The sequence below is a fragment of the Cuculus canorus genome, chromosome 1 (assembly GCF_017976375.1).
Source record: "Cuculus canorus isolate bCucCan1 chromosome 1, bCucCan1.pri, whole genome shotgun sequence".
In the NCBI taxonomy this organism is placed as follows: domain Eukaryota; kingdom Metazoa; phylum Chordata; class Aves; order Cuculiformes; family Cuculidae; genus Cuculus; species Cuculus canorus.
In genome coordinates, this window is record NC_071401.1 from 110345914 (window position 1) to 110610990 (window position 265077).

At 45.3% G+C, this 265077-nt stretch overlaps 5 protein-coding genes and 1 long non-coding RNA gene across 15 annotated transcripts; 1 reads left to right on the plus strand and 5 right to left on the minus strand.

The window, feature by feature from the left end:
* Nucleotides 1–29505: 29505 nt before the first annotated feature.
* CD101 (CD101 molecule) lies at nucleotides 29506–51909 on the minus strand. 3 transcript variants are annotated; one of them, XM_054067975.1, is made up of 9 exons: nucleotides 51790–51909; nucleotides 50322–50699; nucleotides 48996–49412; nucleotides 45857–46240; nucleotides 44727–45110; nucleotides 42571–42975; nucleotides 38150–38413; nucleotides 36900–37295; nucleotides 29506–34379 (listed from the first exon to the last, which is right to left on the minus strand). In XM_054067975.1, the coding sequence occupies exons 1-9, from the start codon at nucleotides 51839–51841 to the stop codon at nucleotides 34183–34185; spliced, it is 2877 nt and encodes a 958-aa protein (XP_053923950.1). In that variant the 5' UTR covers nucleotides 51842–51909; the 3' UTR covers nucleotides 29506–34182. The 3 variants fall into 3 exon arrangements, 2 of the variants coding, with proteins under 2 accessions (XP_053923950.1, XP_053923945.1); XM_054067970.1 differs by having other exon boundaries at nucleotides 38150–38554; XR_008450027.1 differs by lacking the exon at nucleotides 29506–34379 and adding an exon at nucleotides 37680–37832 and having other exon boundaries at nucleotides 37164–37295; nucleotides 38150–38554.
* A 10864-nt stretch (nucleotides 51910–62773) lies between these two features.
* On the minus strand, nucleotides 62774–135888 carry PTGFRN (prostaglandin F2 receptor inhibitor). Of its 3 annotated transcripts, none has more exons than XM_054053859.1 (9): nucleotides 135666–135888; nucleotides 104799–105164; nucleotides 103510–103929; nucleotides 99857–100234; nucleotides 92858–93283; nucleotides 85486–85905; nucleotides 74705–74812; nucleotides 67622–67927; nucleotides 62774–66383 (listed from the first exon to the last, which is right to left on the minus strand). In XM_054053859.1, exons 1-9 carry the CDS (start codon nucleotides 135733–135735, stop codon nucleotides 66217–66219), a joined length of 2661 nt encoding a protein of 886 aa, XP_053909834.1. In that variant the 5' UTR covers nucleotides 135736–135888; the 3' UTR covers nucleotides 62774–66216. The 3 variants fall into 3 exon arrangements, with proteins under 3 accessions (XP_053909834.1, XP_053909826.1, XP_053909841.1); XM_054053851.1 differs by having other exon boundaries at nucleotides 99857–100240; nucleotides 135666–135886; XM_054053866.1 differs by lacking the exon at nucleotides 85486–85905 and having other exon boundaries at nucleotides 99857–100240.
* Nucleotides 135889–138353: 2465 nt separating this feature from the next.
* Nucleotides 138354–171926, minus strand: LOC128853890 (uncharacterized). Its single transcript, XR_008452711.1, has 5 exons — nucleotides 171820–171926; nucleotides 171522–171673; nucleotides 157726–157844; nucleotides 154718–156133; nucleotides 138354–138461 (listed from the first exon to the last, which is right to left on the minus strand). It is a non-coding gene; the product is annotated as an uncharacterized LOC128853890 (long non-coding RNA).
* Nucleotides 171927–185393: 13467 nt separating this feature from the next.
* On the minus strand, nucleotides 185394–198819 carry CD2 (CD2 molecule). The gene is made up of 5 exons (XM_009557184.2): nucleotides 198627–198819; nucleotides 195598–195897; nucleotides 192948–193190; nucleotides 188775–188894; nucleotides 185394–187365 (listed from the first exon to the last, which is right to left on the minus strand). The coding sequence occupies exons 1-5, from the start codon at nucleotides 198685–198687 to the stop codon at nucleotides 187160–187162; spliced, it is 930 nt and encodes a 309-aa protein (XP_009555479.2). The 5' UTR covers nucleotides 198688–198819; the 3' UTR covers nucleotides 185394–187159.
* Nucleotides 198820–211351: 12532 nt separating this feature from the next.
* Nucleotides 211352–222856, minus strand: LOC104055981 (uncharacterized). Its single transcript, XM_009557183.2, has 6 exons — nucleotides 222720–222856; nucleotides 221624–221902; nucleotides 219424–219672; nucleotides 216497–216634; nucleotides 215768–215887; nucleotides 211352–213894 (listed from the first exon to the last, which is right to left on the minus strand). The coding sequence occupies exons 1-6, from the start codon at nucleotides 222778–222780 to the stop codon at nucleotides 213734–213736; spliced, it is 1008 nt and encodes a 335-aa protein (XP_009555478.2). The 5' UTR covers nucleotides 222781–222856; the 3' UTR covers nucleotides 211352–213733.
* Nucleotides 222857–251303: 28447 nt separating this feature from the next.
* Nucleotides 251304–257614, plus strand: LOC104056021 (zinc finger protein 239). 6 transcript variants are annotated; one of them, XM_054056554.1, is made up of 5 exons: nucleotides 251304–251417; nucleotides 252708–252928; nucleotides 254786–254860; nucleotides 255249–255338; nucleotides 255798–257614. In XM_054056554.1, exons 4-5 carry the CDS (start codon nucleotides 255287–255289, stop codon nucleotides 256715–256717), a joined length of 972 nt encoding a protein of 323 aa, XP_053912529.1. In that variant the 5' UTR covers nucleotides 251304–251417; nucleotides 252708–252928; nucleotides 254786–254860; nucleotides 255249–255286; the 3' UTR covers nucleotides 256718–257614. The 6 variants fall into 6 exon arrangements, with proteins under 6 accessions (XP_053912529.1, XP_053912526.1, XP_053912530.1 ...); XM_054056551.1 differs by lacking the exon at nucleotides 254786–254860; XM_054056555.1 differs by lacking the exon at nucleotides 254786–254860 and having other exon boundaries at nucleotides 255252–255338.
* Nucleotides 257615–265077: the final 7463 nt, after the last annotated feature.

Here is a 265077-nt window from a genome sequence, read left to right on the forward strand (position 1 = left end):
CCAAGCCCACTGGGCAAGGTAGCACTGACTTTATCAATGAGCCAAAACTGATTGCAAACCCCTACTGGCTTTAGAGGCCGGGATTAGCTACCTCTGTCTCACAGCACAAGGCACTTTGGCTGTAAGAATTAGGGACAATGGGAGGAATTTCCAAACACACAAGAGCCCAGCTCCTTGGGGACACCGTCTAATTCGCACGCTTGGCTGCAGCTCTGGTGCTGGTGGGGCAACTCCACCCTGCAGACCACTTTTTCTAATGAGCAAATCCTTCTGCACATTTTACAGATCTGCCACATATAAACAAGTAGGTCATTCTTGTAATCTCTTCATCTGAGTATTAAAAAGCTTGTTCAAATTTAAGCTTGGGGTGTGTCAGTCTTATTACTCCTCAGGGCTTTTGCTGTGTCTCGCAGAGGCAACACTAAGGCGGCTGAAGTTAATGGGTGTTTCCAAAGGCTGATGAGAGCCCTGCATTCTGTTTCTTGTGTCTCTGGCCGAAACACACCTGCAACAGAGCCCAGCTTCCCCAGCCCCAAATCGAGGACTAGGGAGCTGGAGAAAGGACAAACAGTTTGCTTTTTTCCCAAACACAGAGTGCTCCAAATCCACAACGAGCAACTCCTAGGCTGCTTCCAGGAAGACAGAGAATTTTCTGAAGTAAATACTGTCTGGCATTTAGCTGCAAAGACCCTGATTTTATCAGAGAATATAGATGTGTGTTAACGTGCTGTGAGTGATGGTGTTTGCGAGTGAGAGGACACTTTGTTAACAGCCCAGCCTCTGGAAACTGGAGCCCATAAGGAAGCTGACTCCAGCTCAATATCGTACAGCAAATTGAGGGCGCTGGTTGCAAACAATGCAATAATTGTATCTGGGTCTAAATGAACTCGACAATCACTCCAGGATATAGTTATTATTATGGTTAACGGGAAGCTAACACAAGTTACTGCTCCAAAATGTACTCTTTCCTTGTCTCCTGATTGGATGCCATCAGTCTCTTGCTACTAACAGTGATTGCTTTCCACAGCCTTCATCCATTTTCCTTGCAACAAATACAGCTGCCTTCATTTTCAGCTGCTTCTTCATTGCATTGATCTGGCTCATATTTCTCCCCTTTGGTCCCACAGGCACCCATAGACTCCAAAAGCTCAGGTCAAAAATCAAAGCTGTAAATTTTCACCAGGCAATTGTACATCCAGATGCTGTCATTCAAACACAGGGGACATCACAATACTGTGGGTATATGCCACTGGTCAGAAGCCATTTACAAACCAATAAGTGCTTATATCCAAAGAATGAGCTCAGGACAGATTTTTCAACACAAATTCATTGCCCTGGCATTCAAAATGGTGCTGCCGTAGGATTGCCTATTGTGGTCTGCTGACAGAGTCCAGAGATTTGCCTTCTCTACCATTCTTCCCCAGCATCTAGGTCAATATTTATGTTAGTCCTTACCAAAGAGGAGAGCGGAGCCCCAGAGCACAGTGGCTTTCTGGGGCATGCAAAACAATTTGATATTGCAAATTCTGACCCTTATTTCCCCCAAATGCAAAGCCTCACTTCCTACTTTTGAACATTCGCTTTCGAATACAGCATCTCTCTTTTATGGAAAAGGCAGTTAAAGATTTCAGAAATCAACACAAAATGGTTTTTATGCTCTGGCTGAGATTCTCCTTTGAGGTACACACTAACCCTGGCTTCACTTTAAACAATATATACATTTTCATAAACGTTCCTGTTGATCTCAGTAGTGCAGACAGCTGCTTAAAGAGCAGTTGGCTGGTTTTGCTCCATTAGGGAGCAACACTAGCATGGCTGGTATGAGCCTAGGAGGCAGATGGGCGCTTTGGCTGGTGACTGCTCGTGCCCTACTCCTTAAGGCGCAGGTGGAGCTGGTGGGTGCAAGGTTCACCTCTACAGAAAGGGAGCAGGCTTGGGCATTCACTCCCATGGCTCACAGCCAGAGGGCAATTTAGGACATGGACATCTCCCATCTCTGAGGCTGGAGTAGAGAAAGGCTAGGAGAACCCTGCCTTATCATCACCGATTTACATACTGGGTCTGCTTTCCCTGGACCTCTCTCGCACACTCTCCCTGCAAGGGTTAGAAAGCCAGTGGGGAGCAGGGTGTACAGGAGGATAACTGCCCTTCTTGCCCCTCCACCAGCAGCTTGCTTTACACACACAAGCAGGGAGCATGCAAATACGTTTGGGGTATATGCGGAAACAGAGTACATGTTTCCCCATCATTTCGCACGGGTAGGCAAGTGCCTCGGTGGGTCCTCTCACAGCCCACACGGGCAGGATGGTGCAGCAGAATGTCAGCCGTGAAGCACTGCTGAGCCCTTCACAAAAGCATCAACCCTTTCTTTGTGTCTACAGAGCAGAAATGGCAGGTAAAGCTAAGAGCCACATGCCCTGGAGCGGCGGAGGGCAGAGCAGCCAGCAGCGCCAGGCTGGGGCTGCCCGTGCAGCATCTCAGGCTGGTCCCCAGCCAGCCTCGCCACTAACAGTGCCTCAACGCCCTCTCTTGGCGGCTGCATTTGCATTCCCACAGTCTCGGCTGCTCTGCCTGTAGGAACCACCAGCTCCCACCGTAAGAGATGGGCAGGGATGCTTGCTGGGACCAGCAGAGGTGACCAAAGAGGAGCAGAGAAACAAATATGAACCCAGCCAGCCAGAGGGTAGGAAGATGCTGGGGCCTTTTCTGACAGATGAAGGCTAAGTGTTAGTAATGAAGAAAAGAGGACACGGATTTGCGTTTTCCCCTGCTGTGTGTGGACACGACATTCGCACTTGTGCAGTGCACAGGGCATTAGATGCTCACCAGTACCAGGCAAAGTAGCTAGTGCTCGATAGCAAAGAACTAGACCTGCACAGCTGGCTAGGGAGGCTCTGAAGGAAATAGCGAGAAAGGGAGAGGACTTTTGTTCATTCTGAAATCAGGGAACAGTTTCATAAGCTGCATCCGTCCCTAAAGCAGAGCTAGCGCACCATGATAGTGACTAGCACCTCACTGGAAGAGTCTGCATACCACAATTAAAACCCGAGGCTGTCCAAGCAAAGCCCTATTACTCCTCAGGGTGGTACACAGTGGCCACTGGATCAAGAGTTGCATGGCAGCTCACTGGTGTTTGTGTTTCATCACAGATTTTTTTTCCCAGGCAGTTCTCCACAAGAGCTACCCCGGGCTTGCAAGGGATACAATAAATTAAAGTGAGTTAGATGATGATCTCCTTCTGTCTGCTGGTGAGACAATCCCGTAGTGTCAGCCACCTGAGTTCATTAAGCAATGCTTAGGGGGACCAAATAATTTGCACCAGTGTGATTTATCTGACTGTGTGGGATAGATATGCCATCAGTCAATTTTCCCATGGAGGCCCAAAGGAGCCAAGCAGTGATGCCTGGGAAAGCCCAAGTGCAGAGTGAGGACAAGAGAGAAAAAGAATGTAGAAAAGACTGCATTGACAGATGAAGATTTTGGCAGGAGAGAAAGCAATCACTGTGTGTGTTACATGTGCCTCATGGCATTCTTGCAAGGCTTAGTTAATTAATAAGGGCCATGGGAAGTTCAGTTAAAGGAGAGCAAGGCAATGGTACTGGTCATGTGCCCACTGCCATCTGCAATGTGAGCTGTCATGGATGGGAGAGAAAAAGATCTGTCTTATTTAGATCAAAGCAATGCCAATGGGCTTGGCTGACACACGAAGAGGAATTGCACCTCTACACCTCTACTTCAAGAATCTTCTTTATCTGTCCTTTTAGGTTACAAATAAGAGTAGAAAGAACATTTTGACAGCAGCGATGAGATTGCTCAGAAAATGGACCTGTGAAAATTGATTTCTGAGCTTGCTGCTAGGGGTGGGAAAAAAAATAATTTCAGGATGTCCAGAAATGCAGATTTTCCAGTTTGCTTGCTGACACGTACCATGCGAAAAAATAAACACCATGGATTGGCTAAGTCCTTGCTTTTGACAGAAAAATTCAGTGCCATTGACTTCATTTTCAGGGCTTGTGTTTTGTTTTATGCTTCTTTGTTTTTAAAAAAAATCATATTTCACAACAGAACATTATTTCAAAATGAAAAAGTGAAATGTTTTGTTTAGAAACTGTGGGAATAAAACATTTAGATTGAAAAAAAGAAACCACTCTCCATTATTTAAGCCCAAACTATTTGTCGAACTTGACATGCATTTGCAAATGGATTCAGTTGCCCTGGAAATTAAGGGTTTTTCTCCCTTGCTGATAGCTGCTTCGGGGTGGGGGGTGGGGGGGGAGTAGGGGGAGAAAATAGCCTATTTCTGCCTTGGAGTTCATTTGTTCTTGAAGCTCTTTAACTCAGCTGGAGTCAGACGTTCATCTTCACTGTGGGAATGACCAGGCTACGAAATCAGTCTGGAGGTGAGTGTTGACAAAGGTGTATCGACCTGGCGCAGTTCCTTGCACTACACTCCAGCTTGGGGAAGGCTGCAGAGCCTGCATCTGCTCTGGCACCCCGACACCTCTTCCAGAACATTACAAGATTTGGGATGACACATGGAGACCTGTGCAGAAAAGCACCCTGGATATGCCATTTAAGCATGAAGGACGCAAAAGCGTAATGTTTCCAAACAGAATATGTCAGAGTTCCCCTTGGTGCAGGGCCCCATCCCACTCAGCTGGGTGGCTTTCATTAGGAGAAGCAGCAATGAGGTGTGAAGCCTGGCTGCAGGATATGGCAATGCAATCCTCCTGCCATAATACCCCTTCCTATGGGGAGGGCAGCAGGGCAGCATCTCTGTGGAAGCAGTGTTTGCTGTTTATCCAGCATCACTGTTGTTTATCCTACTTTTGCACTTCTAATTAAGCTCCTTATTAAAACAATTAATTCTCCAAACACGAAACAGCAGTAAGGGAAAATGATTACCAACCAAACGCTGTTTGGTGGAGTGTGGTAAATGAGTCGCGGAGCACCGTAGATTAATCCTAGTCCCCATGGATAAGGATTGTTGCAAGAAAGCCTTCTCGTACTGCTAGAGGGTTGTTTTGCTGGGGCTAGGCAGAGGACAAGGGCAAAGAGAAGCACAGAGACCTTTCTCCACTGGGAACAGCACTGTGAGAGCCTCCAGATCTCATGCCTGACAACACAGCACGGGCATCCTCTCATTTTGAGAGGTTCTATGTACATTAGGGCTTAATAACAAGCTCAGGATCTGGGGCTCCAAGGCCTGAGGGCTGCTCTTCTACACTAAGGTTAAGAGCCACACAGAAATAAGACAGGAGGCTATTTCTGCCTCCAGAAACCAACCCCTTCTCTCCAAACTTTTCTCACTCTAGGCTGCCAGCTCTCCTAGACCTCACCCTAGCCATAGCTCGGAAGAGCTAAAGCTTCTTCTTTTGCTATTAAGATGTGATTACCTTTTACAGCATAAAGAATCTTCTCCCTAGAAATCTATTGCTCCTAAAGGCAGGCTGCAATAAGCTCTACCTGGTCTCCTATTCTGGTCTCCTCCAGGAGGTGGAGAAGAAACAGCAACACAAGAAGATGAGAAGTAGCAGGAGCTGACGAGCAACCGTCTAGCACAAGAAGGAAATTGCCTTGTATTTTGACTGCCCTGCTTAGAGCACCCCATGATTTGCCTGAGCAGCAGAGCAATGAGAAGCATTTATAATACTGTGAGTGACAAATCTGAGGAGACTTTTCCTATCCTCACCTTGTCAATACTAGTTATATGGTATTCAAAGAGTACCTGCTCTTTTTTTTTTTAGGGCAGACACACTTGCCCAGCTAAAGCTTTCTTTCTCTCCCTTGAGCATCTTCCTTCCCATTCCATATCTGCTGGAGCAGGCAAGGCACCTTTCTAGACACCTGTAATTTGGCAAACACAGTGCCAATCAACAAAACCAAGAGAAGATAAGCCCCAGAATAAGTGAACGAAAAGCAGTGCCTGCAGCTTCACTGTCCTTTAACTTCATCCATCTATTCCCCAAGCCTTTTGTTCTCTGGCACTACCACAGTGTAACCTCCAACTGGCAAACATCTCTTTCTTAGCACTTGGCCCAGTTTCTCAAGGGTACACTCCCTGCTGCGGTTTGGCAGACAAAGCAGTCCCTGAATTGCGAGCTGACTCGGGGACAGCCTGCTGCTAGTTGAGGTCAGGGTTGCGTAGTCCCATCTCCAAGACTCCTCCCCAGTTTTACTTTCTCCAGCATCTGGACACTAACAGTCTCTAAAGCTCTATAGTCCTGCACAACACCACAGCCCAGCCCAGCCACAGGGACAGAGCAAAACAGAACACATCTCCAGGGATTAACGGGCTCCTCAGACAGTCAACAGCAGGTACAGCCCCTAAACCCTGTGTGTAAAAGCTCTGGAAAGACCCTGGCTGTGAGTGAAATCCTCCTCTGGATTTCTGCTGCCTGAACACTGTCATTCAGGGGGAAACCAGGCTGACACATGGCTAGTACAGCATAGGGAGACAGCAACGCGTGACAGACCATGCCACAAGCTCCCTGGAAATGGTCCTGCCTCTTGCCCCAAGCACAGAAACAACACATCTTTATCCATTTTTATGGCCATTTCTGGGTGCCAGGTGTGGAGCACTGGTACAAGGGAAAGGCTGCAGTGGAGCGGGCTGCAGCAGGGCCAAGCGGGTGTCCAGCCTCCAGCACCCCAGGTGCTTGTCTCATGCATCAGCTGGAGAGTTGTGAGGGAGAGCTAAGATGCAGAGAGGCTGCCTGCTACTAATAGTGTTGCTGCTTTTCATTTGCACTTGAGAGCAAAAAAAACCCAAGTCTGCTGCTGCTTCTAGTCACATGCTTTGGACTACTCGAGTGAACACAAGATAGGTAAGACTCCATGGATCTGTACAAGGGAAGCCTGTCAGGCAGCTAAGGCTAGAGCAAGGTGGAGAGAAGGATTTGCGAGGCACTAAAAACATATATTGAAACTTGTCCAACCTGGGGCCATTTGGATCAGCTTGTCACACACTGGTATCATCCTCCAGCCACTGCAAGTAAAGGCGTGAGGAAGGTGCCAAGCCCTAGAGCCCTGGCAGCCCCCCTTGCTGTGATGCTGAGGTGACACAAGTCAGCTCACAGGCAGAGTCATTAGTTAAGTTTCCTACTGGCACAGCACAGTTTCTCGCACAGCAGCAGGGGATCCAGCCAAGACCCCTGCTGTGCACCACCAAGGGCTGACAGATGCAGCCAGCTCTTTCTTGACTTACAGGGGCCCCTTTCTCCCAGGAGAGGAGTGTAGGCACGCTTCACAGGGCCAGCGCAGAGAAGCACGGCTCCTGCCAGCACTGTACGTGCAGGAAAAGGGCTTTGTTCTCCTTCTGGACCTTCAGTTACTGCAGTCACTAAACTAGCAGAAAGAAAAGAACAAGACCTGCCTAAAATGCTCCCAAGCCACAGGCATTCTCTCCTGTCTCTTGGGTTTAACTGTAGCAGTTGCAACTCCAGATTTCCATACATGGCCAGACATCTTGCCAGCCCTCCAGACTTTTTCTTTGCACAGCACCAAGCAGAGAAACTTCTCAGAAATGATTTACAGATACTCAGTTCTGCCACCGTTGACTCCAGCATATTGGGGATCTCTTTACTGCTGAGGTTCGAGTGACCTGCCAGCAGCTTGCTTTCTCACACCAGGCAGAGCCAGAGCATAGCAGCAGGAGACCTGTGTCTCACAGGTGCCCCTAAAGTTCTGGAACCCACCTGTCCCTGGCTGCCAGAAGCTCTCCACTGCCTGCAGAGACCTCCTGCCCATCTGGAAGAGGCAGAGCATCAAGTTCTCTGCGGTGTCAGGGCAGGCACTCAGCACACACTGCATATGTATGCCCTTCAGCAGAAAGGTGGTGGCTCCCAACCTGGCATCAGTTTAGGGGCCTCTCTGATTTCGCTGGAATTCAGGAGATTGCCCTGTTAGGCATATCAGTGCTAGGGAAGGTGGTGCCTTTCTTTCGCTGCCAAATGGATGACCCCTTTCTGCCAGGCTGCCAGCAGAGAGGTCTGTGCTGGGAAAAACCTCCTTCAGCCAAACAATCCCACTCATCTGTCTATTGGGAGGAGAAGGAAAGTAGCAAAACACTTTGGGATGTCAGCCAGGCGCTGTCATACAGCAAACAGCTGGCTGGCTCTCCCCCAGTGACAAAAACACAGCCATTTTGGCACGGGCAGCAGGAGGATGCAGTGAAAGCAGAGCACCAAGTGTTGCTTGGTCCTTGGTGTCTGAGGGGAGGAGGACTATGTGCTTTTCTATGTGCTGCTGCACTCCAGAGAAGGAGATGTATGGGAATCATGTGCAGCTGTATCCATGACAGCAGAATCACATCAGCAGCAAGGCATTTCCATCCGTTCCTCCTTCCTCCTGCCACAGCACTGACAAGCCTTGCAGGGAGGCAGGCAGACCTTGTGAGAATACCCAGGAGAGACGTAAGCAGTGCTCCTGGAGGGTCAAGCCTTTTAATGAGAAAGAGAGCTGCCTAAACAAGCCTGAGCATTAGCTCCTTCACAGACCAGTGGAAATATCAGTGCAGTACCAGTGCCTCCTGCACTACTGTATTCTGCAAGGCCATGGGCCTCCAGATGCATCTGCAGAAGTTAAGGAACAAGGAGGCCAGTGCAAGCACCCACGGGGCAACCAAGCCCCAGCAACTCACAGGATTATACCCTCTCGGACGAGCTGCTGCATAGGGAATGGAGTGGAGGAAAGGTGGCCAACCAAACCAGCTGCCACATTTTTGTCTTCCTTCAGAAGGGGATTTAGCCAGCTAGTTACCTCCTTGCCCTAGGGAAAAGGTGGTAGACAAAAGCTCTTCATGAGACTCCGAAGTAAGTGCTTTACTATAATTGAGAAATAAAAGAATTGCTACTTCAGGAGGTAAGACAATAGCAAGGCACTCATTTTTCATCAGCCTATGATCTCTAGCTCTTATTGACCTCAGCAGAAAACACAGATGTGCTGCAATTCTAGGAGAAGAAAATCATGCCCCAGTGTTATCTCAGATATTCCCAGGAGAGTAATAGCCAGAGAAATGTAGTTGCTCATGCCTATCCACAGGAGGTTTGTGTCTGCAAAGGTATTTCTGTTGGGTTTCTATCTGATACCAAATGCATCCTCCTCGATGTGCATTTTTGGGTCAATGCACACCAATGTCCCCCAGATCCCCTTTTAGCCTGCATGAGCTGGAGAACCATTTCTGATGGGAGAACTCATTTATAAATGACTCCAGAAAGCTGATCTCTGTCTGTTCCCCCTGGGGAAATAGGCCCCTGCAGATGTCCCAGGAGGTTTGCTGCTGCCTCTTGAGCCCTGCACTGCCTAGGGACAGGACTGGTGCCAGTGAGTTCTGGGGAGCCAGGGGAGCGGGAGCCCTCGGTGCCTACAGGCTGGAGGAGCCACACTGGGTTTTCATGGGCTGCTGCTTGCATAGATGCTATAGCAATACCTCCTGGCTCTTACTCCTTGCTCAGTGTTTCTTCCCATTGCTTAAGACTTTTCTTCCCTGTTGCAGAGGAGGTCTGCAAACCTCTTAGCTTTGAGTAATGCCTGCTGAATATTGAGGCTGACTGTCTTTACATAGATGCTGTTTTTCTCTCTATATTAGTGCTCTCTGGAAGCTCCCAGGCCAATTGTTTGAAACAATGTTTTGCAGCTGCATGTGACAGTAAGGAGAGAAAATATGCTAATTCTCTCCCTACACAGAAAGAGAAAAAAGCCAGGTCAGACTGTGAGAAAGGCAGCAGCTTCCCAGAGGCAGGAGCCCTGCAAGGAGAAGCAGCTCCGCACAGGCGAGGAGGGCAGTCCGCCAACCATGCTGGTGGCATTCTGGGCTAGGAAAGGTTGCTGAGGTTTTCAAGAGAAGTGTGGCTTTCCCTCGTGCAAAGAGTGGATTTACCATAAAAGGAGGCAGTGGAGAGACACAGGGGAACCACAGGTTCTCCTGGCAAGCTTGCTTGACCTCCATCCCTCATTCCCCTGGCTGTAGGCACTAGAGAGAGGTATGACTGGTGACAGAAAAAGTTGTGAACACCTCATATTCACAGCTGGGGATGGTACCTGATGTCATTTCAGAAAAGAAAAGAAATGCTTATTCCCTGCATCTCAGAAAGGCAACACTACTATGGAGGTTATCTGCTGGGGAAGACAAAATCAGAGGCAACTGGTTTCTGGACAGCTTTGAAGGTCAGATTACTATTGGGAGAAGGAAAAGCACAGGCTGAACTTTCCCCACACTTACTAGATGTAAGTAATTCAGACAAACATGAATCTTTGCACACTTCCCAAACAGACAACCCACAGGTTACATACATGAAAGCACACCAATTTCTACTCCTGTTTCAAGAAATTCAAATGGTGAAATTGATTCTGCATGTCTTGGGGAGTACCAAGAGAAGGATGTCATATTTTCAATCGCTTCTTACGTCTTGTTTACCATTCAAGCCCTGGGAAGCACATGCAGCCTCTTCATTGAAAAGCTTTTCTTCCCTTACATCTTCATTCATTAAGCAAGCTGTCGACAGAAGCCTGTAAGCACAAAGCCCAACCACAGCAGTGGGCTTAGGAGACTGCTTTATTTTTAGAAAGAAAAACCTCAAAACTACCATATTTCTCTGGAGAACTAACACTAGAACCATTACTAGCAAAAGCTGCCTTGAAATAAAACCTTATTTAATGATGGCATTTAGCAGCAGTTTCAAGAGCCCAACGCTCTTGGAATTTTATTAGAGGGGAATGTTTTTCAGGGAAGGCATCCAGGGCCCGTGAAGGACTGCAGAGTAGGCAACATAACTGGCCTTAGCTTGCCTGTCACTACTTGAAGCAATCTGTGACGCTTTTGCTGACAGGACTCAGCATTTCCCCTCTGGCTTTGCGTAATGCAGGGATATCTCAGATTCCTAAGTGGTTTGCAGTGCACCGTCCTTTTTTCTCAGTAAGTCTCTCATTATAGGCCAATTTCAACTTATAAATTCATTTATAAGCCAGTCCATTTGTGCAGATCGTCTTGCTAGAGGCAGACTTCTGTCTTTCCCATCTCCCTTTCTTCCCTCCCTCCTCTGCTGGAGACCCTAATAAGGACAAGTCCATGTTAATCCAGGACATCTCTTGCCTATCACTTGCATGAGGCAGGGGCCAGCACCAGGTACAGCTTTATCCAGAAGCTGTGGACAAAGGCAGCATAAGTGCAACATGGAACCACTTTTGCTGCTCAGCTACCTCATGGTAAAGGCAGTAGAGGAGACAGTGGCTTCTGCAAACACACCCAGCTGCCAGGCTGTGCAGGCAGGGATGGGTTCCTCCTGCCTGCAAATTGTGGGCAGGGGGCTGCTCCCAGAAGCCATTCAGCAAGGGGCGTCAAGGAGTGCTTACCTTGCTGCTGCTCCTTCTTCTCAGCCCTTTCCCAGAGGCTATTACAAGTCCTAACACACCATGGAAGGGGCTCATCGGCACCTGCCAGGACCCTCCTCCCAGCAGCCCATCCCAGTGGGTGCTTTCCCATTGCTAGCACAGCCTCGAAGTTCAGATCAAGAGCATTTGGGCAGCAAACCAGGTACTGGAACAGGAGCAACCACCCCCTTTGGGCAAGGAGGGACAGGAGGAAGGGAAGTGCTACAAGGGAGATCAGGCCCAGTCAACATGGGTTTACAAAAGGCAGATCTTGCCAAACTAACCTGATCACCTTCTATGACAAAATCACTCAACTACAGGATGGGGGAAAGGCTGTGGATGTAGTCTTCTTGGACTTCAGTAAAGCCTTTGACACAGTTTCTCACAGCATTCTGCTTCAGAAACTGTCAGCCTCTGGCCTGGACAGGTGCACACTCTCCTGGGTTGAAAACTGGTTGGATGGCCGGGCCCAGAGAGTGGTGGTCAATGGAGTTAACTCCAGCTGGAGGCCAGTCACAAGTGGAGTTCCTCAGGGCTCAGTACTGGGTCCAGCTCTGTTCAATGTCTTTATCAACGACCTGGATGAAGGCATTGAGTGCACCCTTAGCAAGTTTCCAGATGACACTAAGCTGGGAGGAAGTGTGGATCTGCTGGAGGGTAGGGAGGCTCTGCAAAAGGATCTGAACAGGCTGGACAGCTGGGCCGAGGCCAATGGCATGAGGTTTAACAAGACCAAATGCCGGGTCCTGCACTTGCGGCACAACAACCCTATGCAGTGCTACAGACTGGGGGAAGAATGGCTGGAGAGCTGCACGGAAGAGAAGGACCTGGGGGTGTTGGTTGACAGCCGACTGAACATGAGCCAGCAGTGTGCCCAGGTGGCCAAGAAGGCCAGCGGCATCTTGGCTTGTATCAGAAATGGGGTCACCAGCAGGTCCAGGGAGGTTATTCTCCCTCTGTACTCGGCACGGGTGAGACCGCACCTCGAATCCTGTGTTCAGTTCTGGACCCCTCACTACAAGAAGGATGCTGAGGCTCTGGAGCGTGTCCAGAGAAGAGCAATGAAGCTGGTGAAGGGGCTGGAGAACAAGTCTTATGAGGAGCGGCTGAGAGAGCTGGGGTTGTTTAGCCTGGAGAAGAGGAGGTTGAGGGGAGACCTTATTACTCTCTACAACTACCTAAAAGGAGGTTGTGGAGAGGAGGGAGCTGGCCTCTTCTCCCAAGTGACAGGGGACAGGACAAGAGGGAATGGCCTGAAGCTCCATCAGGGGAGGTTCAGGTTGGATATCAGAAAAAAATTCTTCACAGAAAAAGTCATTAGGCACTGGAACAGGCTGCCCAGTGAGGTGGTCAAGTCGCCGTCCCTGGAGGTGTTTAAGGAACAGGTGGATGAAGTGCTGAGGGACATGGTTTAGGGAGTGTTAGGAATGGTTGGACTTGATGATCCAGTGGGTCCTTTCCAACCTTGTGATTCTGTGATTCTGAGACTCAGCTAGAAGAAAGTTGACCTTGCCAGGTCTAAGGAAAAGCAGGCATCCTTCTCCAAAGCAAAGGGGCTGTGCATGGCTGGGCTCCAGCCCCTTGGCTAAACCAGGCTAAGCAGAGATGGGTCAGTGGGTTGGTCCGAGCTGGATGCTGGCCCTGGGTCTGTAAAGACAGGCCATCAGTCACCTTTGCCACTGTGCTACCAAGGTCACATTGGCTGCAAAGCAGTGACCAGAAAAAGGAGGAGAGAGTGATCTCTGCCTCTCTGACAGAACCAGCATGACGAATACCCCCCTGGGAACCACTGCTGCCTCGCTGTTCCCAGCCCTCAGACTGCTGTCCTGGGGCACGGTCACCTTCCCAAAACTCACTTTATTTCCCAGGAAACCCCAGCAGGTGGTGCCAGACTGTCAGAAACCCTCCGGGAGCCCTGGCTAGAGCTCCATTGGGGACTCTGGGAGCTGACTCCTGCCTCCCCCCTCCTGCCTGGCAGCTGGGAGGCGGGGGGGCAAGTAAGGTGTGAGATTTTGGGAGGCTCTGCATTAGCCACTAGTAAAACCCCAGAGACTGTGAGAAGGTCAGCACCCACCCCTTTTATAATAATTCAGCCAACGCTCCTTGGCCGGCATCATATTTTTTCCAATATTTTATTTCCCAATGTGATGTTTGGTTCTCTGAGTGACCAGAGCAATGGAGTTTCTCCCCTCCCTCTTCTTGGCTGACTTTGGTCTGGGCAATTTATCTCGATCCTTAGTGTAAAATTTTCCTTTGCACCATTTCATCCTATTATTCCAGAATAAATCGGGATGATTTCCATGTCAAATGCCAACAGAGGAGCATCAGAGAAGGGAGGGAAGTTGCAGTGCTGAAGGCATTTCAGCCAGCTAGGAGACTTTTCCCTGTGCTCAGGCACTGGAACGATGGACTCTTCCTGCTGACCACAGGACTCCCTGGGATCTCTGCTGACTCCTGGGGCACCCATAGCAGAGATTCTCTCCAAATCCTCTCTCCAGGCATCACTGTGTTGGAGGCTGGTGAAGATGCAGGAGGCTTTGTCATCTCAAGAACCAGATGCCGGGGAAGCCATACCAAGGTGTTTCAGCGATAGCCTGAGGGGGTAGCTAAATAGCAAGTACTGCTGGTCTGGCCTGGGAAAGCAGCATCCCGAGGTTCAGAGTTGGGACAGCCGGTAGATGAGCAGGCAGCTCAACCTCCCTCCTCCTCACCACAGGTCTTGTGGACTGGGGAAGGGGCTCAAAGGGTAGCAGTGCCCTGGGGGAAAGCAGAACACCATGCAAAAGCGAAGAGACCTGGGTGGGCCTTCTAAGTAAAAATACGTCAATGTGTAACCCAGGATGACATGAGATCTGTCCTGCACTGAGAGTGGGTCCACACCACAGAGCAAGTTCTAGGCGTTTCCCCGCTAAGTCAAAGGTCTTCAACTGCTTGTGGAGCCTAGAGTGTTTTCCAGTGTTTTCCTTGTGTCAGTAGGACTGATGGATTCATGTACCTCAGACCCCATAGAGCAGGACAGGCATCCTCAGGGAGCCATACAGCAAGGACAGAAAACTGACCTAGAAACAGCCAGATGGGCGTTGGTGATCTCAGCCTGTGGTGACACAGTCACAGCTGAACAAAAGTCAGGTTTTAAATTACAGAGCAGAGAGACCACCCGTTTCTCGTCTACACCCAACAGCTGAGCTCACCCACGTGTTATTCAAAACTGTGACACCACTGTTCCAGGCACACCACTGAGTCATGGAGAGCTGAGCTAGCAATGCCCCTCTGGAAAGCAGGGCTGGGACCAACAGCCGAACACCCCAGGAATGGATTTACTGCTTAAGCCTGAATGTGGGAGCTGTCTGGAAGAGCCGCCTGCTCAGCTTTGCTTTCCCCCAGCAAGCGCCCCCATCTCTCCTCCACTCCAGGTGTTCATACTGGGCATTGCATCACCAGACCCTGCATTATGAGGGTTTGTCCCAAGCCTATCAGGTGGCTTTGCATGCCAGAGTCCTTCCTGGTATGATCCCAAATTTGCTGCTGCCACCTGAATGGCCAAGGAAAACACAGCCCTGGCCCTCTCATACACATGTGAGCCATGCCCCGCTCTCCTGCTTATACGCATTCCCCAAGCAGCACCATCCCAACCTCCTTCTCCAAGCATGCAGCCCTGCAACTCTGTGTTCCCACCCCCCCCAGCCATGCCCTGAGGATGCACCCACCTTACCTTACCTTGCAGCCTACAGGCATGAGCATGCATAACTATTTCCTGCCTGTTTAAGGGTTTCATGTGCTTCAGCCTGGCTTTACAAACGTCTGTGCCTCTCTGCTGAGGTCAGGCCAATGGTGCCTCTGGCTGCCAGGGCACTCTGCCCCGCAGTGGCAGTTTCTCCTTGGGCACCCTACATCTGCCAGCCTCAAAAGCACCCCTGGATGAAGCCTTACTCCAGCTGATGTTTATTTCCAGGCAAGTTTCCACAGTAAAGAGGCCTAAGAGAGCATTTTGCCCATCGCTATGGGTGTGGACTCACTGTTCTCTCTTCAAGTCACAAGGAAGTTTTATTGAGAGAGTAGCAGTCTCACCTGTATTAAGGTCTCCTTGACTTATGTATTTCCTCAAATGTAGGTGAGCAGACAGAAGATTGAGATGCCATCAGCATGCCGGCCTTTGCTTGGCTGCCACCAGGCAGCTATGGCTCTCTGGGGCACACTTAGGTATGTCCTCCCTGTGAGGGCAATTTTAATCAGAGGCTTCAGATTGTTCAGTTCTCACTGGGTCACTGCCACCAGTGGGGCCCTCAGACACAAACCATGAGCTCCCCGTTGCAGCAAAAAAAAAAGAACAGACATCATCCAGCAAGACACACTTTAGTTTGAACATTGCTACAGTGCAGAAATGAAGAGCATGAAAAAATCAAGGACACCAGTGTGATTTCACTTATTTAACCTCCTGATAATTCCCTCTGTCAGTATTACCTCTCAGTTTCCAAAGCATCAGTTTTGCTCAGAGGGAGGGAGATTTCTCTCAAGACTTTGATTCTTGAGATTACCACTCCAGGGCTTACGACTCCTGGAGTCTGTCCCCAACATCTTCTCCCAGTACCCATCAGCCAAGGGTATGAGAAGGCGCTTTCTCATCCCTTTGAGTACCCCACTTCTGAGCCTGCTGTCCCCAAATACCTCTCACCCTGCCTGAGCCTGCTGGTGCTGTCTGCCTTCCACAGGGCAGCAAGGGGCATGTGTCCAGGACTTGCTGCATGAAGACGTGCTTCCTCTTGTAGTTTTTTCCAAAGAGGTATAAGAATTTCAGTGAGTGCTGCACAGTGGCTGTGCTTTAGGGCTGGGTGAACAACAAATCCCTGTTCACCGCCTCTGTGGTTTAGCAAACCTCGTTTGTATTCTCTGCCAACATCCTTCTCTTCAAACTTAAAGTCTTTTCACATCCCTCAGACATCAAAAGACACAGTTATGGCTATGGGAGCCTAATCTGCGTTCCTGAAAGAGCCAATATAACCACGTCTAATTCCATACCTACTGTCATAATCAGGTAACTGCCCCAGGTTGAAGCCAAGGAGATATCCAGGGAGACTGGTGAGACAGATCTCAGAAGCTAAGGGGAGGACTAAGCCTGAAGATCAGTGTATAAACTGGTATAGATCTGTCATGCACCCATCAACTTCAGCCTGGTGACAGCTATGGTTCTAGCCCATGAGTTTTGATTGTGGAGCCATGAAAATTTTAAAAGAAGTGAGAGAAAGTCATTCTGAAAACTGCTCAAGGACTGGAAGTGTTGCATGAACAGCCTGTGCTAGTGCAATGTGGTTTCAGTTGCTTGCAGTTTGCATAGAGGTTTCATATCGCACCACAGCATTGTCATCATGCGTAGCCTGACATTTCTAGAGCAGGCAAAGGCAGCAGTGAACATCAGTGCATACCTAACAAGTACTGGAGATATTATCTGTATCTCCAGACAGGTTGCATGAGGCAGTTATGAGACTGCAAACTGGCTAGACTTCTACAACAATGACAAGCAAGAAAAAAAGATCAATAACTCATTGGCTTTTCCACATACCTCAGGCCTTTGAAGGGACAAAGGTCGCTTCACAATGATCCCTTCCCGGATATTCTTCAAAAGTTTTTGTTCCTTCTTGATGAGTTCACCCACACTGCAATGACGTCCTTGATAAAGAGGCCAATTCCATCAGCAGCAAAACTTGCTTTCCAGGCTGATATTTAATCGCAAGTATTTCAAGCATATGCAGAGTATAGAAGAGAAGGGGAAAGAAAAGGAGTTTATGAAGGGCTGATATGAGAGATTTGCCCTGGTAGTGCAATTAAATGAGCAAGACACAGCTGAAGGTAAGCATGTGTGTTAAAAGACAAACACCCCTGGAACACAAAATGAGATGAAAAGGGAGCTAAAGAAAGCAAGCAGCAGAAAATTCACACCACTCAAAGACATGGTGTGATCCTATTGCAACTGCTCCACCAACTGTACATCTGTGGCCATGCCATGTACTGCTGTGTACACCTCTTCCTGGGACAGAGTTTACAGTGGGGGACAACACGCTGTGGCTGGGACAAAGGACAGGACATGGACCAAGATGTACAGCAGTGTTAACTTCTTTCCAGGTAGCTGGGATGAGACACTAACACAGGGCATAACCGTATCAGCCCCTCAAGCCACATATGATGAGCCCTCCCCTCCCACTACCCACACCCAACCACCGCATTTAGCCTTCAAGGATAAAAGATCACAACGTCCGGGGGTAGGTAGCCTCCATGAAAACTGCTGACCATCATGAGACATTGCTCAATAGGCTACTCAGGAGAGAAAGAAACAAAATATGGTGGCATCTGCAACCCCACAGCCAAATTATGGAGGGACCAGCAAGCCATCCGGTGGGTTTACTGTGGTGGCCTGCAAGAGGGTCTATGATAAATTCAAGATTCCTGATGCAAAGTTTTGCTGCCTGCCTTCCCCCACTGACCTTCCTTTTCTTCACTCCACAGCCTGAGACAAAAAAAGGAAGTGTCAGTGAGTTGCAGATAACATCACTGCATCATTTTAGGTTTAAGGTATGTTTGAGGTACAGGCAGAAATTTTCCCTGTATAGGAAGGGAAACTGTCATTACCTGGTATTCAAATAGCTCACAGTTCAGTCTGCTTGTGCTCTCCAGAATTTAGGCTGCTGCAAAGAGTAAGCCCACAGCCTCAGGCAAAACTGAGAAACGTGAGAAACTCGGAAGCAATGGAAAACCTGGGGCTGGAGCAGAATGATTTAGTAAAGTTCACTTCGCCCATGTGCAGAATTAGCTGCAACCCAAGCATCCCCACTGAAGTTCAAAGGTTCCAATGAGCACCTGGAAGGAGGGAAAGCCACTCATTTACATGAAGATGCAATGCTAAGAGAGAAACAACACCACAGAGGAGATGGTGAGAATCGGGTGGAAAAAACATTTGTCGGGGCCTTGACAGTAACCCAGAGCACTCCCACTGCAAGAGGAATTTTTTTAAAAAGCACTCTAGCTAGGGATTTATGGGTGAATATGACTGTATATTTTACAGTACATTCTTATGGCCTCATCGGTCAATAATCTGCATTTAACTTGGTCCCTTCAGAGTGCGATGGGCCATAACGCTCACAAAACAGCTGCTACATGCTGAAATAATAATCAAGGAAGCAGAGAGCAAAGCTGATAATTGACTCTGCTAATGTGCAAGTCAGAGCTTTGAGTTATTGATCAGATGTGCTTTGGTGGCTCAGCAAGAGCTTAGTCCTCTGTGCCTGGAGGATATTGACTCAGATGTTGGCAAGATGGGGGTCCTCTCTTCTCCCTGCGTACTCCCTTTCTGAATATTCATCTGTTCTAGATTTCTTTCAATATTCCTCCTTAGACTGGTCTAATATAGACCCCCGAAACTGTCCAGCAAAGCAGCTTTGTCTCTGCTGATGTCCTACCAACAAGTTCTTCACTATCATGGATATAAACTCATAATGCTGAGGAGACCACATTTTTCACCTCTCACTGCCTGTTCCTGGCACCATTTTTGACATAGGTACTCCCTTCCTGTCAACCCGTTTTCCTTCTAGTCTCCAAGTGAATCCATCACTTCCCCCTTCAGGTCTTCCACCTGCCTCTCCTCCCTCTTCTTGAATAGTCTAAGATTCGCTGCAACTTTGGTACATTTATCCTGGACCTCAGAGGTTACCGTGCCACAGTCAATCAAGGCACTGCACTGGCACCTCATCCCACACACCACCACTTACCATCCCCTTGCTGGTGTTGGAGACATAGCAATAAGCCGCTTCCTGCACTGTTAGGTGGATGTCTACAGCCATGCCTTAAACGTGCCCTTGCAAAAAGCCTGCTCAGAAAGCTAAATAAATTATGTCAGACAGTTCTTCTTTCTCAGCTAATTCACTGGTTTGTGCAAAGACTTGTAAGAGTTCAGGAAACACACTTTCCTTTAGCGGAATCTCTGCAGGCTGCACCTCCAAGCAGTCTTACTCATGTAAGCTTCACAGCCAATTCTCTTAATTTGCTAGGTATTGCATTCATTTGCATGCATGTCAAATAGGCCTGTAATTCTTCAGATCATCTCAAGTGCCGTTAAAAATGCGAGTACAACATTCTCCATCCTTATCAAACATTGCTTTTTCTTCTAGAGCTTTTGTGTTTGTGGTTTGTTTTTTTTTTAATTCCAGGAGAGAAGAAATATTTCTTTTTGAGATGCAGCCCTTTCAACCTTATATTCCCTGAGACCTCTTGGCTGCATGCCATCATGACCTAGCAGCTTACTGATACTTATACACTCTGGTTGTTCCAGCTCTTCCTGTCTCAGTTTCCAATGCTACCTTGTATTGGTCCAGAAAAGAGCAAGGTCTGATTAAGTACCTCCAGTGCTACCTTTGTAGTGGAAACTAAAGTGAAGGAATTATTCAGCCCTTCAATAACATATTTATTTTCCTTAATTGCTCTCTTTTAAGTACAGATGACTCAAGCAATCCTTCAAATAATTAAGCAGACCTTCCAGTGCACGTTACTTGAGAAATCAATGCTTTTATATCTCTAGGCTTTTGCCCGCTTAAACACTTTTGGATCTTCTAAAACTGGGGAAAAGGCTGTTCGATGAAGGGTTTTGTCTGAGTTGTTCAAAAACACTTGTGAGATGCTTCATCAAGCAAATACCTTCAAAAAAGTCTTTAATCATTCAGTGGAGAAAGGTAAAAGGAGAGTCTGTGTCTGAAAGTTAAAGCCAGACAAGCTCTGTCAGGAAAAGCCACATACTCTTAGCTGGAAAAATAATCATCCTCCTCCAAATTTATTCAGACCTAACAAAAGATATCCAGGTGAAAAGCTAAAACCCTCAAGCAGCCTTACTGACTTCAAGTCCCATGCATAATCCCCAAGGTGCACATTGCCACACCTGGGCCCCACTCCTTCCAAGACACCACCCAAACAGCCACTGGGAGCAGGTGTGCCATGTGATAATGGCCACACAGAACCTAACTGAGGCCTCTGGCTCTCCTACACTTCTCTGAAAGGAGCTGAAGAGAGGCTGGCGAGGCATCCCTTGGCATCAGCCCAGCACAAGGAGTCCCCAGGGTGCCTCATGGGTCCCCATCATCAGGGGCCAGATGATGTGCAGGCATGGCTGACAAAGAACCACAAGCTGCTGACTCTCTGTAAAAGCTTTTAAGAGGTGACTGAGATGTGACGTGTGGCCTGGTAACAGATTGTGGAAACAACCACAGTGCTGGGCTGTCTGTCAGGCAGTGGCTGCAAGTCATGCTACCAGAAACCAAAGTTGATGGTGGTGACAGCTGGTGGAACAGCATGGAAGTGGTTAGCTGCACTTTGTCTTCTGGTATGGTATGGCACAGCCGCAAATACTGGTCCATGTAGCAGTGGGGTGGTGAATCCACCAGGAGCACCAGCCCCCACTGGAGAAGTGGCCTGAGCACCACTGCCAGTGCCCAGACACATCCATGGGTAAGATATCTCAGACATTAGCAAGGGGAGAGCAGGGCCTCTTCCTGACAGTGAAATAACTGTGTGTTTTGTGAACCATGCTGCAGTGAGAGCCAGGGGATGCCCTTCAGGAGAGAGCCTGTGTCTCACAGCATGCCCCTCCTGACTTAGTGTCGCCTTCAACAAGCTCAAAGCTGAGCAGATGCTCTTCCAGAGTCTGGCAGAGCCCCTGGCAAAGCCAGCAAAATACCTCTCTCGTTAGTGATTGCTTTTGAGGCTGGAGATAATATAGATTTTCCAATATGAACCACTTCAGCCCACAAAGTTGTGGCAGGTAATGACATCAGTTATGACTGCCAAACCAAAAGCCTGTGGTTTTCTCTTCCAGATTTGTCATAGTGGGTTGATTCTCAACATTCTAAAGCAACAAATCATGGATTTAATTTGACTTTCTTGTAGATTGCCCTGCTGCCTTCTTGTCCATCTCTTAACTGGAAACCCCATAAGGCCCTCAGTTCCTTGAATCACCACTTGCTGCTCTGTGGGCCATGGCTCTGGTGCCAGTGCCATAGCACTTCAAGCCACCCTTCTTCAATTCCTCCTGAACACAATTCAAAAACAGAGACAATTCAAATCCAGAGTTGGATTTAAAAGCAAAAGACAGCAAATGGAGCTGATAACAGCTACCGGGCTTCAGGTGAAAGGCTAGCATTCCTCCCTGCCCATCATAATGCCTCTTTGTGGAGCGGACAAGACAGGTTGAACTCCACAAAACCTAGCTGATGAGTCCATAAGTTGCTTGTGTCAGATGACAGATGTCCAATGGGCTGTGTTGCCCCCCTGTCTGCAGAAGAGAATGGTAGCTTCCCATCCAACTCAAACGTGCCCAATGCTCTAGGATGCACCTATGTTTCCACAGCTCTACATGTTCGTTTTCATTTTCCAGGCTCTTTCCAACCAGATTCATTTATTGCCAGATGTTGCTTACCTTGCAGAGTCTGTAGCTCATGCAGCTGCTAGATTTTCTCAGAGGTTCAAAGTTTTTACCAAGAGTAGCAAAATTGACAAGATGTTTGCAGTTTTGCTGTGGCTGAGAGAGTGCTGAGTTGCAGCAGGCAAGCAGGAGAATGATGGCTCCATAAGGAGACTTGGGAAGCTGAGGGTCAGCTCTGCAACTCAGATGTGAAAGATGGGGATTTTGAAAAGAAAAATGGCCTTTTACAGAAAAAGTTGTAAGCAGTTTCCACACAAGCATCAGGAAAATACTTTCCAAATGCCTCACCTGGAAGATGTGTATGCACAAAGCCCATGGTGGCAGGCAGCAAATCTGCAAGGTAGAAGCCGTAGCAAAAGCTTTTGTGGCCTCCTCTAGGCCTCAGTGCTTCCCATGAGAAAGGAGAAGCTGCTACTCTGCAGGGGTAGGAAGGCCACACGTCTCGGTACCTTAGATTTCCTGTTGCATCAAAGACTTCCTGACTAACATAGCAATTACTTTATACAGCCTCAACATGTAAGCAACCTCCGCCAACCATTGCTTACGGCCAGCTACCCTCTTCTTTATCTGTGGGGGCCGGACATGAAGATGATCAAATGGCTAGAGAGCTTGCGTTATGAGGAAAGACTGAAGGAGTTTGGTCTTTTCTCCCTGGAGAAGAGAAGACTTGTTAGGGACCTCCTCACAGTTTTCCAGTACCCACAATATGTTGAACCAGACGATCGTTTGAGGCCCCTTCCAACATCAGCTATTTCACACTTCTATGAGACTCATCCTGTCCTCGGATCTCAGCTTCCCTCTCCAGGCATCTCCTGGACCCTATGCAGTCTCCCTCCCAGGCATTTACCCTGTTATGCAGGAACGCTGCCTCTAGTCGTCCTACCCCGGGTCCCCTCTCTTGCCTCTTACAAGGGGAAACCATGACTACTCCATCCCCACACAACAGTCTCCCTTGATAGGAGAAACACTGTCTTTGCTTGCAGACTCTTGACTGCCTCTCTTCTTCTGCAGGAGGATGTGTTCTCTTGCTCATTCCCCCATCTTTTTCTGAAAAAACAGAGAATAAAAAGGGAGACAAGCCTGCCTTTTTGTTGCCCCTAATCAGAAGGGTGCAGGGAGTGGGAAAGGCTGTATTTTGGAACCTACCTAAAGGATTTTTTGATATCCCACCCACATACTCATTTAGCTGGTGGATGCGGACTCCTCTGTGTTGTTCATCCTAATCTTTTTCTTGCCCTGTATATCACGCTTCACCATGAGATCACAAACCGCCTAGATAGCACAAATCACTGGTCCTAACCCCATCCCAAATAAATCACAGCTAATTTACCTATTGTAGATGAACAGGCAACAAATCACCCTCTGACCAAAAAGAGTCAGGGAAGTGCTTTAGAAAGAGTTCTGCAACACACGCCCAACATGGTAATATAGACTCTGGCTGTACATTGGAGAGATGTACATCTCCCAGCATTGGAGAGATGGTAGTGTTAGTTATTCAAAGGTTTTGCTCTGCATGTGTGTACATATCTCCATTGCCCATGCTGCTCTGCTTGAATTTGGAATGAGCCCCCCACCAACTCGGCAAAGAGTTTCTGTTCCAGAGTATCTAACCTCTGTCACGTCAACAAGGGGCAGCTCTGGCAATGTTGGTTTAGATCCTTCATCCCACTCCATAGCATCTGCAAATGAGAAACCTCTAATCCAAACCTGAACCAACTGCCTCGAAGGTTCAGAATGAGTTTTCGGTCCCAATCCATTACTAAATGCTGGAAAATTCAGAGAGCCTTACAAGCCTGCTAATGAAGGAAAGGGAATAGGGAGAAAAATAAGAATCCCATTTCTGTGCCAGAAGTGAATTCAATGTTGTAGAGGAACTGCGTAGTCAATATCAGGCGACCTGTGATCGCTCTGTTCCAGTCTGTTCCTTTCCTTCCCTAACAGGTTTTTCCCAGCACTACTTCCTTCGTCAGCCTTTCATTGCTACTAAGCCAGGATTCCCAGACAATCTGTCCCACTGCCTCAAAACAACTTTCTGTCTATCACTAACAGGTCTGCAGCACCCATATGTCCTGCAGCCTCTGCTGCTAACAACAGTCTTAATCTTCTTCCTTAACACCAGTTATCAAAGTAACACTCCGAGGCAGGAATAGATGCTAAATTTCAAATCATTAGCAGAAAACAGAAGCAATTATGAAAAAAATAGCCAAGAGTAAGAAATCTCACACTGGATTAAAAATAGCTTGGTTTTATTCATTCTCATGACTTCAAATTGGCATGAAAACTGCAGGCTTTGCAAGCTCAGAAGGGAAATGTGCTTGGCTAAAGAGATGGTCGACATGCAGATGTAACCCCTTGGCTCATGCCTGCAGCAGGGAGGAAGGTGTGCACAGCACCACAGCTTGTTTTATGGACCTGGGACACCTCTGAGGGGAGATCTAGACAAGGCAGGCTGGGGAATGGGCAGGGTTACCTTTCATACTGGGTGGTGGTTGCTGCTAGGCATGCAGGATCAGAGTACTTGCTTGGACCAAAAGGGTGACAAAAGTTGCTCTTCCCATTTAAATATGTTTAACACTGAAGCCCAACAGTACTAAGGGGCAGTTTCTGCTAATGACCTGGGCTGTAGTGCCAGCTTTGTCACCATCCTGGTCCACACAAGAGCCCAGTGCAGCAACTGCACTGGTGGCCTGATGGGTGACAAGCCGGGGAGATTTTTCATATGGACTCAACAGCAAGTCAGCAGCTTCCATGTTGAACACTACATTAGGATGGATTGTTCAAATGCCTTGAGAGTTTATCTTGGCTGGGACAGGCACAGGGGCTCAAGGGAGGAAACAAGAAAACCAGATACAATTCCCGTGAGGATTACTTGTGCCTGAAGAGAGTCCCAAAGTGCTATCATGTGTAGGGCTAGATTTATGACATGGATCTCTACAGAGCTGCTGGGAAATGCTTCGAATGGGGTCTACAAATAGACAGCTCCCCAAATAAAAAGGTGAAAGCCAGTGTGAAATAAAGAGGGAATAAGAAGATGGAAAGTTGGTGTGAAGAAGAGTAGCTGCAGCTTGGCTACACAAATGCTTTGTCTATTCCAAGTGTAGCAAATGGGAGTAAAACTCTGAGTTAGATCTTATTTGTCCTATTAATATGGCTGAGTATAAAGTCACAACAGAGGGAAAAAGAAGATACACAAAGCAGCCTTAAATAGCTTAAACTAAACCCAATCATTTACCAGCACACAGTCACAATAAAAGCAATTAGCATGCAAGATATTAAGAACCTATCCCATCTTTAAAATGTCTATGGGCCATAAATAGAGGTGCACAGAAGACAGATTAGGAATGAATCTCAACCTCTCATGCCATCAATTCGCCAGTTAATTATCTGATAATCACTGTGGCGTTCATTTACTGAATAAATATTCCATGTAAATTTAAGTCTGCATGTAAATAGAAAAAGAGTTAATTAATGAAACAATAAAGTACCCAGCAATGTAAACACTCTGCTGACTCCACTCCCCATTGGTGGGAATAGTCTGCTGGAACTTTGTGCTGAACTCCCAGACTGATGCACTGGGATCTATACTTATAGCAGCAAAGCAACACGTACTGTCATAAAAAATAAGTTGCAAGAAAGCCCAGATCCCAATTCAACACAGCTTGTCCTTATTTCTATCTCCATCAAATAAAGCACATAAGCCTCCATGGAAATCACATGCTTGCATCCTGGGCTGAATAGGGATAAGCAAAGAACATGCTTAAATATTTTGCAGAATTAGATCCACAATCATAATTTCATACTGCAGTAATTCATCTTCAGGAAAAAATGTGTTTCTATGGAAACTTATTTTGGGTCCAGCAGAGAGATTTTTTTTTTCCCTTTGATTCTCACTTTTGGAGTTTGTCTTTCCTCTTGTCTCCTTCTCTAGAGATGTTCTAAAAAAGCAGATTTCTGATTTCTTCGCCTGTTTCACAGCAAACTACTGTGTCTAAGTTCCCTCATTTGTTAAGCAGAGAAAATTCTCAACTATGATATTGAGAGAGCGTGAAGTCCTTGAATGGAAGATAATGTAGGAAGAGAAAGGATAATCTAAAAACTTCATCTTGCTTAGTAGCTTGCAGATTAACATGATTTACTCTACTGAAAGAGGATTCTAATGCTTTTAGAAGCATTTTTTATCTAAAAAAAAAGCCCTGATAAGCAGTATAAAAGGAAGAAAAAGTATGAGGTAGTATGTGCCTCTTTCTGCATCTTATACAGTTATACATAGAAATACAAAGTAAATAGAGAAAGAAGAATATAAATAAAAAAGGCTAGTTGGTCAGACTATTTACCTCCTCATCTTGTCTGAGCAGTGACTAAAAGCACAGGCCTAAAGCAGAAGACAAACTCAGAGCAGTCATATGATCCTTTCCCAAACCCCTACCAATCTGCAGCTCAGGACTTCCCAGGATGACTACTGCTCAGCCTTGCTAACCATGAAGAGTTCTTTCTTGTCCATTTTCTCCCAGAAAACACAAAATTACAGCAAAACATCCCATAAAAAGGAGGTTTCCAATGAAACTCCACTTTGTGTGAAAACTTTTCTTCTTTTCATTCTTCTCATTTCGAGGCTCCTGCCAGCTAGCTTCAGTGTCCTACTGACCTCATGCAGGGAGAGAAGGTCAACTGCTGCTAGCCCTTTCCTTGCTGTTTGTGACCTCTCTCACAGCCTGGGGTCATCTCCTCTGGACTGACAGGCATGGGTAGTTCAACCATTTACCACCTGGAAGCCATGCCAGGGGTTTCATCAGTCACTGCCAGCCCTCTCTCCTACCTGGTCAGGTCTGCTTCCCACTTAGCAATCATCCTCTTTTTCAGACCATTTATGTGTTCAATGAGCAGCACAGGTCTGATCACTGATGACCTCCCTTTTCTGTCAGAACAATTATATTTACTCTCTTTTTTTGCTCATATTTTTAACAAGTAGTTCATCCATGCAAGGACATGCCAGTCTTATCCCATCATTACTTAGTTCCTGTAAGATCCTCTGATGATGAACATTGCAGAGATCGTGGAGATCCTTTCGGTTTTGTACAGACTATATCCATGAGATTTTTCTGTGTCAGGCTGGTCTAGTGTAGCAGCTTGCAGAGCCATCCAGGCTTCTGAGTACCTGTGCAAGACTTACACCCAACTCTGGTCTGATTATAGGACCCAAGTGCCTTGTGTTGGTGAAAAGGGTAATAAATATCCCTATAGGCATCCATTCTTCAAAACAGGGCAAATCTTTGCATGTAGCAGAGACTCAAGAAGATGCAGTTGTCCAGTGTGAGCTATCATGCTCCCAGTTCACTACTTCCAGCTTGATGACCCCATTACTGGGGTCTCTCCCAGGATAGCTTCATAAGTCAAGTCACAAGAAGTTTTAACTTGCTCAATTCCAACTAAATGTCCAAATGATAGCACAAAATGAGCTGCTTAGCCTCCCGTACCTTTGCCTCACCTGGGGAACATACCAAATACTTTGAGACCGAAGAGCAGGATGACCTTGTGTTGTCTGCACAGGATGCACGCCTTAAAACGTAGACAATAGCAGTGAAGGATGTTCACAGCTTTGTCTCTAGGCATAGAGGTGCTAGGAGCTTAGCTACAGGCATAGTTTCCCAAGGACGGAAAGCAGGGAGCATTGTGCCACACTGCTGTGGTGAGAGTTACCCCACAACATCCTCATCCTTCCTCTCTGTCTCTTTAGACCTTTAGTAATTCCTCTCTGAATTGTCTGCCTCTCCTAACATTATCAGGCAGAAGGGTACGTCCCACTTCATTAAGCCTGTAAGCCACTGGCTGGATGATATCTGACTTGCATCCGTTTGCAATTTAAAACGGGCATTTGCTTCAGATCAAAGCGGCAGCAGCAGCAGGAACAGAAATTAGCATCTCACGGTCTCACTCTCTCCAGTTTCATTGCCACAGTGTGTCTCCCTCATTACCAGGGAAATGAAACATCTTTACAGTTCAGGCTGCCTCTGCCTTTTATCCCACGGCCACCGCCTGAGGCATTACTGCCATCATTTAATAGCGATTGGTCATAGACCTTCTCTTTCAAATGGGACAGTGGGCTTCTCCTCTCTATTAGCATCCCATGAGGGGACTGTGAGGAGTCACAGACCATCCTGGTTTGCCGCACTCCTCTCAGCATTCACCCATTCATTCCCTCATGCTTAAAATAATGATAAAACTAATCTTTTCCCTCCTGCTGGTGAATTTTCACACTTGGTTCATAGAATCATAGAACCACCAGGTTCAAAAAGACCTCTGAGATCATTGAGTCCAACCATGTCTTATCTGCCACTAAACCATATCCTTAAGTACCTCATCTGCTCGTCTTTTAAGTATCTCCAGGGATGGGGAATCAACCACCTCCCTGGGCAGCTGTTCCAGTGCTTGATGACCCGCTTGGTGAAAAACTTTTTCCTAATGATCAATCTGAACGTCCCCTGGTGGAGCTTGAGGCCACTCCCCCTTGTCTTATCACCTGTCACTTGCGAGAAGAGACCAGCACCCACCTCTCTACAACCTCTTTTCAGATGGTTGTAGGCAGTGATAAGGTGTAGTTGACAGTCCCAGAAATGAATGCTCCCCCTCACCCCTACAAGGAGCAGGTACAGAACACACAAAGTCAGAGGTGAATTCACTCTCCACTTCACAGCCACCCCCCCCCGTGCCTTCTTGATGGTCCCCAAGTGCGGATCTGAGGATGGCACCCATGGTGACGGCAGGCTCCAGACCTGCCAGAAGAGCAGCTCCTTCCCACTCCCCTTACTTTGCCCAGCGCCCAGGCACAGGACCTGCTCCAGGTGCCTTTGGGGGGAATGAGCAAAGTGTCAATTAAAAGACAAAAATACCCCCTACCTGGACTATACTTTTTAAACAAAGCTGCTGACAGAACTGAGTGGCTTGCAATGGCAGTAGTGAGCTTGTGCCCATACGTGCCTGGAGAGCTCACTGGCACTGGCACTAGAGGAGAGTTCAGCACCCTGCCAGCATCACTTATAATCATGTCATTCTCCTTAGAAATATACAGGAAAAAAAAATATATAATTAAATAAAACGAAAGTAAGAAAACCCAGATGAGCAGATGCTCAAATTAGTTGCCTGTGGTATTCTCTTTCCTGTCCAGACTGCAGAAGCAAGTAGCGTCTGGCCTCACTGTCCTGTTTGCACTTCTAAATATGAGCACATTTCTCTAGCAGCTCCTATGTGGTTTAAACTATGGCCACAAAAGCATTTTTTTTTTATATGCCCAGGCAGGTAGGGGGCCATTAATCTTCTCTGTCCTGCACCACCACAACCAGGCTCTTCGGTCATGAGTGCAGCTGGCTAAAAGGACACTGAACTGGTCCCTCTTGCTTGCTGTGGTAGCAAAGTGAGCCAGATACCACATTGCTTCTCGCACATCCTTCCCACCTTGAGCCCCACAGTCTGAACTGCTTCTGCCTTGGAAAGCACCGCTCTTGGACAAGGGCTGCCTTTTCCTCCGCTGTGCAATAGGACTGCAATCCCATATTATCAGGTGGAAGAAAAGAGGGAGAAGGCAGAGCACTGGAGGAGGAGGACCAAAAAAACAGTACCAGGCAGATATGACAAAGCAATTTCTTAGTGGTTAAGGAAGATTTAGAGTCTTAGGAGTGGTTCTGCTTTGTCTTAGGTGTCAAAGATAAAGGCTGAAGGACATGTGAAACAAGCAGGGACTGTAGGAACCAGCTGGAATACAAAATGGCATCAAGTGAGACCAAAGCACATATCAAAACTGTATCTTTTATTTCCAGTTTTTGAATATTTTATCAAAGGAGAAAACTGAATATCAAATATCAAAACCAACTCAGAATTAATAGGAAGGAATGAAGACATGCTGCTTGAGAGGGGACTTCCCAGGAGAATTCCAAGGCATCAGTTTGGAAGCATTTATTGAAAGTTTAGCAACCTTACCCAACAACCTTTCCCTGGTGGCACAAGGACAGCACGCTGCTGCCGTGTCTTCTGCTCCCAGGGACCAGGGCAGGTCAGGAAACCCTGAGCTGCTAGAAGACACAAAGTACTTCCTCACTTGCAAGCCACTTCCCATTGTTTCTGCAGACCAACTCACTCAACACTCACTCTCCCCGCTTGCAGGCTAGAGGAGCCAAGGTCCCCAATGATGTTCTCACCTGAAGATGTCCCATGGCATGCTGGGCAAGCTGCCCTGGTGATCGCTGAGCACTGGCTTTGCTCATGCCCAAAGGCAGATGCCATAAAAGTGTTCCAGGAAGGCAACACAATGCAGGGGTTATATACCTACACATCCCACCCTCATGTCATCCACCTTCTAAACTGCCAGGTTCTGCCCAGCTGCAAAGTTGTGTTCACTTGCCTGGGAGAAAGCATTGCTCTCCTCTATCTTATGGTTTCCATACCTTCCTATAGAAGGAGATGGGCTATTCATAGAGGCGATAGGACAAGGGGAAACGGGTATAAACTGGAGAGGGGCAGATTTAAGCTTGATATAAGGAAGAATTTCTTCACCATGAGAGTGGTGAGACACTGGAACAGGTTTTGCCAAAGGAAGTTGTGGCTGCCCCATCCCTGGAGGTGTTCAAGGTCAGGTTGGATGGGGCCTTGAGCAGCCTTATCTAGTGGGAGGTGTCCCTGCCCATGGCAGGAGGTTGGAACTAGATGATCTTCAAGGTCCCTTCCAACCCAAACTATTCTATGATTCTATGAAACACAAGAGAACCACACAGATCCTGTGTTTCTATAGTGCTTCCCAACCGATTAATTCCTCTTGAATCCAGCTCTTCATTGCTTTGTAGCCCCTTCAAACTGCTTTAAAACACAGGAAAGGACCCTGGTTCTCCCCACTGGATGCTGACCTCACACAAGACACTGAGGGATGGAGTGCAACAGGGGTGCTGCTGTGCTGCAGGGTCTGCCCTGTTATCACTATTTTTCCTCCATAAAGCTATTAACAGCTAAATATATATTTTATCAGCTATTCTAATTTACTTTGGAAAAAACCCGTGATCATAGGGGTGGCTGAAGGTGGCCAAGAGCCTTTGCAGTAAAATCAACACCATCTTCTGACCCATCACACACACATGCACACACACCTCTCTACTTTTCATACATTTACCGTAGCCAAGTGAAATGTTCTCTTTAAAAATAGGACTGTTTTGCAGCTTTTACTGTGATAAGTTACAACTCTTTCTAAGTTCACTCATGGAAAAAAATACATCTTAAGAAATACAGCTGAAAGGTTTGGCAGTGACCCAGCAAAGCCAGAAAAACAATAAAGAGGGAAAAAAAAAAACCCTGCCACTGCAAACCCACAAATTCTTCTTGCAGACCCTTTCATCAAAAGACCTCTGGTTCACTGAGCAAAAAAAGAGAGATGTTGATGGAGAAACACCCTTTTCTCTGCCCATCTTCTTCCCGAAGTCCACCAGACACAAAAATCTCATGTTGCAGTAGAGTCTATGGCTTTTTACATTAAAATCAGATGGCAGCAAAGATACCTCCAAAGACACACGATGGAATGCCGAGGTGGCTGAGCAAGGGGCCAGCATGGGCTCAGCGGATGCACCCAGCCCAGCCAGGTCACTCACAGGCTGTGCACTGCTTATGGAGACTGACCTACAGATGTGACTGCTGCAGCAGGGTGGTGGCTATCCCATGTCACCACCCCAGCACTCTCGTAATAAGTAGCGACCTAAATAAGTTAGGTGTTTGGGTAGAAGGCTGGTGTTGATGAGGTTCATTCCAAGGCACATAAATGAAGGGCCTTCAAGCCATCTGTTAATGGTTTGCTGTGGTAACACTTGAGGAGGTGTGAGACACCAAGTGACACGAAAAGGGCAAAAATATTTTTTAAAAAGAAGGAGAACCTGAACACTTGCAACTTCTTAACTGCAATCCTCAAGGAGATACAGGGACAAAGTACTTAAAAGTACCTAGAAGAATGCAAGACAAGAGAAGTTGTTATACCTTTTTTTTTCCACTTGGTTTTAAACAAGAGCAGAGCACGTCAGACCTATCCAATTCTCCTCTGCCAGAAGGCTGCAAGCCTTGTGGGAAAGGGTAAGCAGTAGGCATCATATTCTTGACTTTACCGAGATTTGTGAAGTATGCTCCCAAGGTATTCTTACAGGCAAGCTAAGGAAACAATCCAAATGAAACACAGATGGACAGTACAAAACTGGTAGATAAACTATGTGCATGGACTAATTGTTAATAGTTTACAGTAAAAAAATAATTCCTCCTCTCCTTTCCCATGCCCTAACACACCTACATCTCCTTCCTATATCGCCTGGTTGTGAGCTGGGCACCAGGCAGCCAGTGTACGTCTCGCTCGGGGATGGCTGTCAGGCAACTCACACTGCAGCCTTCCCTTGGTAGGACAACTCTTCTGCCTCCTCTTCTTCATCCAGCTACCACTTTTCATGAAACTTATGAGAGTTTAATGTCCAGAGAGCATCTACTTCTCTGTCAAAACAAACTGAAACTGGTCCATGAGTTAAAGCATTATCGAGACAAGGCTAGGACAAACAAACAGCAGGACCCTTCGCAAAGTGGTGCAGAAAGCTGTTCATCACATCCATGCAAACAGTGCTTCAGTTAGATAGGAAAAGTCACAAGTCTGAGCACACAGCAGAGAAACAACTTGCTAGACAGCAGATCTGCAGGAGAGGAGCCTGACAATTGTGAGCCAAGCACAAACAGTGCTGTGCTGTCACACGCACATAGAAAATCAAACACCCTACTGGGATGTGTAAACTGGACATAACCCACAACACAGGGGGGATACCTCTGCAGAGCGTCCTGCATGCGGCTCTGAGCACTCACACTGTGGGAGAGACAGCTGGGGTCAGGGCAGCAAAGGGAAAAGCTGCACGAGGTCCAGAAAACATATCCTGCAGGGAAAGGTTGAGCAAGCTGGAGCCAGCCAGTACAGACAGAGGAGGCAGCTGAACAGGGAAATAGGAGCAGTAAGGCTCCAAAGTTAGGCAGAAAGTGGTTTGGTTTTTTTTTTTTTTTGAAGAAAGGGAGAAAGGACCTCCCAGTTCCTCATGATACAGGGCAGGCAGTTTTTCTAATTATAAGGAAAGTGAAGAACTTAAACAGATCATCTAGAGGGCCTGTGGTGTTTTCAGTCCTTCCTCTGGTCAAATGAAGCAAGTTCATAGGCATCTACTGTTTTTTCTATGTGGCTGCTTTTGCCTGAGGACAAAGCTTTGAGTGCTGCTCTGATGCCTGACCTTACAGCTCACTAGGACCAGTTCTACTTTGCACAGTTAGAGCTTGAGTATTCCTTGACTTACAAGGATTGGTTTGAAATGGCCTTTCCTCTAATGCATCAGCCAGACAGCCTTCAAGTAGCTTAGCTCCTCAGCCTTGAAAAAGTGAGCCTGATCTCGATCTCAGAGCATAGAGGAGCTGCCCTGCAGGCACATACATGGGCTTTTTATTACACGGCACAACCTGAAGGTGTCTAATACCAGGTCCCAGCTGTGAAGCTTCCTGACCCACAAACATCCCAGGCACAAGAGGCTGGATGCTCTCTTCTGCTACAGCAATCGCAGCAAAGAAAGGAGCTAGAAGTCTTTGTACACTCATCTCCAAAATGTCTGGGTGTCCACTTGCTTTCTTTTGGGATTCAAGACCCCATGCAAGTCCCTTATTGGGTCAACAGGATTAATTTTTTGTGGATGGCTGTGGTACCCTGGTATGGACTTTCTTCAGCCCCAGCTAGCCTTGCTCAGTCCTCTTGTTTCTGTGACAGGTTTTGTGAATACCCATTTCCTTTCAGAGAAGGTGTTCTTTAGGCACAAGCACTCTCAGAAGGAGGGTACAGCAGTATCTAAGAGCTTCCACAGCAAAGGGTGGGCAAAGGCAAATGCAATGCCTTAAATGGGACACCAATACTCCATTTCCAGCTCTGCCACTGGTTTTTAGCCTGCAAACTACAGATTTTGTCAAGTGACCTAAAATGAGTAGAAATTTAATAGTTTTGCACTGCAGTGCAAAAAGAGCTGTTTTTCCCCTTATACCTGTAGAGAGATAACACTACTTCCACCCACAGTGGTAGACACATACTGCAAGGACCTCAAATACGCCACAATGAACAGAGCATGAAATGAACAGAGACAGAAATATCTGTTACAAAACCCCTATTTGCTTAGCAATTCAAAGCTGCTTTGTACCACTGAAAGTAAACATGCAATTTCAAGGATTCATTGCAAGAGGTATTGCAAAACAATAAAAAGTCCATCTGCAAGTACTTTGTACTCCTCAGCTGTCCAGGTCTGCTCACTCAAGTTACATCTGCCATTCCAGACCTGCTAAGTTTTCTTGACCCCTCCAGCCCCTTGCAGCTCCATCAGCTGGTCTTCTGTGATGCTGGCATTCTTGCTTTTTCTAAATTTGAAGTACCAGCAGAAGATAGCAAGAGTCAGGAGAAGAATCAGAACCAGTGGTAAGAATAGAATGAAGTTCAGCAGTGGTGGGGATGAGCAGATTCTAGACAGAACAGTTGACTCTGGAGGAAAAAGAAGAAAAAAAAAAGTAAGGACCCAAGCTAGTCTGAGTTTCTCTCTCCTACTGTTTCTATAGGTTATCTTCTTATCACTTTTCCCTCAATCTTCAACAGCTACAAATTTTTAAGAGTTCATAGAAGCTATCTGAGGAGAACAGGGAGAGAAACCTGGTAATTTGCCTCAATTTCTTGTTTTGGGAGGTCAGGTAGGGCTTCGCCTCATTCAGTTGAAACACCCCAACAGAAATAGCATGGCACTTCAGCTAATACATTCCGGACTAGGCTCAATAAGGAAAAGTCACATACCCTTTACACCCTGGGTGACAGCAGGCTGAGGCAGAGGTCTGTCAGACGCTGCACCACTGAACAAGGAGGGACAAGAGAAAAGCACTGGAAAACAGATCAAACAGGTCTCTGTCTTCCCCAGACACCTGCCCTTCTGTTGCTCCGCTATCCTGTTTCAGGATGCAGGCAGCTGAGCCCCATCCCTATCCTTGGCAGCTCCAGTAGAACAGCTCCCCAGCGGAGATGGAGGCTGCTTGTACTGCTGTGGGCTCTCTGGGTACTTCAAAAAATGGTGTTTGATCAGTTCCATGCTAGCTAAAAAGCACTCATTTGCAGCCTTTCCATTTTTGTCCTAGTCTCCTTACAGCCACCCATTAATCCTGGTCGTCAAAATCTCCTCACATGACATGTAGTTTCAACACCACAGGCTGACCTCAGATGCACCTGGCCTACCCCGACTGCTCATGCCAGCTCCTTTGGGTCTGTTTTATCCAAGTGTTGTTCCTCAGTTATCCTCTTTACCCAAGACCCATGTGCAGAAGTTTTACATTTGCCCTGCAGAACCATGTTGAGCATGTGAGTCTGCTGATTCGAAGCTCTCCACTGGAGACGCACACAGCCTGATAAGTGATAAACCAACCTGGGGGTTACTCCTGGCTGTGAAACCGGCTTTTACTTCCCTACCTCTGTAGCTCCGTGACCCATACACATAGCTAGAAGCAGCATTTACTTCCCTATAGGAAAACAGGGAGAAGTCTCTACTATATGAGTGCCTCTCTAATCTTAAGGAGGTATCCTAAAGGGCAGCACCCACATCAGCAACTAGAGATTAAATCACCCCTGGTTACGAGTATACTTATATGTGGCTGCGTCATCACCCCTCAGAAAACTTCTCCAAAACACTGAAATCTGAGCCAGAGGGGCATTTTCAAGATACCTGCATCACTGGAGAAACACACCAAAAGGAGAGAAAACGAAAAAACACCCAGCTCATCTTTTAGATTTTGTGAAAAAAAACATGAAAACCAATTGGTAAAAACACATGAAAATTGGAGGAGAATTTTCCAGCAGTTACTGAGCAATTTTAGCAACGGTTACTCCACCAGTAATGGGTAACAATAGACAGAGGGAGGTGATGAAGGAGAAATCCAAGTGCTAGAGGGAGCCGTGATGGACAACAGCAGGAACATAACAGCAGGGGGATGAAGTGCTATCAACCCCTCCCTGTGCAATTAAATCCAGATTAGCTCTGTTGTAGGTGCAGAGTCACGCACACAGGCTCTGTGCGTGCCTGTGCCAGTAGTAGGCACAAGGGAGGGCTCTACAAGCATTCCCCTGAGCTATTCCATGTCGGTCAGCATCCATAATTGCTGCAGAAGCAATAACCACATGTAGGCACCCAGGCTGCCTTTGAGCATGGCAGCTCCAGAGCTGAAGGCATGAAAAGAATGGATACTGTCAGCTGGATGCAACAAGATTAATTTCACAGTTCATATTTCTTTCCTCCACACGGGTCATCCAAGACTGCTATTTCCCCAAAGAGGCAACAAGAGAATACTTTTCCCCTGCCAATTACCTCCCTAAAAACACTGTATGCACCTGACTGAAACCTTTGCTTTTATTTATTTGAAATTCTGTATGCAGAATCTAGCTCTGTCTTTGCACCTAGCATGCAGCCCAGCACACCCCAGGAGAACAGAGGCCATTTTTAGACATCTCGCAGGAGATGGACTTGCCAGAAAAATCACATTTTTTTCCCCAAACCAGTTAGCATTCTAGCCCAAATTGCACAAATGAGGACAGGGGTTTGTGCTCATGGTCTTGCAGAGGGCACACAAAGCACTACTGACACAAGTGCACTCAACAGCACCCTCTGGACCATGTGCCTCACAGTCGGAGCTCTTGGCATCTCACCATCTCCAAAGTTTACAACACCAAGTACTTGGGTTTCAGCCCCAGCAGATCTAGAAGACTGGGAATGGGATCTCATTGCCTCCCCCCACCAGACCCATAGCATGTGTCCCTCAAAGGGCTCCCCTCCCTTCCCTGGCTCTCAACACAACTCTGGTGATCCCCCCAGGACTGATCCTGCTGTGATCTCTTAGCAAGTCCTCCTGGCCCCTCCACTTTCTTGCCATTGCAGCCAGCACCACAAGCAGAGAGCTGTCATTATCCTTCCCCAGCACCCCAGAACGGCTAAGGAGAAACTGGTGCAGCATGAGCACCCAGTGGCATTACCTGGTGGGATTGTAGTGAGCCGAGTGTATCCCGAGTGTGCCAAGGCTTGCATAACCCAGTTCTTCCCCTCGCTCTGCTGCTGCCATTCCTGCACCTGGCAGTAATACACCCCTGCATCACCCTCCTCCACGCTGTGCAGTGTCAGGCTGAAGTCACCAGCAGTGGGGCGGCGCAGGTACAGCCTCCTTGACAGGCTCTCCCAGGAGTACTCAATAGCACCGTCACGGTGGAGCGTGACCAAGGGCTTGGCATTGCTGCTTTCCTTCCCCTGAAACCAGATAGCCAAAATGCGAGTGGTAGGTGGGCAGGCATCCCGCAGCAGGCAGTGCAGCGTCACATCCTCACCCTCTCTTGCGGAGATGCTGTAGTTGGTTTTCTCCAGGTGCAGTTCACGCTCTGGGGTGGGTTACAAGCAGAAAGAGCCACTGTGCTGTTGCACCATCATAGATATGCTCCTGCCTGTGCCTGCAGACTGATGGAAATCTTTTGGAACATAAGAGATTGAGATGGCCCATTGCAGGAGTCTCAGCAGGACACCCACGGACTCCCTTGCTCCTGTGACTCATTTTCCCTGGGGTGCTTTTTCCCTCCTTATCTCTTCACCCTGTTCATAACCCTCTGCTGTAATACTCCCCTCACCCTGTAAATAAGCGATAAGGCATCCTTTGGAACAAAAGCTATTTAGGAGGTTGGAATTCTCTGATCCACTTTATTTAGGACTTCAACCACAGGACAGGTCATGCTGAGAGAGAGGGAAGAACTGAAGGCAGGAAAACTCACCATGCACTCGAGTGTTTGCAGTGACCAAGATTGGAGCAGCTGAGCCTTCAGCCTTGTTCTCTGTGACTATATGTAGCAAGGTAGGGAAAACTTTGTCTCTTGCTTCAGAATGCACTGGAGTACCAGGAAAGGGCTGCTTCTCTGTTCACAGAACTGTACAACCAACCAAGTGCACCATGTTTTGGAGGGAAAAAATGCCACAATTCACTTTTCTATGAAGCATTAGACATCACCTGCCAGTGGCAAAAATACCATCTCGGTTGGTACAGGAGGGTGTCATAAATCCTCCTAATTCCCTACTTCTCTTTGAGAAGCACTGACACTCCCTACACCCCTAAGTCTAAGATCCAACACAGGAGCTGCTGCATCTCCTAAGCCCTGCCATCTTAGGAGAGGCTTTGCACAGGCCCCAAAATAAATAGGTCCAACCTCCTTTTGTGGCATCTATGCAAGAGATAACCACCACTCACCTGGGAGCCTGAACTCCAGTGTGGTCCTTCCCGATGCTCCCTCTCCGAGTTTGTACCAGCTGTCCACTAGCCAGAGCCATTCCTCAACCACACAGTAGTACCTGCCCTGGTCCCCAGGGTTCGCAGAGAGTATCTTCAGCCAGAAAACATTGCTGGATGTCCTTTGGCTCAGGAACCGAGACTTTTTGTCAGGAGAGCTGAACTCAGCCCCATATTCCAGTATGCTGCTGTAGCTGGCCCTTAAGATTTGCAGGGGGGTTGCATCTGCCAGATGACGTAAGAGGTACCATGTAACAGCAAACTGAGAATTATTCTGGGCAAACACGATCCTGCACTCAATGGCTGTGTCAGCACTGCCAGCAATCTCCACAGAGCTCTCTTTCGTAGATACCTGAAGCTTACTTTCTAAAATAGAGAAACAAAATAATCAAGCCAGCTACAGCTGCCAATACCGGGATGCTGGCAAGGAGAGAAGCAAGACTGGCCTGAGAGACCCACCAAAAGGGGAGGGAGGGAAGGCTCGGAGGACAAAGACACATTAGGGGACACTGGAGCAGAAGCACTAAGGGGAGCCTGCATGGGTTTTGCTAATAGTCACCATCTCAAGTGTTTGCTGTGGTTATTAACCAGAAACCACATAACATAGTCCTGAATATCCACTGTGATTATACCTGGCAACTGTACAATTTAACACTAAGCAGCTCAGGAGAAGGAAATTGTGGCGCTGCCTGCACCTCTGCCCCCTGGCAGGGTACACTGTTGTTGCTCCTGATATGCCTGTGCTGCCCTTGGTTTGAGGGATCTGCCACACGTCACCCACTGCTGATGCCTTTCCTCCTCCTCCAGTAGTGGAAAGGCTGTGAATGTGTCTCTTCAACGGGCTTCCTCTCAGCACTCCCTTTCACACTGAGACACCACCTCTGTCAGATGGGACCAGTAGTCAGGTGAAGCACACAGATAGCTACCCATGGGGAGACAGAAATTACTCAGCACAAGACACCATCATGGTTTTAAGGGTCTGTAGGCTCAGTTTATGTTCTCCAGATTTTCCTTGTGTACAAGATGAGCAGTAGGATGCCCTGTGCTGCGAAGGCTGGGGGAACAGAAGCTCCATTAAAGCCCCTGGGGGCTGGTTTAGAGACAGGCTGCAGAGAACACACAGATGTTCCTACAGAGCACCTCAGTCCCCTACCCTCTGCCACAGGCTCAGCAGGGGGCTCTCCTCTACAGCACTTCACCAAGGGATGTGAATGCAGCAGGTTAGAGAGCGAGCCTGTGGACCACGATGGAGCTGTGACTTTTCCTGCAGGGTCTGATGGGGAAGAAGGAATCTAAAAAAAGGGCCCACACATTTCCCCTTCCTTCAAGCATTTCTTCTCAAAACTCAAACAATCCACTTCAGAGGCCACCAATGTCTCTCTTGAGGCCTGTCAAAGCAAAACATCCAACTGATGGCCCTTGACATCCCTGTGCACTGTTTCTGCCTCTATCTCAAATTTGCCAAGAAAAATCTCCCAGCTCATATCCACTTACACTGTTTCTTTCTCTTAGCATCCTATTGCACTTCCTCCTCTTCTCTCCACACTGCTAACAGACACTCTCACCAAAAGCTAGGCATTTTCCTCTATAACCAGGACTTGCGTATCCACAAATCCCAGTTATCTGCTTAGTGCCTCACCTCAATGGTGAAGATTTCAGCAGTGACAGCCACCAAGAGGTGGCCATTCCAAAGGTATCAACAAAGTCCTGTTCTGCATTTCACAGTGCACTTGCCCTGCTCTGAAGGAATGGGTGTGGGTGAGAAGCAGAAGAGATGGGAAAGCAGTCACCCTATTTAGGAAGCTGTGCAAATTCATCAGATGCACACCTGTAGACACCAGGTAGACTTGGGTATACTTAGAAAGCAGATACAACTTAACATCTTCCAACTTCAGCAGTTAAAGTGCACCCAGCTCAGAGCCAGCTCTAAGGAAGCAACAATCTTCAGAGAGAGTTCTCCCTCCCTGGAGATATTCAAAAGCCAGTCCTGGGCTCTAGGAGGCCCTGCTTCAGCAAAGGCTTGGACCAGATGCCCTTCCAGAGGTCTCTGCCAACCTCAGAGATCCTGTGTTTCTGTGACAGGTGAACTGATCACACTGGAAAAAAATAAAGACATCTGTTTCTTGACTTCAGCTGTTCAGTACAGCAGGAATATCCCTCAGCAAGCCTGTTGAAGTCCACGAGGGACCCAGAAGTAAATTCTGCCAAAGCGGAAACTAAAAATCCTCACAGGTATTTTAAGTAGACACTTTGCCTCCTTTTCAAAGGCCACAGGAGAGGAGAAGGCAGCTCCAGGAGAGGTGGTGGACAGCAAGGACAGGCTTCCCATGTCAGACACATGGAGGTGTCTTTCCCAGCTTCAACTATCAACAAGAGTGTGCCAGCAGAACAACTCCACTGCTCATTGCAAGCAGCTCTGACACTCCTCCCAGCAAAAAGTTGCTCCAGGAGAGTCAGCTCTGGAGCCATGCTAGACCAAAATATGCATCTTCCACCAAGGGAGCTTCTCCCACCAGTGTTGCCATAGTGAGGGGAAGGTGGCTAAAACCTTTCCCCAAACCCAGAGAGGCTGCCAGCACAGAAAACAGCAAACTGCCCAAGGGGCCCTCTGGCTTGAGCATGGCTTGGCCTGACACCCATCAGGGCAGCAAATACTCTGCAAAATCTATCAGAGCTCAGGGAAAAGTACAGGAATAGCTGCTGTGAGCACTCGATTTTGATGAAAAAAAATTGCTGTTAAGCTCTTGCAGAAGATCACCTCGAGAGGAAGCAGAGCACTTGCTGCAAAGCCCGTTTCTTTCACCTCCAAGTCTCTTCTCGCTCCCGCTAAAGATCAATTACTGAAAAGGGCAGAGTAGCTGCCTGCCTTTTCCTTTGGCACAGAAAGACACGATGCCGTTTTCCCATTCCATTTCAATTTCAATGTAATTAACCAAGCAGTTTCTTGCTGCCTGTCTCTCTGTGAACCGTGCCTGCTGACACCGTGCTTTCTGCCTGGCTTGGGAGCAGCAGGAGCATGCAGAAGGGCATGGCTGCTGCAGCGACCCATGCTGGCCAGATGGCCGGAGGGGTGGCTGGTGTAAAACCTCCCATGACTTGCTTTGGAGCCAAGGGGGTACCACAGGTGGCTGTGCTGAGAGGCTGGTGGGAACGCTCCCACTAAGGCTAGGCATCGCCTGCCTGCTCAGGGCACTACTTGTGGGACCCCAGCAAGGGTTGGATGTGGAGTACCTGAGGAGTTGGAAATGAAAAGGATGTCTCCTCCTTCCCCTGCTGTTATGACCTTTTATGCATGTAACTCCTGTCTGAAGCCACAAGCCAGATCCACAGGGGCATTTAAACTCCCAAAGTAGTGACTGACACCAAATGGTAAATGAAACATTGAAGCAAAAGTCAAGTACTAGAGTATCACTACAGGCTCCAACCATCAAATTTTATACCTGAAGAAACAGCATGGTGACTTTCATGATTTGCAGCTTCATTTTCTACATCTTTGCCTCATCCTATCGCTGCTAGAGCCAGCACCTTTCCCAGTCTCACTCTGCCTTCCTAAATATCCTTCACTAGCTCACGCTGCCTTTTTTAGGCAGACAATACTAGAGCCAGAACCATCTACACCTTCTCTCTTATGAGAAGACAGGCTAAGAGATTTCAGCTTGTTTAGCCTGGAGAAGAGAAGGCTCCAGGCAGACCTTATAGCTACCTACCGGTATCTAAAAGGGGCCTAGAAGAGAGCCAGAGAGAGACTTCTTATGAGTGTGTATAGTGATGGGACAAGGAGTAATGGCTTTAAACTGAAAGAAGGTAGACTTAGATTTGATATAAAGAAAAAAATTCTTTACTGAGAGGGTGGTGAAGCACTGGAACAGGTTACCCAGAGAAGTTGTGGATGCCTCATTCCTAGAGGTGTTCAAGGCCAGGTTGGATGAGGCTTTGAGCAACCTGACCTACTGGGACATGTCCCTGGCCCACTGCGATGAGTGGGGGGGGTGCAACTGGGTGATCTTTAAGGTCTCCACCAACCCAAACCATTCTGTTATTCTATAATTGTATGCTTCAATCAGTCTTCTTCGGGAGTACTACTTCTTCCCTAAAGGCTTAAAATCCTAGTGGCAAGGCTGATCCCTATACACTTAACATAATCTGCAAACAAATAGGCATGGCCACTTCCCAATACCAAATTTTCCTCTGAGGGTGTTGCTGGGAGCTGTGGGTGCTGAGGAAGTAACAGGACAGGCAGCATTGTCTTGTGTGGCCTGGGAGTTGACCCTGGTGGGGATACCCTAGCCATCAGTTGTCCCAGTTGCACTGGTCATATTTTATGGATTTAAAGTTACAGAAGGAAAGATCTGTGCTGAATAAGCACCTGTGACACTGCTTACCTGGCAGTACCACCTTTATCCCCACGGCATTGGACCTGACAGTGGCTGCCGACTGCCCCAGCGGCAGAACATTCCTTCTCCATACCTCCACCACACACTGGTATGTCCCCTGGTCGGCAGCCATGGCACTGTGGAGGTGCATCCTGAAGGAGGTGGCAGCCTTCATCAGCAGGGCTTTCCGCTGGAAGTGTGCCTGTGCTGTGTTCCAAGCCATGGTGCCATTGGGGAGGACTCGGACCAGCTCGTGTTGGTGGCCGGTGGGCAGGCTGGGCTGGAAGAGCCACACCACAGACATAGGCACCTCCTCAAGGGCGTAGCTGGCGCTCACTTGGCAGTCGAGTTCAAAACTCTGCCCATATCTGACAGTGGCAATCCGGCTTCTCAGTCTGGCGTGCAGATTGAAACCTGCTCAGGAGAAGAGAGCTTTTGGTGCCAAGACAGAAATCCTGCCCTGCACCACCTCGCCACCACCGTTCCCATGCAGTGCAATCCCTGCTGCCCTAGCCACCACAATCCCATGCTAGTCAACAGTCCTGCCATTCCTCTGCCAGTGCCATTCTCCCTTGAGTTTCACTATGCTTGTCCAGCCACACATGGTCCTTGGCCCTCTTCAATCTCAGCCCCTGCTCTCCCAACTCCAGCCATTCCCGAGTACCCTCTCTTTCAGGCTCCCAAGTCCCACCCTGTGGCAGGGAGCTGGGTGTCCTCTGCTGCTGCTTCCCTGTTTGCTACTCTTTTCCACCATCCACAAAAGCCTAACAACTCCTGTGGCCCAATTGGTGTTCTTAGGCACGTAGCCCAGCAATAACCATGGAAAATACCCTAAATCACAGGCAAAAGCAGCCTCTCAATAAGGGCACCCAATTCTAGCAATTAAAAGAAAAAATGGCATGAGCATCACACCCTGGGGAGGTTAGTAGCTCTGTGCTCAGACAGGAGGGCAGTAGAAGTGACCAGATGCTAGCACCGGGGGTGTATCTCTGACAAAGGCCACTATACCATTCAGCAAGTGCCTTTATGGAGCTTAATTACTGTAAGTAATTATGCTGCTAGAACTGATATTTTGTATTTCAAGTTAAGGAGATAGTCAGAAAGACCTGCTGAGCATGCTACTGTCTTTCAGATCTCTGGGCATTTTTAACTGTTGTGTACCACTTGTCTCTCCCAGAGCATCTCATGGAGGACTCAAGCACCTTGCTAGGAATCATAGAATCACTAGGTTGGAAAGGACCTACAGGATCATCGAGTCCAACCATTCCTATCAATCCCTAAACCATGCCCCTCAGCACCTCATCCACCCGTCCCTTAAACGCCCCCAGGGAAGGCGACTCAACCCCCACCCCGGGCAGCCTACTCCAGTGCCCAATGACCCTTTCCATGGAAAATTTTTTCCTTATGTCCACCCTGGTGGAGCTTGAGGCCCTTCCCTCGTGTCCTGTCCCCAGTCACCTGGGAGAAGAGGCCAGCTCCCTCCTCTCCACAACCTCCTTTCAGGCAGTTGTAGAGAGTAATAAGGTCTCCCCTCAGCCTCCTCTTCTCCAGGCTAAATAACCCCAGCTCTCGCAGCCACTCCTCATAAGACTTGTTCTCCAGCCCCCTCACCAGCTTCGTTGCTCTTCTCTGGACACACTCCAGAGCCTCAACATCCTTCTCGTGGTGAGGGGCCCAGAACTGAACACAGGATTCGAGGTGCGGTCTCACCAGTGCTGAGTACAGAGGGAGAATAACCTCCCTGGACCTGCTGGTCACGCCATTTCTGATACAAGTCAAGAAGCCGTTGGCCTTCTTGGCCACCTGGGCATATTGCTGGCTCATGTTCAGTCGGCTGTCAACCAACACCCCCAGGTCCTTCTCCTCTAGGCAGTTTTCTAGCCATACTTCCCCCAGTCTGTAGCACTGCATAGGGTTGTTGTGCCCCAAGTGCAGGACTCGGCATTTGGCCTTATTAAACCCCCCCAATGGCATGAACATTGGGGAGTGTGGAAACTGAAACACTCCAGGGCCCAATGATTAGCCCCAGCTCACCCTACAGCAGCAGCAGAACTCAGGGCACAGCAGGACCTCTGACCTACCCACATGCATCCACTCACTTCTCCAACCTTGCCTCTAGTGTGTCCAGCTTGAGAACACCCACAAATAAGGATTGCCCAACTCACCCACAGAGCTGACTGTCACTGTTGTCTCACCCTCCTCTGTCCAGCTCTTGCCTTTGAACCACTCCGTTACTTTGCATCCATACCGCCCACCGTCACCCTCGTCCAATGTGTTGGGGATCACCAAGGTGAAAGTGCCAGAGTTTGCTTTTTCCAGACGGAGGCTCCCTCGAGTCCTGTTGTTGTGGTAGCTGCTGCCCAAGCTCAGGGTGCCATCCCGCTCCATGGTGGCCACCAGCACCTGAGGACCCAGATGCTGTGGTGGCAGGTGCCACCACTGCACAGATACAGGACTGGTTGCTCCTTGTACCTGGCAAAGGAGGATCAAGGCATCTCCTGCCACAACATGTGGCGTACTGGTAGACACGGACAGCTGCATTCGTCTCTCTGCAAACAACAATTACTGAGTGGGAGAGGATGTCAGAGAAAACTAGAGATACCATGGCATTAAATGGAGAGACCAGGTAAATCTTAACATTGGAAAAGAAAAGGAACTGTCTGATATTTTCAAGCAGCCTTTTCTTAGAATTTTGAGAGGGTTCTGTGGGTTTTCTTTTTTTTATTCTTTAATGTCTTTCCTGAGACATTAATACATAAATAAATACTGAGAAATAGAGTCCCAACAGTCAGCTTTTGCTATATCAAAATAACCATCATCTAGCTATGACAAGGAAACCAAGAGTCTCCTACACATTTGTCTTAGAGTTGTTTCTCACAAGTCATCCCTCCAAAACAGAGAGAGCACCCTGATGGAAATGGCAATGATGTCCCCATCCAGAAGCACCTGTTCTTCTGTGTCATCCTGCGAGCCTCAGGTGTTGCATACAACTTTCTGTACCAAAAGCACAGGACAACTCAACCTCCCCAGAACCCTACCTATTTGCCCCAAAACTCATTGCAAAGAGATTGAGCTAAAGGCTTACACTTTATTCACAACTGCTGCATCTGTCATGCCAATGTTTACCAGAGCAAGTGCTTTTTGCATTATTATCTATCAAAATCTACGGCACTTTTATGCTGTTGGTGCAAACAGCAGGTGTGTTGCCCCTGCTGAAAGGCCAGACTTGAAGTGTTCCCCAGTCAGGGATCACTGCAGGTTTTACCCAGAAGAGCAATCATTAGGATTTACTAACCTACTGGTTTCACATCGACTTGGATGCTTGATGACAGATTGCCTTGGATGATGTGAAAGTCTCCAGGAGTCTTCATCTCCGAAACAGAGCAGTGGTACGTACCATTGTCCTTCAGCCCTACCTCGTAGATGATGAGGACATAAACTGTGTTGCTTTGCTTGAATGCTCGGAGCTGCCCCAGCTTGGCTCTCTCCTCATATTCTTCTTTCCAAATCAATACGCCATAGGGGTCAACCCTGGCCACTTCCATACTGTTGAGGAGCCAAAGCACTTGGAATTGCCTGCTGCTGCTCTTCTGGGCTTCCACCATGCAATTCAGCTTCACGGTATCACCTTCAGAAAGGGAGCTTTCAGCTGCAGTGATAACCACGGAGAGATCTCTGCCTGTAGGCAATCAAAAAAAGGGTGCTAGGTGGCTCTGCTTACACTTCCCTCCTGCCTGGCAGCATCGATGGTCATGTAGAGGTAAATAGGAGGGAATTCTCGATGGAAGCATTTTCTTTGATTAGCAAAGTAATCAGGATGGAAAATTTTGCCCATGGGGAGACAGGTGCCAGCTCCAGGCACTAACCAGCAGTTACAGGTGGAGGAAGCACCAGAGCCCCAAGGAGGTATGTTCCCTCTTCAAAGCAGCTAACACCTCCCCCGCGCCCCCCACGAGCTGAACACCCATCAGGATGCCAGCCCCTAACTCAGCTCAGGCATCTGAACCTAGGCTGCCCTAACCCTGAAGCATCAGCTTTTGCAGGGAGCTGCCCCATCTTGCCTCCTGGAGCCGTTCTGCTTCAAGTAACAAATATCCTTTAAACCAGAAAGGGGCACAAAGTGGTGTTTTTAACTCTGCTGGTTTTGGTGGGAGAAGCTGTATGGTGGTTTAGCATTCGGGTTGTTTTTCTGAATCTGCTGCTGCTGGTCCCATATGCTGCAGCCCCCACTGGCTGCTGCAGGATGTGGGCAAGAGACGCTCTCAAAGCTGGAGCGGGTTTGGGTTAGTTCCTACAGCAAACAGAAATATCAAAGCTTGTGGGGGTTGAAGAAAAGCAAGAGGAGGTGGAGGTCAACTCCTAGCCCCTGTCCTGCCTCCATACTGATCAGAAGCAGGTGCCAAGCAAAGTGAGGGAGCACAAAGCCTTCATCTCCTTGGCAGACCCTCTTGGGCAGTCAGCTGCACCTGACATAAGGATCCTATCTCTAGATCCTATCACATGAGTTACCTTCCTTGCAGGGCATTCAAAGCTTCTGCCACTAACACACATGGGTTCCCAGCTTCATCCCATCTGGAGAGCAGCTGCAGGCAGAGACCCACAGGATGCCCTGAAACCCCATGCCATGACCCCACACAGTGAGGGCACAGCCAGAAGACAGGAGGTAGAACTGAACCCCAACTCCCCGGGTAGGCAGCCTGGCTCATGCTGCTCCATCTCCCTGGGTCACTGCGGTGCCCTCACATCTAACACGGGCAAGGCTATGCACTGTAGTTTGGAGGTAAAATAGAGCAGGTCCCAGAATACCACTGGAAGGCCTTCAATATTTTATTGAAAGCAGAGTAGCCTGTGAACTTAAACACTGGTTGATAAACAGATAGTGAACAGGAATCTCAGCCACTGCAGATATGTTTGGCATTCACAAATATTTGCTGGAGAGTTTATAGAAACCACTGCAGCAGTTTGCCACAGTCACAGTGGCTGTCAGCTCCCAGCACTGGAGGGAAAACCTTGGCCCCGCAGATGCGATGTTCTGGAGGGCTTGTACTCCTGCCACCATTCCCCCTGGCAATATCAGCAGCCCTAATACAACCACCACATTGTCCTCTTACCATTGTCGCATCCCTTCAACTCACTGGCTACCACAGTGCACAGAGTAAACTCTGAAAAGGTTTCTCTATTTCTAAACAAAAGCAATGGGGCACTTGGTCCTTACCCATCCATTTCTTTGGTTTCCTGCTCTGACTCATCACCCTCTTGCAAGACACAAGTTCCTCTCACCACCCTGTCTCTGCAGCCTCCTCCATCCACCCAAGGCATGGGGACATGGGACACCACCTCCCCAGGCACCTTGTCTGTGAGAGACTCACTCTCATTTTACTGCACACTATTGCCTACGTTAAAGGGGTGTCAACTAGACACAACTTTGCCTTTGAGGTGAAGCTTACTGGTGGGAAAGAGATCTTTCCCTTCCTCTGGGCACAGCTAACCACAGGCAGCTAGAGGAAGAGCAGGCAGGGTGCTCAGAGGAGCTGCAGCAAGCACACAGCGCTGTAACCATCTCAGGGCAGTGGGGGGAAAGGGACCTTCCCACTGGCCCTGGGCAAAGGGATGCACCACTTACAGATGCCAGGAGCTATGGGAAGCTGCTGGACAGAGGGAGCAGGAGGTGCCAGGCAGGGACAGGGTGGAGGCAAATGGGCAGCACTGGCAGGGGGATGTTTTTCAAACTTTCCTATTTTAATTCTCCTCCTACGTGGTAGCAGGTCTGTCTCCCCTTTATAAATACTTAATACTGTATTTTCTTAGAGCAGGAGCTTGGTACACACACTACAAAGCACAGTCTGACCCACAGTCCCATAAATGAACTACTAGGAGGAGACACAAGAATGGTCTTAAAAGCAGCAATACCAGTTGTTCTGGAGGCCGGCAGACTTGTGACAGCACGGACAGACAAGCCACCTCCAGATGACACCACAGCCATGCAGCACACGTAGCACATCCCCACACCCCTCAGTGCCTGTTGCCAAGACACTGCAACAGGTAGCTGACTTATGTATTTGGCGTGTTTGAGGCTGCAGGACCCTCAAGACAGTCTAGCAATGCAGTCTTCCACACAATGGAGCTTAATGATGCCAAGAAGCCAGTGTGCTGTGGGCACATGCTGCTCTAATACCTCACATGGGCCCTCACATGCAAGATCACTGCCAGCATCAGAGATTTGGCTGCATGAACCTCCAAGGTGAGAAGGACCAACAGCTCCTGAATCAGGGGCTGCCATGGCCCCAAGCGCAGTTCGCCCCCCCCTCAGCACCCAGCACAGGCAGCCAGACCAGCTGCGGCAGAGGCAGGTGAAGGACACTGAAAGCTGCTTCTGCAGAGCCTGGAACGCACAAAGGAATCGGACTCAATGTGTGACTTTGCAAGGGCCTTACCCTGGCTTATGACTGTCAGTGATGTTCTCCCTGTTTGCTTGCGGGAGATGTCCTTCCACATCTCATCAGGATCCTCAATCCACTCAGCTGCCTCACAGTACAGCTGCCCCTGGTCAGATAGCTCCAGTGCCCCAATGGAGAGCTTGTATATGGTGTTCCCAATCTTGTTCAGACGCACATCCCCTGACAGAAACCTCTGCGTGTAAGAAGGTCCTGGCCTCAAGACAAAATCTTTGGAGAGTGTGAGGACCTCCTCAGTATGGCGATCTCCCGATTCCAGAAGATGGTACCAGCCAACAGAGAGATGCGTGTGCTGGGCAGTGGACTTGGACACTTCACAGGTGAGTTCCACCATGTCCCCTTCTGGGTGGACAAGGATCTGGGGCATCATGGAAGCCGAGAGGGTGTCTGCAACCACTGAGCATGGGGGAGAAAAAAAGAGCAGCTAGACATGGGAAAAATAATCTCTTGACCTCGATAAGCAACCTGCTAGCCATTATGAATCCTTGACCAGGCCCTAAGGAACCTGACAACGTAGAATAAATATCTTTTGTAGCTGACTGGCAAGGCTTCCACCTGCCTACACCAAGGTGTGAAGTGGTTAAAATCTCAGGAGAGAAGGAAGTAAAGTCAATCTTCTTTGCAGTACCTCTTCATTTAAAATACAGGCAGTATTAAATAGCCAGTGCCAAGGGGATTAACATCCAGCACCTCATGACCCCAACACCACAATAAAGGAGGAAATGGGTGAATACCAAGTGGACATACCATAAAGCCATAGAGACTTAGTGGGATCACAGCAGGGCCTTCTCCTTTACCTCTCCACCCCATTACCTTCTCTGTCCCAGGGCTCTGCAGAAGCTGCTATTTCCCTCCATCAGATAGTATCCCACTTGGATCAAATACCACACTCTGAACTGAGAGGACAACAAGAGCTAACACAGAGAGTCTAAAAACTCCTGCCATCCTAAGCACTTAGCTGCGAAATGGTGTGGCTGCATCAGGAGCTAAAGTTAAAGTCAGGCCATGGGGCAACAGAGGCTCCCTTTCCTTTCCCTTGTCCCGGCTGGGAGGCAATAGCCAGAGCAACCTGCAAGGGGACATCTGGGTATCCCTACCTTGGCCAACCAGGGGTAGATTATCAATCCCACAGTGGAGAGAAGAGGAAAATTTATGTCCACCAGTCCCATTAATCACCTCTTTCCCCAGCTGCTCCTCTGTCAGAAACCCAGAGATGAGAACTTCTCCCCAGTGCAAAGGTGACAGCAGCAGAAACCTGCCTGCAATCCTGCATGGCAGGGAGCTGGGCTTTCTTTCAGGACCTACCTGAGAGGTTAGTCTTGGCGCTGTAGCTCCCAAAGTACCTCTCATCAGTGCTGGGCGTGTGGCACTCATACTCCCCAGCATCTTGGTCCTGCAGCTCGGTGATGTGCAGCAGGACGGCGTCTCCCTGCACCCGCTCCACATAGATCTCTTGGCTGCGCACACGCTGGGTGTAGATGGCGTAGGGGAAGGAGGGGTTGGCAGTACTGATGATCTGCACCTCCCGCTCAGGAGCTGAAGGCAGGTAGATGGACCATTGGAAGTTCTGCTCTGCTGGGCCCTGGTAGCCACTCACCTTGCACCACAGTGTGATGTGAGACCCCCTCACACGGTAGAGTGGTCCCTTCTGAACTGTCACCACCCGTTGGCCAGTGCTCAAACCTGCCAGCAAACAATCAGCACACACAGTGTTTGCAGTATGTTATCCAAGGGCTACACACACAAAACAGCAGCGGGTATGGATGTGCATGGAACCACAACGCAATACTGAAAAGAATTCCTGTGCAATCTCATTCTTTGAAGCACAAGGTCCAAGGGACTTCACACGCTTTGCAATTTTAAGAAAAAGTCCTGTAACAACAGATCTCCAAAATTTCTTATCTCTGAACACACTGGGGGTCAACACAAAACCAACCAGAGCATCACAGAGGGCTGTCAAGCCTGTTCATGGTTCAAAAGCATCTCTCAGCCAGGTGTTCAGAGGAAGCAGCAAGCAGGTATATTAAAATTAAAAGGTCTGAGCACTCAGGTCCTGCACAAACTGTAAAGGAAGCAGATACCAGAGCTGATGTCTGCCAGAGAAGAAGATGCAACGCAGAAGCCAAGGGACATGGCACAGCAGAGGGAACCAGCAGGCAGCACCGGTACTCCACAGACAGAATCAGGAGAGGGGGCCTGCAACAGCTCCTCTGAAGGCAGGGGGCCACCAGGAGGCATCAAGAGCTCCCTCTGTTTCTGCTTGCAGGGGGTTTGGAGAGTTGATGGCCAGCCACGCAGCTTCTGCTACTGCAGAGCTCCTAAGGATGACACTCGCTCTGTTCTCGTGTCCAGCATGCACACCAAGCAAGATGTCCATAGGACATGGGCACCAAGTCAAAAACCAACCATGGAGACCTGGCCAGAGAAGAAAGCTGGTGGAAGCACAGCCTAAGAAACACTTAGAAACCCCCTCCACACACCTAGTGGCCATGCAGTCGGGTTTGCACATCCCCTCACCAACACCTCGTCAGGGTCTGGGCTATTGCATTGGAGTGAAAAGACAGTGGTGAAAGGAGAACATGCCATCACATTTCTTCTGACAGCTACTGAGCCAGACTAGTACTGGCCATGTCAGGGCTGTCCTGGCCCGACAGCCCCAGCTAGGTGCCCCACTGAACCACCCACCTGAAAAGGTCCTGTCCGCACAGAGGGAGTACTTTACTCCCCACTCACCTGCCCCAGACAAGTCCCTGTCATAGTGCAGGGCACTCACCTAGGAGGACGAGGAGGAGGAAGGCAGCTGCCAGGCAACACATCAGCCCCATGGGAAACTGCTCTACTTGAGTCTTCTCCGAGATGGATGGTGAAAGGCTTTTGTTGGTGACAGCAACAGTCACCCTGATATTCTGAAAGCAGCTGGGAGGAAACTGCCCGGCAGTGGCGGTTTCCTCTGCTCAGAAACAGCAGGGAGAGGTTGGGGAGCACGGTACAAATGCAAAGTAACACGCCTCTGGGACGTGACAGCCGGCACCCTAGCCCCATGATGCCTGGACAAGGGTCCCTCCTGCTGCTCCCAAGGCCCCTCCTGCTGCTGTGTGCATACTAGGTACCTGGTGCTACCAGCTGTGGCTTTGCTGTCCCATGGTAGCTCACAGCCTAACTCTCTGATTCATGACTCCCACTTAGTTGCACAGAGTAGCTTGTTTCCTGCTAGCAGAGCAAGGAAGGGGACAGAACTGGGGGAGGATTGGGGCCGATTTCTAGGGTTGCAGATCCCTCCAGCTATTTATTTTCCATAGCTACAGACAGCAGCATGACACCTCAGGTACAGGCTTGGCTGGCACGGTCCTTTCTGAAGGTGGCCAACCACAGTCTGTCTCAAGATTCAATGGACAACCCCAAGTTCCATAGCATTCCTACAAGCCCATTAACTACACAGGCAGGAGGCCTCCATTGTAACAGTCAGCCCAGACAGCTTATCAATTTTAGGAAGATCACTGCACCACCAGAAATCATCCAGGAATGCTCTCCTGTAAGCACATCCCAATACTGCTCTCACCTTGATGCCAGGGTATTGACTAAATGACTCAGAGGAGCAGCATCTGCTTTGGAGAAGGATGGTGCAAGGCTAGGCTGAAACCCATGTGCTGCCTCCACAGAGGAAGTGAGAAGATAGGACAGAGGCTGGCAAGCAGTGGAGTGCCCCAGCACATCTGGTGGTTAGAAGGTCCCATGTACCATGGCAGTAGGACACAACCACGCACCTAGCCATAACTGTGTGTCATGCTTCCATTCTCTGCTGCAGGACAAAACCTTTCTATCTCAGAAGAAAGTGATGAAGTGGTTTGCTTTCCAAGAGGAATTCATTGCCAGCAGTGCCCTAGGGATGATCCTGCTGACAATAAGCCAACCCGCTTTCCACTGTGGAAGGGAGAAAAAGCATCTCTGCTACAGGAACAGAGTAAATGGAAAGGAAACTTGGAGTTCAACCTCAGTGAGCTTCCAACAGTCAGTGTGCAGATAAGCATACACATGGGGACAGTTTAACTCCAAGCTTGCAACTCTAATGATGCATGAGCCCCTGTTTACATTTGCAATAGAAAAAAAACAGGGAGAACAGGATTGCCTGGCCCAGACCTATCACTGGCAATGATGATGCTCTATGGACAAAACCAACAGCTCCCTCTTCCCAGGACTGCACGGTGTAAAGCTCAATCTCTTTCTCCATGGGAAATCAGTGCAACCAGACACACAGCAGGGCTATTAACCACAGAAGGCAGGGTAAAGAAAGATGATTAGAGAATGCTTTACGTAGACAGTATCACCATTGGAAACCACATCAGTGAAGCTAGATCTATGGGGAGAAAGATCCCCTCACTCTATTTTCCTGGAGATGACACCAGATAGGAAGTATGGGGGAAATATCCTTCTTGGATAGCACAGAGGGTCCCTGCCCATACCTACAAGGAGCAAAGGACTTGCCTCCTCCAAGCCAGGTGGTGCATGTGTACACCTCTCCTGGTGAATTGAAGTGCTGCACCAGGGCCTTGGAGATTAAACGCTATTGACCTCTAACCCTTGGCATAGCCTGGCTACCACCAGCATCTGAGCAGCAGGGCCACCTCCCAACACACCTCAGCAGAGTGCCACCATCTCCCATTACGAAGCACGAGGCTGGAGATCAGGCTGCCCACAGCACTGGCTTTAGCCTTCATACAGGGGATGACCATCTCTGATTGCATGTCTTTGTAGCCATTCTCCTTCCTCCTGCCTCCCTGGGCTCTTTTGCGAGCACTCTTTTGGATGTTGGATGCTGCTCAGTCACTTTGGGCCAAAGCTTTCCAGGAAAACACCACCAAAAATGCAGTGCAGAAACTTTTTCCAAGCCCAGTCCAGACACAGTGAAGTTGGACTCTACCTAAAAGAGCACAGCAGTAATTGGCAATACCCGTGGTGACTTCAAAACCTGCTAACAAGACACTCCCCTTGCACACTCCAAGGAGCCTGAGGAGGGATGAGGATAAAGCAAGATCAGTCCTACAGCAGGGTAGAAATGCTACAGAGGAAGCTCTTGAGGATGAAGGAGGCAACCCTATGGTCAGTGTTGGTTTTGAGGGGGAACATAAAGCCAAGACACAAAAATAATTAGGCAAGCACAAGGGAGAGATTGCAGCCCAGATCTCCTGTCTGGCTGTATGGCCTCCATGAGATTCCCCACCATATTTGGGTGCCTGGGGTTAGGGCAACTGTGGTTTCTTGTGCTGCAGCCACCACATTCTTTGCTGGCTTCCACCCATCACAGCAGAGGACATATCCTACCTACCCAACTTGCTGAAAAGTAGCAATGAACCCCACCTTCCAAAGGAAGCCAGACCTCAAACTATTTGGGCAAATATGGTTTTGTGCAGGAAGAGTTTTCAGCTACTGCCAAGGATGCTTACTCTGGGAGAAAAGAGCTTCAGCTTTTAAAAGTGGGGTTTCCCTCATGAGCTTTTGGCATTGCTGTGCAACATCCCAGTGAAAGCAAACTGCTTTGGGAGAAGCACAAACTCTGGGGCCTCTGCTCAGCCCCTCTGCTCTCCCATCTCTTCACTTCTATCTGAGCCAACCCTCAGCAACAACCTGCCCTCTGCATCTCTGCTTACGCAGACAAGCACCCTGGCATTCCCTGAGCACCAAAGCGCAGGTGGTAAAGGAGCTAGAGACTAATTTGAGGCAGCAAAGTCCCAGCAGAGAGGCTGACAGGGGCAGACAATGCAGCCCTCTCCTTGTATGACCTCCCCTGGAGCAGCATGCATGGGAACTCTGCTCCCTAAAGGCTTTTTTTGGGGGAAAGGCATGTGTGCCTCCTTGGCTGAAAACACCTCGGTGCCTTGCAAAGGGTAGCTGCAGAAAGCTCCCTGCATTTCAGGCTGCTCTTGTGACCAAACAGGGAGAGGGAATACAGCCTAAGGGTGCAGGCAATGAAAAAACTCTCCAAAAACGCCTCCTCTGCCTTTGCTTCACAGACCTGAGGAGATACGTCCCTTGCTCAGAAATGCCATTGCCATATCCCCACAGTGAATGAGGAGGGGCACGAGGAGGATGGAGGGAGGGATCGAGGCTGCAGCCTTGAAAGCAAGGGGCTGGTGCCAGGCAGGGTGGGGGACACAGGGAAGAGCGCAGCATTAGCTAGGATAATCTGGCAGTCTTGGGGGATACACCAGAAGCCTAAAGATAATCAGAAGAGCTGGCGTAACAGACTTTGAAGTCTGCCATCAGGTTTTCTCAGCCCAGCTCAGACATCAAAGGCAGCTGGTTACTTCCCCCAATTAGAGAGTGGGAGCTGACCCGCTGCCTGGCTTCCCCAAGGCCATCCAGCTCAGCCACAATCCCTCGGGCATGCTCTTGTGGGCAGAAACATCCTGACAGAGCACAAATGGTTGTGTTCTCCAGCTCCTACTGTAGCCAGGCTCGCTTTGCTGGGAGCTCGCTTCACAGCTATGTGGGCTTTCACCTTGGGCTGTTGGAGCTGAGCAAGATCTCAGTGGCTAAAGATCTCCCTGCTGACGTGCTGCTGAAACAAACCACTCTCCAGTTCCAGGGAAACCAGACAGCCACAAAACCAGGGGGAAGTCTAGAGAAGGTGACAGAAGTAGCGATCTTTTCTCATGGTCGTGGGAAGGACTGCTACTGTTACTCAAATCCTGTGTCCTGGGCCCTGATGGGACATGGCTTCACAAGGACAGTCTTCACGTGCAAAACCCACAGCAGTCCAGAAAACCTGTTGCAATTGTTTTGCACCAAAAAACATAGTACCATTGGTACAAGAACTGAAAGGAAAAAAAAAAAAAAGGCAATTGAAATCTAAGAGCAGAACAAGCTGAGAAGCAGAGAAACACCAGTCCTGTGCAACTGCAGTGTTTTAGGACTCTGGCTGCCCTCAGTAGCCATGAGCAGCCACGGCTGGCCTAGGAGGAGAACACCCACAGCACTTTTTTGGTCAGCTAGTGTTTTTGTTCACATTTACATAATCATTTCTACTGCAAAAAGTCAAACGAACAAAACTGGCCAGGACAATACAGAGAGACGAAAGTCCTTCAGGAAAGCAGGATGGCTTATACCTGCTTTGCTGCCACAGGTGAGCATGCTTGTTCTGAATCTGTTCTGCCAGCAGGCCATAAGCAGAAGTTGAACCACATGCCTCATTATGCTAATAAAATGTTTTTTAGCCCCACCCTCCCATCTCTTACTATATTCTTTAAATCTTTTACCCACACACAAAAGGGCTGAAAAGCCTCACTCCTCTCTAGCTGTAGCTCCACCAGTCTTTGTAGTTTGGGCCAACAGTGCATAAACCTCCTGGGCATCTCACATTCACTGCAGATAGCTCAGGGACAGGCACAACATGCTGCCAGGAATCAGAAGGGATGTTGCACCAGGGGAGATAATTCATCTCCTCCCTGCCAGCTCCTTGCAGCACCCCTGGAAGAAGCCAGCGGTGCAGTACTATGGTGAAGAGGCATGGCTCAGCAGCTGCCCTTTCCTGCACCGCATCAGGCTACTCTGGCTGTGCGGTTTGGCTCCAAGGTGGCATAGCCTGTCCTCTATAAATCTCAGCAATCCCCCACTGCAGCACATGCAAGGCTCGATCACATCACTGAGCACTCAGCAAGCACAACCCCTTGCCTGGTTTAGCTCCCACGCAGCATCAGGAGCTGCTACACACTGCCCCCAGACTTCTCCATGCTGGTGTTTGAAGTGGCATCATTTTAAGCAAGCATCATTGTGAAAGACTATTTGAAGTAGAGCAGCAGAGGGTTGTGCCTGATTGTTTTGATTCCCAATGGACAGACACAGTGAGGGCAGAGGAGGGAGGATAAGAGAGGGAAGGAGGGAGAGCAGTCGCAGTGGGCTGCTATTCAGTAGAAACTTCTGTTGGAGAATACAGAACAGTATTACATGTTGGGAGAGAAGCTAGATTTTAATATTAAGCTGCTTATTTAGGTCTCTAAGTTATGGAGATGCTGCACTTCAAAACTAATTAGATTGACAGAGCTTGGATTCGATTACAGGATTTCCAGAAGCAAGAGTGTTTAAAAAAACCCAAAATTAAATAGCTGCCCTGGAAATGTTAGCAAGGGAATTAAACAGCAATTGCTGCAGCCAATTGTTAAATACATCTAAGCTGGAAAAAATGACAACTCCAGCTGCCAAAACCTACTGTACCAGTGGATGCAGTGGGGAGGTGCTCTCCTAACAGGCCTGAGCAGAAGATGCAGAAAATGTGTGTTTTCCAGTCCTAGAAGTAGGCAGAGGGTCTCCAAGGTCCTTTAGGACGCACATGTCTCCCTCCTATGGCAGCATGTGAATCTGAAAGTGCAGGGATTTTCCCCTGCCCTGAACTACAGTGAGCAGAGCATCCAGGAACTGTAGGCAGGCAACTGCAGGGCTAGTGCTGAAGAGGGAGAATCTGTAGGTCCCACAGAGCAGCACAAGGGCTACCCAGGGAAACTCTGCCTCCTACACAGACAGAAAGTCCCATCCTTACCATCCAGGACACTAAAGCGCTGCCTGCACCAGAGGAGTGTGGCCAGCCCACCACTACTACAAACAATATGGGAATGATACACAGCTAGGCTCCGGAAGTGATAAAGTAAGGTAGTAATGGCAGAACTACACTTACAGCTCGGTTAGTATCAAAGCCATCACTCATCTACCCAAAACAACTCTCCCTCTCTCTTTTCCACTCCTCTGAGATTACAAGAAAAGCAGCAGTTTCACAAGGTCCAACAGCAGAGCCAGAGCAGGTCTTTTTAAAATCCCAGAACTGTCAGCTTCAGTTTGTCTTGAAGCTCTGAAAGCATCCTTCATCTGCAAATATGAAGCTTCTCTCCAAGTATATATACACAGGTGTCCAAAGAAACTCAACTTGGCTGAGCGGTTGCCAGGGGGATCTTGACTCAAAATGTAGTACTAACATGCTGTTTAGTGGTCTGGATGCGTTCAGCTACCAGACAGCTGTTCCTGGCCTTGCAGTAGCTGCTCTGTTCTTACATACCACCTTTTCATCTTTCTCGGGTTTGGATAAAGCACTCTGGACAACACCACTGCATGTTCCCAAGAGCAGAATATGATGTAGGCAATATTGATGTTGTTGCTGCTGATATCTTCCATTCTGACAAAAGGAAGATGTTTTGGCTATAGTCACAGAAAAACTAAATTATATTTATGCTAAGCCAAACAAATTTTCTTCAAACAAAAGGCAGGACCTGCAGTGAACTCCAAGGAAAGCCTGTGGGGTATACAGCTTTGATTAAACGGAGATATCAGGAGGAGTTGCAAATGTACACACTTAGATCTTATTTCTTGGTGCTCAGATTGTCAGACTCGGTGTGAAAGCAACTCCTCCTTCAGTGTTGCCACTGATCGGCTTGATAAAGTATGTGCCCAGTACTGCAACACAGCAGCAATTATCCTACTTCTACCTGACACCTTCCACCTAAAAGAGCCTGCAGCACCTCCCCTGCTACTCTCAGAGACTTGGAGAACCTCTCTCACCACTGAAACGTCGGTCTTGGTTAAGTTGGGAAGAAGTGACACTCAGATGACATGATGCTGCCACCACTGACATAAGGTAAGGGAAGCTTTAAACACGGCAACGCCGTGCCCAGGGGTCCCGAGACCCATCTTATTAACACTGTACACAATCAGGTTGAGGAAGGGGAACTTCATCTTTCTGGATGAATTCAGGGGACTATGCAAGACAGAAGAAAGAGAGAAAGAAAAAGATAATGGCACCAGCAAGGACACCTCAGCATGTATGTGAAAGGCTACAGGGAAAGCCATCAGCTTTAAAAGGACCTTAACATCTTATTTCTAAAGAAAATGTATACTTCTGCCAGGCTGGGCACTCAAAACTCAGCTTCTGAAGGGGCTGTCCCTGAAACATCAGGGATGGACATTTCTGAGCTAGGGGAAGAGGCTATGCTTGTCAGTCCATAGTGGTGGGGGGAAGAGAGTGGGCAGCGACAGCTGGTGAAGTCTTATCCTGTGGAAGAAGGCCAAATAGCTGATGAAGTAGAAAGACATATTATCCTTTTCATTGCTGGAAGACTCATCTTATATAAATGATTTTGCTTTAAATATTTCAAGAAACCTGGTCACTTACTATTCATACAGCTACTAGAAGAGACACCTTTAGAGGGACTGGACACTGTGGACGAGACACCAGGAACCTCAGAATGAGACTTGGTTGACTCCAGTAGTCACACAGCAGAAAAAATTGCATGGCTGAAGACTAGGAGCCTGCGCAAGAATAAAAAACACAATTAGAGTGGATTGGACCCATCCTAGTAACTGTCTTCCAAGGACTATTTTTAGACATTATACAAGTAACAAAATCGAGATGAAAATCCATCCTGGAACTGTTTTCACAAAAAATATAAGTTATGTGAGAATAGTTGTCACAGAGATCTTGAGGAGCATCATCTAGCTCTTGTTTGAACAATGAGTTACAGCTATCTGCTGCGGCTTCCTCCCTCCTTCCCTAGCCCATCACTAGAGGGAGCTACCATTACCGCCTCTCTCAGCATCTACCTGCCTGGCCAATACATTTATCTTACCTAATTCTCATGTCTCAGGCGAGCTGCGCTTTCCTTTACAACTAATGGTGAGAAATGGGTATTTCAGGTTTATATTCCAAACTGTACGTCTCAAGTAGGTCAGACAAATTGCATTCTTTCAGTATCTGTTTCTCAAGACCAGGGTGGCTGGCCTGGGTATTGAAGATGAATCCCCTCATGCTTATATTGAGAAGTTACTTTGTTTCATACTGGATACAGTGTTCAGCACAGTGGTCACTTGACTGGAACTCTCAGACATCTAGCAGCATTTGTGTTATGATGGCAACCAGCTACTCAGGAGAAAGAAGGCAAAAAACCACTTCGTTAGAAAGAAAATCTGACCCTTCTGCTTTGGCCAAGGGAATCTGAGTGTCTCTTTGGACTCATTTCCCCATCAGAGGTGCTTAGTTTCCATGCATGTTGTCTGGAGTCCTCAAGAATAAAATAAGACATTTGCGTGCATGTGTATGTGGTGCCAACCTTGCAGATGATCTGTAGTGGGCACTGGGATGGAGTTCTGCAGCTTGAGCTCTCAGCAGATGATTCAAGGACATACCACACCACCGCTCTTATTCAAAGACATGAGCACAAGAGCATGGTCCTTTAGAGCTACAGAGAGACAAAGACATGATGCTTCTGAAGGGAAGAACAGGAAATTAAGGAGGGGAGGCAGAGGGAACAAAAAGTGGAGGAAATGAATAAACAAGGTTGGGAACAGAAAGATATACCTGAACACCAAAGGGGAGGCTAGTACTACTGTATTTCCATCCAGAACCTGCATTTGGCTGTAGCCACATACAGCTTTTATCAGGCAGATACTAAGCAGCATGAATATCTTTCCTGTTCACCATAGCCCTAACATCCCAGCACAGCTACATCACACCCAGGGCCTTTGTGGAGCTCAAGTCAGCACAGAAGCAATCATTGAGACTCCTTGCAGTCTGTTGAACATGTCAAATCACTGGCAGGCTCATACAACCAAGAAACCAGAGGGCATCAGCTCAGTTAAGTTGCCGAAAAGAAATAAAACTTCGTGTCCATCTATCTGCAGCTTCATTATTCACTTCTGAAGCCAGCAGAGGTGCACGTAGACTAAGTCTGTGGTCTAGTCTAAAGCCCAGTACATGCTGGAGTTTATAAAATTCCACATAACAAAGTATGATATAATACTAATTTGTTTTCACTATGTCTGCTTCGGAAAGTCCTGCCTTTCAACCCCCTTGGCAGGGGTGGAAGCAGACATGAACTTACACTTCTGGCACCTTGTGGAATGCAACTTGGCTGCCAGTGATAGGAGAGCATCTTGTCTTTGTGGCAGCTCTCTGAGGGACCTGGAAACCCACAGACTCTGGCTTCTTCAATAGATCAGGCATCCTCCTGAAACTCTCAATATCAATCATTTGCTGGCTACAGCCTGATGCTGTTTTCCTTAGTAGCAGAAGATCCCTGGCAAAGAGCTGTCCAATAGAAGGCTAAGGTGTACGAGTATTACCTTGCACAGGAAATCAGCAGTGGCTTTTTCTTCAGTTAGAACATCCTGCAGATTTGATCAGTTGCTAAAGGCTCTTTCTTGAAACACCATCTGTCCTGATACCTGTTGTGTGGATCTCAGCCCCCTGCAATCACAGACATGGAGAAAGTCCCTCTGAAAAGGCAAGAGCCATACATTTCCTTGGAAGATTTGCACAACCAGATTTCACCTTCATAAGACAAAGAAGAAGCAGGTCTTCTCATGCATCCTTCTTGACACTAGTCAGCTTCAGCTCAGCAGAGGCTTTAAGGCTGGTCCTGACCTGAGCAGGGCAGCTAGCCAGAGCCATCACAGCACAAGCAGGGTCTGTCGTAGAACATGCACGGCCACGTGTGTTGCCTGAGTCTGGTGTAGTAGAAACACCTAAATTCTGAGGCTCTGTCACAGAAGTGCTTTTCAGACTGCCTTTATGACAGTAGGCAGCTAGATACCTCTATAGACAAGTAGCTGAGCTAAAACCATGGCAGATACAGGGTGATGCTAGAGACTTGGTAACTCCCATCAGTCACTGCAACGCTCAGGCAGTTACTTGCAAGTATTCCTCTTCATCTCCAGACTTCAATTTTTGGCTCTTTTTTATGATAAAATCCTAGCATACTTAAAAGAACAGTATTAAGATCCAGGTATTACAGGGGGTGGGGGGAGGCAAGAGGATTTCATAAAGCTAATCCAGGCCTACCAGTAAGCTGTAACCTGCACAGCTAGAGGCCAACAACTGCTGTCTCACAAGTATGCCACTCATTACTCATGGACATGTATATGTTAAACACCTGCAGCTGCCAAACGCTCTGCTGAGGTATCAGAGACCATTTACGACATCTCTCCGTCTCAGCTGATGGACCCTATAACCCCTTAAGAACTTACAGCTTGGTGCCATCTCCCAGCTTCGTGTAAGCACGCTCTACAGAGAACACCTTTCCAAGCCAGCTGTGACACCATCTGGAAAGAAGACAAAAGGTACACACTTTGCTGTCAACTGGCCTGCACAGCAGCCATCGCAGACGGAGGATGCACCAGCCTGAACACGAACTCACCTTGCCAAAGCCCGTCCCGGCCTCTCAAAACCACTCCTGCCTCAAGCAGCTTCTTGTTGAAAAGCAAGTCATGTCCTTGCTGCATTATCATGGTGTCTTTACATGGTTGCTGGGGGGTGGGAATCCTAAATCCAGCCATTGGCAAGGGAAGGAGGAAGTTTAATTCCAACACTACTGATTTTCCTCCTGGTACCTTGGAAATGAGAAGCCTCAGAAAGGGTTCAAGGAAGACTCAACATCTAATGCCCAGGTTTTACAGCAGATATTAAACACTCCTAACTGTGACTTCTGGCCCTGGGTAATCAAAAGGATACCTCCCAAAAAAACAGGTTGATTTACAGTGGGGCAGAAATAGGACAGACTCAGAAAACAATTATGTTCCCACATGTTTATCACACACATGTAGGCAAATATTTAAAACTTTCTGTAAAAGAGGGCTTATGCTTATTTTACAGAGTAAACAGTGCTGGAAACAAGAACATAAGGTTTACATTTGATACCCTTGCCACAACAATAGTGTCCGCATCCACGTGGGATACAAGGAAAGAACTGCCCATACCTCAAACATCCAGACCCACATCACAGACATAATCAAAAAGGCTCGCTCTTTATTTCAAACATAAAAAGAAACATTTTACACAGCATTGTTAGAACTATTCGGTACCTGCATTCCAGAATTGTGCCAAACACTTTTCATTATAACTTTGAAATTAAAACAAAAGAAAGAAAATATCTTGCCCTTCTGCTACACAATGTTCAAGCTTGTCCTGGATCAAAATTCCAAGTGCCTGGAGGAATTTACCAGCTTAACCAGGAGAATTTGCAATGCAAACAGAGAAAGATCAACGTGAGCCCTTAGGATACTTTGACAATACCACAGTCACAGCAGGGAGGGTATAGATTCTTGCACTGCATCTCAGGCAGGTGACTCTCCTGATACTCTGCAGGTTTAATACATAACCAGATGCACACACACCTCCACTCACACAGGAAATAATAATAATAATCATAATAAAAAAAAATGGAAAGTGACCTAGAATTCTTTTTCTTTAGAGACAAGATTCCCACCGTATTTCAAAAAAAGAGGATAATACAAAATTGGCACAAGTAGAAGGAAACCTGGGGGTAAGTCTAGCCCCTCAGTCTCTAGCCTTCCAACTACAGCAAATACAAGGAAGAAGGGGATGCAGCATTGCCTTCCAAGGGGCTGGTAGCAGTATGAGCTAGTGGCGAACTTGCTTCACTCAGAATGACAAAGATGATTTTTGATTTTCTACGGGCCATGAAGGAAGGTCAGCATTAGCTACGGACATGGGGCCTTTCACTAGAGGAGCAGGGAACCCCGACCAAAATAACCCTGAGTTTTTTCCAGCAGGGAGAAAGTGTGCTGTGTTGTGTGCTTGGGAAGAGCTGGCAGTTCCCTGCTCATTCATTCCCTAATTATTGCATTGCAGTCATGATCCTCTCTCCCTAAAACTTAACCAAGAGCACATAAACAAGGAGTCAAGTCTGCAAGGACAGAAAGTGACTGATGCTGTGCTTCAAACTTCACCACCACTACCACCCCTCCCAAGATTCCCCAATGCCACAGGCCTTCTGTGAAGAAAGCAGATGTTAACGCAGGAAAGAAAGATCAGTGTGGGAAGGACAGCCAGCATCCCAAACATCATAATGCTGTTTCACAACATCCAAGGAAAAAACAAGATTTCACTATAGCAGACAGACAGGAGAGGAAGAAAAATTCTTGCTGTCAAAGTATCTGAGTGAATCCTTTCCTCAACTCCCTTCCTTTGGAAAGCATCGCTACAGATTTCTGGGTTTTCACAGCTGAAGATAGAGACTGCTTCTGCCCTGTTCCTTAGCAGAAGCAGCTATGCCTGTCTGCACCACAGGCCTTTTCAGAGCTCTTCCAGAAAGGAAAACACCAGGCCAGAAAGAAAAGTTTCCATGAATGTTCAGGCCAAAGTCTTCCAGAGGTTTATAAGTTTTGGGTGTCCCAGTTTTGGAACACTACATGAAATACATTAAAGAGACAAATAACAAGTTGCAAGCCCGAACTTTGCAATTCAAGTCCATTTTGAAGATGTTTCACACTCAGCATCCAAAAAATCATTGGAGACCACTATGCATACATATGCATACATAGGTGACTGCATGCGTGTTCACATGCTGGAAGCAAAACAGCCTTCTAGAAAAAGCCCTCACATCAGCCTCAGAACAGAGGTCACAATGCAAGACAGGGGAAAAAAAAAACAACCCACAAAGAAAACTTACTGAAAAAAACCAACAAAACCATCCTACCTTGGAATAGCTACAGTGTTGAGTATAAGGTTCCATGAACACCGATGAAAAATGAAGCCTTCATAGCACAGATACTAGATGTGCAGCTCCCCTGGAATGTGCAGTGGGATGAGTTATTGGTGAAAAAGATCATCTAGTACATACCTAATGTCTAGATTGGCAACAGCACACCACAGCCACTACCTTCCATGGATGAAAGCATCTTTTCTTTTATGTTGAAAAAAAATCCGGAAAGGATTGAGTCCTGGCGTCAACCCTGCATTTCTCACCCTTCTTGATGCAAGTCAAATCCTAGCCGTGACATCAGGTTGTGGTATAGTCCTACTTCCTTGTTTGTTTATACACAGTATCTTTATATTCTAAATTTATTGCTTAAAACACTAGCTGTGCTGGGAAGACAGAACCACCTGGAAAGGAGCTGGTTAGTGTATGTGGAAGACCAAAGCAGGACTTCTATACTATAGCACCTAGGAAAAGGTCTCAAACCCATGGGGAAATCCCTGCTGCATACCTATCCACAAGATGAACCATTGGGAAGCTGAAGGTTTCTTGCTGCCCTCTCGGGCTTGCTCCTATTCCTACCCTGAGCTGCGCTTCAGCTACTGCAGATCTTCAAGTTTGCTCATCGGTTCAAGGGTTACCACAGAGTGACTGGCAGAAGCAGCAACAGAGTCTGGCCTGTGCATTTGGTAATACATAATTTACAAGTCTTCTATAAACATCATTAGTTGGTCAACTACAGATGAAGATCCACCTCATTTTTATTTATTTTTTGTAAGTCACACCACCACTAGCGGGCAAGGTCTCCTGCCTCTCCACTGAGGCCAGCAGAAGGCTAGGGTCTTGTCCCTAGACATGTGCCCCCCTGCCACAAGCAGAACAGGGTCTGAGGCACAAAGTGAGCAGCTGTAGTAGGGAGAAAAGAAGGTGGAATGGTGGGGCAGAAGGTGGCCATGAGCAAACATCCAACAAATGCTTGTCTGAGGACTGACTCTTCAGGGTTGTCAAGTTAGCCCCTATTCACCACAGCTAAGAGCTCTGAGCACTGAAAATGAAATCAAAGAAGTTTTTCAATAGTATCTCAAAGACCTCCAGGCAAGTTATGGTTTGGGGTTAACAGCAAAACCTTCAAAAGCCAAGGAAGAGAAGGCATGCTGACAATCATAAACCAATTATTTGCTGGAACAGCCTTATGAGGCACCAGCAGAGGAACGTTCTTCAGCCTTCAACCCAACACAGAGAAGTCTGAGATACTGAGGTGGACAGAGAAAGGAGACTGGAGGGTATGATGGAGATAAAGGTGAAAAGTAGATTGGTTAATACAATGAAAGTCTAACACTTATACCAGCCCCTCTCCCACCCACTGCCCTGACCATTATGCTTTCATACAGGGATGTCTTTTCAAAATCACGGTGGGGGGGAAAACACCAAACAAACTAAAAAACTTAAGTGAATTTTGTCACAGGGCCCTGCAGAAGGCTCAACAGTTTGCACGTTAAAAGGGCATAATCCCTATGCAGAAAGTGCTGCTGGAAAAAGGAGAACTCCGAGTTGCTAAATATGTCCTGAATGCTCTCAGGACATGATGTGTAACAAGGAGAAGCTTGAGGTCCAGGCTGAAATCGGAGAGGAAATACACCGACTTGTCTGGGCCTGTGAGCGAGTGTCTCAGCACAGTCCAAGAGCCCTGTGAGTCTCTTCCAAAATTCAAGTGTGTCTGGCTCCCATGCTCAGTCCATTTCCATCGACATTAGCCGGCGACGTTCTCTTCTTGTTTCCTGCACTTCCTTCTTGCAGCACCAACGGGAGCTGCAGTAGCCAATGAGGCAAGATAAGAGTCCAATGACAGTGGCCAGACCAAAGCCGATCAACAGGGGATACTTGAAAGCATTCAGAACTGAAAAAGGAAGGCAAAGTCATTAGATATAACTGAGAAATTCAGAGACTCTATTGGTTGTTGCCTAAAAAAGGAGAAAACCTCACATTACTCAGTCATGGGCAGATTAGTTATTTCAGAAGGAAATTACACTAATTTTCTTAATTTCTGTCTTTTCAGGTTTGGAAAATTGGTCTCTTACTGGACTCCCTTACCTCCTCACCCTAATTCTTCCTTCATCATTTCAAAGCCTCAGGGAGACTGGATGGACCAGAGGAACCTTGGAATAAGATAGCAAAGTAAAGCTAGTTCCAAGAGGTAACCCATTACCTGTTCCTCCACACAAAGAAAAGCCTTGCAAAGTTTCCCCATCAGAGGCAGTCTGTGGCTGCATTCTTTGTAATGTCTCCAAAATGTAAGGAGTGGACTCCTTTATGCTTTGTTTGATTAGAACTACTTGTACAGTATACTCAATGCCATTCAGTAACTCTGTCAAACTCTAAAGTTGGTACCTAAACAAGAAATTTGATTTATAGGCACCTACTGCTCAGTTAAAAGGAAGAGTCAAGAACTGTAAGGAGTTTGGAAAATGCAGTTAGAATAGTTATCTGCACAGCAGGGAGAACAAAACCTTCTGATTCCTTTCAAGTTCACTTTGAAGTTCAACTTCCCAATATGACCTTTCCAGGAAATATTGAGAAGAAAGCAACTAGCTCAAAACCCCTCCTGTATTAGTTTTCCTCCTTAGCTACATTCTGAACGAAGCATCTAGCATGCAGCTTGCTACACATGAAATCTGGCAACACTTGCAATTCAGATTGGAAAGCAAACAAGGCACAAAGTGCAGGGAGCTGCACATCTTGTGGTTAGGAGAGGGAGGATTGAGTTAGGACTCAGACTTTGTTCTCAGCTTTGATTTTAAACACAATGCAACTCTACTTCAGCACTCCCTATCTACAAACCCAGGCTTCATCCTACTGGCAGCAGAAGGGTTAACACTTGGAGAGAAGTGATGCCTTATGCCTTGATTGAAAGATGCCCCAGGTGTGCAAAACATGACCAAGTGATGATCAGGAAAGAAGACTCCAGTCTGATGAGCAAGCCTACCTAGTCTACAGAGTCTGGAATCAAACGTTGCAAAACAATAGGCAAGGATAGCAAAGTCTAAAGAGATTATCACAGGCACCTTTGAAAATAGCCATGAGGAGTATAACAAGGTGTTAAAAAAGAGTCACAGAACATACATTACAATCTCTTACCATCCATTTTCACAGAGAGAAAAATGGGTTTGGCTTTGATGTCAGGTTCCCGCTGCCATACACCAGTGGCAGATCGCACCCATGGGGTCACTATGCAGTAGTGGTTCCCAAAGTCGTGGTCCTCACAGCCATGCACACGGAGTCGGAATTCCAGTGGGCTGATTCTCTCCAGACTGAGATCACTGCTCCCATTTCTCCTGCTCTGTGTCACAATCCCTCTCCGGTCCACTGAGGCCAGCAAGACGGGCTCTCTGTCCAACGCAAAGGAGCGCACAGCAAACCAGGAGACATCAAAGGACATATCATCTGCATTTGTGGACAAAGAATAATTTGGACATGTTGGTAAGCTCCGAGAAGTATTCATAGTCCCGCTCTTCAGCAGAAAGGTTAATCTGCAAGCAGCATAGCAAACACTGGTCTGACAGCAGAAGAAAAAAAGACAAAAGGAGTGCCCTGAACATGTCCTTTCTAGAAGGATTCAAGCAGTGAACTGCAATGAAATGCACTGGCAGAAAGAATGTAACTGCACAAAAAGGGTGACTTACTACATGGATGGCAAAGAGACAATTTTTTGCTCTCCTGCCTGCCATCCTAATATTTATAGTCCATCTCTGATGTAAGTTTTACCAAGCAAGCCTAGTCTGACACCAAGTTCTATATCTATGCTAAATCTACAATGAAGAGGAGTTGGAAGTTCTAGGCATTTCCGAGCAGACAGTGATTTGCAACCACTATCTTCATGCAGGGCCAATACAATCACAAAGTCAGAAGGCTTTTTCAGGAAGGCCTCTTCCTTAGGTTTACTCTGCCTAAATGAATACAGAGATTCTACACTGAGCACAAAAAATAACCACAAAACTACAAAGCATTTAGGAGCAAAGCCTGACTACAATGCTTCTATATATTTTCTTTCCAGAGTTGTGGGTTACTGTCATGCCTCATCGGCCATCACACCTCATACAAGTTTTACCACACAAGGAGTTGAGTCTATAAAATGCATTTGTAACACCTTTCACGTTTAACACAGCTGACATGTAGTCAAGAGTTCATCAGCACATCTAGTACTTTCTACTTTCATGCAAGATCCTATCGATCCCATTAGCAGATCTCAGTCTAACCCTATTAGGCTGATGTAGCTGAGTATCTACTTAAAAAATCATTGCTATTCTTTGCTAATGTGAGCCCAGCAACACCTGTCAGAGTCTGAAACCTAGCATGACCTAAAGCATGGACAGGAAAGGCTGCTCACTTCTGTCATCAACAGACAAGTCTTCCCTCTTGGCATATTAGTAAACTGATGGGCCCAAACTTGAAACAGAGATTACTATTTCGGCCCTGAATTTTGGGTACTGCTAGCATGTGTACACAGGAATTAACCTTCTCACATCTAAGACAGTCCCTATGATATGTCAAACCTCTATTTGCTAGTATTGAGATCTCTGAAAAATATAGTATTAGCAATCTGAAATTTAAAACTGATCTTTCGTCTAATTCAGCTTGCTGTTCTCTAAACTTCCACTTTTGCTGTACTCAAATTCTTTGCAAATACAAGTGAAGACAATTTTAAAGCCCCTGTCAGGCAAGCTAACACTTCAGGAAGGAAGGACAAGCTTAAAATAATATTTTAAAGTGCAGTGAAGAAAAAGGACATCCACAGTTCTGCCACTTGAAGTCGAGCGCCAGCTAGACAGCTAACATTCCTCCTTACTGTAGATAAAACCAACCCACTGTTTTACCCCACTGGGGTAAAATTACCTTCCCTGTAAGGCCCACTAGTAGTAGACACATCTTCAAAAACAACACTAAAAGATGAGAAAGTGGATGAAAGATGCTGGCTGACCAAACTGTTTTGAGATACCAGCCAGCTTCCTGCCCTGCCTGCCACTGCTAGCTGCGCCAGGTGACAGCACAGCACTGCAAGAGAGCACCTTGTCTGTTTTGCAGCCCTACCACAAAAGCAGGTTTCCCAGTCCTACATGGGGGTTAACATAGGTCATATGCACCAGCAGCCCTCACAACAATCGCTCTTGCCTAGCATGCTACAAGTACTACTGCTAATTACTTGGTGCAGCATTCAGACCACCTCCCTTGAAAGCAATGTTATAAAAATTACCATAAGCACATGTTCAGTTAAACAGGACCGAACTTTAACCTCTGCTTTGTGTACTCATCCAGCTGTGGGAAACAGGGCCTCTACTGGAGAGAGCTCTGTTTCTATAAACTACTCTTTGCCTCTGCTGTCTGTTTATGCCAAATACGGTAATAGCACTGGTCTACAGGCAGTCACATTGGGAATGACCAATTCCTTCCAAAGATCATCAAGACTGCCATCAGCTCTTGTGTTTCCAGGTACCATAAAAGCATATGGACGCCTTCCAGGCTAAGTCCAACTAATGCTGAACACATCATTGCACTTGCTAAAAAAGGTTTAAACAATAAATTCTGACAACAAAAAAAACAAATCCTAGCCTTCAGATTCCCAGGCAACTTGCTACCTTTGAAGAATTTCTTCTTTTCAGTTTCAGTTAATTTGAGGTTCCTTTCCTTCCAAATACAAAGATGAGTGTGGGCACTTGCTGTCATTTTCAAACAGCGGAATCTATCTTCTGTAATTACAACATGGGACAACAGTATTATGCCAACATATTTTATTAGTCAGTATACACAGTTCGCAATTAATGACTCACTACAGACTGTCAGAGGGAGGATTTGGCTCTGAGCATTCTGCCACTATCCTCCTTGAAATAGCTTAATACAGCAAAGCCATCTGATTCATTTCTATATATCTCTGGTTTTCACGCAATAAAAACCACAGGAAAATTTAGCAAAACCAGAACATAAATCAGATGCTCTCTAAGGATCAGTGAGGAACATACCTAGCAGCTCCCAACTGCTAATAAATATGTAGTTTTACTGACATAAAACGGGTCACACAGTATGGTTCCAAAAAGCATCTGTACTATTCTACACATGCCTTGCTTCAAGGTCACTCTCAGAATTTTTGTCATTAGTCTTAAAAAAACCACAAACACAAGAATCACACTTGCACTTAACACTACAAAGGTTTCTTTCATCAGTTCCTTCCACTCTCCACAATGCTGTAGTGTGGGACACCTGGACAAACTGTCCCACATTAAAGGGAAGCATAACGTCCCACTGCTAAGCTCAGAAGGCCATCAAGGAACTCAAGTGCCCCCATATCATGCAACTCAGCAGCTTTCATGAAGGAACACAAAGCACTGGGAGCTGGATGTTTCAGAGTTCTGTGAGCAGAGTAATAGTGGTGCTATGCTTCCTCCCGTCCTCAGTTAGTGAGAATCATCAACATGTAAAGCACATCTTTATGCACATTTCAATTTGACACACAGGACTAAGCTGTCTGGGACTTAGCTGCTTCCCTGGCCAATCACTCCTCAAAAGAGAGAATCCTATTTCTAGACCAGCTCTTAGGAACCATGCACTTCCACTGCATAGAATGGAGTTCTCTCAGCATCTTGTTACAGTGCTGAATCACAATTTTGAGACTCTTTTTGTTTACCACATTTAAATGAAGTTGAATAGGGCTTCCTAGAGAGCTGAGCAAACCACTTCAAGCCACACAAGAGGTAAACAAGATGGTTTTGTTAAATTCTCGAGAGTGCTCACTGGGTCTGTCTGGAGCAGATAAAAAAAAAAAACCCATGTCCTTTCAGGCACAGTAAAGTAGTACTTTTAAATCCCTAAGCACACAGCCCAAGAAGGGGTGATCTGGGAAATCTGGAGAGATCATTTCTGAAAATGTGTATTCAACAGAAATATCAAAAGCAGCTTTTATATCTTCAGGGCACAGAAGAACTACTATTCCCCCCTGACACAGATACTCCCCTCATATCAATTCGAAAAACCAACCACAGCTGCCAAGCCAAAGGAGCACTTTAGATGGAGCAGTTGCCATCATGTACTGAGCTTAGTAATACACACTCCATTTCAGCAGGGTCTCAAAGAAGCAGAAGAAATTAAAGCACGCAGCAGTCATGCCAAAACCTTTTCCACTCTTTTTAAAATTTCCCACAGGGTGGGTACACACAAACACATACACAGAGTATTGTGAATTGCCTCTACCAGACAGGGATCCACACCACAAATAACACTTCTAGAAAAAAATGGATCCATCTAATTGTAACAAAGAAGGGCACTGACAAAGATCCTTGGTCATTTAGCTTTTCCTCAGCATTTTGAAAGTACTTTATTTTTCCAATTGTGCGCACCAAAGGAGAGAAGAGGTGGCATCTGACACCTCAACTTACTACAGAAATCATAAATATTAATCCACATACATGCTTGCAAAGTTTAGGGCCTGTGTGCCCAGGAGCAGAGCTGGCTGTCATACTAAATGTGTTCATGCTGTTTGGATGTGCATTTAACAAGATACCCTATGAATTCCTTGATTCTTCTTTGCTTACAAGAGGGCTCAAAACACAGCCCTGCAGTAGGTCTGACTCCAGAAGAGTAAATGGGCTCTGAAAGCCACCATGCCCCTCAGAAAAGGGTCAAGTGCAATTCCTCCGCTCTCCTTTCTCATCACATTCCCAAATGGAAAGACCATGTCTGTACCGCCGTCATTTGTCTCCTTCTAGGGGATGCTGGCAACTCTTGCTCTGTTTATCTGATTACCTGGTGTAGACTTTCCCTAACAACATGCCTCATTTCCCCACTGGGATTAGATAGTCCTGTGTACTTTCACAGTCTGTCTAATGTTTGGCACTCATTTAAAAAGCAAGTTCTCCCTTCCAGTCGTGAGTTAAACTGTGATACTGACTCAGCATAGACAGATCACAGATGGGATACAAGGCAGCAAGCTTACTGTTGAGCAACTACATCTGTTTGTTCTCATATGAGCCCTTAAGGCCCTTCTTCACCTAAGCTGCTCCATTATCCCACTGCTCTGGCCCCCTCCATCTCTCAAGGCCAAGGCGGCAGACTGACAAAGGAAGTCTGCACACCGTACAGCTGTTGCATAGAAGCCAGCTGTTTGCTACAGCTCTTCTGCCGGTCTCATCCAGAAGACCAGCAAGGACTGGGGACAGGCTAGCTCCTCAGACCCATATGAAAGGCCCAGATGAGGTTCTTCCACAGAGCATGGCTGGTTAGGCCCTCAATCCTGCTCACATAGCAACTGGAGGCTCAGAGCATAGTCTGTAAGGCTTCCTAAAAGTCTGCCACAATGCCATGCTTTACTTCATTCTAGGCGCAATTGTTCCCTTTGCCCCACCTGCCCCATTAGAGCAAAAAAAAAAATAACAACACCCTCCCTCTCCCCCAAGGAAAAAAAAACAACCAAAAAACCCAGAGGCAGAGATCTGCCACGTTCAAGATGACATTGCTCAGCTGTGGAACAGATTACAGTGCTGACATTTAGAACTCTGCACTCATGATTGCTGGAAACAGTATCATTTCCAACTCCAGTCATTATGCACCAATTCAACAGACGTCCAGGAACTCTTATGAAGTTGCCTTGTTAAAACTTAACTGTGCTGATGAGAAGCTCCTGGAAGACGACACCTTCTTTCTTCAGTCTCTCTGATTATCCTTATCTTCACTGCTTCTTCCAGTCTCAACCCACCAAACATGCAAAAATCCACCACAAACCCAACTACAGCAGGGCACTGACAGGAAAGCCCCACTGTTACAAAGCAGAGCTTTTCCAAGTTTTAAGTGAGTCAGGGATGCTGAGACCTCTTTCGCAAGACAACCCCAAGCTTATTTTAGCTGTTGAAAACCAGCAGAAGCTGTAGCTGCTCCCTGCCAGCAGTTATTGCTTTGCAAAGTAAGCCAGCTGCTTTGGGTACTGCTTCACAACAATGCCTGTAAGAGCTTGGGCACACCTCAACTTAGAAGATGTTTCCTGCTGAGCAGAAATCAAGGTATACATACCAGCATACCTCACTGCTTACGGTGTCCAATATCCCAGGCTATGAGTCTTTTGACAGCAATAAAGTTTAGTCAGCTTTTCCTCCCTACCAAGCATTTCAATAATACAATCTAAAGACTTCTATCATTTCTTCACAGGCAGCACATAACTATAATCCAGCAAATTGCTTCCCTGCTACACTCCGATTTAGTGTACAACAGATATCTTCGAATTTCAAATTGATGGGCTTTCACTAAGCTTGGTACTTCATCTCATCAGCTACTACATTATAAGTAATATTTTCTGCATAGGCCCTCTTTCGTAGCGGTTTATGCATAGATTTCTAAGTTTGGCATGAATCACAACATATTTACTTTAAGATATATACATGTATATGTTTATATTTACATATATATTTATAGATTTTTTAAAAAATACATTTTTATATTCATATACATAGAGAACAACTTTTAAAAACCTAAACTTACTCCAAAACCAAGCTTTGGGTATAACAACCGGAGTTATTCTCAAAGCATTTTAATGAAAAGTAGCCCAGACAATGCTTGGCAAGCAGCTAGGTTTTGAGCAATTCTCCGAACTTTTCCGCTTTTCATAAAAATTAGCCTTTTAAGTGTTCACTATTCTTTTCTCAGCAATTCTCAGCAAATGTGTTTCTTTTTTCTTCCACACAAAAAAGGCAGCTCACCTCTGAAGGCATCAACAATAAACATTCATTTTTGGCATTTAGGCTGCAGTGGCCAGTTATTGTGATTTTTAGATTTAAATTCACTCTGAAGTGTGAAGCTGACTGGCCAGGTGACTTAAAGATTTGTTTACAGATGACCATTTCCTCCTAATAGGTTCTGCCAATAGACCTCCTTTCCAATTAAAGGAAACAGGAATAGTTTTCATGACGACCTAGTGGTTTTAGGCTGAGATTGCAACTTGTGGGGTCAGTCAGTACAGAGATCACTTGGAGGTTTAGCAGCAAGAACACTTTTTGCTTTTCCCATCAGAATGTGAAACAAAGAACCTTGGTTCAAACTGGGTTTTGTAAAGCAAATATGTTCTATTTATCTAGTTATGTTCTCAATTCTCCAGCTTCACTCAAAGGACATGGGGTTGTAAGTGCTGGTATTATTCTGCTTGGTGAAGGCAAATGAGTTACAAGTAAAATAATTTTACCAAAATACCTGGCTCAAGCGGCATTCCTTCTGTTGTCACAATACACAGCAAATCTGCCAGTTCACCCTGGTAAACCGTTGGGTTGTCAGAATGCACTGAGACATTAAACACAGGACCTAGAAAAGAGTAACCACAATTATTCATGACAGGCTTTTCTTCAGCGCCCAAAACTCCTCTTGCATGTTTTTGAAGTATTCTCTGCTAGTTTGTGATGACAGAGCTCTGAAGTAAGGATAAGCAATCACATACGTTTTCACAAAACAGTTATACATTTTTAGCCATTAAATCCTGCACTAAGACAAAGTACCTAAACTGCCAGAGCTGTCACCAAATGCAGAGGCTGTTGCCTAAGTCTACTGTCGAGCACAAAAGGAGCTGGTCTTCCACTGGTGACTCCATAAACAGCGCAAAAGTTCAGGTCTTCAGGCTAATCCCACACAGATCTTTTTGGCTGAGGCTGTCAACAGAAATTCAAGAGCAAACCAGTATTTTAATAATGCAGACATTTCTGCTATGCAACTGAAACACAGACGACAAAAGAAGCGCATCTGATAACACTTTTCTGTGGGTTTTCCTTCAGTCTCTGATACAGATGGCTGATTCTGTAGAAGAGGTCTCAAAGCCCATGGGTATGGTGATTCCCTCAGTTGCAAAGTGGTGATGCTATCAGTGAAAACCATTAGGCTGTTATGAAATTCTCAAACACGATGACAACAACGTGCGGTGTTTGACACCTGAGCTACATAAGTTAAAAAATAAAATTTCCCCAACTTTTAACAAAAACTGTAGTGCAAAATTAAAAAAAAATCACAGCTCCTCAGATATGCCATCATTGCTAGCGCTCTTTATTTCACAGGGCAGGAACTGAAGAATACATCAAAATACCCTTAGTGTTCCCTCCACTAAACAAGGCAAAAGATGAGTAGAACAGAAGTTGATGCTAATAGTGGCCTCCATGATGGCTTTGGGGAAACAGTCAGGGAAACCAAAAAGCAATTTGGGACTAAGATTAAAATGTAACCTTTTTTACCCTCCCTGGACTCCATTAGCTGCTATTATTACTTGGCTCAGCTATCTCTGGGAGAGCAGAAGCAACAATCATAGAATATAGTTAGGGCAAGAAGAAAAGCTGCTGGAAGATATGCTGTCCTTCACTCTTGCACTCTACTGTTTCAGTACAGGAAGTTTAAACAAAATTTAAATCCACTGAAGATCTATGGCAAACAATGCTTTCGATGGAGAACATTTAAGGAAATCATCCAAGCAACCCACTTTTACCTTGCCCTTCCAACATGTTTCCATGGAAAGCTATGCTCATAACTCACCACGCTGCACACACTGCTTCCAAAGTGAGGTTTGGGAAAGAAACTTGGATGTGTTATGAAGCCAAAGCTGTCACCTTTTGTGAAACTATTCTAGATTACAGGGGTCTAACTTGTCTTGGTCAGCAGAGATGCACAACACACTAAGAAATTAATTCCAATTCCAATGTAATAATTACTTCTGTGGCATCCAAAATTCTCCCCACAATTTCCACAGGGCACAACGTGCTGCTCTTTGTTACACCATAAAACTCTTACAGTCCTCTTCTCCACCACAGAAACAGTTGCAATTTGTACACAAGGACAGTACGTAGATGCACATTTCAGAGGTTTCTGCCGTCTTTGACACTAGAAGTCCCCTCTAATAAAGAAATAAGATTGTGAGTAAGCAAGGATGAAAGGGTGGTGGAGATGCAATAGAGGTTATATGTGAACTACTGGGCGAGATCCCTACATGCTTATGCTAGAACATATTTAAGGAAATAAGAGACCCAGAACACTTTGAAGTGTAGCTGTTAAGGTTGTGACTACAAGTGCAGGCTGCAGCGGTAACTTAAGCTCAGCATGATGGGATTCTTTCCTGGGGAAATGGAGAGAGATTAATCTGATTGCTTCCTCATCCTTTGTCCAAACTCTTTCCTTGTGAGTTTGGTTTGTTTCCCGATTTGTTTCACACATACCCTCAACCATATTCCCCTTGCAGACTATTTGATTATTTGTCTTCAGATAAAACAATACATTTTCCATCATTTTCTTTGCGGTTGTGCAGACAGAAGTTCAAGGTCTCAGGAGGCTAAAGGCAGCACGGACCAGGGCACTCCAACCAACTGTAACCAGAAAAGTCTCAAGCTGTGTGTGAACTGTTACAGCAACAGAAACAAAGAGACTGTCAAAATCTGCCAGGAACAATCCTGCATTCCCAGCACATACCCTCTGTTGCACTGATCAAAGGCAAAAGAGCACTATAGTAATCCTGGTGCTGTCTATAGCTTGGAGTCTCCTAAGTCCCAGCAGCAAGTGAGGTTGCATCATGTCAGGAATATGGGACATGCTCTACCCCAAACAGGCTCTGCCCTGGATAGATGCTGGCAGAGACTGAGTACGTAGGATGAAATCCATGATCCCAACTCTGTCAGGCTAAGGACTGGCTGCCTTACCCATACCCTGGCAAGGTAAACAAGGGAAGACAGAGGATACACATAGGTAGGACTTTTCATTTCTTATTCCTAGGCTGAAATTCCAGGCATCTACTGCATTCAATAGACACTGGCTTCAAGCCCTGACCAACAAATGACTAATGCAGGATGGAGCTAAGCTTGTTCATCCACTCAGCCAGGCAAGGCTATTTATCATGATAATGCAGCACTCTCTACACACTCTCCAGTTCTGGGCCACCAAGCACACCTCTACCATGCCTCCCACAAGAAGAGTCAAAGTTTCCTCGGCAGTTCAAAGGCTGCCAGGCAGCAGCTGCTCTGTAGTTTTGTAATCATACTTCCCCTTGGTAAGACACAAACAGTTGTTTCCCTTTGCTTATTTCACTACTATGGTACATCTCCTGAAAATTACCATCTGTACTTCCAGGGAGAAATCATTGTCTTATGTTAGAAGAAATGGATTTCAAAAGGAAGTCTAGACATGTGTCAGGAGTTGTGATCTTTCTCCAGCTGAAGAGTGGAAAAAAAAATTATTTCTTTTTTAAACCTAAGCAAGCTTTGTTACAGTGAAAGCTTCCTAATTCAGTGCAGTTGCTATCTCCCAGGAGGAGCGTTTTCTTTGGGAGCATCTCAGGCCTTTTGCCCACATGCCCCATGCTCTGGGCCCTCAGAAAGAAAGAACAAAATAAATCACCTTCACAGATGTTTTTTTCACCCACTACCACACCTGAAAAGGCAGGAGGCTGTTTGCAACAGAGACACATTAGCCCTGAGCTGGACCACAATGACCATTTAATGCCCTACCTCCACCATAAGGTACACTTGAGTCAGAGTTGTAGTCACTACACAGCTTGGGAAAGACTCTCAGAAACTGATGACATGACTCTAATCCCTTATTAAAAGTTATGTGCATTATACTCTTCTCTACAGAAGGGTTCCTGTCTTGTTTTTTTTTTAGTTTAATTCTAAAAAACCCAACTGACCAGCACTTATAACCTGGTTAAAGCTTACTGATCTATGTCTCCACCTTAAATAATATACTCTGGCTTCAGCTGAACCTGTCTGGCAGCAGGATGAGAGAAGTAGGAATGAGCTGCATGCCAATTTCAAACAAAAGCAGCAGCAAACCAGTATTTGTTAGTAGGTTACAAACAAAGCCATCACCCTTTTCTAACTGGGCACTTTCTTCTTTACTGCAGGCTCAAGAAAAGCACTTGGGCAAAAACCAGCACCAGAGCAAACACAGGATGCTTCCAGACATGTTTTCAGGGCTCCTGAGGACCTTCCATGAGGTCACAAAGATGTCACAGAAATCTTCTGCAAGGTATAGATCTTGTTACCTTTTTTTTTCTCCCCATTACTATCATACCACAGTATTCAAGAGTCCCTGGATCTGGACTTCAGCAAGCAGGGTTTGGCACAAAATAAAAAAAAAAAAAAAAACACAACACAAAAAAACCCAAGTGCTTTTCATATGTTTTTACCCTCCAAGAAGGAAAAAAAAAACCCTCAAGACCAAGCTTATAGATGTAGGCATATAGCAACAGGCAACTCACAGCATACACTGATGACATTGACTATCAGGGTCTTAGCATCACCATGCTCAAGCATTTACAGTGTCACAGGGAGGGCTGGGGAGGTGACATGAATTGTCCTTCAATGAGATCTGAATTCATGCTACCTTAACACTGGGAAAAATAGAACTCTACAGATAACAGATGACGTGGCTCAGCTCACTTTGCCACCTGTATTTAACAGTTTAAAATACTGTTATTGGCACCTACTGGTCACCCTGGAGAATAAACAAACCAGAATTAAGCTTCAGCTGCAGGGCTGACAGATCACGCATGACCTGTAAAGCTCATCACAAACAAGTGTAAAAACTTAGAAAACTACTCATGAGTTTGAAAGCAGAAAAATAGTTGGATTTGAGTAACTTCAGGTTGGAAGATATGTGGTTCAGAAACTAAAGAGTGTAGATGTACAAAACAAACCAGTATTCCTAATTCTAAGAGCTAAGCCATCTTCTGCTGAGGCTTATGATTTAAACTAAGCCAAAATCTCTGTTCTTTACTATAGTAAGGCCATATATAAGCTTTGATACAATCCCTAAAAGAAGTTTTCTTCTTTATTAAGGTAATAACAATTTTATATCAAAAATTGTTGACAATCAAGATAAGAATAAAAAAGTTTCCAGAGCATTTCTTGAATGCATTTCTGAATGCTTGAAAAACACTATATTATTTCAAATAGAATGTGAAGAAACTGAAGTCAGAACTTAATCTAAAAGGGTTTAAAGTAAAACCAGGTTCCAGGATCAGGACCTCTTTGGTGTAAATTCTTCTGAACATCCTCTTTCACAGCAGATCTCATGGCTCAAACCATTGATTTCATGCAACCTAGGAAGGAAACGTCAGGATCCAAATCCTGCAAGCGATACAGTTTTCAGCTAAAAAGTGTATTGCAAATTCTTCCACAAATATAAAGGAAAGGAAGAAGTCTTTATAAGCTTCACCAAATTTGATTTATAATTTTGTGCTCTATCAGATTCATACCGAACAGGCTGCAGGGTGGAAAGGAGTTCAATTTTATTGAGGTCATTTACTCAGCTTAAGAATTTACACATTGGGGAAAAATAAAAATCCCTGAACCCTATTTACCTGATATTTCCCCATTCTCCCTGCTTTCCTTCAGTGCTCAGTAATCCAAACACCTGAAATCTGCAAGAAAGAAGGAGGGAAAGGATGGAGAATAACCAAAAGCCAGTTAACAACTAGGATTACAACAGAAGGGATCCTAATTACGTAGGCGACATTTTGGCCTTTTCTATACCATTTTAGGAAGCACTTCTCTGCAAAAATAAGGTATAGTCACCTTACAGATATCAGTTACCTTTATTTTTCAGACAAGTAATGTAGAACAAAGAAAGCTCAAGTAACCTGACTGACAACAGAAATCCAGAGAGGCCGTTCCATCCAAGAAGCCTGTGCCTAGTCCATTACCCAGCAGGGTGGCCACAATTACTGCATGCAGCTTCCCTGCTTGCAATCAACCAGGCACCACAGGTCACAACAGGGAAAAAAATCTGATGCAACTCACAAGTTCTCTGTCTTCCAGAATATTACTCATATCTGCCCTGGCACCAAATCATCCGCTGTTGAACCAGGAATCCCATGACCTGCCTCTCTCCAGATAATGAGCTCCTTCACCCACACTATTCCAGCCCCCTGCCCTCTCACGGAGCTGTTCCCTAACAAATTTTACCACAAGCCTCATGATAGCTGTTACTGGAAGAAGCCCCCAGTAGTTTACTCTGTGGTTTCTACTTTAAGCTACATATTAATGCACACAGACACAAAGACGCACAATGACAAAGCATGTTCCTGCCCATTAACAGTGGCTGGAAAATACAAACCTTTCCTGCCAAAGAGTTTCTGCTGTATTGCTCTTCATTCATTTCCTTGATTAAGGCTTCTTTCCTTTAAGAAACTTTCTATTCCCCTTTCTCGAAGCCAAGTATCTCTCAGGGTCATTGCAGGGCATCATTTCATTTTAATTGCAAGTTCAACATCAATACTCAGCTCATATTTCAGCAGCTTTCAGTTTATCTCAGCTTCTTCCAAAGTGAATGATAATACATTGCTGTGCAATGAGCTCACACGCGGATATAATCCAGAGTTGAAGATTTCATCGAGACTCTTCCCTTAAAGTTCTCTTTTATTTTTGCCTCTCCAGAGCTTTCCGCCCTATGCTGAATGGCACAAGGGGAAGGCAGCTCAGAGCACAGCCAAGCCCCAAATGGTTCCCTCACATAACCTACTTATCAATATGAGATTAAAGGCTTCCTTCTCTCTACTTCCCTCAAGGGAAAGCAAAATAAGTCACTTCTGTGGAAATCCCCATGAATGTATATCGGGCAAAGACACTCTGAACACTAACCTGGGTTGCCAGTTTCAGGGTAAAAGGGATAGAAAATGAAAGGACAAATCCCAAAGAAGAATTTATGACTCCAGAATAAACCAGGCTGACTTCACAGAGACCAGGTGCCTCAGCATTAAAAAACCTGCAGGCCAGCTGAAGCCCTTTGAACTAGATACCTGTACACAGACCTGCATAAGATAAGCACACTGATCTCAAGTAAGTTTCCAGCTATTTAACTCCCACCTTTGCTGGCCAGCTCAGCTAAGGATGACAGCAAAGAGGAACGTGAAAAAGACAGTCTCTCTCAACCACTGCTCCAGCTCTCACAGTGTAAAGGCACTGCCACTGGAGCAACACCTTCAGGCAACCAGAAGAGAAGTGAAAGACTTCAGTGGGGGTGGGTAGGATCACAAGTCTTACAAAAAGCTGCCTTCATACACTGCATTCAGAAGAACAGCAAGGAACAGCAGACAGGTGTGTTCCAGGCTGAAGGAAAGGTTATGCACACATACACCATCCAATAGCTCAGGAGTAGAATGGATGCACTTGAGTTTTAGCAGAAATGATGCAATGAAATTAAGAGAAAATTTCAAGACAAGCACTGGCAGCTGTTCTTGCCTCTCTCGTCACTGGGCAACCTTTGAGAAAGAGATGCCCGAACCTCTATTCGAGACTGGGAAAAGAAAAAAGAAGCACTGAAGAATACTGAAGTCTTCATATGGGACAGCTTCCCTCTGCCCTCCTCAAAAGCTTAGCTTGCTTACAGCTACTGGACATACAGCAGGCATTTTATGAAATCAGTTCAGCAATGGCTAAGGCCAGACCAGGGGATTCACAAGATCCTTTCTGGTCTTAAAATATAACCAGCTGAGAACAATCTGCTATTGATTGAATATGTGAAAACTAATGACCTATGAGGCTCCTCGCCACCATCCTACCCTCTCCCCTCCTTGACTTTCAGCTTTTATAATTCAGTAGACAAAAATTCACATTTTATTTTTTAGTTCAGGAAGTTTCAAACAAATGTCTTTATATTAACATTTCAGACTATGAAACAAATGGAATAAATACGTCCCTCTGCAACAGCAAATGGAGAAAGAAGAGAGGAGGTCTCTGCTTGCAGCCAGCAAGTTCTGCCTTGAATGGAAAAAATCTGAGCAAGACATTTTCCGCAGATGTTCACGGAAAAACATTTCAGAGCACTGCCACATTTCAAGCCTATTGTGGCAGGAAACACTGAAGTTTCATGTGAGTAGTCCCCAGCTCATATATAAAAAGCTTATAGACCTCCTGCCGTTCAGATAGATCACACTGCACAATGCATATGCATGCTAAAAGCCCCTTCTTGAAACACTCAACTCAGATCTGGGAGGGAGTCAAACTGGAATAAAGGCTCTCCAATCCCAGGAAACCTCCTCATTCCCTGTCAGAAAGGTAGCAATAATAATCATTTGAGAAATAAATTCCACCTATGACTAAAAGCTTCACGTTAAACCCTTTAAGGGCTACCGTCTGCTGAAAAGCTGTTTCCGTATCGATCACCTCCCCACTTCAGCCTCACAGTGCAAGCTGAAAACTGCTGTCAAAGTCCAAACCTCCAAAGCATGGAGAGATTGGAATACCTTCTATTTTCTGAAGTTGTCTTCCTCATTATACTCCTCCCTGCCATGAACAATTACAGTTAAAATACCTTTCTGTTACACTTCGAGAATCGCCAAAGTCAGGAAAACTTAAAGAGTCAGTTGCACTGTTAGGGACAAACACACTCATAAGTAACTCATCACTCTCATTTAGCAGAGCAGTACACCTCAGCTTTTACAGTTACCTGTAAAAAGACTGCATGCTCCTCTGCTTTTTCAGACACTTTCCTGTCACTATCCTTCCTCCAGTTTGGGGGAGTCTTTCATTCTCCCTAGAAATTACTAGCTACATCAGCAGTTCTGCCTTTCATTGTTCCCATTAGGGAAAATCTGGAGCAAAGTTTTTCTTCTGGAGAACAAGGAATGCTGCCTGTACCACAGGATGCAGATAAGGGCATGATATCTGAGCTCTGCTTGTATAGTTGCCCCACTACTTTGCCACTTACCTCCAGCTCCCTGGCTCAGTCTCCGTGTGCATCAAAACCAGCAAACAAAACCGAAGTGACATAACCACAAAATGTCTTCTGTCCAGTATACTCTATTCCAAAAAGCTTCCAAATAATAATTTCACAGTTAGTTCATTCTAACTGCTCTCATCACATGTCCTCATCATGCCTAGGGATGAAAGTCCAACAAGGATATTCAAATAACAACTGAAGGACACAACCAACGGAAGAAAGAAAGGTATTCCAAGCAGATTTTGCTACATGCCAAGATTGTTTTGGGGAATAGCTCTCTAGTAAATTGAACCTGGGATCTCATTTCTCCCTTCATTCTTTTGTAAAAAATGAAAGGCAGAAAGGGCTTCTGGACCATCCTTTCCACTCCTCCAGCTCTGCTACAGGAATTCACACATTCCCAGGGCAGTGCTGCAGGCAGCCTCCCTTTCTTCACTCTACGCTCCAGAAATCCTTTCTGGGTAAAGAGGCTGGGAATAAAGAGTGACAGCAAAAAGAAGTCAAGACTGCAACATGCATACTTCCCTCTCCTGCATAGCTCACAGGTTTCCCCTCTTAACTGTGGATATTAATAGCACCTCGCCAAACTTTTTTGATGAGAGTTCAAAGTGATGTAACACAAGCAGTGTTGGGAGAGTCACCAACCGCTACTTTTGTGCAATAAAGGATCCACATAAGAGCTTAGAGAGGAGGGGTTTAGGATAGATTTCATTCTTGCTGGTTTTTGGCATCACCCCTTTGCAAATGCTGCTCTTGCACTTTGTCTGACCTATTTATCAAGAAGAATAAGGCTAAAACTATAGCCCATTAAACCATCCTGAGAAGACAAGAAGCAATATTCATCCGTGACAGTGCTGCTCTAAGAGTCGTTTGGAATATAGTCAACTAACAGATTATTTTCAGAACAGTATCATACAGTACCATAAAACTAAACAAAAAGCCAACCATAACTTAACCAGAACTGAAAGAAGCATTGGGCCGAGTCAAAGGCCTCTCTTTGGCCAGCTTAGGTCAGGCTGCATCTTCATTAGGGTTTGTGTCAGGATGCTACATTTCAAAGCACCTCACAAAATGATGTCCTCATTGCAAGGCTGTCCCCCCACGCTCAGCCCTTGTCCTTTTCCTAGTGTGCCTCACAGAAGGAAGTTCAGTTTTTAAAAAATCACCTCATAGAGAATGCTTACGTCACTTATGGATGCAGCCAGAAGTCAGGCTGCTCCAGGTTGCACATCTTTCTTCTAAATACCCTAAAGCCGCAGTATTATAAGCGGAATAACTCACATGAAGAACAAGGATGTGAGGAGAGACCTTCTCCCAAGCTGTACTTGTGAACAGGAATGGAGGAGTGCAGAAGACCTGAGATAAAGTAGCTAACTATAGAGCTCCAACATAGGATGCACCTGTGGGCTACAACGAGAGCTCTTCAAAACTGCTCAAGAAGTCACCAGCTTGGTTTACCAAATCATGAGATGAGCCCTTCACTCCTAAGTGTACCACCATTATAGAAACAAATCCCGTGGCACTACCCACCCACAGAGCATGATAGGAATTCCATGTTAAGATCCGTCTCTGGTGATCCAAGCCAATCCTCTCCCTCCCCCCAACAACATATCACAACAGGTATGCTTCTCTAGAAAAATCTCAACAGACAGGCTATAGTACAGCTGAAGGTGAGGGTTTTGGCAAGGATGTGAGGAATAGGATGCACTTCTGGGTACCAAAATTAATCTAAATTTGTGGAGGTTTGTAGTCCAAAGGGACCTCTAAGGTCTTCCACTAGCAGGATGCACTTGCTGAGATGGCTGAAATGTTACCATTGCTTTGACCAGATCATTTTCTGCAATTACATCAACAGGAAGGTGTGCTCAGGCAATTTAATTCTATGCTAATCAAGTCTGTTTTGGAACAGAAACCCAGTTTATATTAACTTTCTTCCAGAGCAACTGCTTCCTAACAGCAATCTAGTGGTAAAGCTAGCAAATGTGGCAGCAGTTATTCCATAATGAGAACTGAACCTGAAGGACCATAAAAGCTACATTAGTAAAGAAAAAGCAAGGGGTTATGATTACAGCTAATTAAACATCTTTTTGTAAACAATCAACAGCACAAAGGACACAAACACCAGCAAAGGAGACAAGCAAAGCTCTCAGCCATCATACCACTTGGAGATCCCCTCCACGTTCCCAAGAGTAGGTATTATATTTCCCAGAGACAGGGTAACCACTGTGAAAGCTACATAGAAATTTCTCCTTTTCTGGCTTAGACACACAGTTGCCAGATTCCATACCAACCTGATGTCTGGAAGTCTATCTGGATAGGGTTGGATAAGCCATTCACTGCTTCACGCCACATGCCACCACCACCCGGAGACCAGGCAGTCACCACACAGCGATACAGCCCAGCATCAGAAATCTGAGTCTGATACATCCTGTAGCGGAACTCATTCTCCTGGACCTTCTCCAGAACCACACCATCCACACGAGTCTGGTCTGTCCACTCTTCCAGCCGCACTACTGAATCCTGGTTCAATGAGATTATGCGAGTGGTTCCATTGGGATTCGACTGATCCGTTAGTGGCTTCTCTGCTGTAATGAGGACAGAATAACGTGGCGTCTTGATGTTTTTCGAAGACACTTTGCATGTCATCTCAAAAGTGTGGCCTGCTACAAAGAACGGCTTCAATTTCACTGCTTCTACTGTAAGCGTGTAATCTGAAGAGGGAAGAAAATAAGCAGCAAGAGAGGGGTTAATAAATAGGTGCAGATATTTCTGCAGCACCTTTCAATCTAGAAGATAACAAATAAGCAAAGTACCCTTTTTTTTTTTGGAGAGACATCTCAGCACATTTATCTAAACACATATAGACATCTCAGAACGCTACTCAACAGCGTACACACACCAGTACACAACAATTTGGATCAAGATGCAAGAATTCAAACAATACCTAAATACTGAACAGATAATGCAACAGACAGGTCATAGCACGACAGGACCTCTAGGACTTTTTTATTCAGGAATAAAGATGTTAGTCAGACAAAACTCAAGAGTCCCAGTTTTACACTGGATCTGAAAAAGCATCCTCAGCAACAAGGTACAAGGACATTGCTGAAGTACTCATGACTACTCACAAAAGCTGCCACTAAATGAATCGGAAGCATTTAGCATAGCTTCTTTTGTTTCCTTTGAAAAACTACCCTAACATCAAACCAGACACATTCAGCTGAACTCCCAAGATCAGTTGAAACTGCATGACAAAAGTTGGTCCTAACACAAGACAAAGTTGCCATCCTCAGCACCCCCATACACACACCTCTGTGTTCAAAGAGTTCAGTATAGCTCTGCCTTTCATGAGTGTTCTTTTCCTTTTTCCTCTCATGCATTCACCTGAGTATAAGCCTACCAGAAGCCTTAACGTTTCCCAACAGTCCATTTGGTATCAAGAATGCCAGCAACACTTAGTGCTCAGGTTCCTTCCCTTTCTTCAGCATTCTCAAGCCTGCCAGCCTCTCAATCCCAAGAATATCTTAATTATAGAGTTTGGGACAATTATACATCTGGGAGAACAGCCTCAAGACACAAAAAAATCCAAGCTCACAGTGAGAATATGAGGAGTAAATGAAATCAGAAACAGATAAAAGGAGAGGGAGTTGCTAGTTTCCTGGCACTGTGATGAAGAGACGTCATACACATAGAGGTTCTTCCTGAGGAAAGGGTGCTGGGGGCAAAACACACAGCTTACAGCCACTTCTCAGAGTAGCTGTATAGCAAGAACTCAGCCAGTCTGACTTTCTGGACTTAATTTGCTGCAGCATATTCTTTCTTCCCCTCCTTTATAAAAAAAGGTGCAGACATTAAAAAACTAGACAGGTCACCTTTATGAAAGGTGAAACTTCTCAGGAAAAGAAGCAATACTGAGACTGTAATACATTCCCCAAAACTGAGCTAAATGCAGTAATATTTATGACCTCCCCACAAAAGCAACAAGATACTTGTCAAGATTACATTTTGCAGTGTTTTGCCTTCAAGCAGCAGATTTCACAATGAGTAAACACAGCCCACAAGATGAGAAACCTGGTATGACAACTTTAAATCAGTACTGTATAGAGCAGATCACAGTACAAAACTATATAAAGAAACAGCAGGAGCGAGGAAGGCTGAGCTGCTTCTAGTGGTCTAGCTGAGTACAGAATTACTTGATGCTCCACATCAAACCCCCTCTCATGCTTCCAACTGCTACGCAAGTGGGAATACAAGAGTTGCACATTTAGGCACTCAGGGTACAAATGCAATTGAAGTTGCACACACAGAGTCATTCTGCTCCATTGTGTGAGAACTCATCAAGCTTCTTATTCTAGATTTCAAACCCTTTTTTTCCTCATTCTCTGCCCACAAGACTCTGATAACATCCCATCCATAGGGCTGCAGCATTTAGGAGCCCAGCACAGATCAGCTTGCCACATATTTTAGGAATATAGTGGACAATTATATTTTGCTCCAAAAGCACAGCTAGCCATACATCTCTGCCACGTGTTGCTGCTTTCTAGGCCTGGTGAGGAGGCTCTGGGCAGAAATGCCTCCAGATACAACATTCTTTAGGCTGTTGACCTTCGTGTTGGAGCAGTGGGTCCTAGAAACTGGAAAAGAAATCTTGCATTTGGTCTCTCATACATGTGCTTAAGATGAATACCTTCATGTGATCAGAGCAGTACAGATGTAGCTCAGAAAAGACAAGTCTTCCTACTATCTGGGCTCCAAATTCCTTATTTCAACTATTCCCTGAGCCACAGGTCAGGCAGCAGTACACAGGGGAGCACCTTGTCCCCTGCAAGGGCAGAACCAACTTTGTTCCCAGACAGCCTTTCTTGACTTTCCATTTGAGAGCTACAAAAAATGCTGCTTTTCCCACTTACTTTTGGGGAAAAAAAAAAAAAAAAAAAAGAAAGAAATAAGAAAGAGGTGGTGGTAGCATAAGACAGCTGCAGAAATGCCATCTGTAGAGTTTCTGGAAGAGAACATCTGTGGTCCAGAGATGCAGCTGGAGAATAGTGGTAGAATTCAAAAAGGTTAGCTATTAGGAAGCTGAACAGAGAACAAGAAGATATACTCTCATGAAAGTCCTTTCAAAGGCTTTTTCTATTTTTTAAACCCCCAAGCTCCTTCATTTAGGTGAACACAGAAGGCAGAGGTACTTCTCTTATATGAGGCCATAAGAAATGCAGACCAGAACAAAGAAGGGGACACAAACCCCCAGCATACACACATGCTGAATATTCCTCGTTGCTAGACAGTAGAAAAAAAAAAAAAAGTTAGAGGAACATTTCTGAATCTGCAATAGTATTAGAGACTTATATATGTAGCACAGTAAATAAAAAAATATCCTATCAACTAGAAAAGCCTGGATCACCATTCCTCACAGTAAAGTTCTGTGCCAAAATTGTTCTCCTTCAGTAGCAGCAAATGAAATGTAGTTAGCACTCTGCTCTCCCACCTAGACAAGCACATAGTTGTCTCTGCGTGTAACTGCACACATTATGGGAAAGAGGAAAAATCAAAGATTGAGCACTTCGGTTAGAAATAACAGTAAATTGCATGGAAAGTTAAGTGGGGAAGAGAAGCATCTTCATGTTTCCCATCTTAGCAGAAACTACTCATCAGTTCCTGTAGCATAAGATGGACCAGAGGTCAAACAATGTCTTCTTCTAAGAACTACAGACTAAAATATCATTTCTAACCTCCTAAGAATTGGCAAGGAAACAAGGTCTGCACACTTGCCCCTCTGCACACGCACTTGCAATGCCATGCAGAATTTCATCTCCTTCTTGTAAAGTTCCATGAATGAAAAGCACAATAAAACACATCCCATTCAGTCGCATATAGGGACTCTGCACAGTTTATGTTGGGAAATGTAGGGGAAGAGATTTTAAGTATAAGCTTTAAGTATGGTTTAATCAGTCTGGGCACTACTCCAAGACACAGGGCTAACAGCAGAAGAAATCCTAGCCAAATGATTCAGATAAAATTTCAGTAATACACTGTATTTTGGAGCCCGGCAGTGCATGCCTCTGCCACTCTGAGTGGTTAAGCCACACTCTCATGCCCTTTACCACAAAGTACGTACTCAGTTCAAGAGAACTTCCTGGGTAGTGACCAAAAAGAGTATTCACCTAATCTAAGCCAGTCAAATTGGTAGAGAAGCCTAACAGCTACAAGGGCAAGGAAACTTTTACAAACAGCAAACACCTTCCCCGCACTCCGCTTGACTCCAGTTGGAAACAGAGCACTATGGCCACAGCTAACAGGAAACCCAGTGCCTAATATCTTGTCGGCAGCCTCAAGTAATGCCATCTTGATATTCATAAAGGCTTTTTTATCCCTCAGTGCACTAGCCAGACTGCAAGTACAGGGAATGCAACAGACATTAAGGTAATGACAGCTTTGCCTTTGTAAGAGAAGGAGACTGAGGTACAATTGTAGCCCCACCAGATCCAATACCATGTGCTCTGAAAATACAGCAGGCATACTAAGCCCCACACCACAACCTGATAAATGTATATATAATGCAGTGGCTCTCCCCACTGCTGCATACACACAACTAGACTACCTTCATCAGCCTGCTCCCCTGCCAAGCAGAGGGAACACTTCACCCTTACATGCAGCCATGAGCACCAGAAGCCCATCCATCCCTGACTGGGGTTTGTACACCTAACTTAATGCACTTTCTTGTTCCAACACTGAAACTGGCATATAAACCAGGCAGCTTGGTGCCACAGGTATAGGAATTTCACTGCATGCCTGTACTATGCAGTGTCTATCATGAAGCAATGGTAAAGACAAGTGGGTGGCAGAAATACCACCTGTTCTCTACATGCAGGACTTCCTGAAAAGATTAAAGACGCCCTTGCTCCCAATTAAATGTGATTGTAGGGTCTGTGCAAGCATTTAGGACAAGTAAAATCATGTTAAATACCATTATTTGATACATTAAAGATAGAAGTATTAACAAAACCCTAAATAATAGTACCTTTAGGACTTGCAATTTCAACTAAAGGATAACGTTCTCTTTTACAAAGAATTCCATGCAAATCCAAAGATGAGAACACTGGTTTAAGAAACAAGCACCGATTCTTCATTCCACTGCAAAGAGCAGTTGTGTTTTAAATACAGACTGTGCTCACACTCAAATTAATAAATAAAATTATCTTTTAAACTGTCAAACTTCTTTCTGGGTTGAAAATCATCTACACAGCTTGTCAAGAAAAAAGGCTCCTCCCTTCTTTTACCCCTTTATACTGATTGAAATTTGTACTTTATATAGGCAAAAAATATTAATATACGTGATGCTTTTCATTTTTTAGGGGCGATAAAGATGCTTTCTTTGTCACTTTGGCAGGGGATTGGGTAGAAGAAAGAGAGGAAGAAACAAATCAGGCAGATCATGTCAAAAACAACAGTGATCTATGATAGAGATTGGCTGCATTTGCAAAGCTGCGTAAGCAGAAAGACATGTGAGCGTTATTGGTCCCAATAGAACAAAAGAGAAAAAGAAGATAACAAACCTCAAGCTAAAATGGGAAAACATACAACTTATTATACAACACACACAAAAAGGACTGACATCTTCACATGATCTTTACATTTTAACATCCCAAGCAAATGTTTTCTTATTATGAACACACCCTATGAGCTGACTGACCCACAGACAACACAAAACCATTTCTTCTTTCTCAAAATTCAGAACAATCCTTTCCAAAGTCAGATTTCTCCAAAGACCTCCCCCCCGCCAAGCACTGCTCTAAAGGTAACACAGACGATGCAAATAATGAAACAGTTGGAAGAAAAGCCTCTATGTAGGCACAAGCTATCCAAGGAAAAGGCAAATTTCTGTTCTCTCCTTAGGCAAACACGTGGGAGCCTGGCTGCTCCCTTTTATAAGCACTGGGAGCAGTTAGGGACTCAAATCACCAGAGATACTTGTCAAAACAACAGTCAGAGAGCAGAGGCAGCAGCAGATTAACTCCTTCATAGTTGCTGGCTACAGCACTGGTCTCCCAGCTGAGTCTGGAGCTCAGACAAACAGTGTATTGCAGGGGACAGGGCACAAAGAGAAAGGCATCCACGGCTAGACTGCTGAAAGAGCCAGGTGTGGGAGTGTGAATGTACATGAGGAGTGGAAAGGAAGATGGGGAATCAAACCTACATATCGCCCCCCTCCTCCCCTTATGAACATAAAAGGTGCTTTTTCAGGAGAAGGTGTTTGTAGGAGACCTCAATTTCACATTGTAAATCCCCCAACTCCAAGTTTTGCCAACAAAATGTACTTTTCAGCATGGGGACTCTAACATTTACATTTGTGTTGCAAAATTAGCAGAGTTTTTGGAATAAAACCAGAAACAAGGGAATGTTCACACCTGTCACGGTTTGTTTTCCCTCAGAAATGTCAACACAGGCTGAGACTTTTCAACTCCAGCTGGTCTCTCTAGCTGCTCCAAAGGCAATGATCCATTATGCTTGTATGCACATACACACACACACTCCGTGTTGGGGCATAACAACTGAACTAATTGAGACCAGTATCCAGCATTAATGAAAGATCTCATTACTGCTGGAGAAGCCAGCTTCAGTGAAAAAAAAAAAAAAATTGACCTTTAGTGGACCATGCTTGGTCTAGGGATGAAGGGAGTACTAAGCAAGCAACCCACCATTTCTCTCCACTGTAGCAGAATCACAGCAGAACCTCTCCAATTCCCTGTTTTATGGGGATTACGCCTAAACAACTTTAATTTCAAACTACTTGTCTTTGAAAGATAGCGTTCTGCCTGTGACTGAGCCAGACTGTTAAACAAATCTATCAGAATAAACGCAGCTTAGCTACAGATTTTTGTCAAAGATATCGCATCTTATGTTATCCTATTCCATCTGTCCCTGTCTAACAGGCTCTCCTGCATGACCTCCCACCTAAGCCAAAACTATCACCCTACAGGACACCCCATGGTAAAATACACCCATTTTAAATCAGCATTAAATTATTCAGGTAAATATACTTAGCTTCTAAGAAATGCTCCCAGAATCAGGTTAAATACTGACCAAAGCTAGTTTGCTCCAGCCTAAAAAGGTCCAGATCCAAGAAAATCACTGAATGACTTTTTTGGTTACTCTGGTACTACTCTGCCCTTGAACTTCCTGAGAAGTGCCTTCTAAACATAAGCTTGTAGGAGGGAGAAAAACAGCTCTCTAACTGGCAGACAGAGGAGACAAAGTGAGTGACATTCCTCTTTTCACCTCAAGACAACCCTGTTGCTATCAGGAAGATGCATTCTAGAGAGACTAAAATACACTGAGTCCTGAAAGGAGGGAATGACTATCCATCACTGCTGGATGCCACCCCTGCCACAGTGACAGTCCAGGTCCTGAAGTCTCAGCACAGTTTGACTGATGTATCTCTGCTTTGCACTCCCACTCCAAAAACTCTGGCATAAAACCCGCGAAACCTGTTGAGTAGTTACTTCCCTACACAAATAAGAGGCCTTTACAGAAGGTAGTGCTTTTTTTTTTCCTCCTCATAACGCAGAACCCCATTAGAACACCTTCTGGCTGACAGTTTTCTCTTGAATAGGCCTATCTCAGCTCTTCAGGTCTTTCGGTGAACACGTGCAAAGTTCCTACCTTGTGTAGCCCAGAAAATGTTGACAGATGCAGAAGTCACATCTTTGCTCTTTACCCAGCTATTGTTGCGGTGCCTGCTCCACGCAGAGATGACACAGAAATAATCCCCTCTATCACTTTCTGAAGTCCACTGGATTCGTAAACTGAAAGTGTCAGCAGCCTTCTTAAAGAAAATTATTTCTCCATTGTGAGTCCGCTCTCTGCTCCTGTCCCCAAGCTGCAGAGTCCAGTCTGCATCCATCGTGGCCAGGAGCTCCTCTGACACCACATCATCACTGCGTAGGCGCTGTCTGTAGTACCAGGAAACTGTGAAGCGGATGTTTGCTTCGGTGTCTTGTGCATTTGTGATCCTGCAGTTTAGCTCTGTGGGGTCATCCGAAAACTTGGGTGTTTTAGAGGCATTCAGAAACACCTCATAGTCCGGCTCTGCAGGAGAGGAAAGCCAGAATAAAGAGGTTAGACACTACCAGCAGAAGGGAGAAAGTGCCGGAGCTTATTGATACTGCTAACTTCTAATATCCAGTCCGTGAAAGCACCTCAGCTAGAAGTTAAGAGCCAGAATAAGCATTTTTCTTACAAGACCTAGGGACAGGGATCTTGGACTCCAGCTCTTGGACTTGCACCACACCCTGACACAAGTAAAGCCTGCATTTGCACACAAGACTCTTCATTTCACATGTCTAGTCAGATGATTTCAGAAAAATCAGGACTAAGATCTTGCAAGCAAGATCATTCTCTTCTTTATGTCTGGCCCCAAGACACCACCACATGGGTTCAGTTTCAGCTCAGCCAGTCTGCTTTTGCACCTGTTCAAATGCCTGGGGCAGCCTGCAGCAACAGAAGAATGATTATTTTCTAGATTTGGACTGACCAGAGACATGCAGTTTTCCTAGTTTCTTTCCAGGATAAGAGGCCATTTCCCATCCTGTAATGCCCTCTTTTCTACACTCGACCATCCCCATCATGCCTCTACAATACGGTTTAAGAATGTTGAAAAACAACCCAAAACCCAAACACCTCACCCACTCACACAAAAACCAGGGGGCATGGGTATCACCATTGGCACTGGCCACAGGCAGCACCAACAGCAGCGCACAGTAAATTTGTGGACAACACAATAAATACTAAGTAGGTTAAGAGTCAGAGATACATAGATCAGAAGAGCTTCACAGTCTGAATAGAGAAGCATTTGCTGTACAGCTATCAGGCTGGAATAACTCAAGCTTGAAAAGGAGTGCCTGAAATTCATGGGTTAAGAATGGGGCTGTTGTATTTAAACCTGAAATAGCTGGCTGTCCAAAGCCTAGAAGCGATAAGGCAGCCGCATGACTATTTTCTCTCAGACTACAGAGATAATAAAGAAAAAAGATTACAGCAAGAACCTCACACCACAAAGGAAATACATATTTATTTACTACTGGTAGAATATTTTTCTGTCTTGCTGTCTACTATAATTCAGAAAAAAAGACTAGCTTTCCAACTGTTCGGCCAATACTCATCACATGGTTTTTACACTGCAAGTGTATTCAGCACTCTATATTTATTTCTTGCTTTATGTTTTATTTGGCATTTTGCCTTCCTGGAAAAAATTAACCGAAGCTATAATTGGTACAGAGAAGGCAATCCAAGGCTAAAACTTAGGCTTAGCTCACCAATCAGCCAAGATAATAAAGCATCTTAATAGAACTGCAAACTGTGTTTGCACATGCACTTTTGGACTTCAGATGCAAAGGATAAAAACAATTGTATCAAGCAAGCTGGCGGCTGCTGCTATGTCAGCTTGCAGAAAAGATCTCTCACATTAAGCGTTACACGTGCAGTGTCCTTGCATCTAGCAAAACCAAGGTCATTAATACACACCACACCCTAGAGTATCTAGTGATATTGATGGTGAGTGTCTGCAGTGTTAGCTAACACAAGCATGAAAGTAATAATTACATAAGGCTGTAGTCCCTACTACCAGTGAACATACGTGCTGGTTTCTGTGCGTTTTCAGTATAAGTAAGGCAAAATAAAAAGAAAAGGCACAGGATTCCTCTGCTGCAATCAAGGCATAGATTATTAATGGTGGCCAAAACTAACTGTTGGTATACATCCCCACAGATCCTACAGCTACACTACTCTTCCTGCCTCATTCACAAAAGACTCTTCTTTCCCAAGGCCTCGTGATATATTGCTCATGCTCTGCAATTTTCTTATCACTCCTCTCTTCCTCCCCTTCTGCCAAAAAAGAAGGTATTCAAGATCAATTAATATTTTCACAGTAACAAAGGCTATGAAAGCAGAAACTCATCTCTGTTCACGAAAATAAGAAGGAAAAATCTGCAGGAAATACAAGTTCCTAGAAAACCACCTCATGTTTGTTTTATTTGTGGGCAGGGGAAGGACCGCTAAGAAGAGCGTTCAGGTCTGACAGCACCACTCCAGATAGGCGCTTCACCCTGACAGACACTCAAACAGCGGATTTAGAAAGAATAAAAGGCTGGCTGGATAAACCTCATTCCTCCACTCTGTCAGCTGTCACAGAACAGCCTCACTGACAGTTCAATGACTTAATACTTCAGCAGCTCTTAACTTCCATTAAGAAGGAGGAGTTTGTGAATTCTGGAGGCAGTTGAAACCTCAAATGCTGAAAATTTATTCCACTTTCCCGTGCCCTAGCAACCAAGCTTCTGCTGAAGAGCAAATTTTATTCTCTCGTGTTCCCAAATAATGTCAAATTGGAATGGAAAAAGTAAGGAATAGTCCTACAGGTGCGAGCACTACAAGAGAGTAAATGAGCATATAATGTATGTTTGTGCACACATGAGCATGTGCGCATGTACACACACGCACATCAGTGGGACAAGGAAGGAACACTCACAAGTTGAATATGCAATCTGAATGGCTGAGTAAGGACAGGAAATAAAGACATTCATCACTGGCACACTTCTAGCACACATTACAAGTATACTTGAAAACGGCCACGGCTCAACTGTTCTGTACAATGCTAAAATGCAAAATTTAAAGTCATTGTTGCTGGGATTTAACCTTGTGACACAACTATTTATTTCTGAAAACCCAGCTTTAAAGCAGGCTCTCTATATGCTGGACTCATTCAGTTTGTTTATGTCTATGGAGGAGCTCCGTCTTTGTAACCGGACAGTACCACCAGTTTCTGATGACAAGAGGCTCTGAACAACAAGAGGATTTATGTTGGGATACTTGCATCCAGTAAAAGCTGGGAACAAACACAGAGTACTACATCTCTACCAGTTCACCCCCAGCTCACATCTATATTCATTCATACTTCCAACACAACCGATACTTTGTGAATTTTAGTAGATGGAGATACCTTACCTACAGCATCCTGCAACATCATCCTGAGTTTCATTACTTCTAAATAGAAGCTATTCTCTCCCCAAGATTAAACTAGGCGACAGGATGGATAGGCTGACATATCCGGACCTAATTCTAAAACAACACGCTTTTTAGAAGTTTTGCTGGAATTTGATTTTTAGTATTTCATAGAATCATAGAATCCCTATGTTGGAAAAGACCTTTGAGATCATCAAGTCCAACCACACCTGTCCAATACTAAATCATATCGCTAAGCACTTCATCTACCCATCTTTTAAGTACCTCCATGGACGGTGACTCGATTGCCTCCTTGGGAAGCCTGTTCCAGTGCTTGAGAACCCTTTCAGTGAAGAATTTTTTCCTAATGTCCAATCCGAACCTCCTCTGGCACAGCTTGAGGCCATTCCCTCTCATTCTATCACCTATCACTCGAGAAGAGACCAACACCCAGCCTCCCTACAACCTCCTTTCAGGGAGTTGTAAACAGTGATAAGGTCTCTGATCAGCCTCCTTTTCTCTAGGTTAAACAACCCCAGTTCTCTCAGCTGCTCCTCCTAAGACCTGTTCTCCAGCTCCTTCACCAGCTTTGTTGTCCTTCTCCAGACACGTTCCAGCACTTCAGTGTCCTTCTTGCAGCGAGGGGCTCAAAACTGAACCTCACTGGTGCTGAGTACAGGGGCAGAATCACTTCCCTGGTCCTGCTGACCACACCATTTCTGATACAAGCCAAGACGCCATTGGCCTTCTTCGCCACCTGGGCATCCTGCTGTCTCACATTCAGCCAACTGTCAAACAACACCTCTAGGTCCTTCTCTGTCAAGCCGCTTTCCAGCCACTCTTCCCCAAGTCTGTAGTGCTGCACAGGGTTGTTGTGCGCCAAGTGCGGGACTCAGCACTTGGCCTTGTTGGACTTCATCCCATTGGCCTCACTCAGCCCATCAACCCAGCTTGTTCAGACCTCTCTGCAGAGCCTCTCTACCCTCCAGCAGATCAACACTTCCTCCCAGCTTAGTGTCATCTGCAAACTTATTACAGATACATTCAAATCCCTCATCCAGGTCATTGAAAAAGACATTGAACAGGACTGGACCCAGCAATGAGCCCTGGGGACATCACCTCTGATCAGCCTCCAGCTGGAATTAACTCCATTTACCACAACTTTTTGGGTCTGGCCATCCAGCCAGTTTTTTTACCCAGCAGAGAACATGACTGCCCGGCCCGGTAGCAGACAGTTTCTCAAGTAGGATACAGTGAGAAACAGTGTCAAAGGCTTTACTAAAGTCCAAGTACACTACCTTCACAGCCTTTCCTTCATCCATCAAGTGTGTCACTTCGTCATAGAAGGTGATAAGGAAAGCTTGGCAGAACCTGCCTTTCATAAACCCATGTTGACTGGGCCTGATCACCTGGTTGTCTTGCATGTGCTGCATGATAGCACTCAAGATGACCTGTTCCATGACCTTCCCCAGCACCGAGGTCAGACTGACAGGCCTGTGGTTCCCTGGATCCTCGCCTGACTCTTCTTGTAAATGGGTGTAACATCTGCCAGCCTCCAGTTCAATGCAACCTCCCCAGTCAGCCAGGACTGCTGGTGGATGATGGAAAGGGGTTTGGCATGCACTTCTGCCAGATCCCTTAACGCCCTGGGGTTCCCATCTGGGTTCCCATCTGGGGTGGATCCCATCTGGCCCTATAGACTTGTGAATGTCTAATTGGCCAAGCAAGTCTCTAATCCTTTCCTCGTGGATCATGGGAGCTGTGTTCTGTTCTCCCTCCCTGTCTTCTGGCTCATGAGGCTGAGTAGACAGAGAACACCTTACCTTAGTATTAAAGACAGAGGCAAAGAAGGCATTAAGTACCTTGGCCTTATCCTCATCCTTTGTCACTAATGTCCTCCCTGCATCCAGTAAAGGATGGAAATTCTCCTTGGCCCTCCTTTTGTTGTTGATATATTCATAGAAAGCCTTATTATCTTTCAAAGAATTGGCCAATCTAAGTTCTAGTTGGGCTTCAGCCTTTTTGATTTTCTCTCTACATGATCTCACTTTATCCCTGCAGTCCTCCAGAGATGCCTGCCCCTTCTTCCAAAACTCACATACTTTCATCTTTTTTCTGATATCCTTCCAGATCTCTTCACTCAGACAAGCTGGCTTTGTCCCGCACCGGCTCTTCCTGTGGCAGACAGGGATGACTTGCTCTTGCACCACCAGGATTTCCCTCTTAAAGAGCATCCAGCCCTCTTGGGCCCTTTTGCCCTTAAGGACTGTCTCCCACGGAATTTTATCTATCACCCTTCTGAACAGTCCAAAGTCTGCCCTCCGGAAGTCCTAGGTGACAAGTAATTTTACTTCTCAGGATATTTGCATAAAGAGAGATCTCCAAAGCTCAGGAGTTCAGCTGGCATAATGCAAAGCAAACACTTTACAATCTGCAGTACGCATAAGGGACAGTGGATTCCCAAGACAAATCTGTTTTGGAGAAGGGGTATAGGGAAAGATATTGTCAGCCTGCTCTTTTAGGCCAGGCAAGTCAGATAAGCCTGTTGAATCTCTTACCTACAGCTTCTGTTTCTCATTCAGTCAACAAGTCTTAAATGAACTATTAAACATACTTGCTTCTAACCAGCTTCTTGCAAAAAAAGGTGGACCTTGATGGTATTAGAGCTGTAAAACAACCAAGAACAACTGGAGGATAAAGGAAGCATAAAATAAAAAGATCACAAAGTTTACATTTAAGAAGATTTTTCACACGCTCCCCCCCCCCAGGATTTAGAAGAACTTGCTGTAGAAATGCTGAAGTAACATATAGAAGCCACAAATTCAAGTGCACAAATAATCCTTTGCTTGTCCAAAAGGCTAAAAATCTACTAATCTCTAGGACTGAATGATGAAAAATGCGCCACACACACGGTGGGATGTTAAATACTGCAGGAAAATGTGGTTTAGTGACCACTATGCTAACCAACACTGATAGCATTGTTAGCCACAAGCCAGGTTCCTCTCAATCCTCACACCACTCAACAGCTACGTGACACAGTCTCATAAAATAGACTTGTGTGTTGAGATAGGAAAATAAAGCAGTATAAAGTCATGTTTCATTCTAAATCCATCAGTAGGACACAATCTCTCTAGTGATTAAAACAAAAAACCAAAACCCCAATAACTTTGGAAGTTAGAGTTCATTATGAAGTTTCCATTTGAAATAATTTTTACAGCATATGACTTAAAAACCAGCAGAAACATCTGATATCACTGTGTTCACAGCTCAGATAGAATGCCTTTTGCTGGATCAGAGATCTGCTAATGGTACGAGGAAGGTGAAAGCGGACAACACGACAACAGGGAGAGCTTTAGCCCCTGGAAAACAAGACAGGCTTTTAAGTTCTGTTTCCCAATTGCAGACAGTTCAATGACACCAGAAAGTGGAGCGTGTGGGTGGGACATATGGTAAGCGATCCTAAACGCCTATAACTTATAAACCCCAAATCCCAAAGGATGGATCAGTATATTTACAGGCTAGCAAGAGAGACACCCTGCATATTGATGATAGATGCAAACAAGAGAGAAATTTGCACAGAAAACTTTCTGCAAGGTCCTCTCCCTTTTGTGATGGCACCAAGGAATAAATGGTAGCTTAGTCATGAAGTCTGAAATCACTCACCTAATGCTGTCACCACCACACTGACTGGTGCAGATGTCCTCTCCACCACCTTATGCCAGCTCCCATTGTGCAGTGGTACCCAGACAGCTGCTTGGCAGAAGTAGTAGCCAGAGTCTTCCACATCCACGTCACGCACCAAAAGGTGATAGGAGTTCCTATCTACGCGGCTCAGGCTGATGAGAGTTGAATCACTGACAACAGAATCACGGTCCACGCTCAGCAAAACCTGAGCTTCTGACAAGGTATCATCAGGTGATGTAGAAAAATACCACATCACCTCAGCTTCAAAAATACCGCTCCTGTCTGTTGTGATGTTGCAGGTAAGATCCAGGGAGTCTCTTTCAGTCAAAGACACATTGCTTGTTGAGATGACCACATCTAGAGCTTAGAAATAAAGACATAAAAAAGCAAACAATTTTTTTTTAGAGTCCACTCTAAGTTATCCAGGACTTCACATTCTATTACAGAAGCTTCTGAAGCAGCTCAGTAGTCCTACTTTCAAATGCCTGTTGAATATTGAGCTGCATGGTCTATTACAAGGGAAGTACACATTACCAGTCAAGAAAATGTGTACAGGATTTTCCATTTTCACAGGAGAGTCAAGGTGGTTTTGGGATACTCACAGAAGAGAAAGCAACCACTGAAATCACTAGAAAATACACTGAACTCACCTTCATTTCTGCTGAAATGGTTTTGAGCTCCTCTAACAGAACAGATCTAGATGAGAAGCAGTCACAGACACATATTGGAGTCCTGACTGACCTCGGGTGCATTGCAGAAACACAAAATGGAAGCAAACAGAAGGCAGCAATAACTCGTACTGTTGACTTTTCCACTTACTGCTCTGACCAACACACACTGGGGACTTTAAAGCAATGCCAGTAGCCACTTAAAACACATTTAAACAAACTCCTCCACTGACCAGTGAATATTTTTAATATCCATAGCACATACAGGCACAGCCAGCATTCAAATGGGACCTTCTGCATTTTGTAGGTTACCAAGCTGGCCACAGCTTTGTTAACAAAAAGTCACAGGTCTGAAGTGTCAAGACCAGGAGTAGAAAAGCTACTCTTAATTACTGGTCAGAAGTGAACCAAGGGTGCTCTGTGTGTTGTCTGTAAACCTCAGGGCAAATCAACCACGAAGTTATCTGGCCACCACATGTCTTCACTTGCTCATTCTCTCCATACTACGATGCCTAAAGATGATCTTAGTGCAGCATCGTTCCCACAGCATGTAATGCAGCTGCTCTCAAAGTCTCAGCCGAAGCCAGTAGACAGCAGTGGCTTTTCTCAGCAGATCTACAATCAAGACCACGAGGCAGAACACATATTCCTGCTTTAAACAGGCAGCTATATCTCTGGTGCAGATTAGTGACTTCTATGTAAAACCATGTTCTACCATATAATAGGTACCCATGTGTAAAAGCTTTATAGGATTATCATCAGGAAAGAGAGCTAGCATATAAAGGCCAGAGCCAAACTGAGCAGCCACAACACTATTGCAAATAAAACCAAGCAATACTCATCACTCACCACCTGACAGCACAGAGCTGTCAAACTGCACAGAGGGTAGCAAGCCCCACTCGAGTGCTAAAGACAAGTCCACTGTCTGATGAGAATCTCATTGGGACTTCCCTCACTGTCTTATCATGAGATTGGAATCAGTAGGAAAGCCTAGTTAATTTAATAGACTAATATCAGAATACAAAATAAGATTTATCTGCAAGTATAAGAGAGGCATTTCTCCAAGGAACAACTCTGTCTTCATGAAATAGTGATGGGCATTCAGAATCTGGCAGTATTTGCATATAGAGGGACTCTAAGAGTGCTTACCCGTATGTATATTCTCAATGCTCCTTTTTCGGTTACAGACATGTCTGAAGGCCTCACTTAGCATTACATACCTATCATGCAAGCACTATTAAAAAATGACATACAAGAACATAGTCGAGACCAAAGATGTCATGGTTTTAGGAGATAACAGTGATGGGCAAGTAGATAGGAGAACAAAAAAGGGGAAAAAAACCCACAGGTTACACAAGCAACCTGTGCGTGACTTTTTCATTAGGTATGTTAATTCATCTTTGGCAGGCGGGGGTATTTTGATTTTTTTTTTTTTAATTTTGTTTCTACAAATTTAACCCCATAGTTTACAGTAGGCGAGAACGAGGGTACCATTTACAACTCAAGTTCATTTCATCATGCAAGTGCAAGTGCAGATGTCATGTTCAAGTCCTACTACATGATGTGTGGGTAAAGAATTCCACGTTCTCCAACATTTTGTTGGAGAATAACCTATCCACTTAGCACAACTTAAAAAAAAGCCTTCACGCCCCTGACAAAGTGACAGTGCTACCAATAACAGAGCTAAACATGAAAGCAAAACACTCCTAAACAAAAACAAAAAAATGCATACCCAAACGACATTAAAAAATTGCACTACTACTAATCCTGGCCATCCTCACCCTGTTTTCAGCCACTGATTAAATCCCACATATTTAAACCAATCTCTTCAAAAGGGTGAAAAAAATGGAGAATTACAGCTCTGAATTAAGCAAGCCCTGCCTCAGCAGAGTGCACCTGCAACATTTACTGTAACATACACGCTGCAACAAAAAGGGACAATTTGATCCTGTCAGATTTCACAGGCTAGGTACCACCAGGATAATAAAAACTACATCCAAATGAGCTACCCAAAAGGAAAAAATCAGCAGTTCTGGATTCCTTCTATAGCGATTAAAGGATTACAAAAATGAAAAGATATCCTTACCGCCTGAATATTTCTAAATATCACCCTAATCTCACATTTCTGAGAGACCATCATTGCCTGTTTTTCCACTTACTGAGTGACAAGATGTGACAACTCCCTCCCCTCCACATCCCCCCTCCCTCCCTCGATTTCCCTCCTTCAACTAGCAGTGGTGATGCTAATAAAATTAAGAGGTTGGTGCATCTACTCCTGGAATCTATATGGACAGGAATATCTGGATATCCTCAGCACAGCACTATCTGTATTTTTGTCTCCTTAGTTAAGCACACAATGATGTGTTTAACAGAATCATTACCATCTTAGACCCCTGCCAACCGAGTGGAGCAATCAGACCAGTGATAAAAATTTGTCATGTTAAATTATCACTGCCTTCATCCTTTCCCTTGATCTTTTTATGCTATTTTAATAAACAACCTACAGAAAAGATTCACATCTGTCACTGAATCACAAGCCACTTTCACAGGGGAAGTACAGCTATTTAGTGCTATGGGACAACTCTATGTCAATGAAAGAGCAGGGGGAAGGTTTGGGGTGCTCAGGGGTTAAATACAATATTTCTTTAAGAAATATGAAAACCAGAAGCAAACTGAAGTGGACTAAGAATGAGATAAAATCTAGGTCTAGGCATCTAAGAGGTTCCAGTCAATCCTTCCATGCCATCATCCCCATTCTCCCCAAAATAAAAGACAGAAAATGCTTGGCATAATTTTTCTATCAACTCAGATGTACAAAGGCTACCTATCCAAACATTTGTGGTTCTCCTGGAATATACTCTCATTTAATTCAGCTTATCCAATTTCTGTTTTCAAAGTATCACAGTCTGGACATAGCACTGCCATAGGTACAAGCTGGGACCTTGGCCCATCAGTAACACTCACCAGTCCGTTGGATTGCCACATTTGCTATTTCCACACTCTTCTCCTGAATCTTCTGCCATGAGCCATCTGCCCCTCTCACCCACTCGCTCACAAGACACCTGTAGGCACCTCCATCCAGTGATGAGGCCTGGGACACAGATAACCGATATGTGTCATTCGCTCCTGTGTCCAAGCGGATATCTCCGTTACGGTAGCGCTCTTCATAGCCAGGACCTGGCTGGAATTTGCCCTCGTGAGTCAGAGATAGGATGTCCCGCCAAGACAATCCACTTCTGATCTGCCAAGTCACATGCAGATGAGTATGCTCTGGTGAGGTGGTAATTGCTGAACAGCGCAACTTGAAGGAGTCACCCTCAGACAGCCTGAGAGATGTAGAGGATCGTGCTTTTGAACCACTCACTGATAAGCCATCGGCAATCACTATTCAAAAAAACAAACAAACAAACAAACAAATACCAAAAGACACAAGCATCATAAAAAGGAAGCAAGAAGAAAACATCCACACTGACCTGTTCAGATATAAAGCAGTAAAATACCACAGAGCAACATCTGGCCAATGATTCCTCCTTCCCCATATATATATTTCCAGGAACAATGAAATTCAGCTGAAAATCCATTAAAGGAAGCGTTCCACTTTAAACAAGCCAAGACAAGCATTCAAATTCATTTATCCTTCTCCTTGCTTTAGCTTCTCATACAAACATCACCATTCTGACTATTCCCATCTCCATAATCATCTTGATTTTCATGGGAGTAAAAGATAAGACACCTGATAAAAATAGTCTCCCAAATAATTACTGAAGAAACCTAAATGAGAGAGAAAAGCTAGGACATGACTGCACTATCAACATTTACAAGGGGGAAAGGAAGATTTCCTCCTTCATACATAAAGATCCCTAAATGACAGTAAGTAAGAGAGAGAAGACAGGCTGTGTTTTTCACCTGAAGTTAGCCTCTCTATCCAGAGGCTTAGAGACATTAAGTAATTGCAGACATCTTCAGAAAACTCACTGCTTAGTTTTCCCATTTTTATTTACACATTTCTAGACAGAAAAAAGGAAAGTAGTGTTTATAGTAAATAGTCTGTCTTTGCTTCTTCACCTCACTTGTCTTTGCAATCATACTTCCCAATTTTTGATTTTGGCTTTAGGAGAATTAAAAACAAACAGGGAGAAGAAAAAAAAAAAATTCACAATGCTCATAAACAATAGAAATTCAACATTCTTAAGGGTACATCTATAATCAATACCAAAAACAAATTTAAAGCACACCTCACTCTTCAGAAATACCTTTCACTTGGACCTCTGCATCATAATTTCCCTGAACGGTGGCATCAGTGCTGGGTGTGGAGCATTTGTATGTCCCTTGGTCAGTTGGCTGGATGCTTTTAATCACAAGTTCCACAGCATCGTTGCTGCTCCGTCTCAGTTTGATATCCCCTTGGCCCACGCGTTTTTGGTAGTCCTCAGAGGTGAATGTAGAATCCCAGGTACTCACTATCCGCATGAAGTCAGCTTCCCGGGAGAACTCCCAGTCAAAGTTCTGTTCACTGGGTCCATCATAATCACTAACGCTGCAAGGGATCGTCACCTCCGTGCCCATGACTCGAATAAGAGGACCTTTGGGCACCCTCACAACACGTCCTCTGCAGAAAGCTAGGCAGAAGAATAAAAAGAGGAGACACACAGTTAACATAGGAATTACCAGTATAGGCTTCGCTCAAATAAGAACTGAAATAGAATAAGGTTGGGCAGCCCATTTTGGAGAAAGCTAGAACTAGTTAAGAGAAATATTTTCCATCAAGATTTAATCTCACTGGACCAAAAGCCACTAAACACAACATTTTTCGCAAGGGCAAACTCTGCTTCATTGCTTATTTAGTAACATATTAGGTAACAAAATACAGAGGGAGAGAAAATTGAAAGGAGGTAAAAAAAAAAAAGGAGAAAATTAGCCATAGATCCAATGGGTAGCAGCTTCTCTACTACAAGCCAAGCGCTATGCAAGACACCTAGACAGCATTAATAAGTGGTTTTCATTATTATAGTGAGGTCATAATCTAATCAGGCATTTTTATAAGTCTTCTGCTGACATCAGGAGAGGGTTTGAAGCAGGAAACTAACTCTCCACTAGCCAGTGAGATAAACAATATATTTGCTGAGCTGCCTTCCCCCCTTATCACTCTGTATGTCGTCTTCTTATAGATTAAAACCCCACTCACTGGCTCAGAACCATCATGCCAACAGGTATCCAGGTATGGGCAAGGAAGTTAGTCTCACGGAGAAAAATCACTCACTGGGGAACTTGTCATCAAGTGCAGCTTGTCCCCTCCAGAGCAAAGATATGTTAAAGAATCAAGATTTCTGTGGGCATTAAAAAAACTACATAAACTACTATACACACTGAGCATAAAGACAAGAGAAAATGCATATTTTTTTCTCCAGTTGCAGTTCAGCAAACAGCTGAATCAAGGACTGACGCTGTCTTTACCTCCCTAGCTCATAACTCACAGCATGTTTTTCGTTTTTCAGGCTGTTCACTGAGTTTAGTCATAATAGTCCAATTTCCTCATTGTCACGACCTTCTGTACCTAACATTAGTACTTCATTAAACTTCTTTGTAACATAGAATGGGGTTAATCTCTTACCCCTTATATTACTCCCAGAAGACTGTACCTGATCAAGTGATTGATTAGTCCTAATAAGGAAGCTGGACTTTTCTGCACCGCTCACGTGAATCAGAGAGAAAAATCTCCATTGCCAATGTATTGTTCCCCAACCACATATCTTTAAGAACATCTTTCTAAATACAAGCACCATATGGTAAAATCATTGATACAGAAAAATAACCAACAAAAATACAGAAAGCTGCAGGGCTCCGATGTATTTCCTCACTAGGTCTTAAACCGCAGCCCCATTCAATCCTTCAATTTATCTTCTTAGAAGAAGTAGTAAGAGCAGCAGGTAAGCTTTAAAGCACTGACAGCCAAACTAGCTTCCAGCAGACCAATGTGAGAAGTCAGCTCAGGATCCTGACTGAGGGCACTCCTCAAATGCTGACATCTCTCTAGAAAATACTCTCCTGTGACACTAAAACAAGCAGACAACACTGTTCTGCACGTGTCTTCAGCAGCAGACCCACATACCATGCACTGCACTAATCCAATCTAGAGGTGAGGAAGGCATGACTAATGTGTCAAGGGCTGCACATTTGTGTTTCAGATTAGCACCGCTCAGTTTCTCTTCTTCCAAGGTCACTAAAGACCCTTTGACATCAAATGAAGGTAGGGGGTGAATAGTATCTTCATTGAGAGGGCAGGTCAAAGGGAAAGATAGTGGCACAGGGATTCCTCAACGGATCTGTGGAGTCTGTACTCTATTGCCATAAAGCAATGACTATCCCCCTTCTCACACAGGCAGCCCCAGAAGGAATTCCAATTTAATACAAAGTTGAAAGGAGGGCAGTGGAACAGGCTGCAGGAGAGAAAAGGGACAGCCCGTAGCAGTTAAAATGTTGTACTTTCCAAACAATAACATCTGTTACTGCTAAGATAAATCAGGATTCTCCTAAGGCAGGAGCACACAGAGACAGCATCAGGATAGAAGAGAATGAGAACATACTGCAGAGCATCCGCTGTGCCCTGCCCACAGGTAAGTAGGAACATGCACACGGCTGACACTGCAAGGGTGAGCTGCCCTTCTAGGTGACCCAGGAGGCTCAGTATCTAGCAAGCTGTGAACTCAAGATTCTGCTTTTTAGTCCTGCAGCAGTCAACAGCAGGAGTATCCCTAACTACTAAACAAGGTGTTATGTTCCTTGCTATGCATTAGGGATTAACGTTTCATGTAGCTGCAGAAGGCACAAGGCTACAGGCACTGATCTTGGCAAGATGCAAGCTCCACTTACACTAGCAGATAAACAAGGAGCTTTAACAAAGATTTTATTCTTGCAGTGCCCTGCATTACTTGCATACACTGCCTCCATCTTCAAGCAATCAAAGTCCAGCTTTCATAACACGAGTGCTTCAAACTCTAAATTTGTTGGAAACATACATTTTTCATGACACCTAACATATTTCACTGTTAATAAAAGGTGACATTCTTAATGAATTCACTTGAATTGCATTTAACTGTAGAACAGATGGAGTAAGATAGAACAGTCTATATACTAGTGACAGAAAACAACAGAACTTTGACAATTCAGTATGGTGTCAGTGAAACTGAAGGAAAGAAGTGTATTTAGTAGGAACTCAATAACTGGCCCCCTGTATCATAAACTGCAATGCTGAGCATCAACCCTGCTGGAGCACAAGATTAATTGCCTAAATACAAAACTTTCTTTTTACAGAGTCAACAGACCACCAAATGAAATTCCAAGGAACCGTTTTCCAAAACAAGAGGTAATGGAGCCCCTGTAAGGAGGCCAGCAAACAAGGGATGGGACTTATTCTTTGGCCTCATTAAACAGGTGACAAGACTGCAAGGCTACACTAGTTCTTTTGCAAAGCTGGGCCACAAATACCCAAAAAGTGGGGCAAACTTTGTGGCTGTTTGTCAAGCCCTTCATAAGAGGATTCTCCCAAGGGAACACATAAAATGTTCCACCAGGAACATGGGCAAAGTGTGGCTCAAGGTAGAATAATAAACAGGGGCCTACCATATTAATAGTACAGCAACAAGATAGCCCAGATAGAGCCAAGGCAACTTTCAGCTACTATTTGTTCCCTAGCAATAATCCATGAAGTACTTCAATTAATTTGTCCCATCACCTAGATGCACCATCTAATTGTTGTCACTAAATGAAATCCTTTCAAAGAGAAAAACAAAAGTATATGACTGAATAGATAGGCTATGAAATCAATTCAAGTACATTAAATAGCAATCTGTCATTTTTAGGCTAACCAAGAAAACAAGGCAGCAAAATTGTGCAGGATCTACAGAACAGGTGGTCTGCTTAAACTCTTGAGAAGCTACACAAGTCCTCAAGGAAAGAGCTGGTGAGGATTTCCTCTTGCATTAGGGACGTTGCTATAGATGAGGGAAGTCTTCTAGGAGCTTCATCTTCACACAGGTTTTGCATCTATACATAATTTATAAAAGAACAAGATAAGAGGTAATCTGTGGAGTTGCCCACAAGGCTGAGAAGGCATTCTCATTGCAAAGAACACACTTCTGCTTCAGCACTCTCTTACACAAGGTGCTTCCTTCAGCCTGTGCTAGACAGCTCCATTTAATAAGAAAACATGTTCCCCTAGCAGCTCAGAGATGGAGGTCGGCTCTCCACGCCTGCTATCCAAAGAAAATGCAATGTGACGTGCAGTAGGAAGCCAATTAAATCCAAAAAAGTAAGAGCTGAAGAATGAGTAAATTGGCTCAGACTAAGCACTTGAGCCTCTGCATCAGAAAGACTTAGAACACACAGTCCAGCTACTCAACTAAGGCAGTCATGGGAGACATAGTGACAACTTTACTGATGCCTTTCATCTCCAAAGAGCGTTCGGAACAAAAGGTTGTTTCATTTGCCAACTAAACATTACCATGTCTATGAAGAAAATACAGCGGCCCTTTAAGTTCACAACAGTTTATGACAGGAAAAAATACCGCAGCCAACTTTGCAAACGGTGGTAATAATTTTCCCTCCTTGAACTCCTCCATTTATTTTCAACCCAGGTATCACTTTGCTGCAGCACTGTGTAAATAAGGGGGCTGAGCAGGGACAACCCTTCTCGTGCCACACTAGAGAATAAGCAACGGATTCCCCATCATTAAAGGTGAGTACTCTGCCTGCTATTTCTAGCAAAATCCCAAATCTCCCAGTTCCACACTGCACTGCTTAACTACAGTGTTTGTGATACATTAAGCTATTTTACAAAATGGAGGACGAAAAAAAAAAGATCTTATTTTTTGCATCTTTTCTTGTCCCACCAAAAACGTGTCCACTCAAATCACCTTCCTCAGTTTTGAAAGAGAACTGAGCAGGCTCCTGCTGGGAGGCATTCAGTGACTTTTCCTAGCGAGCTGGCAGGTGAAAGGAAAGAGAGTATGCCACATATTCACAAGCTCTTCTCTACAGACAGAGAACCCGAGTATATCAGCATGGGAGATTATAATCTTTATCTCAAATCTCCCTCTTGCCTTTCCTCCCAGCTCCAATTACCATCAGGCTGCTCCACATGAAGAACTTCATTTAACAAAGGAGTTGAAAGGAGAGAATGAACACGTTGTAACAAACATGCCTTCAATGTTTGAAAACCTTTCAGTCCTGTTACTGCAATTATCACTTTTTTAAATATAAAACATTATTTTCCTAGAAAGTGGCACATTTACACAAACAGCATGTTGTTTTGGGATTTTGCTCTGTTTTTAAATGCAGCAATTAAGTTTTCTATCCTGCATTGTATACATATGCATCATGGTTTAACCTCAGCTGGCAACTAAGCACCACACAGCTGCTCATCCATTTCACCTTCCAGCACAGAAGGGTGGGGGAAAGAGAACTGGAAGGGTAAAAGTGAGGAAACTCGTGGGTTGAGATAAGAACAGCTTCATAATTGGAACATAATAAATTGTAATGAAAAGAAAAATAACAAAGAAATAAAACCCACAACAGACTAGTGATGCAAATTAAATCAATCACTCACTGCCAACTAACTGATGCCCAGACAATCCCCGAGCAGTGGCCCCACAGCCAACCTTTGCTTGTTTTGATTGCTGAGCATGATGTCATACGGTGTGGAATACCTCTTTTGTGAGCTGGGGTCAGCTATCCTGGCTCTATTCCCTCCCAACTTCTTGTGCACCCCTACTCTGCTCACCGGCAGGGTGGTGTAAGAAGCAGAAATGTAATCTTGACTCAATGTAAGCACTGCTCAGCAGTAACTAAGACATCCCTGTATTATCAACACTGTTCCCAGCACAGATCCAAAATATAGCCATACTAGCTACTAATAAGAAAACTACCTCTACCTTAGCCAAAACCAGTACAGTATGATGGGAAGAGTCAGAGAGATTAAGTAGAATCAAATTAATGCCTTTGCGTATCAGAAATGTAGCTAACTAGTGAAATCTCTTTACTGGTCTCAAAAAAAAAAAGAAAAGAAAAAGAAATCTAAATAAGTGAGATCCTTTACTATTCCTGCTTAACACAGGACAACATCACATTCTTCTTTCCAGTGCAAACAAACACACAGCAGGGGTCAGAATCTATGGTAATAGATATGGTAGGCTCTTGCTACTCTTTCAAATTACAAAATTCAGACCACCCTAATAAGCAGAAGAAACCAGCACCTTACAACCAGGGAGAGAAGACAGGTCTCATTCTAAAGAGACCAAATTTAATTCCTTATGTCGAAGCTGTTATCACCATAGTAGCCTGGAATTATCTGGCGCACGCAGGGCTCCCTCCACACCTTGCAAGCCAACCGTACCGTTACACTTCTCTGACTGCAATACTCCCTACTTAAAAAAAAAAAAGACTGATAGATTTTTATGGTTTGAAAGATCTGCAGCACATCATCTGAAGATAACAGAGAAGAACTAACGAAAGAGTCCATGAGAGAGACATTTGTGTTCTTTCCCAGGCGGCTAGGATTCTTTTTTTAGATAATGTAGAGCTCTTATCAAAAGGAATTAGCCTGGGTGTAATTGCCTAAAACCCATTATCTCTATCAGGATGAAAAAACGCATACTGCATCTTAAATAAGGCCTCAGAAATGCTATGAAACTGCAAGGCTGTTGGACTGCTCTATTCTCCACACCATCTGAGATATCTCAGAAAAGCTGCATCTCCAACACAGAGTGAAAAAGCAAGCACCTTTCCAGATGGACTGTGTCTATACCATGTGGATTAAGATTCACATGAAAGGATTAAAACAGCATATTTTGTGCTGCACTGTAATGACCTGGTGTCTTCATCATTCACTCCCCACACCCATCACTACCAAGAAAAAAGGATTCCAAATGCACCTAAGCAAACCATGAGGCTTCCACTAGGACAGAGTTCTTAGTTATCACAGAAACACAGAATGGATAGATGATCTTGAAAGGTCCTTTCTGACCCTAATTCCAACCATCTGCTGTAGGCAAGGTCATCTTCCACTAGACTAGGTTGTTTGAAGTTCCAGCCAATCTGACCTTGAACATTTCCAGTGACGGAACATCCACAACTTCTTTCGGCAACCTCTTCCAGTGGTTGACTACTATCATCGTAAAGAGCTTCTTTCTTATGTCCAATCTAAACCTACCTTCTTTCAACTTAAAATCATTGCCCCTTGTCCTGTCACTACAGGCTTTGGTAAAAAGTTTGTCTCCAGCTTTGTTATAAGCCCCCTTTAAGCATTGGAAAGACTGCAATAAGGACTCACTGGAGCCTTCTCTTTTCCAGGCTGAATAACCCCAACTCTCTCAGCCTTTCTCCATAGGAGAGCTGGTTCAGCCCTCCTCTGGACAAGCTCCAACAGGTCTACTTCTGTCTTGTGATGGGGGCTCCATAGTTAGACACAGTACTCTAGGTGGGGTCTCATGAGAGCAGGATAGCAGGGCAGAATCACCTCCCTGAACCTCCTGGCCACAGGTCTTTTGATGCAGCCCAGGATATGGTTGGGTTTCTGGTCTGCAAGTGCACATTGCCAGCTCATGTCTAGCTTCTCATTCACCACCATCCCCAAGCCCTTCTCTGGACGATTGCTCTCAACCCATTCATCCCCCAGCCTGTACTCATATTGGCAATTGCCCAATTTCAGGTCTAAGACCTTGCACTTGGCCTTGTTGAATCTCATGAGGTTCACATAGGTCTACTCCTCAAGCCTGTCAGTTCCCTCTGGATGGCATCCCTTCCCTCCAACGAATCAAATACACTACTCAGCTTGGTGTTGCCCACAAACTTGTTCTGGGTGCACTCAGTCCCAGTGCCTGTATCATTCATGAAGATACTGAATAGTACCAGTCTTAATACACACCCTTGAGGGACATCCCTTTTATTCATCCCCATTTCAACACCGAGCTGTTGACTGAAAGCCTTTAGATGCAGCCAATCAATTCCTTATCCATTGAACAGTCCACCCATCAACTCCAACTTTTTTCAATTTAGCATCAAGGATGTTGTGTGAGACTGTGTCAAAGGCCTTACAGAAGTCAAGGCAGATTACATCAGTTGCTCTTTCCCTATCCACCAATGCAGTTACTCCATTATAGAAGACCACCAGACTAGTCAAGCAGTTATGTTACGGTGCTTCTTTCGATTTCCAGAAGACCTTCTGCATAGCTGTTAGGTGTTTGTGCCTTATGTCCTGTTACTCAAGCTCTCTCTGTCATCAATAGAGATAAACTCTCTGAAAAACATCTACCTCCTGCTGTTTGTAGTTAGAGCCTAGGGAGACAACCACCTGAGCTCAGCAGAAAAACTAAATATAATTTTCCATGCTTCTACCACACCCCTTTCTAATACATTTTAAAAAAAAAACCAAACCACAAACACCCACCAAAAACACCCACCACTCTTACTCCAAATACACAAAACACACCAGCACAATGGGCCAGATGAATATCCAGTGAGTCAGATCCAATCTGTTCTACCTGACACAAGCATCTGGATGATGTCACTTTGGATAAATGCACAGTAATTGGCACGTTCAGATCTGGAAACAGGAGTCAGAAGTCCTTCTTGTCTAAAAAGACAGAGACCATAGGAGAACAATAGTTCACCACATAAAATACACTGTATCGCTGCAGATCCTTGCCCGAAAAGACCTGTTGTGGAAAAACTCCACTGAACTGCCCCACAAGCAGGAAAACCTCCTTCCTCTGCCATGTCTCTCTGCTAAGGCAACTGCAACAGAATTGCCTCTCTTGTTATCTCTGGGGCTATCACGAATAAAGTGCTGTTCAACTGCTCAGCTCCACCTGTTTGAAGTGCAGCTGACTGGCATCTCTTTCACCAAACCACACAATCCATTTCAATTCTCTGCCAAAACAAGCCATAGGAATCTGCCATAAGCATTTCTGTGGATTACTCCTGCTGCAATACAAGAAGAGACCTGTAAACTGCAGTGGAAGGTTGTAAGGCAGAAACCAGGTTGCATATGCAGTACTAATTAGAGCTTAAAACCCTATCACCAGCTACTGACAGCATAGATCCCACTGTGCGCCACTGCTTCCCAGACTTGGGGAGAGGTATGCTACTGGAAGGCAGTGCAAGGCACACAGCAGGTAGGAGGGAAAGGAGGAGCCACATAAATTATTCCCATCTCCGCAAAGCAGAAGGTTAGTTTGTCAAACAGAGTGGCCCTTGGCAAGCAAAGAACTGTGACACTGCTGGTCCAAGCACAATATGCATCTAACAGGCACAGATAGTACTAAATATGGTATTTTAGATTCCTCTGGATGTCAAATAAGTCCATTACATAAGATCTGCCATTTCCTTTCCCTACCACTGTCTGACAGTTGAAGATAAAAGGCTGTATCTAAATAACTACTTTTGATAAGTCTCCAAAAATGCAGCTGGAAGCAAAAAGGGAAGCACAGGAAAAAGAACAATGAAATGCAAGAGTCAACATGCTTCTTCTTCTTGTGTCTCACCTGAAATACCTGTCCTGCTAACAATGTTCATTTACTTTCCTCTGAACAGTCTTACAGAACTCCATTTTTACACTACTTTGCCAGAGCAGCCCATTTAGACTACCTGGTGACATATGACCCAAGAAGTCCAGGGACTTTGGAAGTGGTATTTAGACTGCTGCACCAAGACAGGTGATTTTCTGTTGTTCTGCCTCAGAAGTAATTTGTCTTACCAGAGGAGAGGTTCAATATGTTACATTCTAAGGAAAACAGTTGACAAAGCAGTAAAGCCCCTAACTCAAAGCTGAAGAGCTAACACAGTAGAAAGGAAGGCTACGCATATTTGCAGAAATCCTGTATCTAAAGCATCTTCACATTTTCTTTAGTGAGGAGTAATGATACAGGTTAAAAACTGTAATACTCATTTTAACTCGAGAGGAGTGCATACATTTTTTTAAAGAGTCCTCAAACTGGAATATGCAGAATTAAAATCAGTGCTGTTCTGCAACATCATTAACTTGCACTTATCTGTTATCTTAAATCTTTCCCAAAGCAGTTGGAACTGAGCAGAACAGTCCAAATCTATTTGCTCTATACTGCTCTTTGTGGAATGCAGCACATCACTAGGACAAAACTGAACTTTCTTTGAATTTAACTGGAGAAACCAATCATAATAGAATAAATCATTTCTAAATCAGCATCTATATTGACTGAGATCAAACACTGTGAAAATCTAAGATAAGACAAAAAATCCAAATCCCAGACACGATCATGCTAAACTGTAAAAGCTAATACATGCTTCAGCCAGCATGATTTTGAAAGGACACAGCACCTAGTAGAGCTGAGAAAGCTGGAAAGCTAGGGAAAAAAGGTATTTTTCATAGAATCATAAAATGGTTTGGGTTGGAAGGGACCTTAAAGATCATCCAGTCCTAACCTCCCTGCCATGGGCAGGGACACCTCCCACTAAATCAGGCTGCTCAAGGCCCCATCCAACCTGGGCTTGACCACCTCCAGGGATGGGGCAGCCACAACTTCCCTGGGCAACCTGTGCCAGTGCCTCGTCACTCTCACAGGAAAAAATGTCTTCCTCATATCTAATCTAAATCTCCCCTCTTTCAGCTTAAAACTCTTCTCCCTCATCCTATCCTACACTCCCTGATAAAGAGCCCTTCCCCAGCTTTCCTGTAGCCCCCTGTAAGTACTGGAAGGTTGCTTTAAGGTCTCCCCAGAGTCTTCCCTTCTCCAGGCTGAACAACCTCAACTCAGGAACTCACCCTCCTCCCCTCTCTCCAACATAATTTTCAGTATGATCATCTCCTTTCCCTCCCAGAGCAGCAGGTATTTATTATTATTGACGTGAAACAATCATTTGTTTTCTGAGTTATCTTTAATCTTAGGTAATATCCAATAAACAGTCAAAATGCTTTCAAATATAAGAAGTGCTGAATCCAACATGAAAGTCTTTCACTTTTCATTGACAATTATACTGAAAGAAAAAAAAGCAAAACAAACCCCCATCAACAGCTGTTCAGGGTTTTGTTGTGTGGTGTTAGTTTCTTGGCTGTTCTGCTCTTTGGTTTTTTGGTGGTTTTTTTTTTGGGGGGGAGGGGCATGTGTTTGGGTTTGCAGGGAGTAGGGGAAGGAAAGGGTGTTGTTGTTTATTTAGGTGCTTTTACCCACTTAAATTTGGTGGCACTCCTGCAATTTAACCCAGTAACCCATCCATAACAGACAAAGTCCTGTCTAAAGCCAAGTAGAGTCTAAATGGGATTGGAAATTGCTTTCATAATCCAGATTTTATTAATCTTAACCTCCACTTACCAAAAAATCGGGTTTGGGGATCATTTCAAATCTCAGTACACAAAGACTAGTTTCCCAGCAAGCATTTCACTGGATGAGTGAAGGGATCATGGAGGCTTCAAAAACAGGAAGAGAGCAAAGTCCAATTACAGAAGTCAGCAGCCACAACATCGAACAACCCAACACATGTCAGGCTTTCAGATTTTCTGGTAGGCATCCTGAAGGGCAGCTTCGCTCTGTTCGCATCTGCTATTGTGAGAGATTATGGAAGGAAGTGGCTGGGCAGCAAGGCTGCTGGAATTGCTGATCAAGGCAGCAAATGGCACTGGCCCACCTTGGCTCCACGCCTGACAATTGATTTGCAGCCATATGAGCCAGTGGAGGGATGGATCTCAGTATTTATAGAGTAATCCTTTTTGCCTGTAATTTAATTATCTACCAGTCCCATCTTCACCATAAATAATCTCCAAGCAAGCGGCCACATTAAAAATGCCAACAACAGATGCACACAGAATGGGTGTTACAGCATGGGAATGAACGCCTGTGCTTTGTCGGCACATGCTGGTAAGTACAATAGCACAGCTATTACCTGCTCTTTTGCTGCAGAAGGTGCACTTGGACAGATTAACCGACTAGACCAAACTCAAGCAGTAAAACAGAAGCAGTTAGGAATAGATCACAGGCATTCCTGGTTTCAGGCTTAGTACTCACTTCATTGTATGGCACTGTTTCTTTACATAAAGATGAAAATAGAAAGATACGTACAGCTAGGCAAAGAAGACATAAGCAAATGCAAAGCAGGCAGTTCACTTCTGCTATCAACTGGTGCCCCCGTGGCTCACAAGTCCCCCAAGGGCTTCATGTGGGTACCTACACCAACTCCACACACATACTGCTGTCTGCAACCTGGAACACCAGACACCAATGTTTTCCAACCCCTTCTCTCAAAGCCCATAGATCCAATTAGCACTTGAAAGCCAATTTCAGGTCATGCAGAGCAATACTGTTTAGTATGCTAATCTCTATGGAGCCTGCATGTGAGAAGCATAGGTATTTTTCTCCTCAACAAGAAGGAATTGTACGCATGCGTGCACACACAGAGTATGATTTAAGAGACATCAGGGCTCTTCCTCCTTTAATACAAGATTTACATAACTAATTCTGTAATTGAGAACAGGACTGCAAGGTATTTACAGTACTTGTTGCTGGCTGATCTTTTATTATTTGCTATGGCACTGATGATGGGAAACTCTTACCCCAGAAAAGACAGCTAGTCTGGTCTCCAGCATAAAAAAGTAGACACATGAAATTACCCTGTTTCAGAAAAAGACATTTTTCATTACAGTACTGTTGTCCTCTTGCAAAGGAGAAGGTCAGCGGTACACAATGGGCAAGGGGTGGAAAGAGGTCCACATAAGATGAGAGGTCAGGGACATTAAACTACATCTAGAAGGCACACAGGAATTCCAGTCAAGGTTTTTAGGAGGTCTGTGTAACCCCCTCTCCTCAGACTGTTAAATAAAATTACCCCCAAATGGGTCTACAAAACAGCTGGCTTTAAAAACAGGCCTGCCACAGCACTTCATTATTTGAAAGAGACAAATACCAACACAGACAGTTCTGGAGGCATAGGAAAAAGTTTCACAAACAACATTCAAACTAATCTGGTTGGTTGCGTTAAGACTCAAAAAAAATTGAGAATAAGGTAGATCAGTAGCTGGAATTCTTTTTTACTTCACTAATATTTAAAAAGCAAAAAAGCTTATCTCCCGTCATATAGAAATTTGAGACTAGTGCAACTGCCTACTTTATCACCTACCACAGCCTGAAAGAGGAAAAGGCTGCCGCAAGCTGTCGGTGATTCTTGGGGCAGAGGCTCTAAAAATCATACTATGCACATTTTGGGGGTTTCTACTGGACATAGACCAAAGACCCACTGGCACCTGAAACACAGCAGATACACTTCTACAGTGAAACTTCTAGTTCAATTATATCCAAAGGAATCCTAGCTGTACACTCAGATTGCTTCCCAGTTAAAAGCAGTGTGCAGAAATTGGGACAGTGAGGAGATTCATCTCAGAAACTCAATCCTCACTCCAACTGAGGTGGTAATGAAAATGCAGCCTGTGTGCTCCTAAAGGATACTTAAAGGGCTGTTCACATTTAACTTGAACTTCAGTGTGGAAAGGGGAACTCTTCCCTAAATTACAAATGTGAGCTAAGCCAGGAACAAAAGTATGGCTAGGATATGAAATCCACTCACGCTTTGCAGTGTTGATTATTCCTGCTGAACAAATTTAAGAGCCAAAATTATCAAAAAAGCATGCAAGAGTCAAAAATTTGCTGGCATTCACTGCCTCTGAGAGCTTGAAGGCTAATTAGCTGTGGAACGAGCTGTCTTTGCCCCTGAATTCTACCTCTGAAAAGCTGTTCTTACATGTGAAAGGAGATAGTATTGTATGCAGTTGCATACTAGAAGATTCATTTTACTGGACAAAAAGAAGAGACTCCCTCGAACAGGGTGGGCAGGTATGTGCATGCAGGCAAAATGCAAGGAATTCAAAACCTGCAGAGAACTCAACTACCTTAGGTAAGACATACACTTGGTACAATTCTTCTCCTAGTTACTCCAGTCCTGGAGAGAAACAAATTCCTTTGTGCTTGTGCCTTCTAGAGCAAACAGAAAAACAGAAACAACCCTCTTTTGTGACCAGAGTACGCTAGTTCAAGAAATAAGAGGTTCAGCTTTCAAAAAACCCTAAGCATCACCCTTATGGAAAGCCAAGTCTCTTTGCGAATTTTCAGGCTTATGGCCTCAAGCTTCCCATCACCTCCGGAAACCTTACCCTGTATTCAATGCAAGCAGTTTGTTATCTTCAGCAGTGGAATAGCAAGGTTCATCAGTTCAGTGCCTGGCTGAAGAAGTCCAGCAGTCTTCTCATGTCCCCCCAAACAAACTGAAAAGTCTTTTTTTCTCTTTACATTACATGTTAGAAAGTTTACAGTGTTACCAGTTTTGATTAACTTGCAGCGTTTGCAGCAGTATCTACTCTTACGTCCACAACTAATATTGAAGAGCCTCCCTGGTACACACACAGCACTACAGAACATCACACACATTTAAGCTATGGGCAGAGTTTTACACCATTCGATATTTGAGAAAATCCACATGCAGCCATGTAATAAAAGACTACATCACAATATATTACTGCTTGGAGTGTTAGTAAAGTTTGTCATCCAGGCATTAGCTACTGATCTTCAGATAAGCATGTCTATATACACACATCTTTGCTGCTGTCACAGGCATACAGGAAGGTCAACATCACAGGTGACAAAAGAGAAGGAGAAAGTTAACACACAGTCAGAGATCAGCTAATATGCATCATCATCCTGAACATTTCAGAAAACAGAACTTCAGAGGTAGCCAAATACAACACCCATGAGCTAGCAAATTGTTGGAGAAAATACTCAAGGTTAAACATGAGAATACCACTCCAAACTTAGGGAGTCTCCAAGCTACAGATGACCATGAGACAATATACTAGGATAGTAATGGTGTATGCTCACTCTTCTCTAGGCAGCAGAGGCAAGACACAAGGCTGAGTAGATTTTTGGTGTCAGCCTTCCCTCTTGTTACACTTTTAGGAAGAAGGAGCTTGGAGGAAGCACCCTTTTACCACTGCTGCTCCTCCGTGACACCCAGGCTAGTGACTAGGCTGTGCCCAGGAATGAGAAGAGACGTGAAAAAAGGAACAAAAGAACACAGAATTTTTAAATAACTCTTAAAAATCGGAAGAGAGGGAATTCTTTTGAGCGTGAAACAAGAGAGAAGTGGGTAGAGAACCAACATGACATTAAAATAGCAGGAGGAGGAGAATACAGTTTTTGAAAGGTGCCCAAAGGGAAAATGCTTAATTGTTTCTTTTATGCTCCAGTCTCCTTGCAGAGCTGTTCTAGGTTACACTATTGAATAAGACAACCTACGTACAAAATAAGTAGCTGTTCATATTTGGGTGAAACTTGGATATCCTGAAATTACTCAGTAACTAACATTTTTATAATCAGCTTACATTGCAACAGACAGCAGATTGCACTCACCCTAGGCATCTTCATATTTGCTACACCGGAAAGAACAGTTGTGTCCCATACTATATTGTTCAAAAGAACAAAAGACTCTATAACCAAACTTCACCCCAACAGAGAGCAGACCAGCCATTTCATGGATCCCGAACTGGTACGTATATGCAGCATAAGAACTAAAGACAATATTGCAAGTTCCAAATACTCATTGCAAAAGCAATAGGGCACTGAATACTTAGTCTCAAAAGACTCTACCAGCCACTGTATTAACACAGAGGAACAATTTATGTCTGGTGCAAACACAGCAACTGTCTAACAGCATATAATATAGAGTAGCACAAGTACAGAAGGGGAAAGTATATCACCAACTTAGAAAGTCAGGGGCGTTAAAATTCACTTGGAATGCTGTAGATGGTCTTGGTGACAGACTCTAGAATTAGCAGTCCAAATTTTTAAACTGTGAGAGAAGATTCTTAGCAGTACCTTTTAAGTACCTTTGATATTTCTAGCTAATTCCAGCTAACAGGTGTCTCCCTGAACTGCCTCCTTCACTCAAGGGCAAACAGTGTAACAAAGGAGATGCGCTTAATGCATAGGGAGAGCTAATATTCCCCAGAGTTACTTTTGATTAGACCCAGAAAGCGGTAGCATGAAACACTGCCATCCAAAGTGCAGAGCAAGCCCTCATCCCTTTCACAGAATTATAGAATCCCTTTACCAGAACATATCCTGGAACCCAGGTGAACTCAAGGACACCTGTTCACCCAGCCTTAGCCCTAGAGACAATATGAACTAACGCATACTTCAGAATGCAAACACAAAACATTGACCCATACATAAGAAAAAAACTGAAGAAAACAGTAATGTGAAATACATTTGTATCACACCAACCCATATCCAAGAGGTGTTCACTGGGCACTTAAGCCTTGAACTTCGGCTGAAAAAAAACACTAAACTCAAAGCCTGATCTCACCAGTATTAGCAAAGAAAGAACAAGCAAGAAAGACACTGAACACTATGCAATATCAGGAAATTCTCCTTGCTTTCATGCTTCGTGATAACATCTGAAAAAAACCAGCATTGCTTGAAAAAGTCAGTGTTATATCTAAGCCCCAGTGGGCAAAAGAAAAGGAGTTATGCCTCCATTAACACTCAGAAAGAGATGCAGTATACAAGTAGTTTGACTTCTGAACAGATGGTTTAAAATAAAGGATCCTCCTTGCAACTCTGCACCTAGTCATGTCCAATGTCAGCAATACACAGAAATTTAAGAATCATAACAAAAAGACTGACAGGCCCTTCATACATAAATACAACAATGTTTCTTTCTTAATTTCTTCATTATGCATAAATTTAATACCTTGAAGCTGTAAAGTACTATTTATACTCCCTGTTCACCGACTTTTTATTTTACTGAGTCACAAAATGAACCGTGTTTAGCTCTCTGGTTGGTATGGCAGTCTTAAATCATGGTAAAAGCACTATCCTATAGTAAAGTTTGTTTATCACTGGAGAGCAATTAGAATTATTACAGTTACAGGAAAGTAACAAAGTACTTAGAAGGCTCGCCTGCTGCTAACCGAAATAGAAAGTACAACGTTTACACAGCTCTAGTTAAACTACAGAACTTCTCCCTCAACCTCAGCCCTTGCCTCCCTGCTCAATTTTTCAGATAAGAATAGGTTTAGAGATTAAAGATCTGAAGACCATTTCCCAGGAGCTTAAACCACTTAAAATCCACAACATCAAATTAAGACATTTCAAAGAATTCAAGCAGAAGGGCACCAGCCATAATGCAATGCAAGAGCAGCCTACAAATGCCTTCACTGATCATAGTTTTATAGCTCAAGCCTACCACAACTCAAAATGCGGGGTATAAAACACACAACCAGATCAAGTTTTGCCTTTCCCCAGACAAAACACAGATTATTTCAAGATCATTGTCCCTTTCACAAGGAATAAATAAGCCTTGGACAAGGGATTGTTAGGAAGTCTTAAAGTACAGAAGTCCAGTCTGTCCCTAAATTGAAAAGAAGCATTCTTTTCCTTTATCATAAAAAGAGATCCTCTTTGCCAAAGAGGACTAGTCTTTACACTTAAAAAAAATAATAGAAAACAAAAAACCACAAAGAAAATCAGTTTAGCACTTGAGTAAATATCTTCCCTGAGCTGTTTTAAGGTATTTGTACTTTCGCCTGTTCATGCTACTGTACTTTTAGCTATTAGCAGTTCAATGCAAGAAATCCACTACCTGTCCATCACCTACAGCTGCTCAGTACAATCAGTGAGATCTCCCAGAATTCTCTGAGAACCTGTTGAAAATAAATCTGTCTACTGATGAAAAGAACCATCTTCATTAATGCACCTGGCAGAGGTATTCTTCTCTTCTAATCATTACAGGAGGTTACAATTCTAATAAAGCCATACTGACATCACATTATTCAGACTACAAAATCTCTAGGAAAAAAAATAAAATCTTGGGCACGATGCTGTAAATCATCAAAAACACTTCTTATTCCAAGCTTATAAGCACTTTAAGAAAAGGTATGTACATAGTTGACTGCTAGGGAAGAGTCACCAGCACGGTCAGTCATCTGGTTATCACTGAAACCATCACCTGTTAAGCAGCAGAACTCAACTGATATTATAATCAGAACTCTATTTTCTACAGAAAGGATACATATTTATACACTGCTTAGCACAAACTTTGAGGGAAACCCACCCAAACAGATATATTGTAAGCCAAGGCTTACAATAGGCAGAGAGCCTGAAAAAGATGCGTCCTTGAATGTCAGCACTGGAAGCTAGTAAATTTAGAAGCACTATTGGAGACTGTTTCAGCATTTGTATGTTTTTGTGGACATATACAACAGTTCAATGTTGAATTGCAGATATCAAAGCCAGACTAAGACCATGAGACAGTACTGGAGGTACAAGAAACACCCTGCAGGAAAAGCTTAAACTGAGACATCCCGGTCTGTAAAAGGGATGAAAAAAGGACAGACTTCCACAGACTAATTTCACAAGCTTCTACTAAGCCTGGATGTCATTCAGTTAAATGTTTGCTCCCATCTGCTCCTTAAATGCCAGAAATGTCAGAGGACAGGGAAAGTAAACACTAACTCATCCCTATTAGTTTCAATCTCAATATAAGGAAATCTTGTGCAACAATCAGAACTAGAAGATGTTAAGTGGGGCAAGGGGAATCCAGAAATGCACACTAGAATTTCTATATGACTAATTTCAATGTGACTCATAATTTCAAAGAATGTTCTGCCAACTATTTCATTTTTCAGAGCTTACTTCATTTTAAACTCCGGTTTTATTAGTACTTGGGACTAGTGACGGGAGCTTCCATTCAACACAATTCGGCATGCATGTGGCAAAAATCATCATCAGATTTATATCTTGAAGTCACAGAATACCTGTATGACCTAGCAGCAGTATTTGTGTAACCACAGTGGTCTAAGGCAATGTCCTTTAGAGAGCTTTCATTAGACAAGCTGATTCAGTCAGAAGAGACGGCACACAGGTCCTTCTTCTGAAACAGATGCAGCAAGGAATCGCTGTAAAATTTCACATGCAGTTATACATTTGCTATTATCATGCCTCAAGACAAGCTCCAACTCAGCAAAGTCCCACGGCCTCTCATGGTTCTCCCCAATCAGAAGTATACTTTCTAGTGCATCTACACACAGTCACTTTCCTGCAGACAAAAACACCCAAGATAAACTGACAAAAGTCCTTGCTGGCATTCATACTTCCGACACTGCAGAGAAAACTGTTTAGGTCAAGGTAGTGGATTTAAACGGAGAAAAGGCAGGCAAAAATGTAACTCCAAATACAATGTAACTTCCCAAAGAGAGCAAGAGATTCAATTCTCTTGAAAACGCCAACAATGTATACCACCAGATAAACAGAATTCTCTCTAAAACGAGTGCTATTCAAGTTTTCCAGCAGGCGTTTGCTGTCCTTTATCTATTTTGATACAGAGCACGCATGTCATATTTTACAATAAAAAGGAGAAGCACCTCAGTACAAGCCGGCTAGCTAAGAGAGTCTGTCGCCTGCAGCACTGGCTACTGAAACAGAGACACAGATCCCCACAAAATTCCACCATTTGTCCAAACTCCACTCAATGTACAAACCTGCCACCTCCAAAGAACGCAACAGGTAGCCATACTTGCCCCATTTTGCACAACTTTAGAGACTAAGCATCCAAACCCAAAATAAAAAATCTGAACTCGACAGAATAAATCATAACATACACAGCAGAATTGGGTTATACTCAGCATGACTTATCCACCCTGCTGCCTCTGAGGAAAAAGTTAAGATCTGTTTCAAACAGGGTAAATGTAACACTCAGGATCAGATTATATATCACATTACTACAGAGTGGGTACATGCAATTCCTTGTGAGTGACCTGGAGATTCTGCTAAACAGACAGGAACAATCACCAGGTTATTTCCTGTCATAATCTGGTGGTATACATCCAGGACGCCATGCAACTCTTAAAGGCAGGGTATTAATTACCACAAGTTAAAAACATCCTTGCCGGAATGTATTGAAAGCAATTGTCAATTCATGAGCCTTAAAGATTTATAATGCGTGTAAAAACAACAGTTGATGGGAAGGTGCAGGAGGAAGTTGTGATGTTGAATAGCACTGAAAAGCACTCAAGTAAGTTTGAAAGCCAAAGTTCTTCATTTATCCATGCAAACAAAATGATCAAGAACAGGGCAGACAGGGCTGGCTCCTTAACAGCCTCTGTGTGCACGTGTCAGCCACAGCCGACATGCATCTGCGTGTTTTGTATTAGAACCTGGGTACTGAGTCCACTCAGCCTTGTTGGAGGAGCAAACTTGTTGACTAGAAAGCCACCCAGTGAGTGCTGCTATTTCACTCAGGCCAGCAGACATACGTCTACTCACAATTAAAGCAAAACCAGTAACTCATTTTACACAGGCCCAGCAAAAGACAGACACAAGGCTGGATTCACATCTGCACACTCAGAAGTGGAAAGCCCTATCTTCATATTAGCAAACTCCCTGAGACTAGCAGCACTCCAGGCCAATTCACATAATGGGCCCTTAGGTCAGGTATCTTTGTCCTTTGACAATCAGCACAAGGCTTCAAGCCCAAAGCAGTCCATCACATCAACCCTGTCAATATAAGAGCGTGACACCTAAGCCAGCACGCAGGAGACAAGGATATCTAACCTACAGTCAGTTTCTCAACAGGACTTCAACACATTTAATGTACATAAGTCATAAGGAGGTTAGGCATGTGTCATTGCTAGATCTCCTATGAGTTTGTGGCCCATTCTCCTCACAACCAAGTAGCTCAGGCACCATTCGTTCTTCTTGCTACCACCACCCCACTTCCCTGTGCACCCAAGGTCAAAAAAGACCTTATGCCACCAGGCCAAGGTGAAAAACATCATCAGCATGAAGTAAGTGTTTTTCATCACTATGCCATTCACAGAATCTGCAGCACAAGACCCTGCCTCCTCCTCACCAAGACCTCCAAACACCTCCTCACTGCCACACACAGCCTGCTCGTCCTCAAGGCTCACCCCATAAGTTCCTGATTGATCATCACCACACCAAACAGCTTCTCCGAACACATTGTTCCAACCCAAGTGGCAGTCAAAGGATGTCTCGTGTTACCAGCTCCTCTGAGGTAGCAACCACAGTCCAAAGGCTTGAATTCTAAGGAACACTGGTGTACTTACGGCAGTCACTGGACCAAAATCTCATTTTAGACTGCAAGTAATATTCTACAGCAACAAGCTACCCTGGCACTGGAGGATTATTGCTGACGCCAGACTGTCACTCATGTGAAAACATAATTCACGCTGGACTTTGGCCAAACCCACATACGCAAAGCAAGTTCTCACCTCAATGCGCCAATCGGAGAAGAAAATACAGAACAAAGAGAAGCCAGTAAGTTACTTTGATGGCATAAGCATGTTCCAGCACAGCACTGTAAAGGGACTAGTTTCTTATTCCAGGTAGAAACTGTTATGCAAGGAAAGGACTAGGGTTACAAGTCTGGGTACACAAGTGCCCTGCATCCATCTGTAAGCTACTAGGCTTTGCCCAGATACACAGAGGTGTCCCTTTGCCATTTCAGACAGGGAGAAAACCTCTTTACATACATACACACCAAAAAAACCTGACTGTTCACACCAACAGGAGGGGCAGTGAGAAATTCTTTAAATCACCTTTAACATCCACCTTCTAAGTAGCTTTGACCCATCTCCATCAATCCTTATAGGTTCACCGGGCAAAGTTTGGAGTAGGAAAACTCCCTGTTCTCTCTGATCATGAGCATCTGAAATATCATTTGTTCTTGGTTTCCAAGTTCTATTTTGGAAGGACACCCCCACCCAATAGCTATTCACAGTACTGCAGCCTTCCCTTCGCCCCTCCCTTTCAGACTCAAAAGGCGGACACCAGCATCAATTCAGATGCCACAGCATACTCTGCAGCTGCATGCATCCCACTTCAGTCCTTGTTTTAAACTCTGCAGGCGTCTACAATTACATATTCTATTTACCTGCCAGTGGTAAGCAGAAAACTTTGCTTAGAGAACTAGGATATTTCAAGATTTGCTTGAAGAGCTTTGAGAAGCTTGTGAATTTAACCAAGGCTGCCTTCTGGTGATAACTGCCCCAACACCACCTTCTCACGCAGAAACACCTTTAACTCATTCTTCCATTTTAAACAAGCTATTGTATCACTTCTCTTACTCTCTGGGAAGTACATCGTGCTCCAGTACTCTCTCCTCACCTTCCTTCCCCGATTTCTAACAACCACACTTAGGTGCCCATTGACTCCTGGCTCTACAAGCTATTTTCTCAACATATTTTTTTTCTACAAAAATAAATAAACCCACAAAACTAGGGATGTCAGCAGATTTGCAACTATTGACAGGTGTCTATCAATACTTTGCCAGCACCCAGGGCTTAGTCAATAGTTTTAGTGTCCATTCAGCCCTGCTTTGTGATAGGCATGAAAGACCCAGGTTTATCTTGCTACCTCCCACCTTCAGACAACCACAAAGCGATTTTTGTCTCTGGTAAGCTGTCATGCTCTTTATTTTCTCACTGATGAATCCTGCTCCAAGCACTCAAGCTCTCTAAGCCAACAGGTACAGCATGCCTTGTCTAGAACCAAACCCTGAGATCAAAGCGAAACAAGATTGATGCGATAGACTTACTATTCCACATTAATTTAAATCTCCATATGTACTGAAATGAACAAACGCGCTCTACATACAACATAAAGGCTCTTTACAGAGACATAAATTCCATCCACTGACACAGCACACAGTATGTCACTGGGCGTCTAAAGAACATAACACAGAGGTTGTAACATCTGGATAAATATTATGAGCGGTGCTCTGAAAGCACAAACTAGTGCAACAGCAAAAGACAAAAGAAGGTGCATCACCTCTCCCATCCTCTAGCATTCAGAAGAGGATTAGAGTACAGAGGGAAAGACTAACATCTCACTGCTTATTCTAGAAATTTCCATTAACAAATAATTGCTTGTTTCCACCTTGGTATTACTTGCTCTATTCAAGCACAAATGAATACGTGTACTGATCAGACATACATTTCAGGGGGAAAAAAGACTCGAATGATTATTCCCAAATCAGATGAATTCTGAATTTTTCTCAGATTTATTATGTTTCGTAACCTGAAAATTTAGGAAGCATCGTTTATTAGTTCAGCATTTGTTTCATATTTAGAAGCTATTCTTTGCAAACACTGGGGTCATGCTGCTTTTAAAGCAGCTCCTGCCAATTCTCTTTTGCAGGGCAGATTTAATAGCAAATTCCACTGCCACAGGATTCACTGTATAATAATGAAGGGTAGTGTGTCAATAGATGAAACTGAACACATCAATAAGAAGCTGGCATAGGTCCCCATGGAAGCCACTCTTGCAACAATCATTTTAATGCGCGTAGGAGAATAATGCTGTTACAGCCTGCTCAAAGATTCCCCACAGCCACATTGCTTCAAAGACTGACTGAAACGCGATGTTAAATCTCTGCAGTTGGAGCTAACAGTGGAACATGCACAGAAACAAAGTTCTTTATGTTGGCAATTATTCTTTTTAAGACTGACAAACGTAAGCAGAGCGGGCTTTTGTCAGAACTGGACTCTTGCTAGCACACGTGACCCCCCCCCTCCTGTGACGGTTCCACCAAATTCTTTTTAATGACTACTGATATGGCAAGAAAAGAGTGACTCAAAAAGCATAAAAGCATGCAAATTGCAGCCACGAAGCAAGCAATAAGCAGCATAGCTAAACCACATCTTTAAGAAAGTAGGCAGAAAGGCAAGTCCAGACTAATCAAGCCTGTTAAACACAGAGAGGAGTGTAAGTTCTTTACTCCTTTTCGAGAGCAACTAAAGCAGCAGGATGCTGTACAGCCAGCATGAAGTAAAGGACAATGAGGAACACCTGGGAAAAAGCCTGACAGAAGAACTGAAGCTAGAGAACAAGTTAAAAACTGCACATAAAGTTTGCATTGATTTTTTTTTTTAAAAAAAAAAAAGCCACATATAAGAAAAATTATATACATTTCATGTACCATAAGCAGCAGACTCTCACAGCAGATATGACAGTGATGCACATAGATCAGCACACTGCTCCAGCATTGGTAAATTTGGCAGAAGGAGGAGAGAGGGGGGAAGGGGAGGAGAGGGAAAATACTTCACAAAACACTAACAGAAGTCTGAAACTGGAATAACATGGAGGCTTCCAATTCTCTGCCCCCCAATTCCAGCTATAATCCTTTGACACCTTAAAGTAAGGACAAAGTGCTTTCTCTAGGGACATGAGACTAAACACTTACTGAGCATTTACAAACTGATACTTCTCCAAGTTTTATCATGTGGACAAATTTGGACATTTTTCATAAGAACAGCAAAAGCTTTATTCTTGATGCAAAGTTAACTCTCCAGTCACATTTCCAGCTCTTGCTCTAAAGCATGGAGGTGCTAGAACTTAGCTTATCAACTGAGATTATTTGTTCAAGAGTGGGGAGGGGGGAATTAGCCGGAACATGCAAGAATTAAAACAAACCAAAACCAAAACCCCCAGTTTCTCTCTCTTTCTTCTCCCTGCTCCGTCCACAAGTGTCGTGGTAGGAAATATTTGAGCTCTATTTGCAGGGTGGAGGGGGTATATTTCCTAGGAAATAAAAGTCGATCTGTGGTAGGCACCCAGCCCAGAAAATTTCAGCATGAATGCCTAAAGTCTTGCAGAATAATAAACAATTTAAGAGATGGCTCTCATAACAGAAAGTATTAAGCGGATATACTACACGCACCCCTGGCAACCTCGCCTATCAGCAGCTGTGACAGCTTGCCTGGGAGCTCCAGCCATTAATTAGTGCTCATTCCTGAAGTTCACAAGTCAATTAATTCCAAAATCCATCCTCATATCCTTTTTTAAAGGAAATCCTGTCCAGAACTTGGAGTCTTATTCACTTGCCTATTCTCCCTATAGCTCAGCTAACAGTTCAGTTCCATGCGAGTTCCATCTGGTCACAAAGATTATCCCTAGTGAAATATTTCAGCTTGCCTCAGCAATTCTTCATATTTCTGCAGCAGTATTTTGCCATCACTGCAATACAAAATACTGCAATACAAAAGATATTGTTCTCCAGGCTGCTTCTTCAGACCCCATCATATAAGATGCAACCTGCCTCATCTAGTGTAATAAAAAGGAGTACTGACTGCAACACTACCACAAACTTCAAGCAGTCCCCATGGCAATTACATCAACTCAAATCTACCAGCATTACCATACCACTTTATAACTTTACAAGACTCAAAGGCATTTAGCGATACCATTTCTAACTTCTAGCTTCTTGCTGTAGACTAAGACGGAATGCCATAGTTAAAGTTGACAATGCTTTCCACTGGAAACCCTGGTTTGAAACCTTTTCAAACTCCAGAGCAAAAAAAAAGACCATCTTTTTCTTTTTTTTCCTCAGGCTTCAGTTAAAGGAAATCAGTTATGCTTTACAACTACAAAATACATAAATGAATAAGGCAGTTTTTGATATGAAACACTAAAAATTAGGAAACTTTTAAAGTTCCCTAACTTGTGTTTCCTTCTCTTATTTTAGATATGCTGATGATTTGGAAAGACATTATTCAAAGCGTTTGGCATCTCAGCATCTATTTTTCAGACCACCCAATGCCAAAAGCAGTTTGGTGTGAAACTGACTTTATACCTTTGCCCCTTACAAAACCTAATCCATAAGGTGTATTAAAAGTTTATCTCATTACTTTTAAAGCACTTCTCAGCAGGTATTCAAGCCTTGGAGGAAAGCAACAATTTAAGGCTTTCTGAAGAATCAACAGACAAAAGAAAAAATGGACAATCGGAGACCATTGTATCTCACAGACACAAGCTCATTCCTTCTTCAGAGCAGGCAATATTAACAACACAGACAAAAACTGTTTATGTTACAGTCTCTCCCTGTCTTGTTTGATCAGGTTTTGGGGTACCTGGTTCAGGTTAGGAGCTAGGACCATACAGGAAACTGCTTACCATTCTCAGACAGAAACTGAAATACCAGTGTCCCTAGACAATTTCACCTTACAGGTCTCTAGAAAATAGACTTCATCACTTATTACTGCAGATCTTGTAAGAAAGCAGGACACTTAGAAAGGGCCTGGGAGGCAATTGCAACATCTCCAGTAAAAGTCAAAAGTAAAGTACTAAAAATACTTTTTTCTTTGCATTCTGATATAGAGTCTTACTTTATAGTCCATCTAATAGATTTCTTTCAAAAACACTAGAGACATTGAGACACACTCACATAACCTCTATTCAGACCAGCTCATATTAATAACATTTTCCTCAAGTTCTTTCCAATTTCAAGTGATTAATTCCTACACCTAATTGGAAAGAAATCACATTATCAGATAGCACGTCCATTTCCCTTCCTTCTAGAATCGGAGAAATTCACACAAAAATACATCAGCAAAAGGCACCTAAAACCAGACAACTGAAATGTTCACTTTCTAGAAATATCCTACTGACATATGTAACCATTTGCCTACTAAGAAAACATACAGGTCTGTTTTGCAGGTGTGTTTGACAAAGATTATGAAAACTGAAATAAAATAAAACTCAGCTACAAAAAAGAACCACACAAAAACAAATCAAGCCATAAATGTATTAGATGTGAAAGCTGAAATCCCAAATGCTCCCAGATATTTGTTTATATAGCTAGATAGGTGTATATATACTATTTCTTAAGTACATTCCCCTGTAATCAAGCATGTGGCTGCATTTTTAAATGACCCCTACTGCTTACTTCAAATCTTGTTCAGGCAGGTTTATACCTCAGTTCAGGGATTAGAGCCAAACCCAACAGAGGCTACCTAAAGAGAGCAAGCTGTTGCTATGTTGAAACATAGCAATGGAGAAACCTGGAGAACAAGGTCACTGAATTTCAGAAAAAGCACCCAGACTCCCTGAAAAAGCAGCCCTGGGCAGGAACCTACAAAGGCACAAGACAGCCAGAAAAGGTGACTAAGCTATAATTCGCTGACCAGAAAAAACATAGATGTAAAGGAAAAAACACTCACTACATTGCTTGCCCTTTGATTCCCACATCTTCCCACAGCCTACATACAAAGAAAATACATCAGCATGGCAAAACCACACAGAAAGCACTTCCTCCTCAGCAACACCACCTGCCCTCCAGAGCCATCCGAACTCAGTTCCAACACTCTCTATGTGCTTCTACTACCTCAGCATCCTGCAGCTGCTAAGGTCAGGAGAGGCTTGTCAGTATTTCCCCTTTGGGGACCTTTTTAACCACCTCTAAAGCTACAACAGAGATGGGCAAGACTAGCTGTCAGCTCCTTCTCCACGTACCAGTGAGGATCTGAGCCTGTCTTCTTCTAACAGCAGGCAAGCCAAGGCTACCAGCACCAGCCCTAAGCTCACCAGCAGGTGAACAGGCAGCAGCAAGGACACAGGAAGTAGATTACACTCTAATACACCTTGAACACTCCATGGGTGCTCATTCTTACATCATCTCCCTGCCTTAAACCTTGAGGCTCTCCCATTTTCTCATGTTTTCACTTCAGTTGCAACTGCAGGAAAAGATTAAAGCAAGATTTTCCTTTAAGTTCATGATCACAATAACTTACACTAATTACTAAAAGCTTTCTATTGCAGAGCTTGAATTAAACCTCGATTCAAATGACTAATTGTTGTAGCTTCTGAGGAAAAGGGAAAAAAAAAAGGCAATAAAGAATTTCAGATAAGAGTCTCAGGAAACAACTCTATTCATGTATACACAAGGCTCCTGGGGATCTGGTGTGCTACAACTAACTTTCATCATAGCAGACAGCAAGTGTCACACAAGTCTAAATGGTAGTAAGAAAAAGGCCATCTCTGGGAAACCCACCATCAATGGTCTTCCCCCAGAATCTACCAAGTGTCTGCTCTCCTCAAGCCCCACAGCACTTAAACAAAACAGCTTTTTCAGATATACTGAAATTTTTAGCTTGAATCTCAAACAAGAATGAGGGGGGAAAAAATATCCAGGGGCTGCAAGGCTTACAGTTTATACTACAGTCTGAGCTCTGGGAACCATAGGATACCTGGTTTGGGTTTTGGACACCTTGTCCTAGGAGAGATGTTTTTGTTTCCAAAGCATTTTGCAGGTTGATTAGGCAGATTGACTGCAGAGTGAAACCACATACAAAGCAAGCAAAGGCAGTGCAAAATGCTTTCACGCTGCCTTGTCTTCTCAGAATCTAACCACACTGGAGGAGGGAAGAAAAGAGAGACTAGATCTGGCGTTCATCTCGGAATCCACAACTCCCTTACCAACAGTGGCAAGCGATTACAACTGTACTGCATCCAGGATAAGGAAGCATTATTTGCTACAGAGAAATACTTCAGCTATTTGCATCCTTTGCTTCCTTATTTCATAAAGATTTGAACAAAACAATCAAGTCTAAGTACACACAAGAGATCAACTCTTCTATGCTTCAATTGTTTCACTCCTCCTCACTTATACAAGAATTCCTCAGTACTTGCAGCACATTAGTTAACCAAAGAGCCCAACCTGTATCTATGAAAGAGCTGCTAGAGAACACATTTTCACATAAAGCATGCTTTTCCCATCCACAGTGAGGGGAAAAGCACCTTCACCACAACATTCGGAAGACCTCATAGAAGCTACTGAGTAATGGTATCAGAAGGTAGCCACGTTGCAGCACACACCACAAGTAATATTGAAAAGTCCAGGTTTGTTTCTTTTCCTGCACACGAAAGTGCTTTTAACAGCGCCATACCAATTTAAGGAAAAACAAACAGAGAAACCCCAAACCACACAAAGGAAAATCCCTAAAAGGCAACTCAGAACATTCAGGCAAATCATATCATGAACAGTGACTCAGTATCTCTGCATGCAAATTTTAAGTTCTTGCAATGTTTTCATCTGGAATTAAGAAAGCAATAACTTTCCTGTTGCACATCATCCTTAAGTGTTGTTACTTTTTGCTGCAGGACTTGGAGTTCTTTACTTGGGAGTCCAGATTTTCCACTTGTCCTAATAAACCATTCTCTTGAAAAATTTCATTTCCTTTCTCTTTCTAAACAAAACCACTAAAGGTGTTCTCTCCAGTTGTTTGCTGTTTTCCCAGCTGGAAGAATGCCAATGTTGTAAAGATAAATAAGACAACTAACCTCAGCTGCAAGTAAGAGGAAGTGGACAGCTTTGCATGGTGGGACCTTGACCTGTAGACATACGTCCCTCTGCCCGCTCACTGCCTGCGAGTCACCTCAGGAAGAAGCTGGGACAAGCCCAGGTTTAAGAAGCAAAGCTTGCAAGTCTACCTCCTGTGCAGATCTCACTATGAGAGATTCAACGGTCAGACCACAAGGAAAGTGCTCTGGCAGACTTTAAAAAAAGAATTAGTCATAGCAGTGTCAAAAGTACAAGCATAAACTAAGTCAGCAAACAGAGCTGTGTTTAAAGAAAAGCATTGCGGTGTAGGATTGGGACACTGTTCAGTTACTCACTCCTTCCATCCCAAATCTGGAAAACGCTCCCACTTACTACCTACAATTAGTCAAGTGGTCTGAATCAAGAACTGCATGTAGTAATCCATGGGGCACGCTTGTTTGCCAGCACCTGAAGTACTTCTGACTGCACAGAACCGCTGAAAAATTACGGGTAACCGCCTTACTTGAACAAACCCCTTGTCCTCTAGTTATATTCACTGTAAGTTCATTAACGCTGCTAGCGTCAGCATTAGAAGTCCAAACTTAAGGTGATTTAAAAGGGGCAAAACCCCCAAAACCACCACCCACCCTTTTATGTCTTTGCTAGTCTTTATTTCTGCACCTGCCTTGGCATTGGTACCAGTAAGGGACAACACCACACATGAAGCTAATAACAGCTCCACAATTCCGCCAACAAGGCATCGAACACCAATCGCACAGCTACCCCTTCTCTCTTAGCAGGAGAACTTGGCAGCAGAGGCAACAAACCCCGAGAGACAGGTGGGGCTGGAAAAGCATCACTCCCCCCATACTCCTGCACCCGGAGAGCCCGGGGCTCTGCTACCAGCCTAGAGGATCCCCTCCGGCAGTTCTCCTCCAGGAACAGGCAGGAGGAAAAGACCCCTTTCGGGCTGTGCGAGGTGAATTTTCACTGCCCTTACCTTAGGGCAGCCACATCAGGTCGCGTAAGAAAGAGCAACTAACGCCGCTCTGACACGTTACCCCGCGGAACTGCCTCGCACCGGGGAACTGCACCAAGCAGCATCCCCTTACACCCCACCTCTGCGCCGAGGGGGGAGCCTTCAAGTTGTGGGGAGATACCCGGCACCCAACCCGTGCTCCAGCCCTGGGAGAAGCTGGAGCTGGGGTGGCAGGGCTGCAGAGCTGCGAGGGCAGCACCAGGCGCTAATCGTGGAATGGTTTGGGTTGGAAGGGACCTTAAAAATCTAAGGCAAGACAAAAAAACCCAAACAAACAAAAAAAAAACACCACAAATGCCAGACGCGATCATGCTAAACTATAAAAGCTGATGCATGTTTCAGCCAGCATGATTTTAAAAGGACCTAGCACTTAGCAGAGCTGAGAAAGCTAGGGGAAAAGTAATTTTCATGGAATAATATAATGGTTTGGGTTGGAAGAGACCAGAAAGATCATCCAGTTCCAACCCCCTGCCACGGGCAGGGACACCTCCTACTAGATCAGGCTGCCCAAGGCCCCATCCAACCTGGCCTTGGACACCTCCAGGGATGGGGCAGCCACAACTTTCCTCAGCAACCTGTGCCAGTGCCTCACCACCCTCGTATTTCTTCCTAATATCGAATATAAATCTCCCCTCTTTCAGCTTAAAACCGTTCACCCTCGTCCCATCCCTGCGCTCCCCACCAAGAGCCGCTCCCCAGCTCTCCCGTAGCCCCCTTTAGGCAACGGGAGTCTGCTCTGAGCTCTCCCCGGAGCCTTCCCTTCTCCAGGCTGATCCACCCCAGCTCCCCGCGCCTACCCCCGGCCCGGGAGGGGTCGAAGGCTGCGGGGATGGGCGCTGCGGGATCCTCCGCGCCTCGGAGGGCGAGCATTGCCCCGGCTGGGCTCCCCCGGCTACGACCCTCCTCACTGGGACTCCCCTCGCATCCCCGGTGCCCCCCCCCCGCCCGCGCTCACCGAGCAGCAGCAGCAGCAGCAAGAAGAGGAGGAGAGGCACGCAGGACGCCCTCTCCCCGCGGTGCCCCATGCTGGCAGGGCTGCACGGGTGCTTCTCTGTCTCTGTTTCCGCGGGGGTGGGATCCCCTTGCACACGCGCTTCCCTCTCCCGAGCTGCTGGCTACGCTGCCCTAAACGAGAGCACAGAAACCAGCCAGCCGCCCGCCCCGGCCCGGCCGCGCCGCGCGGCGCAGCCAACCACAGAGACAAACTTTACCCCCCCTCCCACCCCCGCCTTCTTGCGCCCGCCCCCGCGCGCCCCCGCCCGCAGGTAGCAGCGGGGAGGCGGCGCGCGCGCGCGCATGGGGTGGGGAAGGGCACGGGGGGGGAAGGAGATGTCCGGCCCCCCTCCCCACTGCCCCCTCCCTCGGGACAAAAGGGGGAGGGCAGCGCGCGCTGCCCGGGGCAGCCCCGAACACGTGGCCTGGGGTAGACCTGGTGTCCGGGACTGGGGGTGGGGGGCGGCGGGGACTCCCTCTGGTTCCTCCAGCGTGGGGATGGGTGACCGCATGCCCGCTCTCCGCACAGACACAGACCTATAGCCTGGGATCCCCTCTGCCTCTACACACTGGCACAGAACCACCCCACAGACGGGGGGGGGGGGGGGGTGTCGCTGCAACCCCTGCCCCCGCGCACAACACCTTCGAGTTCACTCACACCGCGCAAGCACAAAGCCTCCCTCGCACCCAGCCACGCACCCCAGTCTGCAGGGTCTGCTCACACCCGGCAAGCATGGAGGCTCCCTCACACCTGGTCACGCTCCCCGAAATGGAGAGTCCACTCATGTCACGCCTGCAGGTTCACTCACACACCACAAGCACGAAGGCTCCCTCACGCCCAGTCACGCATTCTAAAATGCAGGGATCCACTCATGTCACAAACCCCAGCTGGGGCTGCTTGCATGTTCATGCACCCCCCACAAGCATGGTGGTTCCCTCATGCCTGGTCACGCACCCCGAAATGCTTGGTCCACTCATGTCACAGCCGCAGGTTCACTCACACCCTGCAAGCACAGTTGCTCCCTCACACGCTGTCACGCACCCCAAAATGAAGGGTCTACTCATGTCACAAACCCCAGCTGGGGCTGCCTGTGGGTTCATGCACACTGCAAACATGGAGCCTCTCTCACACCCAGTCACGCACCCTGAAATGCAGGATCCATTCATGTTACAGAGCCCAGGTGGGGCTGCCTGTGTATTCACGCACACCCCGCAAGCACAGAGTCTCCCCTGCACCCAGGCACGCACCCTGAAATGCATGGTCCACTCATGTCACACCCACAGGTTCACTCACACCCCACAAGCCCAGTGGCTCCCTCACACCCAGTCATGCACCCCAGTTTGCAGGATCCACTCACGTCACACCCCCAGCTGGGTCTGCTTGTGGATTCACACACACTCTTCAAGCACAGAGCCTCCCTCGTGCCTGGTCATGGAGCCTGCCTCATGCCTGGTCACGCACCCCAAAATGCCTGGTCTGCTCATGACACAAACCCCAGCTGGGGCTGCCTTTGGGTTCACGCACACTCCACAAGCACAAAGGCTTCCTCACACACAGTCATGCACCCCAATCTGCAGCATCCACTCATGCCTGCAGATTCACTCACACCCCGCAAGCACAGTGGCTTCTTCACACCTGGTCTTGCATCCAGAAATGCAGGGTCCACTCATGACACAACCTAGATGGGGTCGCCTGCAGGTTCACTGACACTCTGCAAGCACGGAGCCTCCCTCACGCCGAGTCACGCACCCCAAACTGCAGGGTCCAGTGTGGTTTGGGACTGGGTTTCTTTGCCTCTGCCCGCATTTCTGCTCCGCTGGGTTTCCTTGCCCCTGCCTGCATTCCCACTTAACTCAATAAGAGACTGCACGGCATTCATGCCACCACTCGCTGCCTTTCTTCCCCGCCTGATCACAGAGATTTTTATTTGCTCGGGGATTTAATTTTGTGTTCATTTGTAAAAACAAAGAACTGAAGCGCTGGCCTGCTCTCTAGTAACTTGGATAGTTATCTGCTCAGTCAATTCCCTTGCCACTTTAACTGCAAAATTGGTGCTCTCCTTATGTGCATTTTGCTGTTTACTGCCCAGGCTCCCTTCAAGCTACTTGCTTTTCTGCTGTTTGGTGGAGCCAGAGTTGTGTTACACATCTGTGCAGGGAATCTCCGGAGCCTATGCACAGTTTGGGACTACTGCTCCCAATCAAAATGGCTGGTTTAGGCTTTATTGTAGTCTCTCCAGCACACCTTGGTCTTGAGCATGTCTTGGCTTGGGCGAGGTTGTTTGCTCTCACCAGCAGGAAGTGTGAATTGCATCTGTAGCCAAGCGTGATTACCAGACTAGATTTTAGGTTGGACTTTGTTCTTCATTCTGTAATGCATTACAATAGAGAGGGTGTTGCCTGATAGGAATGAAACAAGACCCTCCTAAAGCTGATGAGAACTTTCACCCTCCAACCACAATTACCTGAGCTCCTGCACACTGTTGGTATCTTTGCAGCGCTGCAGCAACAAGACGCCTGGGAACACTTGGTCCTGTCCACACTGAAGGTCTCTGGGCTCCCAAACTGCAGATCAGGCTGAATTCACACACATGACTGAGACAGGGCTGCCCAAACAAAACAAGACAGCCTTCATCTGTGTTTACAATACCTTCATATGCCTGTTTGTTCTTGCTGCCTGTTTCCGATCATCCTGCTCCTCCTTTGGCCAGCAGTCAAACACATTTTTTTCTTCACTGGAAAACATCACTTCTGTAAACTGAGACACATCCTTTACATTAGCTTCAGGAAACAGGTTAGATCTCTCACCCTTACGGGTCAGCTTCAGTCATGCTGGTTAAACTGCTGATCCTTCGTAAGACTCTAGTCCTGAAAATATATCCCTTTGTGCCTTTTGAAGCTTTGCAGCAGCAATCTTAATACATACGCATGGATGTAGTCATGGATGCAAAGTTCACGGTGTGCACAAGGCCACCGATTTTGCTGGAGCCCCAGTCACCATTTGCGCTGGGCTTCCTATTTCGAGCGCTCTGTTAGTAGTTGAGGATCATCAATTCCAGACTGGAATTGCAGTGCTGAAAAATTACAGCAGTGGCTTGATGATTCTCATTATATCCTTGGAAAGATTTTCCTTATGACTGTCCAATCACGAACTCCGTATTGCCCTTACTGTAACTGTCAGATACCAGCTTCTACTTCACCACTGCTACACGCTTAGTTACAGGTGAAAAGAAGAGGTAAACCCCCGCTATCCTGAGCTGTGTTGTACAGTATTCTCAGCAACTGTCACCTCACTGTTTTACCTCATATTTACTATGAACCAATTTCCCTCCCATATAGTCAGATTTCCAGACAGAAAGGGCCAACTTAACTCATTAACCTGACTTATATTTGCAAGCCATAGATTTTTTTTTTCCCCAGCAGCTGGATCCAAGAGAGGTTGAAAGACAACACATCTTGTCTTAAAGACTTCAAGTAATGGCAAATGCCTTACTCCACCTACTAATTTATTCCAATGTTTAATTATCCTTACTGCTAGGAAATTGCTTCTTTCAACGTTGAATTTGTTTAACTACAACTTTGAGACATCAGAACTTGTTATGCCTTTGTCTACAAAGCTGCACACCTATCCCATTTTCATGGATAAGTAACTATACATGATGCTCCTATCACTTCTCCTTACTAAACCGAATACATTGTTTTCTTTGAAGCCTCATATTGTTAAGACTCAGTTTCAGCCATTCCAGCATTTTTTGGATATCTGAATGTTTCTAAGTGCTTTAGCACTACTAGGCACCCAGCCTGGATACAATGTGATTGTAGTCTATACACACATGCTGTGCACAGAGTAAAAATCCTTTCTCAGTGGTTGTCTGGTTTTCCCTTCTCACATATCTAAATATGGAGCTGGCCATTAACTGCCTATGCTGCACAAAAAGCTCGTGGAGTCCACTACCCATGTTGAACCCCTATGTTTCTTTCTGCATCTGTGTTTTCCAAGAGACCATCTTTATCCTGCTATTCATCACCGATATTCTTCCCTCCTCACTACATAGCCTTGCAGCAGGGTGTGTTAAAATACGTTTTGTAACCTTGTGACAATTTAAGCAGGTGTTTGAGATCCCTCCTTCTGTTTGAGAACGTTTCTCTGAGGCTGATAAATCGCCAGCATAGATGACAGAGCAGGCCTGAAGCTGACCGCTGTGTTAGCCTACCTTCTCCTTCAAAGCCTGTTTTCTTGTCTTTTTTGTGTGCCCTACTTTCAATGGATTGTTACATGTGTGTGATTATGTCATTTTTTCCCCTTGCCAGTTCTATTTTGTATAGTTCAGCTTTGAGAGCCGAACTGAGTCAAAAGCTTTCTCTGAGTATAAAGTCAAGACAAGTATCTCCTTCTGGTTTTGTGCTTTCTCCATGTTTATTTATGAGAGGCAGAGTAAATATGTGGTCAGTTGTTTGTTTCTCAGGAAGGCATCCCATTAGACTTTCAGTGTTTAGCATGTTGTTGTTGGGCAGATACTACATATAATCCATTTATTGATGATGCTGCAGAAATGTTTGCCTACACGTCTGCATAATATATAGGCTGAAGGCATCTCATTTTGGGGTAACTAGATCAGCCAACAGAATCTCAGGGAAGGATTGAGATTGAAGTGTTATATTAAACAATATGCATGCATATATGTGTATGAAGATGAACACATGCTTACCCTAAAGAAACCCACATGCAACCACTCCCTACTTGTGCTACTCCTCCCACATACACTTGCTAGCTTTTGCAAAGTTTCTCTTGTGACATGGATAAAAACTCTTGTTCACCTCACCTTGTTGCCTGGGGAGCAGAGGACAGAGGTAAGTCAACTGTTTAGTGGGCCCACCTACAGCATGGAGTGCAAGGGTAAACAGCACTCAGAAGACCCATACATCTCCCAAAAACAACAGAAGGACCCCCCTTGACCAGAACCCTGCACCTTGTATAGTGGCAGAGGCTGCAAAAGTGCTGCTCACCTGCAGTGCGAATTGATGGCTGCAAACCTTAAGCAGGGTAGAAATTTTTTTGTTGCCAGTGGTGGCCTTTGCTTTTGGTGTATGTCAGCCATATGCTCTCCACAACAAAAGAGACAGATAGGCAGACAGGCAGATAAGGCCATGCTCAACTGCTCATGAGCAATATGACAGCCACTAAAGGTAGGAAGGGGACTGTCAGTGGCTTCCCAACTGCTTGCAGGAGAAGCCTGGGGAAAGGGAACCACAGCGTGAACATTGTCCTGGAGATATCTACATGAGCATGTGTCATCTCCTGTCTTGGCTACTCATTAAAGACTCTTTTCTCAAGAGCTAGATGTTATCCCCAGCAAGCTGGCCAAATTCCATGTTGCTTGATTTCATTCTGCCCCTAGGTTCCCTTTGTGTTTTGGAGCAGGCACAACAGTCATCTTCATTTCCTCTCCACAACTCTTACTAAATTTTGCCTTGCTCTATTAAACAGCTTGTATGTTCCAGCCAAGGGGCTGCCCCACCGTGGTTGTTGCTGACGTGAGCCCTATGGCCTCGAAGCTCTACAATCAGTTTTATGAAATGCTTCTGAGCACACCTAGGTGTAAGATATATGCCCTTCTGTCATTCCTCTCTCAGTAGCTAAACAGAAATATGGGCAATAGCAGAGAGCTCACAAAGAACTGTGAAAAACTCAGCTTACCCATTATGTATTATGCATTAAAACCTGCCTCTATTGAGCTGTCCAAGATAAAGTCCTACTGGCATTTGATCAAAAGAGTAGGAAATTACCTTGGTTTGTCCTGGCTAGAGCTGGCTGCCTCATGTAAAAAGTATTTGTGAATAAATTATTTGCAAATTGATGGGGGAAAAGCGAGTTATTTATTTGAAGAATATTATTCAGCTGGCTATTCAGCTAACCAAATCATGAGAAAAAAATATTGATGAATGATTTATTTGACAATCTAGTTGAAATTTGCCAGACAAAAATGGTCAAACAAAGTATTGGCCACTATTATTCAAATGCCAGCAGACCTGAGTGGTGTTCATGCACTAGTAAAGCACACCTCAATGCTTAAGCCACGGCCCTAAGAAAGGTATTGAAATATGAATTCAAATCTTCAAATCTACACTCACCTTCTCCTTAAAAAAAGATTCTCCTCAACCATAGCCCAAAAGGTATCTATTAATGAGCATAGAACAGATTCTATGTTTGCAGTTACTCATTCTTATTTATTATGAAGACACTCTAGAAACTATCTTGCCTGATATAATAGCAATGAAAATTGAGTACTTTTTACTCCTCTACTGCCTCCCTTCAGTGGATCTCTAAGCACTTTACAAATTCCAACGGGTTTAATGTTACAGCTGTTTTGTGAGGCAGGAAGGCATAATGAAATCCTGGAAAAGCAAGAAGCACACCCCACGTGCTACAGGCTTCTTTACACCATAAACACACAGACTTCATGAACATTTTTAGAGTAGACTCTTTTCAATAGAGTACACCATTTAAAGACTGACTACATTTTTCAAATCTGTCTGCCTGACATTTGGTTCCTATCTACTTAAGCACTCATAAACAGCTGCTTTATACTACATGCTGAGTTCATGTTGAATTTGATAGAATTTTCGAACACTAAACACATGAGGAGAAAAACCCTTATATCATGATATTTCAATGCATATGTACAGATTTAGCAACATATCTCTAGATGCTTGCTTGTGTGATGAGCTACAGGTTAGAACCATAATAACTAGAAACAGGCAGGTTGCAGAGAAGTGTCCATGGCTATGGGTTGCACATCCATGTCACTGACGCCATATGAGCAAACAAAAGGCAAAAAAAAATTAACCAACCAGTTATGCAATAAATGGGACATTCTCCTACTTCATGCCTCTCTTTTGCACTTCCAGCAGCAGCACTGCTTTCCCCCATTGCTTTTTGATATAAATCGTGAATGCTTACTATTCAGTATGAGGAGGATGCACCTCAAAGCATGAGACAGGTATTAAAGATTTGGTGTTAGATGTTATGGAAGCTCCTGCTAGGGTGTGAGCAGTGGGGGTAAAATCAACACCCTATTCAAACGGTTGGACATTTTCCTGTCAACCTCAGTGCAAACAGGATTTGATCTCTAGTACAAATTGAGCATCATCAACCAAAGAATTAGTGAACAGAAACTACATGCTAAAGCAGCATAAGACAAAATTATCCCCCAACAACTAGCTCTCTGAACTCCTACAGAAGTGAATTATTAAAGAACTAATCTAAAAGATATATATCTTCATGTAAGGAAGACTGAATATCAAATTAAAGATCTGCTGTCAGCTTAGACACAAATAAACTATAAAACCAGAAATAAATATTTGTATGATTGCTGTTGATCATTAGAGGCAGTTTAAAATCCAAATTTACTTGGCATGATTTTTGTTCTCTTTCCCACTGGCATGTTTCCTCTCTTGAACTAGGAAAAATCAAAAGGAGTCAATTTTGCTTTCAGGTTTTCTCTCTTTCTGTGTTGTGACTGCAAAAATCATAGGGGAGGATATTGCTCCGTTTTAAAGGAACAGTTTTCATTAGAAACAGAGAAGGAAAACAATAGAAACATTTCTGTTGGCATTTGTTTGTTTTTATATGGATTCTCCTAGGCAAAATTGAAGTCATGAGGGAGGGGAAAGTCTCTGCTTATAACATGAGCAGGTATAATTCTCGCCCTGTTCCAGATTTGCTCTCTTGATACAGTCCAGTTAGACTCCATTTTGGGAGCTTGCTTTTTTTCACTGAGGTCAATCTGAGCTTAGCTCTTCTTTGTGTTTTTTACCTGTGGGATTGCTGTCTTCCCACATCAGAAACAGGCTCAAATCCTTTTCTGACCTTGATTGCAATGAGTAGGACATGTATGCAATGAGGATAAATCAGATTAAATCAGAAGGAGTAACTGTATTTATCTGGCAGGTCCCACAACCTTATGCGTTGTTACCTTCTACTACACAAGGTGCATAACCTAACCTTGACTTTCGGCTATCCTGTGACATGGAAATTACAGAGACAAGAAGCCAGGAGGTCTCTGCCTATGCAAGACTGAAATGCTACACATAATACACACTGAGCTGTCACCTATTATCCTGAGTTGATTTAAAATAATCTATAATCCAAGGATGAGAAGTGAGCACCATAGGATGTGGCAAATCCTTCTCATACAGAAAGACAGTGTTGTCACTATACCGAAGTATGACAAAAGACACATGCTGTCACTTCAAGAGAAGACTTCTAATTTCTTGAACAGTGCAGCTAAAAGAACCTTTTCGAGTGCATTTATATTAGCAGGAGTTAATTAAGAGATTAGTCTGGGGCTAGTGATCATGACCTCATCTGACAATCTGGGCACACTATTAACAAGAGCCTAGAAACAGGAAGCAGGCATGATATATAAGCTAGTGCAGTCACTGCCTCCCAAGAAGCAGAGATCTCAGTCCAAAGGATGATCCAGAAATCAGTCTCTGGGCGGTCTTGCCTCTCCCTGATAGGACTGGAGATGATATGAAGAGAGCTGTGTCTCCTCAGACAAAATTCAGGGAAAGTGAGTGAAGTCTCATTGTGTGTTTTCAGGTTCATTTCTAACTAGCAGTGCCAAGCAAAGAGATTAGAGATGCAAAATACATGCAAAATAAAACCAACATAAAAGTTCAATGACAACTGGCAAACTGAAACCTCTGCTTTTTACAGAGTTCCAGAAACAAACTCCAAGAGCTTGATGCACAAATAATAGAAGAGAGCAAAGCAACCTGTGTAGTTATTTCCATTCCTTTTGGCATCCAAATAGTTCAGCATCAATTGCCTATTGCAATTTTCTGTCTTCTTCCCCCAGTTTTGTTTTCAGATCAGATGACCAGCTAACTAGCTGTTGAGCCAGTAGAGAAAAAAAAAAGAAAAAACAGGTCAAAACCTGCAGATGTCTCAGTGTTTATGCCTAGGGGACATCGGCTAACAAGCTTTTACAGTCTGCCTGAAAATTTACTGGTTGGCTTGTTGTTCTTGAGTGTCTACATAAGGCCTCATTGGTTCTAGTTTGGCACTTTGCTCTTGACCCTGAAGCGTTTTTGGGGGTATCTGCGGTATAAAAGGCTCATCTGCTCATCCAGCATTTCTTCCGTGAATCTTGGATAATGGTCAGGGAAGCAACTCAGATGCTAACTTCCCAGAGAAGCTGTATCTCACCTTAGACCTTCAGATGAACCATCAGCTGGGGGCTCCTTCAGTCTGCTAGGACACTGCTCCATATATCTGTGCCCTTGCAAATCTTGCATCCTTGAGGATGTTCACTTTTAGAAGGTGCTCCTGTATTGGCAACACAGGACGTGTGCCTGCTGCTCATGTGGTTCGCCAGGACAGCCATCAAAAACCATCACAAGATAAAATACAGTACAAAGTCTCCTTGCCTAATCTGTGATCGCAGGGACAGCAAGCAAGGAAACACATTCAGATTCAACTCACGATATATAAAAGTCTCACTAATTTAGACCCAGGAGTCTTCAGAAGAGGGCAGATTTTGGCTCTCTGTGAGAAAGCAGTGTCTGCATATAAAGCCACTGGAAAAGGTCCAATAAGGCTCCATATACTGTGTCCCTCAAAATACCCTTCTGTGACTAGGGAGTAGTTGCTATTATTCATGAACTGCATGTCTTATAGCAGAATACGAAGATTCGGTAAAAACAGCATGAATAAACACCATTAGCATTGTTTTAAAGAGACATCTGACCCAGCCTTTCCACAGATGAGTGAGCAAAACTGGGCATGTCTGCACAGAGGCTCTTGCTATATGCTTGTATCCCTGAAGAAATCAGCATTATTTGTCGGTGGAAGGGATGGGAGTCTATGCATTCCCCACTACCCAGACTTCCCATAGGCTTTCAGATCAGTTCTTCACTGAGCACCATGGCAGCAGTGCTGTGGAGCAGTGTCTCAAGCGAGCAAGACAACCCAGGAGCAAGAAGGACTGAAAAACAGGGAGGAAAGTATCATGGCATTTCCAGAGCTTGTCACAGAGGATCATGGTGGCTGGGTAGCCTTGGAGACAAAAATTGAAGGTGTGTTACGGGGATTTACAGGTTGTTTTTGGAAGTCCTGTTTCAATTAAGATGATTAGCAATATCTGTTACAGTCCTCAGAAAACTGACTCTTACGTTTTTATAAAGGTATCAGACAAGGCATAGCCCCCCTTTTTTTAGCAGGAATTCCATAACCAGTGGCTGGAAAAATGTGTTGCTTTTCTCCTTGCTGAGACTAGGCAGCTGCTGTGCTCGCTAGATTATAACCCAGCCTGCTTGGGAAGATTTGATTTAAGACAAGGCTGGCTGATGACTCTCTGCATGTAAAACTTCCAAACAAGGAGGAGGGAGCAGCTGCAATTACAGTTTTCAATTGGGAAGTGAGAAAACAGAGATAATTTTCAGTTCTACAGCAATGAGAATGATTACTAAAAAGAAAATGGTTGACTTGCAGCTAGAAGCCTGGCTCCTGCTACCTAGAGCAATGGGCCAGTAACAGCAGCACAGATAAAGTCTCTGGATGGAGGAGTCCGCTTTTAAATGTTAAATCTCCTTTCTCCATTCTCATGTTTGTTTGTTTTTCACTCTCACTTACTTGAAACTTACATTTTTCCCCAGAAAATACTGTGCTTGACAAGGTTTGCACGTTGATATCTCTTCTATGATTCCGTGTTGCCTCTGTTCACATCTCAATGGCTGATTGAACAAGCCTGAAAGCCATTCAGGACCTAAGCCTCTGTAAAACCCTGCATCCGTTCCTAGATTAAAAGCAACAATGATCATTCTCAAGGACTTTTGAAAACCAGCCATATTTAGCAGGTAATGGACACTCCCTATGAAGTTGCTTTCATACAGAGCTGGTTTTCTGGTCCTGCCTCAGACAGGGACTCCTAGCAAATTTCATATATTCAGAGACTGATAAATCCATTGTAATAGCCATGCTTTAATAAAATGCCAAGCCAATTCTGGAATAATCTTCTGGCGTATGAATCTGGGCTTATTTATCTGAATGTTGCTAAAACTTCTGCTGCCACTTAAAAGAAGGTTGTGTCCCACATGAGTCCCATCAGCTCAGCTGAGCTACCTGGCCGCTGCAGGGTGAGAAGTCCAGTGGTGCTCAGCTGATGTAACTGAAAATCCAATGAAATCTGCTTAGCTACCAATACTGAAAATCCACAGGATTTGAATGAGAATGATCAAGCAGTCAACATTAAAATATCAGTATAATCTGCTACTGAGCCCATGGGCTCTCAGAAATAATGAGAAAAACTCACTCTTCAGAAAGGAATGCCTCACTGACATCTTATACAGCAGGTAATGCCTTTTGCATTTCTTGTTGAGCTTGTCTTCTCCAACTGCTTTCCTCAGCACATGTTGGAGCACATCTCATGCCTATTCAAACAAACAAAAGAGGATGTCTCGCCTTTCACTTTCTCCTTCCTCCATACTGCAGGGAATTACTGCTTTTCTCCATTCTGCTTCTCATGTGGAGAGAGTAATTTTTATTTTTTTATTGCAGTGAAAATAATACAAAGCTTCATGAATGAAGCTGGCAAAACACAGAATAGGGCTTTACTCTTCATGCACAAAGATAAAATGGTAACATAATATTTAATCAGGGAGTGAAAGAAAGAGAAGTGAGTTCATTAACTTTTCCCTTGAGTGAAAACTCCTGTTTTCATTCTTCTTTTATTTTTATTCAAATAATTTGCAAGAGAACATCATCCGTATGCAAATGCGTATATGTTCTCAGAATAAAGCTTTCTTTTATATGGATGATCATGAACTCACTCCAATAAAGGGAAAGAGTCAGGATTTTTCCATAGAAATAATTTTCCAGGCAGCCAGCAGTAAAAGCTCTATTAACCTCCAATTATCTCTTCCACGTTCCTGAGAGCTTGCGTACTTCAATGAACAGTATTTCGCAGAACTGGACATCACAGATCCAAATTGCTTTCATCCAGGTTTAATTTTTTTTCCCACCAGTGACAACAGAAGAGGATGAAGCGACCTTCCAGTACCTGAAGGGGGCCTAAAAGAAAGCTGTGGAGGGACTGTTTACAAAGGCTTGTAGTGATAGGACTAGGGGCAATGGCTACAAACCGGAGAGGGGCAGATTTAGACTAGACATAAGGAGCAATTTCTTCACCATGAGATTGGTGAGACACTGGCACAGGTTGCCCAGGGAAGCTGTGGCTGCCCCATCCCTGGAGGTGTTCAAGGCCAGGTCGGATGGGGCCTTGGGCAGCCTGATCTAGTGGGAGGTGTCCCTGCCCATGGCAGGGGGATTGGAACTGGATGATTTTTAAGGTCTTTTCCAACCCAAACTATTCTATGCTTCTATGAAGCAATTTTTACATTTAATCCTCCATGCAGCAAGGTTCATGGTCTTGAGAGCTTTAGAGGATCCATATTGTCTCAGTGAAGACCCATGTCTCCACTTCTGTATGTCAGCAGGAGCTTTGGATTTTTCCTGGACTGTGGTCAGAGGCAGGGCTGCCTGTGACTTAGAAGGACAGGGAAAGGGCAAACAGATTTGATTTTGAATGATGGGCAACCATCATTCAAAAGATGACGTTTGAATTGTGCCCTCATGCACCAGAGACCTGGAAATGGAAATGGGATTAATTTTACAACCAGGGGCCAATGGCAAGGGCAAAGCTCAACGTGACAGCTTCCAAACATGGTTTGGGGAGACTCTGCCCCCTTGACCTGTTTAACAACCACCAGTTACCAGCTCTCTGACTGGAGTCAGGCATCAGCTCTGGCTTTCATTAGGCATCCACATTTTCGGGAGAATTGCTTTTGTTGAGCAGGCATCCCAGTCAAAAGATGGTGCACAAGAAAGAACAGCAAAGCTTAGCAAGAGGAGTACCTGTTCAGAGGCACTGATCTGGACTAACCCATTGAGCTCCACCCCAACAGCTTCCCCAGCTTGGCTCTGACAGCAGCACACTCCAGCCCTAAAGCACAGAGCATGACTACAGCACCGAAGTAATTCCAGAGTTAATATGTCCTAAAGGTATACAACTTCTAGAGGAGTCTGTGTTGTGTCTCTTCAAAATGATCCCTCTTATGGGTGTTGCCTCCAGATACACCCACTTGGAAAGCCATTTCGTTGAGCAACAGTTTTTAAAGAGATGCAAAAACTATCACTAAAATAACCTCACACACACTCTGTGACATAAAAAAACGTACTTGTCTCCCATCACCTGGACCTGTTATTTGTAGATTCTTCCTGCTATTGTTTCCCTTTAGGTAACTACATTATCAGAAGCCACTAATTTATAAGGAGCAGACAAAAATCAGGAGAATCAGTCCCTTCCTTGAAGATGTTACTTCTGTCAGATTAGTATGTGAAAAACAACCAGGAACTTCTCAATCAATCTTTCTGGAATATTTCCTAAGCAGCTGCTGATTCTTTCTGAGTAATAACAGAAAAGAAATCTGAGAGGAGAAACTGCAGCTGCTGCCACAAGAGAAAGCTTATTATGAGACATTGCACTCTTGTTTTTTTTACTTCATTTGTTTGGGTTTTGTTGGGGTTTTTATTTTTGTCGGAGTGAGAAATTACCATGGAAAATCCACACCAGGAAATTGATATATACCCCTACTGACAGGCAGGTTCACATGTAACTGTGGATGATGTCAGCTGTTTTGGTTAGTAACAATTTTGTCCCCTGTGGCGTTTCCATTCCCTTGCTAGAGGACTCACATTTTGCACTGGAGGCACTGAACTTGGATATGAGCAATTTGCCACCAGTGCCTGCCTCTTTCCAGCACACGCTAGCTCAAGTTACCTCAATTTATGTGCCACAGTGCACCAGAATCGTAGATGTCCTCTTATCTCCTCCATGGTTAATGCATTTCAATATTAAACCTTTCCGAGAAAGGATCATGTGTGCATTGGATTTTTAGGCCATATTATAATACAATACCGGATAACAGGGCACACTGTCTGCAGTAAAATACGATTCCCAAGGTTGCACTCAAGGCAACCTTTCAGTCCTCAATTACCCAACGCAGAATCAGAGAGGAAAGAAAGAATAACCAGAAAAAATGGAGCTGCAGGCATCTGCTCCCATGGTCCCTGAGGAGGAAACCCCAGCGCTCAGCACCAGAGCCCACCACTGTGCAGCGCTCCTCCTGCTCTGAAAGCATGAGGGTCTTATGCTTGTCTTATGCCCACGGCCAGTACGAACCAAAAGATTATGAAATACTGTATTCTCATAGCAAACCTAGCCCAGTGCTACTGAGAAAGGAAATTCAGAAAAGCTCAGCTTTTTAAAAAGAATTACCAAAGCTTTTTGAGTTCCACAAAATGCTACTTTACATTCACATTACAGAGGCATGTGACACTGAGGTCAAGAACGGAAACAATGAGGAATAACTCATGTTGTAATACAGGTGGACATGGGCATGCTGCATGAAAGCGAAGAAACTTCTAGTCACCAGTAAGCTTTGCTGAAGCACCTCTGACATCCTCCTGCCTTTTCCTTCACTGTCAAGCAACATAACATAACATAACATAACATAACATAACATAACATAACATAACATAACATATAACGCTACTGTTAGGCAAGTAGGTTATTTACCCCCTCTAGATATTCCATGCATTCCTCTGGAGGCTGCACACTCTTTTCTCCACTGCAGTTCCCTTGCTGTGCAAGTTCAGTTAAGCATTTGTCAAGTCCTTTCCAAATCTGGAAACACTGATATGTCACAGACATATCTCTTTGTTCAAAGGTTACTGGATGGATTAATTACAGTAGCTTCTCAAAAGATGAACTAATCTGCATTAGCAACTTACCTGCTTTTCAGTGCAGCTACCATGCATGTGCTTGGAGGGATGGATGGGAAATTAGGAGATTGAATTCATTTTTACTCTTCATGTCTCTTGACATGTCTTAAGGAACTTGCCTAAATGGCTGGCAAGAATTTGACACAATGTAGTTGAAGGTCTTATAAAAACAAGTCAACCAAGAACCTCAAGCTGGTTTACGGATTTTTTAAAACTTTCTTAGAAAATCAGCTAGATGATATCCTCCTAAGCAGCTGAGTTATTTGTAGATTTTAAAAAATGTAGTTTTAACCAGCAACGTGACTTTGCAAACAGTCCATTGTATGTCTTGGAATAAAAACAGCTTTGTGACACAGACATGTTTCATTATTGATTCAACAAGTTTCAATTCCATATGGCTTCAGTTACAGAAAAACTAACCAGACCCTTTCTTTTCTTGCACAAAAGCATCATCAGCTAAGCTCCAATAACAGAAGCTTTATTTCAGGCATGTGCAAGGGGTGGAAAGAACCTAATTGAATCTGATTTGATAGCTTTGCCTGTTTAAAAAAATTGAGTTTAGATTGCCATTTCCTCTAAATGAGGGAGAAAAAAAAATTAAAAAAAAGAGACCAGAATCTGAACTGATGCTTGGTCCCATCTTACAACTAGAAAAACAGTCCTAGAAGGGTGACTCCCCAGGAATGGGACAGGGTGGTGTATGGGAAAGTGGTGACAGTTACGGACTGACATGCAATTCCTCTGTAGATCAGAAGTGAATGGGAACACCAAAGCATGGAGGTTTTGATAAATCCACACTCCTGATTTTCATAGAATCATAGAATGATTTGGGTTGGAAGGCACCTTAAAGATCATCCAGTTCCAACCCCCCTGCCATGGGCAGGGACACCTCCCACTAGATCAGGCTGCCCAAGGCCCCATCCGACCTGGCCTTGAACACCTCCAGGGATGGGGCAGCCACAGCTTCACTGGGCAACCTGTGCCAGTGCCTCACCAATCTCATGGTGAAGAAATTCTTCCTAATGCCCAGTCTAAATCTGCCCATCTCCAGTTCATACCCATTCCCCCTAGTCCTATCACTACAAGCCTTTGTAAACAGTCCCTCCCCAGCTTTCTTGTAGCCCCCTTCAGGTACTGGAAGGTTGCTAGAAGATCTCCACTGAGCTTTCTCTTCTCCAGGCTGAACAAGCCCAACTCTCTCAGCTTGTCCTCGTATGGGAGGTGGTCCAGCCCTCTGATCATCTTTGTAGCCCTAAGCATTTTGGTAGCCATGGGCTCTCAGTTCTGCCACCTCTGGCACCAGCAGCTTCTTGCAAAGGCAAAGCCATCCCTTAGTAGAGTCCTGTATGGGATCACAGTGATTCAGACTTCCTCCTGCAGCTTGTGGTCCGCAGCCAATGATCACTCAAGTCAACAGGAATCTTTAGTTGACTTCAAAGGATACTGACAAGATCCTAATTTGTCATTAGAGCCTTTCATTATAATTAAAGCCATATTGTGTAGCAGTGGAGGGTGGACACTGTTTCTTGGATTTCTCTTTCATTGCTTGGTTAGTAGGACTGATGATGATAATAATATCAGTAACATCCATTTTGCCTGTGCTGTAAGCCTGCCAGTGGTTTCCAGGTGTTGAGTGATATAAAGAATCATGGCCTTAGTCCCAGTTTTATCGAGATTCACAAAGAGAGAAGTCTAAACCTGTCCCTGTCTTTGGTATCCCTTCACTTAATTACATTGTCTCCTTTTTTTTTCACTAGATAGTCTCACCTTTGCTTAAGTCCTGGCTGTAAAGTAGGACATTTCAAAAAGATTGGTGCTAGAAGCCACTGTTTTGCTGAGATGGGACATCATTTGTCAGGGGGACAGTGGGGTTCTGAGGAAGGGAACTGGAATCCAGATTACTATGAGAGTCAAACAAAATGTTTCTGTGGGGGGAAAAGAGGTCTGAGGAACTCCTTGCCTACATGTCCAGTGTCTGCAAGGTTTCCCTTTAGCTCTTTCCCTGATGACTCTTACTGCTTTCAACAAGTTACCAGGCAATCACAAATCAAAATCACAAGCATAGCCCAAATTCCAGCTGGCAGTGCCTTAACTGAGACTGGCAGCAGCTGATTTTCAAATCAGCAAAAAGGTAGAAGAACCTCACCGAAGTATTGTTGGGAGGGATGGGTCTGCCCCTGTGGTTTCAGCCAGACATGAAGCACCACAGCTGCACTGCATTCACAGCCAGGTGTGGAGAGACTCACGGGTGAGCCCTGCTTTCAGACGCTTCTCCAGTACAAAGGAAACACTGAGGCAGCTCCTGTTTCCTAACCTAGCGGAAGTGTTGTCCTGCTGTTCTGCATCAGCCTAAGGGATGGGGTGACGCCAAATCTATGCATCCCACCTCTTTCTGTCCCATGACAGAGGCTGCAAGATGCTATTCCCACCTCTGGGGAATGAGCAAGGAGCCCGTTCCCTTGGAAGGACTGCTAATGGGGCCTGTGATGCACTATGTTCATTACAGGGACTAAATGGTTAGCTATTCCACAGTGTGTATATGTTCAGAGACAAGCTAAAAATGGACCAAATGTGTCTACTGCATCTTCTTTAGCTAGAATTGGCTCGGTACAGTAAAACATGATAGACTGTTCCAGTTGCTCAGGCTGGTATCTGTGTTTAATCACCCCAGGTGCCCAGCTGTCTGCTAAAGGAAATCCTTCCGGAAGCCACCGAGATGGGCTTTTCTTTATGAAATCTCATTACTGTGATGGGTGGTAGCAGTGTCTATTATGCAGGTTGGCATTATATTTAGTTTCTTCTAATGCTTCCTGACTTTAAACTGGCTGGGCTGACATCTTCTGTGAGAGGTCTTGCCTCGGGCTGCTGGATTCCTCAGCCATGCTATTCAAATCCGGTTCCCCTGGCTCTACTGATTTCCTCTTAGGTTCTTCTATAACACCATTACAAGGCCGAAGTGCTTACAACGAGTCCCACATTTATATCACCAGCTCACCACTTGATGGGAAGAGGCATTTCTGATACCCTCTTTGAGCCGTGTAGAGTCTGCCTACCCAGGGACTAGCACTGTAGGTTAGCATGCATATGTTCAGAGCAGGACTCTCACTGATCTCTGTCACTGTAAAGATCACCACCCCTAAGATTTCAAGGTGGGCACTGGGCAATGAGAGCACACTGGCTGAAGTGATGTCCATGATATCCTACAGATACACAGCAGCGCAAGCAAGGAGAAAGTCCAGTTATCTGAGGCAGCACTCTGCTGTTTTACCAGTGAGACAATGTCTTCATTCAGCCTTCAGGTCAACTATTACATGCCTTCCAGCTTCACCAGTGAAAGCGGTATAGGTCAACTGGTATTAGCCTCCTTCACCTTTGTGTTTTGTAAATGAGTACTCACTCAGGGCAAGCACAGCTCTCACCTGGAGCCAGTGAGTCCTCTTGCATGGAAATCAGGTGTAGGTAGGTGGGGGCTGTTAATCTCTTCTTACTGAGAAACTGAGACATGACCAGTATGGGCACATAAATTCAGGTGTCAAAAAGACCTTTGACTGAGAGAATACGGATGTAGCTTCTCCTATCAGAGGCCACACGCCTAAGAGCACTACTATTTATCCATCCTGGCACCAGGTTGCACCAGCTTTAGTATTTAAAACAATGTTTCAAGCCTAAATTCTTCCTGCAGCCCTGAAATATCATAAGTGGAGGCTCCCAGCTGACGTGCAGTCTCTTCGTCCTCCTTCCTCTTGTGTCAGGACTGGTCCTACTTTATCAAGCCTAGCACCTTTGCCTTCTATACACAAACGCCAGTTGGGATTTTTACACTTACAAAAAGGCATTGAAGAGGATCTCACAGTCTATCAGAGCATGTGGTACTCTTTATCCTATGAGCCCATGTGCACTGCTGCACTGAGCAAAATGGGCAGTTCTCCTTCTGCAAGACAGATATTCAGACCTCAAACAGGTTTCTCTATTTTTTTCATTCCCAAGTTGCAGTTATTACAAGCTCTGACTTTCAGGGGCGTGTTGTTTTGCTGGATCAGAAATAGCGATGCATGGCCACTGAAGGTTGAGCCCTGTGTTTTGCTAACACTTTGGAAGATGATGCCATCTGTGACATGATTCAGATCAGTGGTTTAGTGAAATTCTGTTGGCAGGGAGTTACTTACCAGATTAATGTTTCAGAAGTTCTCATGCTTCCAAAATGATGCTTTGCCTTCCTTCTCCCTCTGCTATTTTCTTTCACATCTCCGTCGGCAGGCCCTGTCAGATGTCACAGGTGCCTCGTTAGCATGTCTGGATGAGGCAGGAAATACAGTCTTTGCTGGAAAAAATCCATGATGCACAGCTTGAAAGGGTGCACAGAGATCCTGCCCCTCTGATGCTTTGAGCAGGGTGTTGAGGTGCCAGCAAGTATCACAGGCACACAGCGATCACCCTCCCCTAAGGTGTGCCATCCCTATAGCATCCCAACACAGAGGGGATTCTCAGGGCATGAGTGGAAACACAGTGTGGAAAGGAAATATGTTTTTTTTTCATGAGAACAAAATTTTGTCTATCTGAAGACCACTGTGGCAAATTGTCATGTGCCTCTAGAACATGCCCCATTTCATGAGTGAGAAGAAATTGAAACCACCTTTGATTTTAATACCCTATCAGTACTAAAGCCTCCTACATACATCAGCCTTTTCTGGTTTACAAGCAGCCAAAGCAGCGTCAATACTCATTTGTAGAGATGGACTTTGCAAAGGTCCCTTCAGGGCAGGAAGTCCCATTGCTTTAGGCACTGCTCAAACACCTACAAAGCCAGTAAAGTGCTCACAACCCTATGAAACACCTCACAAATATATACCAGGCAATTTAGACATGAGAAATAAAATTCTGCAGTACTGTTTTGTGCACCTCTCCGCAACTGTTTCCAGAAATACATTTTTCCATAAAATACCTCTTGCAGTGGCAATTTTCTTCAGCACACAAAGGTGTCTCCTTACAAAGCACAAGCAGTGTCAGACACTCTTCAGAGCTGCTACAGCATCTTAAGGACGAGGGGGTGTTTTGAATTACATCAGACCTTCTCTGGGTAAAACAATCTCTGACAGCATTATTTGTAATTGAGAAAGAGAGGTTAGAATAAATGAATTCTCATCACCATCACAGACCTTCATAAGCTGCCCACTGCCACAGTAATTGAGCACAACAATTAAGCAATAAAGGCAGTTGTTTCTGAAGTACTTTGAACATCATGAAAATAGTTTTAACGGTTAAAACTCAAAGTGCTGGGAGCCATCACTGTGACAGCTCTGCAGACGAGAGCTGCATCCCAGCAGCACGAGGCAATAAATTCACTCAAAGAAAGGTGGGTCACTTTGGAAAAAATAGTTTGGTAAAACAGAACATTTTCATACCTGTACATTTCTCATTTGCTGTTGATTGGACAGTGTGTCTGATCATTTCATGCAGCAGAGTGACAAATAGCTTAAAAACTATTTCCTTGAAACAGTTTGGAAATATACCTGTTCTTGCCATATATTTCATCTGGGAGGCAATTTCCCCCTGCCCTTCTCCACATCAACCTGGAGTTTCTGCTAGAAAGATGTGGTAATACAGACAGACATCAGCATCATTCACAGAACGAATATACTGAAACAGCAAACAGTTTCTAAAAATAAAAATATAGTGAATATGTCTTTAGGTCTCTAAGGCATTATACAGTGACTAATCAGAGCAGTTTTCCTACGAAAAAGGGACAGAAGCAATAGAGATGGAATCAAATTTAATAGTACAAAATGCGAGGTCGTGCCCTGAGGGAGTAATAACAAGAATTTCTGCTACCAGCTGGGAGCTCATCAGCTGGAAGTGACAGAGGAGGAGAAAGACCTGAGCGCACTAGCCGATCAAATGACTGTAAGCTGGCAATAGCATGCAGATGTGAGAAAGACAAATGTGAACCTAAGACATGTCAGATGAGGGATTTCTAATAGAACTAGCAAGATTTTAATGCCATTGCAGAAGTACAGAATATTGTATGTCCACATAAAAGATGAATTAATTTAAAATTGCCTTTTTTGTGCCTTTCTTTATTAGGATGACCAGGGGAAGAGGGAGCTTTCTTCTACAAGAAGAGGCTAAATGAGCTTGGTTTCTTGAGTCTAGCAAAATGCAGGCTGGGAAGAGATATATTTGTTGCTTACAAATACCCTGGAGGGAAGTACCAGGAAGAGAGAAGAGCTATTTGAGTGAAAGGGCAGTGCTGGCATAAGAACAAGTGCCTATAAATTTGCCAGGAATACATTTCAGCTGGAAATTAGAAGAAGGTCTTAACTGTCCAAGAAATGCATTTCTGGGATTGCCGTCCAGGAGGTTTTATCAGGACAAAAATCCTAACTGGTTTTAATGCAGAGGTGAGGCAGGTCTTCATATATACTATAGCTATCCCAAACAGCAGTGGATTGGGCAACATCGTCCAGAAGGCCCCTTTCAGTCCTATTTTCCACCATCCACACGTGTCTATCTCATTCAGCAACCTAAGATTTGACACCGATGGTATTCAGTTACCTTTGAGCAGTCAAAGCTATCTGGTTTTCCTTGTTTTGCTGACTAAAGTCACAGCCAAGTTCTGGTGGCACCATCCCCTGGCTACTTTCCAGCTCATTTTTTTGTGGAAATGGGTGAAGACAATCCCAAGCCTATTTCTAATGGACACATGCCACATGACAGACTATCCACCACATCTATGGGGGAATGGGCTGAAGGCTCCAGGCTGCCTAGTACACCGTGATCAGCTCTGCTTCTATCCAGGGTAGAGGAAGATCACTTATTGACCAGTTGTTACTGTTGTTGGCACAGAGACCTCTGTCCTGCCGTGCATGCTGCTACATGAGCACATCTTAAATGACTATATATGTTGAAAAGCTAGACATGAAACTTGGGACAAAGACAATGGAGAAGGGTGGAAGACTGCGATTTGCAAGTGCTAGGTAGATGATGAGCATCAGCTCAGGGCGGCTTGTTTGGCAATGGCCCAGCAATCCATGTGGTGTTCAGTCTTGTAAAGTCATCTTAAATGTTAAAGAAGCCCAGCCCAGAAGCAAATATTAAGGTGAACAGATATGGCAGAGGGTCAAGTGGCAGAGGCTAAGTGAGTTGTTGTCTTAACTTGAGACAATTTATATCTTACCATTAGTATAATAGAAACCTGGGAACCTCAGCCTCAGTCCCACGGAGACTTGCTAGATGACTCTTCAGATCAACATGCTCTGGCCACTCCTAAGAGGTGTAAGGGGGTTTGTCCTTCCTCTGCTTATAACAAGAGATTCTAGGAATCAACAGTTGATCTCAGAAAATGTCTAGATGCAAAGTATTGGGTAAGGAAACCTTTTAAGTATGTTTCTTTGCTTTCAGACCTTAATACATCAGCACTGATCTTTGCTTTCTTTAACCACCTTTTCCCTGGCATATCACAGCCATCGGGTTACAATATCATTAGGGTGGTTGTTCTTTTCATGTAGCACTGTAACTTCATGCAGCAATTTGTCACTGCAGATAAAACATCTTTGCTGTCCCAGGCGGAATGCAAGCTGAAACAGGCATGGCATGCAAATTTAAGTGAAAGTTGAGTTCAGGTGTGGAGGAGTCTGGAAGAGAGGAAGGAAGAGGGGAGTGCTTCAGGAGGGCAGCTTTGCAGTGGACTGCCAAGGAAAAGGAATAGTGCATGCACAGGTAAGAGCAGGGAGGGCTGTCCAGGAACAAGAAGCACAGCACAGAAGGGTGAGGGTGGGAACAAAGGAAAGAAGGAGGGATATGGAAAAAGCCTAGAGAAACACAGGGGAAGGAGATTGGAGGAGGAAGTTAGACAGAGCTAACAACACTGTGTATGCACTGCAAGGCTCTGAGAGGAGGAGAAGGACCCCAAGGACACTGTAGATAAACATGGAATGGCTGCTGCATCTCATCCCAGAGCCTCCCCTTCATTGCTGGGCAAACGATCATATATACACACAGATCTACAAAGCATTTGGATATACTTCAAGGTGAAAAGAACTTATAAAATGTCTTCTTATTGTTGACATTAAGAAGTTGTGGAAGTCTTCACTTGGAAATGCACCTGGTTTTTTTTTCCTTATGTACAGATGTTATTCAACTGCAAATCTACACAGGAGTTTCTTAAGGTCATACATCAGCATTTAATTTGGCCAGTTAGTTTGGGTTCACAGTAGCAGAGTCCTTCCTGTGTGTTTGAACAGTATACAGATAAAGTCCTTACTCTTAGCCCAGCAATGGCATGTATATGTTTTGTTCAGTTTTATATTCCAAGCAGTGAGCAAACCCTCAACCAATGCTGTCTTCAAAAACTGGCCACACACCTACAGTGTTCAATCTTTCCATGGAGTCAGAACCTCAGAAATCCCTCACCAAAAAGGAAACGTTGGCCTGGTCTAAAATAATTTAAGGAGAGGAAGGAAGAAAGAAAACATACAAATTAAGTTTTTTCTAGTCTAACGTTGCTGGCCTGAAACTCTGCCTTCTACTTTCATTAGATTTTACACCCTTCCTGATCAGCTACATCTTACTCCAAAGCCCTACATGGAAGGAAACTTTGGAAGTAAGACTAAAAGAAATGTTATTCTTACTCCACCCTCATGGGTACAGATGCATCCTCCTGGAGTGAGCTCCCAGTGCTCAGTGCCCCTGAGGAATTGGGGTGTCCAGGGGACCTGGGTTGTGGAACAAACAGGGATGGTGCAACCCTTCTCAGCAGGGCCCCAGGCAGCACAAAGCAGCTCTCTCCCGCTCTCCTTCTCCTCCTTGGAGACACTTCAAGGTGAAAAGAACCTATAAAATTACTTATTATTGTTGACATTAAGAAGCTGTAGAAGTCTTCACTCAGAAATGCACCTGTTTTTTGTTTCTTTACAGTAAGAAGTTATTCAACTGCAAATCTTCCCTTCTCTCTCCTTCCCTACAAAGAAGGGAATTCATCAGACAAATTGTACCACCGTGATGGTGGTGGGGAGAGAGAGGCAGGCAGAGTGCACTGAGCAAGGGATGTCCAGGACATGGGTCCAGGAACAGGGAGGGAGCCACAGGGCAGCAGTGCTAGCAGGTAACTGGCCATGCATGGCTCCTTGAACCTGATGAACCTTGAACATCCCCATAACCGAGTACCCAGGGACTGCGCAATGAGCTCAGTGGGAGCTTGTGCTCCTCTATCCCTCTACTGCTCTTGTGACTCCAGGATGATAGAAGGATTGTTAAAGTTACATTTAGGCTGGGGATAGGAGGAGAGGACTGTACCAATCTCTTGTTGATGATGCTATCCTCTGGGGAGCATGCTATGCCCTTGAAGAAGCCTCAGCTCTCTAGGGAAGACCTGTTTTTGCTGTAAAGGGGCTGTGTCAGGGGACGGAGCAGGGCTGCATTTTCAGGCAGGCTATATTTGAATGATGCAGCACCAAGCAGATGTCCAAGAAACAGCCAAGAGCTGGGACTGAGGCAAGGCATGGAGTCACCCAGAGCTGAAGCCAAGCAACAGCAGAATGTTAAAACAAATCATGTAAGGTGAGAGCAGGGCCAGAGCAGAAAGAGAAGAAGTCATCCTAGCAGGGAAACAACTAGAGACACTCTGCAGGAGAGCAGGATATATGAATGACCCCACTACCAGACTGGTGGGCGTCCAGCTTGGTACGCTGTTTGGAGCAGTGGCCAGGAGCAGACATTGAAAGAAAAAGCTCAGAAAAGCCAGGACAGGCGTAAAGCATGTCTTTCCCCAAAAGACTCTCCCAGCCTCTAGCATTTCGTGGCCAAGCAACTACTTGAGCCAGGGGCTTCACATGCAACTTTAAAAGTCTTCTAGGACGTTTCCTCCTCTGAACCTAATTGCTTTGCAAACCCCTTTTTGCTTTTGGCCTCCATCCTACCTGGCAGTAGTAAAGATCCACAGCCTGAGGGCACGAAAGGGAAAACAATGGGGAGGAAGGGGTGGAGGAAAGCCGCTGAGAAGTGAGGGAAAATGGAGGTGACACATCTGGGAAGGGACTCATTGCATCAGCCAGCCCAGCCATCATCGCAGCATTCCTAAAATGGCAAACCAAGGACATATCCCCATGGTACACTCCCAAGGTCTCATGCTAGACCCTTGGAGGGCTCAAGACATTAGCACTGCATTCAAATGGACTGCCCCAAGTGTATCACTGTCAAAAGGAAAATTATTTCTGAGGAAGAAAATGCCAAAACCAATGACTTTCATCACCAAGAATTTTCTTTCTCCTCCAGAGGCATGAGGAGCCGCACCCCCACAAGGCCAGTTCCTCTCCAAGAGAAGAGCTTCAGGCACTTGAGCAGACTGCACTGGAGCCCCTTTCTGGTCACCTCTGTGCCAATCAGTGTTGGAGAGGCATACACTTACCCTGGGAGCAGCAAGAGGAGAGGACAAAGGCTTTTTTTCCTACACCAGTAGACTATTTTTTTTCCACTAGGAAAGGGGCAGCAAACAAAGATATTCTGCCCATTAAAAGAGATCGTGAGAGAGGAGGGGGCAGGGTCTGAGTTACAAAAAAAGCCAGCACATTACAGCGAGGGAGGCTGCAAGGTACAAGGCCACAGTGTAAAAGAAAAAAAAAAAAAAAAAAACGAAAGAAAGAAAGAAAAGCATTCAAAGCCTTTACAACATCCATCAAAGCGATAACGTTATTGCATGGTACGTTTATAGCTCCCTTGCAGCCACGGCAGCAGATTTTCAATGGGGCTGGACTTAAAACAAGACCCAAGTCAGTTCTTTCCTGCTCTGGCACCAGCAGACAGGCTTTTCCCCCACCCCCCCATGAATGGACATTTCCCGGCCCCTAGCAGTGACTCTGAAATTCATTTCACCCTTTAATTGGATTTCATGGAGGAGAGTGAGGCACAGAATGGGGATGGCTGGGGCTGTAGGGGTCCCAGGCACCCATCAGGGTGGCAGCAGATAAGGAGTGCTGGGATGGAGTTGTTGGGGCAGTGTGCTACCTTACATACCCACCAACTCACCCGCACACATACCAAGGGCACTGGGTGGCTCCCCTGGCTGGAAGAGCAGCAAATGCCCTATTTCTGGTGTCAAATTTCAGCAAGCACAAGTCATTTCCATTTCATCACACTCAAAAACGGCTGGGCTTAACTAGGTCACATTTCCTAACCATATCGGAGGCAAAGGCTTGTCTTGCTTGAGTGATTTAAGCACTCTAGAAGAATTTTATGAAGTGGTGCAGTGAATGCCCATGATGAGCAATAAGTCCCCTTGCCTTGCTCTGGAGGAGTGAAAAAGATCTGTTCAAGGGACCAAATGCTGTTTACAGCCCCAGTGCTTTAACATCCTAGGTGGTAAACAGCTCCTTTTCAGTGTTAAGATTATATGCATCTCTAAGACAAGCTATATTTCAAACTCATATTTTTCACTATTAGCAGCTAAGGCCCAACCTTTGCGTGCTGCATTTATCCCACAGCAATCTGCACCAGACAGGGAAAGCCCCAAGCAAACAAATGCTGCCACCCCACTGCAAGGAGACTGAACCTCAGCCATGGGTGCTGACAGGTAGGTGGAGAGGCAAGGATTATCAGGCTTTTCGATGTAAACCTCAATCTTCTCTGCTTCTTTCCTCCAGCTACATTGGTGGCACAGCCCATCACCTCAGTCCTCCTCTGTAAGGTAGTCAGAGGTGGTGATAGCTGGTGGCCTCGCGCTGCTGAGGGGGCCACTCACCTGCCCTCCCAGCTCAGCATCACCTTTGCACTGTGGCTGCTAGGGTGCCTCAGGGAAAATCTGCAGGGACTCTCAAGAGCAACTCTTAGGAGCTCCACCCCAGTGCCTGCCACGCCAGCTCCTAACCTCAACACAAAACTTGCGTGCCTTCGTGATTCACCTGCATGCCCAGTCCTACCCTGAATCCAGCTAGACTCTTGGCTAGCATGATGTATATCACACCATCTCATCCCCTGAGCTGATAATGCATGGCTTAAGAGTCTGTCCCTTTGCCCACATTAGTCATTTTGTCCATAAGTGTCAATGGATGTCTCTTTGACTGTGGCTTATTTAGGACGATAAACTGATTTGTCATTGTTTTCCAAACACCTCGCTACAATCCTCCTTATACAGCTGAGAACAAGACAGTCAGTAAATTCAGTCTCTTTGCATCCATCATTTTCCTTGCCCATTTTTGCTCCCTCTTCTCCATCAACGTTACTTGTGCAACAAGCAAATGGCTCCAGCCCATAATTCACCTGCTCTGCTTAGACAGCAGAAAGGTGGTATTTTCAGCGTGGGTTTTTTTTTTATCCCGTTCTTTATATAGCCAGCCATTTTGTTCTCTTTTGAGACGGCTGCTGCAAACTGAGCAGATGTTCCCACTGAACTGTGTGCAGTGACACCCAGCCTCCCCCCACCAACACCCAAACAGCTGTGGTTGATTGAGGACCCAGTGGGGCAGTGGCAGCACAGAGGCAGCCTTCTCCAACATATTAGTCAACAGCGAGGATCTCATGTCCCTTTGCCTACCTTGGGTAAGTCTCACTGGGTGCCTGCACAGTCTTCTCTAACCTAAATAATATCATGCCATCTGCAAAACTTGCTGCTTCACTGCTTCCCCTACTTTTCCAAGTCATTAATAAATATTAAGCACTGGCAGCGGGCTCACAGCTCACTGCCCAGCCTGCTCTCCCCAACCCCAGAGGGAGAGCACATCCTCACCTCCCTCACTCTCACAGCTCAGCACACTGTGAGACCACTGGCATTGCCTCCTGTCAGCCCCCAAGTTCCCACCTCGCATAGGGGGGGTCTCCAGCCTGCATAACGCAGCTTTGCTGGGATGGAGGGGTGTTTTGGCCCCGGTCAGGCAGCATTTCTAAAAGTGGAGTGCATGTTGCGTGACCTCAGCTGGCTCACTTGGATCCTCCATGTTACAACGCACTCAATAATTCACAAAGCTAAATGGGCCCTTTGGTTTAGACCAAGTTTCCTATCCCACGGGATGCCAGACACAGCACTGCTAGCTCCTGTTATCAGTCCTGTTCTCCAGCCAGAGCAGGACTGCAGAGCAAAACATGGGCCTCCAAACTGAGCTCCCAAAGGTCTCGAGGTGCTACCCAGCCCTCTGAGGACGCTGCTCCCCTTCCCATAGTGGAAGAAGAAGCACTTGGGAGGGAAAGAGTGGTCAAGTGGTCCACAATAGTGAAGCAGCCCATCCTGACACTTGAGGCGGCACCACTGGGGCACCCACCTCCACACCACACACCAGTGTGCCTCTGCGCACAACCCAAGAGATGGACGGGCTCATTTCTTGCCTCATCCCTTTGGCGTCACCCCTGTTTCTGCTTATTGTCCCCTTGCCACGCCCAGAAAAACCCACACTCTGCTTCAGCCACTTCTGCCCCCTTGCCTGGGGTGTGACAATGGCCACGCACACGGATCTGCCGTCTATTGGGGGCCAGCTGCCGGCAGCCTGTGGGGTGCTCGAGGGCTGATGGATTTAGTGCCTATGGCAGATGCCGACACATTAGCACTTGCACAGAGAGAGATGGGGATGGCTCAAGCACTGCGCCCACGCAGGATGAGAGGAGACAGGGCGGGGGACGCGGGCAGCATAGAGCAAGGTGCTTGGGTGCAGACTCAGCGCAGCAGCACACCATGGCTCAGGCAAGTGGTTTGTACCCTACAGCTGCTTCCCCACCTGGCTCAGCTAGAAATCCTGCCACCCACGCCAGATGAGGTAGTCTTTCCTCTCAGTGTCCATTTCTACAGTTTTCCCTAGTTTGTGAAAAGTAGAAGGCTTGTTTTATTTTTGTCTTTAAAGAAAAACTGAAGGAAAATAGGAGTTTCATCCTGCAAATCTCTGAAACACTGCTGCCTACCAGAAGCAGCTGTGGACATCGCACCTGTTTGCCCAAAGAGCAGAATATCCAACATGCTTTACCACCTCCCACCGCTTTAGCTTTTATATCTCCTGTCTACTTGATTTTACCTGTAAGGCCTAGGAGACGTCCTCCAAGACCACTAGCAGCTGCAAGAGTCCTAAACCTTCCTAAAGGAAGGGCATCTTCCCCAGCTGTCTTGCCAGGCATTTCAGCAGCATGCTCTTTGCATCTAACATGCAACAACAAGCTGCAGTACAGGGTCTTCCACCCCTCTCCAAGCTTTGCAGGGACTCAGACCAGGCCTCTGAGCACATTTTGTACAGCTCATGATACATTTAACCAGACTTGTCACTGTGCAGGGAAATCAGCCACTCATGCAGACTGCAAAGCCTTGTTCAGTTGCTCACTTTTAGAGCTTAACCACACAAAAAAGTACCATGCATGCACAGTACACGACTTTAAAGCAATCAAAATGTGCTCAAAAGAAAGCAAACTTTGCAAGCATAAGCTGAGAGAGCTCTTTATAGCACGGGTTACTTCCCTGCTTCATTTTAGCCTTTCATTCTCTGGTGATTTGTCCAAAAGTCTGCTAGGAACATCTCTTCTTTCTTCCTAATCATTGGTCAAACTACATTTCTTCCCATTTTCCAGAAAGGGGGAAAAAAAAAAAAAAAAAAAAAAGAGCGACCTTTCCGCACAGACCCAGGGTGGAATAGTGACCATTGCTTGAAAGATGAACATTTTGAGCAACTAGGGAGCAGGGAGGTAGAGAGAAAATGACTGCCCCGGCTGCCCCTCAGCACCCGCCCCATTGCCATACCTTCGCAGCCTGCCTGTCCTGCAGCAGGGCATACAGCAAGGCACTTACAGGGGACGTCTGTCTCCTGGGAAGAAGAACTGAGCATGCAAGAAAGGTAAATCCTGTTTTCCTAAACACAGAAGGGAAACAAAGGAGAGATTTCCTATGCATTATGTCAGGCTCATTTCCCCTAAAACTCTCTAAAGTGGTGATACTAGTCCTTCTTTGATGTTTGCTTTAATTCTCCTTTATCACTTCTGTGATATTTTTGTGGCTTTTCTGCACAGAAAGATACAGCTCCCTCTCTCACTCCACACTGAAGCACTCTGGTGCTTACACTCAGTTACTCTCTTTGGTCACCCTTCTCCTCCCATAGCTCACATACCTGCCCCACCTTTTGTACTGCTTGCAATTTGGATAGCAGCTCCTATAATTTCAGCTATATATTTCATAAAAGGAATGTGTTTGGGGCTTTTTATGTGTATCCTGACAGAAAGTGGCTATTAACAACAGCTCTTGCAGACCTCCCTGCTGCTGCCAATTCATTATTAATTAGCAAAACTAGCAGGACTAAAATCTACATAAAAATATTGCGTGCAACCCATTCCTCAGTGTTTTTGTCTAAGGTTTTCTGTCACTTTGAGATTTTTTCTAAAGTAGAGTAAGGAATGGAATAAAAGATTCTGAGAGGGTTTATAGATATTGTGTTATTTGCATTCTAACTACAAATCACACAGGAGAGAGAGAGCATGAGTGAAAACTTTTTTTTTTTTCCTCCCAAACCAATTTGTAGTACAAAAGCATTCATAATTTCAGGGTAATCTTCTTACTATTAGACCTCACTATCAAACTTCTCTTAGACACATTCCTCCCCCGCTGGTTAATATTCATCAGATTACTACTTATCACAGACTTCATAGCACTCCCTGGAGAAAGCCATGCCATGTCCCCCTCTTTTCTGCTGGTGATGGGCTGATAGCGTACCTCAATACAACTTGTAATGCTTTTTCCAACACAGATTCAGATCTGATGGCACCAAAACCCTTTTGGGCTCATCACTGCCTGCATAGCTGTTCAAGTAAAAATAATATTTAAAAAAAAATAAAAAAAAGAAAGAGGGACCAACCAACTCTTCAGGCAGCCAAAAGATTTCATTTCTGTATTGTCAAAATGAAGCATTTGGAACAATTTTTCATTCCTTTTTAAGCCAAAGTCTCAAATCCTTGTAAATGGAGTAAAGAAAATTAAATACATGTTTTTTCCTCTTCGCTTTGCCATACTTTACGTTATTTCATGTTTTCTTAATTTATCATCCTGCCGGGGGGTTGCCAGGCATTGCCAGTGGCAGCAGGCTCTGCTGAGTTTCCAGAACAGAGGAACGACTCTGCCCCGCCCAGGCAGCAGTCCAGTTTTCTACAAGCACTTCTACCCAAAAAATTGAGTGCAGTTCTCAATTTTCCATGGATGCTCTCTGCATTACCAAGACCTGGCCCCTGCACTGGGAAGCCCTTTAGCCTGGGCTGTGCTGCATGGAAAACTGTTTCCTGGGCTGGGGTCCGAGCAATGCAGACTTTTCTCCTGTACTTTACCAAAAGGCTATTTCCACCAGAATGTTATTCTAGCCTAGCAGCTTTGCTGGCCATTCTCTCTAGAAACTACGAGCAGTTTGCTAATACAGAGCTGGCCCTGGGATGCCTGAAGCACACAGCGTTGTAGGTGCTGCCCACAAATACATCATCCCTTGCCCAATGCAGCAGAATCCTCCTCTGCCCTCTCTGTAGCCCATAATCATTGAGTGCTGCCACCAGCATCTGAATTGCAAGTTTATAGCCTAGCTAAATTGCCGGCCACTCCCCACAGATCTCATTCAGCATTTCCACTATCACTCTCTCAATGGAGATCTGTTTCAGATTAATTGGCCCAAAGTTTGGGCAGTCTCCATTTGTCTGGATTATTTCCTGCCCAAGCTGCTAACCTCGATAGATATAATTTTTTTTTCGAAGGGAACATGTTGGCAGAGTGTCAGAAAGGAAAACTCCCTGACGGTGCAATTATAGTTTAATGTGTAATAGCCATCCGGGAGATGCCGGGAAAGCCCAGGCCTTTTGAACGTACAAAAAGCAACTCATTGCTACACACAGAAAAAAATGAAAAACCCACTGGAGAGGACTTTGCAACAGCCAGAGGTGAATGGACTCTGTGTGAACCGACAACTATTTTCCATTTCTGCCTTGATATTGTGGATGGGAAAGGCTCATAAAGAGGAATGTAGGACAGTGCAGGAAAAGTGGGGATACCAGCGAGCAGAGAGAGACATTCCTCTTGGCAATTGGCTAAGAGAGAAAATAGCCAAAACTTACCCTGATCTTCAGTTCAGTGACATTGATGGAAGGATTAATTCAAACTGATTGACCACAACTTTACACTTCACATTGCTGTCACATATGATTAAAGCTGATCAAATTGCTCACTGCATATAAATCCTCCAACAAGCACAGCCCCGTTATCTGTCCCCAAATTATCAGCCAGCAGCCTGTCTACTTACAGATGGGATTGCGTTTTGGATGGCTGTGACAAGCAGTTTGTGTGAAGGCATTTTAACATATGGCTTAGTTGGGTTCCTTTTGCTGAAAATATCCTACTCCTCATTCACCGTTTACATTACGCCATTGGTCATGTAAGTCATCCTGTATCGCTTCTAGCTAGGCACGATGCTTCATAGGCGGGAGAAACATCCTCTCCTCGTCGCAAGTTATTTGCAATCATGTCGAATTGTTCCACGAGCCTATTATGCAACTGATAGGGCTCTTCAAAACGGCTTCGAGAATAACGCCAGCCTGAGCATTCAATTATATTTATTCACATTACTCTAAAAGATAGCTTGCTTTTGTGAACATCTTTGTGGGTAGAAAATCTTTTTTCAACAGAGTGTTTGGGAATAAAATGGGTCACAATCGCTAAGGAAGACAAGCTGCATGTTTTATTCACAAGCACATTTTGTGAACGTTTATTGCTACATACGCCCAGCTTTAGTGAAGATGGACATTCCTAGTTTTCTCTCTCATTTGCCCTCCTTTGGTTCTTATTTTCGTCTCCATGTATTAACTGCAACCTTTCGACATTTTCAGCTATCAACTTGAGGAAAAAAAAATAGGTTCTGGGAAACTATGCAAAAGAACTAGTTTATTCCCTCCTAAGTCTTTTCCTTAAATTCAATTATATTGCTCTCATCCGCAACAGGCTAATGGCCATTTACAGAGTCCATATCAGATGCAGCTGCATAGTTTCTGCTGAGTGAAAATTTCTCTGGAAAAATGCCACTTCATTTACCGGCAAGTTTGTTTGCTCAGTGCATCTCAGCTTTGACAGATTTTCACCAGCTACCGGGCAGGATTGTCAGGATGAGTCCCCAGCCTGGCAACAGTGCTGGTGCCATATCTTCCTCTTGGGGGGTGAATGCCAGGGACCCTCTTTCACGCTGTTGGACCAGTGAGCTCTCACAGCAGTTTGGTTTCTCTGGCCAGGTAGCAGCAGCTGGGGTTTTGGGGACAATTTCTTTGTGCTGCATGCTCACACTTCCGGGTTTTCAGGCCATACTGAGCTGCTAAGAGTCAGGGTCTTGTCTTGACCAAATGAAAACACTGCTGGTCGCAGTGCAACTCAGCCACCCTGATTCTCATTAGTCTTTAGGCCCAGGAGGACTTCTTACTACCCCTACCATAGAAGACTGGAGAGGATCTCCTGTGTTACACGAGCCCAAACTTCTGGTTTTGAAAGGTCTTGAGCCTCAAGCTTGTTACATTAGTGTGTTTGGCTCAACAGAAGAAAACAGACCAAAAAAATACCTATCAGCCTGGTGCAAAGGAAGTGTGTGCGTCAGAGACTGTCAATGAGGAGACAGAACAAAGGCTATGTCCTGCTCCTCTAGAAACCAGTTCCGAAAGTGAGGGATGCAAGGAGCAAGGACACAGTGCCCTGGATGAGGAGGAGGAAGAGGAAGGGTTTCTGCTTTAGCCAGCTCTCTCCTCTAAAGACTGTTGCTTTCATCTTAAGCAGAAGAGACAGTATGGAAAAGGAAAATGATATTTTAAAACCAGCTCTAAGATAAAGATATGTAGTGCTTTCCTTCAAGGCAAAACAAAAAGCATTACTTATAAAAAAGGAGGTGGAGGAGTTAAAAATAATAAATAGTCCCTTGACTTTTACTTTACATTTCTGTCTGGGGAAATATTGTTATCTGTGGGGGCTTTTTTCAGTGCTACTGCTCTTGGAGTCAGTGTTTGATGTAGAGCACACATGTGCAAGGATGGCTGCATGGGTAGGTACCTGTTTTCCATGCAAGCAATGAGAAACAAACCCAGATGATTATGAGGATGACAGGGCCAGAGAAACCATCCAACACCTCCATCAACCACCTGGGACTGATCTCCCCTTGGGCACTGTTGGCACAAGGGCCGCGGGGTAGCCATCATGCAGCTGAACATGGGCTGGTAACTCCACTGCTATGATCCCATCCCATACAGCATGATCCCCAGGGATCTCCTTGAGGTCAGGGACCACTGAGCTCCCCGTGCACCATGATCTGCCATTCAAACAGGCCACCTAGTGTCTCCTTTCTGTCCAGTGCAAGAAAAGGAGACAGACTGGCAATGCTTCTATGATTAAAAACACTACACCCTCTGGCCACATCTTCTGGATGAAGGGCTGTTAGCATTTTGCAAATCTTAATTTGTTAACCAAGCCTCACAGCTCTTCTTTGAGGTACTGAATTATTATTTCCCTTTTACAGGCAGGGAAACAAGGACGGACTAAGTGAGGTTGTTTGCGTGAGATCCCATATGTTCTCCATTATGAACCATTGCACTTCCTGGCTGCAGCATGACCTGACTGAAGTGCTAAATAACATCCAACATTTGTTCCCTTTGTATGTCCAGACCAACCAGTAGCAAGAAGCACAGTTGCAAAGTCATGCAAACCTGGGAGGTCTGGGGAAGGGTATGGGCCCCTGCGAGCACATGCTCAGAGACCCAGGGAGCAGAAACAGTGGACACATTAACCTTCTGTGCGACAAGATACACCTTCTACCAAGGGTAGGATGACTGCTTCTAGTTAGCAAGCAGGTTTCTAAGCACCTTCCTTTCTTCCCCTGACTGCAAAAGGGAAAAGTGCTGCGTAGAACACCATTGGGAGAAGGGAGCAAGAGCAGCAAGGCAAAACCACAACCCCCATGAAGCTGTGGGACATGAAAGGTGGCCTCCTCCCAGCTGTTTTCTGGGTCCATGTGTGCCTGCTCCACATACCACGTTCCTAACATCCTTTCACCACAGGGGTCAAAGCAGCAAGTCACGCAACCCTTATTCTTCTTTCACTGCACTGACATACAGTCATTGCAGAGGGCAAAAGAGGCAATTATTTACCCAGCTGAAGCAAGGAGCACACAACCATGATGCCTGGTGTAGAGCACACTGTCCCAGCCAGATACAGCAGGGAAGGGCGAAGACAGCAGTGTTATATCCACAATGAAGTGAGGAATCATGCTTGGACCAGCACCACTACCCTTCTGGAGGGTGACGTGTGCATCCAAGAGTCTGGATGCAATCCGCAGCCAAGCTCAAACTCTCACCCCTGCTACATTACCATAAAAGTCCTGCTGAATCCCAATAAGCCAAGATTTATTTCCAAAGTTTCCCTACTCAGCAACACAATAATACCTCACAGTCTACGTGCTTCATTTGGGGGTTCACTGGGTTTTTAACTAGATGTCTCCAGGGGGGTCTCATCCAGCCTAAATTAAGCTTAGATCTTACAGTTCTCCAATTTTGAGGTAAGAAGTCTGAGCCAAAGCACCACTCAAGCAACAACACTGGTCCTTCCAGCATAATCACTTTTATCCTCAGTGCATGTTTAAGAGAAATGTTCTTGGTTTCAGCTTGAAAAAACAACATCCCCGTGGAGACGCAGCCGCAGCTGTGTTAACATGTCTGGTCCCCCAGAAACATCTGAAGGAAAACTGAACCATTTCAACTCACTTCACAAAGAAGATGCTGCCTCACCCTCTGCTTTGAGTCTCGAATCCATGGCAGTGGCATGAGGGAGGGCATTTGGTGTGTGAGTCCAGATTACCCCCAAAACACACACGCAGAGCCCAAGTGGATTTTGTAAGTCTAAAAAGCTGTGGCCTCCCCATTAGCACCAACCAATCACCCTGCTTAACACACACAGTTCACAGTATCCATAGCCATGTCCAGCCCAGACCCCAGAACACAGATTATGTTTGAAATAATGTTTGCAACCTGAATTGCCTCCTCAGCATTCAAAGGAGATTCTTCTCTTGTTAGATACTCTGGATGCTTGTCTATCACATGAACTCAGCCCAGAAGTAAATGGAGGAGCTGTGCATCAGACAGCGCATGTGACTGTCCCTTTACTGGGTTTGTGCCTCTCCCTGTAAAGATAAGACTGCAGTAAGCTCGTGCAAAGACCCAACTAATAGTTACAAATAGAAATACACTGCCCAATCAGCCTCCTGAGGCAATGGGATTTCCAATATATTTTTCACTAGAGCTCACATCTATGGCTTTTTCAGCTTACCTTGGAGGTCACTCCTCAAAATTTGTCCGAGTGCCATTCACCCCACATCCAGCCCAAGCCACTCATTTCCTTGTCCACAAGACAAATAACGTGCTCCAGCTCTGGCTCACTTTTTCTCCTCTACGTCATCTGGGCTAAGCTCTTGCTTTCCCACACAGAACAGCTGGCTCCATCCAGGCTCACATGTTTCCTAAGGACCTTCTGGGGGCTGCACCAATTTTCCACTAACACTGATTTCTGTTTATGCCCAGAGGTCTCCAGGTCAGCAAGCTGTGGGAGGTGGGGAGCAGGAGCCATTGCCCTACACAAGATACATTTGGCTTCTGTCTTTCATTTAGCTGGGAACCCTGTGCAAGAGGCAAATGGAGTGATGGAGCAAAACAAGCTGGAGATGCTCCCCACCATAGCAGCACCAGCTGCCATCCCATGACTGAGCAGATGAGAGAGTTTGCTGAAAAATAAAACAACTCACACAAAGCCTGGCTCTGTTAGACATAAATATAACTGTTGTGACTCACCAAAAGGTTCCAATGAAGGGATGCAAAGAGAGAAGGGAGTGGAAGCAGCACCAGTGTCACTGGTGTAAAGAGGTAGTAGGCTGTCCTGAGAAGACCATGCAGGACAGGCAGTACATCTGCTGGACATGCCTGTTCTAAATGGAAAAAAATAAGTAAGAAAGAGCAAAAAAGTGAAGAGCACACAACCAGTTTAGTATTCTAACCCCAGTTAGAGACCTAGCAGGTCAAGACCAGCAGGGAAGGAAAATGGGTTCAGCATCAAGGGGGCTACTAGCACAGCATTGTTGGGACAAGACAGGGGAGGTCAGTTTCTTAGTGAGATGTCTTTGAATGTATTTCATTCAAGGGTCTGCTATCAGCGTCATCCTCAAGGTCTCAATGCTCTTTAGAGCAAGGTGCTGCCGCCCTCAGGGGCACCACAGAGCATGACCGTGCCTTTCCCAGCAGGGCCAAAAAGGCATCCTCAAAACCAGGGCTCCCTCCCACGCTACATTGCACCACACCACATCCCTTTCAGCTGAGTTGGCATCCATTCATCCTGCTTCAGCAGAGCCTCCCACAACACATGGATGCATTTGGGGTTAATGTAGACAGACATGAGAGACAGACGCTTGGCACAGTTTCTTTGCTGCACACCCACCGCCTTAGCACCAGGACAGAACCCTGTTCAGGTGTGCAAGGTAAGAAACTACCTTTGCACCACAGAGTCAACAGGTACCTCTCAGCACGACCCCTGCACCTCTTTACAGACTCAGTCTTTGAGCCCACATAAACTCCCTCTGAGCAGCAGGAAGCTGTTATTTAAATACAGAACACAGCTGAGAAAGCACTTGAAATCTGTCTGGAGCCAAAGCCTTTTCCCCAGGGCACAGGCCCTGCCCTGCTCCAGAGGCTGGCAATCCAGGGCAGAGGCAGCCTGCCTCTTGCAAAGCCCCTGTAAATCTGCGTCTTGACAGTTCCGGACAGAGCAGGCAGCAGCAAGGTGCAAGAAACCTCCCTAGGGAATGGTCAGAGAGGAGTGCCAAGGGCTTAGCATGGGGGCGAGGGAAAACCCTCACCACCTCCCCTTCCCTGCTGCTGTAGTACAGCACAGCCTGACTGCCTGCCCCTCCTCCAGCAACAGGGAGTCCTTACCACAAGTTGTCCTCTCTCAAAAGCTGCAAGCCCTTGCTGCTGCCAGCAAGCCTCCCTGGCACCCCACTCCTGGCTGCCCAAGAACCTGCATCACTCATGCACACAGAACACACACACAGACACTCACCCTTGTTCCACCCCTGCTTTCTCCTGCTCCCTCAACTCCGGCATATGAGCAACCCACTTGTCCAACGAATGGGGCAGCACCACGTTGGTCAGGGCCAAGGTGTGTGGGTGAGCCTGGGCAGGCTGGACATGGCCTGTCCTGGCAAGAGCAGGGTATTTGCAACAGCGGTTGTCAGGGCTTTTGCTCTTGCAACAGCGATGAAAGAGATACTGCACCTCCCTGAGGAGGAGTCCAGTCCTTCACCCTTGTAGCACAAAGTGTCCCAGTGGGAAAATTGTTTCATCAAAATGCTGCATTTCATGCTCTTAAAATGGCATAGAGAGGGATTCACTGAGAGAACAGGCATGGAGCCCATTTTAACAAGTCACGCGTCCCCCTAGGAAAGGCCTCGGACAACTGTGGTTTCAAGCGGCTCATCTGCAGCACCTTGCAGCTTAGTTGACAGCCTGAACAAGGAGGAAAGACAGGCATTAGGGAAAACAGAGCCAGAAACAAGGAGGGGGGAAAAAAACCTGAAGAGCAGAGACAGCCTAACAACAAAGACTTGTCTATTCCAGAGAAAGGAAAGTGCATGTGTGTCTGTGCAAAGAAAATGAGTTTATTTATCCTTGAATTTGTATGGACTATGTGGAAAAGGTACTCGTACATACACAGGCTGTATCATGAATTTATTACAGAGCAGCCAATGTCTCTGTGCTTAAAAAGCAGAGATGTACTGGGAGGTGTGAGTTATATGTAGGTTATCTCAGCAGAGCTATAGAACATGAAATGTTTATTGTGTGCATGTGTTGACTAAGAGAGCAGGATGCTCACCTGAGGAAGGGAGTTGCAGGGAATGATGCAACTAAGGCATAAGGATATACAGCAAAGCCATGCAGCAGGATATGTAAAAAGCGTTTGTTGACAGAGATTTTATGCTTGAATCCACAAGTACCTGTGAGAAGTGGTGAGGAAACAGTGTGTATTTGGGAGCTGGGGCTGAAAAGAGTGCATCTCTGTGCACATAAGAGTGGGAAGGCTATGGGATGCTCGCACTCCCAGAGCGGAAGCATGGCAGGGATGCGGCGCTGTCACTGCATAAGTCAAAACTCACTATGAACAACCCCTAGGATCTTTATAATCTGGCTGATACTGGTGTCGCCCCTGGCCACCCCTCAGCACAGCTGAGCTCTGTATATCTCTCAGGTCCAATACCTTTGATTTGAAGTCTGATGTGCAAGATCTCTGGTTCAATGTTTTCAGCCTTCAGAAAACCAGGATCTTCAAGGCACAACATTCACTTAGTATTAGCACAAAGAGTGCCAGCATGTAGTGGCATCTCAAAAAGACAGCGACGTCCAGCACTGCTTTTGGCTTGACATTCTTGCTTGCTGAGATGGGGTGTTTTGTTCCTTCTTCCAAGCCCCACTGTGCTCTAAACACAGGTGCTGTTTTACTGAAATCTGTGGGTTTCAGGGATCTTTTCAGGAAAAAAAGAAAGGTTTTGGCCCCTGAATTGCTATATGGTTACAATATACTTGCACGTGCCCCTGTGTTTTGTAGATAAGCATATTGCTGGGCTTGGGCATGTGTGTGGAGTACAGGAGAGAATTTGGGGCAACAGGGGAGGGGAGAGGTGGCTGGATGCAGGCGGGAGAGGCACAGACTGCTGCTGCCCATCCCAAGCAGGGCTTTGTGCTCTCCTTTCATGCCACAAAGCAGCAAATTCCCAGGAAGATGAAAACGGCTCTCAGGGTTTGTGCAAAGGAAAAGGCGGGGGGGGGGGGGGGGAAGCGGGGAAAAAAAAATAAAAAGGAGAAGGAAGAGCTCAAGAGCAGGCACAGCCGTGCACCAAACTGTTGTTTTCAGGTGCCCTCTTCTGGCCTTGCTGGGTTTCTCCTTGGATTGGAATGTTTCTGGCTCTGTCTCTCTGCCCTGTTTGGTGCATCACAGTCACATTTTGGCAGCTTCCATCAAAACCTTCCATTCAAAGACCTCTGTGAGCAAATGTGTTTGGGGCTTTGATTCCCATCTCCCTCCCTCCAACTCTCACATCATCCCCCCGTGGGGAATGGGAGTCCCACAAGGACCTTCCTCTACTCACCTTCAGCTTGCACAGCTGAGCTACTGCAGCCGCTATAGTTGACACCATGAGGTGGAATAGTTAAGCAGGGGCAAGGAGTACCGTACACAGCAGAAAACAATAAGAAAAATTAAGCTAGGAGTCCTTTAGAAACCAACCACTTACTGTACTTAAGCAGATGTAACCCGCAGGTAATGCACTTCTTGAAAAAGTCTAGGAGAAGGGTAGGGAGAAGAGATAGAGAAGGACTGTATGAATAGGGACCAACAGGGACACATACCTTCACAACGGTGTTTTGTTCAGGACACCAGCCAAGACAATTCTCCATCATACATGAATAGAAATGTTTCAGGGATAGAAAGATGAAGGATTGCAATCTAAACCACATGGAGAGGACAAGGGACAATGGGCACAAATTGCACCAGGAGAGCTTTCATCTTGATGTAGGAAATAATTTTCTTACAGTGAGAACAATCAGACCCTGGCACAACCTCCCCAGGGACATGGTGGCATCCCTATTGCTTGAAATTTTCAAGACAAATGGACAGTGTCAGATAATCCTCTCTAGGCTCTCTTTCCCATGAAAGGTTGGACCAGATGATTTCTGAGGCTCCCTCCAATGAGAGGTTTAAATAGAACCTCTATGGTTCTATTTAAAACACAGTTAAGAAATCTTTTCATCTTTAAAAACAAAAACATGCCAATGCTGCTCATTTGGGAGACGGCTTTCAGTTCCGTGTAGCCCCCGACCGGGGCTGTCATTTGAGTTCCAGTTCCTCCACCAGAATTAGCAGCATCAGATTTTCCAGCACTCCTTCTGCTGAGTGAGGAGTAAAGAGGCACTTACAGGACAAAGCCGTTAGAGGCTGGAAAGGATGTAAGATGAGCTGCAAGGCCCTACTCCCACCTCTGCCCTTTTGTTGACACTCAGTCTTGAACACATTCCAAATACTGAGTCTCTGACGTTGTTTTTTGTCTTCCAGAAGACAAGTCATATCAATGTACCCTCTGGAAAAATTCAGAGCAACCAACAGTGAGGTTTGCCGCATGTTGTGTAAGTGGCAGGACATGTCTGAGCAGCTGCAAGAGGAACCAAAACTTGAACCTAATTGTAGCAGAGATCACAAACAGAAAGTAGGGACTGATGATGTGTTTTGAATACAAATAAAGGAAAACAAGTGTTTAAGAGAAGTGTCTAGCTTTGACCATTCAGATTTCCTTGCATGCAAAATAAGATCCAAATTAATGGGCAATTAACCATTATTCTATTTGTGCATTGGGCTGATCTCTTTTACAGGCAAAAAATACACTCTGTTGGAGGAGGCACGTAAGGGCCAGTTGAGTTCATATGTTTGGATAAGTTCCCTTTAAGCCTAGACTGTGTTACACAAGCCTAATAAATACTGTGTATGAAGCCTGTAACAATAACAGCTTTTCCGCTTGCCTGTTCTAGGGAAAAGCCTTCTGGCCCCCAAATATTCCCATGCCTATTAGTCTGGATGCAAATTAGCACAAAGGAGGCATGGGAGGAAGGGCACAGAGCCATGGCCAGGCTGTGCTATAGTTGTCCCACTAGATGACAGCATCATCTTGTTCTTCTGCACATTGTGCTCACACCTGCACCAAGCAGGCTCTTGCAGGAAGGGCACCTGTTGCCTCCACTTCTTGTCCCTGCAGACAGCTGATAGCGCAGTTGCACGAAGGACTTGGGCCACATCCCGCAGGACAGGGCTTTGTACAGGAAATGCTAGGTAGTTCTGGGCTGTAAACTGCCTTGCCTGCCCAGAAGCGCAAGCCAGCAGCTAGCGAACAGGTGCTGTGCTTCAATAAAACATCCAGAAACTGTGGCCATCATTGTATGGCCAGCCCACGAATTTCCCTTCTCATCCAGTAATGAGCTAGCTGCCCCTCAAGCATGGGTCCAGCTTTGTATCCCTTCCTCCAGCCATGCTGGTCACCACCCGAGGTAGAGACTTTAGCCCAGGATCACTGAAAAGGAATAGCTCTGGCTATAAAACAGGTATAGCACAAAATTCACATGCTTCATGCACACAAGTTCCCGCAGAAAACCTCTTCAGTGGGATGTTTTAGGTAGGGCATACGTCTTGGCCCGCTCTGAATTGGTTCTACCTGACTAAAGGCTGACCCTGAAGTGGCAGTAACTAGGTGTCCAGCTTGCCAAAGCTGCCAAGAGACCCACGGCAGAGATCTCGGAGCCACACCACTTGCTGATAAGTTTCTGCTTCCAAGACACAACTGCCCAATGAAATCATCTGCTTGCTCTTTACACGCCTATATGACACTGAGCTGGGAGAAGGTGCAGAGCAGCCAGGTCTCGCATGACAGAGGAACCAAGTGTGTCATGCTCAGGCAGCTGTGTCCCCAGGCCTATCCTACAGGGAATTAGTGCCTGCAGTCCAGTCTGCAGTGCTGGGCTAAGCCTCACTTGTCCCACAGAGAAGTTTTGTCTGTATCATTTCCTTCGTCCTACCTTCCTACATTTTTTTTTCCAAAGGATGAAGCATCTTCTTTTTATACATTGGAAAAGCAGAGTTTTTGCTTCCCATCTGATTAATCTAGGCCTGTAAACTATTCTCCTGCACTTTTTCTTGTTAAGGCTTCAGAAGCACGTGTCCTTCAAAGCTTCAGGAGAGGGAGAGGACCAACAGTTGTTGCTGCTTAACTCATATGTACATATGTTGAGACAGCTGCTTTGGTGCCCGCCAGTAGTGGTGCAGTTTTTCATCTCTAGATAAGACATCACACCTGCATTTGTCTTGGGTATTCTGTCACCAATGTTGTTCTGTAGCACAGATGCTTTGAGAGAAAGGAGATTCACAGCTACTTCTTCTACAGTTGCCACCTTGAAATACCTCTCCACACTGGTCAACATCCCCTCTAACTTTGGCACCACCTGAGCTGCAATTTGTTGTTTTTCCTAAAGCTGGCCCAATTTTCCTGATGTGATATTTCCAATATCAACAGAGAGGTCTAGTGCAGGTAACATTTGATATTCAGAGGAGTACATATCCAGCCTCTTTTCCCTAGAACATATCCCAGGCAAGCTGACCTTGTGGTACAGGGATGCCAAGGAGGAAGGGTGGGAATGGCAAGAAAGAGATAAGAGAGTGTACTTTGGCAGCAATAGCCAGAGACTCATTAGCTCTTCTCAGCAGCATGTGCGTAGGCAGCCCATGTGCAGCCTGAATTTCTAGGCAAGGTGAGATATCTGATAAAGAAAGAGGGTGGGGACACTATTTACTTCTACTTTTTTTTTTTTTTCATTTCACATTTTCATTTATTTTGCCTATTGAACAGACCTTTCTTTGGAAAACCTTAGATTCTAAGCAACTCTGCCAACTCTCGGTATTGAACTTCCACTACAAGGATGAAGGTTCCTACAAGTCACTTGCTGCGCAGACATGTTTCCTTCCTGTCAATGCTTTTTTAAAAAAATCATGTCATGCGGTTCCTCTTTTGCAATGGTTGGTTTTTGGCTAAGCTTGTCTTTTTTAGAACGGCTAAAAGAAAAGCAGAGTCTATAGAAACTGGAAGCTCAGCAAAAGCATGCTGAAGGTTTTGCTTGTTGAGTTTTGAGTTAGAGATACAGGCATTTCCCCTGCAATAGGAACCACATCCTCATTCACATTCACCCACTCACACTGGCCTTGGCTACTGAAATCACACTGAAGCCAACTAAAATTGAAGTTTTGGCTAGTAGACTGACTGTTGTGCTTGAAGCACGCAGGCTTTGCAGTCACCCTCGTGTTGTGCAGTCTGTTGGCTGTACATCCGTTCATATAGCCAAGAGTTCTACAGCCATTGCTGGAGACACAGCTCCCTCAGGTGGTGCGTTTAACAGCTGTAAAACCTCCAGGAATGTAGAAATGGAATGGAATGGAATGGAATGGAATGGAATGGAATGGAATGGAATGGAATAAAAAAAGTGATGCCAGCATAAGCCAATACCTACAATATTACCTTCTCGGCCAAGAGGAGAAATCAGGACCCTGTCCACAGCAGGAATATGAATAGGAGCATCACAGGAGTATCCCAAGCTTACAGCCCATCTTTGCTCTCCCAGGTTTGCCATCTGCCTAGTGCTCAGGGCAGGGACAGCCACTGAGGGACAGGACACATCATCAGTGTGAGATGAGAGGTCAGAAGTGAGAGAAGAGCAGGACAAGCCCAGAGCCCACTGGCCTCTGGCACAGAGCTCCTTTCCAGGCAGGGAGCTTAGTGAACTTCTGCCTAGCAGGACCCTCCAGAGAACCTACCAGCAAACACAGGGGGCTCTGGGACACCCAGCCAAATGGGGAGGGGACTGAAGCAGGCTTTGGGAAGAGCCCATCATGGAAGCAAGTGAGGTGCATGTATGTTTTATGAAAGAAAAACTGGAGACCATGGCACCCCTACGTAGGAACTCATTGGTGAACAAGCACCCCTTTACTTCATTCCCACTCTTCATGGGAAAGCTCACCTTGCTCTTGACAGAGGAAGAGGGGTTTGTTTGATTCTGGCTGCTAACAGCAGCATTACATTCCAGCGTGAGCCCCTTCCAGGGCTAGTTGTCCAAATGTACCAGCCTTAACTCCTGTCCCCATTTCACTGGTGTTCAGCCAGGAGCAGTAAGCATAGAAATGCAGTTCTGAGATGCCTGCAGACAGTTTTGTTTCAGAGCTGTTCCCCTCCAGCTGCCAGCAGTGCCCGTGCCACGCACATCTCTACTCACAGACCCCTGCCTTTCCACCGCAATTGTTCACCTGCTGCACATCACCCAGAAGGGTTGGAAATGAAAGCGGTTATTTGCGTGGGAGGCCGAGCAGCAACCTGAAGTGCTTGCCTGCTGTTGTTATGTAGGCAGAGAAAGCGCATGGGAAATGCAACCAATGAGCACTACTGTGCAGCTAGCATCTCAGTTGGGGCGTTATCTCTTCCTGTCATCTCAAAAACTATATTTCAGAGGCACTGAAGGCAGAAACTGTCTAACAATTTCACCCAAAACAAAGCTACACAAAGCACCGGCACCGTATTGAGGTTGGTGCTGTTGAGAGCCAGGTGGGCAGGATCAAACGTTTCCTCAGTCAGTTTTTTTTTTCCCTAGCCTTTGCCCTCTCCTTACCTCTGTGCGTACTTTGATCAAAATGGCAACTAACACCGGTCATGCATGTGCTGAGGGAAAGACCACACCACAGACTCTGGGCAGACAGGGCTCACTGTGTGCCCAGCAAGACTGGGAAAAGGAGGGGACAGTGTCAGCTGTGCACCTCCCATGGCTGGAGACAGCAAAGAGGCATATCTCTCTTTGATCCCTTTGGAGCCAGGGATCATTCCCAATGACATTGGCAAAGGCTGAAAACAGTAAAATGATTTCCTGGAGCAAGGCTTCCTGGAGCAGGCATGATGAAAAGGAACCATGTTCCAAAGCCATGAGGGCACTTGGGAAGTCCCCTCTCCTCCCTGTCAGCGGGCAGGTTGTCTGTAGGCTGATGTGTGCATAGGTGGAGTGCTGAGGAGTTGTTCAAAGTGGAAAAATTAACCACTCAGAGTGGGTGTTTTGTAAGAAAGGAAAGCTAAAATAGAAAGTAACACTGCAGCAGTGCTACCTGGCGAAATGTGACAGGAGGGGAGAACTAGGCATCTGATCCTGGGATTAAAAAAGAAGGGTGTGAGGCAAGAGGCCCAGCAAGGCATGCCTCCTGCCCAAAGGGTAAATTGCAGTTCAGATGAGAGGTCTGAAGGCAAAGAGAAGACCTGTCTCAGGACTGTGAGCATAAGAAAGTTATGTGACTCAAATTCTGCTTCCTTGTTATCCAGTTCATCTACTCAAGCAGCCATTTCTGTACGTGCTCATCCCTCTCCACCTGCCCTGTTGTTCAGTGTGCTAAATGCACAGAGCCTAGCTTATTCCCTGGGCCAGCTCAGCTGGTCCCTGCCCTCCTTGTCTGCCCCAAATCCCACCTGGAAAGCCCTGGGCAGCAGTTGGCAGATGCCCTTACTGATTCTAATGTGAGGTTACCTCCTCACACACCTGCTCCTCCCTCCCCACAGCTCCACTTTGCACCTTCCCAGTTCCAGCAGAAAGTCAAGGAGAGCATCAGCCGTATTGTGTTGCTCTGCTGTGGGCTTTGGGAAGGTCCCTTCACCCATGCTGCTGCTGTTCTTGGGGAGAGAGCAGCTCCCCCCTTCACCGTGGATGATTGTTGGTGAGGTTTGCATCCCCACCAGCCTGGGGTTGTTTGCCTTTGCCCTGCCAGGAAAAATCCACAATGGGTAAGAAATTTTACCAAGTTTTTTACTTTCACTGCCATCCTCCCTTCCAAAAAGGGAGCTGGGAGTCAGTCAGGGTGTCAAGTCCTTTCTGGTCTTTCAGGAAGGGTGGCTTCCTTCTTGGCAGAAGATGCTTGGAGCCCAGCTATGGCAAATCAGTCCCAGATGCACCAGGACAGCAACTTCACCATCTGCCTGTGGAGCTGCAGTTCTACCCCCCCTCTCCAGCAGCAGAGCAGAGGAGAAGTTCTGTTTTGGATAAGCATCAGAGGCCACTCGAGCAGCTGCTCTGGCAACACTCTGCAAGTGTAAGGGCTAAAACTTGTACCTCTGAGGGAGAGAAGCGCTCCCACAGCCTCTGCTGATCTGTGGCTCAAGGCAGCAGGTGGGCTGCTGCAAGGATGGGGAAAGGCTCTTCTGTAAACTCCCATCTGCAGTAAGGAGCATTTTGTTGGGGAAGAATCATAGAATCATCAGGTTGGAAAGGACCCACTGGATCATAGAGTCCAACCATTCCTAACACTCCCTTAAACCATGTCCCTAAGCACTTCATCCACCCGTTCCTTAAACACCTCCAGTGAAGGCGACTCAACCACCTCCCTGGGCAGCCTCTGCCAATGCCCGATGACTCTTTATGTGAAGAATTTTTTACTATGCTCTCAGTCAATTAACTCTTATCTTTTTTCCCACAACATGAAATAGGTGGAAAGCTTGATAGCTATGTGGAACTGATCTTGTCTGAAAATCCGAAGCCAGACATCTTACATTATCACTTGCAGGACATGAACAAGCCTCTGTCCTTCTGAGCCCAGGGTGACCAGTTTGGGTATCAGAAGGTGAGAGCCATGCCAGCCCACTCGCTGCATGGCCAACACCCGCAAGGAGCGATGGTGGAGCACCTCGCCCACCCAGCTAAGCTCTGCTTTTGCCTATTGTCCATCTCGTGGAAGACTACAGTTTGAAAGACAAACCCAGCATTTCTTAAGCCTTCTACAAGGTTTCAGCATGCTCAAGGAGGTGATGCTCTCTCTGCCAGAATGGAGAAGGGAGCTGGTGAGCAACACAATCCCAGCTGGGGTCTTTCTCTGCAGCACAGCATGAAGATTTGTTGCAAAATAAGGACAAAATAAGTGTCATTGGTCTATTTTCCCCCATGACATCATTGTAGCAAGCATTCCAAGGAAGATATTTGAATGAGCCATGGTCTCCTATTTGACCTTTTACAGACTGAAGGTTTTATTTTAGAAATTAAATTATCTAACTGGCTCCAGCACTGCCTGTGCTAGAAGCAAGAGAGCCTCCCTCCGGACTGGCTAGTATCCAACTGAGATACAAGCAGGTCTTTTATACTTTACTAGAAAGGTCAAGTTTAGGCAGCAAGCACTACTGATGTCAGATTAAGACTGATGTAGAAGATTTGTATCTTCTGTACCACCAGCCATTGATCTTTTGGGTGCCTACTCAGACTGCAAAACTGCAGCAGGACCACAGGACAACTGAAGACCTTCTCGGATTGTGGGGTTGCACTTTCATGGAATCATAGAATCATAGAATGGTTTGGGTTTCCTTTGGCTCTGGCTTGACAGCACATCACCAAGCAAAACTGATCCTTGCTAACACCCGGGTAGCATAAGCTGTGTCATCCAAATGGGGCAGGACAAGCCAGCATCCTTGCAGAGCACGGCTCAGCATCTCAGCCATCTCATCTCATCTCATCTCATCTCATCTCATCTCATCTCATCCCTTCTCATCTCATCCCATCTCATCCCATCTCATCTCATCTCATCTCATCTCATCTCATCTCATCTCATCTCATCTCATCTCATCTCCCTTAAGAAGAATGGAGAGAACCACTTAATCTCTCCAGGGGAGGTTCAGGCTTGACATCAGGAAAAAATTTTTCACAGAAAGGGTCATTGGGCACTGGAATAGGCTGCCCAGAGAGGTGGTTGAGTCACCTTCCCGGGAAGTGTTTAAGGGATGGGTGGACAAGGTGCTGAGGGGTATGGTTTAGGGAGTGTTAGGAATGGTTGGACTAAATGACCCAGTGGGTCCCTTCCAACCTAGTGATTCTGTGACTCTATGATTCTATGAATCTTGTGTGACTCACTGCTAGATGTGTCTATGAAAGAAGAACCAAGAAAAGTATCACCAGAGCCAAGCATTTCCTGTTATTTCTTGGGTCTTGCTGTCAGCTCATTTTCCAGAATTGAAACATCCCCTACAGCATAAAAACACAAGATTTGAATGCTCCATGACACAAATTCAGAAAAGTTGCTGACTTTTCAAGTAGGCACCAGGTAGAACTCAAGACCATACAAGTATTGTCTATTGGGGTGCATCAGAACAAACACGAGGCATCTCAAAAACAATGGTGACTATAAAAAAAAAAAAGACGTCAATCAAAAATAAGTATTACCCCAATAAGACTCTGTGCTAATAGTATTTCCTTGTCTGTCTGACAGAGGACTGTGTTTTGGTGCAAATCCACCCAACACAGCTAAATCCAGCTCTTTTTACTTAGCTTTGTGCCTCTCAGCACCTAAGAGAGAATCATTTAGCTGGAAAGCAACAGGGCAAGAGTCTAGTAACCCAGAGGAGACCTTGGTGAGTTGCACAGAGGCTGAGAGTGCTTCTCTCAGCTGATGGTTACAGCAGCCAGGTGGAGGGCAGTACTAAAATACGCACCTCCACACTTTATTCATCCCCACTGTCATGGCCTTTGGCCTGCCCTGTACTCAGGATGCCCACTGATAGCCCTGCTTCCCAGGAGAGGGAACCAAAGACAGCTTTTGGGTGTGCTCAGCCCTCACATGCTTTAAGATGAGACAACAGAGGTTTCCACAGTTCACAGGGTGATCTCAAGCCTGGTCCTGAGGGCAGTTTTGGACCCAGTTTGTGGCCAATAGTAGAAAAGCTTCTTGCTACCCATTCCTATATTGGATGTGACTTAGCATCATGCTGCAGTTTCTTTTCAGAAGAGCAAGCACACCTCTGTTCTGCGCCAGAGTCAACCTGGCACCATCTCACACATGCTCTGGTGCCCCCCTGCAAGGTCCTGTAACAAGCGCCACCCCATCAGCTCCATTCCCAGGCAGAGGAGGATCCAGGGCAGCAGCTGCTGGGAAGCCCAGGGGGTCTCTCAGAAGTATGACAAGAAGCTCACCAAGCCTCTGTGGTGGGGAAAGAGCATTTCAAAAGCATTTCTGTAGCTCTGTTAAGCTTGTGGCACAAAGAGCACTATCCAGTGGCAGGAGGCCCCAGGAGGAGTTTGCGCTCCTCTACAGGTCCCAGTAACTGTCCCTCTTGCCCAGGAAGGACCAGTGCTCCGTAACCACAGAGGAGTCCCAGCTCAGCTGCTGGTTCTGGAGAGAGTACCAATGAAACTGCAGCCATCCACCAAAGTGAGATCCAGATACTGAAGTACCAGCACAGGCGTGAGCAAAGATCCTCTCCTCCCACTCTAATCTTTATTCATCAATTACAGGGATAATAGCATATGTTACAAAATATACCATAAAATATTTAACAAATGCAACTTTAAACAGTGAAAGCCCTAAACAAGCTGCAAAAAGCTAAGGTGAGAGCAAGTGACACTCCTGTGGCTGCGTCCACCATTGAGGTTCAAGCAAAGTGACTGAGCCCTGGAGGAGGCAGAGAGCTCCTCCTCCCTGATGATTTACTTCTCTGCCCATGTACCAGAAGATAAAAATAGTCTCATTTCTGAACAGAAACAAAGGATGCCTGGTTTAACTTCTCTGGCACGTGTAGAATAGTGAAGCCTGAAAGAGGTACAACATGTTCTTCTGCCTAATACAAAAACACGCTAGCAGGATGTCTCGTACTCTGTGGCTCTTGCATTCTTTCCTTCTTCACCTGTGCTGCCTCTTACACCAGATCAGCCAGTGTACCCAGTCAGACACTGCTCTAAAAAGGTAACCCCTATCAGATCTTCAGCTATCCCACAGAGGAGGTTGTGACTATCTCCAAAGACCACAGAAGCAAGCAGTGTTTGCCCAGCATATGGAGGGTGATGCAGGCAGTTATTGCAATCCAACCTCTCCCTTTGAGAAGGAGACCTCTCAGCAGTTCTCCATCTTCACCTGGTAATACATGAGGTGCCTAACAATCAACGGACACACTCCCTCACCATCAGGGGGAGGCCTTACCATGAAAAGTCATGATAATGCAGACAACGCTACTAGTAATCAGACTGCTTGGCAGTTTATAACACTTGTTTCGTGAGCCAATGGATACCAGACTTTTTCTGTGACAAAATAAAATATTGTCTGGATAGCCAAACGGGCTCGTGCTGAGAATAAAGTTTCTTTTTTTTTGTCAGCAAGGAGTCACAAAAAATGAGCTGAAATAGTTCTTGAAGAAGCTGTGTAGCACATTGCCCTGGTCCTCAGCAGGATGAGGATGCCTCACAGACGGCTGCCTCAGCTGCACTTTGAAACCCACACTTTTGGAGATCCTTTCCCAGAGATCTATTTCAGTGCTTCATTTGCAAAAAAAAAAAAAAGAAAAGAAAAAATGTCCTGACCTAACTCTTACTTGCTGCAATTTTGCAATTTAAGCCAATGGTTTCTGATCTAAATATGGTAGAGAAAGTAGAAAGTTTAGTCTTTTTCCACTTGTGGTTTCCCCACATACATGCTTCAAGATTCTCGTGTCTCCTTTCAGACTTCTCTGCATTAGATGACACCAACTCTTTTGACTTCAGACAAGCATTTAACTACATACAAATATTTTTTGATCCAGGAGGTCATGTATTTGATGCTGAAGCCAGAGGGCTGTCCTCAAGTGTGGCAGAAGAAAGAAAAGATACGTGATAGAACACTGTAAGATCCTTAGGTCCATGATGCATTACTAGGGCTGTAGATTCTTCTTGATATAACCCATCCAAAAAGCACGAAAACAACAAGGTACAGTAAAAATATGTGAACCACAGAAAGACACAGTTTTCAAGGCTCAATGCTCCATACTCTAATATGGAGACATTTGAAGAAAAATGGCCACAAGGATGAATGCCCATCACCTTGAATCTCCTCCACTGGGTCTTTTCATCTCCATTTGATGCTCTCTCTAATTTTCTGCAGTGAAAGCTGTCATTTCATAGCTGAGTTTTATGCAAGGCTGGGCAGGAGGGGTTCCTGACTATTGGAAACTTTCTTTTCCCAATGATTGATGGAGCAGAGAGACCACCATCCCTCCTGGGGGAGACATTCAAGGTCTTTCTCTCGGGTGGTTTGGAGTCCGCGGAGTGCGAGGCCTGGGCCGTGGGGGCAGTGCTTGCTGCTGCACCTGGGGCTGTGGCAGTGGCCGCTGCTGCACACGCAGCTGCTTTGGGGTAGGGTTGCACGGCGGCTGAGGGAGCTCCCGCACCACCATTTCACAGTCCACCTGGCGAGCCTGCATCATTTGCTCCTCGTCTGCAACAACAGAAGGACCCAGCAATCAGGCATGTAGTCAAGTCTAAGCAGAAGTTGAACAGCCAGGGAAAAGCACTTGGGCCAAGCAAGATAAAGCCAAGTATTGTCTTACCTGGAAGACCACTGTCACCCTGAGGTGTTTCTGCTATTCCAGAACCAAAATCGCTTCTGCTTGCATACCCCAGGGCACACCCAAAAGCTTTCTGGCAGCCTGGTTGAGGTTAAGCTACCTGAGGGCATTTGGCACAGTTCTGCCCGATCCGTGTTGGGGGAACTGACTTTGTCAGGGAGTCCCTGGTGGCCACCAGCAGACACCCCCAGCCTGAGCATCTCTGTCCTGTTTTGGAAACGGGCTACTGACGGCCGAGTGAGATGTAACCCCTGGAAGCAACATCAAAGCACTCTACCCTGCTGGGATTTCCAGGCACATGGAAGCCAGAGGGCCAGAGGACCAGTCATGCTCACCCTTGTTATCAGCCCACCCACTGGAACATTTGTGGTATCACCTGAGCTTTCCTTCAGTCATTGTCCTCTTTATCTTGACAAAGATTGTTGTGGTGTACAAATCAGATTTAACACCCATTTTGTAACTCAAGAATTGACTCACACAGAGAATAGCTGTTATTTGAGACCACACAGGAAGTCTGACACAGTGTGCAGAGGCAGGACTCAAAACCAAGCCTTTAATTTGCAGGTGCTTCCCTGGCAGTAGGGTGACATCCCTGCCAGGGCAACCTCCCTCCTGCTTTGGCCTTCCCTTCCAGGTGGGCCAGGCAACTCTTCCTGAGTAGCAGCTTAATGTGCTCTGTCCACCCAAACTAGCAGAAATGCCCATGTTGTAATTCAAGGCAACCCCTCCATGAAGACTGGAGTCCACTCTTAGGAAGGCTCTGGAAGTTTATTTCCTATGGTCTTAAAGAGGCATGGATTTTGGATACAGATGAAATGTCTGCTAACTCGTAAAACCTCATCTCTTTAAAGTGCTGCATGTTGGACCTTCTTGCCCCTTCTCACTATCTACAACATTTCCAAATGTGACTAATGATTTCAAGGCTTTAAGTATTACACCACATAAATTTAATGAAAAAAAAATCTGCTGATGGGGTATCTAATTATATATTTTACCTTCATGGATGCTCATAGTGGCTTTGGCCAAGCTTTAGAGGAGCAATTCTTTCCCCACTGAATAAACAAAAAGGGTTGAGAACAATAAGTCTTTTGTTCAAAGCTTATATTAGAAACCAAGATGGGCAGTGCCAGCCAATCTGCTGAAATTTACCATAAGCAAAAAACAAGTTCTTGTTCATGTCAAGGCAGAGAGCATGCTCTTGCCCACAGGGGTGCTGTCAGTAGGAAGCTCTAAGATTTTAAGTGGATGGATAGCAACCTAAAGCCCCTTAAACGCTTACCTTCATTTTCAAGCCTTTCTGCTTTCTTCTTCCTGATACAATAAATAACCAAAATCACAAAGATGACAAAGAAGATTGTGCCTCCTGCGATGCTTAAGATGAGATAAAAGTCCAGCTGGCCTAGTTAAGGGAATGAAAGAGGATGTTAGAGGGAAAGAAATAACTTCCACAACATCTACCTAGAATTTTGTTTTCTTCCATTGACTGTAAAGGCAGTCCCAGTGAGAGAGCCCACACTTTGCCTTCCCTCTGTACGCAGCAGAAAGCTTTTGGTTCTCATTATGGAGAATTTTGATCTCTCCCGGGTGGATTTAAGTTCTGCATAAAACTGAAACCAGAGTATTAATGTGTGCCAGCTCATTATATTTAAACTATCATAAATGCCCTGGTTTTGCTAGCAATGGACCCATTTAAGGACAAGCATCCAGGCAATGCTTAGCATCTAACAAAAATAAACTCTTTTACTACTTCCTACTGAGCTGAAACTAGCTTGCTTCATAGTATTTTGGTACTTCCTTTTCAATTTTAGGCTGTATGTAAATTTTTAAAAATAGTGGCAAAAAAAAAAAAAAAAAGAAAACTTAACCAAATATCACATAGCCTCAAAATGCAAGTTTGGTATGCCTGGTGAGCTAAAATTTATATGAGTGTTCCTTATTTTGGCCAGATAAAGTTTGTAGGACACTAGCCTTCCTTTGCCACCTCCTGCTTGGGCTCTCCTGACACTCAGCGTTCACGCCTGAGCACAGCACTGCGGAGCTGAGCCCAGCAGACATGTGCCTTCCTTGGCTTCTTGGGGGAGAAAGATCCAAAGGGGAAGACACCACTGGTGCCTTAACATTTACTGGGAATGCACATGGAGGACAAAGAGTCACGACACCAAAGCCAAGATGCCTACTATATCAGCCTGGGCTGACCCGGTGGAAATGAAGATGAGTACCCTCAGTGATCACAGAATCACAGAATCACCAGGTTGGAAAGGAACCACTGGATCATCGAGTCCAACCATTCCTAACACTCCCTAAACCGTGTCCCTAAGCACTTCATCCACCCGTTCCTTAAACACCTCCAGGGAAGGTGACTCGACCACCTCCCTGGGCAGCCTGTTCCAGTGCACAATGACTTTTTCTGTGAAGAATTTTTTTCTGATATCCAACCTGAACCTCCCCTGGTGGAGCTTCAGGCCATTCCCTCTTGTCCTGTTCCCTGTCACTTGGGAGAAGAGGCCAGCTCCCTCCTCTCCACAACCTCCTTTTAGGTAGTTGTAGAGAGTAATAAGGTCTCCCCTCAGCCTCCTCTTCTCCAGGCTAAACAACCCCAGCTCTCTCAGCCGCTCCTCGTAAGACTTGTTCTCCAGCCCCTTCACCAACTTCGTTGCTCTTCTCTGGACACGCTCCAGAGCCTCAACATCCTTCTTGTGGTGAGGGGTCCAGAACTGAACACAGGATTCGAGGTGCGGTCTCACCAGTGCCGAGTACAGAGGGAGAATAACCTCCCTGGACCTGCTGGTGACCCCATTTCTGATACAAGCCAAGATGCCGTTGGCCTTCTTGGCCACCTGGGCACACTGCTGGCTCATGTTCAGTCGGCTGTCAACCAACACCCCCAGGTCCTCCTCCTCCGTGCAGCTCTCCAGCCATTCTTCCCCCAGTCTGTAGCGCTGCATAGGGCTGTTGTGCCCCAAGTGCAGGACCCGGCATTTGGCCTTGTTAAACCTCATGCCATTGGCCTCGGCCCAGCGGTCCAGCCTGTTCAGATCCCTTTGCAGAGCCTCCCTACCCTCCAGCAGATCCACGCTTCCCCCCAGCTTAGTGTCATCTGGAAACTTGCTGAGGGTGCACTCAATGCCTTCATCCAGGTGATGTGGTTCTTTGCACCTGTTGTAGCTGCCAGCACTACACTGAGGTGTATTTTGCCTTTTCTGTGCCTGTTTATCCCAGCTAACTAGAAGATGAGGCCAGGCAGACTCATGCATGGTTACGCTTACATGAAAAGATAGCTGAGCTGAAGCCCGTTCAAGTGTGCCTTGAGTGCTAAAGGTCAAAATTCAAGGCAGTAGCCCTCAAATACATGACCAGAGGTTCATGGAGGGCAGCAGGGTTGGAAGGAGGTTTGACTACAAGCTGAAGGATTTTCAGTTTACTATGGAGCAGGTAGACTCCTGCTGCCTCACAGAAAGGGTTGAGGTATTTTTAGTTCAGGTAGGAAAGGTAGTGCCACATAGTTTTAGTGGGGTTTTTGGTGTCTGATAAATGCTATATTTCTACCTTAAAGATCAATGTGGCAAACCTTTTTTTTCTCAGTTAATTTGAGGAAAAAAACCCTCTCCCACTCAAATCACTCTATGAAAGCAGAGCATTTCTCAAGGATTGAGAAGAAGTGAAGCTGAAGTGTCTAGCTGATGGCTAATGTCTGCCTGTACCATTAATGAAGGCAAGCCCATGTTTGCCTGTCGAGTGCCCTAGATGGTCAGCTTCAGTCAGCATTTCCTCGTTGAAACAACATGTGTGGGCTAGTTTGAATGTGTTTGCACTCAGAAGCATGTTTTTGGACTTGGACCTTCCTTAAATTCACTATGGCACAAACAGCTGGAAATACTGAACCAGATCTCATAAGCCCCCAGTCTCCACTAGCTTTAGCAGGAATATAGAGCAAGAGAGTGGTTTAAATGAAGTGCTCGCAGTTAGGTGGGATGAACCCAAGCTCAAGACTTCACTGGAAATCTGAACTTCGAACTGAACACCACATCCAGTGTCACACCAGTATGATTTGTTCCTTGGTTTTGTCCTAACTTTCAAAACTTTTAGGAGGGGAACAATTACTTCCTTTGTCTCTCTAATCATTTAAGCATGACTCTGCCCATCTAAAATTCAACTCCTTCCATTCTGCAGCTGCATCTGTGGCTTAGAAAGATGATGCTTCTTCAAGTGAGTAAGAAAATCCAAGGTACCTTTGAGCAACGCTCATCTGAGCCATGCAACTACAAAGCTCAGCTAAATTCTCCTTCATGATTTCTAGGCCAAACTGCAGAGTCCAAGTAGCTTATTTTTCCCCTTGTGAGAGCACCCAACCACATCCAGAGGTAGCAGGTACCACCACCTTTTTAAGTATCATCATGGAGGGGAGAAAAATAGTGTGCAACTGATTTCCCTACCATGAGGATGTAAATCAAGAGCAAATTCCCTGAACTCAATGCCATGGCTTCATACACGTAGGAGAAGATCTCAAGACATATTTTGCAAAAAATTAAGCTGTTAATTTATGTTGTGGTATCTCAGGGAGTTTTACACTCTCTTATTGAGGTCAACTCTCTGGCTTTGGACTGGTTGACTGAGGTCAACCTTTGGGAAATACCATTAGGTTGAAAAGAATAAAGCAGGGAAAAAAATGAGGGGGAAAGTACTTTCTGTCTTTTGCAGACTATTGTTAGTGATTAAAATACTTCCAGGCCTACCTCCCCACTTTCTGCTTTACTTCTTTGGTCTACCACGACTGATGGTTGACATCATTTGAATCTGTCAGAATGCTGACACCAACAAGTCTTTCAGGATAGCCCTGAGAGCTTTTGGAAGAAGAGTCAACAGTGATGGAGAGGAGGGAGAAAATGATGGGATTAGCAACAATCCGTCATTTATTCACCCCTCAGCCAGCCTGATCTTGCTGGCAGGCTGCAGTTTCCCCTAAGAAACTTTACCTCCAGCAGAGGCAGCATTGCAATGTGTTCCAGGGGCCTCGCTGCCCCTCACGAGACTCTTGACTTCAGAAAAACCTCACCCCTCTTCCAAAGACCCTCAGGTCTCACTGAAAACAGAGGAAAACCACCAGCTGCTGGAGAAGAGGAGGAAGATAGCTCACCTCACATCCCACTGTCCCTGGCCTGGCCTTTCTCCTGTTAGAACAGGGATGCCGTAAGGGTACTGTGGGGCAGGCAGCAACAGGGTGGAGAGTTTGGAGATATGACAAGGTTGGGGGTTGCCAACAGAAAGCATGACTCTTGTCCTGGCGCTCACAGCACCTCTGGGTCTCAATAACTGTAGCAGTATTAGACTTGCAATGCTGGGTACTGAGAACCAACAATGCTTCTGGCACCTGGACCAGTTCAACAGATACATACAACTGCATCAGGTTTTGTGGGTCCTGTTTAGCAGATTCTGGCAAAAACAGATGCTTTACCTGGGCACTTGATTACTTTTTCGGCCATTTTTTTGCTCACTTGATTCTTAAGAACACATCTGAACATCCCAGAGTACTGCGTGGTCAAGTCCAAACTTGTTGCATTCTTTTGGATTTTTTTGTTTTTCTCCTGAGTCAGTTCTATTATAAATGTTTCGTCTTTGGTTTTCTGCTTCGCTTCACACTTGACCAATATGGTTTTATTCCTGCATTCAGCAGTCAGGATTGGCTGAGGGACAGGCTCTGAAAAAGAAGAGAAAGGACAGGCACATCTGAGATGGTTTTTCCTTTTGAAAACCTCCATTATTAAGCAGAACAGAGAATTACCCTCAGACAAGCCTAAGGGAGTAACACCAGCTAATGAGGCTAGAGAAGAATGACAAGTAAGTTACACCTCTAATGCAGAAGTAACATGGCAATAATAAAGAAAATGCAGTATGTTAGCTTACATAAACTGGCCTAGAAAAAAGGACAGCTGCACCACTTGGTTGGACCAAATGAGCAGGCGAGTGTTTTCATGCAGCAGAGGGGAGGGATTTGGAGCCACGGTCCCCTCCAAGTCCAGTCCCAATCTTTTGATGCAAATGAAGTCAGCTTCAGATCTGCCCGTGGCCATCAGGAGGGATTTTCTCTGAGACAGGGCAAACAGCTACTTAAGATGCTTATGTATGACCAAAGGCACTTAGCTAGCATGACAGCTATAGCATGAAAATCCATCAAAACAGAATGGAAAACACAAAACAGGCACCTCATAGCTCTCAATGAGAACAGAGATTCCTTTTTTATGTCCTGCAAACTGCTAGCTCTGTTTCTGCTCCAGATTTTCTGTAACTGGTGGCACTGGAAGAGCCAGAAAAGCCTGTGGGGCTTTCTTCAACTAGGGGTAACTGGCAGGGACAAGAGGAAAAAATAAAATTCTACCTTTCAGATTGGCCAGACAAAAACATGCCAGAGCCACCTCCATTTGTAGGCAGTGTAAGTTATAGAGAGTATAAGGGTTGCTCATGGCAAATGCAGTCTAGGTTCACGCTGTGACAACTTCAATCATCCTTTCCTCATTAAGCCTGCTCCTCTTCTGCAAGCTGTAACCTATCCTGCAGAGGAACACCCCCATGCAAAACACTAGAGGCCAGATCCCAGTGCTGGATTTGTGTGATGATACCATCTAAACAATTTTTTTTTCTACAACTCTTTGTCCAACCTTGGTAACAAAGTATAATCTAGCTGACAAAATTACTCTAGAACCCAAGAGTTAGTTAACGACTTCACTTGCAAAACCACTCTTATAGGTAAGGCAATCTCCCTGCTGCACAACAGATTAAATGATGCAGCACATAGCTAGGTTGCAACCTCAACCTGAAACTGAACCCAGAACACCCCAGTGACAGCTCAGTGGCTTAAAGCATGATTAAGTATCATCAGGCCCTGATGACTTCCTGAATCTGTAGAGAGTTTGCAATAATAATTCCTGAAGTAGTGAGATGCCCTCACTGCTCAGCAGTCTGTTAGCCACACAGGAGCCATTCCAGCTGTTGCTGCTGCCTCATCAAGGCATCATTTCTGTAGTGATAGCTGGTGCCCACACTCAAGAAATTGGCAGAGGTGTGCATGCTGGCTGAAGAAGGACAGAGCAAAATCGTCTTCTTGCTGGGAGAAAACCCCCCTGCTGCCCTACAGGTCAGAGGTCTGGAGAGGTGGCAGCAGCAGTAAAGTAGCAGAATAGCCATCCCCATCTTCCTTACTCATCCCCAAAGCTTTAGGCTGCTACCAATCTGATCTCTCAAAGACAGGAATGGAGGCTGCCTTCATGCTTTGAATCCATGCAAATGAAATCCCCAGGTGTGTGCTACTTAAGCTCTGAACAGCACAATCTCTGTATTTGTTCTGTTATGCTACACAAGGAGAGGGTGTAGGAGTCTTCTTCCCCTGCAAATTCAACTCCGATTGTGGTATACCTCAGGTGACATGACTGTTGGCTGTTTTTCATGTCAGAGTAAAAATGGAGTGGGATTGGATTGCCTAAGTAGAGGCATTTAGTGCCACCTGGGCTCCCAAACACTAATTAGGAGGTTGGCAGATGCAACACAAGGTGCTCACTTTGCTGGAACTGTAGCTAGAGACCAAAGTCACAACTCTGTGCCTATAAAATAGCACCAAAGTACCAGAAGTGCACAGTGTGTACCTCAGCCACAGATGTACCTAATGTAGGTTGCTGTGCTCCCGCAAGAGGTTTCTAGACGCAGGGTGCTGTTGGGAGCATAGTGCTCACATGGTGCTGCCCCAGCTCAGGGCACAGGGCCCAAGGGGTCCCAGCACCACCTGTGGTGCTGCAGCAGGGTCATCTGCACTAAACCTGCTGTCAAGATGGACATGCTCACAGCTGCTTTCTTGGGCACACATAGAAACCTGGCAGCTGACAGAGAGGGGAGACAGAAAGAAGCAGGGGACCAAAGGGCATCAATAGGAGCAAGACAAGGGAGAAGAGTGTCAGACTGCTGTCAGCAGCAGGAGGAAGAGGTACATCTCACAGAAGTCCCCCCGCCCCCGAACAGAAAGGGAGGCAATGAATAGGAAAGGCTGTAGGAGAGAGAGGGAATATGAAGGCTTACTCGGCTGTGCTTGGAATGTAACAAGAAGAGCAAAAACTCACCCTGAACAATGAACATTATATCTTCTTCTGCCTTCAATTTTCCATCCTGCTCATACACAGTCACTGTATACTTTCCACTGTCCTCTTTCATCACCCGCTCTATTTTCAGAGTCCCATTTAGGAATACCTTACACCTGCACTGGTCCTTGTTCACGTAGTACTTAACTTTCTTATCTTTTATCTGAAGAAACCTTTTTCTGTCTCTCAGCCATGTTGCATCATATATGCTTCCAGCAGCAGCAGTGATGTTGAGAAGAGCCGACTCATTCACAGCCATGTAAATCCAGTTGCTGACAGAGCCTGTGAACAGGACAACCAGCCCATCAGCATGTCTCCAGCATCCCCCAGTGCCATGCTCAGCAGCCACAGCAGTGACCCAAAACCTTGTTCCTTGCTACCCTGCTCTGAGTTGCCTAAGCCTCTCTGCAGGACTGACGCTACCTTCTTCCTCGGCTCCAAAGCACTTCTTGATCATTCATTAGAGAAACATCAATACCCAATTTAATTTTGAGACAGGAGAAATATAAAAGTCCAGCTTTCAAAATCTCGCTTTATGCTCTGGCTGACTTATTTGGATTGATTTTGGATGACAAGATTCATGGCTGCCCGTGAACTTAACCCTTCCAGAAAATAAGATCAGAATACGGTGTGTTTTCAACACGACACAGGCTGGTTCTCAGAGCACCCATCACTGTAAACATTACTGCAGACAGCAAGAACACAAGCTAGTAGTGGCCCTGCACGGGATCAGTTCAGCCATTAATGGCAATAATAATAATAATAATAATAATAATAATAATTATTGTGTCCCATGCCAAGCAGCAAGTGAAAGGCACTTAACTGCAGGCAGACCCGGTTCTGCCTGCTTGCAGTGCCTGCCCCAACCTCCCAAGCACCTCTCCCCTGCTGGAATATATTAACTTGATTTTCCTAGCACAGGGTCACAGTGGAGCAAGTAAGCTGGGAAGAAACAAACAGTTAACCACGTTCTAAGAACTGATTGGGCACTGGAGATGTTACAAGATCAGCAAAGGCCAAAAATATACCTCCTCTTTGCATGCCTTCTTTGATGACAGCTCTCCTCTCCAGAACTAAGAACTAAGAGAAGGTGCTTCCCAAAGGTGCTACCAGGACCTTAGTGTGGGGCTGCTGAAGGAGACATTCAGGAAAGCCAAGGCTGCTAAACATTAATCACGTCACTGCCAGTGGGGATCATGCACTCTCTGGGCTGTGCCTGGGTAACCTTTGCAAGGTCCTTCTTCAGTAAACCAGAACTTCAGAGGACAAAGTTTGTCAGAAGTTCACTTTGAGTTAGGAACCCTCTCCACCCCAATGGCAGGTGGACAATTTGCAAGAGAAGGTAGAAAAGTGCTCACAAGTGTCAGGTGGTATAAGCCTACCGATAATCGAATGTGCACTCAGACCCACGGCTTATTTCATTTGTTATTATCTTATGTTCGCTCCTCTTCAATTTCTAGGATAAAGCCAATCAGCAGGAGTGCATTTCTCTTCACATCACCAGATAGAGCTGATGCTGCTCTAATTTTATAGATTTTAAGCGTTTGTTCCCTACAGACAGAAAAACTACATTTATGCACTTTTTTATTACAGTCCTTTCTTCCTGGTATCTGGGACAAAGATAAACTATATCACAGAGAGGAGACTGAAATCCAGTTGCTATTTCATGAAACTAGCAGTATTAGAGCTAATCAAAGGATTAAAATAGCATGACTCTGCAACAAGAAAATGAATACTGCAGTTCTTCCAGTATTTGACATATCTAAAGAAATATTCTCAAATCAAACTATCAAACAAGGGGCCTTGGAAGCAGCTATCCTCCACACAGATGACACTCTAGATCATTGATTCTTGAATTCTGATACTTGTTTCTACTTAGTCACGCACAGGTATTTAAAGCAAATAGTAGAATTTATTTACATAACATTTACATTTTTTCCACTCTCTGGAAGTAAATTTAATTTTCAAAGGTTAATTCGATGACATATGTGTGGCCAGACCACCTAGACACATCTCTGAATGTTTATCTGGATATCTGCCTTGCTAATGGGAAGTTGAGTATGCCACGCATATGATAATAAAAATCCAGTTAGTTAATGAAATGGCATTTCTGCTCGCGCCAACTGAAATGCTCTCCAAGGCGCAGAAAGATCTGAACTGGCAGCACAGAGCTCACTTGTAGTCACAAGAAAGAGTTAAAAGGGAAAGCGCCAATAATAAATTGAGAGATGTAAGGAATTCTCTGACAAAAGTTTTCCATCCAAGGGAATAAGCTTAATTTCTTCTGGGGAAGATGTTTTATATATCACATTAAAAAAAATCTTTATCTATTCATTTCTTTCTAGACAAAAAGAAGAGCATTAAACAGCCATACATACAATCTATAGCAAAGTGAACAGGGGTTGGAGGGGAATCTATGCATGATTGTATTGTTTCCTTCTCTTATAGCCTTCTCTAATCTGTGAGTTAACACCTTAATTAAGTTTTTAGATTAATATTTTAAAAAATAATGAGAGCAATAATACTCAAAATATAAAAGATGTTTTAACATCCTAGACTATTTCAGCTCGACTGAAGACACTGAGCTATATCACTCTTTCTGTTAATATTTATGGAAGAATATAATTTGCACTTTCAGAAGATTTGTTCATCTTTGATAAGAAAAGGAAATTACATGTGATAATGCACTGTGAACTGGATCTCTAATGTAGTACAAGCTACCTTGAGGGCAGAGAGAAAACTGCATGCTAACATTTCTCATTATACGTGTGTCAAATTAAGACTCATTATCTTAAAATCCAAACTGTTTACAGCTTATTATTAAAACTGGAATAGGAAACTCAGGTCCTGCCCTCCCCCCAGCTGAAAATTAAATCAAATAATAATAGCAATAACCCAAATGTCTTCACTCATTGGGAAAGTGGAACCAGTTTCTTATCAGTAACATGGTTCAAAATGCAATTTTAACAGTGCTAACCCAAAAGAGAAAAAAAGTGGTAAGATAAACTCACATTTTACACTGGGAAATAAAAGCAGCAAGCACTTGACTAGCAAAATCCTCCAAAAGTTCATTTTCAGGTTCAAAAAATCCAATATTGCTTTCTCTAATGATAGCTCCTGACAGGTGAAAGGATTTTCTGCTCTAAGCAAGTGGTTGTGGCATGTGTCGGTACAGCCCTTGTGCCTTCCTCCCCTCCTCCAGCTCTCACCCTAGCACTTCTTGTTTCTAGCACACGCATGAAAACCATGAGCAAGAAATACTTCTTTACAGGATGTTTTATCAGGATGGAGACAACACGCAGTGGTAAGGAAAAGGCACACTAACATGCAGGAGTACCCTTGAAGACCATCTACCCAGCTGGAGGGCCATTCATTTCATTCTCTTCAATGTTCACTTGAAGAGTTCAACTTCAGCCTTCACATGCCATCACCCTAGTGGGACGGATGCAATTTTTGTGGTGGAGGAGTGGTGTGAACCCTTCTGCTCCTCTACAGCCTCATCAGCAGTGAGGGGACAGCAAGCCCAGGACACCCTGCAGGAAGCAGGTAAACTGATGGCTGTTGGACAACATGTGGAAAGGAGACACGTTTCCCTTGCAAACAATCAGGATCGGCTTTTGCCTCGCAAAGGTGTCCTGGAGGCACAGCCAGCCATTTGAGCAAGCTGAGAAACAGGGATGAGTGTGGAAGGAGATGAAAAGACTGGCTTTGTCTAGCCAGAAACCAGCTCTAAAGCTGGTTGGTGTGGAAAGGATGGTGAGGAAATAAGCTGGGAGGAGGCATGGGAGCTAGGTCCAAAACCACATGAGAACCTAGTAGAACCTTTATTCCTGATTCCAATATGAAACAAATGGGGTGGTGATGATTTTAAATTGTATCATCCCCAACATGGTCCCTCTGCTACAGGGGCAACTGAAATCTTGCAGCCTTTTATCACAGATGAAGATCAAGAAAGAAGAGAGAAGAAAAGCTCACACATGGGTGATGTACAATATTTGAGAAATCTTTCTTGTTCATTCATATAATTCTTCTTCCTTGAAGTTACTGGTAGGTCTTGTAAGACACCTCTCCTTCTCTGACTTTGTCGTCTTTTAGCTGGTACTAATGCTGGTAAAAACTACCTGGTTTTGCACAAAAGAAGAAAAAGTTACCTGAGGTAAAACACACTTAGGTCACACTATTGCTGCCTCTGCACATTGCAGGAGAACCTAGCTTTTCTTCCTTCTTTTTGTTATTGTTCCGTTACAAAGAATGCATGAGAGAGGCACACGCAAAAGGAGAGAGGAAGCAACAGCAGCAGGCTGACATTTCTGTGCCTGACCTCTCCCCTCTGTGGAGAAAAGCAAGGCTGGAGCAGAGGCTGCTGTGCCCAGACGTCTCCCCAGCCAAGGAAACTCTGGCCCCAAGGGGCTGTGGGGACCTGTCTCCCCGGCCACACTGGCAGTGACACATCTGCTTTCAGCCTGAGCACCTACAAGGCCTTAGGCAAAAGCAGTAATCCCCATCACTCCTGGGTTTTTTTGAGCAGAGGGAGGCCCCCAGGCATGCTGAAACCCCTGCCCACATTCTGTTCAACTTCATCTGGCTTCTTCCTCAAGGTACCATCCCTCAAAGCCACCACCTACTTCTAGTAGACTACTGCACTTTGTCTGTTTGTCAGCACACTGAGATGGCAAACACACTGGAATGGGGACTGATCTTCTGCTCTTTGTACACACAGAGCCTGCTCGGTGCCATCCTGCTGACTGGGTACTACCTGACGTGGAGCTGCAGGCAGGAAGTAGGATTGGTACAAATGAAGGACGCGCGCGTGTGTGTGTATGAAGGTGAGAGAGAAAAGTGGTAAATCTTCCCAACAGCAGAACAAGCTTTAAGAGTATGCCCTGTATTCATAGCGAAGGCCACTACTTCCAGTTAATCAAATTTGTCATGCTCAGCACTCTTACAAAATCACAGCTGAAATGACTCAGACTGGAAGCCCCAGCAGACCAATTATAGCAACATCAACTGTAGCATCCCTTTTCCTGTTAGAGCAACAGGTAGACGGGAGCAAGAAATCACTCTTAAAGTTTATAAAAGTTCCGTTCAAAAATGAGTTTTCTCTGAGCAGTGAAGAGGTGCTCAAGAGAGGTGGTAAGGGTTCAATAGCTGATGTCCCTTGTCCACCGTGCGTCACAGAAGTGACAACAGGCCTTGGTATTTCCAAGTGCTTGGGGGGTGCATACACAAAATTAACTTGGTTAGAGATTTTGTATAAAAAAAGCACAATCAAGCCAGCAAAAAGGCACACAACCCACCTGCACCAAGGATTCCCCATGAGATCCTGGCATGTGCATAGTCCATCCCACCAAGCAGTCCATTTTCTAATCAGTGTGGGAAACCTCCAACACCATCAGACAGGGAGAAAGCACCCTACGTCTCTAACCTTCCTGCCAGATAAGAAGTAGGGAAATGACAATATCTTTGGTCTTTACCCTCCCTCTTTTGAGGAACAAGACAATATCATGCTGCAGTCCAGACGGGGCTTCAATCCCGATTTTAGAAGAGGAAGGGGATTCTCTGAACGTTAATGGAAGGGAAGCACTGGGAGTCCTTGCACTGATGTCTCTGTTTCCGCACAGGAAAGGATTAAAGATAATGTGTCTGAAGACAAATAGATATCTCTGGAAAGCACAGCAGCTTTGGGCTACTGCCACAGAGGAGCTCTGGAGGTCAGCATGTACCTGCAGTGATGCGGTGTAGGATGCATATCCTGAAAACAGCTATAGCAGGGCGCACTGGCAGAGCAAGGTCGCAGCACCAACCACTGATGCTCCCCAGGGAGCAGGACAGGCATGGCAAGAACTATAGCTCACAGCTGTGTGCTGCCACAACCAAAACACTGACCCAAGCTATGCTGGCCAAGCCTGCAGATAATCATGCCCTCACGCTCCTCTGCTCACTGCAGACACCCTCTCTCTCACAGGAAGTAACACTGCTGGGCTAACACAAGCCTGCTACAAAAGCAGGGCACTGACAGAAAAGGAGGTCTCTCCCAGCACAGTGATGCTGGACCTGGCCTCTAATTAGCTAAATATTTCCATCGTCTGGCACACAGTAGAGTAGAGGACTGAATGCAGCCAGGACAATGGAGTAGTTCTTTGCAGTCACTGCTATCTCCATGGTATTGTTTCCACTGCAAAAGCCACAAAGCCCTCATCATATGCATTTGCTTTTGTTGCGTGGTCTGTGTTTTACTCTTCTGTTCTTTGTAATACACAAAAGCAGTTTCCTCGCAGGGAATGTAAGTATCATACCTTTCCATGTAAAGGTGACAGGCTCCCACACATCTGAAGGCAACATCTCAAGAGACAATATGTAGCTGTTCCTAGCTCTAAGTCTTCAACTTAGTGATGAGCCAATAAACATTCATGCTTAAGGCTTATAAAAAGGAAAAAAAAAAAAAGGTTATCTTATTAGATCTTCCAGAAAAGGAAGAGCACAAATACACTTAGAGTGTTCTCAGGAAAGTCAGCATGCAATAAGCTGGTGTGGATTTGTAGCCTGTCTGCTAATTTGCACCGTCTCCTCTGGTATGTAGTTTAGGTCCTATTAAATGGTATTCCCTGAAAGAAGAGTCAGACACTGCACTCACCACTACCTGAGAATTTCATCATGAAAGACGACAAGAGTAATGCAAATTCACACCTCTAAATTTCTCACAAAGACAAGCCTTTGGTGAGGAACAGTTTGGGTGAAGAAGAGCAAATGTGATCTTGATTGAAATACCAGGTAGATAATAAAATGCAGAGGGGAAGCAAACCTAACCCTAACCCTAAGGCTAACCTTACTCTTGAGACCTCTCTGATGTTTGCACCCTAGCCTGCAAGATTAACAGCTGGGGCTCCACCTGGGTTGCCATGGATGGTAGCTGAGGGTTTCATGATGGTCTATGCCCTTCCCCTTTACTGTAGCTTTTTGCAGGATGGGGTGAATTATGGGGAAAAATTAAAGTCAGCCCTGGCAGGGGGAGCCACCCCTGCACTGTGAAATGCAGAGGAACTGCTGGCTCCCACATGCAGTTTCAGCCATTTGGCTGATCAAGGCCATGTACCACCTCCTCTTCACTTCTGCCTTCTGCAGAGCCAAGAAAGGAATAATTCAGCTTGAATGAAGTGGTGTTAATGTGATGATCATGAACTCAAAGTTTTGGCCAAGGGTTTGGCAGGACTGCTGCCTCAGTGTCTTGGAGCCTGTTACATGCCAACCAAGAGCACTGCTTTGCCTGTACCCAGCGGAAACATTCCCAAAGTAGTTGCACACCCTGTCAGGTTGAAACGGCTCGCTGCAGAAACTTTTTTAACCTTCTCTAAAAGAAAGTAAATGGAAGCTTTCAAACCATGACTCATTCAGAATAGTCCTCAGCTGATTATTTGAAGAGAAATGGTTCCTTTGTGATGTCCGTAATACCACACTATCAGGCCCAGGTAGTCTCTCTTTCTGACTCATTTTCTTCTTTGCCACCTGCGAGCATATCTCAAGAGCCAAACTTCACAAAAGACACCCAGTTTAAGTCTGGTCTGAAGGAATGTCAGACCAGAAAGAGCAGTCTGACAATTTGTGCTTCACCACAACTGAGGCTAAAGTAGATGTCAGCATCCTATCAGTTATTCTTGCAGACAGTGCATTTCAGTCTTGTCTGTCTGGCACTGATTTCCATCATCTATAATGATCATAGATTGAGGATCTAACTTTCAGCATCTTATTCTAGTAATTTCAGTGACATTACTACTACTGCAAAACATGTTGCAGCCCAAGCAAAAGTTTGCTGGCATCAGCCAAAATAGAAGCCAAATAGTTGAATGGAACAGCCTCTTCCAATCTTAGCAGTGAAAAATACATGAAGACCTATATTAACTGCAAAATGCCCCTTCATCACCAGAGAGGGGATGGACTAGCTACTGAAAGAAGATACTAGAATAACAGTTGCTCTTAGGAGTATATTCAAGACAACTTGTTACTACCACTAAGTAATCTTTCAGTCAAAATCCGACACTCTCCAGAAATCACCAGCTTAACGAATGCATGAATAACTGATGTCTTACTACTGTAACTCCAGAGAGTTACAGTAGTAAACAGCTAGGTAGGAAGATGAGAAGTGATCCAGGAGACAAACAACTGGGCAATACCTTTCAATACTAAAGACATTGATTCCTAGGAGCGACCCTGAATGCTCTTTATGCAGTTTTCCTGCACAAAGGAAGGTCTTAATTTCAAATGTAAACCATTAGCACAACTCTCTTGATAAGCTGCAGAGTCACTGTAAGGATTTGTCTTGTCAGTGCAGACTCTGGGATGGATGTGTGCAGGCAGAAAATGTCCCTTCTCCTTGAAAGCCTTGGATAAACTTCCCTGAAGTGTTACTGTGGATCTCAAAACTGCTGTCATCCGTGATTGTAATTTATTTATTTATTAGATGGTGGACCTTTGATAGCAAGCAAAAGCCTCTTAGCTGGCCCAGTACATATACATAAGGAGGTTTGGCCCTTATCACCAAGAAATTAAAAGGTACACTTCTCAGAAACATCTGAGTGACTGGTCAGCACAGACTTGCTGCTGCACACTGAAGCAAGAAAAAGAGGGTCCTGGTGTCTTCTACACCCCTTATACAGCTGCTCTTTGCACCACGTACATCTGGGGCCATGAGGTCCAGTGCGGCATATAAGCCATTTTGCTGCTCAGTGTAGATCCTGACTTAGCAGCTCAGTTTCCCCTGTTTCTTCTCTGGTCCCACAAATTTGCTGTACCCTATGAACCTGTTCTTGGTCTCTCTGTTCCTACATACAGTCATTTCAACGCATCAACACATCTAGTCCTGCCAGCTAGTAAGGTGTGACAACAGAAAGCGGGACAGAAAACAGGATCTGAGCCCCTTGCTATGGCAAGTCAGCAAGGTCTTGTCTAGTCAGTATGGCAGAATGCCCTGCTCTCCCTGGAAGCCATGAAGAGGAGCAGGTGGCATGCCAGGACCAGACCCCCATCTGGCCAGTCCAGGCAGCCCTCTCCCTCTCGCCTGGGTGACCCAGCCTCAGATTGGGGCTGAAAAGCAACAGCAGACCCAGGTAGACATCTCCTCAAGGTGCGGGGACCACAGTGCAGTAGGATGGGCTCACCCCCATCCTGACCACTCTCTCAGGTCCACTGCCGGCATGCCACGCTTGCACAGGAAACACAGGGGAGCTGCAGCAGAGAGCTACGTGAGCATTAGCAAAGAGTGGGCCTTTTCCACAGCCAGGGAAATTCCAGGCACAAAGCCACCCGTGTTTCTAAACATTTGCAGCCCACGGCTTCTGTTGTCAGCCAAGAAGAGTAATGGCTAAGGTGCTGCGCCATTGCATTTCTAAGAATTTCTGGGGTTTAAGATCTCAATAAGGCAGGCAGGAGACGTTCTGCATAGTGTGTCAGCACTGGGGGACTGAAGGCAAGCTGTGGCTTTTCACAGTATTTCTGCCAAGGCTGTATATGAAGCCCAACTCCCTTCGTCACACTTCTGAGACTCAGAAGGAAACCAGCATCTCACAAGTTAGCAAGGTTAACAAGAGAGTTGCCATCCACTATAACAGGTTTGGTAAACTGCCTTCTTCACATCCTGGCTAATCAGACATCCTGTGGCAGCTGGACCACAGCACTCGCTGCAGCCTGGACAGACCTTCGCACGCAGCATCCTCACAGTTCTTTTTTTTCCCACAGGTGTGAGGTGCTACTGTGCATTGGCAAGGCTTAAACCCATTTTACAGGGGCAGCCTATGTGATCACCCTAGTATTACAGATGGGGAAATGAGGCAGAGCAGGATGAAATTACTTGCTAAGGTCTGACAGCCAGTCCAAAGGGGGAAGGAATAATGTATTTGCCAAATAACAAAGCTTTAAACCCTCAACAAATGGTAAGGAAGCAGAACTCCTTATCGGAAACAAAATCACCTGAAGAAGAGCCCAAACCCCTCAACAGCTGAGCAGGAATGTGTACAAACAGAAGCTTAAGCTGCATGTCTTTCACTGTGGCTTCCTATGCCAGCAAGAGAAGTTTTGACCCAGTTTGTGCACAGGAAGGAAAGACAATAGACACGTTCTTATCTGTATTCAGGCTACCTAAAAAACCGGCTGGGCTACTGCCTTCTCACTACTCTCCTCCTATCTCCTCTGGCAAATCCCATACCAGAAAGTGAAGTCAGGGGAGAAGTGGGAGGTTGGAGAGGGGAGAAAAGGTATTTCCCATTTGCTGCCATGGGAAGATTTGAGTTTCTTCCCCTTTCTCAGGCTTATTAAAACTAGCACAGCACAGTCCCTGCAAATGGCTTATGAGAAAGGTCAGAGAGAAGTAAGGAGTCCCTGGTGCCTCAGGCTAAGCATCACCAGAGGGACTCAGGGGAGCTGTGATCTGCCACCAGGAGAGAAGTGCATCTGTCAGAGGAACACGATTCATGCCAAATGTCAGGGAGAGTAGGTGTGAGGAGGAAGGAGCAGCAACTGCTGCTTTCTTGAAGACAACATTTTACATTGCCTAAAGAGTTTGCAGGATGACAGAAGACAAACCTTGCTTGAGACCCCTGCAGCCCCCCCACCTATTTGACAGGAGAAATGTCATCCATGACTGCCATTACTCACCATCACTTCTCTACACTCAGTCATTAAGCCTGTGTCCTTTTTCCCTCTCGGATCATCTGCAGCAGTCACTCTGCATTCCCCTCCTCTCTTGGTCCTGCCACAGTTCATCCTGTGACAACAGAGACACCTGCAGCAGAGGCTGTCCCACCTGGCAGGTAGCACTTACTTGAGGCTGTATGCCACCTCGGAAAAGCCTCCACCCACTCCAGCTTCTGCAGTTGGCTCAAGGTGAATTGAGACTGACTGCCAGGTAGCTGACTACTCGTTCACATGTGTCACTGAATCCCATCCCTGCTGTCCCAAATCCCTTACTTATAGGTTTGTCTGTTGTTTCAGAGGAGAAATCTCTGAGGACTGTTGCTCTGTGATGGAAAGCTTTCACAGGAGTGCAACATAAACTCTTAATTCTCTTTGCTTCAAGTCATTCATTCCAAGCCACCATTGCAATTCTTTTCACGTAGACAAAAACACCATGACATGATCTTTTTCTTTTATTTTTGTCTGTTTGAAGATATCTTATTAAATGACTTAGCATCAAGAAAACTTTTAAAACTGCTTCACTCTTTAGTTTTGGGAAAATATGTTTTACCACCAAAGAGAAACTTGTATAAACCAAAGCTGAGACAGCAATGCTGACAAGAGGATAGAAACTAAACCCTATTTCTTTATCCCATTTTCAGATTATATGAGAGCTGATAATAATTCTCTTAAACATACTCTTTTTGTAATTCTAAAAGATTCACTGAAAATTATCTCAAAGTAACTTTCGGTCTGTAATACATCTAGTTCCTATAGTGTTAGACAATAATAGAACTATCAGTGGCTGTCATCTGTTTAGATGAGTTTTAAAAGTTCTGCATAGAATTCATATTCCACGTTTTCTTTTTCCCTCATTTCCAATATTAACTATAAAATGCACACTTCATACTGTAGTCCCATCCATTATTTAATCATGGATTTTGGCTAAGTGTGACAGAGGATATGCTAACCAGAAAAATATCAGCTAAAAATAAGCTGACAATAGCCACCTGTGTTTGCTGCTTCTGCAGACAGGAACCTTTCCTTACTGTTAGTGTCTGGCACGAGGGCACAATGAGCAGACTACACGTCTCCCCTTGCAGGACCAGCCCCCTCTCAAATGCCCATAAACCAAATAGGCATAGGCCAAGTATTCTCATCTCCCAGAAGACAGAGACTCACCACAGCTTCCTCTCCAGCTCCAAGGGACCACATGAAGAGCGAAGGGAAAACCCATGGATCATTCCACTCACTGCCTGCAGATTCACAGACAGCCCTGGCTGGGATATAAGGCATTCCCGGTCACAGCCCAGCAGGTCCAAATGCAGCTTCCTGAGCGAAGGGGAGGTGTGGTGCTGGTGGATGGACCCTTCTCTGAACAAATCTCAAAGGCAACAGGAAGCACAGACCGAAGAAGATTGAGAGTTGAGGAAAATAGTCAGGTACATCAACTTGCAAGCATAATGAACAGTTTGATGAAGTCCAGCCCTTATGCCCTCATGGTTGACAGGAGGGTGGGGGAAACCTCAAGGACAAGGAGCTGTTTGGAACCAAAATCTCACCTCCTGGATGAAGTGAGAAATACCCCTATGAAAATGCCATCATCATCCATAAACTGAACAATTCTGAGCTCTTCACATGTTACTTGAACATAATTGCTACCCAGTTCCTGAGGGTCTTAACCACCACACCTCATACATCCCCACACAAATCTTCTTTATCATTAAACTTCCTTTGCCCTCCGGGGAGTCTGCTTTGGTACAGACAGGGAACAGTTTCTTTAGTCCCTATCAATAGTGGATGGCCATGTGATTCAGCCACATTGCTTGCTGGTGATGAAGAAGGTGGGGTTAAGAGTGTCTCAGTTCCAGAGCTGGCCAAGAACTGCACTTCGGCCCATCAGCCAGCCTGGGGCCACACAAGTGGCGTTGGAAGGAGACCAGCCAGAAAGACTCCCCACTTCCCAGTAGTACTACACAGCCCGGAGATGTCTATTAATTGATTGTATCCAAGTTACATTAATCTTGATGTAATTAACGCAACACCTGCCATCATTTGCTTACTGGAAAAGTACAAATATATAGAAGGGCTTCATCTAAGGGTCTTCTAGATTCTCAGTAAAGACTCTCCTGCTGCCTCCAGCCACATCCCCTGCCTGAGAGATGAGTCACATAATCTAGCAGAAAGGAAACACAGCAGTCATTGTGAACTAAACCAATGCAGGATGCAGTCACTGGTGGTCAAAGGTCATAGAGTCCCCTCTGGGTGACCAAGTTCCCAGTCTGTTTTACACCAGTAGACAAGGGGGGAGCATTGCATATGCTCAGGAGGGATTTCACCACCACTAGTCTCATACAAGGAGAATATTATTCCACCCAGGCACTGAACAGCCTGGCCGAGGGCACGAGCAGTAACCAAATGCTAATCCAAGCCTCTGTGATGACACATTACTGAATTCTACTTCCATCTCATACAGAAATGGGTGATGCTGGTCTTCTTGTCCACTTCTGCTACCAGTTCTGTGTGTTTGCCTACGAAAGTTCACACGGCATCTCACTCCAGTCTGCCTGGTGGCAGTGATACCTACACTTCTGGATCTTATAGCATCACCAGAATTTGTTGGCTAATGTTAAGGCACTAATTTTGAAGATATCTATCAGTGACATCGGATCCTTCAGCTGTTACACATGAACTCTTCTTGTTTGCTTGTTTTGAAAAGAATAGCAATAATTCACAAAAAGTGTCACAAACTTACTATGGACATGCCTAAAATCGGGAGGTTTTTTATTACCATGAGATTTTAAACATAAGTTAACACAATCACAGTTCACATGCCTCCTCAGTATCGACAAGTGTTTCATTCACTATTGCAACTTAGTCCTTTATCAGTTTTGTCTATCTGCTCTCAGACTCAGCAGCTTCTACTCTGTTGTTTCTGTAGAGCTGATGGTGGTGGGGAGGGTTGGTTCTCCAGCTTCTCACAAAGTAGTAGCTCCTGTCCTGGTGCCTCCACCCCCATACTGGGCTCCAAGACAGGACCCCAGGGTCTACTTACACAGCCACTAGGACATCAGGTACAGCTGCCTGGCATAAAGGTTGGAAAGCAAAGCACAAACCATTTAATAACTAGGAAAAGGAGCTCTGTGTGGGGATTAATTCACGCTGAATGCTAAAAAAATCTAAAAGGTTCACTCCCCTCTCCTTGCTCACCATTACACAACACACGCTTTTTTCTACTTTTGCTTTTTCTTTCGCCTATATCTTAAGTCAAATAAGATCATTCTTTGTTCTCCTTTCATATTCATAAATTGCATGACTTAAATGATGAAAAGACTACATATTATTTTTAATGTCATTTGTTGCTTAGCATATGTCACAGGTAGAGGGACGTTTTTCTCTTCCCACCACAAAACACTGACACAGATCCAAACCTAAATGTCTATCCCGTACAGTACTATAAACCACAAGCAGTTCATCTATGCTGAGAAGAAACCACATCCCAAAACTTCTGCATTTCCCACAGAGCAGACTACCCATGTCCTGCCAGCACCAGATAAGCAAAGGGATGGACCCTGCCCTAGTCCCAGCCTTCCCCAGCTGGGACCAGTGGCAGCAGAAGACAGCATGACTGCAGCTCTCCATGTGGCTTCCCTCATCTGGAAAGCACCAGCTCCTCATAGGAGACCAGAGGAACATAGAGGCACCTTGGCACCAAGGCTCCCTCAGCAACCCAGAGCAGGTAGGGCTAGAATGGCACAGCCTCACCAAGGCTACCAGAAGGCTTAAAAAGCCAGCAGAGATGTCTTTCTTTCTGGTCAAATTCCTGATAGTATCATGTACGTCCATACTGGTTACTCTTCCAGATAGCCCCAGGACTGAAAGTGTCCTCGCTATTGCCTAGGTGATGTAGCGCTGTAGTCAAGCTGGAAAACAACTGCAAATTCAGGCAGGTGGCTCCTTGGGGTTGTGAGGGTTAGGCTACTTGTGTTTTTACAAAATGGAAGTTTTAGCATTAAGATGGAGAGCCTTGCTGAATTGAACTTAAATCACTCTTGCAAAATATGACTGCATAAGCTGCTTTTCACTAAGAAATGGCTGAACAAGTAGTTTGGAGAAAATAAATAAGATAATGTAAGAAATACTATCTTCAAGTACCCTTTTGGTACAGTACAAAATATGTTTAGGAATGTAAGGACTCATAAAGGATAGATTGTGTAAGAAATGTAATATTTAAATATTAGCTTTGGGAAAGGTTGTAAATTTTGGGAGAAGGTGGTCTTGCCTTGAAAGAAACAGTATAAAAATTATATGATTTTAAGCAAAGGTTCAGCGCTTTTCTTCTTTCCACAAGGAGTTGCTCCCACGATTACAAGCATGAATAAATTAATAAATAATGCTGCTTCAAAAGATGCGTGCCTCAGTTTACCTATTTGAATTGTGTTTCTCACAGGGTGCTGCTTCACAGGCTGTGGGACAGATTCACCCATGTCCAGTCACATCACTGTGAACCTTGTAATGGTAAAATGAAGGGATTTTATACTATCACAAACCATCAGGACATTGTTTTCAACCACTGGCTGGGCCCACTTGCATAAGGGTGAGGATGAGAGAGTCATGGCTTGGAAAAGGAGCTCTACTTCTCACAGCTAAGCTGTCTTAGATGTCACAAAAAAAAATACAGATGGATAAAGATGGGTAAAACAAGACCACTTCCCTGTGTCTTTTTCCTACACCTCACAGTTCAGGCAAGGCACCAGAGTAGGGTTTAGTGAGCTGCTGGTGTACGTGGATGTGAAGGCACGTTAGCACACACACTCTGATGGGGACTAGTTATATGCCACTGTCCTACAGGCTCTTCTGGACTGACAAATGCAATCTCTGTTCCCAGACTACGCAAGCCAGCTCTAGTCAGCAGTGGCTTGTTATCAACTTTTCTGTATTTGGCCAGGTGAACATTTGGCATCCAGCGTGTATTTTCAGTGAAAAGAAACAACTATTAAATAACAGAACTTAAACACTTCCAAAACAAGTTAGAAAACAGATCTTTTTATTAGGAACAAAATGATCGCAGTGAAAAAAAAAAAACAAACACCAAAAAAAGAACAATAGCGAGGCATGAACACAGACAATTAAGTGAACACCACAGGCTGCACAACTTCTCTCCTGACCTCACAGTAACAGAAATCTTTGCCCCATTGCTGAATGGCATCTTCAGTGGAGAAGGACAAAAAAACAGCTGTGTCCTATCTTCCTCTTAAAGATGTCTCGAGTCTCAGATTCCCATCTCAGTGTGAAAAATCCTTCCCAGCTTCTCTCCTAGGGCTGATGGCAGCAAGGCAGCGCTAGGGCAAGCTGGAGTTGGGACAAACCAGCCCAGCAGGACAGCCTGACACATCTCTGTCACCCTCAGAACCCAAAACGCTGGCATCTTCTCCAGCGCAGCTCAGAGCATTGCTCAGCCCTTTAGGTTAGGCATGAGCTGGACTCGGTCGTCCCCTGCCTGCTCCTGCCAGAAAGTGCAGAAGAGAAGCAAAACTGACTGCATCCTCCCCAGTTCAGTGACACCGGTCACAGTTCGCCCAACGTGGCTGCCACTGTGCTGCCCACAGCAGCTGCCACCCCAAGCCCTCAGCGTCACATTTTTGTCATTCAACTCACGGCCTTTGAGGAATGTTTCTACTGAAAGGAGATCGTGCAGCATCATGAGGAAAAGAATTATTGTCTCCCTCTTACTGTGGTAAATCTGAGTCCTACTGCAGCCTTAAAAAGCAGAGATGGGCTGCATCACCACCAACACAGCATACAAGATCCAATAATCTTCTAAAAAGAGTCACAGGACAAGGAAAAAACAAGAACAACCACCTGTGGCTGGGCATCACTGCTGCACAGCTTGCCATGTAGACAGGTGAGAAGGACTTCCAGGAAAACACACAGCCATCCCACCAGCTCCCTGGCTTGGGAGAGAAGCGTTTAGCTTGAGTTTGATTTTGCCGGGGTGCGTGCAGACCTTGTTGGGTGGCATTTACAAGGCATACAGTAAATTCGTTTCCAAGGGATTCATGGCACAGTGTCAGCACAATATAAAACAGGGACAGAATGACAAGGGAAGAGAGGAATGCAGTACAGACCTCCTCATCCCTTTCGTCCCTGATCTATACCATCTCTGCTTTTACTCTACCACACCTTTCTAGACCATTGGGCTATTTTAACACAAACACGCCTCCCTTCCGACGACCAACATTCACTTATTCAGTGAATACTTTGCTCTGGCAGCATGGCCCGCAGCACTCTCTGTGGTCTGACAGCCCTGTAGCCCCCAGCACCTTTGTCATGGACTTTACAAAGGACCGAGTCCTTGCCGTCTCCTCACTTTGTCCTTCTACCCTGCAGGTCTACCCCAGCTGCTCTTCTCACAAACTTCCCCTGAGCAGAACAGGACATGAGTAGCAGCAAGACTTGCCTAAGAGATTCTATAAAATGCTGGTGTCTGTGCAAATAACACAGCACTGAAAAAGCCTACACGCACAGGCAGATGGCCAGCTTAATCACTTTGCATTAGCTAAACCATTACACTAAAGGCACTAATGCTTGCACTGATGAATGATCTCAGCATTTTAATCAACTTTTCTGCCAAAATTACACACTCAAGCCCCAGGGTAGCCTTCTGCTGCAAGCAAGCAAGCTACTAACAGAGCTGTTTTAACTCACTGGCAACCCAAGCATTTAGGTTCCAGTGAAAGGTAACCAGCAGCCCCCTGCCGTTACAGGGCATTGAAGGGTGAGCAAGCCAGCATCACCTCCCAGGTTCTGCACATAGCAGCCCCTATCACCACCCCTGGCACCACGCAGCAAGCAGTGAGGGCCAAATCACAAAGGGCCTGGAGCTCAGAGAAGCAATTCAGATAAACACCCGGCACAGGAGATACTTAGCTGAAACCTCCATCATATTCTTTTTTTTTGCAGTCTGTGAGAAATGCCTTGAAATTTCCTGAGAAGAGGCTTTCTCAGGAAATTTCTGGCACATCCTCGTTTCTGTCTGGCACTGGCAGGCTACTTCAAGCCGCCTGTCATGCCATGACCCTCAAAGGAAGCACTTGCTGGCAAAGACGAGGCAAGGCATGTGGTGTGCAAAGAGCAGGAGGAACTGCCTGTCTCATTTCAGACCGTCCTCTAGGGCTCAAAGGTTTAATTACAGATCTCTTAACATTTAAAGCATCAAAGAGCTGCCCAGTTTTGTTTGTTAGTAAACCCATCAGTGCATGGCAGCATGTGCTTTTTCCTACCTTTTCTTTTTTTTTTAATTTTTTAAATGAGGTTAGCAGGCTTGACACCTTGCAGCTTTCCCCTGACACATTTTTCCAGACCAATCCTTAATTCTTATACACAATGAGATTATGGGATGCAACGGACAGCTGTTGTAAGCTTCAAAACAGGGTGGAACAGCAAGCATGTCAGATCAGTCATCAGTTGGATCCGGGGAACAGTCCAAGGCATTTTCCTGGCTTTCTACATCAACTATGACCTCTGGCACTGGCATTTCCTCAGGCTCCACCTCCACTGGTAAGTTTTCTTCCACCGCTGGCTGGGGCTCAATGCTTTGAGCAGTCTGAGCAGCATCTGGAAAAGAAGGGAATAAGTGCCCACACCATGCTTACTCTCATGGAAATCGTCCCCCCAGGCCCTGATGCTGTATGCTGCTTAACGCACTCCGTCCTCATTCCCCTGGCATCTGCAAGTAAAATTCCAGTTTTCCTTGTAACTACTCATTTATTCAGCTCTTCGTTGTGGCTTTAGACACTGTGGTGCTGAAGCTCTCTGGGCTCAACTGCCCAAAATATACCAAAATACCAAAGCCAAGTCTATCCATAAGGGCCACAAAAGTGATCCAAAATCTGGATCCACCCACGAGGACAGGCTGAGAGAGTTGGAGTTGTTCAGTCTGGAGAAAGAAAGGCTCTAGGGAGACCTTATAGCAACCTTCCAGTACTCGAGGTGGACTACAGGAAAGATGGGGGCAGACTTTTTAGCTATACCTATTGTGACAGGACAGGGAGTACTGGTTTCAGACTAAGGGAAGATAGATTTAGACTGGATATAAGGAGGAAATTCTTCACAGTGAGGGTAGTGAAACACTGGAACAGGTTGCCCAGGGAAGTAGTGGAGGCCCCCAACCCTGGAAACATTCAAGGCCAGGTTGGATGGGGATCTGAGCAACCTGACGTAGTTAAAGACATTCCTGCTCCTACAGGGGAGTTGGACAGGAGAACTCGTAAAGGTCCCTTCGAACCCCAAGTATTCTAATATTCTATGATTCTATTCAGTTATATTTGAGTAATTAAAGCTGACTAACAGCACACATTTAATATCTTCTCACCTAAACACTTTCCACACACACCTCTGCTTTTTAATTTGTAGAAAATTTAAACATTGGATACTTTGTTAGTCAAACTGACAATGTGTAATTTTTTAATTAGAATAAGCTTCTACACTTTAAGTATATTAATATTAAACAATGATCTGATTGACTTAATTTTTTTTCTTTCTTGCACTATGTTCATGAGTAGCATTTTATATTTTGAGAGCAGGACAAAGCAGCATCTGAGGTTAGACATAAAGCATAGCTGAGCTGCTGAGAGCTGTGCATGGTCCAGTGAAGGACGGCAGAAGTGGAGACAGCAGTGCTGAGACTAGGCTATGACCTATGTCACGTTGCTCCAGTTCATGATGTCTGCTAGACCTACTTCAGCTGCTGATGGTGCATTGCTAGGGAAGGTGTGGCCAGCACTTCTGTTGTGAAACAAAATTGAAGAAAACACAATACAAAAAGTGAAGTATAAATGTCAAGCTCTCACAGAACAGGACATTTCTGAAAGGTTTTTATCTCTGCACTCTCTTGGCCATAAAATGCTAAAGCTGTGGTGTTTTACTCTCAATTTCTCTGAAGGATTTAAAATGTGACTGTATTCCCACTTTAGCCCCAGTTTCAGAAAATACACAAGCCTCTGACTTTGATGGGATTTTGGCCATGTTCAGCATATTGATGGATGCTGTCCTGAAGTTGACTGCTTACAAAAACAATGCCAAGTCTTATAAAATGTTCTTTATGAGAAGGATGTGAGATAAAATCACAGGAAAGCTGCTAAGTTGGGGAGGTTGCTGGTTTTGAGATAGTATTTTAGCACAGGGGATACTGGAACATAGTCTGCTGGCAGTACCCACTGTACGACGCTTATGAGATGCTGCTGCTACATCTCATGGCTGTGTGAGGGCAAGAGCCACTCGTGCAGAAGCAGAGCATGAGTAAGGTACTGGTTAATGACCTCCCACAACTCCTTTTTTTATGGACAAAATGCAACACCTTCCTTCTGCTGGTGAGTCCCAGGCCCCTCTCTATAGTCAGTTCTGCTCCCATCAGTCACACACATCCATTTTGTCCATCACCCTTCTAAACCGGCTATCTGCCCAACTTAAACACAGTCACAGGACCCACCAGGCTTTGGAGGGCAGTCAACTTGGGCAGCTTGAGCCTCAACATGGTCTCCATTGGGGGGGCTCTTCACAGCTTCACTGCAGACCACGGACATTGTTAGTCCATCATCCTTCTCCTCCTCTGTAAAACCAAAATAAGAAACTTGAAGGAAAGAGGTCCCCCATATCCCAGGAGCCTTGACACATTCATTGGAAAGCCAAACCACCAACACATGCATACGTCTCCTCCTCATGTGCTACTGGGTCCATTCCCAGAGCAGGGAGATGCTGAGTACAGAGGGCCACTGCCGACCCGTCAGAGATCAGCTTGGCCATCCTGGCAGGATCACGGCTTGAGGTGACCTCAATGGGCACGGGCAGATTGCACTCAGGGTCTGGTGCTGACAAAGGGCAGTGATCAGAAGCCTTCAGGTCCTTTCAGTATCAGACTTGAATGAAGCTCAGTTTTCTTTCCCATAGAAAAGATATTGCTCTATTTCTTTGTGGCCAGGAGCACATGGTGGGAACCATGAGCTAAAAAAGGGCAAAGTAAGGCTTAATTCAAGCCTGTACTAGTTCTAACAGCTGCCTGTCAGCAAGCAGCTTTCCACTTCACTAAATCAGGGGAGGGCTGGCTGGAAGACAAGCAACCACCAAGCTGAGACCAGTTTAGGCTGTTCCAGCCCCAGCCTGCCACAAACACAGTCTTCTGTAAGACCCATCCCAAGCAACTGCAGTGTTCTCCACTCACCTGAAGGCAGTGCAATGAACTTGTGTTTCCTCTTCATGCAACAACATATGACTGAGGACACAACCACCAGCAGGATAACTGCACCCCCTGCGCATCCTGCTAGGATGTAAACAAACCACGGGTACTGCAGCAGGTCTCCTACAAGAAGGACAGGGCACTCTTAGTTGCCAGGGTAAAAAAAAGCTGCTTTCTCCAAAGGGGAGAAACCCTGCAGACAGTTTAGAGCGTGTGGGCATTATTATTGCTTTGCTTTGGATCAGGGAAACTGATATGAACTGTGACACACTGTAATTTATGTCATACCCCTTAATTACGGCGTGAACTTTTTTGTTAAGAAGAGAGGCTTGTGTGACTGTGCTGTGCTCCTTTGTTTTTGCCTATTCTGACCAGTAACATATAAAATAATCTGAAAGGTTTAATTAACTTTAACAGGAAAGGTAGTGGTTTGAAAGATACTACATTGCAACAGGTTTTATGCAAACAGGCAGCTGAGAAGAGGAGGGAGACCTAAGCCAGATCCTCCTGCTGAAAGAAAAGATGCAGTCTACTCCCAGAGCTCGTATTAGACCCCAGAGAATCCACTTAGGAAAGCCATGTAATGACTAACCCAACCTCAAAGCAAGTCTGATGAGAGCCTGCACTTTCTCAGGCACCAGAGGCTCCAGCCACCGAGGTCGGAGCTGTAGGAAACTGCTGCTCAGGGAATGTTTTCTCTGTATTCCCCTTCCCATCTAGGATCATGCAAAATACCTAGCAGGAGGCAACAGCTACAGACCGCTGAGCAGAGTTATTACCCATTTCAGACCCAGTGCAGAAGGCTGGTTTGACAGGTCAGACGTTACTGGTAGAGGGCATCAAAAACTTGCAGAAAGGAGATTACTGCTTTGCTAAGACAATTTGCTCCAACCTGGGGTAGCCAGTAGGAAAACTCTTCATCCCAATATGAAAAAAAAATACAGGTCAACTATCACTATAGTACAAATTCCTCAAAAGCCGTCCCTTTCTATAATCATTTGGCTTCTTTTTCTCTGTGTGCATGCCTGCACAGCGCCACACGAGAGAAACCAGCAGGCTCATTTAGAGCTTGTTTTCAGTACTCCAAATGCATTACCTTCTGCATATTCCCAGAGGCTGGAAGTGTTTCAAACATTCCAGGACACACTACACACTGTCATAGTCCACATATTCACCAGAACAATAGAAACAACTGATGCTTCTGTGTGTGAAATCACATACCCTTCAAGTATTTTCAGAGTGTTTCTTCCAGTCACTTTAGGAACAGTTACCAAGTTCAAAACATCTACACTCAAAATTAAACTTTCGTCAAATGAGAAATAATTTCCCTAATAATTTTATTTCCTTTTGCCAAAGGCATAAATATATGTTGGAAATATTTTTTCCTGAAAATTCATGATTTGTTAAAAAGATAAAATTTCCAGATAAAATATTTATGTTACAAATTGGTAATAAACAAGTAATAAAACAAGTAGTGAGTGAATATAAGCCTTTTATATATGTTGACTTGTTAACTTCTGAATTCTCTGCTTTAGATCCTGCGTGATCGGAGCTCTTTAGTGCTTGAGAAGTTTATAGTATTTTTGCCAAATTGTTTTATGCTAACAATTACTCAACATCAGCCAATGGGCTGTCCACATAGGTGCTTTTACATAGATCTTATACCTACAGTGGAAAAACTATGTTCAGCCCTTTGCCTGAAGCAAATAATAACCGACAAAAATAATGAATTGGTCTTTAATTAATTTAATTTAATTCATTTTTCTCTTACCTTCATTTTACTAGTACTCAAAATTGCTTTAGTTTACTTTTTACAAGTGTGGTTGCATTAATGACTAAAAAGTAGAATCGCTCCTACTTTCTTGTTCTCAGACCCTTCCAAATACATGTTCATGTATTTGTCCGTTCCAACAGAGCTACAACTAAATTTCCCCATGTGCTTTTCAAGAGGAAATGGGGAACCGATATTGCACCCAGGGGACCGGGCAGCCTCTCAGAATGAACAGTGGTCGTTGTCAGCACTCAAGTGATTTATCACAGGGCTTGACCAAACAGCTGATCAGTGTTCCCATCCTCATTCCCCACTGCCTCAGCCAACTTGAGTCTGGCTATGCTGAACAAACTCTGACCGATTTAACTGGACAAAATTAAGACTAGTGCTCCACAAACACAAATGCCAGACTTCTACAAATTGGCCGGTGGTGCCAACACAATAAGGCATGAACGGCCCATGGCATTTCTGTTGAATACCAGCACACATGATACGGTAATTCTATCAGTAATCTTGCTTTTAAATCAACCTTAGGCCAGCAGTAGAAGGAAAGACAGTACCTGCTGTGGAGTTAAGTGTGTCTCAGACAATTTCTAAATTGCTAAGTGCTAATGCACAGTACAATTTATCTAGTAGCAAAGGTGATTGGATTGATTATAGCTAAATTAGCCAAAAGCCTTATGGTTAAATTATGCCATCCTGATACATTTTTGATGACCATCTTCACTGCCAGAGAAGAGAAAAACCTTCACTACCAGAGAAGAGAAAAACCTTCACTACCAGAGACACAAGTGAAACCACAGCCAAGGTTATATATTTTTCCTATTAATAAATGTGAGCTTACAATACAGGCCAGTGCATTGTATCATGAGGCTCAGGCAGTTTTGATCAGTCCTAGGATCCAGATTTTCTGTCTCCTTAAACTATGGCCTCATTCAAGAGGAGGTCGTAGGCAGCGTCAGTCCAAGACACAAGAGGGAGAAGGAAGTCAAGGGGACACCTTCTAAAGGGAGGATGTGGTAAGTCTGGAAGGCAGCTGCCAGAGGACTGAAGAGTTTGGCATTATGCAGACAGCAAAAACGCCTTCGTTTTCTGCTGCAAGAGACCAAAAGGGAGATTTTCTGGAGACTCCGTTACTCACCATAACTGCAAGACAGCACAACAGGCCTGGTCCTCATGACACTGTTCCCATGTTTAACTTCACATACAAATTCTCCAGGCACAGTTTTTTCCAGAAGAACCTTCTTCCCACCATCTTTAATGCAAGCCTCAGGGGCACTCAGCACACTGCCATTCAGCAGCCAGTGAAAGCTGATGCTCTCGTTGCTCATCACATCACAGGACAACTTTCCGGTCCCATTAGGGAAGCACTGGATACCAATGGTCGGCTCTGGTCACACAAAGCACAGGTCAACAGGAACAGGGAGGAAGGAGAGAGATGAGAAGTGGACTCAGCAGTGAACATGAGCTGGACAGGAGCTTCCCTTACCAGCAGTGTTACTAACGCCTCATTTACTGGTAGCCAGGGAGTACAAATAAGCAACCAGACTCTTCAATGCCTGCCCACAGCTCCGAAATGCTTAGCAATGCCCTCCCAACCCTACTAGTGACTCTTAGTCCCTATTTTGGGGATGGCACAAAAATCTGGTGTATCTTCATTTTCCATATTGAAACTGAAAAAGTAGAAAATAAAAGCCTCTGGCCTGACAGGGCAGTAGAAACACAAAAAGCATCTGCCAGCCCCATGCTTCCTCTGGAACCAACAGGTAACCATAGCTTCAGAGGAGACTCAGTGTTCTCCTCCACCACAGGTTTGTATTTTCACTGTCACTCTGCTTCTTCTTCCATGTTAGAGAGGAACTAGTACAAATCATGCCCAACATAGGCACCAACACCAGACACCTGCAGTTAGGATGACCCCAACTAGGACAATTTAAAATGAAGCAACAAATCATTGCTCTTATTACATTTTCCTGAATTTCTCTCTTTCAGTCTACTACGAGGAGCCAGCCTATTTCCTGCATTTGCCACTTTGCAAAGACGGACTAGACAGGGAAGTGGTATGGTTTTATGATAGTAAGAGTCATATTGAGAATGTGTGTGGAAAGTTCCATGTAAATCAGCTCAGAAATCACTTTCTTCATCTAGGAACCACCTTCAGTCAAAATTCACTGTTTCCAGGAACACCTTTGCTGCGAAACTGTTTTCCTGACTTAGGTGTGGCAACAGAACACAAGAAGGAGATGAAAGTTCCCAAAGTAAATCCACTGAAATGGAGGTTAAACCCAGGACACTTCTGCAGTCTTTGCCTACTTTCAGTCTAAACCCCTGTTCTTCATGTCAAGGAGTCACATTTTTGACCTACTCTCCGTAGAAGTTCTGCCTGTTTGCACCCGAAAGGTGCAAGGATTCATTTGTCTTCACTGAGAGCAATTTGCTCAGACATTTTCGTTACAACTTCATACATTTCAGTTTCTCTTAGCAGCTTGTGTAAGCTTCCTGCAAAAGGAACAGTGGAGATGAGGATCAGAGCAATGGTTGCTGGCTGTCTGGAGCACTATTCAGCAGGGGGCAAACCCCTTTAAAGCCTTCTCCATATCAACGCGAGCAATGAGCTGGATCCTGTATAGAAGCAACTTTGTTTCTTTCTCACCCTGCAGATGGATCAGCAGACACGCAAAGGGGAGCGGCAATTCTGAGGCTACAAGGAGAACAGTAGGGAGACTGGCACTGGAAGGTACCTATCACTGGTCTCTGAACACACCTGGAAGATGCTGAGGGCATCAGAATCAGAAAGTCACACCCAGATTCCTTTAGTACCTTTCCTTGGCTGTGTGAAGCAGGGGGGGAAAAATAGCATACCCCAACCCAGATCTGCATAGAAGTCCAGTTCAGTTTCCAGAGCCAAGTCAGGTAAGGTTAACTCGTTAAGGAAGCATATCCACAGCCAACAAAATGCTGTCAGTCAGTGAGAGCTCTTACAAGAGGCAATAGAAAGAGTACTCTGAAAATGGACTGAAATCTCCAGCTACACGTCTATATACTGCAGGCTCAACTTTACAAGCAGTTCATATCAGGGAAAAATAGCACGTAGTTAACTGACTGGATACTTTAAGGAAGGCTCAACAAACAGGAGAGACTGACAATGCGGATACAAAAAGCACCTGTTAGTTTATACTAACCATTACTGCTCCCTCAGCTGCCAGAGGCTTATAAAGCTGTTCCAGAGGCACCTACAGCTCCTGCAAGCTCAAGCACTTTCTTAGGAAGAATTTCAAGGCAATTGCTTCCAGCCAGCTTCCCAAGTTTAAAAGCTATTTGTTGCTAAGAAGGCCACTTACCAAATACTTGCAGTGTAAAATGTCTGGTGATATTGTGAAAAACAAACTCATAGTTTCCTTCATCCTCTTTGTCCACACTCCTCAGCACTAGAGACCCGTTCTGCAAGTTCAGGCATCTGCCAGCAGAAGTGCCACACTCGGCCAACAAAGTATCATTTAAGACAGATGTCAAGCATTTCACATCCTTCTTGCTCATTTTGGAGAGGTTCTGCAGATTTTGAATTCCCACAGAAAAGACCGCTGAGCCACCGCTGAGAACACCAGTCCGAGTGACAGAGCCTGAAAGGAGAAGCATAGAGTTTGGGCAGAGGGATTGCCATATCCATCCATCCCTTCTCAGCTGCTTCTCAGAAAGGCAAATGCTCAGGTGAGATGTAAGAGGGACAGATGCACCCCTAGTGACAGGCTAGGGTGACCATTAATTGAAAATCAGAGGAGTGGGAAGCCTTCCATAAAGGCCAACTTTTCCCCTGATAATATGGGAGTGGTGCGCACACCACCATGCATATGGGACAGCGGAAGGCTGAGCAGCTGGTCTTTTCTTTCGCTAAATTTAATGTGACCATCTACTACCCTCCCTCAGAGCTGAGGGACTGTGCAAAGAAAGATCGTCAGGGTGTCTATGCCATGGATCTTGTACAGAGTGTAGCAAAAACAGCTGCTGCCTGAACAGCTGTTTTTACCTAAAGAGTAAGGTCATACTCTTAACTCGAACAGGTCTCACAGTATCGTTGCACATTATTAAGCTGCTAAACACAAACCAGAGGTGGCTAAATGGCAGGTGACAGCAGCTCAGGGACGGACCCAAGGTCACACGAAGCATTAGGAGCACGAGCACATCACTTTCCAGCCCGTCCGGACAGCGTTCTACATACAAGAACCTTACATTCTCCAAGATGCATTATGAGAAATTACTATATTGTTAGTTTACTAAAATAATAATCTGTCTTACTTTGGTCTGACTGTCTCTTTCATGCATTAGCAGTTACGCTATCTCCAAACCCAGTAGAGTCCTTAAAAGGTCCTGGAGCAAAATTAAGGTGTCTGCTCACCTAGGAAAATCTATGCTAACTTTATAGAGAAAAATCCCACTTACCATGAGTAACAGTTATCATCACCAGCAAGCACTGCAGAGTAAAATGAGAGCTGAAATCCATTTTAAAGAGCTCCTTGCATCATATGCTGAGAAGACGATCTGGCTACAGAGCTCAGTGAATATAGCATTCAGGAAATGATGTCAGAAGCAAGAGTGAAAAAAAAAAAGAAAAGAAACTCCATGGTGGACAGATTGAATAATGTTTCAAAATAGACCTGCAAGGTTTTGGGTGATTGAACTCAGGCTGAACCAAATTGAGCGACAATGCACTCTACAAAGTCGCGTACCTTGAGGCTAGCTGCAAGTGTGAGAATAGGGCTGAAAGCTGAGGAAAGACAAAAATACCTTCTGCTCCGCTTACCTTGTTTAAGAAGATGCTAACAATGAGACTGGGCAAATGTAAAACACCTATTTCTTTCATCCTTTTGCACTTTATTGAAGTACAGTATCCACACCCAGGGAACAGAAAGCAGTCAAGTCAGATGAAGCACTATACATGCAGACCAGCTGATTTTCTGAAATACCAACAACGACTGATCATGGAGAGTCACACCAACAGGAGGTGTGGGAGAAGGCTCTCCCTCTACATGCAAAGGTTGTGTTGCCTGCTTGAACTTTGATGGGCTGACTAAATGGTACTTGCCGTGCAGGAAAAGGCTCCATACAGCTGTCCCAGTCAAAGAATAAAGGTTACGGGAAGTTAAGTTGCATTGCAAAACTAGACTGAATGCAGCTCAAAAGCTACCTCAGCTCTGTTTGGGGTGCAGATCCCAGAGGAGAGACTGAAAATCCACTCCTGAAAAACCACTGTGAAACTGTTACTAATAGGGCCACAGAGGGCCAGGTACTTTGCTCAAAAATGTTGAGATAGCTTAAAGCACACTGGCATTTTGCACTGAGTGCCAAGGTGGATTACACAAGCAACGCATCAGAAACTGTCTCTCTCACCAGAGGAACTAAACCTCCATAGCGTTACAGCCAACATCTCAATTTTTTTATATGTACTTAGCAGATATGCAGGGGGAATTCCCAGGATGTGGCTGGAAATCTTATATTTTCAAGCTGTTTCTCCAAACACATAGGGACAGCCTGTTAAAGAAGCTCTACGCAGTGGAATTACACGTATACATGCATTTCTGCAAAATGGTTAAACCCCTCATATTGTTGCCACTATTTTCCAAACAATTTGGCTCTGCTTTGTAATTCCACATTTCAGCCAGTGGTTTGGCCTCCCTGAATTCTTAGCAATGACAATTACATCTCACCTCCTGCTCCCAGTGTGCAAAATTTACAAGTTTGTTCAAGGCTACCCTAGGACCATATTGTCTTTATCATATGTGCATAGGACAGGCCTAAATTGATCTAAGATGTGACAGAAATAGCCTTCTCTGAGAAAAGCAGTGAAGTGAGTCTTCAGACTCACAGCAGTGCAGATGAAGGGCGAGAGAGAAAAGTATTTACAGTAAGAAACACTTTCATTTCCTTCTGTGCTGCTGAAATGGCATGAAGAAAATCTCTCTCTCAAATACCAGTGCAAAACTGGGGCTAACCATCTGCCTTGGATGTGCAGATTCAACTTCATTTAACCTTCATGCTTGAAGGGTAACCTGGTAGAGCTTAGGGTTGCAGTACTGTGGTGGAGACACGCAACAGAACAGACAACACGTGCAGAGGTTGCATCAAAATAGCACCCCAAAATGTTCAGAGTATCAGAAAAACAACAAAATGCAAAAGGGGGTCTGCATACAGCCGAATCCAGCAAAAGTCCACCTTCTCCAGCAGCTTCACAGAGCTCATTTACAGATTTGCAGTAAAATCAAAGAAAAATACGGCCTTTCTACCGTAGCTCTGTTGTTGCAGAAGTGACTCTGCATGACGGTGACATTGCGGTGTCCTGTATTTAGTCTCCCTCTCAGTGACTCCAGGGCAAATGAGTACATTTATGAGTCCAATATTTCTGACTGTAAGTGCTCCATACATCACGCAGTACATGAAGTCCCATTAGGCTCCTTCTGTCCCTTACATCTTCACTAGCTTAAAAAAAAAAAAAAAAAAAGAAAGAAAGAAATCACAGCCAGGATCAAGATGACAGCATATGCACAATTTGTGTTGTCATCAATCAGCAGCCTCCTCTTAAGAACAACCTTCTCAAATTTCATATGTACTGATTTTTTTTACATGAGATTAGACACTAATTTCTAACAGTGGCTAATGAATATTCACCACACCCTTGGCTAACCATGGAATTCACTTCTCCTTTTTCTATAAAGACATATAAAGTTTTGTGGGCTTATTGCAGACAAAAAGCACCTTGTGAGGCTTAACAGAAACCAGAAGCAGAAGAAGGAGAATGAAAAACAAAAAGACAAGAACTTGTAGTTAGGTGGTGAACTAAAATCCATTTACTTTGTGAGCTGCAAGCTCACAGGGCCATATTGTCCTTTCAGCCACTGATGGCGTCATGCAAGGAGAATGGAGATTCATTCCATATATAACATGAGCCATTGATGGAGCACAGAAGTTTCGAAAACCTGAGCTAGTATGTGAAGCTGGAAATAAGCTATGAAGTATTACAAAGGAATTTGTACATAGTAACTCTGCACATCTTCCTTTCAATAGGCTGGTGAGCCTAAGCTGTGCACCTGTTTTTACTGTTGCTAGCGCATGTCAGCATTAACTGGGGAAAGATCCTGGGCTAGATTTACACAGAGGGAGGTGGCCCAGCTAAATGTCGGAAATTTGACATATGGAAACAGCAAATAAGCCCACAGCTCCAGCAATGCACAAGGTTGACTCTGCAGCCTGAGGAGGTCTCCCTGCCCCAGCACCAGCCCCAGGCCAGGAAATACTGCTGGAAAGACAGTGAAGGAGACACATTGTCACACTGTTTCTCCAGCTTCCAGCAGAAGGAGACCATAAAAAAAGACTGTTCTGAGTCAGATTGAAAGTTGGCCTCAGCCATTAGGCCCCCTCCAGTCACAGCTGATGTCAGAGCCTTAGATAGAGATGCTGTCTCTGTGACAGGGCCGCTCGAAGTAACCCATGAATTGCAAAAAGCACGTCGCAAAAGCATGCTGAGATCAGGAACTGCTACAGGAAGGCTCTTGGCCTAATTATAGACAAGATACACGTGGTTTCTTCAGCCTGTAGTACCTCTGGGGAAAGGATAGTCAAACACTTGCAAGAGTCAAGGTCAAGATTTCTGGAGCTCCTGGGATGCCCCTATGGGGACTCCAGCAACAGGGGTCCACAGGGATGCTCTCACTTCTTCAGAGCATGCATGGATATTTTCAGCTTTTTCTTGCTGAGGGATGGAAGGAACATCCCAGATTGCGCAAACGCGGATGAGGACTTTGTTATGTTGGGGGCTTAGCAACAGGGCTGATAAAAGGGAAACTTGTACGGATACCCTCTCTGAGCCACAAAGAGGTACCTGGGAGATCTCCCAGCAGCAGGTTTGCCACACCTTAAACACCTCTCCATGGGACACGTACCACTGGCCCTTGTTTCACACTTCCTGCCACAGCCTTTGCTTTTGCTATGGGATGCTGGAGTTATCTGGGACCTACCAAATCAGGTGCTGCTGTTCTGTCTAAAGCGTATTATTCAGGAAACAGTGCGTGGCAGAGGTAAGAAAGATAACTTTGCATAGTATCTAGGAGCAAATGAAGGGTCTAGCCTGCATAATCCATCTGCTCAAAGTAACCCAAGTAGAAAAATTCACAGTAGCACTTTAATTTCACATGCACAGTGCCCACCTGTCTCACACTCTGGAAGAGCTGCCCTGTAGTGCACAGCAGAGCAGTCCCATGCCTTCAGAATATTGAAATAACAAGCTGGAGAGAGATCTTCTCCAACTCCCATTTTTGACAAGTTGAAATCCAAGCACTTGTCACAGATCCTGCATTTCATACACAAGCTGCTCCCTCCCAGCTCTCAGATGCTGAATGAGGCTGATCAGGGTTACAGGCAGCTCAAGATGAACATCATGCATTCACTTCTATCTCCACTACTGCTAAGCAGCTATGGGGGAAGGAGTGCACCCAGGCAGGTCCACCAAAAAGCAAACACATGGAAGAGGCACTGTGCCACACTGCTTCTTGAGGTGTTGGAGCACAGTGTGTACTGAGCTCCATGAACACTGATAGCAGATATCATCTTGTCTCAACACTTCTACCACTTATCTTTACCCTACCCACACACTCTGTTTGACCTCACCTTGATGCTCAACTATTGCCTCACTGCCAGGTAAGATGAACAAGAACGTAAGGATCCCAGTTAGAATCATGGACTCATAGAATAGTTAGGGTTGGAAAGGACTTTAAAGATCATCCAGCTCCAACCCCCCTGCCATGGGCAGGGACATCCCACTAAATCAGGCTGTCCAAGGCCCCATCCAAGCTGGCCTTGAACGCCTCCAGGGATGGGGCAGTCACAACTTCTCTGGGCAACCTGTTCCAGTGTCTCACCACTCTCATGGTGGAGAAATTCTTCCTAATGCCCAGTCTAAAACTGCCCCTCTCCAGTTTATACCTGTTCACCCTCATCCTATCCCCACAAGCCTTTATGAACAGCCCCTCTCCAGCTTTCCTGTAGCCCTCTTCAGGTACTGGTAGGTCGCTATAAGATCTCCTCTAAGCCTTCTCTTCTCCAGGCTGAACAAGCCCAACTCTCTCAGCCTGTCCTCATATGGAAGGTGCTCCAGCCCTCCAATCATCTTTGTAGTCCTCCTCTGGACCCATTCCAACAGTTCCATATCCTTCTTATGTTGAGGACTCCAGGACTGGACACAGTACTCCAGATGAGGTCTCACAGGAGAGGAACAGAGAGGCAGAATCACCTCCCTCGTTCTGCTTCTTTTGATGCCACCCAGGATATTGTTGACCTTCTGGGCTGTGAGCACACACTGCTGGCTCATGTCAAGCTTCTCATCAACCAGCACCCCCAAGTCCTTCTCTGCAGGGCTGCTCTCAAGCACGTCATCCCCCATCCTGTACTGAAAATGGGGATTGCCCCGAATCAGGTGCAGGACCTTACACTTGGCCTTGTTGAACCTCATGAGGTTCTCAGAGGCCCACTTCTCCAGTCTGTACAGGTCCTTCTGGATGACATCCTGTCCTTCCAGTATGGCAACTGCACCACTCAGCTTGGTGTCATCTGCAAACTTGCTGAGGGTGCACTCAATCTCACTATCAACATCATTGATAAAGATATTGAACAGCACTGGTCCCAATATGGACCCATGAGGGATATCACTTGTCATGGATCTCCATCTGGACTTTGAGCCATTGACCACTACTCTTTGAATACGACCATCCAACCAGTTTCTTATCCACCATACTGTCCACTCATCAAATCCATCTCTCTCCAATTTAGAGAGAAGAACGTTGTGGAGGACCTCTTCAAAGGCTTTACAGAAGTCTAGATAGATGGCATCCGTCGGTTTACCCATGTCCACTGCTGCAGTTACCGCATCAAAGAAAGACACTAAGTTGGTCATACAGGATTTGCCCCTGGTGAAGCCATGCTGGCTGCCATTAACCACCTCCCTGTCCTCCATGTGCTTTAGCATAGCTTCTAGGAGGATCTGTTCCATGACCTTCCAAGGCACAAGGGTGAGGCTGACAGGTAAGTAGTTCTCAGGGTCGTCTTTTCTATCCTTTTTAAAAATGGGCACAACGTTATCCTTCTTCCACTCACCGAGGACTTCTGACTGCCATGACTTTTCAAATATCATGGAGAGTGGCTTGGCAACTACATCTGCCAACTCCCTCAGGACTCTGGGATACATCTCATCAGGTCCTGTAGACTTATATATGTTCAGGTTCCTCAGGTGGTCATGAACCTGATCCTCCTCCACTGTGGGAGGGGGTTTACCCCCGGGTCACCAACTTGCTGTCCCATGACTCAGGAGGGGTGAGGAAAGTGGTTGTCGGTGAAAACTGAGGCAAAAAAAGTTGTTAAGTAGCTCAGCCTTCTCCTCATCTGTTGATATGTGATCTTCATTTCCGACCATCAGTGGGGTGTGTTCTCTTTGGCCTTCCTCTTTTGACTGATGTACCTGTAAAAGCCCTTCTTGTTAGTCTTTACTTCCCTTGCCGAGTTTATCTCCAGTTGCGCCTTGGTCTTCATCCCTACACAACCAGGCAGTGTCTCTATACACGTCCCAGGTTCCCCGTCCCTGCTTGTGCAGTTCCCTCTTCTTTTTTAGTTTAACCAGCAGGTCTCAACTCAGCCACGGCTGTTTCTTCCCTTTCCTGCCTGATTTTCTACATGCGGGGACTGAGAGCTCTTGCGCTTTATGGAAAGCTTCCTTAAATATTTTCCAGCTCTGCTCCACTCCCATGTCTTGGGGGACCACATCCCAGGGTGTCCTACCGAGTAATTCCTTCAAGAACTGGAAGTCTGCTTTCCTGGAAATTTAGTGTCCTGGCTATGCTCCTCACCTGTCCCACGTCCCTCTGGACCTTGAACTCCACCAGTGCACGATCACTGCAGCCCAGGCTGCCTCCAATCCTAATGGCACTGATGAGTTCACTTGTATTGGTGACCATAAGGTCTGGTATTGCATCTCCTCGGGTCGGGGTCTCTATCAGCTGGACTAAGAAATTATCCTCAATGCACTCCAGGAGTCTCCTGGATTGCCCACAGCTTGCCGTGCTACTTTTCCAGCATATGTCTGCGTGGTTGAAGTCCCCAAGTAGGATGAGAGCGTGCGAGCATGAGGCCTCCTGTAGCTGGAGAAAGTAGATTTCATCGGTTGTCTCTCCTTGATCAGGCAGCCTGTAGTATACACCAGCCACAAGGTTCCCATTGGTTCTTCCGTTTTTTATTTTGACCCATAAGCTTTCAACCTGTTTGTGGCTATTCTTCAACAACAGCTCTTCACATTATATCCCTTTCCTGAGATAGAGGGCAACGCATCCACCCCTCCTTCCTGGTCTGTCCCTTCTGAACAGCTTGTAGCCATCGATAGCCACATTCCAGTCATGGAATTCGTCCCACCACGTTTCCATGATGGTAACTAGATTATCGATTTCAAGTAGCATGGTAGCTTCCAGCTCATCCTGCTTGTTGCCCAAGCTTCGTGCATTACTGTAAAGGCACTTCAGCTGGGCTGCCCGTTGCATCACCTTCCCAGTGGACCCTTTATTACATATAAGCTGTTTTAGAGAAGTCTTCTCCCTAACACCCGACCCCTGACACCTGTCCTTCCACCTCTTGTTAAGGGCTAGCTTGATGTTATCCCCCTCCCCCTTCGTATCTAGTTTAAAGCCCTATCTACAAGCCCCGCAAGCTCCTGCACAAAGACCCTCCCCTGCCTCTAAGATAGATGGCTCCCATCTGAAGCCTGTAATCCTGGTGCCATGTAGGCCACACCATTATCAAAAAACCTGAAGTTATCGTGGTCACGAGCGACGGAGCCAGTTGTTCAGGTCAAGCATGCCACTCTCTGACACAGCTCTCCCAGTCTGGCTCACGATGACAAAAGAAAAAGAAGACTCCATATATGGAATAACCACTAGAAACTACACAATTTATATTTAGCACCACTGCATGCGGGGTGAAATGCTTTGCATTTTCTTTGAAAAAATAAACCAACAACCAAACATTATTACAGAGCTATTCAGACTCATGGTTTCAATCATGCTGCTGCATAACTGGAGGAACATATCAAGGACAGCAGGCACAGTGCCTGTGGTCTATATGCTCTGGCCAGTTTCACTAGAGTCAGAGGAAAAGCTGTCTGTGAGTGGACAGCAGTAGAAGTCAAGTTGGGATCCAAGGTGCCACAGGTTGGTGAAGGTCAACTGTGTTTTTTTTCTTTAATTTCTAGTACAACAAGGAAGACTTAGATGAATTTCAGCCCCCAAAGTTTCACCTGGGCCTTACTCAGAGGATGCTGTTGTGCAGCTCTACCATCTGTGCCCGCAGCTTGCTGTCCTTGGCCTAGACTGCTCTTGTCTCCAGCAGAGATTGCCTCCAGCAGAGATTCTCAGCTCCTGCAAACCAGGATTCTTCTGCAGTCACCCACTCACTCCTCAAGTACCACAACATTTTGTTCATATTTCTCCTTGCTTTGCCTTGCCTCATTTCAGTGAGGGAAAATCAACTTGGCAAAATCCCAGCTTGGAAGATGAACTTTGGAAATTTCACTAGTGTAGCCATCTTCGAACTAATCATATAAACCCTATTTAGAAAGCCAAAGAGATTCACAGGTTAAAATTTCCCTGCAAGATTCATTTAACAATGCCTTAGCCTTACATCTGCCATGGTCTGCTGAGATTATGAAAAGGTTAATGCCAGACTCATTTAAGAAAATCTTTCAACACAGTATAGAATGGAGACAAAAGGCACACAAACAGCTTTAGAACCACAAGATCAAAGGTGGTTATGACAGGGATTCCTCACCCTGTCACACTCTAGCACCATGTATAACCTAGCGTGCCAGTCAAAAGACTTGAAAAAGCAACAAAAAACACTTTGTGCCTTTAGCTGAAGTTTTGCCACCACGCACAAGATACTGCAATCACTGGTACTTACAGCAAATCAGAGCATTCAAGAGCTTAAAGAGGCTTCTTTTAAAAAGTACAGACATACTCTCTGTCAAAAGGAAGGAAGGAAGAAATAAAGAAAGAAAAAGAAACAAAGAAAGAAAGAAAGAAAGAAAGAAAGAAAGAAAGAAAGAAAGAAAGAAAGAAAGAAAAGAAAGGAAGGAAGGTAGAAAGAAAGGAAAGAAAGAAAGAAATTAAGAAATTAAGAAAAAAGAAAGAAAGAAAGAAAAGAAAGAAAGGAAAAAATAAATTAAGAAAGAAAGAAAGAAAGAAAGAAAGAAAGAAAGAAAGAAAGAAAAGAAGAAAGGAAGGAAGGAAGAAAGAAAGAAAAGTATTTAAAAACCAATCCGGCTCATCTAACTTTGTATCGCCTACTGGAAGCGCTTATCAAACACAGACTAAGGTATTAGGAAAACAAGTTGTCTTGTCAGCAGGCTGAAATTCATTGTACAGGGAGCAGAATGCCACTGAAAAAAAAATCTAGAGCTCCTCAAATTGAAAGAGACTGAAAAGCAGTATTTTATAGGATCAAAGCTGGAAACACAGCTTCAGTGTGCCAACTAGAACTTAAAAGCAAGTTGTAAAGTCCTTGGTCACGACATTCTAATGAGGTAGCTCTGGCTGAGGACAAGATAACAATTAATTATTGCCTTTTCAGGCGAGAAAGAATTCTTACATACCCTGAAAATTTGAAGTAAGATTTTTCTTCTATGTATTTGGTGATGCCAGAAGGTTGATATGTGTTTCTCCCACAGTCAGTGGAAGCAGATGAGGCCTCTCAGCCTGATGGCTCCTTTCATGGCAGGAAGGACCCAGTCAAATCTGCAAGGCAGAGAGTGTGAAACACCATAATGCCCAGCTCGCTGCTGATGGAGCAGTTCCTACGCAGGTCCAAACCATACTGCAACAAAGCAATTCAGCTCCTTGGAAATGAAACCAAAATACTGCCAGAAACTGAGGAAGGCTAGTGCAAAACTGACTTTACATCTTGAAAGCTTAAGTATATGCAGGGATTTCTACATTAGATGCTCCAGTCCTCTGCAGCAGCACTCCTAATCACTTGCAAGCATGGACAGTTATTGCAGTGGAGGCACATAACCCAGAAAGCCAATTTCTGGCAGTGCCAACAATTACCTTACAGTACTCCCTGGACACTGAGATCAAGCTCACTTTTGGTTCTGTCCTCTAGATCCCTTCTCCATAAAAACTTCTTTTCATCTCCTCAGAGACTGAATTCACCAGAGCTTTGGAGCTGGGGATCTCTCCAGGAGCAGAAGTGATGAAAAAAAGGCAACAGACTGGAATGACTAGTTTTTGCAGCCATGCATGTGTTCAGAGTTCCAATACTCCTGCCAAATAAAACTTCTGCTGAGTCAACCACAATTTATTTGGTCTTCACCTTAATTGCATTAAATCAACATGTGTAGCAGACGGCCATTTTAGTCGCTGTGCAAATCTTTGATACAGCTTTAAGGCTCTGATTCATACTTTATACTTTCCCTGATGATTGAGGGTGGTATAGTATGCAAGTGTTGCTCTATTCCTGTTTCTTAATTGTAGGCCTAGTCATAGCTTGGATAGTTTTTGTTCAGTCATCTGGTTGCAGAAGGATGGCTCATGATTTAATAGCAGTGAACAATCCAGGGTTTGCTGTCTGTAGCTAGGCCTGACCTTGAGATAAGATAAAAGGGAGTAGAATACAGGAATGTGGAATCCAGCGTGGGAAAGTCCCGAAGAGTTGTGATGAGAACCTTGTATCTGCCCCTTTCGCGTGCTCAAGAGCGTCCGGCCAGTTGCGTGACAGCATAAGGCGCGTGAACAGCGGGACATAACCAATTAGGATTTGTTTGTTAGCGCGTGCACTATTGGGATAAGTATATAAGAAGTGTAAGGTGTATGAATAAATGAGAACGATCATACTCATATTGAGACTCCATCGTTACTCCGGGTCCACCTCCCACTCCGACATCTGGTATCTTCCTGCCCTCTCCTGACAAAAAATACCCTACCTTTTCTTTACAGAATTGTAGTTTGGTTGGGTAGACTTGATGATCTTTGTCAGCCAAAGCAAGCAGCATTCCTTGTGTCTTCAACACAATTTTCCCTACTTGTACTTGTTATTAGCACATCATCCACGTACTGTATTACTGCAGTGTTAAAGGTTAACTCTATGTCCTATAAATCTGTCACTAGGATTTTCAAAAACAAAGCTGATGGTCCTGCAAACCCTTGAAGAAATCTAGTCCACATTTACTGTTTCCCTTCCCAGATGAAAGCAGAAGCATACTGAGATTGAGGATGCACCAGTACAACAAAGAAAACTGGGCGCAAATCAGTTACCAGAAACCGTTTTGTGTTAGCTGGTATCACGGCTCTAATTGCTGAAGGATCAGAAACTGGTGGATGCAGCACAATTACTAATTTTTTTATTGTTTATAAGTCTTGGACAAATCTATAAACTGGTTTTCCATTTGAGCCTAGTTTAGGTTCTTTAACTAGCAAGACAGGAGTATTACAGGAAGACTCTGGAGGAGTCAAAATTCCTCTTGGCAGAAAATCTTTAGCTACTGGTCTTATACTTTCCCCTGCTTCCTGGGACAATAGGAATTGTTTTAAGGAGGGAGGTTTGCCTCCCTTCATTTCTTTCTCTATCGTATTAGCAGACTTTTAATAACCCCACCACTGCAAAACTTTGGGCCAGTGAAATCTGAAGTACATCTTCGAGTTCCTGGAGTATTTCTATTCCTTCTAGAGTTGCTGTAGCCAATATGGGAATATAACAGAAGATTGGCAAGGAGGATTACAAACACACTCAAGTGACTTGCAGCTGGGGTTAAGAAAAACACATACATCATGCTAATTGTTGTTTAGCCTTGTGTACTTGACAAATAGAATCTCTGTGTTTAGATAATATAGGGCTGTGAAACTCAGGGCCATACAACATGCTTGTGACTCCAGTCCTGCTGAGAGAAAGACTCTGCTTTTCCCTAATAAATATGGGCAAAGCAGCAGTTTAGATGCACACACTTTCTAGAAAGGACTGAGCTGCTTGGTGCCTGCATTCCCACTTGCATTCCTTCTGCCCAGATGCTGTTTTCTGGAGTTGCCCTGGATCATGAGGTAATGGAAATAAATTTATTCTTTTCATTTTATCTGTGGCTTTGTGGTTGTTCTTGTGCTTTGCCTGCTTTCAGCTCATGCAGTCATCACGATATTTTGGTACATTAACCATCGGTAGTCAGAGTGTAATTCCATGTGGCGTACTCTGCAACTCAGTCCATAGTTTGTTTAACAAATATCTCCACACTGAATTTGCCGGTGTTGATCCCAACAGCAGAAAGTATGCGTAGCATACATCAACCTATTTGTATCACCGTTTCCTCTGTCCCTCATACAAACGTAGATTTACCTCCCTTCCTACAACATTTACTTTGCCCTTAATTCTTGATTCCCTGTGAGGGTTTGTTAATATTGAATAAGTAGGGCCAGTATCTATCAGACATGGTTAAGTTTCACCTCCAGTTTTCAAATCTATAATTGGTTCCTTAGAGTTCCCTGAGAGGATTATTTTTGCATCTCCTGACACTGTTAGGGCTTGGTGATGTGGTAGCAGATCATTGTTCATTGCTTTTGTTCAGCTCCTGATTGATTTCATTTTCCCTTTGTTGCTGTCATAGTCCTCTTCTTAAAGGGAATTCTCTTTTCCAGTATCTTTTTTATTGCAGTAGTCCTTCGGCCTTGACCGATTTAAATTTCTCTTTCTCTTATTTCAGTTATTATTACCTCTTTGCCCCTAAACCTCCTACCTTGCAAAGCAGTGGCTAACAACTAGCCTTCTGTTCCTGCTCTTTTCTCTTCTGCCTAGCCTTAGCCTAGTCCTTTCCATTGCACACAAACATTGCAATACTATCTCCCCTATCAGCTTTCCTTGCCAACCCAGAGAATGTTGGTTAAAATACTCAATATCTGCGGCTGCTTGATCCACAAATAAGGAGAAAGCAAAGAACCATTTTGCAGGGCTTCAGGGTAAATTTGCCCGAACATTCGGAATTGTTTCCCCACCTAGTTAATACCTTGTCAACATTCTTTTTCCTTTATCCAATTAACCATTCTTCTAAGCCTTTTCAACACAACCTTAATGCATCTAAACCTGCCTTGGTCTGATAATAATTTTTGTCTGGCTCTGCATCCAGCCATACAGTCCTACCATCCGGAGCAGCAGCCTGTACTCTATTTTTCTGCAAAATCAACACTCGCTCTTAAGGGGTAAATACAGTTTCCAAGAACCAACAAACATGAGACCAAGCAGGGCGATACGCTCTAAAAGTTCCCCTAATAATCTGCTGAAACTTTTCCAGGTCTTCCTGGGGTCAGGGCATTTGTTGCTGCCACACAACCGACTCTGCCGGACCAAATGGCAAATGTACTCTTGTTACGGTTGCGGCTGCAGCTGGAGGAGGAATAATTACCTCCTTCAGCAAAGCTTGCACAGCTGTTGAGAGATAGCAGGAGGTGCAGAAGGAGGAACAGGAGGAGTAATAGAATTGATAGGAGGCAAAGGAAATGGATACATCTATAGTAGCTGCCTGAGCTTGCATAAATAGTAGTGACTAAAGAGAAAACTTTGTTTTGTTATTATTATTATTAATTTTATTTTTCTAGGACTGATTTGTATAATTGCCATTAGATCTATCATGTCACCAATTATCCCAAACATACCAATAATCAATTTGAATTGGGAAATGGTCTTCCAACACTAGCTTTAGGAACTTAAGCCGGTCAAAGTTAAAGCTGCGTGCTGCCAGCCACTTTTGATCTCCAGTACAAAAGCAGTCGTAGCCAGCCAGGTATCTTGACAGATTTTCACAACACTTTTTCTTGACAATGCATAGGTACCCAGCAACTTTGTTCCAAATATTCCAGATTTCCAATAATGAAGTACCTATCATTATACCTTTCCCCATTTCCAAATTAAAGGGATTATGTAGAATTAGAAAAATTCAACTCACCACCACCTCACCTCTCATTGGTTGGTCCCAGTGCACTCCCTGCATCAGAAAGAAATAGATAAACGCACCAAGTCTGCATATGAGAGTCAAGCAGCGCCAGAGTCAAGCAGTGGACAGGGGGAGTCCTATCTGGGCTTCAAATTCTGTTGCTAAAGGGATTTGGGATGTTTGTCAACCAAGGAAGAAAGAGACACAAAGAAAGAACTATAAAAAGTTTATTTCATGATTGTGAGATCCCTCCTCAATAAGACGAGGTATCTAAAGAGATTTTTCAAGGAGAAAAGCTAAGCCTAAGCATCCAACAGCACACAGACACACTTTTGCCCTCTCCCATCATGTTCAGGACCTTTGAAGTATTCTCAGGCAACCAGCATTGTGCCGCCTCTGCCGCCTGGTGGTTAACACAGGACTTCCTGAGGTCCAGATGTTCCCCTTCAATTGCCAAACACTATTTATTGTTTACTATTCTTCTCCATAGGGCAACCTGCTGACGTGCCTTCTCTCAATTGTCATCTGGAACGTTAAGCTCAGCAGCTGCCCCTATAAATACAAATGCCTGCAAAAGCATCTCTCCCCAGTCAAACAGCCAGAGTATCTCTACTCAGACAAGTGACCCAGACCACCTACACCTGGACATCAATAAAGCAAGAGCCATGCCCCCTGCAACCAGCCAGCAAGACAGTCCCTCATAAACAGTCAGACAGAGCTACCCTCTGCTCTGCCATCCAGCATTAGCACCCTTTGGGGTGCTGGTGGCCACCTCAGCCTGCCATGACAACCCCAGCTCTGCTGGCAAGAAAAGGAGCTGCTCAAGACGCTTGTCATCCCCAACATAAGAAGGATATGGAACTGTTGGAATGGGTCCAGAGGAGGCCACAAAGATGACCAGAGGAATGAAGCACCTCTGCTATGAGGACAGGCTGAGTGAGTTGGGGTTATTCAGCCTGGAGAAGAGAAGACCTTAGGGCAGCCTTCCAGTGCTTACAGGGAGCTACAGGAAAGTTGGGAAGGGACTTTTTATGATGGTGTGTAGTGATAGGATGAGGGGGAATGGCTTTAAATTGTAGGGGATAAGATTTAGCATAGGAAGAAATTGTTCAGGATGAGGGTGGTGAGGCACTGGCACAGGTTGCCCAGGGAAGCTGTGGCTGCCCCATCCCTAGAGGTGTTCAAGGCCAGGTTGGATGGGGCCTTGGGCAGCCTTGTGAGGTGGGAGGTGTCCCTGCCCATGGCAGGATGGTTGGAACTAGATGATCTTTAAGGCCTCTTCCAACCCAAACCATTCTGTGATTCTGAGCCACCTGGTGTCCTCCAAGCCTCTTGGGCTGACTCCAAGCTGCTGGCTCACTTTGGAGACGTGGATCGGCAGGAAAGCCTGCAGGAAAAAGCCCCCACTGGGGGCTACTGCTGGGGCCCCAGCTGTGGCTACAGCTTGATGGCTTGTGGATGTGGGTGGCAGGCATGGCAAGGCATTGGGCTGGGGCCATGTCGGGGCACTGTTTGGCGTGGCCCTGCCTCCTTATTTTGCACATGATGATTGGCAGGAGTCCTCCACGCCATTCCTCTCCCTCTACCCCAACCAAGGCTCCCATTTCTTCCCAGCCCACCTGGGCGCAGGATGCCCACCTAGGGTGGTTTTGCCCAAAGAGCCCAAGTTGCTAATAGGATCTGGGGCTTCTCAAGGGCTGCCTGCTGCCCACCCCAGAAGGCTCCCACGCTAAACATCTTCAACTGGGACTCACCCCAAGAAAACCCACTGGCCTACTGGGTGGGAGAAGGAGCCCTGGCTCCCAGTTGTTCTGAGCTTGGCCCAGGCACCTTCCCTCTGCCCACACACATGGACAGTCATGACAATTGAATGTGGTTTGATTATGGCTACAACACTTATGATACTGAAAATGCCAGCAAAAAAACTCTCTAAGACTCATTTTGGAGTTTTAGAAAGAAAGCACCCTTTATCAGGCCTGGGAAACACAAGGGAGCAATCTCCATCTCGTGTGCAGAGACAGGAGCTGGGACAGGAGGCACTGCCCACTCACAGGCAGATGGATAAATTTTCCCAAAAAATCTTATGCATATTCTATTACTTTCCAAGGCCTCATTTTAATGTTATTATGAACTTCACAACAGTAAAAACTCTTGTTAATTTGGAGCTTTGGAGTCAGCTTTGTCTGACCTTGCATTCGATATAGAGAATGGCTGCAAACAAAGGTGATCATAGGAAAAAACACATCTGTTCAGCACAGATCATACTGGACACAAGAGGTAACAGTGTCTGGAAAAATGCTGCTTGAAAAAACATGCTACAAAAAGCATGCTGTCAGAGGGACATCCTGTCTAACTTTCAAAATATACAGCTACTTGGATGAACTTAACTCTACTTTAGCTTAAATCAAAATATTTCACATTTTGTAATAGTAACTACTTCTTGTATCACTTATAGATCACATAAAGCAAGCACTGGAGGGGAGAGCCTCAACATAGCCCCACAGTGCTAGACTTGGGGGGCACATGTTGCCCTGCCCCAAAGAGAAAGCAGATAACTTGGGAGGCAAGGAGAGCACACCAGCAAGCTCCAGGAAGGCGGCAACCAGCAGGCCAGGCTTCTGACAGCTGGAGGAAAAGATTCTGGAGGCACTGTTACTCTGGATGTTCCACCTCAACCCTGAAAGAAACCAAGAGGCAGTACAGGGGTGAGGACACAGGGCTCACAGCTTCATCACCCTCCCATACAGACCTCAGCACCGCAGCTTTGGCTCACGGTACAGCGTGGAGAGGCCAAGAGTGCCCAGGGACACCCAGCAGGGTGAGGCAGTACTGCCTGATCAAAGCAGAACCCCAGCCCAGGGCAGGCGCTGCTCAGCACCAGCCCGGGGAACAAGCGAGAGGTGCTCTGCAGGCTCCACTGAGTTGAGCTGAGTGGGGCAGGAGCATGCCAACAGAGCCAAATGTACTCCACACTCCTTCCAGCCCCCACTGCTAAGAGCTGGTGGGGAGGTCTCGATCCCTAGCAGCCCTGCCTGACAAAAGTGGCAGGAGACAGCCAGGCCCCCATACTAGCCCACAGCCCAGCCCAGAGCAGAGACAACTTGTCTAACCCATCCACCTCCCACTTCCTCTTCTCCACGAACTGCAGAGAAAGCACAAAGTCCCCTTAGCCTCAGGGCAGCTGACTAAACATCTTCTGCCAGAGCCCTAAACCACTTGCCTCAGGCAGCCAGAGCGAACACCATTTTCTCCAGTCCACTAGCCACTTGCCTACAGCACGAGCCACAATCCTACACCACTTACCACAGCCAGGCGGCCATAGAGGTAGACCACTGTTTGTCTTCCATCAGCACTAACAGCATCAGGAACATCCAAAAGGCAGATTAAAGGGTACTAGTAAAAAGGATGCAGTGCACAGAGGATACAGGAGCAGAGCATCCTCCCGCCAGATGGCTCCTCTGAGGTCTGAGCAGGTGTGCAACAGGTGTCACACTCCTGCTTCAGGAGTCCTGCACAGAGGGATCAGAGCTCTGCAGCCCCTTGGTGGCCACTGCTCCCCTAGCAGCCCTCAAGCACTGCTATGGCTCCGACTCCCTTCCCTGCGCTGCATTGACCTTGGGCAGGAGGCCCTGAAGGAAACGGGAGTGAGAGGCATCTCACCACATTCCAGAACACCTAGGTCACAGTCATCAGCTGGATAATCCGGAGGCAGCTGACAGAGATCCCTGGAAGCTTCTGGAACCAACTGCATAGAGTCATAGAATCACAGACTCATTCCCTGACAGCTAATGCATCAGCCTTCTTTTTTATTCTTTGAAAATATGAAGGCACATCCCACAACTCATATTCAATTAATAAGATCTAACAAGCCAGCTCTGTCAAATTATATCTGTTTTATTATTATTTTCTTGCTAGTGTTTATTAGAGCACTCCTTCAAACATTAAATCTTTAAGAGGAAGCTTTAAGCTTAATTATTAAATATTCTATTTTTATTTGCTTGGCTTTTTCATATTCCAAATATAGTGATGTAATTCCATTAGCTGAGGTCTTTTATTTCCCAGTGGAATTAATTTCAAAGCAGAAGCTACTTACAATAGAAAGTGCAGCAAGCTAAAACACTTCAGGAACATAATTTTGTTTCTGCCCAACACTCAAAGGTTGTCCTGGTCCAGCAGCTAATAAACCCAGCATTATAATCCTCCCAGAACACATGACACCAAGCACATTTTCCATCCTTGTTTAGCATAAAAGCATGCTGTTACTAGGGAAATATTAAAAACTAGATATATTCTCTTACCTTCAAGAATAACAAGTGCACACAGTGCAGCCTGGATGATAAAAATAGGTAATATTTCAGAAGTGACCTTTTCTTTGCTATCATGTACACACTTCTTTATGGGCTTGTTCACCTGGAAGCCTTTAAATCCCACCAGGTTAGATCCCTAGTGAATGATACGATTTGAAGTAAGAAGGTGAGGAGAAATACTTAAAGTATTCATGCATGCTAATAATTTCCTTACTGAACCTGAACAGAGCATTCTCAGATAGAATAGCTATTGTGTTAAAAAAAAAAAATAGTCCTGTGGTTTCAACCACTGTCAGAGCAGTATCAGCTATGAACTTGTGGGTAAACTTCCCTTTTCGCCACACCACAATTGTGATAGTGGAGGTTAGCACTCTCAGACCGCTTTTCACAGCAAAAAGAGGGAAGAGGTGTAGCTGCAGGTCAAAGGAATTTGTTGCTGGAGATGGACTTAAATGTCTGTACAACTGCACCTCTAGCCCTTTGCAAAAATACCCCAGCACTGCAACAGCTCTTATTTGCATTTGGTAAGGTGCATGGCCCTATCATCAAACGTTTAAGGACGTCTACATCAAAGAACGGCACTGCAGTTACCTGCAGTATCAAAGCTTTCCGCAAGGAAACAAAATTAATGTAAGATAGTGCAACACCATACAGCAACCCAAAGCAGTGCTATGCATCCTGCTCAGCTGCCAGTGTTGCCCCAGTGTACATGACAAACTGAAGGAAGCCACAAGAGACAGCATAAAGCACTTCTTGATACGCCAAAGGAGCATATGGGAAGAAGCCAAACTCCCACAAGTCTCTAGGGAAGTCTGTGGCTCCAACACATCTCTGTCAGCTGAGTGGTCACCTCAGAAAATAAACCTCTTTCTGGAGTCCACAGAATCTGATTTCCCAGCCTGACAGTCAGCCCATAAACTAGGCTGAAGTTGCCCTTTGCAGTACACGAACCATACCAAGGCTGCAACTTGAGCAGCAAAATATTGATTGAACCTGAGTTTGCTGCCTCCTGGTTTTCCCCAGATCACTGCCTCGTCTTCAACAATGAACAAGGAAAACTGCATGTAGGGCAGAGCTGACACCTAGGATGAGCAACAAAATGGACAGAACTTCTGGGGAGGAGAACAGGCTGTCTCTCTGCTTGTCAAGCAATACTTTGGACCCAAACTCAGCAAGTGTAAGGTCATAGAAGAGCATGCATCAAAGCGCCTTAAAGTGAAACAAATGTCAGCCAACTGACACTGACTGGCAAAAATAAAAGTTTGCTGTGGCCTGCACTCATATAAAAATGAGAAAGATATCTCAAATGTGACCATCTGAAAGACCTCAGCCTGACCAAAATTATATGTTGCCACACAATTAACAAGTCAAGAGCTTCTTGTGTGCAGACTTTACCAGAGAGCCTCCATTATCTTCCTTGCTGCCTTCTCAGGGTATGTGTTTAACCATGAAACACAGCTTTGTTGGTCATCTTTACTGTCTTGTTTCAGCAAATAAGGAAACTAAAAACCACAGCACTCTATAAACAAGTAACCTGTGTTGCACATTCAAAAGCAAAAGGGAGGGAAAGCTGCAAACTAGCTGCTTTCAACACAAAAGCATTCAAATTAATAGCAAGAAACAAGCACAAAAAGCCAGCAAACACAAGTCTAAACCATGTGCTGTCCTATAGCAACTCAAAAGATCTAAATGAATAGGGCAATTTAATGAAGCCAGATAAAGAGCTGGATCTCTGTCAGTGCCATCGGCAGCAAACATCATTTAGCTTCAAAAGATCTCTGAAGAAGAGCAGCTACACCAATAATTAACATCTTTTGCTATAACAAAGACGGACAGCAGAGTGCCTCAGATGCACTCTCTCCAGTATCAGTCTATGCACGGTAGTCTACATCTAGACTAATTTAATGAGTTCCACAAGCAGTGCAGGTCCCCAAAGGCATCCACTCAACCTACTGCAGATTTACCAGTGATGGCACAAGTCCCCGTCCTTCATCTTGCCCCACTAAACTGGTGATGCTCCTTGTTACATGGAAAAACAGCAGCGCATTTTTTAGGGAGCCAGCAGCCGAGTCTTTACACAGCCCAGAACAGGAGCAAAACTGTTGAATAATGGTAGTTGGTGTTTTAGATATCACTTTATCCTGGATTTAAAGTGGAAAGAATTTGACTTGCATCATTACAGAGTCACAGAATCATTTAAGTTGGTCTCACTGACACCAGTGTGCCCTTAATAATGCTAATGCTATGATGATGTAAGTCTGGGTGCAGATATATATGTGTCTATGTACATATTTATGTGCAGCTCTATTTGAGCTTTTTGTTTTAAGCTTTGTCTTCCTTGTTTGACCCTCAGGCAGTTGTTGTAATCAGAGAAAGCTCACAAGAAAACCAGCTGAGTGACTCCAGCCTCCTTTTGACAGGCTTGCCATGCAAAATCTTCATGGAGTACTAGCCTCCAGTGCGCTCATAATTACCTGAGCTATTTAAAAAGCCTCCTTTGTTAATCATTTGTTTTCAGCATCCACAGACCACTGAAGCCCAAATAATCTGCATATAACATTACCTTTGGGCAGATAAGGCATGTTCATGCAATTTTAGGTGCGCCGTTTCACTTAGAACTCGTCAATCGGTTCCAATACAAATGAAGCTGCAAAGGGACCTGAGGCTGCTACCTTTTACTTTGCACAATACAATTACCCTGATGAGGCCGAAAAATACATATATAAACAAATAACCACATTAACACAGCTCAATTCCTGGATCAGCCAACACCTAAAATGAAGTAATTCAACACTGGCCTGCTTGAGGGAAGAAATGGAGAAAGACTGCCCCCCTCAGTATACAAACATCTTATTCCCCAGATATCTGAGAACAAAATCTACCTTTTTAGCACACCCTGGGATATTTATCTAATTGCAAAAAAAATAACAAAGCTGAGTTAGTTAAAGCTATACAAACAATGAGTTGCCAGTTCTCTCTGGTGAAAAACAAGCTTTCAAATATAGATAACAAGCAATGAGTTGCCAGTTCTCTCTGGTGAAAAACAAGCTTTCAAATACAGATAACAAGCACCTCATTCGTGATTTCCCTTCCAATTCTCCCATAATGGCACAAGACATTTCACTTCACCCATTCTAGTTGGCTTCCCAATGCTGTTAGCTGCCCGATGTCCCCCCACAGACAGGGCTAAATCAGCATGACCTTGCTACTTCCCCCCCAAAAATGCTAGAAAAATGTATATATACCTGTTGCTTCCTCTTGCTTAACTTCTGCTGCCCAGCATGCTTTTTCTACATGTTTTCTAAATACCTAATCAGTGCCCTGACAGTCTCTACATCCCCAATGAAATTGATCTCCCAATTCACTCTGTTTGACGCAAACGTAAGGAATGAGAATACTGATTCACAAGTCACCAAATACAATGTTGAAATATATCTGGGTACTAAAATTACACTAGTAGACAACTGCAAACTTCAGCAACACCAGATTTAAAGACTATTGCAGGGCACGATCTGACATTTGCCTTTTTCTGGAGAGTGTTTCAACCACGACGCTTAAGTGAGTCTTTTCTCTTCCCACAGACAGAAGTGTCAATTAAGTAAAGAGAGTGCATTATACTTTGAGCAGGCTGAAGCACCTTGCTGTAAAAGGCAAGGAACAAACTACAGTGCTTTACTACAAAAACTGTCACAGGTAGATGCACTTTCCTCTATATATGTTGACCTGTAAGATTGAATTTTCAGCTTAATTAAAACTGAGAAATCAGTAGATATTATTGTCTGCAGACATAGAGGGACCAAGAGAGTGAGAGTAAGATGTTTACTAGAATATCATGTTCAGACATCTGCAAGTATAACACGATATTAAAAAAAAAAAACCTGTAAAACTGTGATAGAGATCATAACATATGTTATGCTCCTGAGATAAGTGGATCAGAGAGAACCACAGCTGCAACCACATGAATGCAAAGTCACAGACAACTTTCATGTGAAGCAGTCAGGCCACAGAGAAGCTTGGCTTGGAAGGGTCTCACAGAGGAAGCATCACTCTGTGCTTGCCTTTCTCATAGGCAGGCCTTTAGGTGGATCTCTAGTGTGACTCAGTATGGCAGTCCTTCTTCACTGACCATGGAAACAAATGTAATTTGTTGATAGAAATGGGCAGTGTAGACCAAAAGGAAGGTTAGAGTTCATGGCTTACATTTTGCCTTTTCCATCAGTGCCACACAGATGCAAGAGATAGTTTGCCTTCTCCCCTATCACTCTACGAAGCCTCACACACGCCAGCAGCAACTCACACACTCCTTACAGCCATGCTCCCTCAGCCAGCAATTTCTTCCCAGGCCCTTTCCTCACTGCCCTCTCCACCTCTCTGGACTGCTCCCCACCCTGCATTGCCCACTTGCCTTCCAGATCTTCTCCACCCTTCTCCACACCAACTCCTTGAAAATTCTTGGTTATTCCTAACTGCTGGGGGTCAGAGAGATGACCAGTTATTCCTAATCCTTAAATTACAGAAGTATTATTACCCTGACCTACTGGGAGGTGTCCCTGCCCATGGCAGGGGGGTTGGAACTAGATGATCTATAAGGTCCCTTCCAACCCAAGCCATTCTATGATTCTATGATTCTGTGATTCTGTGATTAAGGAAAGGCTTAAACTGAAGGGCACAGAATTGGCCACAACCATGAAACAAGGAGAGTTGAAAGGGTCAAACGAGTCCTTGGGCACCTCCCTGCTAGCATGGAGAAGCATCTACCTGCCACCATCTCAGTAAAGGCAGCCTCTCTTTCCTGCAGTATGAGGAAATAAGGTGCATCAGGAAGTAAAAGGATTTAGAGTAAGTACCAAACTATTTAAATCCTATCTCCCTTCTAAAATTGTGATAAAATTCCACATCTGTTGAAAGACTCCTCAATGCAGGCCCTCAGTCACTTTTCGGTCTTCAGGGTTTCTCCGGTTCTTAGCCTTTACTTGGTTTTGTGAGGGAGTAGCCAAAGCAATAAATCTAGGTAATGGGTAATTAAGCAATCAGCAACTGAACTAAAAGGCAGTCACTCCTGTAACTGACAAGTTTTATTGGGCATGTATGTAAGTATATAAAATATAACCTCTGCTAACAAACTTGCAGCAGTCCATTGGCCAGCTGTCTCAGTAGCCTGGGAGTTGTCCCCAACGAATTCATGCAGGTGCCTTTGCTTAGTCCTCTCTTAGATTTTCAGGTTTTTTTCCAGACAGGGAATGCTGCAAATGCCTCTGCTTACTCAGTGGCTGATTTTCGTCTCCCAGCTATTACACTCTTTTATCTCTACAAGGGCTTTTTTCCTTATGTCGTTTTGTTTTGCCTAGGGAATCTCGAAATTCATACAATGACAGCTACTCTCCACTTTGGGTGAAGGAAGGATCTGTCACAGGTCATTTACACCAACCTTCATTTATGTTCGCTACAGACTGCCGGTCTACAAGAGTGCACCTAGGCAACCCCCAAATGATTGCTTTGTCTTAAGGGGAGGTTAAATATCAAATAGAGTAAATCTCCTCAGCTAGACTTTACTTGCCAAAGTGGTAAATCAGGTGCATAAATGTAACTTTGATTTTGCATCTCATATGTAATTGGCCAAACACAGTGAGGCCAATTTTTTCAAAAAGAGAGTAAGTATCATCATTTGTAAACAAAATAGCATCAAAAATAGCAGATCCATGGACATGCACCCATTGGGGTATTTTTATTTCTCTTTATAAAACCTGTAATTTATCCAGTCTGGGTCAGTTTGAATCAAACCTAGCAAGAAGTTTGCAGCAACAAAGACTTGCTATTCCTCAGCTCCTGTAACCATGTGTATGTAATAGCTTTGATGGTTTTTTTAGTCCCAGTCGGTCATAGGTGTCCCTGACTCTCCTGGCAGAAATCTCTTCTTTTTGCATCCATTTCTAAGGCTGCTGGCAGATTTGATTCAATGCAAGATGCACAAAGCAGCAGTTATCGCCAATACACAATACGAATACCTTAAGCTGGAATTCTCCTGGAGTGCTGGCACATATTGTAGTCTGAAGCATGTATACCCCTGAAACACAATTAAGCTGCCCTGAACTACTGAAAATTGGAACTTGATACAGTGATGTTGCTAAGCTGTTTGGAAGTTTGCTTGGTCATCTGTTTTTTCCATGAGCACATGCTTAGATCAGGGCAGCTGCATTTTAGCATTGATATAGCAGCTGCTTGCTTTCCATTTTTTCTATCAATCTAGTGGTATTTTGTTTTCTGTCACTTTTTCCCCTGAAATACAATGGAGACATGGAGAAACTCAGAACCTGACTGGACATGGTCCTGGCCACCCTGCTCTGGCTGGCCCTGCCTGAGCAGGGTATTGGGCTAGGCGACCTCTGAGGTTCTTTACAACCTCACCACTCTGTGATTCTGAAATTCCCACATCAGAAACTATTTGGGGGGGAAATTAACCCACCAAGCTTAAATACTTCAAATCCCAAACAAGGGATGTCATTACCTTCTTGGAAAGCACTGCACTTAATTTTTGCAGTGTTAAACCACACATGTTGATGGAGCTGTAATATTTGGAATATTTGGAACAGTTTTTTCTTTCAAATAGTGTTGAAGAAGAGTAAGACAGCAAACAGCTCTCATTTATTTCTCTTTCATCAGCTGTGCAGAGTGTCGGTACTCTACATATGAGTGATTAATGTACCACTCTGCACCAAAAGCTCTTTCAGTTCAGGTGAAAATGGTTGATCGATACTGAAGTTTAATAAACAATCTTCAATGGACAGCCACAATCTTTCAAAAGTCTTCAGTAAACTTACTTCCTTCTACTCGAGTCGCACTTTTGATGAGTGTAAATGAATTACTGTAGAGCCTATTGGGTAGGTATGGCATTCCTTTCGCCACTACAATATCAAGAGAATGGTAAAGCTGATAGTTTGCTAGAGCTTACTGCAAAATGGAAAAACAATTACTCCCATATGTAGCACTTCTCCTTATCTACTGTCATTCTCACCAAGGCTCTTTCATTGCTTTTCTCCACGAAGCTCTTCATTAGACATGGTGGTTTGGTCACTTCAATGATTTAAGCATTGTGGGCTTTTTAAAGACAAATACTCTTAACACTAAAAGCACAGAACCTTTCAAAACTCATATATCAGCTTTGTCAAAACAAAAAAGGGAAAAGGCAAGTCTAAATCACTAGCCAGCCAAAATTCAAGGTCATCAAACACTGAAATTACTCTGAAGTAATAAAAAGTGGAACCAAGGCTTGACATGCTGGTGTTTCTGAACTAGTACCGCTATTTTGAAATGCGAGAACTTCATCCATAGCATCTGTCCAGATCCAGGCACTTGTATTTTAACAGTGATCTAGTAAATGCTGGCTTACCATCTGTATCAACCTGGAGACTCTCTGCTTCTTTCCCTTTTCCTTGAAATACAGTCACATTTTGAGTACTTTATTGCTTCAGGCATTTTTAAGACTGAAGATTTCTCCCAAATTACCAACTTTTAATTATTGAATTGTCTACAGGATGCTACGTCTATGTTAACCCATAACTACCTGCATCTTGGTCACAGAATCACAGAAATGATGATTGGAAGAGACCTCTGGAGTCCAACCTCCTGCGGCGATAAAGGAGACACAGACCTCGTAGTCTTCTCCAAGCATATTCTTTTAATCAGCACGGCATACAGGAGTCAAATTAAGAAAGTACTATGGCTCCTCTCATTTAGGCAGATCTATATACAGCTCTTCTGTTTCCAAACTTCAAACAGGATGGTTTTGGTTTTGTCTATTCTACACTCTCATGACTGTTTTCAGTCATATCTCCAATTCACTTATTCCCAGGTGGTTTTTTTCCAGTCTGGCCTCACACGTTCAAGATTCGTTATCCTGCGTGTCTAGCTTGGAACACCTGGTCTTTTTAATAATGTTTATTCTAATATGCTTGGTACCAGCTTCGTGCTTTATCTGAGTCCCAATTAATCTTACATATACTTGGTGCTGCTCCCACAACCTCCTGCACAAAGCAGAACTGTCACCAGCACCAGATCAGGTCAGCCATAGCTCTGTCCAGTCACATTTCAAAAACCTTCCAAGGACACAGATCCAGCAACCAGGACTACTTCCCTCTTTCAGTCTTTGGCATGTATTTGTACTTTGACTGAACACACTGATCCTCAAGCCTCCACATTTCTCAGCAAATGTGCTGTATGCTACAAGCATGACAAGGATATAGTAGTATCAGTTGTACTGTTTTGCAAACTGATCCGGCTATTTTACTTTTCATCTTACTTCCATATTCCCATCGTACTTCTCTGACGAACATTCCTCCATCTGTCCACAGCCAGTGAAATTACAGACTGCAATTCTTATGAGCCCATATCAGTCATCACTTCTCCAACTGAGTAAGTTTTTAATGCAAATTGATGCTTAAACCTAACAAATACAGCCTCAGCATAACAATACTGAACCTGGTTCATCTCTCTTATTTCCATTCCCATACAGTTCAGGGCACACAATCACTAAGGTTTCTAATTCAAATCACTTGTGTCCTGCTAACAATAGCTTGAAGTGGAAATGGAGTCTTGAGGCTTTGAGAGTATTTTTCACTTTGTCAGAGGGAAAGATTTCCAAATTCCTGGAAAACCACTCCTTTCTCGCCCTCACTTCAGACCTCATCTTACGGCCAGCCTGGTTTGTACCATTGCTAAGCACATCCTACATATTTGGGCATTTTAGCTCCTAGAAAGGCTGGGTAATTTTCTCTATTATCACCTTGGAGCAATCAATGGCCTATGAAAACTGCCACATAAAAAAGCAGTGTATTTATCAGTTGGGCCAAGGTGAAAACCTGCTTATTTTTTATGACCCTGTGGAGTGAAGCACATCTGCCATCTCCTGCCTGTGGCCACAGGGTGCTTTCCTCTGTGCACAAACCCACTCCAAGTCCCCCAGTAACCCTTGCATACAGGTTGTAAAACAAATTGATGTTTACACACTCTGGGGTGCGGGAAAACTTCGGAAACAGCCCCCTGAGCAGTACTGCTTGAATCCCTTAGTTAGTTTCCCCCATCCACTCAATTCCACCTGTCACAGAGCAAATATGTGTCCGTCCCCAGTTTCCACCCAGAGCCCCTGATCACAGTTGCAGGCAGGCAGGCTGCAACCCTGCCTCTGCTTTGTAGAAAGTCCTTGTTTCCACTGGCCACAGAGCGCTTGCTCGCCCTGCACACCTCGCCTGTGGGTGCTCTGGCAGCAGAATCATAGAATGGTTTGGGTTGGAAGAGACCTTAAAGATCATCCAGTTCCAACCCCCTGCCACGGGCAGGGACATTCCCCACTAGATCAGGCTGCCCAAGGCCCCATCCAACCTGGCCTTGAAACATCTCCAGGGATGGGGCCGCCACAATTAACCTGTGCCTGTGCCAGTGCCTCACCACTCTCATGGTGAAGAATTTCTTCCTAATGTCTAGTCTAAATCTTCCCCCTTCCAATTTAAAGTCATTCCCCTTCATCCTGTCACTACATGTCCTTGTAAAAGTCCCTATCCAGGTTCCCTGTAGCTCTCTCAGATAACTGGAAGGCTGCTCTAAGGTCTCCCTGGAGCTTTCTCTTCTCCAGGCTGAACAGCTCCAACTCTCTCAGCCTGTCCTCGTATGGAAGGTGCTCCAGCCCTCTGATATTCATTGTGGCCTCCTCTAGACCCGTTCCAACAGCTCCATATCCTTCTTATGTTGAGGATTCCATAACTGGACACAGTACTCCAGATGAGGTCTCAGAACAGAGGAATAGAGGGGCAGAATCACTTCCCTCGATCTGCTGGCCACACTGCTTTTGATGCAGCCCAGGATACGGTTGGCCTTCTGGGCTGCAAGCACACACTGCCGGCTCATGTCGAGCTTCTCATCGATCAGCACCCCCAAATCTTTCTCAGAGCAGGGCTGCTCTCTATCACATCATCCCCCATCCTGTACCGAAATCGGGGACTGCCCCTTCCCAGGTGGAGGGCCTTGCACTTGGCCCTGTTCAACCCCATGAGGTTCCCACAGGACCACTTCTCCAGCCTGTCCGGGTCCCTCTGGGTGACATCCCATCCTTCTCTTGCGACAACTGCACCACTCAACCTGGTTCTGCCTCCCACGCCTGCCTCACGAGGGCTTCCCCGGCACCCCGAGCTGGATGCAGTTTGACGTCCAAGCGCCATAAGAGCAACCACGACCGAGCACGAGCCCTCCCTGCCCCGGGCAGACCCCGCTGCGCAGCCCTCCCTGCGGGATGCTGGGGGCGGCGGGGCCGAGCCCCAATCCCGCCGGGAGCGCAGGGACGGGCGCTGCGGCTGCCGATACGGCTCCGCTTTCCCCTCCGGCTCCGTTCCCCCTCCAGCTCTGCCGCCCCCCGGCTCCGTTTTTCCCCCAGCTCCCCCTGCACCCCTGGCTCCCGCTCCCCCCTCGCCTCCTGCTTCGGCTCCGTTTGCTCCAGGCTCCCGTTCCGGCTCGGCTCCCGCTCCATCTCTGCTCCCCCCGCACCCCCGGCTCCCGCTCCCCCTTCGGCTCCGCTCTCCGTCCCAGCTCCACTCCGTTCGTTCCCTGTCTCCCGTCCCGGCTCCACTCCTGCCCCGGCTCCCCCCGCACCGCTGGCTCTGGCTCTCTCCCCTCCCGCTCCGGTTCCAGCTCCCCACCGGCTCCCACTCCAGCTCCTGCTCCTTTCCCCCCCAGTTCCCCCCGCACACCAGCTCACCCACCCCGCTCCCGCTCCCAATCCCGCCTCGCTCCCGGTCCGCCCCGCCCAGGAAGCGCCCTTTGCCCGCGGAGCAGGAAGCGGTCGGAGCGCTGCAGGTAGGGTGGGCTGGGCTCCGCTGGGCTCGGCTCGGCTCGGCTCCGTCCCTCCCGCAGCCGGGACCCGGTGTCAGGGCGCCGCGAGGGGCAGGGCCGGGGGTGCCGGGGGTCCGGGATGCTCCGAGAGCTGCAAACCCCGGTCGGAGCCTTTGTGTGTGCAAGGAGAGCGCTGCCCCGAGAGCGGCCGCGGATCGGGGAGGGGAGAGCCTGCCCCCCGCACACCCCGCTGCGCTGAGTTCTTGTGGAACCAGAGAATCCCCGGGTTGGAAACGACCTTTGAGTTCGTCAAGCCCAACCGTACCTGTCCGCTGCTAAATCACATCCCGAAGCACCTCATCTACCCGCCTTTTAAACACCTCCAGGGATGGAGACTCAACCACCTCCCTGGGCAGCTGTTTCTGCGCTTGAGAAGCGTTTCAGTGAAGAAGTTTTTCCTAATGTCCAACCTGAACCTCTCCTGGTGCAGCTTCAGGCCGTTCCCTCTCATCTGTCATCCTTGTCTGCTTGAATCCCTTACCTACGGTTTCCCCCATCCATCCCTTTCCACCTGTCACAGAGCAAATGTGTGTCCATACCCAATTTCCACCAGGTGCCCGTGACTGCAGTTGCAGGCAGGCAGTTTGTGCCCCTGCCCCTGTGGAAAATCCTTGTTCTCACTGGCCACAGAGTGGTTGCTCACCCTGCACACCTTGGCTGTAGGTGCTCGGGCAGCACAATCCACGGCTCCCACGTCTGTTGTACGGCTTCCCTGGCATCCCAAGCTGGACAGGAGGGCAGTCACTGGCAAGTGCTGTAGCTTACGAACAAATCCAATGGTACAGGGAAAGGGATTCTCATCACACCCAAGACAAGGCGATATTGTAGAACCATGGAATGGTTTGGGCTGGAAGGGACCTTAAAGATCATCTAGTTCCAGCCTCTCTGCAATGGGCAGGGACACTTTCCATTGGATCGGTTTGCTCAAAGCCCCATCCAACCTGGCCTTGAACACTTTCAGGGATGGGGCAGCCACAACTTCTCTGGGCAACCTGTACCAGTGCCTCACCACCCTCACAGGAAAAAAATTCTTCCTGATATCTAATCTAAATCTCCCCTCTTTCAGCTTAAAACTGTTCCTCTTCATCCTATCACTGCACTCCCTAGTAAAGAGTCCCTCCCCGCGTGCAACTGCATAATTATTTTTTTTTTCTGTGATAAAAATGTCGTCACATTGATTTTAGTGCAAGCATTATCCTTCCCAAATAATAACTGGGGAGTAGAAGATATTGAACACCACCTTCTGAATTGCAGGTTTGTGCTGTTGTGCCTGGCGTGACCCTGCAGAGAGCGCTTTACCCTCTGACAGCACTTCAGGAACAGACTGCAGGATCCCAAGGAGCACCAGAAGCTGAAAGTATGGCGTTCTGCACTAGGATGAGTTCTACAACCTCCACAGCTTGGTACAGCCACCGGAGGAACACAGAGTTGAGTGGTCGGAAGAGAAAATAAGTAGCCGTATGCAAATAGCAAAGGTAAAGAACATAAATTGTAGGACCAGGTTACAACATCTATACACTCTATCACAATACCAAAGCCCTACAAACAGTATGGTATGTTTGTAGAGCCACTGCTGGAGGTCCAAATTAGATACCCTTCATATCTTGTTTAAGTAAAGCTGTGGATACTGTATACCGTAACCCCACACACCCACACACAGATGTTCTTTGAGTTTCATTTTCTTCATTCTTTATTTTCCATTCAAGTAATAAGCCTTATACGCCCAAGTATATGCTCCTGCCAGTCACACATGAAATCCCTGAAGGAATGTTTCCTCTGTTGATGAGTTTTGTCCCATCCTTTCACAGAGACATGACTTGTCTTTGTGGGAGAGGAAGACACTCTCTCTTTACTCCAGACTAGCCTGTTAATTGTGTAAAGGCTGTCTGATTTCTGCTCAGCTGCAGTAGAAAATCTGAGCGTGGCAGCAACATGTCGATGGCAACCTGAGCTAGGATATTTTCGCAGAGTCTGCTTGCTTAGATGTTTCCGTGGAGGGTGATTGTTGGACATTTGTCAGATGCTGGTACCACCTCTGAAATGGTGAGGGATTTGCTCCTCTGGAGTTCATGTCTGTTGACAGCTTTCAGACACAAACCGTGCTGTTTGTGGTTAGCTGCCTGGGGGAAAGGTCTATTGTGTGCACAGGGTTTTGACTCCTCCTGCTTTAGAGTGGGGGTGGGCCATCTGGTACCTATTGCAGCATACAAATAGCTTGGGCGGCTTGTACAGCCAAACTGTTGCAGCAGAAATTCTCCGTAGCGACAAAGCCCTGAGAGTTGTAGGGCTGCAGAAAGCAACCTCCCTTCATACATCGTCTTGGAGCTGCTGGAAATGATCCATCTGCAGAGGTGGTCCACTTCAGCATTCAGCAGATATTTAAAGTAGGAACTCAGATTATTAACTTCTAAAGCTGCTTTTTTTTTTTTTAATACAGCTTCTTTTTTGCTTATCTGATTGTTTTTTATTTTGCGGTTCCACAGTTCAAGATTGCAGTCTTTCTCTTTTGCTTGCTCCCTTTCTTTCTGTCCAGCTTTGCCACCTAGGATCAAAGACTTCAGGACTGGTGGTTATATAATTGCTGGAAACTGAGGTCCAAAACTGTTCCCTTCAGCTCAGTTGTTGCCTTGATTATGATGTTACCTAATCCCTTATTACCCATTGCCTGCCATCAAATAGCTGTTGGTGATGGACGAAGCAGTCCAGGGCCAGGCACCCATCTTTTACAGTTTTTGCACCAGAGCCCATCTGTCTAGTTAGTCGATTCCATCTGGAGCTAGAATAGTTGTCCAGAGGTTTTGGGTGTCCAGAGAGATTGGCAGCTTGAGGCAGAGCTCAGGGTGTGTATCTCTTGAGTGATGCGAAACAGTATTATGTAACTGTAATGATTAAAAGAGGAGAAAAAAGTAATGCCTTAAATGCTTTAAAAATATTCCCATATGTGATCTCAGCTTTAGCTGTGATGCATATCTGTCTCTGGTCCCAGATTCATCCACATGGTATCCTTTCCCTGCCATCTTTGATTCTTACTCTTCGAAATAAAGTGGGATTTTCCTTACCATTGCATTTTCACTGTTCTTCTGCACTTTTTTATGCAGCAACTGCTTATGCCTGCCCTCTTGATGCTAACTGCTGTTCCGTACTGTTTGACTGAGTTTAGCCCTAAAATAGTAAATAATGAAGGGAAAATTCTTGATTTTGATGCTGATTATAAGGGCACGCTGCCTAGCAGTTGCATTCATGGTGGTTCTTGGAGCTCAGCAGGAAGGCCAGGCTTCGAACTGCCAGAATCCAACTGGAGTAGATAAGGCATCAAAATGCCTGTTTTGTAGGTTTTTGCTACCTCAGCCTGAGAGTCTTGGAGGAGAAAGAAGAGATGAGGTAACAAGTAAGAAAATCGGGTTCTGGTGAGCAGAGAATCATTTTTCTATTTGAAATTATCATAGGGGACTAATTAGTCTTGTGGCTCTCATTATTAAACAAATATAAATATAGCTGAGTTTTGCTGTTTGCTTATCTATGATTGCTCTCAACCAGTTCTGAGTCCAGCATGTCTGGTGTATGTCCTAATGAATATTGCTTATCAGAAGAGGGGCAACCTTGAATCTCCTTTAAGGAAAGGAAAAGTATCTGACCCCAGATACCTCGGTAGTTGTCAGGATATCCGTAAATGTTTGCTCAGTTGATTGTATCCTTTTATGCAATACTCTGCTTATTCTCCATATTCAGCAGGGGGACATATGACAAGCTTTTGCTGAATATTCAATTAAGATTACTTTTGTTTGCTTTTGTAAGAAGGCTTCCTGATTGCTGAACCTGACGTTATTGCCCACATGGACCAAGGAGAAGAACAAGATCATGAGGCCTTGGAGGAGGCACACATGGGTGAGGAATAAGTTAGATAAGTGCAGCGGTAACACAGGGTAAACAAAATGCTCTTTGAGCTGCCTAAGTGCTATTTAAGCCACCTTATTCCATGCAGCTTATATTGAGACCTACTCCTCCCTCCTTGGGGCAGGCAGAAGAGCCTGCCTTTGTTAGCCTGCTGTTAAGAGTGTGTGTAATAAGACAGAATATTAAGAAGACAAAATGTGAAGATTTCTTGGGGGCAAGGAAACACCTGTAGCATTGCCCTTGGCTCTGCTTCTCGTGGCACATCTGCTCTGGGTCACATGAGGACGCCATACAGCCTCTCTCACAGCTACGTTTCCATTTCCTCCCAGTCTTCCCTTTAGTGCTTCTCCTACATGGTGCAGACCAGGCTCCCTAGGAGAACAGCTTGCTTGTTCTGTGCTGTGCCACTTCCCACCAGGAATCACAATTAGAGTTATACTTTTTTTCCAGGTGGTGAGTTTGGTCCCCTTCCACATTACCTTGCAACCAAAGATCTGCAGGACATGTTTGCAGCAGGTTCCAGAGGAGGAGACGAGCAGTTTGGGGACAGCCATGGTAGTCAGCATGGTTTCCCAGAGGCACAGCAAGGTGACTGTGAGGAGGAAGAGAAGGCTAACCTGCCTTGCTCTGGTATCAGCCTGGTGAAAAGACAGGAGAGAAGGATGGTGGCAGCCTCCCGGCAAGCGCCTCGTGCAGAACGGCCCACCATCTGTTCTGAGTGTGGCAAGGGCTTCAGTAGGAGCATCCACCTGATCCAGCACCAGCGAATGCACACTGGGGAGCGCCCGTTCCTGTGCGGGGAGTGTGGCAAGGGCTTCAGCCAGAGCTCCCATCTTATCCAGCACCGGCGGGTCCACACAGGCCAGAAACCCTACACCTGTGTTGAGTGTGGGAAGAGCTTCAGCCAGAGCTCCAACCTCCTCAAGCACCAGCGCATCCACACCGGGCTCAAACCCTATGTGTGCAGCGAGTGTGGGAAGATCTTCAGCGACAGCTCCACCTGCATCAAACACCAGCGTATGCACACGGGCGAGCGGCCCTACAAGTGCCTAGCCTGTGGGAAAAGCTTCAGCCAACACTCCCACCTGCTTCAGCACCAGCGAGCCCACGACGGCATCCGGCCTTACACCTGTGGGCAGTGTGGCAAGTGTTTTGGGCAGAGCTCTGACCTCATCAACCATGCTCGTACCCACACTGGCGAGAAGCCTTACAAATGCAGCCAGTGCGGCCGGGGCTTCAGTGGCAACTCCAACCTCATCAAGCATACCCGCATCCACACTGGGGAGCAGCCGTACCACTGCACCCAGTGTGGGGAAAGCTTTCGGTTCCAGCCCCAGCTGGTGCGCCACCAGAAGCATCATACAGAGTAGCTGGCAGAGAGGAGAATGCCATGTGGACAATAGGAAGGTACCTGGTGCTGGGAGGACATACAGCTGCTCCCTGGACATCTCATATGAGGCATGAATTCTGGGAGAGGGAGCCCTCAGAGCCTGTCCCCTTTTCTTCTGGGTAAATCTGTTTGTGGGCATCTCCCAGACACTCGAGCAAACAGGGAGGCTGCTGCCAAACAAACTAGTGTGTGTTCACTACAGTGCAATGGTCCTGGACCCCTCCTTTGGGGATGGGGAAAAGAAAGGTGCTTACAGTATGGTACGTTCAAGGCCAGAGAGGAGAGCATAGAGATGCTCCAAGGAACAGTGCCTTTTTCCGTTATTTCTGGTGGGGAGTGATTTTTATTTAAGTGAAAACCAGCTAAAATCTGTACCTGTTTTCCTCCATGGTAAGGCCACATTCTGGGATGATACTCCCCTTGGAATCCACATCTCCCACTTGACGATATTCTTGGTCTTAGGTGGTGTTGGCATCTTATTTATTTTAAAACCCCACAAGACTGTGCTGAGTGCCTCGGTGTATGTGTTGTGGGCCCAGCTGATGTTCTATTGGGGCTGTGTCTGTGGAGCGGTATTTATGCTGGGTTGTATGGTCGTTAAATTGACAGTTCCACAAATTACACTGCTGCTTGACAGCTTAGACTTCAGCAGCAATTAAGTAAATCAACATCCTAATAGGTATTTCTCTCAGATTTTTGTTTAGCTGCTTTTGTGGGTGGCACTTTATGAATGTTTTTATAAGACTTTTAAAAGTATTTAGGATGACTTTTTAAATTTTAAATTGTGATCTTCTAATTGTCAGTTGATGAACAGAAATAGAACGTTTGAAAAAAGCTATGTTAAACTTTTTTCTTGCATAAAACTCTTTAACTTAAATGCTGTGATTTCAAGTTGTTAATGATTACAAAGAGGTAATTATGACACTGACTTCTAGAATTTCTGTGATACTTTTGCCATTTTTAATAATGACTTTCCAAGGAATATGGGGGAGGCAAGATTCTGAGAAAGCAGAAGGAACTGACCTCTGACCTTCTTAATTTTGAGGAGAATACTACAACTGGGAGTCTGTCCTTAAAAGGAGTTGTAGCCCAGGCGACCGCTTGGTACGGGGGAGGAGAGAACTGGCAGTAATAACAAAGACGTTAATATCTGTAGCATGGAAGAACTCCTTGTAATGAACGTGGCAGTGTATACTGAAATGCCTGTTCCACCCACAGAGCCAAACGGGAAGAAATCACAGTGTGCTTCAGGCCAGAAAATGAAGTGATCAAATCTGTTGTACTGTAAAATTTTTATTTTCAGCACTACTTATAGGCCTAGTGCTGCCAATGAGCTTTGGTACAGAGGTAAGCTCCCAAATGGGGCATATCACCAAGGGCAAAGAGAACGCTTAGCATGAAGAGCACAGGATCCTGAGAGGACAAGTAAGCTGTGAGCAGTGTGACTGGAATTACTGGCTGAGTAATGCGGGTGCATCTATACCTCCCTTAGCTGCCATTTGCTATCACAGAGGGCACAGCTTCATGCTCCATTGGCTGTAGATCTGGTTTAAGTCATTTGGTCTCACGCTACTCCCACTTTCCCCCCACAGAGCCTGAATTAATATAGCTGTGCTTGATTAACTGTTCCCGTGGTTGTGCCCTAAGTCAGCTCCATAAGATGATCTGTGTTTTTTAAATGATAGACTTTGGAGGGTTCATTTTAAACTGCAGTAGTCCAGTCTAAACTATGGCCTCACGAGCAGTAGGGGTCATGCCACTGAGAGGCTTGGTGCCAGAGGAGGACAGATGGGCCAAAAAGGAAATAAATAATGTGGCCACTATTGCTGTTAGCTCCCAAGAAACACATCATTTAAGATGTTTGTTACTTTTCTTCTTTTTTTTTTTTTTTTTTTAACATTTCTAGGGAGGACTAGACCAAGAAAAGCCTGACACACTTCCTTTATTGTTTCTGCATTGCCCCATCCCCATCACGAAGACACATACCTGCATTGCTATGGTACAATGGAAACTACAATTCATTTCTGTGCTTCCCTGGCTGCACATAGTTACCAAAATATGTATGTATTCTGAATGGTACTTCTCCCCTATAAACTGGCTGGTAACATATGTCTTGCCCCAGAGTTAGAATATCAGCCTATCGTGTTCGTTTGTGGAAGGAGCAAAGCAATGCGATGAGCAGAACAGTTACATCTACATGGTAAGAGGTGGCAGGGGGACAGAAGCCAAGTGATATTAGCTCAGGTGATCTTCCAAAAATGCCAGGTTGTCTTATAGCTAGACATGGCCCAGGCTGTGTGTTTTCGTGGACCTAGTGTTCTACACATGCAGCTCCTGCAGGGTGCTGTACAGAACAGCCGTGTTCAACTGGTGGTCCTTCAGGAGCAATCAGTCACTGGGTGTGGAATACTGTGAACAATTTTACTCCAGAACATAGCATAGAAGCACACTAATACCTTATACTGAGCAGACCATCAGGGACTGATCACCCAGGTTCACTCCCAAGGGGTTTATTACACACTTCTGTAGACATAACCTAAGGGTACTAATCAGCTAAGAGGATCAATATTTATGCAGCATTTCTCAGTTGCCTCTGTTGCCACGTGATGTGCTGATGCACACCAGCATCTTCTCCTTCATTTTGCTCCTGTGTTTGACTTTAGTGCTTATGTGCAGGCAGCTATTTCCTTTCACTCCTCCAGGTTCTCAGTATTAGCTGCTTCACGGTTACCAGTGTCCTCCTTCATTAGCTTAAACAGTTAGTCCAGCATTTCGACCGTGGATTCTTTCTGGTTTTCCCATTAATTGGAACAAATTTAATCATTAAAGCAGTGTAATTGAGGTGCTTAAACAGGAACTCAGTTAAGCTTAGCTGCAACAGCTGCTATTTAATTAATTTCCCTGAAAGTAAAGTTGAGCTTTTCACAGAAGTGCATGGATTTCTGGTAGCCTCAGCAATACTTGGGATGCTTCCCACTTTTCCTTTCAAAGATCCTTGCAGTGCTATAAAACTGTGTTAATGCTCTTTAAACACATTTTGAGTTGTCTTCTCTGCATACTGCTTATGCTCGAGTGTTGAACTTTTAGGCTTATAATTTATCTGAAATCCTTTAAACCCCCTTGTTGTTGGGAGCTCTGTAACTCCAGGCTCATTGATCTGATGAGGGAAGCTGGAACACTTAGGAATTGTTTCAGCTACCTTGTGACATCTTTGCTTAATTAAGAAGTGTCTCTCATCAGGATGACAGGCTGTCCACAGAGACCTTTTGATTACAGAGCTGTGCTGCAGTAAGTTTCCTTTTGCAGCTATTTACAAGAATCAGCCTAACTTGCATCTTACTGAAACTGGGGAGTAAAATTTTCCACTCGGTAAACATACTGACCTGAACAGAAGGCAGTCTCAGTTCTCTCTTCTCAGAAGTGAAGATGAAAATCACTGTGTATAAATATATATTTCTATTTAAAAAAAACAAACCAACAAATAAAACCCATTTCTCTCCCCCGGTGATACCTTAAGCTCCAAGTCTGCTACCCACACAAGTTCTGTCATGCTAAGGCCTCTTCATGCATGGGACTGGTCTTTCCTCTTGGTCTTGGCAACTCCATTCAGCAAAGACACAGGTTCCAAGTTGCATCAGTTGGTTCTGGCTGCCGGAGGGAGCACATTGGAGTTTCTGCAGATTGGCTGCACTGGGGTGTGTACAGACTGTGGGGTTTTGCAAGTTTGAGTAGTTTTACATTCTCAGAAATCCCAAGCACTTTACTGTGTTGATAGTTTCACCTCAAGGTGCTGGGGCTCTGAATTTTAAAGAAAAACATTCCAGGTCCCAGGCCCACACATCCTTTCTGCATGCAGTAACAATAGTAGCCAAGCAGATACATACAGATGTGTAGGACGTGCATTTTAGGCAGGTATTCCTCAAGCTTAAACTGTGTAGTCTTGTCCTTCAGAGTCTAAGTTTGCCAAAAACTTGAAAGAGAAACCCAGGAAGAGCTTATATAGCTGAGACAGTCTTTGTTTTGGTAACTTCACCCTTCTTGCTGAATCTTACTGATCAGAAGATGAGAGAGGGGATGCTGGTTCCCCTTGCTGGGGATGCTGACAGAGGGCTGCTCCCTACAGGGACACATGGAGCCTACAGCCAACAGCAGCAAGCCACATTGGTAGCTGGGCTATGTCCTCCCCAGCAGGGCAGTCCCACAGTGCCAGAGCCTCCTTGGCAGTTCTCATTTGGCTGATTTGCTTTAACCCGTAGTTAACTCTACAACCCTCCATCAGACGTCAATTTACACGGACCAAAAGTGTCTTTTCTGGGATTTTATGTAGATTTAGTGATGACAAATAGATGCAGTGGTCCTTGGGTAGGACATGGAAATGTATCTGTAAGAGGTAAAGTTTGTGGCTTTTTATGCCATGGTTTTACCTGTTCTCCACCTTACTGGACGTTAACAGTCCTTGCCAAAACTTGCAGTTCCAAGGTAAGTAGGACTGTGGCCTGTAGAAACACACATTCTGGCTTTGCCAGGAAGCAGGGAACTTTAAGAGATTAAATAAATTACTCATTTAGCAGGCTTTTGAGTGTAAAATGCATCCAGTTGGAGCTCAGACTGGCTACCCAGAAGTACCTATTCAGAGACAAGTGTGCTGACTAATCTGTTGCTCAAAGAGAAGACATGATAACATGAAAATCACCAGCACCTACTCCAGAGGGGCTGATAGGGACAAACTTGAGATATAACCATAAAGGATTGCTTTCACAGTGAGGATTAACTGAAGGCACTACATCTCCTATAATAAGTGGTCCTTGCCATTTTAGGCAATTTTTTTGCTGGCTCATTTCTCTAATTCAAAAATGGCCTCGAATCACAAACCTCTATCTACAGCCAAAAGGTCTGGATGAACTGGGTCTCAACATGGAAGGCCCTTACCTGTATGCAGGGTAACCAGGAGTTACTGCAAGAGCAGTAGGGGTACCTCTGCCTTCTACCTTGCTAGTGTAAACCTTTCCCCAGCTTCCCATAGAGCTGGGTGACCTCTCAGTATTTTTATTACTGAGAAGAAGTGTTATGAGTAGCAGCTGAGGGAACTGGGATTGTTTAGATTGGAGAAGAGGAGGCTGAGGGAAGACCTTATCACTGCCTACAACTACCTGAGAGGAGGTTGTAGAGAGGTGGGTGCTGGTCTCTTCTCCCAAGTAGCAAGTGACAGGGTGAGAGGAAACGGCCTTAAGTTGCACCTGGGTAAGTTTAGATTGGATATTAGAAAAAAATTCTTTACTGAAGGAGTGGTGAAGTGTTGGAGCAGGCTGCCTGGGGAAGTGGTGGAGTCACCGTTTCTGGAGGCATTGAAAAAACATGCAGATGTGGCACCTTGGGACACAGTTTAGTAGACAGGGTAGCGTTGGGCTGAAGGTTTGACTTGATGATCTTAAAGGTCTTTTCCAACCTTAATGATTCTATGATTCTATTGCTGCATCTTCCTTATCTCTATTTGTCTTCAAGGTATGGTCACATTTCCTTCTTCTTGTAGGTATGGAGATTTCTTCACTGAGGGAGGGCAATGTTGAGGGAAGGAGGAGGAATAAAAAGGTCCAAAGAAATACCAAACTCCTTCACACATGGAGGAAAAAAGGTTTAAAGACTATTTTCAGAGGCAAGTGTTAAGCTTAGAGATCTTTAATGCTACACAGCTCAGTAAATCAGCATTTCACAGAATGGCTGGGTTGGAATTGATTCAAAGGATGGAGTTTCCAAACCCCCTTGCTTTCTAACACTCCTCACCTAAGTGGGAGGCTAGGTGTGGCTGGGTAAAGATTCTGAGATAATAACTCAATAACAACTGAATAGTCATTATTAAGCAGGTATTCCTTTATTTGCAGCGCTGGGTGCGTGGGGGATTGCTCCTCCAAAGCCACATGCAACCAAGCAAGAAAACTGTGTGTCTTTTATGTTACAGATTTATGCATATTCATTTCATCTCCTGAAAAGGTATTACATGCTCATTCTTTTTTGAAGAGTCATTAACATATCTTCATGCCTTGTTCGCACAGGCAGTCGATCCTTTGGTAGTGAGGACCCCTCCTAGGGTCCAAAGATGAAGGCTCAAAGTCTTCCTTGTTGATAAACTTTTGACCTTTAAGGGGGTGCAGCCCAGACTTTGAAAAAAAAAGGGTGCAACACTGTGGTGCAACACTGTGGCTTCCCTGCTTACTTAGCTTATCTTGCGGGATGCCTGTTCCTTGCACAACGGGTCCCCCTTTAGAAAAACACTTCTCAAGGCACATACCTCTATAAGATGTACAAGTTTAGACAATTGCTATTGATCAATCCACAAGCTTAAACATTTACCATTTATCAGAAGGATCCTCTGGAGATCACCTTGCTGCTAAAGCAGGTTCGCTTACAGCAGGTTGCACAGGAACATGTCCAGGCGGGCATTTTAGTATCTCCAGAGAAGAACTCCACAGTCTCCCTGAGCAGCCTGTTTCCGTGCTTCGTCCCTCTCACTGTAAAGAAGTTTTTCCGTATGTTCGGGTGGAACTCTGCGCTCCAGTTTGCCCTGTCACTGGGCACCACCGAAAAGCATCTGTCCTGTCCTTCTGACACTCCACCCTTTAGATATCCATAAGCATTGGTAGGACCATTTCACCAAACTCCCAATTCCTACCCACTCCCACCTCACCCTCTCCCCAGGTCTGGCTGCCAGGGGAGCACCCCTGCACCAGCTAGCCCCTCAACCCAACTGCAGAGTGAATGGGGAGGGAATCATTTTGGGTCACTTTGAGGGCTTCCTCTCAGTTCTGTGCTCCAAGTAGAGAGGGGGTCTCCAAGGAAGGAGCTTGCTCACCTCATGGTTTTGGGCCAGAGGTCATGTCTGTTGTTTTAGTTTGGCGCGAATGCGAGGATCAAGCTTGCCTTACGATTATGGAGGAGATTATTCTAGGAGCCATCAAAAAACACCTAAAAACCACACAGTCCTTGGTCCCAGCCATCACCAGTTCATAAGGGGAAGATCCTGCCTGACAAACTTAATTTCTTTCTATGACAAGGTCATCCACCCAGGTGACCAAGAGAAGCCAGTTGATGAAGCCACTGAATTTCAGTGAAGCCTTCAATCCTGGCTCTCGCAGTCTCCTCCTGTTTATCCAGGTGGATAAACATGGAATGCAATGGGTGAGCAATTGGCTGATGAGTCAGGCTCAAAGAGTCACGGTGAATGGAGTTATATCGGACTGGCGACCAGTCACTAGTGGGGTTTCACAGTGATCCATCTGAGGACCAGCACTCCTCAGGGTCTTCATAAATGACCTGGATGCAGGACTTGAAGATTTACTAACCAAGTTTGTGGATGGCATGAAATTGAGAAGAGCCGTTGACGCTCTTAAGGGCAAAGAGGTCCTGCAAAAATTAGACAAATTAGAAAGCTGGGCAATCACCAGTCACATGAAGTTTAATGAGGGCAAGTGTCAGATTTTGCACCTGGGCCACAACCCTGGCTATCCATATAGACTGGGGAGCGAGAGGCCAGAGGGCAGCCCCATGGAAAGGAATCTGGGGGTTCTGGTTGATGGCAAGTTGAACATGAGCCAGCAGTGAGCCCTGGCCGCCAAGAGGGCAAACGTGTCCTGGAGTGCATCAAGCACAGCATCACTCACCAGTCGAGGGATCTGACTGTCCCACTCTGCTCTGTGCTAGTGTGGCCTCACCTTGAGTATTTTATGCAGTTTTGGGTGCCACAGTATACAAAGGATATCAGGCTACTGGAGAGTGACCAGAGGAGGCCACAAAGGTGGTGAAGGGTTTAGAGGGAAAGCCCTATGAGGAGAAGCTGAAGTCACTTGGTCTGTTCAGACTGGAGAAGAGGAGGCTGAGGGGAGACCTCATCACTTTTTATTGCTTCCCCACAAGGGGAGGAGGAGGAGCAGGTGCTGATCTCTTCTCTCTGGTCACCAATGACAGTACCCAACGGAACAGAAGGAACATGCTCCAGGGGAGGTTTAGATTGGGTAGTAGGAAAAGGTTCTTCACACAGAAGATGGTGGAGCACCGAAACAGCTCCCCAGGGAAGCAGTCAGCCCCAAGCCTGACAACATTCAAGAAGCATTTGGACACTGCCCTCAGACACAGGGTGAGTGTTGGGGTTGTCCTGTGCAGGGACGGGAGTCAGACTTGACGATTCTTGTGGGTCCCTTCCAACTCTGCGCATTCTCTTACTCTGTGACTGTTAATGCTTGTGTCTGGATCCACATTTGCCAAGGTTATACAATGCTGGGGCATTTGTTCAGCACAGAGCCAGAAAATTCAAGTGGAGTTGTGAGGCAGACTGGGGAGAGGTGTCCG

What these genes read in the sequence shown, in the direction of transcription:
- LOC104055981 (XM_009557183.2), bottom strand. Translation starts at nt 222,780, where the DNA reads ATGGATTTCAGCTCTCATTTTACTCTGCAGTGCTTGCTGGTGATGATA. An exon ending in GTTCATTGCACTGCCTTCAG is followed by an intron (nt 215,888 to 216,496) that starts GTGAGTGGAGAA and finishes TTGGTTTTACAG; the next exon opens with AGGAGGAGAAGGATGATGGA. An exon ending in TGACTGCCCTCCAAAGCCTG is followed by an intron (nt 213,895 to 215,767) that starts GTGGGTCCTGTG and finishes CTTCTTTTCCAG; the next exon opens with ATGCTGCTCAGACTGCTCAA.
- LOC104056021 (XM_054056554.1), top strand. Translation starts at nt 255,287, where the DNA reads ATGGACCAAGGAGAAGAACAAGATCATGAGGCCTTGGAGGAGGCACAC. An exon ending in CTTGGAGGAGGCACACATGG is followed by an intron (nt 255,339 to 255,797) that starts GTGAGGAATAAG and finishes CTTTTTTTCCAG; the next exon opens with GTGGTGAGTTTGGTCCCCTT.
- PTGFRN (XM_054053851.1), bottom strand. Translation starts at nt 135,735, where the DNA reads ATGGGGCACCGCGGGGAGAGGGCGTCCTGCGTGCCTCTCCTCCTCTTC. An exon ending in TGTGGCAATCCAACGGACTG is followed by an intron (nt 100,241 to 103,509) that starts GTGAGTGTTACT and finishes TTTATTTCTAAG; the next exon opens with CTCTAGATGTGGTCATCTCA. An exon ending in TGTGGTGGTGACAGCATTAG is followed by an intron (nt 93,284 to 99,856) that starts GTGAGTGATTTC and finishes CCTCTCCTGCAG; the next exon opens with AGCCGGACTATGAGGTGTTT.
- CD101 (XM_054067970.1), bottom strand. Translation starts at nt 51,841, where the DNA reads ATGGGGCTGATGTGTTGCCTGGCAGCTGCCTTCCTCCTCCTCGTCCTC. An exon ending in AGTCGATGTGAAACCAGTAG is followed by an intron (nt 45,111 to 45,856) that starts GTTAGTAAATCC and finishes TGTTGTTTGCAG; the next exon opens with AGAGACGAATGCAGCTGTCC. An exon ending in ACTGGAGTTCAGGCTCCCAG is followed by an intron (nt 37,296 to 38,149) that starts GTGAGTGGTGGT and finishes AACCCACCCCAG; the next exon opens with AGCGTGAACTGCACCTGGAG.
- CD2 (XM_009557184.2), bottom strand. Translation starts at nt 198,687, where the DNA reads ATGAACTTTTGGAGGATTTTGCTAGTCAAGTGCTTGCTGCTTTTATTT. An exon ending in TTTATTTCCCAGTGTAAAAT is followed by an intron (nt 195,898 to 198,626) that starts GTGAGTTTATCT and finishes TCCTGTTCACAG; the next exon opens with GCTCTGTCAGCAACTGGATT. An exon ending in TATAATGTTCATTGTTCAGG is followed by an intron (nt 193,191 to 195,597) that starts GTGAGTTTTTGC and finishes CTTCTTTTTCAG; the next exon opens with AGCCTGTCCCTCAGCCAATC.